This window comes from Gopherus flavomarginatus, chromosome 25, assembly GCF_025201925.1.
Source record: "Gopherus flavomarginatus isolate rGopFla2 chromosome 25, rGopFla2.mat.asm, whole genome shotgun sequence".
NCBI lineage: Eukaryota > Metazoa > Chordata > Testudines > Testudinidae > Gopherus > Gopherus flavomarginatus.
The window spans coordinates 177,447-463,449 of record NC_066641.1 but is presented as its reverse complement, the minus strand read 5'-3'; the positions used below and the strand labels follow the sequence as shown (position 1 = coordinate 463,449).

The 286,003-nt window shown below is 49.6% G+C and overlaps 3 protein-coding genes and 7 non-coding genes across 22 annotated transcripts; 4 read left to right on the top strand and 6 right to left on the bottom strand.

Moving 5' to 3' along the window:
* The first annotated feature begins 78,380 nt into the window (after positions 1 to 78,380).
* TRNAS-ACU (transfer RNA serine (anticodon ACU)) lies at positions 78,381 to 78,462 on the top strand. The gene has a single exon. It is a non-coding gene; the product is annotated as a tRNA-Ser (tRNA).
* Positions 78,463 to 93,465: 15,003 nt separating this feature from the next.
* On the bottom strand, positions 93,466 to 224,006 carry LOC127040644 (zinc finger protein OZF-like). Of its 13 annotated transcripts, none has more exons than XM_050935074.1 (5): positions 134,875 to 134,976; positions 106,105 to 106,231; positions 96,684 to 96,820; positions 95,556 to 95,669; positions 93,466 to 95,188 (listed from the first exon to the last, which is right to left on the bottom strand). In XM_050935074.1, exons 3-5 carry the CDS (start codon positions 96,802 to 96,804, stop codon positions 93,588 to 93,590), a joined length of 1,836 nt encoding a protein of 611 aa, XP_050791031.1. In that variant the 5' UTR covers positions 96,805 to 96,820; positions 106,105 to 106,231; positions 134,875 to 134,976; the 3' UTR covers positions 93,466 to 93,587. The 13 variants fall into 13 exon arrangements, with proteins under 13 accessions (XP_050791031.1, XP_050791033.1, XP_050791029.1 ...); XM_050935076.1 differs by lacking the exon at positions 106,105 to 106,231 and adding an exon at positions 126,996 to 127,084 and having other exon boundaries at positions 134,875 to 134,969; XM_050935072.1 differs by lacking the exon at positions 96,684 to 96,820 and adding an exon at positions 126,996 to 127,084 and having other exon boundaries at positions 134,875 to 134,968.
* On the top strand, positions 162,269 to 162,340 carry TRNAQ-CUG (transfer RNA glutamine (anticodon CUG)). Its single transcript has one exon. It is a non-coding gene; the product is annotated as a tRNA-Gln (tRNA).
* On the bottom strand, positions 188,697 to 188,768 carry TRNAQ-CUG (transfer RNA glutamine (anticodon CUG)). The gene has a single exon. It is a non-coding gene; the product is annotated as a tRNA-Gln (tRNA).
* Positions 205,619 to 205,712, bottom strand: TRNAV-UAC (transfer RNA valine (anticodon UAC)). The gene is made up of 2 exons: positions 205,675 to 205,712; positions 205,619 to 205,654 (listed from the first exon to the last, which is right to left on the bottom strand). It is a non-coding gene; the product is annotated as a tRNA-Val (tRNA).
* LOC127040689 (zinc finger protein 253-like) lies at positions 219,195 to 242,178 on the bottom strand. Its single transcript, XM_050935181.1, has 6 exons — positions 241,936 to 242,178; positions 232,195 to 232,275; positions 227,991 to 228,117; positions 222,709 to 222,822; positions 221,823 to 222,338; positions 219,195 to 219,304 (listed from the first exon to the last, which is right to left on the bottom strand). Exons 2-6 carry the CDS (start codon positions 232,207 to 232,209, stop codon positions 219,195 to 219,197), a joined length of 882 nt encoding a protein of 293 aa, XP_050791138.1. The 5' UTR covers positions 232,210 to 232,275; positions 241,936 to 242,178.
* Positions 242,179 to 243,314: 1,136 nt separating this feature from the next.
* LOC127040645 (zinc finger protein 501-like) lies at positions 243,315 to 256,368 on the top strand. The gene is made up of 5 exons (XM_050935086.1): positions 243,315 to 243,322; positions 247,391 to 247,480; positions 248,143 to 248,269; positions 254,188 to 254,301; positions 254,662 to 256,368. The coding sequence occupies exons 2-5, from the start codon at positions 247,400 to 247,402 to the stop codon at positions 255,840 to 255,842; spliced, it is 1,503 nt and encodes a 500-aa protein (XP_050791043.1). The 5' UTR covers positions 243,315 to 243,322; positions 247,391 to 247,399; the 3' UTR covers positions 255,843 to 256,368.
* Positions 256,369 to 272,230: 15,862 nt separating this feature from the next.
* On the bottom strand, positions 272,231 to 272,303 carry TRNAF-AAA (transfer RNA phenylalanine (anticodon AAA)). The gene has a single exon. It is a non-coding gene; the product is annotated as a tRNA-Phe (tRNA).
* Positions 272,304 to 275,142: 2,839 nt separating this feature from the next.
* Positions 275,143 to 275,214, top strand: TRNAQ-CUG (transfer RNA glutamine (anticodon CUG)). Its single transcript has one exon. It is a non-coding gene; the product is annotated as a tRNA-Gln (tRNA).
* Positions 275,215 to 281,175: 5,961 nt separating this feature from the next.
* TRNAR-UCU (transfer RNA arginine (anticodon UCU)) lies at positions 281,176 to 281,269 on the bottom strand. The gene is made up of 2 exons: positions 281,232 to 281,269; positions 281,176 to 281,211 (listed from the first exon to the last, which is right to left on the bottom strand). It is a non-coding gene; the product is annotated as a tRNA-Arg (tRNA).
* Between the last annotated feature and the right edge of the window lie 4,734 nt (positions 281,270 to 286,003).

Below are 286,003 nucleotides of genomic sequence, written 5' to 3'. Positions count from 1 at the left end.
CCTGGTACTGTTGGCCAAACAGGGCCCGTTTCCCCCTGGAGCTTACCTAATTACACCAAGGAGGCACGGAGAACAAGAAGACGGGTACCACACCTTTATTTTCGTTCAGCTGAGCGGGTGTTTCTTCTCGACTAATGCCAGAGAAGAGCACACCTTACATGGGGGACATGAGTCCCTTTTATAATCAGTAACAAACAACTTTAGTAAACGTCATTATACTGACCTATAGATAACAGGTCACACAGAATACATGATTATTTTGGGGAAGGGGATACAAGATACATCTGTTGCGGATACATTTATCATTTTGAAGGGAGTATAAGGTACATACCTTGACCTTTGGTATTACATATCTTTGAGGATACATGAGAAAACAGCTGCATAAACTTTTGTGCCAAGCGGACTAATTAGTAAATAGCTGACATGGTTAAATGAGACTAGATACATGTCTTGTCCTGGATTCCCAGGTTTTGCTTGTTATTCAAATCCCTAGGCCCCTCTTTGGGCTAAAGCCAGGGAAAGAGAGGAAGATACAGGCCTGGGCCTGTTGATTTTTAGGCCTTTTCTATCAGTACCTTTACAAATCTGACTCTTCTTGGATGCTAGGAGGTTCTGGTCCCTGGAACACAGCAGGAGCCGAGCGATTGTCCTTGCTTTGATCTTAACTCGGCCTCTGAAATCTTTCTTTTTGGTCACTTTTCAGGTTTGCTGATACGTGGCCTGGCTTTTGAGCTATTCTCCCCAAAGCTCAGGGTGACGGCACCATTACTGGTGCGTGGCTAACCCCGCAGGCACAGGGATGTGCACCCGGAGCCAGAATGTGAACCCCTGCCTCATGCTGGTGACTGTTTCCTCATATCAGGATCATCCTCCAGCCCTAGCAGGATGCTGGGGCTATATGCTTGTGCCCTCTAAGTCTAGGAATTCCAGAGTGAAGGCTGCATGCACACCCTTAACTCTGCCCCTCGTGTGTGCCTGCTTCATTTCAGTGCAGGGGTTCTACAAAGCCACGGCCTATGTTTCTGGGGACACAATTCATTGGGAGAGCCCTGCTGAGATGTCTTCTCTGCCTCTGGAGCGGGTTTGTTTACACACGGCATCTACAGTAATGAGCTGTGCTGGCCGCTTTCCTGCTCCCTGGAGGGTTGCTCCCATCCAGTTCTCACTGGCAAGCTCCTTCCTTCACCATGAAGCCTGGAGGGAGACTCCACCACCGGTACAGATCATCCAACAGCTGTTAGGTAAATCCTGGAGACCGAGCTGCAGATTAAGGTCTTGCTGAGTTGCTTATGCATGGGCAGCTATGGGGCAGCCAGGTCCTGATTCCCCAGGTTGGGTTTCCCTTTGCCCCAGTGAGAGATGTTCAGGGCACTGCATTGCTAGCTGTTCCTCCACTTCTCTTCCAGGACTGCTCATGATAGTGTCTGGCCCCAGGAGACCTAGTGTCCTGGGCTCTCTGACGGGGCCAGGGCTGGGGAGGAGAATAGAGTGAGACGAGGGGGGCCAGATGTGGGGTAATCAGGGGAGGGACTAGGATGAGGTGGAAGGGGGGTTGGTGAGTTGGGATGGGAGTCAGCAGGCTGGGGGAGCCCAGGCCAGGAGTGGGGGGCAGTGTGGCAACTCTGTCTGGACACAGACACTTTGAACATTAGCTAGCCCAGTGCAGTGTGACAATAATGCAAATCTTTAGACCTACATAAAAAAATCTGGCAGATTAAATTATTTTTCTGGCAACTGCAAATCCATAAAAAAACAGCCAGGCTGGTCAAATACTAGCCAGGTGGTAACCCCAGGTGTGGGGGGGCCATTGGGGTGAGGTGAGGCTTTGAGTTGGGTAGGATTGGGGTAGGATGGTTGGAGTGAGGTGGGAGAGGGGTTGGGGTGTGGTGAGGATGGGAGTTGGGTGGGATTGGGGAGGTTGGGGTGAGGTGGGGGGGTTGGGGTGAGCTGAGGCTGGGAGTTGGGTGGGATTGGGGTAAGGGGAGGTTGGGGTGAGGCGGGCTATGCGGGGGCTGGGAGGCTGTTTGGGCTGGGACTAGGCTCCTTGTGAGATTCCCCCCGACTGCTCCTGGCTCTGCAGGGTGTGAGGCCCTGTCCAGAGCCATCAAGGGCTGCCCTGTGCTGAGGCCTCCCAGACGTGTCTGTGCTGGCAGGCTGCAGCAGGCCAGCTCTGTGCTCAGCATGGGGCTCATCTTACAAAGGGGTGGGATGGGGCTCAGGGTAGGGCTCAGCCACTCTTCCCCTCATCCCATCCCCTGTCCTGCCTCCCCTCAATCACCCCCCCACTCCCAGTCCTGCCTCCCTGATCATGCCCCCACTCCCAGCCCTGCCTCCCCCAATCACCCCCCCACTCCCAGCCCTGCCTCCCCAATCACGACTCCACTCCCAGCTCTGCCTCCCCCAATCACCCCCCCGCTCCCAGCCCTGCCTCCTTAATCTCCCCCACTCCCAGCCCTGCCTCTCCAATTGCCACCCCACTCCCAGCTCTTCCTCCCCCAATCGCCCCCCTGCTCCCAGACATCTCATATTAGTTGCTCTCTGCATTGTTTTCTAGATTTCCCAACAGCCAATGACAATATTTCAGCAGATCCCTGGGATCCTGTCTCCTTTCACTCAGCCCATAAGGCCAGGACATGTCCAAGAAGGTAGGATACTATAAAACACAAAATATTCCCTGCAAGTTCAGCAACGCTAACAAATACTCAGGCTGAAATTCTCATGCTAAAAACCCACCAGAACAATGGTTTAAACGAACATCTTTATCCATCCAAAAGAAACCAAACAGCACACATCATCCCCTTCAAAGCAGGTACTTGTGACCCAAAGCCTGCTTGGTGCCAACTTGTAGCAGGCTTAGAGGGTGCCTAGAGGTGTACAGGGAACCTTTGGGTCTAATGCCTACACAAAAGTGCAGCAAAGCATGCCACTGAAGTCTCTACCAACAGCCAGTAAAACACTGGTCATCCTAGTCATTAGGAGATGTATGTACTGGTGATATTTAAAGAGTTATGTAGCCATACTGAAAACTATATTCTTAAGGGAGCCATTTAGGGATCGGGGCAAAAATCTGTTTGGGGACTAGATGACCTGCTAAGGTCCCTTCCAACCCTGATATTCTATGATTCTAATCTCTGGAGGGACTTTGCTAAAAATTGAAGCCCTAAACAAAGGACTGAATGACCCATGGCCCTATAAAGAGGCTGTGGGCCAGGAGCTCGGGCAGTCTCTCTCTCTAGCTATGAAGAGAGATGGACCTGGCTACCTGGGAGCGGAGCAGGCTACCTAAAGTGGAGCAGGGCTGGGGAAAGGCCAGAGGACCTGGGGAGCTCTGGCCTGAAACCCCCAGGCTACAGGTCTTGTTAAAAACCAAGAAGGGTACTGGGGTTGCAGAGGGGCAGCCCAAGGGTAGACAGAGGCAGCATGTCCAAACCCTCCTTGCTGATGATGAGTGGCAATTATACTGCAGTCCGCCCCAGTGAGCGGGGGCTAGATGGTGACTGGCAGTAGCCAAAGACTGAGGCGAGGTGGTGATCTTTGCAGATCCAGCAAATTTCACCCCAGTCCTCCCCGTATGGCCTCTGACTCACTGCTTTCCCCATATCCACAGAACCAGTTATCTCATCATAGAAAGCAATCAGGTTGGTCAGGCATGACTTGCCCTTGCTCATGTTGACTGTTCCTGATCACCTTCCTCTCCTCCAAGCGCTTCAAAATGGTTTCCTTGAGGGCCTGCTCCATGATTTTTCCAGGTACTGAGGTGAGGCTTTAGTTCCCCAGGTTTTCCTTCTCTTTTTAAAAGATGGGCACTATATTTGCACAGCAGGTCACCTATCACCAACACCCAGATCCCAATGGGATCCAAACTCCAAATAAATTCATTTTACTCTGTATAAAACGTACACAGGGTAGACTCATAGAGCAATATGCACAGCTGTATACTCCCCCAGGTATTAATCACTTACTCTGGGTTAATTAATAAACAAAAGTGATTTTATTAAGTATAAAAAGTAGGATTTAAGTTGTTTCAAGTAATAACAGACAGAACAAAGTAAGTCACCAAGAAAATAAAGCAAAAACGCACACATGTAAGCTTAATACATTGTCCTAGTCAATGGGAGCCATCAAGAGTCTAAACCACCATTAATGGCCCACACTTTGCATAATTACAATAGGACTTCAGAGTTATACTTCATATTTCTAGCTTCAGATACAAGAATGGTACATGCATACAGATAGGATGATCACACTCAGTAGATTGTAAGTTTTGAGACTTTTTGCATAAAGCATATTCCAGTTACATCATATTCACATTCAAACCATATTTTCATAAAGCATATGGAGTGCAACGTCACACCACTGTCTGGGTTCCCTGGCTGCTCTTCATCACCCTTGGTAGCCAGGGCTGGTGAAAACTGTACATGTAAACAGGATGCCAGAAAATTGGGTTTCTGCCCCAGTGACTGTGTTCACAGTGCTCCCTGGAAAACTTCATGTTTTTGTTAAAAAAACAAATGTCCCCAAACCAAACGTTTCTCTTTGTCCTGCTGCAGTGCTTTATGAGAGCTGCAGTTCGGTTTCTACATGTCCACATTCCCTTCTATGGGCCAGACTACATCTCCCGTGATGCAAGGGGGCCCTCATGCACCCCAAGCTCCAGACAGACCCCTTGCTAGTGCCCATGGAAGGGACAGTCTCGGGGTCTGAGTGGGAGGAGGAAGGACCCAGGAGCTGGAGGAGCTGGTGAGTGCAGAGCATGGGATTCTAACCTGGAAGCAGGGGATGTAGTTCATTAAATGGGAGAATTTACTGGAATTCTTGCATTCCTGCAGTTGGCTCTGCCCATCTCCCATTCTGATGTGACTGGGACCAGGGCATTTCCCACCTTCCCTGCTTGCTTGATAAACCCATCATCCCCCCTCCCTGTCCATGGCACCAGCAACTCCTCCCTCTGCTGGCCTGGGTTCCGTACGCCTCCTGTGGCTGGCTTCCCACTGACGGTGCAGTCTCATTACTCACTCATCCTTGTCCGGCCTGCTGAGGCTGGGTGTGGCTCCAGGCTGGCGTGGTGTATGGTGGAGGCTCCTGTGCCCATGCTGGAGGCTGTGCCAGGGGCTGCCATGGGGGTATGGGAGTGGCGGTGGGATATGGTGTGTAGTGGTGGTGGAATACCAGATCTGCTTCTTCATCTTCAGTGTGCAGAAGGACCAGGTTCACCTGCAGGGAAGGACTAAAAAGCACCTTGGGGTGTCTCCTTGCCCCTGGCCATGATCGCTACCCCTGAAGCTTTACCTGACTCTTGATAACTGTGTTTAGAGAATTGATTCTTAAGCCTAGCAAGAGGTCTTCACGCTCACAGGCTCTGCAGCTCACAGCTGGACTTGCCAGCCACTCACAGTCTCTTATGGCTGGCGTCAGGGTTCCCTCCCCACTCTGGGGTATAGATGTGGGGACCCGCACGAAAGACTCCCTAAGTTTATATTCCACCAGCTTAGGTTAAAAACTTCCCCAAGGCACAAGTTCCTTTTCTTGTCCTTGGACTGTACTGCTGCCACCACCAAGTGATTTAAACAAATATTTAGGGAGGGGCCACTTGGAGCCCTATCCCCCCCCACTCCAAATATCTCCCCAAGCCTCTTCACCCCCTTTCCTGGGGAGGCTTGAGAATAATATCCTAACCAGTAGGTTAACAAAGTGAGCACAGACCAAATCCCTGGGTTTTAGGACACGGAAAATCAGTTAGGTTCTTAAAAGAAGAATTTTATTTTAAAAAGAAGTAAAAGAATCACACCTGCAAAATCAAGATAGAAGATAACTTTACAGGGTAAATAAAAAGATTTAAAACACAGAGGATTCCCCTCTGACTCTGCTTCCCAGTCACAAAACAGGAATAAAATTACCTCTTAGCATAGGGAAAGTTCACAAGCTAAAACAAAAGATACTCTAACGCATTACCTTGCCTTTACTTACAATTTCTGTAATTTTAGATGTATCATTTCAGGTACACCTCTACCCCAATATAACGTGACCCGATATAACATGAATTCTGATATAACGCAGTAAAGCAGTGCTCTGGGGGGGTGAGGCTGCGCACTCTGGCGGATCAAAGCAAGTTCGATATAACGCAGTTTCACCTATAACACAGTAAGATTTTTTGGCTCCTGAGGACCGCGTTATATCGAGGTAGAGGTGTATCTTTTTAGGAGCTGGTTTACCTGCTTGGTCTCTGTCTTTGTCCTGAGAGGGAACCAACAAAGAGAGCACAAACAAAACCTTCCCCTTTCCCCAGATTTGAAAGTATCTTCTTTTTCCATTGGTCCTTCTGATCAGGTGCCAACTATGTTGATTGAACTGATTAACCTCTTACAGGTAAGGGGATTCTGTACCTCTGGCCAAGAAGGATTTTATGTTAATGCATACATGAGGGTTGTTACCCTTCCCTTTTTATTTCTGACAGCTGATGACCCTGATCTCATGCCGTAGCATAAGACTGTCATGGGGCCAGTGTAATGCTGACACATGCTGGTCATCAGCAGGCAGGCAGGATTGAACCTGGGACCTCTGGAGCTTAGCGCATGAGCCTCTACTGCATGAGGAGAAAGAAGTGGTTCCGGTGTATTTAGAAAAGCTGGGGGAGCACAAGTCCATGGGGCCAGATGCGCTGCATCTGAGGGTGCTAAAGGAGTTGGCAGATGTGATTGCAGAGCCATTGGCCATTATCTTTGAAAACTCATGGCGAATGGGGGAGGTCCCGGATGACTGGAAAAAGGCTAATGTAGTGTCCATCTTTAAAAAAGGGAAGGAGGAGGATCCGGGGAACTACAGGCCAGTCAGCCTCACCTCAGTCCCTGGAAAAATCATGGAGCAGGTCTGCAAGGAATCAATTCTGAAGCACTTTGAGGAGAGGAAAGTGATCAGAACAGTCAGCATGGATTCACCAAGGGCAAGTCATGCCTGACTAACCTAATTGCCTTCTGTGATGAGATAACTGGGTCTATGGATGAGGGGAAAGCAGTGGATGTGTTATTCCTTGACTGTAGCAAAGCTTTTGATACAATCTCCCACAGTGTTCTTGCCAGCAAGTTAAAGAAGTATGGGCTGGATGAATGGACTATAAGGTGGATAGAAAGCTGGCTAGATCATTGGGCTCAATGGGTAGTGATCAATGGCTCCATGTCTAGTTGGCAGCCGATATCAAGTGGAGTGCCCCAAGGGTCGGTCCTGGGGCCAGTTTTGTTCAATATCTTCATTAATGATCTGGAGGATGGCAAGGATTACACCCTCAGCAAGTTTGCAGACACTAAACTGGGAGGAATGGTAGATACACCAGAGGGTAGGGACCTATGTTTGGAGGATTGTGCCAAAAGAAATCTGATGAGGTTCAACAAGGACAAGTGCAGAGTCCAGCACTTAGGATGGAAGAATCCCATTCACTGCTACAGACTAGGGACTGAGTGGCTAGGAAGCAGTTCTGCAGAAAAGGACCTGGGGTTACAGTGGATGAGAAGCTGGATATGAGTCAACAGTGTGTCCTTGTTGCCAAGAAGGCTAACGGCATTTTGGGCTGTATAAGTAGGAGCATTCCCAGCAGATCGAGGGATGTGATAATTCCCTTCTATTCGGTATTGATGAGGCCTCATCTGGAGTACTGTGTCCAGTTTTGGGCCCCACACTACAAGAAGGATGTGGAAAAATTGGAAAGAGTCCAGTGGAGGGCAACAAAAATGATTAGGGGGCTGGAGCACATGACTTCTGAGGAGAGGCTGAGGGAACTGGGATTGTTTAGTCTGCAGAAGAGAAGAAGGGGTGAGGTGGGATGGGGTTGGGGTTGATAGCTGCTTCAACTACCTGAAAGGAGATTCCAAAGAGGATGGATCTAGACTGTTCTCAGTGGTGGCAGATGACAGAGCAAGGAGTAATGGTTTCTAGTTGTAATGGGGGAGGTTTAGGTTGGATATTAAGAAAAACTTTTTCACTAGGAGAGTACTGAAGCACTGGAATAGGTTACCTAGGAAGGTGGTGGAATCGCCTTCCTTAGAGATTTTTAAGGTCAAGCTTTATGAATCCCTGGCCGGGGTTAGTTGAGAGTTGGCCCTTCTTTGAGCAGGAGGTTGACCTAGATGACCTCCTGAGGTCCCTTCCAACCCTGATATTCTATGATTCTATGAGCTAAAAGCCATATGGCCCTTAGCTAAGCTGTAGAGCAGACTCATTAATCTCTCTCTAAGTGGTCTCGGTGCCACTAGATGGGACAGAACACCACACCCAGGAGGTGTTTGGGTTACACCAGCAGTACCTTCCAGGACCCCAGGCCAGATTTTAGGGACACCCTGTGCGTTGACACTGGCAATCAGAGGGAACTGTGGGGTCTGTCTGAATCCAGCAGCCTCAGTAAAAAATTCCCTTTGTGATTCAGAGATTGAAAGGTACCCCAGTGATGCCCCAGTCTGACCTGTACACCATGGGTCCTAAGGCTCCCCTGAATTCATTCCTGCTTGAACTAGAGCAGAGCTTTAGGAAAAACATCCCCTCTTTATCCACCCCAGCCCTTGGTAAGTCATTCCGATGGCGTTCAGCACAGCTGAGTCCGTCCCTGCTCTGCCGTGAGGGTCACGCCTCAGGAGCTGCACCGAGAGCCCGCTAGGTCTTGGGAGTCCCCTTGGCTTCCCCGGCGACGGAAGGGGCTGAGCCCTGCAGGCCTTTGGAGATAGAGGGGCTGAAACGGCCGGGGAGTTCTGCCATACAGCAGGCTCCTGTATTGAGGCTGGGGCCCATGGCTGGTTGGCAGGGGCGGCTGTATCCCATGCAAAGTGATATGGTGAGTGAATGCTCACGCTGCAGAGGGAACGTCATGAAATGCCACATGCTGATGGCCCACTTTGTGCATTGCGCAGTGCCGGAGGCGGGGATGAGGCCGGGCTTCACTCACCGCACAGCTTGGGCAGCGGAAGAGGCAGCTGCCTTGACTTGAGTGTTTCCTTACTTTTGTGATCTCTGCTCTGCAGCCAGGCCTTTGGTTTCAGGTGTTCAGGGTGAGTCAGGGGAGCAGATGCCTTCGGCCAAGCAGTGGGCCTGGGGGGTAGCTCCTGTGCGGAGAGCAGCTTTCCTTGCAGTCCCCTGGGTTAGAATGTGGAGCTGCTGTTTGCCCCTTTCCCAGCCGTGCAGGTATGGAAGGGAGTGGAGAATATGTCACACTTTCCCAGATGAGTTCTGTGTTGCTGGGGGGAGGGGAGGAGATTGTGATTTGATTGACTGACTTTAAATTGAGCAATTCAGTGTTTATAAGCTGGGCATCCTGCCAGCTGGCACATCCTGAGTTTCACAGGGCAGGCCTGCCTTCTAGCGCCCTCTGCTGACCAAGCATGGCACTGCAGTGCTCTCTGCCTCAATTTCCCTCACCAGGACTTTGCCTTTCCTGGGGATTCCCATAGGTTAGTTGGCTGGCTGACTCACCCCATTGGTCAATCCCCTTCTGGAGTAACAGAAATCCAGATAAGAGGTTCTCCCTGCCCCACCTGGGCTCTTCTTCAGCTCACTCTTGGGACTCTCCTTCCATTCTTCCCTGCTCTGAGATATAGCCGTGGCCCCCTGACTGCTTCTCTGGAGTCCTTCCCAACCCTTCTTCAGGGCCTCGCCCAGGAGCCCAGCTTGCTCCTCATGAGCCCCCCTCCAAACCGAGCTCTGTCTCACAGCCCTGTTGTGAGGCCCGATGTTTCCAACCGTCACCTGACCTCAAGTAATTCTGCCCCCTTAGGCTGGGAGGCAACTAGTTATGGCACAGGTAGGGGCTGACCCAGCAGCAGCTACAAGCATCAGCGCTCCAAGTGCATGCCTGGGGCGGCAAGCCGCAGGGGGCGGCCTGCCGGTCCCTGTGAGGGCAGCAGTCAGGCTGCCTTTGGCGGCTTGCCTGCGGGAGGTCCCTGGTCCCGCGAATTCAGCGGCAATTCGGTGGTGGGTATGCCGAAGTCGCAGGACCAGCGAACCTCCCTCAGGCACGCCACCAAATCTGCGGGACTGGGGACCTCCCACAGGCAAGCTGCCGAAGGCAGCCTGCCTGCATTGCTTGGGACGGCAAAAAAGCTAGAGCCATCCCTGGGGTGACCAACCAGGGTTGGCCGCAGGGAGTCCACCCCAGACTAGGGCTGTGCCTGGAGTCACTAAGTCCCTAAGGACAGGGCTCCGTGGGCTAGGGTTAAGGTTCCTAAGGGGAAGCTTTGCTGGGTTAGGTTTAGGCCTGGGGCCAGTAGGACTTTCTGGCCTAGAGTTACGGTTCCTATGGTTCTCCGTGCCAGGGCTATACCAGTGGTAGGCAGAGTTCCTGGGGCTGGGCTCAGATTTGGCATTAAAACTGGTGATGGAAAGCAAGGAAAGGACCCAGCTTGACTCTGAGAGCCCAGGGGAGTTTGCAGGCTGGAACCCTGCATCTTGCAGTCCCTGCTAGCCCTATGGGTGTATAAATCTATAAGCTAGTGAAACTTCTGTTTCTTTGATCATGTTTGATCTTCTCACTCACATCTGATTTGGAATCATAGAAACTACCCTCTTGGAGCCATTTAGTCACTTTTCAGAACACAGCAGCCCTCTAATCCGTCCCCCTGGCGCGTACGCCTCCTGAGTCAGCCTTCAACTCAGAGATCACACACTCACGCTGGACCCCTGCTTCGTCCAGGCCACAGAGGGATGGGAAGGAATCAGGGATATGTAGGAGTGGCACCAGGGTTTTTGGCGTCCTAGGCGAGGGTCCTTCCGCACTCCCTGTCGTTGGCAGCAATTCTGCGGTGAGGGGGTCCTTCCACGCTCCCAGTCTTCGGGGCACTTCAGCGGTGGGTCCCGGAGCGAGTGAAGGACCCGCTGCAGAATTGCCGACAACAACCCAGAGCGTGGAAGGACCCCCTGCTGCCGAATTGCCGCCGAGGTTGGCAAAATGCCGCCCTCCCAAATGCTGGTGCCCTAGGCGACCGCCTCGGTCGCCTAAATGGAAGCGCCGGCCCTGGGGATATGACAGATTTCAGAGTGGTAGCCATGTTAGTCTGTATCAGCAAAAAGAACAAGAGGACTTGTTGCATCTTAGAGACTAACAACTTTATCTGAGCATAAGCTTTAGTGGGCTAAAACCCACTTCGTCAGATGCATGCAGTGGAAAATACAGTAGAAAGATATATGTACACAGAGAACATGAAAAAATGGGTGTTACCATACCAACTGCAACGAGAGTAATCAATTAAGGTGGGCTATTATCAGGGATATGACTGTTATTTAGCAACAAACACTGGCCACAGCTGCTGCGTCTGCCAAAAGGGAAACAACATTTGTTGTCCCCGTGGGAATGAAATATTTAATCAACGTGTTTTGAATCAACTATTAAATTAAATTAAATTCTTTGCAGGGCTGTTATGTTTAATAAATTGCTTCCAGCCTCATTGTTCGGTGAACGCACAGAGCTTTGCACGCCAGCCTGTGCACCGAGGGCCGTGCTTACAGCCACATCGACTGGCATTATGGAGCTGCTTCAGCCCGAATCTCCAGTCTACAGGGGATCTGCCTGTGTGTCCCGGTCGCCACCTCGGCTGACACAGCAGAGCTAAAACATGAGTTGGCAAGGGCTAAGGAGCAAGGCTGGGTCAGTAGCAGACTCACACACTCTGTGAATCAGGGGCAATGGGGGACACAGCCCCTGCTGATCAATGGGTGCACAGAGCCCTACTCACATGACTGCAGCTCTGCATGGGCCATTCACAGGAACGGGAATTACACTGTGTAGTGGGGCAGACTGCCCCACTCCCTGTGAGAGTGGGCTGTGGCAGGCCAGAAAGCCTGCACAGATGGGGAGCCAATCAGGGCCCAGTTTGGAGACAGCCAATCAGGGCCAGGCTCAGATGTATATAAAGGCTGCCCAGAGCAGGAGCAGTCAGTCTGTCCCAGGCTTTTGAGAGGGGAAGGTCAGTCTCCAAGGGAGGAGACTAGCACCGTGGACAGTGCAGTGCTGGCCAGGCTCTGGGAGGCTAGGGAGCTTGAGCCTGTAACCTGCCAGGCTGCAGGCCTTGAAAGGAAGGGCCTAGAGGGTGCAAGGGGCCGTAGGGGAAGCGGCCCAAGAAAGCAGACAGATGAAGGGAGAGGAGGACAGCGAGGCTGCTGCCAGAGGGTCCCTGGGCCAGGACCCAGAGAAGAGGGCAGGCCTGGGTCCCCCGCTTCACTCCTTGCAGTACACCCAGCCATTGGCCGTAGGGAGCGGCCATTAGACTACGCCAGATCCCTGACAAGAGGGATTGGACTCAAGAGGGTGATTGGACACGGTGGCTCGAGTGTAGAACTGCTGATCACTGACCCCCGGAAGGGGGTCCAGATGGACTGAGGGACACTGCCGGAGGGCAGTGGCCTTGAAGAGGACGCCGCCAAGCAGGGAGCAACGCGGGTCCAGAGACAGCAATGGAGGGCAGAACGACAGATGGGACACCACCAGGAGGGGTGCTCCAGTGGACAGAGCTAATTCCCAGAGTCACCAGCAGGAGGCGCCAGCTGGTGAGTCCCAACCTGTTACACACTGTTATAACTGGGACCAGAATGTGCCCAGAGATGGAAACTCAGGAGCCCTGCCTCATCCCCTGCAAGCCCAGCCAGCCAAGGGGACCCGCCGGAAGGATGGGGCCTGGGATCACAGACTGCTCCACAGTGCAGTGAGACAGACACACCGAGGGAGGAGTTCAGGTGACACCCCGCCCCCACAGCACATGCTCTGAGCCCCCTCAGTCCGAGAGCAGACAGCCTGTTTCTGAAGGGCCAACGGGCCCTAATTCAAATGTACAGAGTCCTTGTGCTGTCCTGCTCCCAGCGCCAAGGAAACCACCCACTAGCAGCGTCATTCCAACAGAGCCAGGTCTGACACTCGGTGCCCCATAGCCTCAGCATGGGGAGGCTGGAGCACACAGTGCTCCCAGCTGGACACCACACTCACCACCCACCAGGGCTGGGGCAGAGAACCAGGAGCCGTGACTGGTTGTTGCAGCTCAGCTTCTTCCCTTTTCCCCTCTCCTGGTCTGACCTGCAGGGCTGTGTGGGGAGGGAGCAACCCTGTGCTAGGCACACCCCCAAACAGGCAAGGTCTCAGCCAGAGGGAGAGCTGCTCCCCTCCATCCCCTGCCAGGCACAAGTGAGCAGCAGGATGGGGTAGGTGCTGAGCAACAGCTCGCAGCACTCCTGGCTCAGCCAGCACTGCTCCTGGGGCTGCAGGGGAGGCCGTGGGGAAGGTGCCCATAGGGCCTGGCTCAGGGAGACACATTTTCAAACACACCGTCGCCCTCAAGGGCCACAATTAGATCCACGAGGATCCCAAGGCAGGGTGGGCTCCCCTGATGGATGGCATCCCACTGCCTGGAGATCAGAGGGGATAAGCCCTGGAGAGTGCCCTCCAGCCTTGCTCATGACAACCAGCGCTGGGCCCATAGCTAAAGCTCCTTGGCTCAACAAGGAGAATGTCCGTCAGGCCTCTGGAAAGGAAGCTGCTGCTGCCTGCCCTGGACTACGTGGCAACATCACTGTAATGATCAAGGCCTGGAGAGAGCGGAGATTGCCCAACCCGTTCAGATTTGTGGGATATAAAGGGAACAATCATCTCCCCAGTACAGAGGGTGTAAGACATCGTTTCCTATCCAATGTCCCACAGTCCAAGCAGGCGGCTGCAGTCACTTTTGTGTTCCCCTGGACTTGGTCAGGCTGGAATGAACGCACAGAATGCACTAGGGGGGCTGCTGCCTCAGTGCACAGCGGTGGAAGGTGCCAGGCAGCAGAAGGCTGTCATGGAGTAGAGTGGGAACACGGTGCACAGTGCACTGAGCAACATGGTCCTGGCCTGTCAATGCAACATGAAACAGCTGCCACACAACAGTCAGCGAAGGGACCGGAGGGTTAAAGGGATAGTGCCACATTAAAGATCGTTGGCCACATTCTGTCTGAGGGTCTGACTGCACTGCACTAGACACACCCAGCTACCTTTGATCTAGCTAGCTCAGGTACGACAGCAGCATGGGCATCAGCGCAGCCTGTAAAAACCCGCCAGGGATCCTGGATCATTACCTGGGCAACTGCCCTGGTGTCACTGCTCCAGTTCCCAAGTGAGCTCGAGTAAAGCAAGCTCAGGCTTGGATCTACGCAGGCTGCCATCATCAGACCCCGTGATTGCAGTGTAGACATGACTCTTCGGGCTTGTGTGCTCGCCCACACCAGAGGGATGTCAATTCTAGTCTGCACTAGTGTGTTGTGCAGCGTCTGGCCTGTGCGGAGCCTGCTAGCGTGCACTAAAAGGTCCCTTGTGCGTGCTAGTGGCCTGTTTCAAACAGTACTGCACTAGGGAAATTTCAGTGCACCAGCAGCATTCACAAGGGCCCATTAGTGTGTAACACACTAGTGTGTGTTAGACTTCACCCCCCCCCCCCCAGTGCGGACTAACCCACCATGAACAAGCCCTTTGTGACACAGTTCCACTGGCTTCAGGGCTGTTGCACGGGGTATAACATGAGATTAGAACTGACTCCATAGGCCCTGATTCTCCATATCCCTGCGCCATGCACCACCATTAATGCCAGGGCAAATGCTCCTGTCTCAGAATGGCTCATCTCATCCCCACTTTGCACTCAATAAATGTACACACGGAGTTCAGAAAAACAGAGAACCAGGCCTTGTCTACACTAGACAGTTGTTCTCCTTTAACTAACCTGGAAGAGTTGAAGTGACACAATCCTGCCAGTGCAGATGCAGTTCTACCTGTATACAGGTGATGATCTGGGGCCAGGTCTGCATTACAAACTTGCATTGGTGTAACTGCATTGCTCAGGGTGTGAAACATCCACACCTGTGAGTGACGGAGTGACACTGACCAAACCCTGGGTGTAGACAGTGCTGGGTCGGCGGGAGAGCGTCTCTTGTTGACGTAGCTACTGCCTCTCAGGGAGGTCAATTCACTACACCGACGGAAGAAGCTTGTAGTAGCATCTTCACTAAAGCGCTGCAGCTGCACCACTGCAGCTTTTTAAGTGTAGCCAGGCCCTCAGTATAGGTATAGCTGGAGCTATGCAATGGGAGGGCGGGGGGCGAGAATTGCATAACTTTAACTCAACTGGTATAACTAGAGCAGTACAACCTCTGCATGTAGACAAGGCACGCAGTAAAGCACTTGGTCAGCTTTGTGAGAAAGGAATTGGCAAGTTAAGTGCCCAATCAAGAAACACTTAACCAACAATAGACCTTGGGAGACTCAGTCCACATAAGAAGTCTTCCTGGGGACTTTCAAGATAGCGTGTGGGCAATGGCTGTCACCTGTAAAGCACTGAGTCATGCATGGACATGTGACTTGCCCATGTGACTCCAAACTCCATTTTGCTGTAATTTTCCACAGTAAGAACAAAGAGATGTTCTTACTATAAAAGGCCTCATCTCCATCTCGTCTTCAATTCTGCTTCTAACCTCTGGAGGGACTTTGCTATAAACTGAAGCTTTGAACAAAGGACTGAATGACCCATCCCAGCTGGGGATGTTCCAGAGACTTGATTTGAACCTGCAGATTATTCTATCACTGCTACAAGCCTGAACCAAGAACTTGGCCGTCACTGTATGTAATTAATTCCATTTAACCAATTCTAGCTCTCAGCTCTATCTTTTTCTTTTTATGAATAAACCTTTAGATTTTAGATTCTAAAATATTGGCAACAGTGTGATTTGTGGGTAAGATCTGATTTGTATATTGACCTTGGTCTGGGGCTTGGTCCTTTGGGATCGAGAGAACCTTTTTTCTTTTACTGGGGTGTTGGTTTTCATAATCATTCATTCCCAGGACGAGTGGCACTGGTGGTGATACTGGGAAACTGGAGTGTCTAAGGGAATTGCTTGTGTGACTTGTGGTTAGCCAGTGGGGTAAAACCACAGTCCTCTCTGTCTGACTGGTTTGATTTGATTTGCCTTGGAGGTGAAAAAAAAAAGCCTTGGACTGTAACTGCCCTGTTTTAAGCAATTTGTCCTGAATTGACTCTCACAGTTGGGTCCCACAAGAACCAGCATTGTTATAGGGGTCCAGTCTGGGCAGGAGAGGGGCGGTCAGCACTGTTGTCTGGGGAGGGGTCCGGTTTGGGGGAGTGGTTGGGGCCGTCATCTGGGGAGGGGAGTGGTTTTGATGGGGAGTGGTTGCACCATCATTAGGGAAAGGGGCGGGGAGCGGTCCAGTTTGGACAGGGGGGCAATTGGGTCTGAGGACGGGTCCAGTATGGGCAGGATGGGTTTGGTAGCATCATCTGGGGAGGGGAGCGCTTTGGGCTGGAGGCGCGATTGGTGCTGTCATCTGGGAAGGGGTCTGGTTTGGAGGGGGGTCTGGTTTGGGCGGGGGTACGATTGGTGCCATCATCTGGGGAGGGGCATGGCATGGCATGGTTTGGGCATGGTGAGGCGGTTGGCTCCATCATTTGGGGAGGGGTCTGGTTTGGGTGGGGGTGTGGTTGGGGCTGTCATCTGGAGAAGGGAGTAGGTTTAGGTGGGGGCCGTTAGAGTCATCATTAGGGAAAGGGGATGGGAGAGGAATGGTTTGGGCTGGGGGGAGTTGATGCTGTCATCTGGGGAGGGGGCAATTTTGGAGGGAGGGTATTTTAGGCTGGGGGGTTAGCGGCATCATCGGTGAAGAGGCAGGAGGGGTCCAGTTTGGGCGGGAGGGGTTGGTGCTGTTGTCTGGGGAGGGATGCGCTTTGGGTTGGGGGCAGTTAGTGCCATTGTCTGCGGAGGGGACCAGTTGGGGGGGGCAGTTGGAGCCATCATCTGGGGAGGGGTGGTTTAAGTGGGGGCGGCTTGGCACCATCATCAGGGGAAGGTGTGGGAGGGCTTCAGTTTGGATAGGGGGTTGATGCTGTCATCTGGGGAGGGGGCAGTTAGGTGGGGAGGTTGGTGCCTTCTTCTTGGGAAGCGTCTGCTTGGGGTGGGGGATCAGTTGGCGCCATCATCTGGAGAAGGGTCCGGTTTGGGTGGGGAGGTGGGAGGGGTCCAGTTTGGGGGCAGGGGCAGTTGGAGCCATAGTCTGTGAAGGGATCCAGTTCGGGTGGGGGGGCAGATGGGAGGTGTCTGGTTTTGTCGGGAGGGCCGTCTGCGCACTCATCATGGGAGGGGTCTGGTTTGGGCTGGGGGAGCAGTTGAAGCCATTGAGGTCATCTGGTGAAGGGATCCAGTTTGGGCGTGAGGGCGGTTGGTGCTGTCATCTGTGGAGATGTCTGGTTTGGGCACGGCAGAGGCATTTGGCCTCGCTGTCTGGGAAGGGGTCCGGTGTGAGTGGGAGCAGTCTTGTTTGTGTGGGGAGGCAGTTGGCACTTTCATCTGGAGAGGGCGGAGGTTTGGGCAGAGTGTGTTTGGTGCCTTCATTAGCAGAGGGGGACGGCATGGGTCCAGGTTGGGCAAGGTGGGTGATCAGCACTGTCATCTGGGGAGGGGGTGGTTTGGTCTGGGGCAGATGAGTGGGGTCCGGTTTGGGTGGGGGGATTGTGCAAACTCTGGAAAAACCCACACCTGGTTAATCAACAATCAGAAGGAACTTCTTGTTTGACCATTGAAACTACTTGCTTAACTAGTTTTCTTTAAGGGATATGGCATTCTATTACTAATCTATAAATAAGGGGGAAAGTTTGAGGTAGTGGGACTCTTCGAGACTAGACTCTCCCTCTGGATGCATCTTGTGTTCCCCACTGGAAGATGGGCTGCCACTGTACCACTCGAGAGCCACACTCAGCTTCGGTAAGTATCGAGGATTCGGGGTGTGTAGTGAGGCGGACGGGTGGGGTAAGTGAGGAAGAGTTACACGCCCTTGGAAGGTGGAGCCTAAGCCTCCCCACCCCCCTTGCCAGAAGGAGATGGGCGGGGCCAGAAGTATAAAAGACCAGACCCGCAGCCCATTCAGGGGAAACCTGCAAAGGAGGACATCCCACTGGTTCTGGAGCAGCTCGAGGCAGATCCCCCACCTAGCTCGGTCCGTGCCCCAGATGTGGAGGACGACTGGCCTGGAATGCCCACTGCCGTTTACCCTGAGGAGCCAGACAACACCTGGACACCGGAGGTACCCCCCCCAGGGGAGGCAGGAAGTGGCCCAGGGCAGCAGCCGTAGGGCTGGCTGCAAAGCCCAGAACCCGAGCATCGACATGTTGCGGCTGGATCCCTGATGACCTCGAGGCAGCTGATTCTGCCCCTGCCAGGGCCCTGGGCTGGCATGCGGTGGAGTAGGGAAGGCCCATGTCCCCCTGCCCTTCCCCCTCGTTCCTCCGCAAGGGGCTCTCACTCTGAAGCGAAGTGGCCTCAGCCCCCTTGAGACTGTTGTTTGCTGGCTGCCTGAGCCCCGCCCAGGCTATAGCCAGCCCCTTGAGATTGTGTTTTTTGCTGACTGCCTGAACCTTGCTAGCCCAGGCCTGTCATAAACAGATAGTTAAGGGTTAATGTCTCTTTTACCTGTAAAGGGTTAACAAACAGGGAACCAAACACATGACCAGGGGACCAATCAGGAGACAAGATACTTTCAAATCTCGGTGGAGGGAAGCCTTTGTTTGTTTGTTTGGGTTTTGCTTTGTTCTCTCTGGGCTCTGAGAGTGACCACAGGTACCTACAGGCTCTCTAATCTTCTATTCCAATTTTGTAAGTATAAAGGTAGAAAGGCGGTAGAGTCTTTTTATTTGTTTCCTTTATTTGCAAATGTGTATTTGGCTGGAAGTACTTTAAATTGTATTTCTATTGGAGGAGGCTGTTTCTCCAATTTCTTAAGCTGACAGACCCTGTAACTTTTTACCATCTAAATTGCAGAGATAGACCTTTTACTTTTTTCTTTCTTTTTATTAAAAGTTTTGCTTTTAAGACCTGTCTGATTTTTTTCCCCTTGTTGAGGCTCAAGGGAATTGAGTCTGTACTTAACAGGGAAGGAGAAGGGAGGGGAAGGGTGGAATCCCTTTGTTTTAGATTCACGGAGCGTGACTCTGTCTCTCTCTCCAGGAGACCTAATTTCTCTGTGTTGTGATTCAAGGGGTTTGGATCACAGTAATCTTCCAGGGTAACCCAGGGAGGGGAAGGCTGACCAAGGCAACCGTGAGGAAAGGGATTTACTTTCCTTGTGTTAAGATCCAGGGGGTCTGGGTCTTGCTGGTCCCCAGGGAAGGTTTTGGGGGGGACCAGAGTGTATCAGGCACTCAAATTCCTGATTGGTGGCAGCTCATCAGATCTAAGCTGGTAATTAAGCTTAGATGAATTCATGCTAGTAACCCAACTTCTGGACTCTAAGGTTCAGATTGGGGAAAAATCCCTGCTGACCTCGGGGCAGCTGATTCTGCCCCTGCCAGGGCCCTGGGCTGGCATGCGGTGGAGTAGGGAAGGCCCGTGTCCCCTTGCCCTTCCCCCTTGTTCCTCCGCAAGGGGCTCTCACTCTGAAGCGAAGTGGCCTCAGCCCCCTTGAGACTGTTGTTTGCTGGCTGTCTGAGCCCCGCCCAGGCTATAGCCAGCCCCTTGAGACTGTGTTTTTGCTGACTGCCTGAGCCTTGCTAGCCCAGGCCCCAGTCTGCCTGTGAGACTGAAGTGTTTGCTGGCTGCCTGAGCCCCACCCAGGCCATAGCTGGCCCCTTAAGACTGTCAGGGGATGGGCTGTCTGAGCCCAGGCAAGCCCAGTACTCAGGTAAAAAGAGACAAGCCTAGAGACAGGCTATCGCAGCCCTCCAGGGACCTCCCTCCTCCGGGGTGAGTGAGGGAGTGTTACATGTGGTACCAGAAGTGGGGAGTACGGCCTCTCCCCTGAGATAAGCCAAGTGGGGTAGAAGCTTCCCTTCCCTCTTCTGAGAGATGCAGAAGATGGAGATCGAAAGACTGATTAAGCGGCTCACTGAAAGCCAGCAGCAGCAGCAACAACTGCTGCAACAACTCAGCAGCCAACAGCAGCAGCTGGTTCGGGAGCTGGGGACTGAGAACCGCAGCAGCAATGTCTGCAATAACTTGCAGCCCTGTGGGCGACCCCAGAGCCTCCCCACCCAGGGCCGGTGCAAGGATATTTTGCGCCCTAAGCAAAACTTCCACCTTGTGCCCCCCACCCCCTCCCCCCATCACATCACTTATTATAAACTTTCAGAAATGAATACCGCATAATATGGCATTGTTCATTAGAATTAATACACGTTCAGCTTGAAAATTGATTAATTTCTTTATTTAGTCTACATACTTAATAAAAAGAAATGAATAACCTGACAATGTTGACGTTGTTATTGTTTTCACTTTGCACAACATAGCCTGGATCTTAAAATAAACAACATACATTATACACAATACACCATCACTTCCTTCTTTCATATCAGAGTCTACATTTTATTCTACCTTTATAATATCCAATTATTCTTATTAATAAAATTTATAAAATTAGAGCCTTGCTCAATTATTGGGGGTAGCCATGTTAGTCTGTATCCACAAAAACAACAAGGAGTCCGCCAGTAACTACACACCACACCACAGAAACACTAAACCAGGAACCAATCCCTGTAGCAAACCTCATTGCCTACTCTGTCCCCAGATCTACTCTGGCGACACCATCAGAGGACCCAACCACATCAGCCACACCATCAAAGGCTCATTCATCTGCACGTCTACTAATGTGATATATGCCATCATGTGCCAGCAACGCCCCTCTGCCAGGTACATTGGCCAAACCGGACAGTCCCTAGGTAAAAGAATAAATGGACACAAATTGGACATCAGGAATGGTAACATACAAAAGCCAGTAGGTGAACACTTCAATCTGCCTGGTCATTCTATAACAGATTTAAAAGTCACTATTTTTGAACAAAAAAACTTCAGAAACAGACTTCAGAGAGAAACTGCAGAACATAACTTAATTTGCAAATGTAACACCATTAATTTGTGCTTGAATAGGGACTGGGAGTGATTGGCTCATTACAGAAACAGCTTTGCCTCTCCTAGAATTGACACCTCCTCATCTGTCATTGGGAGTGGACCACGTTCACCCTGATCGACTTGGCCCTGTCAGCATTGGTTCTCCACTTGTGAGGTAACTCCCTTCTCTTCATGTGTCAATATATAATGCCTGCATCTGTAACTTTCACTCCATACATCTGAAGAAGTGGGTTTTTTTCCCACAAAAGCTTATGCCCAAATAAATCTGTTAGTCTTTAAGGTGCCACTGGACTCCTTGTTGTTTTTATAAAATTCGAATGGCAGATACTCTGTCATACTGGGGATTGGGTTTGTTGAGTGAGGGAAGCAGACTGGGTTCAGTCAGTGGGGGTTCAGGTTTGGCTGGGAAGTGCAAGGAGAGCAGATTGAGTTCGGTCAGTGACAGTGATGGTTCGAGTTTGGCCAGAATTAGGTTTGATAGGGAAAGGAAACAGGCTGGTTCGGTCACTGGGAGGATCGGGTTTGGCTGGGGAGGGAAAGGGAAGCAGACCCGGTTCGGTCACTGGGAGGATCGGGTTTGGCTGGGGAGTGCAAGGGAAGCAGACCCGGTTCAGTCACTGGAAGGATTGGGTTTGGCTGGGAAGTGCAAGGGGAGCAGATCCGGTTCGGTTACTGGGAGGATCGGGTTTGGCTGGGGAGGGAAAGGGAAGCAGACCCGGTTTGGTCACTGGGAGGATCGGGTTTGGCTGGGGAGTGCAAGGGAAGAAGACCCGGTTCAGTCACTGGGAGGATCGGGTTTGGCTGGGGAGGGGGAGGGGAAGAGGAGCAGGCTGGTTCGGTCACTTGGAGGATTAGGTTTGGCTGGGGAGTGCAAGGGGAGCAGATCCGGTTCAGTCACTGGAAGGATCGGGTTTGGCTGGGGAGGGGAAGGGGAGCAGACCCGGTTCGGTCACTGGGAAGATCGGGTTTGGCTGGGGAGGGAAAGGGAAGCAGACCCGGTTCGGTCACTGGGAGGATCGGGTTTGGCTGGGGAGGGGAAGGGAAGCAGACCAGGTTTGGGTGTGGAGGCGGGGAGAGGGCGCAATCTGGGTTTGGCCGGAGGGCGGAGGGCGGGGTAGAATTCAAAGAGCCACAAGGTGAAATGGGCGCTCTCCTCTCCAGTCCCTGGCATGCAGCAGCAGGCCAAGTGCAGTTGCAGCAGGGCAATGGGCAGGGGCGGCTCCAGGCCCCAACACGCTAAGCATGTGCTTGGGGCAGCAAGCCGCGGGGGAGCGCTCTGCTGGCGGCTTGCCTGCGGAGAGTCCGCTGGTCCCGCGGCTGCCTGCGGGAGGTCCACCGAAGCCGCAGGACCAGCAGACCCTCCTCAGGCAAGCTGCCGGAGGCAGCCTGCCTGCCGTGCTTGGGGAGGCAAAATCCCTAGAGCCGCCCCTGGCAATGGGAGCCTGTCGCCTGCTTTGCCTTCACGAGTCCGTCCTGCACCCGGGCTGGGGAGTTGAATGCTGGGCTCTCGCTCTGGCAGGGGGATGTGGGGCAGGCAGGATTGTGAAGCAGAGAGTGTGCTGCCCTCACGTCAAAGCAGGGTCCTGAGGGTAGAAAGCTGGGGCACAGGGAAGTGTGTTAAAGCAGCTTAGCCGCCTCTCCACAGGAGAGAGCCCACAGAGCTGCCAGCCTCCCCAGGGAGCAGAGCCTCTGCCCTGGAAAACCTGCAGCCCGCTCTCCGACGAGCATGCCATGTGCAAGTCACCCCACTTGCACCACATTGATAGCACATCCCAGCCCCAGTGGGGGAGGAGTCTTACACCCCTCCCCACGCCAAGCTGCTCCACTCTCCTTCTGGCTGCTGCTGTGCAATCTACTACAAAACAGATGAGCTAGTATTGTAATAATGTACCTACCAACACAGCAATCTGTACAATTAGTGATTCACAACCAAAGGACTTCACCTGGCAGGAGTCAAAGAGCAACTGGGACTTCTCTGGTTTTGTAAATGACAGGAGTCAGAGAGCAATTCACTGGGAGCATGATTCTTATCACCTCGTCCTCTCTGTAGTCTGCGATCTAAGCAAAGGACCTCGCTGGTTTTCTAAATGGCAGGAATCGGAAAGCAATTCATTGGGAGCAAGATTCTTATCACCTCCCTATAGTCTGCGATCCAATCAAATCGCTGGCTTTGTAAATGGCAGGAAAGCAATTCATTGGGAGCCAAGTTCTTATCTCCGTCCTCCCTACAGTCTGCAATCTGCAGCCTGCATCTATTTTTAGGTACCAGCTTTTCAGCACCCCCCCAGATCTCGGCGCCCTAGCCCTAACTTGCGTAGTGCTTCCATCATCCCTGTCCCCACCCCAGCGCAGCCCCGGGACCCCCGGACACCATCGTACCAGTGCATCTGACCAAGATGGGGCCTGATGATGGTCCCGAGACCTTCCTAGTCACCTTTGAGAGGGTCGCCTCCACTGCTAAATGGCCAGTGGCCCAATGGGCCATGCTACTAGCACCGTACCTAACCAGCCTGGCCCAGGCCACCTACAGGGCACTTCCTGTGTCCAAGACCCATGACTACACGCAGCTGAAGGCCATGATCCTCGATGCCCTGGAAATCACACCCCAAACCTTCCAGCGACAACTCCATGAGAAGACCTACCATCCCGGAGCTCGTACCCGGGTGATAGCCCAGCAGTTGAAAGAGGCCTGCTGGCGATGGCTACAATCGGATCAGCATATGGGGGTTGAGGTAGCGGAACAAGTGGCGCTGGAGCATTTTTTGCACATATTGCCAGTTCATGGAAGAACTTGGGTCATGCGCCATCGGCCGACGACGCTGACCTGAACAATAGCCCTGATGGAAGACTTCCTAGTGGCAGAGGCCCCCATAGGACCGAGGCCCCAGCCTCCAACAGCCATACCCACCAGGTCCCAGGGAGAAAGAGCTCAAGGCCAGAGGAGCAAGCCCCAGCTGGACCCACGATCCTCTGACGGACAGGATCTCGGCAAAGCCCTGCGGGTATTCTGGAGTGAATGGGGATCGCCGATCAATGCCTCCACTGGGCGGCAACCCCAGCCTATGGAGACTCCCTCCGTGACACCTACAGTATCAGACCAGCTCCGATGTCTGGAGCTGGGCCCGTGTTTCACCTGCGGTCGCTTTGGACACCTCCGCCGGGAATGCACCATGATGGACTGCAGTTTCGGGGAGGTCTGCTTGGGGGAGACCCACACCTGTAAGCAGCCCACGGGGAAACTTGTGGACTCGAGGTGTGGTCAAACACTTGTCCGCCAGGGCCTGGTCTCCCTCCCAACCCCGCCACTGGGGGTTGTTTAGCTCCGGTGCGTACATGGGGATGTGCAGCCTTACCCAAAGGCCACGGTGACCCTGACTGTAAAGGGAAAGACCCAGACCCTGACAGTTGGGCTGGCCACGAGGTTGGCATATCCGGTCATCCTGGGACGTGACAGGAGGGGCTTTATGGAGATCCTGTGGGCCATGCAAGGCCGGGCCCTAACGGGGCGAAGAGCCCTCGAAGGGGAACCCCTAGCGGGAGCCGACATAACCCCCACAGACGCCAACCAGGAGGGCCCCGAGGCTGGTGGCCCAAACCCTGATACCCGGACAGCCACACCCAAGGGGCTACTCTGTTAGGGGCAGACTTCAGTCACGACCAGCGGGAGGATCCGGCCCTTAGTCATGTCTTTGAATAGTTAATAAGGGCTAACGGGACCATGACGGTACCCCACCAGGCCATTACCTACTCCCATTTTGAGCTGATACGAGACCACCTATATCGGATCACCCAAGAATCCCAGATGAATGAGACGCAAGTGCAGCTTGTGTTCCCCCGCTGCCACCCCGGAATGGTCCTACACCTGACTCATGATGTCCCCATGCCTGGCCATTTGGGCCATGAGAAAACCTTGGCCCGGATCTTGGCCTGATTCTACTGGCCCAGAGTACATAAGGAAGTCCGAGACTTCTGTGATTCGTGCCCTGACTGTCAACGAGCTGCCCCGAAGGGGACACCAAAAGCCCCTCTTGTCCCATTGCCCATCATGGCATTCCATTCAAGAGGATTGGCATGGACATCGTGGGACCCCTGCCTAAGAGTGTTGCGAGGTTCCAGTACATCCTGGTGGTCCTTGACTATGTCACCCAGTTCCCGGAGGCCATTCCACTTCGGAATATTACTGCCTGGACAATTGCCGCCAAGCTCCTGAAAATCTTCACTCGGGTCAGCCTTCCGAGAGAAATCCTGACGGATCAAGGCACAAACTTTATATCCAAGCTGCTCCGTCAGGCCTGCAACCTCCTGGGGATAAAAAAGTTACAGACTCTGTCATAGATCTCACCCCCCATTCTGAACTTTAGGGTACAGATGTGGGGACCTATGTGGACACTTCTAAGCTTAATTACCAGCTTAGATCTGGTCTCGCTGCCACCATCCAGAATTTCTGAGTACCTGGATCACTCCCTTTCCCCAAAAAAACCTTCCCCTCCCTGGGTAGCCTTGACAGACTCCTCCACCAATACCCTGGTGAGTCCAGATCCAATTCCCTTGGATCTCAAAAACAAGGAAGAATTACCCCTTCTCCCTCCCTTTCCTCCCCCGCCACCAGTCCCTGGTGAGTCCAGATCCAATTCCCTTGGATCTAAAAAACAGGGAAAAAATCCATCAGGTTCTTAAAAAGAAGGCTTTTAATTAAAGAAAAGAAAGGTAAAAGAAAGAGAAAAATAAACCCTCTGGGACACAGCATACCAGCATATCTCACAGACAATAGATTGAAAACACAGGATGTTCCCCCGGGCAGAAATCTTAATACACAGAAGAATACCCAATTTGATAATTCCCCCCTAATTGCACCAAGACAAGGTACAAAAGAAAATAAACATAAACATAAACCTATTTATTCCTTTCTAAAACTTACTACTCTGATAAGAGGCTGGTTCCTTGATCTTTTCCACTCCGTCTGAAACTGAAACTGTCTAAAAACAAAGGAAACTTCCATCCTTCCTTTTGAAACATCTTGTTCCTCCATTAGTTCCTCTGATCAGGTGTCAGCTAGGCTAGGTGAACTTCTTAACCCTTTATAGGTAAAATAGGCATTAACCCTTAACTATCTGTTTATGACACACCCCAGACAGACAAGCTGGTAGAACGCTTTAATCGGACGTTGAAGGATATGCTGCAGAAGTTCCCCCCGAAAGAGATGTGCCAGTGGGACCAGCTGATTCCCTCCCCTGTTACTAGCCCTCCAGGAAGTACCTCAGTCATCCACCAAATTCTCACCCTTTGAACTGCTGTATGGCTGGCAGTCCAAGGGCCTACTGGACCTCATGCGGGAAAACTGGGAGCAAACACCATCTCCCACCCACAACCTCCTCCAGTATGTCCTTCAGCTCCAGGGACGCCTGACCCAGGTGGGGAACCTGGCAAGAGAAAACTTACAGAAGGCACAAGAAGCCCGGGAGCAAACCTACAATAAGGGATCCCGAGAGAGGACCTTTGTGCCAGGCGACAGGGTCCTGCTCCTCCTCCCATCAGAGGATTCGAAGCTCCTAGCTCCCTGGCAGGGACCGTACGAAATCCTTCGCCAGGTCGGACCCGTCACGTATGAAGTATCCCAACCCGAACGGAAAAAGAAAAAAATATATACCACGTCAATCTGCTAAAGGTCTAGTGAGAGCGGGAGGGGCTCCTGATCACCCCATACCCCCCAGACCCTGAGCTAGGACCAGAACCGCCAGGTCCCACCGACTCAAAAGAGCCGCAGTTGGGGGATACCCTGACCGACGAACAACTGAAACAGGCCAGGGACCTCTTGAAGGAAGTTCTTCTTCACGCAGCACACAGTCAACTTGTGGAACTCCTTACCTGAGGAGGTTGTGAAGGCTAGGACTATAACAGTGTTTAAAAGAAAACTGGATAAATTCATGATGGTGAAGTCCATAAATGGCTATTAGCCAGAATGGGTCAAGAATGGTGTCCCTAGCCTCTGTTTGTCAGAGGATGGAGATGGATGGCAGGAGAGTGATCACTTGATCATTGCCTGTTAGGTTCAGTCCCTCTGGGGCACCTGGCATTGGCCACTGTCGGTAGACAGATACTGAGCTAGATGGACCTCTGGTCTGACCCAGTATTGCTGTTCTTATGTTCTTATGAAATCCTTCCCAAAAACTTTCACCTCAAGGCTGGGGCAAACAATCTTGGTGCAACATGAGATACAGACTACTCCAGGGGAAGTTATACACAAGACCAGTAGGCCGTTGCCACACTGAATGTGGGACCTAGTCAAATAGGCAGTACAAGCCATGCTCGAACTGGGGGTAGTGGGAAAATCATAAAGTAACTGGTGCAGCCCCATCATCCTGGTCTCAAAACTGGATGGGACCATCCTTTTCTGCATTGATTTTAGAAGGGTCAACAACATTTCAAAGTTCAACACCTACCCAATGCCGCAGGTCAATGAGCTCCTAGATGGTCTTGGAGATGCCCAGTACATCAGCACTCTGGACCTCACAAAGGAGTACTGGCAATCCCCCTGAGTTCGAGCACCCATGAGAAGATGGCCTTCGCAACCCCAAGTGGATTATATCAATTTACACAAATGCCTTTTGGCCTTCATGGGGCCCCAGCCACCTTCCAGAGGCTGATGGACTTGATCCTCCGGCCGCACCAAGCCTATGCAGCTGCTTATCTCGATGACGTGGTGATCTACAGACGCAACTGGGGGGATCACCTCAACCAAGTTGCCGCCATCTTATGAGCCCTATGGGATGCTGGACTGACGGCCAATCCTAAGAAATGTAAAATTGGCTGGAGAGAAACCACCAACCTGGGTACACCCTCGGGCAAGGCCAAGTATGACCATTAGTAGGGATGGTCCAGGCGCTGCAGGCCTACACCGCCCCCCACAACAAAGAGGCAGGTGAGGCAGTTCCTGGGGCTAGTGGGCTATTATCACTGCTTCATCCCCGGGTTTGCCTCCATCGCCACTCCAAGTGGCGCTTCCATTTAGGCGACCTAAGCGGTCGCCTAGGGCACCAGGATTTGGGGGGTGGCATTTTGCCACCCTTGGCGGCAATTCGGCGGCGGGAGGTCCTTCCGCACTCCAGGTCTTCGACAATTCGGCGGCGGGTCTTTCACTCACTCCAGGACTCGCCGCTGAAGTGCCCCGACGATCAGGAGCGTGGAAGGACACCCGCCCCGCCACCGAATTGCCGCCAACCAGGAGCACGGAAGGACCCCCGCCTAGGGCGCCAAAAACCCTGGTGCCGCTCCTGCGCTCCACTAACTGAACTCCTGAAAAACGACAGTCCCCTGTGGGTGCGGTGGACCAACGACTGTCAATGGGCCTTCCAAACTCTTGAAGATTGATTGTGCCAAGCCCCAGTGCTCTTCAGCCCCGATTTTGACCGGGAGTTGCTGCTACACACCGATGCTTCGGAAGTGGGCCTGGGGATGGTCCTTTCGCAGGAGATAAATGGGGAGGAACACCCCATATTATATATTAGTCAGAAGCTGTTTCCCCGAGAGCACCACTACGCCGTGATTGAGAAAGAAGTGTTGGCTGTAAAATGGGCAATGGATGCCCTACAATACTATCTCCTAGACAGCCCCTTCTTGCTGATCACGGACCACACACCTCTTAGGTGGCTACACAAGGCCATGGACACCAGCCAATGGATTGTGCGCTGGTATCTCATCCTGCGACCATATGCCTTTACTATTCAGCATCAGGCTGGCAGGGACCACGCTAATGCGGATTTTTTCTCCCGGTTAGGGGACAAGGATGGGGCCGTCTCCAGTTTCCCGATGACAGTCTTGGGGAGTGGGGCTGTAGTGAGGTGGACATGCCTCCCTCCTCTGGGGTAAGTGAGGGAGCATTACATGCCCCTTGGAAGGTGGAGCCTAAGCCTCCCCACCCCCCCTTTCCAGAAGGAGAGGGGCGGGGCCAGAAGTATAAAAGACCAGACCCACAGCCCATTCGGGGGAAACCTGCAGAGGAGAAGGACGTCCCTCCGGTTCTGGAGCAGCTCGAGGCAGATCCCTCTCCTAGCTCGTTCCATGCCCCAGATGCGGATGATGACTGGCCTGGAGTGCCCACTGCCGTTTGCCCGGAGGAGCCACACAACACCTAGACGCCGGAGATACCCCACCCAGGGGAGGCAAGAAGTGGCGTGGGGCAATGGCCGTAGGGTTGGCGTGGTGTGGCTGGATCCCCACCAACCCCGGGGCAGCTGACTCTTCCCCTGCCAGGGCCCTGGGCTGGGATGCGATGGAGTAGGGAGGGCCCATGTCCCCCTGCCCTTCCCCCTGCGGGCTGGCCCTCCTTTCTCTGCAAGGGGCTCTCACTCTGAAAAGAAGTGACCCCAGCCCCCGCTCCCAGGCTACAGTCTGCTGGCTGCCTAAGCCCTGCTAGCCCAGGCCCCAGCCTACCTGTGAGACTGAAGTGTTTACTGAGCCCAGGCTATAGCCATCCCCTTAAAACTGTCGGGGGATGGGCTGCTTGAGCCCAGGCAAGCCCCGTACTCAGGTAAAGAGAGACAAGCCTGGAGACAGTCTATCGCAGCCCTCCAGGGACCTCCCTCCTCTGGGGTGAGTGAGGGATCATGACAGGGTGCTTTACTAACCTATTGTGGATGTGTGTAAGTTCTAGAGGCTAAGTAAAATTTAGCTTTAAGTGAAAGCACTCTTGTGTTGTCGTGTTTGTGCCAGCCATCTATCGGTTGGACAGCCATGTCTCCCCTGATTTATTTCCTGACACCACCTCACACAGTATAAAAGTTGCTAAGATCTTTGGGTTGAAAGAACCCAAGGTAACGGGGGCATTTTGGACGGGGAGCAGCTGGTGCCAATGTCTGAGGAGGTGGGCGGTTTACACGGGGACTGTTGGCACTGTCATTTGGGAAGGGGTCTGGTTTGGCAGTTTGCAAGGTCAGCTGGGGAAGGGGGTCCAGTTTAGGCGTGAGGGTGGTTGTTGCCATCGTCTGTGGAGGTGTCTGGTTTGGGTGCAGTGGGGGCATTTGGCATCATCGTCTGGGGAGGGATCCAGTTTGGGTGAGAGCAGTCTTGTTTGTATGGGGGGGTTGGAGTTGTCATCTGGGAAGGGGAGAGGTTTGTGAAGAGGGTATTTGGTGCCATCATTAGTGGAGGAGGAGAGGAGGGGTCCGATTTGGGATGGTCGGCACTGTTGTCTGGGGAGGCGGGTTGTTTAGGTGGGTAGCAGTTGGCATCATCATCAGGGGAAGAGGGTGGGAAGGGTCCGATTTGGGCAGGGGCGCACAATTGGCGCTGTCATAGAATCATAGAATATCAGGGTTGGTAGGGACCTCAGGAGGTCATCTAGTCCAACGCCCTGCTCAAAGCAGGACCAATCCTCAACTAAATCAGGGGAGGTGGTGCCATCCCAGCCTGACCGTAAAAACTGCTAAGGAAGGGGATTCCACCACCTCCCTAGGGATCCCATTCCAGTGCTTCACCAGCCTCCTAGTGAAAATTTTTTTCCTAATATCCAACCTAAACCTCCCCCACTGCAACTTGAGACCATTACTGCTTGCTCTGTCATCTGCTACCACTGAGAATAGTCTAGATCCATCCTCTTTGGAACCCCCTTTCAGGTAGTTGAAAGCAGCTATCAAATCCCTCCTCATTCTTCTCTTCTGCAGACTAAACAATCCCAGTTCCCTCAGCCTCTCCTCAGAAGTCATGTGCTCCAGCCCCCTAATCATTTGCGTTACCCTTTGCTGGACTCTATCCAATTTTTCCACATCCTTCTTGTAGTGTGGGGCCCAAAACTGGACACAGTACTCCAGATGAGGCCTCACCAATGCCAAATAGAGGGGAATGATCACATCCCTCGATTTGCTAGCAGTGCCCCTACTTATACAGCCCTAAATGCCTTTAGCCTTCCTGGCAACAGGGGGACACTGTTGACTCATATCCAACTTCTTGTCCACTGTAACCCCGAGGTCCTTTTCTGCAGAACTGCTGCCTAGTTGCTCAGTCCCTAGTCTGTGGTAGTGCAGGAGATCCTTCCATCCTATGTGCAGAACTCTGCACTTCTCCTTTTGAACCTCATCAGATTTCTTTTGGCCCAATCCTCTAATTTGCCTAGGTCCCTGTGTATCTTATCCCTATCTTCCAGTGTATCTACCACTCCTCCCAGTTTAGAGTCATCTGCAAACTTGCTGAGGGTGCAGTTCTCCAGATCGTTAATGAAGATATTGAACAAAACCGGCCCCAGGACCGACCCTTAGGGAACTCCAACTAGACATGGAGCCATTGATCACTACTCGCTGAGCCCGACGATCTAGCCAGATTTCTATCCATCTTCTAGTACAGTCATCCAGCCCATACTTCTTTAACTTGCTGGCAGGAATATTGTGGGAGATCTTATCAAAAGCTTTGCTGAAGTCCAGGAATGACACATCCACTGCTTTCCCGTTATCCATAGAGCCAGTTATCACATCATAGAAGGCAATTAGGTTAGTCAGGCATGACTTCCCCTTGGTAAATTCATGCTGACTGTTCTGATCACTTTCCTCTCCTCTAAGTGCTTCAGAATTGATTCCTTGAGGACCTGCTCCATGGTTTTTCCAGGGAGGCTGACTGGCCTGTAGTTCCCCGTATCCTCCTCCTTTCCTTTTTTAAAGATGGGCACTACATTTGCTTTTTTCCAGTCATCTGGTACCGCCCTCAATCACCATGAGTCTTCAAAGATAATGGCCAATGGCTCTGCAATCACATCCGCCAACTCCTTTAGCACCCTCGGAGGCAGCGCATCCAGCCCCATGGACTTGTGCTCCTCTATCTTTTCTAAATAGTCCTGAACCACTTCTTTCTCCACAAAGGGTTGGTGTGACGAAGTTGGGGGTTTTCTATGTTTTCCAGTGGATTTCATGCAGAGGGAGGGGGACTCGGTGTCCCCAGGTCTTACTGGTTTAATAAGGTGAGGGGAGAGGGAGTTTGTTGTTACAGAGGACCAGAGAGGGAACTTGGGACCCTGGCCGATGGCCTGGAGGATGGAGACCCCAGCGCCTGGTGACCTGGTGACCTGGGGATGCAGCGCAGGAGTCACAGCCAGTTCTGGCCAGTGGGAGGACAATGAGCTGCAAAGCACATGCATCTGAAGAAGTGGGTATTCACCCACGAAAGCTCATGCTCCAAAACGTCTGTTAGTCTATAAGGTGCCACAGGATTCTTTGCTGCTTTTACAGATCCAGACTAACACGGCTACCCCTCTGATACTTGAGCTGCAAAGAGAGGATCCCAGTGACCTGACCAGCCAGTTCCACCCAGAGAGGGCTGAGAGGAGAGGAGACCCAGGCCTTCCTGTTTACAACCCTGTTTACCTGGAGAGAAGACAATGGACAGAGGCAGGACTTGGGGCTGGTGATATCTGAGGCCCAGCTGGGAAGCAGAGGGGTTCGGGGCTGGAGAGGGGAAGCAAGCAGAGCCCACCTGGATGCAGGGGGCCTGGGATATGCTGTGCTGAGGGAGGCCAGGCTTGAGGCCCTGAGAGTTTCCTGTGCTGTTCAGCTCTCAATAAACCTTCCTACTTTATGCTGGCTGAGAGTCGCTCCAGTCTAGAGAACAGGGTTGCATCAATCCCTTCAGAGGTGAGGAGGCCCGGGAGGGGTGTCCAGAGCGAGTGGACTCCCTGAGGGGGCCCACGGTGAGAGACAGATGTGCTAAGGCTTAGAGAGGTGCAGCTCCAGGAGGTGGAGGGGCCTGAACCCGGGAGAGGGTGAACCCCCGAGAAGGGCTGTTGCACTGAAAGGGACACCCTCCCATGGACCACATGGGGCCACGAGTGGGCACGATCTGTGAGTCTGTGAAAGCTGGTCACCTCCTCCTCATACTGTGCTGCCCAGTGCAGAAGTCTGGGAGCTGGCCTTGTTCGTGAAGACAGAGGCAAAAAAGTTTGGGCAGGCAGGGTTCATGCTGTTGCCTGGGGAAAGGGACAGTTTGCACCAAGGACAATTGTTGCCATCGTCTGGGGAGGGGAGCGGCTTGGGCCAGGGGTGGTTGGTACCATCGTCTGGGGAGGGGGGTCTGTTTTAGGCTGGAGAGTTAGGAGGGGAGTGGAGTGGCGGTTGGCACCATCATCTGAGGAGGGGTCTGGTTTGGGCGGCGTTGCGGAAGATGATTGTCTCTGTTGTTTGAGGAGGGGTCTGCTTTGGGGAGGGTAGTTGGGGCCGCCATTTGGGGAGGGGGGTGGTTTAGACAGGAGGCAATTGGCACCATCATCTGGGAATGGTGGTGGGAGGTGTCCAGTTTGGGCTGGGGAGTGGTTGGCACCATTATCTGGAGAGGGGTCAGGTTTGGGTGGGATGACTCCGGTTTTGGCCAGGGGCAGTTTGTGCCATCATCTAGGGTGGGGTCTATTTTGCATGGGAAGGGCTGTCGGTGCCCTAGTCTGCAGAGGAGTAGTGTTTGGGCAAGGGGGGGGACTGTCAGTGCCACTGTCTGGGGATGGGTCCAGTTTGGGAGGGTGGGGGTGGTCAGCACCATCGTCTAGGGAGGGGTCCGGTTTGGGGAGGTGGCGGCCATTGGCCCTGTTGTCCTGGGAGGGGTCCTATTTGGGGGGGGAAGCGGTTGGCACTATCATCTGGGGACGAGTCCAGTTTGGGTGGGAGGCGCTGATGGCAAATGCCAGCCCAGCCCAAACTGGAGTCCTCCTGAGATGATGGCACTGACCGGCCCCCTCCCACCCAAACCAGATCTCTCTGGAGATGACTTTGCCAAAGGCCCCAGCCCAAACCGCCTCCCTCCCCAGACAATGGTGACAAGTTCCCCCCCGCCCAAACCAGACCACTCCCCAGACGGCCATGCCAACTCAAACTGGATGCCTCCCACTGCCTGCCCCAACCAGACCCCTCCCTAGATGACAGTGCCAACCATTCCCCCAACCCAAACCAGACCTCCTCCCCCATGGCCAAACCGGACACCCCCACAGACGATGGCAACAACCACTAACCCCTGACCAAACCAGATACCTCCTCAGATGCCAGCGCCAACTGCCTCCCGCCCCCCCCAGCCAAACCATACCCTTCCCCAGACGATGGCACTATGTGCCCCGCCTGCCCAAATCAAACCCTTTCCCAGACGACAGCACTGCCCATCCCCTCTAAAATGGACATCTCCTCAGACAACAGTGCCAACTGTCTCCTGCCCGTCCGGCCAAACCGGACCCCTACTCAAACGACAATGTTAACCGGCCCCCCCAACCCAAACCACCCACCTCTCCAGACGACAGCGCAAACTGCCTCCCCATGCCCAAACTGGACCCCTTCCAAGCTGACAGCACTAACCCGCCCCTGCCTCGCCTAAAGATGACTCTTCCTCAGATGACGGCACCAACCATCTCCCACAACGCTGCCCAAACCAGACCTCTCCCCAGACAATGCGCTGACCGCCCCTCCACGCTCAAACCGGACCCATCTCCAGATGATGGCCCCAACCACACCACCTGCTGAAACTGCCCCCTAGGCTGAGACGATGAAACCAACTGCCTGGGGGGACAAGGGAGGATAGCTTCTCCTCACCTCCCTCGCCGACTAAAATGAATTCAGCTGCAGTCTGGCTTTTGTGAGAAGCATGCAGGGATTTATACTCCCACTTGGCATCCTGCTGAGAGGAGAATGCCTCCCAGCGTGAAAAACTCACTCACATGGAGAAAGAGGCAGAAAGATGGAAAGTGATAGCAACAGGGGTGCAAAGCCAGCTAGATCCCCTCAGGCTGGCAATCAGGCAGTGCAAACAAAAAAAAAAGGGTTAGAGGAACAAGTTTGGAAAAAGAAAATAGAAAAGGAAAATCAAGTATTGCAGGGCATGATGAAAATATTAACCCTAGAACAAAGTAAAGCTCTTCCCGCTAATGAGAGCAGATGTGAATTGCTTATCAAGCACCTTAAACAGAGGCTTGGAGTCACAAACTGCCAGGGAGATCCATCGGAGCCGCGGGACAGTCTAACGATATCCTTAATGAAAAACGGGAAATATTGCCTTTTCTACAAGAACCCACACCTTTTAAACAAGTATTACAGAGATTTGGACACAGCCCCTGGACTGAAGCGGGTCTGGTAGATATATTTACCATTTCAGATTTAGAGGATAGGCTTGCACAGTATATAATCCTGCTGGGATTTTTTAGTCTGCAGAAGAGAAGAATAAGGAGGGATTTGATGGCAGCTTTCAATTACCTGAAAGGGGGTTCCAAAGAGGATGGATCTAGACTATTCTCAGTGGTACCAGGTGATATAACAAGGAGTAATGGTCTCAAGTTGCAGTGGGGGAGGTTTAGGTTGGATATTAAGAAAAACTTTTTCACTAGGAGCGTGGTGAAGCACTGGAATCTCCATCCTTAGAGGTTTTAAAGGTCAGGCTTGACAAAGGCCTGGCTGGGATGATTTAGTTGGGAATTGGTCCTGCTCTGAGCAGGGGAGTTGGACTAGATACATCCTGAGGTCCCTTCCAGCCTTGATATTCTATGGTTCTTCTCCCTTACTATGCCAATGAGCTTAGCATATGGGTGCCCAAGTGACTGACCAGATCACCACTCATTCTGGCCCTGCACTCCAAATAAAAAAGGACAGCGCTCCCTTCGAAACTGCACTTGAGCAAATCACTGACTCAGATGAGACCAGCAGCATGGAACGAGGGGGCTCCCAAGGTCGCTACCATGGGCAGGGGAATCATAAGCAAATGGGCCATTACTCATGTTCAGACTCCCAACCTTGTCAAAATAATGATTTCCAAAGACATGAAAAAGAGGGACAAAATTCATATGATCAGGAGCACTGAGATGGAGCCACAACCCAAGATTTAGTCCAAGAAGTCCTAAAAACACAAGAGAATCAGGGATGTGTAACTAGCATAGCCGCAAGTGCCTCCCCCCAAGCAATCAGACCTGGGGGGGGCCTGCTGGACACCAGCACCCCACATAATATAGGACCGTACATTATGTCCAGCAAGCAAATCATGCTCCTACTCTAGCTTTACTTGATACTGGAACCACTATTTCTTAACTAAAGCCAAAGGCAGGGAGAAAGTGAAGTAAGTGACTTTGAAATCTTTTCAAGAAAAGCCAAGGGAATGGGCACAGGTCCCATTTTTCAATACAAGGCTTTGAAGCAAAAGGGAACTTAATTCAGATCCCTGACATGACTGACCAAATTATTTTAGGAGCAGATTGGCTATATCATAATAACGTACTAATCAATTTACCTGGGGGCATATTACGGAAACTAGACATCCCCTCTGACTGTTCTGAAGAGGGGAAGTCGGGTATCACTGGAACCAAAGGGGCAGGTAAATTTTTGCTGCCCTCACTACAGAGGAAGCTGAAGAGCTCAATATTCCCACAGTCTAGACAAACAAAAACAGATTGTTGAAAGATCGAGGCCTGTGTTAAAATTGTAGGTAAGTTGGCACCTCAAGAAAACAATACCCTCACCCAAAGGAAGCAGAAGCCCAACTGCTACAGATCGTAGAGAACAACATTAGAAAAACTAGCTCTCCTTTTAACTCTCCTGTGTGGCCGGTCTTAAAGGCAGATGGAAAGCCTTTCTGGTTAACTAAAGCCTATAGAAGGGTACCCATGGCTCCAATTGTATCAACTAGAAGACAGGTTATACAGAAAGTACAAGCCACTACCAAATACTTCTCAGTGATCAATTTGGCTACCTGCTTTTTTGCCTTACCCCTACACCCAGAATCACAGGATAGGTTTGCATTCACCATAAAACACCAACAATTTGCATTTTGTCGCTTACCACAGGGTTTTCAAGCTTCTCCCACTATTGCACACTATGTAGTAGATATGTTGGGTCGCCTGCCAGCAGGGAAGATCATTTGTCTTCTCTTATGTAAATGATAGTCTGATTTTTGGGAAACCAAGGGACAAGTACAGAAACTTACTAAAGTGTTTTGGCATTAATCCAAGAAACAGGGTTTAAGGTAAGTTCAGAGAAAGCACAACTGGAGCAACCTGGCAGCTGTCTGGGTCTTCGACTGCATTTCTGTGGTAGGGGGAAACTTAGGTCTAGTGATCGGCACGTGGATCAGCGCAAGGTGAATGCCTACTGACTCTGTCTTCCCCCTGCCCCCAATGTGCACTCGTTATGAGTGCTGCTGGGTGGGTTCATTTATAAATCTGCAGCGATCACACTTCCTTTTTGGATGTTATTAAAGAAAAAGACACAATGGGACTAGGGACCAGAACAAGAGTCAGTCTTAAATACCTTAAAGCAAAAGATTGTCACAGTCCCGGCTTTCAGGGAGGGTGGGGGAGGGGGTGTCAAGTGGGATAATTTTCCCTGGACCCCTCAGGGACCCCTCAAGCCCTGACCTGGCAGTGGTCTGGGTCTTTGGCAGCATTTCGGTGGTGGGGGCCATTCAGTGCTGCCGAAGATGTGGAGCAACTGATGGCTCCCCCTGCCGCCCAAATGCTACCAAAGACCCGAACTGCCACCAGGTGAGTACAAGCCCCGCAGCTCCCCTGCTTTGCCCCAGGCCCCCAGAATCCTCTGGGCAGCCCTGCTGGCGTTACCCTTCCCAGATGAGTCAAAGCCCGGCCTTACCAGACTAGCTGCAAATGAGGTTGCCTTAGCAGCTACTCTCTTGCAAAATAATGAGGCAGGCAAACTAGTGCCAGTAGCATATGAGTCTAAAAAACTTCAAGGTGCTGAGTGAAATTTTGATCCTTGTGAACCTGAATGTTTAGCAGCTGTTTGGGCAATCCAGCCTTTTGACCCACTCACAAGCACAGCCCTATCACAATTCAAAGTACTCATCCCCCCCAATATAACTTATCAGAGAAACTGATAGGAAAGCATGGTCTCCAATACACCTGGCTCAACGGACCCTCTTTCTGATCAACAGAGGGGTCGTTACCGAAAGCATATCTAAGCCTGATTTATTGACTCACGCTTTAATTGGAAAAGGAACTAAGCATGAATGTCCAAGGTTTCTTTAGAACAAAAAAATTGCCCTGGCGGAGGCACCCTTTCTAAGGGCAGGAGAAACAGATCTGGTTTACTGATGGCAGCTCAGTACTAATTAAGAGAGAATGGTATAGTAAATATGCTGCCATAAACCTAGAGAAGGAAGTGAATCAAGGGCATTTAGATCATTGCTCAGCCCAACATACAGAGCTCCGTGTCACATATCATGTTTTAAAATTATTGAACCTCTCCCAGACCAACCTACAGCTCCGCAGACAGTGATTTTTACGCACAAGGCAGACAGGATTCAATATTTGACGGGCAACGCAATAGTTGGGAGGGAGCAGATGGGAAGGAGATAGCGTAGGTAGGAGACTGGAAATGCATCCATTCTTGGGCGGCAAGGAACCCCAGTCAGCTACAAATTGGGCAAAAAGCCGACAGCAGAGAGTCAAGTGTGGAACCGCCGAGGCGAGGCCATCAACCCGCAGCAAAACAGAACAATTGTTACTAGAAACCAGAAACGCGCATGAGCTCATTGCTGGTGCGCTGCTGCCATCTAGCGGCGTGAGTAATAATTGCAGCCAAACTCTGGGACAAACGGAAGGGCAGAGGCTGATAAAAGTGGCACATCAGTTCACGCCTGACGGCACAGAAGGGCCCCTAAGAAGGCTAAGGCAGGTAGCAGACTGGGACGGTATGGAAGATGATGTGAGGACATGGGTGCAAAATTGTCTGCACTATGCAAAAGCTCGTCCCCCGCACTGACAACCAATGATGCACCTAGGACCATCGCTTAAAACACAGATGGATTTCATTGATAAGCTGTCTAGAAGAACAAAGGATTCCAGTATTTGTTGATTATTATAGATTCATTTTCAGGATGGGTGGATGCATTCCCCACTAGGGCTAAAAGTGCTAGAACTGCAGCTAAAAAGCTTTTCACCTAAGTGTACATATATAGAACGCCTGACACTCAGCTAATGAAAGTGCATTTGTGGGGCAAATTTTAACAATAATGTTACAAGGCCTAAGGATCACCCAGAAATGCCACATTCCATACTGACCCCAGTCCTCTGTTCAGGTAAGAAGAATAAATAGCACATTTAAAGAGGCATTGTGAAAAGTAGTAACCCATACTGGTATGGAATGGCCTGAGAAACTGTCTAGCTGCCATTCGCAGTAGTAACAGGCTGAGAACCCTAAGATCCAACCATACCAGATTTTTTTCAATCAATTAAGTTAATGATTGATCCTGCACATTTTACTATACATCCCTGAGGCTCATCCCACACAAATCCAGACTGATTATTTCCAATGGTTAAAACAATTACAGGAGGATAAAAGCACATTACAGTCCAGGATCAATGAGCTTATTGAACATATTAATAAGACAATGCAAAAACAAAGAACTAATCAGCTCACTTTATCAGAAGCTGGAGATCAGGTAACTTATTTAAAATTGAATCAGAATGATCACAGCTTAGAATCTAAATAGGTACGTCCACATTCCGTAGTTGACCATCTCCGCCCTCTGGTATAGTGATAAACTTAAATGGGTAAATGTATCCCAGATCAAACTGTTTTCTTAATAACATGTGCTGAAGCACACCTCTTTTAGGTGCCACTGTCATCTGATTCTGTATAAGAAATCTGGAGAGCTTCAGCTGATTGTCTCCAACTGAAATATTGGTATCATCAACTAATTAACAATGTTATTTCCCTTACAAAACCTACACAGGGGAACAGTGGTGGAAGCTGACTGAAGGACACAAAAAAATGTTACTATTTTGGGGATTCTTGGCACAGTTACTCACTTTGGGAACATTCAGTGCACACTGGGGGATACAGTGGTTTTATTTCACCACTGAAAACCGGATCCAAATTATACCACTATCTAACTATGTGTTACATGGGCCCTTTGAGTTACTGAATGGATATACATTACACCCTATGACCATGATGGTATATTGCAGTTTAGCACACCTACCCAGCCTATAATAGATTACAATCATCATTGTCACCCCGTTCTTCCTGGATACCATGGATTTCCACCCTTTAAATCACGACCCCTACCGACTCAGAAAATAACAGTATGGGTGAATGGAACTAAATTGGTAGGAACTACAACAGCACTGTTTTAAATGGTCCACAACCCATAAAAGTACCTCGTCCTCATTTACTTAAGATGCTGCTTCAGATATATGTGCAAGTGGCCCCACTAATTGTAACACTACACCTTTCAATTAACTGGACCAGGAATAATTTGACTCTAACATGGCCAGAATGTGCACAATATAGCTTCCTCCTATTTGAAGAATGGTTGAAATCCTTCCTACCAGCACATTCCTTCCCTTATCAGTGACGGGGTATAGCAGATACTTTATTAAGAGGCATAGGAACAGGGACAGGAATTATATATTCAATAGACCTAAAAGGGCATTGAAAAATAAGGCCAGCATTGCATCATACTATTGGACTGGGGCAAGAGCACCAGATCACTGAATTGGTACAAACTTGGGTAGATACAAAGAACGTGCAATGGCATACTTGGAAACAAGTTAACCAGGCATTCTGGGCTCAATAAGGGACTTACCAAGCAAAAGTATGTTAGCCTTGTGGTGTTCTCAACAACAATTATTAGCTGTTATGCTGACAGAAAGGGAAATGGATTGGGTACAAGCTAAAGATATGACCGTCTTAACTCCTCTACTGACAACACATAAAGATAATATTTTCCATCCCAATGTTTCAGAGAATTTCCGGGTTGGAAGGGACCTCGGGAGGTCATCTACTCAAACAACCTACTCAAAGCAGGACGAAGACCTGGTCTGTGTTGCCCCAATCTCTAAATTACCACTCCAAGGACTGAACTCAGAACCTAGGATTTAGCAGCGTAAATGCTCAGACTACTGAACTATCCCTCCCTTTGATATGCTGGATGGTACAAGACCCAGGAATCCAATGTATACACATGAACCTCCCATGTGGCACATCACTACATGAGTAAAATAGGGGCATCCACACCAACACAAATCTGTATGTGGCCTGGGCAGGACGGTACAGGTACTGCTGTTCTCCCGGGTTGGGGACTGGGGCAGGACGATGGTGGTAAAGCTGTTCTCCCATGGTCGGGATGTATGTGACTGGGGCAGGATGTGGGAGGGAGACCTGTGCTCCAGGAGACAGGAACAAAGGAAGCTGGGAAGGAGGTCTCGGAAGTGACCTGGCCACATGCCCTGCTCTGCACATGTTTTGCACTTCAGGGTCTGAACCACATGCCCCAAAGCTGCAGACTTAATCTGAAAGCAACTTACAGAAGTGTTCCTGTCTTTAACACTCAGAAGTCTTTCAATGGGTTCTAAACCCCAAATATATCCATTTTACCCTATATAAAGATTATACAGGGTAAACTCATAAATTGTTCACTTGCTATACCACTGATACGTATGCACAGCTGTCCCCCCCCACCGACATACTCTGGGTTAATTAATAAGTCAAAAGTGATTTTATTAAATACAGATAGTAGGATTTAAGTGGTTCCAAGTAGTAGCAGACAAAACAAAGTAAATTACCAAGTAAAATAAAATAAAACATGCAAATCTAAGTCTAATACAGTAATACAACTGAATACAGATAAAATCTCACCTTCAGAGATGTTCCGTACACTTCTTTCACAGATTGGACACCTTTCTAGTCTGGGCACAATCTTTACCCCCTGGTACAGCCCTTGTTCCAGCTCAGGTGGTAGCTAGGGAGTCGCCTCATGATGGCTGTTCCTTTTCTTCTGTTCCACTCATTAATATATCTTTTGCATAAGACACGAATCCTTTGTCCCTCTCTGGGTTCCCACCCCTCCCCCTCAGTGGAAAGATGGATTCCAGTTCAGGTGCAATGATCACACATCACTGTAAGGCTTGCCCATTTGCCAGCACACATGTCTACAGGGAGACTTACAAGTAAAACACACCCATCTGCAGATAATTGTCCTTCAAGATTCCAAACCACTATTAATGGCCCACACTTTGCATAAGTACAATAGTTCATATTTCTAGTTACAGATACAAGACTGGTACATTTGTACAAATAAGATGAACACACTCAGTAGATTACAAGCTTTGTAATGATACTTTACGAGACACGTTTTCCCTGAAACATATTCCATGTACCTTATAGTTAAACTCATTAGCATATTTTCATAAAGTCATATAGAGTACAATGTCACAAGCGGTAAGTGGGGTAGGATGGGGAGGGAAAGCTGTGCTCTGGATGAGTGTGACTGTGGTAGGAAGCGGGAGGCAGAGGTACAGTTGTGGAGGGTTGGCTAGAGCAGGACGCTGTAGGTACAGCTCTTCTCCCAGACTCAGGGGGGTGACTAAGACAGGACGCTGGGGGTACAGCTGTTCTCCCAGGGTCGGGGGGTGACTAAGGCAGGACGGTACTGGTACAGCTGTTCTCCCAAAGTTGGAGGGGGACTGGGACAGGACGATACATGTATTGCTGTTCTCCCACGGTTGGGGGTGGGGACTGGGCAGGACGATGAAGGTAAAGCTGTTCTCCCATGGTCGGATGTGTGTGGCTGAGCCAGGATGTGGGAGGGAGATCCATGCTCCAGGAGCGGGGAACAAAGGAAGCTGGGAAGGGGGTCTGTATGTGGCCTGGGCAGGACGGTACAGGTACTGCTGTTCTCCCGGGGTTGTGGCCTGGGCAGGACGGTACAGGTACTGCTGTTCTCCCGGGGTTGGGGACTGGGGCAGGACGATGAAGGTAAAGCTGTTCTCCCATGGTCGGATGTGTGTGACTGAGCCAGGATGTGGGAGGGAGATCCGTGCTCCAGGAGCGGGGAACAAAGGAAGCTGGGAAGGGGGTCTCGGAAATGACCTGGCCACATGCCCTGCTCTGCAAATGTTTTGCACTTCAGGATCACTCCCCGCTGGGTGCAGCCCATCGGTATCTCTCTCTGACTGAGCTGGGCAGTTCCTGAGTGCTGCTCCAGCAAAAGCTACTCTTCCTGCCCGATTGTGGAGGGTTACTCAGTAGTACTGATCGGACACTGCACGTACTGTTTTCCAGCGGAGATCTGGCAGCCCGACGCCAGCAACAGTGCAGAAGTGAGCTCGAGCAAGGGCATGGGGTGCCCAAGAGAAGACCACAGACCATGTCTCCACACTTTCAGGTTCACTGCCCAGGGCAGGTGGAAGGTCCAAGTCTCTCCACAGCAACCCTGACTGACCCACTCTAGCCCCTGCTCCCCAACAGCTCTGCTGATCCCAGAGCCGGGCCCCTTGCCAGGCAGCTCCTAAGGCTGCAAGCAGTCAAAGGGCGGCCGCATGCTGAGGAGACCACAGCGGTGCAGTCACCCACCCCGTGGCACCAGCTATCAGAGCAGCTGCCCCACACTGCCCGGCTCCGCTCTCCCACCTCTGACATAGTCCCCCAAATTTTCCTTCTAGGCCACCTCACCACCACCACCGGGCTAGTGACAGACTTCTCACGGAATATTACTCTAACAGTCGTTAGGATTATCTGCTGCTACTTTGGTAAAGACTGGGTGTGATAAAATTACCAAATGAGAAATTCATTCCTCATCAGTACCAGTGACTAATTACTCATGGAGTCTTCGTGTAAAAGCCATGAGAAAGCTCTCCTGGTGGCTTGGTAGCCGTCGCTTTGTGAAAATTACCAAACTGAGAAACGCAGCAATCAGTGCTGTGGCAGGCTTATTGGACTCTTACTCCATCAACTTTCGAAATTCATTCCTGATCAAGGCTAGAGACAAATTTCACATGGTATGCTCGTCCGAAAGGATTTCAGATTCCCTCATGGTGACTCTCGGCAGAAAATAAGCCAAAGGGCGAATTTTGAAATCGACTTTACTGGAGCCGTGATTTCACACAGAGGAGTTAGTTCTCAGCATCCCTTAGCCTCAGCGGTGTCCTTCGATCACGCTATGTGTATTACGGAACATTTAGCCTTGGTAAAGAAAGCATGAAAAAAAGACAAGTTGCTCAAACCTATGTAATTCCATGATAAGGAAAATGCCAGGAAACGTACAGGATTGGTTTTTAAAGGAAGATGACTGACCGACAAAAACCTAAAATTACTTTTCAGAAGGTTAACGGTCTTTCAGACAAAAAGGTCTTTCATTTTTCCTCTTTCTCACAAACAAAGCTCTTAGAAGCCAATAGCACTGCATCCAAACGGTTATAAAAGGAACATTCCTAGAGAAGGTGATCCCTAGCACAGCTCACCAATGAATTTCTCTTCTGATTTCATGAACAGACCTATTCCAAACCATTAGCAGTGCGCCTTCGTGGCTTTTGAACCGTGATTCCTTCAGACATTTGTCCTTGCCTCAGATCAGGAACAGAAGTCTCTTTTTCATCTTTCTCACGAACAGATCTCTGTGAAACGTAGAGAACTAAATCCTAATGGCTTTTAGATTATGTTTTCTTGAGACATTTGTCAATAGCAAAAATCAAGAATAAATTTATCATTTCACCGCTTTGTCTCGACCCGGACTCTTTCAAACCATTAGCAATGCACTCTAATGGCTAAGCCTTAGAAGAATGATTCCTTGATAAATGTATCACTATCACAGCTCAGGAATGAAGGTCTCATTTTTCATCTTTCTCACAAACAGATCTCTTCAAAGCCATTAGCAGTGCATCCTAATAGAGTTAAAAGGAAGCTTCCTAGAGAACTGTATCTCTAGCACAGCTCATCAATGAATTTCTCCTTTGATCTCATGAACAGAGCTCTTCCAAACCATTAGCTTTGGAGCTAAGAGCTTTTAAAGCATGTGTCAGTGAGAAATTTAGCTCTAGCACCGATCAGAAATAATGAACTAATTTTTTTGTCTTTCTCACCAACCCGTCTCTTCGTAAACACTAGCAGTGCAACTTCTAGGTTTTTAGACGAGGGTTCCTTGAGAAATTTGTCAGTAGCAAAAATCAGGAATACATTTCTAATTTTGTCCTCTTTCTCCTGAACCGTTCTCTTCGAAACCATTATCAGTGCATACGCGTGGCTTTTGTAGAATGATTCTGTGAGAAATTTGTCGCTAGCACAGATCAGGAACAAAATTCTCTTTTTCGTCATTCTCACAAACCGATCTCTTCCAAAGCAAGAGAACTACATCGTAATGGCTTTTCAATGATGTTTTCTTGAGACATTTATTACTAACAGTGCTCGCGAACGAATGTCTCTTGGTGACCGGGTAGAGAGTGGTTCCCCAAAAGGGAGAGCTAAGCCAGAAAATCTTGGGGTAGGAAACAAGCAAAAGGGCGAATTTTGACATCGACTTCAATGGATCCATGCTGTCACACAGAGGGGTTAGTTTTTTATCATCCTTTCAGCCTCTTAGGTGTCCTTAGGTCTCTCTAGCTATATTATGGAACGTTTAGACTAGGTAGTGAAAGCATGAAACAGGACAAGCGGATCAAACCCTTGTTGATTCCATAATAAGGAAAATGCCAGGAAACGTACAGGATTATTTTGAAAAGGAGGATAACTGACCTAGAAAAGCAGAAAATTACTTTTCAAAAGGATAATGCTGTTTCAGAAAAAAGGTCTTAAAGTTTGCTCTATGCAGTGTTGTTGGAACCGTGTCTGTTCCAGGCTATTAGCGCGACAAATTGGGTGAAGTCATACTTTTCATTGCAGCCTGTTCCAGGGGTTCTGCGAAGTAGGGCTGGCATTAGACTCACCATCTCCAGGCAAGCTTCCTTCCAAAGCCATTAGGCATCGCCCCTCCTGGTTTGCTAGCGATCAAGTCGTGTAACTTGGTAAAAATGACCATTCAATTGCTGTATAACGCTAGTGATAAACTTCTCATGGAATCGTCCTCTACAAGCTTTTCAGTTTCTTTCCTGGTGCTTGGAAGTGACCGGTTTGTGGAAACTACTAAAAGTCTCCTTGTGCTTTCGTAGAGATTGCTAGGGGAAAAATTACTATAAATGACCAATTCATTCCTGAGCAGTGATAAGGACAAAATTGTTCATGGATTCGTCCTTCGAATGATCTGCCATAGCTGTTTGGTAGAGCTCGGTTCATGAAGAATAAAAACATGAGCAATGCAGTGCTGATCACGCCCAGTGACAAATTTCTCATGGAGTCTTCAACGAAAAGCCATGAAAAATCTCTCCTGGTAGTTGTGTAGAGCTCGGTTTGCGAAAAATACTCAAAAAGAGCAATTCCTTCCTGAGTAGTGCTAGTGACAAAATGTTTCATGGCATGGTCCTTCGAAGTCGTTAGTATTCTCCCCTGCTTCTTTGATAAAGACTGGCTCATGAAAATAACTAAAACTGTGAACGTCATTCCTGACCAGTGCTAGTGACGCACTTCTTACAGAATGTTACTCTAGAAGTCTTTACGATAAACTGCTGCTGGTTTGGTAGAGCTTGGGTCTGAAAAAAATTACCAAATGAGAAATTCATTCCTCATCAGTGCTAGTGACAAATTACTCATGGAATCTTATTGTAAAAGCTATCAGCAATCTCTCCTGGTGGTTTGGTAGCGATCGCGTTGTGAAAAGTACCAAACTGAGAAAAGAGAGGATGAATCCTGTGACAGACGAGTAAGCTTTGGTGGGTGAATACTCACTCTGTCAGACTTCAAAATTCATTCCTGATCTGGGTTAGAGATGAATTTCTCATGTCATGCTTCTGCGAAAGTATTTCAGTTTCCCTCCTGGTGACTTGGTAGGGAGCGTTTCCACAAAGAGAGAGAGAGAAGCCAGAAAATTTTGGGGTGGGAAATAAGCAAAAGGACGGATTTTGCCATTGACTTCACTGGAGCCATGATTTCACACAGAGGGAGGGGTTGGTTTTCATCATCGCTTTAGCCTCATTGCGTACTTAGGTCTCTCTATCTGTATTATGGAACATTTAGACTAGGTAATGAAATGATTAAACCTCACACTTTGTTGTCAAAGTGTCTGAAATGGGCTGGCTTGAGTACCACTTCAGAAGTTTTTCTCCTCCTACTAAGAAGAGCTCATGTTAATTAATTAGCCGCTTAGAGTGGGCACGACAACCTCTACCTTTTCATGCTATCTGTATGTATATGTCTCCTTACTATATGTTCCAGTCTATGCATCCAATGAAGTGGGCTGTAGCCCACGGAAGCTTATGCTCAAGTACATTTGTTCCACTCTAAGGTGCCACAAGTACTCCTGTTCTTTTATTTAAAAAATTCAGTCGCCTCACTAGAAGGTGATGCTGTATCACTGACCACCAAGTGCAATGAATGAGAACTGCATGGGACCAAAAAAGCTCGAGGGTTTAACTCTTAGATCCGTGTCTTCGCTCCTCTGGTCTTGCCTCTCATGTTAGTACCAGTATCGTAGCCCTGACCTCTCATGTCAGCTATCACAATTCCCGTATCTTCCAGCTTTTTAAGAAGCATATTTGTCATACTAGCTCCTGTCGGATCATCAGTCAATAAAGTGACATTTTTCACTAGCTTCTGTTGTTGTTACAACACGCACTATTAAAGCGGTATGGCTGATGTCAGGTGTGCAGTCCAGAATAATAGCTTGCTGACTTCAGCTCTGCCACAATCTTCTGTTTGACTTTTGTTGCCAGTAGCTGTATGATCTCATTTTGAATAGTTTTCCCAAGGCTATGGGGTGTGTCCATTTCTTGAGTGATGACTCGTCTTAGATGGTCCCGGAGTACAGCATGAAATTCAGCCATCAGCCCCACAATTTTAAGGAAGTTTCCATTGTTTGGCACACGCAGCTGATCTGAAGTGCCATGCAGTGCTAGGTTTTGGGTAGCAAGCATCGTCACAATGACAATGAGCCTTTTCAGAACATTTGCCAGTAAAGAGACTCTGAAGCAATCTTCTCTTGTTGCTGATCATCTATTTTGTCCTTTAACCTTAGGGTACGTCCAGACTTCCCCCGTATCGGCAGGTAGCCATTGATTTTTCGGGGTTTGACATATCACATCTCATCTAGACGCGATATATCGATCCCCAAACGTACTCCTGTCGACTCTGGAAGGCCACTGGAGCGAGCGGCGGTAGCGGAATCGACATGGGGAGCTGCAGACGTCGATCTAGCGCCGTGAGGACCTGAGGTAAATCGATCTGATACTTCGACTTCAGCTACGCTATTCACATAGCTGAAGTTGAGTATCTTGGATCGATTACCACCCCCTCCCCAGTGTAGACTAGCCCTCTGTCTCATCTCAAGTTCTTTCCACCTATGGAATTCTTTCTGGTGATCTGCTGCCTTCTCATGGTGTGCCAGATTTCTAGCCAGACTTTTCCAGTCCTTTGTTCCTGTAGAACCCAATGTGGCTGGAACATTAGACTGGAAGAGTTTGCAACAAAAACAGTATGCAGCCTTCTGGGGTTTTGAGTTCATAAGTCATGGCCTCTCCACTTTGTCACCATTGGGGATTTCACACCAGTAATGTGTTGGATGGAAACTTCTGTTTTCATTGTCTTTGGGGACCATGAAGTGTTTTCACTTGCTGTGCCCCATGCACTACAAGGAAGTCCCTCAGGCTGCTGCTCAAGTGGGTCCACAGGAATGCCCCCTGGTTACGTCCATTTGAGATGGAGCTATGGATGCTGCAGTAGCTGCCAGGTCACCTGTACTCTGACTAACTGGAAGATCAGGCATCTCCTCACCACTCCCATCCTCACCGGGGCTGGAAGGCTCACCGTGAAAAATTGTGTCTATGTATCTCACATACAGAAAAGCTTCTATAGAAAAGCTTCCTTTGCTTCCTTTCTTTTTTCTTTTTTCTCTCTTTCTTTTTCTAAATGCTGCCCCAGTGGGACGTTTTCCTCTTTCACTCGTGACTGCTGTTCTGTGCCAGCTATAGTAGCTCTCAACACTCAGTTGAAAGGGGCGAATATGCAGGCTGGTAGCAGGGTCTGAGTGAGGGAAGCTATCAGCAGCTTAAGGGCCTAACTGGCTCCTACTACTTCACTGGATTGTCTGTTCGCCTCAAGTGGGTTCAGGGAAGCAGCAGGAAATAGGAAGCTCCCTGATAAGCTGGTGTTAATCAGTCCAGGCTTCTGGGGGTGCTCCTCTCTCTCTTTCTCTCCCTGCAGCTCCTGTTGCTTTTTTTTAGTCCCTCTCACCTTTTCTCCTGCCTTCCTATTATGTCTTCTGTGCTCTCCTTCCTCCAGCACAGCACTCCATCTTCTCTGTGCATCTCGAGCAGAGAGAATACATATGCAGCAGCAGACTCAATTTTCTACGCTCTGAGTCCTAGTGGTGCCCCCCGCCCCCAGTCTGGCACCTCAGGCAGGTGTCTCAGTTTGCCTCATGCTAAGGCCAGCCCTATCTTGTGGGCACGGAGACCCTAACTTTCCTTTTGGCCAGCCAGGGAGGCTGGATGTGCACATTACAGGAAATAGACTGTCAGGACAGCATAATCCACTGAAAAAAATGTGTATTGCTAATTGCAACCCAGGCTGTCACTGTGTGGCACTTTGTCCTGTCTCTGTTTTCTAGAGCATGAGCAGAGCTTTATGAGACAGCTGCTGCTGCTGTCTCCAGCCATCTAAGTGAGTTTCCCATCATCTCTCTTCTGGCTGTGGCCCCAGCCTTGCTTCCTAATGTCCATTCCCCCTTGTTTGCATCGCTCTTCATGTACCATCATATAGCCTCATGAAAACATCCCAGTTGTGGACACAAGCATCAGCAACTGATTCCCCAAGCTAAAGTCCCCTTTGCAATCCAGGGAAACAGCCTGGGTTTTCTGGAGCGCAGGGTTTGGTCCATGGTGACTGCAGACACTGCACCTGCTGCTCAGGGACTCCTGGGACACCTCTAGCCCATCAGCACTCGGCTCTCCCACATTCTGCTGAGCGGCTGAGATCTGGGGGAACAGAAACCCTTTGTTAGAAACAGAAAAGCTCCTCACAGGAACATTCTGTCAATGGCTGCCAGATGCCTTTCCTGTGAAACCCCAAATGCTCAGCCCCTCGGATTCCCACAGGGGAGCTCTCTGCTCATTCACTTGTCACCCGTGGCTGCAGTGTCTGACGGGGAATGAAGAGGGGGTTTTTGCCAATGGTCTCTTCTACAGCGCAAATAATGGGAAGTGGTTTGGCCTTGTGATGTGAGGTACGGGTCTGAGAATCAGGGCTCCCAGGTTCAGTGGCTCTGGGAGCGGGGCATGGTCTAGCCGGTGGAGATGACTTTGTTGACACTGAGTAAGAGGGGCTTGTGCTGACGGACCCTGGTTCAATTTCCACCAATTCCTGTGATGTCTACATGTGGCCATGATTTTACTTACCTATCAAGGTGTGGTTGTTTAGTCCATTCCTGTATATATGTGTTACATCTGCTGCTGGTCATCCCTGAGATGTAGGTCCTTCATCCACACAAGGACATGGTATACCAAGGTCAATCCAGCAGCTCCCATCCAGTCTTCACCTCCACAACGGACGGCGAGCTCTTACCTGACCAGAGAAAGAGAGAGTGGTGTTCTTCAGGGGAGTCTGCTGGAGCTCTTGAATCCCCTGCTCCACCTCACATCCCGACACGCGAAGGGTTTTCCAAATATACCTCTAATATGGTGTAGACTCACCCCTGTGGCGCCTCCTGCTGGTTTCTTCTGGGAATTAGCTCTCCAGCCTCCAGAGCACCCCCTGCAGGCCGATGTCCCACTACCGCTTGGTCCCCTCCCCATGTCCCTCCCAGGACCCGGTGTCTCTTTATCTGGGGCACTCTGCAACCCCCAGTACCTATTAGCCTTATGCTTAAAAGGTTCAGATTCCAGGTCAGTGGTTCAGATACCAGGTCAGTGGATTGGGCCCCAGGTGGGGGGATGGTCAGACATTCACTGCCTCAGGGGTGATACGGGCCATGGGTAAGTCTGAGCAGTGACGACAGGGGAGGGGCTTCATGTCGGGGAAGCCACCCCTCCCGACTGCAATGGCTATTGAGCATAACCCCTGGTTCTGTGGCTGTTCTCATTTCTGGGCCAGCCCTATGGCCCTGACAGCCTGATTTTCTGAACTGGCCTCTGGGCATAGAGGCAGGGGCAGTATCTGGCCTGGCCCCAGCTCCAGGGATTGGGGTAGGGCATGGTGTTGAGAGTGAGGTGCTCGGCCTTGGTTTCTCTCAGTGCTGTGGTCTCTGTGTCCGCTCTCCCCTGCCCTCCCCGCCCTCCCCACACAGTGAGACAGAGCAGTACCTGTGGCAGGGTGTTGGAGCTCCTAGTTATGCGAAGAGGGGGGCCCTTCAAGGCTGTCCCACAGAGCAGAGCCCCTGCAGTGCTTTGGGTACCTGGCGCAAGCACCTGATGTTAAATAGATGGGCCATGTCCTTCGCTGTAATGTCCTCCTGCTGCAAGGGAATAAGGATCAATCAGAGACTCGGACACCCACGATAACAAAGGGTATTAACAGCACCGGGAGCCAGCAAAATTTACCCACCCCTCCCCATCTCTGAGGGACGGATTCCCCCACCCAACCCCAGAGATGAAACCTTGTTTCTTCTCTAATGACTTCCAACCCCTCTCCCACCAATGTGGAATGAACTCCTGCCCCCCACTCCTCTCAGTCCTCCCATGAGAGCTGTTCTACCTGCCAACCCAGCTGGGGATTCAGCTCAGCTTCTCAAAATCCCCTCAGCCACCGTCTCCCCATCCAGCTGAGGGGTTGGGAGGCTTTGGGCTGTAGTGCAGTGGAGTGAGAGGAAGTGGATACCTTTCCCCAAGGGATCCTCCTGTCCATCACATGAGGCCATGGACAGTAGATCTGGTGAATGGGGCACGTAAGCAGCCTCTGCTGACTAACTTCTCCAGTTCTCCCAGAGCAGGTGGTGGCTGGGATAACATGATACCAGAGCACTAGGAACCGGCCTGAGGCCCTGAGGTGTATGAAAGGCTCACAGAGATGGCTAGGGGAGTTTGCAGCCCCTAGCATAAGCAATGGCAGAGCATGTCATGTTGATGTGATGCCTGTTAGGAACTAGTCTTACTGGAGAGCTGGGTCTGCCCTGCTTTGAATAGCTCAGGGAACAAACTGGCACCTACCAATGGCACCTGCCTGGCTTCATCCTCCCCTTGCTCCCTGGTCAGAGCGTGGGGATGGGATGAGAGTGGTTTCCAATGGCCTGGAGGTGAAAGGCTCTGGGGATCCCTCCCCAGTTGATCCCCCTTTGGTTACCTCATCCCCTAGCAGCTGACTGGCTTCCCCTAGGATGGAATATGTGAGCACTAGCCCAGTCTGGCTGACATGGAGCTGGAGGTCGTGTATGGCCAGAAGCGCTGCTTGGAGGAAAGTTCTTCTTTGGTCTTCTGAAGACCTGAAACCTACAGCACCAGAACCCTTGCAATTGTCCAGAACCAGGCTCCAAATCCCTCTAGTGGCTCACAAGGTGGATAAGAGTCCTGGGGCAGCCAACCTTTGGGGTCCCATGGACAAGGAGCCCCCTTCAGTAAGAGGTTGCAGACACTAAGGCCTCTAATAGTTCTTTCTGGAGCAAGATTCACCACAGGTGTCATGAGATGCTGGAAATGTGTCTGCGCACTCTGGAACCCAAGTCATACAGACAACAAAGGACACTCTACTGCTCCCAGCAGCGATATCTCCTTCAGCTCACCCACTAGAGATTAGGGGGTCTTTTAGATCTGGTTCAGTCCCACGCCTCACCTCACTGACATTCCCAAGAGCCTCACATACTCTGCTGGAAATAAGTAGCAGGATCTTGCCCTGTATCCATGACACACTCACTGTAGGGGGAGACAGCTCCACAGGGGGTAAGGACCGGTGGAGAGTCCTTTCTCCCCCCTTCATCCTGGCCATGTTCCTATAGCCCAGGCGCTCGGTGTTGTGGAGCCCGTTCCGACACCACAGCTCTCTTGCCGCTCTGATGTTCAGCCCTGTGGGAGAAGGACACACCCATTTGGGTCATTTGGCATTCTGGGTTCTATGCCTGTTTCCTTCTGTTCCCATTGCTGGGTACACACTGGCCGGGGCCCTCGTAGCATCAATGGACTAATGGACTCGCACGGTCCCCACCAGTTGGTTTAGTACCAGAAGGAGGATTTGTTTCAGCCATCGCAGTAATCATGGGACCCTTATGGCCATTGTGTTCTGGGAGTGGGTGCCTGTTAATGGTGGCATCTAATACCGAGAACCTCCCCCCCACTCACTGAAGTCAGGCCCAACTGGTGACATCCTACAAGCTTTGTGTCCTTCCTCTGTGGTTTCTGCTTTAGCTCCTGCCATCATGATGGGCTCTATTCCTCCATATGCTCTTTTCCTGTCCCCTCACTAGCTAGCTGCCCCTTCAGAGGGCTGATTTCTCTGGGCTGGGGGACAGAGCTGGGCTCTGAGATAAAGCAGCCAATTTCCCTGGCACTTTCACACTCACCTCCCTAATTCAGAGAGAGGGGAAGAGAAAGAGTCACCATCCAAGGTGGGGTGGGTCTCAGAGGAGGGTGCTTCTTTCTGGAGGGTTCCATTGCCCAGCAGAGGGAGTCTCAAAGGAGAGACCTTGTTTCTATTGAGGTTCCTCTGCCCGGCTACAGTGGGTCTAAATAGAGAGGCCTTAGTTCTATAGGCATCCCAATGGCCAGCTGGAGCTAGGGTCCGAGGGGCTCGTTTCCATGCGGGTCCCATTGCCCAGCTGGGTTTCTTACCCTTCTTTTGCAGCAAGAGCCTGTGCAGCCCATATATCTCGCCCCTGTCTTGCCGGCTGATGTTGTTGTCTGGGTGAGATACACAGAGACCCAACTGCAGCACAAAGTCACCTGCCTTGGGGAAGTCGGAGGAGCTCTGGTGGCAGGAAGAGGAGAGGGGAATCCATCAACATTCTCCCTTCAGTTCTCCAGCTCCCCTGGGCCAGAGCTCTGCTCCCACCCCACTGTAGGAGGTGCTGGGCCAGAGGAGTGAGACCCCTCTTTCTCTCTGCCCCCAAGGGAGCTTGGAGCAAAGGGACCAGGACAAGGGCCCTCAATGAGCACTCACAGCCTAGCTGCTCCAGAATAACAAGGGCCCCAAGGCCAGGCACAAATCTGCCAGCCAGTGGCCTACGGAATGCAGTCCCTTACGGACCCAGGGGGGACCAGTTAGCCAAGGGATGAGGAACTTCTCAAGCCCTGACTCTGCAGGATGCTGGGGTCAAAGGTCACTTACGTCAAATCCAGGCAGAGAGGTGGCGAATTCGAGCAGGGCAGCACTGCTCTGTATGGCCCTGGCTCTCTCCTGGGTCTTTTTGGAGAGGAGCCTGAAATGGATGTGCTGCGGGAAAAGGAGGCAGGAGAGGTTCAGCGGGCAGACATACATGCTCTACAAATGAGCCTCTTCCCCTCTCCATGGGGCTGAGACTCTGTGCTCAGGGTGGAAGAATAGCTGATTTGAAAAGGGGGTTGATGACATTGCCCACGTCTTGCTGGGCACAAGCTCATTGTCTCTCCAGGCTAGGACAATGTTCAGTCTTGGGGCTGGTCTATTTGCTCTGAAACCCCTGATCCATGAACTGCATGTCAGGATCAAGGCACACACCCTTGACCCCCAGACCCCAGCTGCAAAGGCCTTGGTAGCATGGATGGAACAGCCGTGAGGACAATCCCTCCAGGAACTCCAGTGTCCCTAGGACAGAAGAGCTGATTCCCTGAGGCTCCTTCTGTATCTCAGGGTCTCCCTAGAAAGGAGCCAATTACTTTTCTCAGAGGCCCATATTGTGCATCTCACAGGGGTTTCAGTCTCAGTCTCCAGCCAGGCCTGGTTTTCACTGTTAGTGTTTAATGCAACCTTGCAGCGCTCTGGCTGACAGTCCCAGCTCCTTCCCCCTGCACTGACAGCTCCGGGAAAGCGTGGCCGGCTGGGTCCAAGCTGGGGGAGAGGGATAGCTCAGTGTTTTGAGCATTGGCCTGCTAAACCCAGGGATGTGAGCTCAAGCCTTAAGGAGGCCACTTAGGGAACTGGGGTAAAAAAATTTGTCTGGGGACTGGTCCTGCTTTGAGCAGGGAGTTGGACTAGATGACCTCCCGAGGTCCCTTCCAACTCTGATATTCTATGAATGGAAATAGGGCTCTTCTAGTCTCCCCTTTGCAGCCCTCCCACAGAGCTAAGGGGAAATTCCACCCCAGACCATCCCATTCTACTCACCTCCAAGAGCTTCTCCAAGGTGGGGTTCTCTGTCAGCAGGCCCCTGAGCATGGCGTTCAGGCTCTGTAAATAGTTCTTGTGCAGAGGCTGCAAGAAGAGGGAGCACCTCTCAGTCATGGGACATGGGACTACACCAGTCAGGGGACAATTAGGCAGATTCTCCAAGAGCCCTGACTAGACTCAAAAGGCACATCCTGACCTCTCCCATTCACATCACTCCAGGGACACTTAGCAAGAGTTCATGGCCATATGCCTGCTGCCTCTTCAGTCCTTGCACTTAGCAGTTCTCTGTGCAAGGCCTGGTACCCAGCAGACTACGGAACAGCCAAACTGTAATGAATGGAAGGTAGGATCCCCGAGCGAGTCCAGGCAGCAGATCAGAGAATGAGGAGAGGAGGAAAGTCTGGGCTCAGCCACGGAGGAGTAACACAAACCCCCTGGAGGGAAGGGGCCCTCCCAGCTGGGGCCAGCTCCAGGCACCAGTGGAGCAAGCTCGTGCTTGGGGTTGCAAATTCCAAGGGATGGCATTCGCTGCTTCGGCTGCCCCCGCAGGTTTTTTAATTTTTTCTTTTTGGTTCGCTGCTCCGGCCGCCCTGGAAGGGGCAGCAGTGCAGAGGATAGGAGCGCCCTCCTGGGAGCGGTGCCAGGTTTGTACCAAGCAGAGCAGGGCAGCCCGCCTCCTTCCCTGCCCGCTGACCCGAGCGGCGTGGAGCCCCCCTGGCAGGCAGCATGGTGAGCGCCCCGCTGAAGGAACCCCTGGCAGCCCCCCTTCTCTCTCCTCACCCCGTATGCCCAGGGCACATCTGCAGGACCGGGAGTCCCCCTGCACCCGCGCTCCATCAGCCCTGCAGGTTTGTTCATTCCCTCCCCCCCCCGACTTCGCTGCTCCAGCCACTCGCAGGTTTGAGCACTGTGGCAGGGCATGGGGGCCTGTGGTGGGGCTGTGGAGGATGGGTTTGAGGGCTGTGGAAGGGAATGGGGGGCTGTGGTGGGGCTGTGGGGGATGGGCTTGAGGGCTGTGGAAGGGAATGGGGGGCTGTGGTGGAGCTGTGGGGGATGGGTTTGAGGGCTGTGGAAGGGAATGGGGGGCTGTGGTGGGGCTGTGGAGGATGGGTTTGAGCGCTGTGGAAGGGAATGGGGGGCTGTAGTGGAGATGGGAGGGATATGTCTTAGCACTGTGATAGGGGATGGGGGGCTGTGGTGAGGCTGTGGGGGATGGGTTTGAGGGCTGTGGAAGGGAATGGGGGGCTGTGGTGGAGCTGTGGAGGATGGGTTTGAGGGCTGTGGAAGGGAATGGGGGGCTGTGGTGGGGCTGTGGAGGATGGGTTTGAGCGCTGTGGAAGGGAATGGGGGGCTGTGGTGGAGCTGTGGGGGATGGGTTTGAGGGCTGTGGAAGGGAATGGGGGGGCTGTGGTGGGGCTGTGGAGGATGGGTTTGAGCACTGTGGAAGGGAATGGGGGGCTGTAGTGGAGATGGGAGGGATATGTCTTAGCACTGTGATAGGGGATGGGGGGCTGTGGTGAGGCTGTGGGGGATGGGTTTGAGCGCTGTGGTAGGGCACTGGGGGCAGTTGTGGGTCTGTGGGGGATGGGTTTGAGGGCTGTGGTAGGGCACTGGGGGCAGTGGTGGGTCTGTGGGGGATGGGTTTGAGGGCTGTGGCAGGGCACGGGGGGCAGTGGTGGGGCTGTGGGGGATGGGTTTGAGGGCTGTGGCAGGGCACAGGGGGCAGTGGTGGGGCTGTGGGGGATGGGTTTGAGGGCTGTGGTAGGGCACGGGGGGCAGTGGTGGGGCTGTGGGGGATGGGTTTGAGGGCTGTGGCAGGGTACGGATGGCTGTGGTGGGGTTGTGGAGGATGCGTTTGAGGGCTGTGGTAGGGCACGGATGGCTGTGGTGGGGTTGTGGAGGATGAGTTTGAGCACTGTGATAGGGGATGGGGGGCCCAGACCCTTCTCACTTGCAAGGGGATGCTAAAGGTGTGGGAGAACAAAGAGATCAGGTGACCTCCTGGCCCAGGAAAGAGACAAAGGCCAGAAAGGAGGGGCTGGAGGGGGTTTTCAGTTTGGAGCTGGCTGGGGCCGAGGAGTGAGGGTGGACGTAGGGGAGGGTCTGCCTTTCTGGGCCCCAGAATGGACCCGGCCGAGTGGTCCGGTTCGCTGTACCTACAAGCTCTGTTTTAGACCGTGTTCCTGTCATCTAATAAACCTGTTTTACTGCCTGGCTAAGCGTCATGTCTGACTCCAAAGTGGGGGTGAAGAACCCTCTGGCTTCCCCAGGACCCTGCCTGAGTGGACTCGCTGTGGGAAGGGCCCGGAGGGGCAGAGGATGCTGAATGCTCCTATGAGAGACCCAGGAGGTGAAGCCGTGTGAGTTTCTTGCCCTGGAGACAGTCTGTTCCAAGGGAAAGGAGGCTCCCCAAAGTCCTGCCTGGCTTTGTGGGGAGTAGTTCCAGAGCATCGCCCGGGGTCTCTGTGACACCAAGATGGTGTGCTGTGGTGGGCTTGGGAGTTGCCTGCGAGCTGTGGGTGGACTTGTTCCAGTGAGAACTGCTACTCCTTCCTGGCAGACTTCGGGCACCATTGAGGTCTTAGGAGTGGGGGTGGGGGGAGCTGGCTGTGAGTGAATGGAATCGAGGAAGCTCCAGCCTGCTCCTCCGAGGGCCAAGTCTTCTGCTTCTCTCTTGCCTTGGGGAGTGTCCGGGTTCCCCCTCACTCTGAATTCTGGGGTGCAGATGTGGGGACCCACATGAAAGACTCCCTAATCTTATATTCTACCAGCTTAGGTTAAAACTTCCCCAAGGCGCACACACACGCATACGCACACACAAAATCACACCTGCAAAATCAGGCTGGAAGGTAATTTTACAAGGTAATAAAAAGTTTTAAAACACATAAAGGTTGCTAGCCTTCCCCTATATTCATGACAGAGAGCCCAGCCTTAAGCCTGCCCAGCATGTACTGGAGCTCGAGCATTAAGCCTTCCTATTTGGTCTGTACTGTAGAGGACCCTGAACCCATGCAGGGCACCTTTGGAGGGAAATCCCAGCTGGAAAGAATTCTGGACACCAGGTCAAGCTATTAAGTCAAATGGGGCGAGCTGGAGGCCTGGTAACTTAGTACACGAGGCGAACAGGTCAAGCTGATTTTCCTGCATGTGGGGGAAGCAGTTGCTGACATTTGCCCTTTGCACTCCTGCACCCCAAGATCCCTGTCGGCCAGCAAGCTGAGTCAGGAGCCAAGAGAGAGAAGGCAAAGAGGAACAGAACACAAGCAAAGCTGAGTCCCAGAGTGTATGCCCCAGTGCTTTTTTCTGGCCAAGCTGGTGCGCGGTGATGGGCTAGAGAGGCTCCCTGCCACCCATGGGGCAGTGAGAATCAACCTGGGGGCGTGACTGATGGCTTTGGAGGCTGGAGTTTGGCTGGCTGTGAGCAACTGGGATCCAGGAAGGTGCAGTTGGCTGCTGGGAGGTAGAATCCTGTGCCTACCGCTTGGCAGCCCAGGAGAACAAGCAGGGTTCTGGATGAAAGGAAAAGAAGCAATGGTTAGTCAGAGAGGGCTCCTTTCTGGCCAAGATGGTGTGCTGTGGTTGGCCTGGGAGTTGTCTGCGAGCCATGAGTAGACTTGAACTGCTGCTCTTTTCTTGCCAACCTTTGGGAGCCAGTGACAGCTTGTGAGGGGTAGGTGCTGGCTTGAGTGAACAGGATATAGCAAACCCCAGCCTGCCCCTCCAGGCCAAGTCCACTGCTTCTCTCCTGCATTGTGACATCAAGATTTAAATCTTCCTAGCATGTATTGCAGGTTGTGTATTAAGTCTTCCTGGTTGGCCTAGTAGTTGCCAAAGTAGCTCAGTGTCTGGACTGATAACAGGCTTTAGCACACCCCTTTGCCCTGGGCAGGTAGTGCTGTTTTTTTTTTTCTGGGTGTGCAGCTGTGCCTTGACCTCTTGAATTTTCATAATTTCAGAGGCAACGCTTGCCGAGGGTGGTATGTGGGGTCATGTGCCCCACCTGGGTTAGCTGTCTCTGCTTTTCCATGTGGTGCTGCCAGGCTGCCTCCCTGCACAGCAGCTGCTGGAGGGGTAAGTGGAGAGAGGCTGCTTTTCTGCTTCCTCTCCCTGCATGGTGTCAAGTATCAGGGAGTAGTCATGTTAGTCTGTATCTACAAAAACAACAAGGAGTCAGTCCTGTGGCACCTTAAAGACTAATAGATTTATTTGGGCAAAAGCTTTTGTGGGTAAAGATCCCAGTTCTTCAGTTGCATCTGAAGACGTGTTTTTTTTACCCACAAAAGCTTATGCCCAAATAAATCTGTTAGTCTTTAAGGTGCCACAAGGCTCCTTGTTGTCTCTCTGCATTGTTCACACCTTCCCAGCAGGGCTTCTGATTGTAAGGGGGTGGGGCTGAACCTCAAAATTGTGCCCCCCTTCTCTTTCAGCAGACACCAGTCATCTGTGCCTGGCTTCCAGCTCCTCAGCCAGAGGAAAAAGTGGTATTCTGCAACTGAGTGACCAGCCCTTACTTTCTGTCCCATGAAGAGGAGGAAAAAAGAATATCTTTTTCAAACCCCAGTCCTACTGTTGATGGTGGTGTGACTTTCTAAGTTCCTACTACAATGGAGAATTTAGAGTTAGTAGGGCCCTGTGCACATCTTCATTTTGGGGGGCCCCTCCTCAGGACCCAGCCAAGAAAAAACATTCTCTCCTTTCATCCTCGTCGTTGATTATAAGTAATGAGAAGTAAATGAACTTAAAGAGAGGTACCTTTGATTGGGGTAGAGGGTTGGAGTGAAGGAAGGGTTGTGAGGGTCAGGCTCTGGGATGGAGTTTGGGTGGTAGGTGCAGGCTGTGGGCTGGGAGAGGGGTTTGGGTTGTGGGAGTGGGTGAGGGGTGTGGGCTCTAGGAGGAAGTTTGGATGCGGGGTGTGGGCAGTGGGTGGAGGCCAGAGAATTTGAATGTAGGAGGGAGTCTTGGGGGTGGCACTTATCTCGGACAGCATGGCTCCCAAAGCAACTGGCACACACACTTCTCCAGCAGTGACTCCTAGGTGTGAGGGGCAGACGGTCTCCGTGCACCACTGCCTGCAGGAGCTGCCCCTACAGCTTCCATTGACCGCAGGTCCTGGTCAATGGGAGCTGCGGAGTTGGCGGTCGGTGGAGACAGCACATGGAGATGCATCCCCCCGGGAGACACAGGGACATGCCAGACACTTCTAGGAGTGGTGCAGCATGGAGGGAGGGAGGCAGAGAGCCACCTTAGCACTGCTAGCACATCTCTATATGTCCCTTGGGGGAAGAGGGGCAGTGGGTCTCTGTGTGCTGCCTGGAGTGGGGGCAGCATTTTTTTCAAAACTCACACACACTATCCATTGTTACAGGGGTACTTATTAACATTAAATTTATTCCAATGTTTAATATTAACATTAAATCTATTAAAGTGTTTTGTTATACCGTATCTTTTATTTAGACAATTTGTTTTTGAGGCCAGTGTGTTTAGTGTCCTTTTGAAATCTTTGCATAGGCTTTTTAATTTAATTATATTTTTGGGTTTTTGGTGAATTAAAAGGTTGCAGTGTCATGCATATAAGCAGACCCCTTTTGTACCTTTCTTTAGATTTCAACACAGTATTTTTTTTTTTTTTGTTACTTAGGGTTAACCTGTTATTCTTAGGTTTGATGCCTTTTTCCACCTTCCTCTGGAGGGTCATAATTTGTGATTTTTGGTTTCAGGTAATTTGTTTGCTGACCAGGTATGTCCTTTATTTGCAGCTCCTTTGTGCTGCTATTTGTGGTCAGTTTCGTCTTTCCTGTGTTAGTTAGGTAATTTACAATAACACAGACACTTTTTGGCTTGCTTTTCGATCCAAAGCCATCAGTACCTCAGAGACTCTGTCTTAAAAGGGACACAATCAACTTTCACCAGAGTTTTGATTTCTTTTTACTTTTAACTCTTGCTTCCAAAACACAGCAATATGAAAAAGAAAACCCAACCTGTTGTGGTTCCCTTTGGAGCCCTAGTATGATTTTAATTAGCATGTTTTGTTTGCTTTTTTTTTTAACCCTTCTACAATATACACTGCACATGTCCTGGCCAAAATGCACATTCCTTCCATAATTTAACTTCTATAACATTAGCCATATTAATTTTTACATAAGGTGTAACTGTTTCTCTTGTATCAGAGGGGTAGCCGAGTTAGTCTGGATCTGTAAAAGTAGCAAAGACTCCTGTGGCACCTTATAGACTAACAGATGTTTTGGAGCATGAGCTTTCGTGGGTGAATACCCACTTCGTCATTCCAGGGGCAGGTATATATATGTAGGCAAGCTAGAGATAATGAGGTAGTTCAATCAGGGAGGATGAGGCCCTGTTCTAGCAGTTGAGGTGTGAAAACCAAGGGAGGAGAAACTGGTTCTGTAATTGACAAGCCATTCACAGTCTTTGTTTAATCCTGAGCTGATGGTGTCAAATTTGCAGATGAACTGAAGCTCAGCAGTTTCTCTTTGAAGACTGGTCCTGAAGTTTTTTTGCTGCAGGATGGCCACCTTAAGGTCTGCAATAGTGTGGCCAGGGAGGTTGAAGTGTTCTCCTACAGGTTTTTGTATATTGCCATTCCTAATATCTGATTTGTGTCCGTTTATCCTTTTCCGTAGCGACTGTCCAGTTTGGCCGATGTACACAGCAGAGGGGCATTGCTGGCATATGATGGCGTATATTACATTGGTGGACGTGCAGGTGAATGAACCGGTGATGGTGTGGCTGATCTGGTTAGGTCCTGTGATGGTGTCGCTGGTGTAGATATGTGGGCAGAGTTGGCATCGAGGTTTGTTGCATGGATTGGTTCCTGAGCTAGAGTTACTATGGTGTGGTGTGCAGTTACTGGTGAGAATATGTTTCAGGTTGGCAGGTTGCCTGTGGGCGAGGACTGGCCTGCCACCCAAGACCTGTGAAAGTGTGGGATCATTGTCCAGGATGGGTTGTAAGTCCCTCCGACTCAAAGAATACTTTCAGGACAACACTGAACAGCGCACTGATACACAGGTACCCTCCCATCAACAGCACAAGAAGAAGAACTCCACATGGACTCCTCCTGAGGGTCGAAATGACAGTCTGGACCTCTACATTGAATGCTTCCGCTGACATGCACAGGCAGAAATTGTGGAAAAACAACATTGCTTCTAAGTCGTGCAGAACGCAATGCCATCCACAGCCTCAGAAACCACCCAGACATTATCATCAAAGAGGCTGATAAAGGAGGTGCTGTTGTCATCATGAATAGGTCTGACTACCAAAAGGAGGCTGCCAGACAACTCTCCAACACCAAATTCTACAGGCCACTTCCTGTCTCCTTCCCCTTCTTCATAAGTACCACCCCCAGGCCAATATTAGAAGCATCTGTACACAGCAGAAACAGTTTTTTTAAATCAGGCTTGGCTAACACAGGTTCTTCGGCTAAGGCCTGCTTTACACTTTGTAAGCCCTGTTCGCAGGCCTCTGTCCACACCACCTGGTCTGGTTTCCCTTTCTTTATGAGGTGTGTGATGGGAGCAAAAATGTCACTGAATCCCTTTACAAACCTCCTGTGATAGTTGGCCAGACCAATGAAAGATTGCACCTGCTTGTTTTAGGGGCAGGCCAGCTCTTAATCGCCTTCACTTAGGGTTCTGGTAAATCAGTCCATTGCCTACCCTGTGTCTCAGGTAGCTATCCCATTCTGCACTTTGACACTTTGACAATTAGGCTGGCCTCCCTGAGCCTATGATTGATGTGAGCTTGCCATGAATTGCAGAAGATGGCTAGACCATCTATATAGGCCCTTGCAAAAGATTCCAGCCCCTGTAGGACCTCGTTTATGAGCCTCATGAATGTAGCTCCTGAATTCCGCAATCCAAATGACAAAACTTTAAACTCATATAGGCCAGATTCCACTATGAAAATGGATTTTTCTTGCGCATCAGCATCTAGGGGTATTTGCCAGTACCACCTAGTCAGATCCAGTGTGCTTATAAACTTGACTTCCCCCAGCGTGTCCAACAGATCCTCTATTCTGGGTGTGGGGTAAGGATCAGGCTGTGTGGTAGCATTTAGCTTTCTATAATCCACACAAAATATGGTCCTATCCTTTTTGGACACCATCACAGTAGGAGATGCCCAGAGCTTTTGGATTGAGTAATTATTCCCATCGCCAACATGCTTTCCAAATCCATTTCTGCATCTTCTCCCTTAGCCTTGTAAGCTCTGCTAGGAGCTGGGGAGGGACCTGCAGTTTGAATGGAGTGAGCCCTGGTCTGTTTGAGAATGTCTGCCTATGATGCTTTAATAGAACCAATATTTCCTTTCTTTCAATTGCAGTTGAACTCTCCTCCCATCTCAATGCTCTCCAGAGGTGTCTCCTCCCTGCTCTCTGTGACCATATCAATTAAAGGGACTGATATTGTCTCTTCATTGGTACAACAGATCATATTTATACTTATTTCTCTTTCATGGTATGCCTTCATTCTGTTAATATGCCCTGTCTGCACACTTCCCTTACCATGGGGTTTCCTCACATCATAGGGAACCCTTTCTAACACCGCAAAGGTCCTTTCCAAATGCCTTGCATTTTATTCTTCCTCACAGGATCTACCACCACCACCATGTCCCCTAATTCAAATGCTCTTGCCTCAGCATCTCTGTCGTGCCGCGCCTTCTGAGCTTCCTGGTTTTCCTTCAGCGTCTGCAAAACCAAGTCCATCATCTCCTGCAAATTCTTCCTGAGCGGGGTCACATACTCAGTTATTGGCTGTGCCATCTCCTCAATATTTCCTTCCCAAGAATCACAAACCAGATTCAGGGGTCCCCTAACCTGCCTTCCATAAAGCAGTTCAAAAGAAGCAAATACAGTAAGGCTGGCTCAGTGGTTTGAGCATAAAGCCAAGGTTGTGAGTTCAGTCCTTGAGGGGCCACTTAGGGATCTGGGGCAAAAATCAGTACTTGGTCCTGCTAGTGAAGGCAGGGGGCTGGACCTGATGACCTTTCTGGGGTCTCTTCCAGCTCTATGAGATAAGTGTATCTCCATTAAAAAAACAAATTCTTGGGGTAAACTCCTGTAACCATACAATAGTCATTCTGGTGCCTCTCTGCACACATTTTAAGCACAGACTTCAAAGTTCCATTGAACCATTCCACCAGATCCTTTGTTTGTGGGTGGTAGGGATCAGCTTTTACATGCTTTACCCCCAGTGGGTTTCCCCAGGAAAATAGTGTCTGACCATGGGTCTAATTTTATGTCTGTTGTTTTTAAACAGTTATGGGAGTGTCTGGCTCACCTTGGGGGAGAGAAGAGACCTGATGAGAGCTGATCTTCAGTCTCCCCCGCAAAGCCGGTCAGTTTTATTATCACTGTAAAAGTCAGTGCTTCCCTTCAGGGCCGACCCAGAACAAATCCCCTCCTTTCCTCCCCAGGCCGTGCCCCCACTCCACCCCTTCCCCAAAGCTACCACCCCTGTCCTGTCTCTTCCCACCCTGCACCTTCCTGCCCCATTCCTCTCCCTCCCCCACCTCTTCCCGTCCCTGCTCCTCCCCGTCGCCCCTCCAGCACCTCACTGAAAAGCTGAGCAGCTTTTTTTTCTGTTGGTTTTGCAGCCCTGTAGCTCCCATGGAGTCACTGACTTGGCTCGTTCTGCACTCTAGAGAGAGGACAGAACCAGGGCTATGGCTGATCTATGGGGCACCAGGTGAGTGGCAGAGGCGTCAGGTGCTGAGAGTTTGCCTGACACCTCAGGGACAGTGTGAGATGGTGTCCCAGGGATCTCTATGAAAGGAGCAGAACAGGATTTACTTGGGGTGGGGAGAGAATTGAGAGTGTCTCAGGGGGTTGTACAGAGGTATTGACCGGGTGCGAGACTGGCTAAAACACAGGCCTCGCTGCAAACAGGATATGAAGCTGCGCAGAGGAACCCTATTGGATTTTGACTCCAACGCCTTAACCACTCAGCCATCACAGCTGTGAGCACAAAACTGCCCCAATGCCAGAGAAACTGGTAAAGAATCACAATGCCCAGGCTTGAAGTCATCTGAACTACAGAATTCCCACCGCAAACCTGGCTCCCAAAGCACAGGGGAGATTTGAGGTTTGTTCTCGTTCCTTAGCCATGTGCAGTCGCACAGAGAGCTCATTTAAAAGTCTCCCCTCCCACAGAGCGGGAATGGGAAATGAGTCTCAACTTGAAGCTTGATGTCAATGAGGATGTCTGGGCCACAGGGCCAGGGACTGGCCTTTGGTATAGAAACCAGTGACACACAGAGCCAGGCTAAGGAAAATGTTTCCTGGAGTCAGTAACTGGATTAGCAGCAGTATTGTGCAGAGAAATGTCTCACAAGAAGAGTCAGCGCATTGGTGGTTCGGTAGCAGAAGTCACAGCCACAGCGGAGGAGGTCTAGCTTTTGTTTCTGGCCAATAGAGGGATGAGTTTTATTGTCTCCAAATTTCAGTAGAAAAATTCAGACCCAAACTGTGTGTGGTGGGGGTTTCTCTGATTTGACTTGTTTTTCTGGTTTAAAATGTCCTTTATCATTTTTCTGGGAAAACTGTTTGGACAAAGGCCAAGGAAGAGTTTAAACAATTACAAATCTCTATGGGAGTGAGGGGGTCTCTCAGCACCGCGGGAGAGGTGGAGATTTTCATGGAGGGGAGTTGAGGAGATAAATGAGAGGCTTTTGCTCCAGCACAGGGAGCGGCTTGGCAGGTTCGTTTTTACCAAGTGAGTCCCCCTGCCCACTACACACACACATATTGCTCCCTGCTGCTGCTGCCCCAGCTCAAAGCCCACTGTCACCCCCAGCATGTGACCTACAGCTTCCTGCTGACAAAGTCCTTATCTATCAGAGACAAAAATCCCCTCGTCTGCCCCTTCTCCCAGCTGAGCCCTCCCCCCACAGAGCCCAGGACAACCCCGACCTAGCCATGCTGGGGGTTCGGGCTTAATCTTCAAGACCGAGCACAAAACTTTCAGCTGTGCACGTTTTGCTTCCTTCCCACCTCAGCCCAAGCGGCAAGGGAGAAACGGACGAGACATGCCAGGTGGAAGATGCCTCCCTTCCACTTCTCTATAACCTTCTATGACATCATTAATATGAACTGGGACAGCCACTGTTATATATGTGCAGCCCAATGGAGCACCAAGAATTAAAGTGGCAGCATCTAGTGTCAGTGGGGTTCAGTGGCTCAGGCTAGACCCCTGAGCTGGGGACCCGCCCCCCATAGCACTGCTCGAGGGCCTGGGCCTCAGGTGTTCACAGCCCTCCCTGAGCCCAGTCTGGTTCGGTCAGCCACGCTGCTGTCCGTGTCCCAGGGGCTGCTGCTGTCCCATGGGGAGTGGGCTGAGCTGCTGGGGCTGGGAGAGGGATCCTCCACGTCCTGCCCTGGGAAGGCTGGAAGGTCCCCACTGACTGGGCAGGGCGATGCCTCCTGCTGGAAATAGGGGCTGGACTCCTGGGGCTGCTGCTGCCCACATAACAAGCCCTGGAGCCACTCTGTCTGGTTCTGCTCCTGGGCTGGGTCCTGCTTGCCCAGCCGCATCCTGGCCCAGCTCCATTTTGGCCTGGCTGGTGTCTCTCCCGCCTCGGCGCCTGTGCTGGGAGCAGGTTTCCTCTTCCAGAAGGCTGAGCACTTCTACCTCCTGGCCCAGTCAGGAGCTCCTTCCCCGCCATTGGGGACGGTCGGGCCGCTCCGCTCCTGGGGAAGATGGCAGCTGCTTCCCTCAGGCTCTGGGGCCACCTGCAGAGCCTTCTTCCTGAACATCCTCAGGAGCCTGGCCATCTGGAATCGAGTGGGGAGCAGCCGTGAGTCTGGGGTCAAGGCAACCCCTCACTAACCAGCCTGTTTGGTCCCTCCCCATCCCTGCCCCAGCCAGAGCAGCTCCTCCTCCCCCCACAGGGGTGCAGGGAGTGCAGGCTACACACACTGGCAGGAGTTCATTGCATGATCTGCTCCCCCTAAAAACCACGATCATCCTGTCTTCCCTGGGGTTCAGAACCGGGGAGTCATGGGCCTGTGTAAAACGGCTGGGGTCCAATCTCACAAGCCAAGCAGGTCCTTGCACTCTCTCTCCAGGTTCTGGACTGCTCCCAGTGACTCTGAATGGGGAACACCTGATGGGGAGATTGGCTCCCACTCAGGGAAGAGCCCCCCGGGGGTCTTCCCAGGCTATCCAAGGAACTTCAGGTCCAGGGGTCTGACTCACTTTCCCCCATCCAACAGCTCAACTTCAAAGAACCCTGTGATTCCTAGCACCACCAGCTGCCTCCCGATTTCCCAGTTGATTCCCATTGGGGAGCCCATTCCCGGTACAGGAATCCCCAGCGCAGGACTCTGTCCCTGGAACAGTCTCCCCAAGGGGGTTTGCAGTGCTGTGGCCAGCAAGTTCCCTCAGCTTCTCCAAGGAGAGATCCCTCTGCAGCTCGGTCTGGGATTCAGCGGCTCCCTGGGCAGGGAGTGACCTGCTCCCTCTCGCTGGCTGGACCTGGGGTCACAAATCCTGAGCCCTGTCCCTGGTAGCTCCCTCCCTGCTGTGTAATCACTTCCCAGCAGCACGTCTGGACCAGGCAAACCTAATGGCAGCTGACTTGCCCTGCCTGGGTGGTCCCCCCACTCAGCTGGGGTCTCAGTCCCCCCGTGCTCAGTGCTGCCCTTGCTGTCCCGTGGGGGCAGGCAGCGAGCTCTCTGCAAGGTCACAGGCAGAGCCAGCGTGAGCCCCCTCTCCGGTGTGCAGGGAGCATCTCTCCCTCCCACTCAGCCCCAGCTGGTTACAGGTAGGCAGGTATCCTGAGCCCAGCAGGCTCCCCCCTGCCAGCCAGGTCATTTGCATTTTCACTGACCATTTCCATCCTAGCCAATTGGTTCCTGGATTTGAATTCAAACCCTCAGCCGTTACAGGAGAGGGCCTGGATCCTGTCCCATGGGGAGACAGTCACCCCCAACTGGGCCTCCCAGCCGATATCCTGGAGAACCCCAAAACCAGCCAGCCCAACCCTCCTGGATGCACAGGGATCTGGGCCATAGGCAGGGCGAGGGGCTTCACCCCAGGGAACACCCAGGTCCCACAGTCCCTCAGCATCTGGGGCTGCACCACCCACAGTTCTCTCTGTCCCAGGGTCTCGCCCCCGCAGGCGTGTTTGCCCACTAACCCCTCCCCCTATGTCTCTCTGATTACATCACCAGCCCACGCTGCTGCCACTTCTCCTGCAGCTCTTCCTCGGGCTCTTGCTCTCTCTCACGGTCCTCTCGGACCAGGCTCTGCAGTCATCCCATCCATCTGAATCTCCATTGATGGGGAACCCAATCGTACTTTCCTCGTCTGATTGGACCAGACTCCCGGGGATGCCTGGCTGATGCTCCAGCTGCTCTCAGATCCTCTTGTAGCCCCATCTGGGCCAGGAATCTGCTCCTCAGAGTGGAGTGCTCCTCCAACTGCACGATTAACTGTGCCTTGGTGAATTTCCCCATGTGTAACCCTCTCTTTGTGCACAGGATCACAATGTCCTTCTCAAGGAGATGGTGATAGGCCATCACTTCACCGTTCCCAAGTGGCTCTGGACTCACAGGCCTGTGTGCTCTTGGCTACCCCATGGTTTCCAGGAAGAACCCCTGGTGTGCCAGCCCTTCTCGTGATCCCACCTCTTTGCCAGGGTCGAGCTGCAGACTCCTCCGCCCCTGGGACTGCTCCTGCAATCCCCCGGGGAACCCTGCTACTGCAAAAATCTTGGAACCCTGCTACTGCAAAAATCCTTCTCTGATCCCAGGGTCGAGCGGCAAGCTCCTCCGCCCCTGAGACTGCTGGCTGCAGTCCTCAGGGGGACCCTGTTACTCCAACAGTCCTTCTCGCTGGTCACACACTCCCAGAGGTTAACTGCCCCCTGAAACCGTCCCTCTCTGAGCCTTCAGCACGCCTGGTCCTCATTATCCCTCTTTGTTTTACTGCTCCCCAGTCACTACTGCAAGAAGCGCCATTCACGGGGTGCAGTACGTCCCGCCGCTGCCACCAGTTGTCACGGAGTCCCCGGGCGATGCTCTGGAACTGCTCCCCACCAAGCCAGTCAGGACTTTGGGGAGCCTCCTCTCCCTTGGAGCAGACTTGTTCAGGGCAAGAAGCTCACACGGCTTCACCTCCTGGGTCACTCCTTGGAGCATTCAGCATCCTCTGCCCCTCCGTGCGCTTCCCACAGCGGGTACAACCCCAGCGGGGTCCTGGGGAAGCCTCCAGGTTCTGCACCCCCACTTTGCAGTCAGACGTGACTCTCAGCCAGCCAGTAACACAGAGGTTTATTCGATGACAGGAACAGGGTCTAAAACAGAGCTTGTAGGTACAGCGAACCGGACCCCTCGGCTGGGTCCATTCTGGGGGGCAGTGAGCCAGACCCCCAGGTCTGCCCTCCACCTTGACCCCAGCCAGCTCAGACCAACCACCTCTCCCAGCCCCTCCTCTCTCCTCAGCCCCTTTCCCGGGCCAGGAGGTCACCTGATCCCTTTGTCTCCAACACCTTCAGCTGGCACCTTTGCAGAGGAGGGCCCAGGCCATCAGTTGCTAGGAGACAGAGGGTCAGGCATTTAGGTGCACTGGCCCTTTGCTCTGCCAGATACTTAAGAACTGCCATGGGGACACTGAGGCACCAACACAGTACTCAGAGAAAACATTAAGAACTTTCCCAGTTCGTCAGAAAGAGAAGCCACCAGTCCTGACTCCTGTTCTAACAAACAGCAAACCCCTCCAGAGGCGGGGTAGAACCCAGGAAGCGAGATGGTAGGGAAATTTCATTGTAACCATTTCTTTTAGAAAATCCTCTTCAGACTAAACTAGTTTGTTTCTTGAAATCAAAACAAGTGGAATGAAAGTTCTTTGCAAAAATATTTTGTTGCAAAACAAAAGCATCTCCTGTGTCTTAAACTGTCTCGTCGCCCACAAAGAGGAGACACTTAGATCACAAATATGAGATAAGCTGCGTCAGTCTGAGCTAAGTAGTTGCTGCTCTTAACAATTTCAAAATAAAAATATACAAATAAAATAGACTATTTCAGCTATTCTGTTGTGTCATAATCTGATTGGAATAAATGTGATAGGACAGCTCATATTATGCACTATTCCTAGGCCTGGTCTACACTATGCGTTTAAACCGAATTCAGCAGCGTTAAACCGATTTAACTGTGCACCTGTCCACACAACGAGGCCCTTAATATCGATATAGAGGGCTCTTTAAACCAGTTTCTGTACTCCTCCCCGACGCGAGGAGTAGCGCTGAAATCAGTATTAGGGTTAGTGTGGCCGCAAATGGATGGTATTGGCCTCCGGGCGGTAACCCACAGTGCACCATTGTGACCGCTCTGGAAAGCAATCTGAACTCGGATGTATTGGCCAGGTAGACAGGAAAAACCCTGCAAACTTTTGAATTTCATTTCCTGTTTGGCCAGCATGGAGAACTCACCAGCACAGGTGACCAGGCAGAGCTCATCAGCACAGGTAACAATGCTACCTCCTGAGAATCGAAAAAGAGCTCCAGCATGGACTGCACAGGAGGTACTGGATCTGATTGCTATATAGGGAGAGGATTCCATGCTAGCAGAACTCCGTTCCAAAAGACAAAATGTAAGAACATTTGAAAAAATTTCCAAGGCCATGATGCAGAGAGGCCACACCAGGGACTCAGTACAGTGCTGTGTGAAAGTTAGGGAGCTCAGACAAGCCTACCAGAAAACCAAAGAAGCAAACGGAAGGTCCAGGGCAGGGCCAAAAACATGCAGCTTCTACGCTGAGCTGCATGCAATTCTATGGGGGAGTCCGCCACCAGTTCCCTACCCCTGTCCGTGGATTCCGAGGTGGGGGTGGTAATCTCAGCCATGCCTGAGGATTCTGCGGACAGGGAAGATGAGGAGAAGGAAGAGGAGGACAAGCTTGCAGAGAGCACACAGCACTCCATTCTCCCCAACAGCCAGGAGCTTTTTCTCAACCAGATGGAATTACCCTCCCAGCCCTCCCAAGCCACTAGCCCAGGCAATGAAGCCATGGAAGCGACCTCTGGTGAGTGTACCTTTGTAAATATAAAACATGGTTTAAAAGCAAGCATTTTTCAATGATTAATTTGCCCTGAGGACTTGGGATGCATTCGCGGCCAGTAGTTATTGAAAAAGTCTGTTAACATGTCTGGGGATGGAGCGGAAATCCTCCAGGGACATCTCCATGAAGATCTCCTGGAGGTACTTCAAAAGCCTTTGCAGAAGGTTTCTGGGCAGGGCAGCCTTATTCCGTCCTCCATGGTAGTACACTTGACCACGCCATGCATGTAGCAAGTAATCTGGTATCATTGCATAACAAAGCCTAGCTGCGTATGGCCCGGTGTTTTCTGGCATTCAAGCAACAACCGTTCTTTATCTCGCTGTGTTATCCTCAGGAGAGTGATATCGTTCATGGTAACGTGGCTGAAATTCAGAAATTTAATTAAGGGGACAGAGATGGCCATTCCTACTGGGCTGTTTGCCTATTGCTTACAAGAAATCCTTCCTTGCAGGTAGCCAAGCAGGGGGAGGGGGGAAAATGGCGCTGAGCTTTTTCACGTTTGGCTAGCAGGGATCTTCCCTGCTACCAGCCACTCAGTGGGGGGGAAAGGGGGGTTTTATCAGGGATCTTCCATGATACCGCCAGGCGGTGGAGGGAGGAGTAAAGCGATCATCCCACAGAATTGGATGGGGGTGTGTGGTTTCTGCTGCTGCATGTTAACAAGAAAGAAGCAGCACTGAACGGGCTTTGCTTGGTATTTGGGAAAGGAGGGCACTGTGTATATGAAGGCTGCAGAAACTGAAAGACAATGGCTTACCATGGCCACATGCAAGCTGAATTCTGCTGCCTGGACCTGCGTCTGTGCGATCTCTAAGACCAGAGCCGCAGGCACTCAATATGAAGATGCAAAATGCGACCTTGTAGTGAAATCACATGTGCTATGTAAGGTGAATAGTGTTGATCACCGTGAAAGAGTATAAGCATTGTTCTATAAAATGTATCTTTTTAAATACTTCTCTCCCTTTTTCCCTCTCTCATGCAGCTGCAAATTTTTCAAGCCTCCCTGCTCCATCCCGAAGGCTATCTCAAATAAGGCGGCGGAAAAAAGACGCGAGACGAAATGTTCTCGGAAATCATGGAAGTGACCCGCAATGAAAGAGCTCATCTGAATGAGTGGAAGGACGTGGTATCAAATTACAGGAACAATGCCAGTGAACGTGAGGACAGGAGGGACCAATCTGAGGATAGGAGGGATGAACGTGAGGAGAGGAGAGATGCTCGAGATGAGAGGTGGTGGCAGGAAGATCAGAGGTGTAGGCAGGAAGATCAGCGGAGGTGGGATGCAATGCTGGGGCTGCTGCGTGATCAAACTGACAGCCTCCGACATCTGGTGGAGCTTCAGGAATAGCAGCAGGGTCACAGAGTGCCACTGCAGCCCCTGTGTAACCACCCTCACCATTTTCCATATCTTCCTCACCCAGAAGTGTAAGAACGCGTGGGGGAAGGCTTTGTGCACCTGCCCACTCCACTTCCGTGGACAGCTCAACCAAAAGGCTTTCATTACGTTGAAATTTTTTTAGTGGCCTTTTCCTTCCCTCCTATCCTTCTCCCAAACCCCACCCGGGCTACCTTGTCAGTTCTCTCCCTCTTTTTATAATGACTTAATGAAGAATACATGATTTTTAAATGATAGTGACTTTATTACCTTAAGCAAGCTGTAATCGAAGGCGGAGGGTGGATTGCTTACAGGGAATAAGTCAATCAAGGGTGGGGGTTCATCAAGGGGAAACAAACACAGCAGTCACACCGTACCCTGACCCGTGATGAAACTCGTTTTCAAAGCTTCTCTGACGCGCACCACTTCCTGGTGTGCTCTTCTAATCGCCCTGGTGTCTGGCTGTGTGTAATCAGCTGCCAGGTGATTTGCCTCAGCCTCCCACCCTGCCATAAAGGTCTCTCCCTTACTCTCACAGAGATTGTGGAGCACACAGCAAGCAGCAATAACAATGGGGACATTGGTCTGGCTGAGGTCTGAGCGAGTCAGTAATGCGCACCAGCGTGCCTTTCAACGGGCAAATGCACTTTCTACCACCATTCTGGACTTGCTCAGCCTGTAATTGAACAACTCCTGATTACTGTCCAAGCTGCCTGTGTATGGCTTCATGAGCCATGACATCAAGGGGTAGGCTGGGTCTCCCAGGATAACTACAGGCATTTCAACATCCCCAACAGTTATTTTCTGGTCTGGGAAGTAATTCCCTTGCTGCAGCTGTTTAAACAGAGTAGTGTTCCTGAAGATGCGAGCGTCATGAACCCTTCCTGGCCATCCCACGTGGATGTTGGTGAAACGTTCCTTGTGATCCAACAGTGCTTGCAGCACCATGGAAAAGTACCCCTGGCAGTTTATGTACTGAGTGCCTGGGTGCTCCGATGCCAAGACAGGGATATGGGTTCCATCTATTGCCCCACCACAGTTAGGGAATCCCATTGCAGCAAAGCCATCCACCATGACCTGCACGTTTCCCAGAGTCACTACCTTTGGTAGCAGCAGCTTAGTGATTGCTTTGGCTACTTGCATCACAGCAGCCTCCACAGTAGATTTGCTCACTGCAAATTGATTCCCAACAGACTGGCAGCTGTCTTGCACTGCAAGCTTCCACAGGGCTATCGTCACTCGCTTCTCAACTATGAGGGCTGCTCTCATCTTGGTATTCTGACACTTCAGGGCAGGGGAAAGCAAGTCACAAAGTTCCATGAAAGTGCCCTTATGCATGCAAAAGTTTCACAGCCACTGGGAATCGTCCCACACCTGCAACACTATGTGGTCCCACCAGTCTGTGCTTGTTTCTCAGGCCCAAAATCTGCGTTCAATGGCTAGAACCTGCCCCATTACCAGCAGGATCTCCAAAGCGCAGGGGCCCGAGGTTTGAGAGAATTCTGTGTCCATGTCCTCATCAATCTCATTGCCGCGCTGCCGTAGCCACCTCTTCCTCGCCTGGCTTTGCAGATCCTGGTTCAGCATAGACTGCATGAGAATGTGCGAGGGGTTTACAACGTCCACGATTGCGGTCTTGATCTGAGCAAGGTCCATACTTGCTGTGCTATGGCATCTGCACAGTTCATCCAGGTTGTCTGCTGCTTTCACAGAGGGAGGGGTTAGGCTGTACCCAGAAACACCCGCAACAATGTTTTTGTCCCATCAGGCACTGGGATCTCAACCCAGAATTCCAAGGGGCGGGGGAGACTGCGGGAACTATGGAATAGCTACGGGATAGCTACCCACAGTGCAACGTTCCGGAACTCGATGCTAGCTTCAGTACATGGACGCACACCGCCAAATTATTGTGCTTTCTGTGGCCGTGTGCACTCGACTTTAAACAATCTGTTCTACAAAACCGGTTTATATAAAATCAGAATAATCCTGTAGCATAGACATATCCCTAGTGACACTCTCCAATGGCTCCCCATCCTCCACCCACTGTGAGGTAGGCAGGAGCGGATCATTATTAGCCCTACTTGAAAGAGGCAGAAGTTAAGGCTGCGAAAGGAGAATTGACTTGTCTTAGGTCTCACAGCCAGCCAGTGGCAGAGTTGGAAGTAGGACCCAAGAGCCCTGATTTTGAAACTAACCATCAGATCTTGAATTTCAAACACTGAATGACTTGAGTAAAGTGTTCTCAGATGAGCTCCAGACCAACAACAATGGACATTAATTATTCAGCAAGTATTGTAGGAGAACTGGAATGTTAGAGAGAATCATGAACTGCTCAGAGACAATTAATGCAGAGAAGCAGCACAATTTGACAAACATATGACTGGTTATGACTTATTTACTTGATCTTAAAAGAGAATTGCAAGGACCTGAGTCTCCTCCCTGTCAATAACCCCCTGCTCAGCCAATCAGGGTAGAGACTGAGGATGGGAGGCTGAAGGTTCTCACCAGAGAGTCCAAAGGATGGCTCAAGTCATTGGTGGGGATCACTGCCAGAGCACTATTTCAGCCCCACATTTTTGGGTGGACCTCCTACAGTGGGAGCTGCTGAGCACTCCCCCACAACACTCACACAGACAGACACACCTACGTATCTCCTGGTGTTGGGAGGGGAATAGGTGAAAGACAAAGGAAGCAAGAGACAAAGAGAAAGGAGGGAGGGATGGATGGAGGAAAAGATGAAACAAAAAGGAAAAACCCTAATGTCCCCAGTGATTCTATGGAACAAAATCCCAGGTGAGGAATAAAATTCTGCCTCCTGAAGCTCGTGTTTTCCATGCCTAGAATTCAACTTTCACCAGATGGATCAGACTGAACAGGTTTCAAACCTCGAGGAGGCTCTTACCTTCTAAACAGGGACGACTGTTTTCTAGTAAAATCACTAAAAGGGAAGGAGAAAACTCGAAAGAGGTTCCTCCTGACGCTCACGTCCATGAACCCAAATACTCTCTCAGTCCTCAAAGAGAGACCTCGAGAAGGAGACTTGTCGAAGCAAAGCCACAGGGGTCTCTGAGGTTTCCCTGGCCCCTCGCCCGTCCTGCCTGGCTGATGGCAGCATCTCTCTGTGAAGTCATCACCTCCCCACCACCTTTGACCAATAGTCTTAGGTCCTGCAAAAGGCCTTTATGATGTCACTGCCACACCCCTCCTTGCTGTGCTAATGTCCTGCCCCTGACCAGGCACTTTGGAGGTTTGAGCTACTCCCTGTGGATCACCCCACTCAAGGAGCATTCGTTCTACGAAGCAAGTCGGCTAGACAAGAAAACATCAGACGCTGCTCCCAATGCTACACTCAGTTTTTCAGAAATTAGTCGACTTTATGGCCAGAAGAGACCATTAGAGCATCTAATCTGACCCCCTGCATATCACAGGCCTCCTGTATGACACAATAGGTACTTTTGAGGCAAACATATTCCAGAAAGGCAGCTAGTCTTCATTAAATGACATCAGGAGATGGCGAATCCATCAGTTTCCTTCGTAGCTTGTTCCTGTGGTGAATCATCCTCACTGTTGAATATTTGTGTCTTATCTGTAATATGAATTTGTCTCTTTTCACCTTTTAGCCACTGGGTCTTGTTACGCCTTTCTCTGCTAGATTAAAGAGTCCATTCATACCCAATGTTTTTGCTCCATTAAGGCCCTTCAATATTTCAATGAAGTTACCTTTCAATCTTCTTTTGATAAGCTAAACAGGTTGAGCTCGTTCAATAGCTCACTAGAAGGCATTTTTCTCCAGTCCTCAGAACATTTGTTGGCTCTTTGGTCATCAGATTCCTCAACTGCAGCTGGATGTGGTTCTCGTTTCTTCTGCACAGCATAGCTCCTGGAGAAGAGGAATCTTCAAATGTACATTCATATGATAACTTTGTTTAATTGATGAAAACATAAACTAGACACTTAGAGGATTGGAACTGGTTTTAGCTGAGGGACAGGTTTGTAGGTTTTTATGCATCTGGACAGCGAAATGTTGAGTGTGTACATTCATATCAAGCACCCCCGTATAGTGAAGGTCCTGAACAGAATGGAGAATGGAAATGAAAATGTTTTCCTATTTTTTTTAAAAAAAGAAAGAAGGTTATAAGAGAGCAGTGGGGTTTGAACCAAGGACCACTTGATCTGCAGTTAAGCACTCTATCACTGAGCTACACCCCCATAATGACAGTAAAATTGAATCATGATTTCCAGGACTTTGACGGACAGACTCTGCTTCATCGAGGTCCTTTGCTATTCCCAGACCACAGGAGGTTTTAAAAATGGGGTTTGATTAAACTTCTTAAATGTGGTAAACATCACAGCTTGCACACCCACCGATATAGCTTCTCCCACTGACATAGCTGCCACCTCTTGGGAAGTGGATTAACTACACCCACAGGAAAACTCTCTCCCATCAGCATAGAGTAGTGGATCTCAAACTGTGGGGCAGGACCCCAAAGTGGGTCATAATCCTGTTTTATGGGGTTGCCAGAGCTGGAATTAGACTTGTTGGTGCCTGGGGTTGAAGCCAAAAGTCTGAGCCCCACCACTCAGGACTGAAGCCCTCAAGCTCTGGTTTTGCCCTCCTGCAACTGGGGCAGGTCTCAGGCTTCATCTCCTCTGAATCTGCCCAATGTGGAGGGGCTTGGACCCTCTTTCCATGGCCATGCAGTACTTTTTTTTTTGGCAGAAGGGGGTTGCAGTGAAAGGAAGTTTGAGAAACCCTGGCATAGAGCCTCTGAATAGGTCTAGACTTGGCTCCTTGTGGCACCATGAGTAATCAGACACTGAAAGTAGAGCCATGGAGACACCACACACCAGCCTTGCCTAGCAGGCAAGAATCAACTATCCGCAGAAAGACACCTGTTGCTTTTTAACCCATCTCCCTAAGCACTCACTTCAACTACTTACCAAAGGGGCTTTTCTACACTATGGTTCTGTTTTCACTGAATGGTCATTTCCAATTGTTTCTCAGACCAGAATTAGGGAAAATTGTGCCCTGGGCAAAGCTTGTACTTTGGCACTTCCCCACTGCCCCTGGATGATCCCTACTCCCCCTTTACCGCTAGCTCCTGCACTCCCAAACCTTGCACCTCCTTCACCCCTAACTCCTGCCCCCTCCTGTGCCCCCTTTGCCCTTAACTCCTTGTGCCACCAGCTATTGTCCCTTTCCTGCAGCCCCTTCACACGGTTCCAGTGCTGGGGGCCCCGCAACTTGTTCTCCCTTTCCCTGGGCTTTGGCATCACTAGTCCCTGATTAGCAAGTAGGGTTCAGTGGTCCCCAAAATGTGGGGCATGACTCCTAGGGGGACACAGAGGAACATTCATGGGGGCACCGCAGGGCCCGAGCCAGCCCTCACGGAGGGAGCACCACTCAGCCCCTCTGTCCCAGCTCCTCCTCAACCCCACCTCAGTCTGGGCCTCTGGTGCCCAGCTCGGCCTGGACCCCCTTTCCTCTGTCTGCACCCCTCTCCCCAGCAAGCAACAGCCCCACTCCCAGCTTCAGTTCTTGACCATGGCTTCCGAGGGACCACAGCCATGGATAAGAGGGCACAGTGTGAAATGTTTGGGGACCACTGGTTTAGGGTGACGTTCTCAGTCACTTCTCTGGAGTCCAATAAAAGCTATTCCTCACCCCCCTCCCCTCCATCAGGACTGACTAGTTATATTCTGCTGCCCTTCACTCATGCAGAAAGGATAATAACATTTCATTCCACTCAGTCCTAAAGTGATTTGTAACCTACCACCAGCCAAAACTGGCCATTTTGGGAAAGTGACCCCCATCATGCTGCATAGCTAGGCAGAGTAGGTGAGTCTATGCAAACACGGTCTGTTCATGAAGTCTTTCACCCAGCTCCTCACTAGATGTGAGGGGGGAGCTTATTCAGACCCTGCTTCTGCTTAGTATTTAAAAACTCCTTATTGTCCCTATCTCTGCTGGCCTTAGATTGCTCCTCCAGTCCTCCTTCTGACACCTCAGATGAGGTGGCAGCATGGTTAAGGCGATGGACTACTAATCTATTGTGCTCTGCAGGCATGGGTTCAAATCCCATCCTCATCATATGCATTTAGTCTTCATCCTGCCTTCATAGACAATCATCTCCCCTTTGGTACAATGACAGATCAAACAACAATGCTTCTTGCAAACAAAAAATGTCTCAGAAACTCTGACCTCCCTTGCTTTAAATAAAAGATCTAACTCGCAGCTTTCTAAAAAATTCTCTAGTCCTGTATTTCTTAGTTTTTGTCTCAAAAGGTAACATCCTCATAATCTCCCCCATACACCCTGGGACCTCCCCAAATAATTAAAATACTCCCATCCTGAACAAGGCCACAACAGTGAACCAGAGCTACTGTCTAGGCCAAGCTGTTCTGAAGGAGGCAACTCAAACATTTTCTCCTTGCTTCCCTTGGCAAGGTCTGACTGAGAAAACAAAATTCCTCAAACTGAAAATTTTCTGCTGAGAAAACAATACTCGTCTGTTTGGGGACTTTGGTTTGAATGTATTATTATTATTCTCTTCTGATTTCTGAATCAGATGAGTCTAGTCTTTGTCCTCCAGATGTGTTTCCAGCTGTTGAGTTGTGGGGGAGAAAAGCCTAGGGAGCTATACTATAAGGAGCTTTCCCTGTGTGAATTTGACAGGTGGATCAACATAGGTGCACATTGTGACCCTTCTCAGGGTGCTGAGGGCTGCGAGTCTCCTTGTTGCCACTTGCCACTAGTACAAGGGATTTTTGCATTTGGCAGCTGGATGTTAGCGACCAAACTCACCCAGCCTGTCAGGCAGTCAAGCACCCTCCTCTGAGCTACAGCAGCCCTGACAGTTGCCATTAGAGGCACCCTAACCCCTGAGTTCCTTCCATGTGTATCCCTCTGGCTCCAATCACCAGATACTCAGAGAAATCCCAGAGCCTTTCTTCCCGAAGCAATGGTACATCCCAGGTTACCAGTTTTACTGTAGACCACTGCTCCTGTATCACACACAGCACTTGAGTACAGTCATTGAACAAACAAATTTATTTCATACGGGATAGAGATTTAAACAGAAACAAAATGTGATGGATGGAAACCAACCCTAACCAACAAAACAAAATCACAAAATGCAACCTACACTTTTGAATAGTTACCTTTCCTACCTATGTAGGTTCTCAACTCACACTTCACGTTATTGCAGTGATTGTTAGTGCCTAGGAGCCAGGGCCCTAACTTTCCTGAAGCACCACTGGTCATTAGGAATCTCTTTCGTGAATGGACCCAGAGTGTTTTTCTTCTCCCTGTTTTAAACTGAATCAGTCTTTTTGCCTTTATTCACAGAAAGGATGATGTCCTCATTCTCATATCGTCCTAGTCACTTCCACAGGATTTCCATGTCTATAGTTTGTCTTTGATGGTTTTCCATTGGCTTTTCTGGGTTGGTGCAAAGGTTGATAATGGAGCAACACATCGCATAACTGGCTAACAAGAGATGGGTGACAATTCCCTCCCACGTGAATGGGCCATCCCCACCAAGACCTATGATTGGGGTGACTTGCTTTCACAACAATACCATATGGGCATAATTTTCCATATACTTACATTACTCCTTCAATAGAACTCACACACACCTCTTGCAGTGATCAGCAGTAACAATAATTTACAAGCTTTCAGTAGAGATCTCACTGCTATGCTTCCTGGATAAATATCAAAAAAAATTAGTGCATTAGGTGTGATGTGTTTGTCAGGTCGTAGACAGGAGTTTCTTGTGAATTAGTCTGACCTCTTTGCCAATTGGCATCAAAGAGCTTTTATCACACATGCACTGAGCTATACAGTCACATCCTGATAGAATAGAAAGGCCAGCACAAAAAATAGAGAGAGGAACAATAAGATACTAAAATGACAACGGTTGGAACTCTCCATTTCTCTCAGTCTTTGGACTGATGGGCACTAAGAGATTTTCCCTCAGTTGAACCATGTGATCGGACAGCTGGCTCAGCCCTCCATACTAGTAGCTTTCTCACATACAGGGAGATGGGTCAAAATTGGAATTAATGTCATGACTCACTTCCCAGAGGGGATCAGTCTGTCTAAGGCTCTGTCTACCCTTCAAACACTGGAAATATTCTTCTGACAACCTAACACTGTCTACACTGGGGCTTAGGTCACATTAACTACTTCTCTCTGTGGAGAGGGCTTTTCATACCCCTGAGAGATGTGGCCATAGTAACACAGCTTTTCAGCATAGACCAACCTTTAGATGGCTTTTTGATATGAAAGGCAAAGGACTTCAGCCTTTTCCTTGGCATTGATGGCTGACAACTGCAGCTTTCTGACCTGCTGGACACATCCTATGACAAATGTCATGCCTTTCCTTTGCAAATTAGAGAAGTGGGGAAGTCAGTGCAATCTCTCCCCAAATTCCTGAAAGCCTGGGTAGGTAGCTTATTTTCCCTTGTGATGGTTGGAGCTTTCTCTCCTCACAAAGCTGGAGCTAAGATAGATGCCCCCTCCACTGCTCCCCATTGGGAAACAACGTGTTAATTAGAGGAATCTGATAAGGTTTAGATGTGGAGTGGCTGATCTTCGCTCAGATTCTCCACAGTTTCAGCCCCTGTTGCTTATTGAAAAAATGACTCAATATCCCAGTTACGTGTTTTATTAACACAAACAAATAAAACCAACACCACACATCAGTAAGGATAAATGACTATAAATACTACTCAGCTAACCGAGGGTTAAACAATACAGTGATAAAGTTCAGGTCAAATCAGTACATCAATGAGTTAACAAGGATATTGCATTGGAATCAAGTTGTCAATTTAGTCAAACTATCAGATTAATACAGCAGAAAATCAACCCTTATAAATTCTAAAACAGCAACTATGACAGATCCAAACTAGAGGGGTACAGGAGTCTGGTCCTATTGGTATCCAGGGGGTGGGTGGGCGAAGCTCGCCCACTTCTAAAGGACCTCCCTCCAGCCTAAGGGGAGGATCCACAGGTCCGTGACACCAAATAAGTACGGGGGACAACTAATGAAAAAACAGGATTGGGAGTGAGGTCATAGGGCTAAACGAAGGGAACCTGATGGGGACACTGAGCAGAGAACCCCAGAAAATGCCCACTGCTCCTCAAAAGCATCAAGGGAGCCAAAGGATGCCGCCCAGAGGAACTCTGCCTGGATGCGTGAACAGACGGAGGAGCAGAAATAGGCCTCACAGTCGCAGGAAATCCCGTCGGCCAACCTCCTCTCCCTGGTTTTGCAGATGGCTAGTTTGGCCGGGGCCAAGAGGAGGTTGACAAGGAGATCCCACGTCTTTGTGGGGCCACGGATGAGGAGTGCATAGATAAACAGGTGAGGGGAAAAGTGCCACCAAAAACGCAATAAAAGGTTCAAGAGGAGCCGGAACAGGGGTTGCAATCTGGCGCACACTAAATAAATGTGCGCTAGGGTCTCTTTCATGCCACAAGAAGGGCAGGTGTTGGGGACAGGGGTAAACAGCACCAAGTACATGCCCGTGCTCACAGCCCCGTGAAGAAGCCGCCAACTGACATCCCCAGTGGGCCTAGGGACCAGGGCACAGTATAAGCTGGCCCACCAGGGCCTCTCACCCTCGAAAGGTGGCAGGAGGTCCCGCCATTTGGTACCAGGGCGGGATGCGAGGGTGAGGTAGTGGAGAATGTGGAGCACGAGTGTGTACAGGTGTTTCCATGGCGCGGCCTGGAACAGAACTGGCTGCAGAGAGTGCAGCTGGCTCACAGTGAAAGGGTGAGGGGGCCGATTGGGTCCACAGGGTCTGGGGTGGAGGGTGGGCAGGATGTGCCCTCTCGCAGGACCCGGTTGAAGTAAGCCCAAACAGCAGGCAGTAAAGCAGCCTTCACCTCCTGAAGTACGCACCGGGGAGCACAAGGTCTGGAGAGCCCCATGCACTGAGCGAGCGTCAGGGGATCCAGCCAGTCTCCCGGTCGTAGTCCAGGAGGTCTCCAACCCTGGTGACTCCCGCTAAGACCAGCCTCTGGCGCACCGCGGGGGACTCCGCCACCTGCACACGAAGCTGGGGATTGTGTAGCAGGGGCTCCGCGAGGAGATCGGCCCCCACGGTGGCCGCCAAGGACCTGGTCATTGAAAAGAGCTTCCAGGACTGGAGGAGGTCTTAGTAGAAGACCGGCAGCCCGGAGAGGTCTTGCGGAAGACCTCTCGGATGGAGGTAAAAGAGCTGCCGGTCGTATCGGAGCCCTCAGAAGCGGCGGAGGAAGGCGTGCGCCAATATACTCCATGCCGGACTGCCTGCACCATACAGAAGTCTTTGCAGGGCCTGGAGGTGGAAGACATGCACCTGAGTGTGTAGGCATTTCAGGCCCTGTCCTCTCTCCTCCAGAGGCAGGTGAAGGACCCCTGCAGAAACCCAGTGCAACCCTGGCCAAAAGAATTCCAGAATCATCGTCCAGAGGTTGGCCAGGAAACCCGGGGCCGGGACCAGGGTGTTGAGCCGGTACCAGAGCATGGACCGGACCAGTTAATTGAGCACCAGCGCCCTCCTCCGAAGGGAGAGGCACCGGAGTAGTCTCATCCATTTCCGGAGCTGCTTCGTCACCCTGCCCTCTAAACCGTGCCAGTTCTCCAGCGGAGACGGATGCATGGCAGAAAGGTAAACACTGAGATAGAGCAGTGGACCCGCGCTCCATCGGATGGCCTGAAGTGCAGGTGGGACGGAGCTCGCCTGCCACCCATCCCCAACCACCAGGCCAGAGCTCTTGACCCACTTGACCCGGGCGGAGGAGGCTGCCGAGTACACCGCTTGGCAAAGCCTCCATCCGCACCAAGTCACCCGGATCCTGGACCACGAGGAGCACATCATCGGCGTACGCCAACAGGACCAGCCGCAGCTCCGGCTCTCGAAGCACCAACCCCATCAGCCTACGATGGAGGAGACAGAGGAAGAGCTCGATCGCCAGAGTGTACAGCTGACCTGAGAGGGGATATCCCTGCCGCACTCCTCACCCGAAGCTGACCGGCTCAGTCAGGGTCCAGTTGAGCCTGACCAGACACTCCAAAGAAGCATACAACACCTGGAGAAAACCCACAAACCGGGATCCGAAGCCAAACGCTCGCCGAGTGCTCATGAGATACCCGTGGTCCACCCGGTCGAACACCTTCTCCTGATCCAGGGACAAGAGGGCGAATGACAGACCATCCGTACACTTTAATTCCAGAAGGTCCCGGACCAGATACAGGTTATCAAAGATCGTGCGGCCCGGGACGGTGTAGGTCTGGTCTGGATGGATCACGTCCGCCAGCATGGACCCTAGCCGCATCAAGATGGCCTTCGCAAAGATTTTGTAGTCTGTGCTGAGGAGCGAGACGGGACACCAATTCCATAATTCGCGGAGGTCCCCGCTCTTCGGGAATAAGGTGAGCATGGCTCACCTGCACGAGAGAGGGAGGACCTCACCCTGCAAAGACTCGGCCCAGATGGTGACCAGGTCTGGGCCAAGGATGTCCCAGAACACACGGTAGAACTCCACGGTCAGCCCGTCCATGCCTGGAGATTGACTAGTGGGCATGCGATGGAGGGCTTCCGAGAACTCGGCCAGAATGAGAGGCAGCTCTAGCCAGTCCCAGTCACCCGTGCTGACCATTGAGAGACCGTCCCAGAGCACTCTGCAAGTGTTAGGATCGGTCGGATCCGGGGAGAAAAGAGTCATGTAGAAGGCCCTGGCCCTCTCGCACATCTCTGCCGGATCCATGAGGGGGGTGCCGTCCTCAGCCAGGAGGCAGGTGACGTGCTTCTTGGCCCCTCTCCTTTTCTCCAGGGCATAGAAGAAGTGGGAGCCGCGATCCATCTCTCGAAGGAGGCGGATGCGGGATCGAACAAAGGCACCCCAGGCCCAATGGTCTTCGAGGGCCCAGAGCTCCTCCTGCTTCTCCCGGCACGCTCCGCAGAGGGATGGATCCTCGGGGCTGGCAGCCAGATGCCTCTCCAGCTCCAAGACCTCCCGTTCCAACTGCCCTATCGCTGCATCCCTCCGCCGGCTGGCACCCCAGATGTAGTCACGGCAGAAGAGCCGGGCACGCACCTTCCCCAGGTCCCACCACCGCTGCGCTGAGGAAAAGGCGCGCCTCTGCCCTCGCCAGGCCAGCCAGAACTCCTGGAAGGATGCCATGAAGCCTGCATCCTCCAGCAAACTATCATTAAAGTGCCAATAGGCTGGCCCCAGCCTCTCCGCGCAGAGAGGCCGTCACAGTGGCAAGGTGGTGATCTGAAGAGGGGGCCGGTCGAACGCTAGAGAAGTGGGCCTGTGAAAGATGGAAATGCAACAGGTAAATGCGGTCCAGCCGGGAGTGGTGCAACCGATGGGCCTCCACCCGGACGAAGGTGAACATCGTCTGGGTAGTGGTCGCGCCAGACGTCCACCAGGGAGTGGTGATCGACAATCTCCGGGAGGACGTCTGCGGCACCTGGGCACCGTATGGGTCTCCTGCAGGAAAACCACAGAGTACCCCCACTCCTGAAGGAAGGAGAGCACCTGGCTCGTGCGGACACCCATCCTACAGACCCGGGTGTTTAATGTGGCAAAGATGATTGGTGCCATGAGGAGGGCTGGGGGAGATCCTCATTGGCTGACACGCCCACGGCCTCCGTTGGGCCGTGCAGCAATCTGTGACCTACCCCGTAGGTGAGTAAAGAATTGCGGAAGAGGCGGACCCGCTGGTAGGCTGCGGCAGCCTGCTTCCTAGTCCTCTTACCCTCCCCCATGAGGGTCTTTGTGGCCCGGAGGACCTGATGGAAATCCCCCCACCGCTGGAGTGCAAGCTGGACTTTGTTACGGGAGCCACAGACGTCCTCAAGGAACTTCCAAAGCTCCTCCTTCAGCGCATGGGGGGTGGGGTCACTGATCCACGACTGTCCCCCAATGGGGCCACTGTCAGTCTCGTGGCCCACTGAGACGGGCAGGCAGGGGGCAAACCCCCGACGTGGCGTACGATGGGCTGATGCCACGCGACCTGCCCCACTCCCTGGTTCAACAGGGGGCGGTGTAAGGAAAACATCAGCCCCCAATGGGTCGGGACAGGGAAAAACAACTAAAACTGCTCTCTGGGGAATATCCCCAGGGACGGCACTGGCAGCACAGGAGGTGGAGGAGACAAGGACAGGGCTGGTATCAGGAATAGGGTAGGGGACAGGAGTAGGGCAGGGATCAGGAAGGGAACCGGGGAGGGGGGCAGAAGTAGGATCCTGAGCCTCAATAGTCGGGCCGCTGGAAGGTGGCCCCTCCTGGTTAGGCTCAGAGATCTGGGGAGTGGGAAGGAGACCCCCAACGATGCCGGGCTCAACCACTATGGTTTGGGTGGTAGCCCCGGCATCAGGAGATGGATGGTCGTCAACGGGATCCCTGCCCAGGAAGGAGATTGGGTGCTCCACACCCAAGAGGGACACTCCCTGGGAACTGGGTCCCGGCAGCGGGGCACCAGTCGTCACCTCAATGGGCTCGGCGGCCGTCAGCAGGGTGCCACCTGCAGCCGGGCTGATGGAAGATTCCAGAGGACCCTCAGAGGCAGGAGTAGAAGCAGCGATTAGGGGAGGGGAACATGGGGACAAGAGGACCGAGATGAGGTCGCCCAGATTGAGGACCGCCGGCAGAGGGTCGTCCTCCCCCCACGTGACCAGGGTCAGACCCAGGGCCTCGATCTCCTCGTAGATGGAAGGGAGATCACCATCCGCCACCCCAGGGCCCTCCCCGCCAGCACCCGAGGCGACGCCCACCTCGGCGCTCGCAGGGGCTTCGGATGGGAAGGGGGCGAGAGAGGCTCCCTTGGGGGCTTCCACGGGAAGGGTCCCCGGAGGAGGGGTGGTGTCACCTTCAGATGCTGCCACGGTGTCCCCAGCCAGCACCACAGAATGGGAGTCATCAGGGGGCAAGGCAGAAAGCTCGTCATCGGTGCCCCCCTTCCTGCTCTTCCAGGGGGTCTCCAAATCTAAAGGATGTAATGGGGCCCGAGCTTTCTGCTTGCCCCGCTTCCCCTGCACTAAGGACCAGCCCTCCATGGCATCATCCGAGGGCTGGCTAACGGGGGTCGGGTCAGGGGGCAAGGGCAATGGCTCAGGGACTCGGGAAGGCAATGGTGGGGTAGCAGGAATGAGGGAGGAGTCCCCCTGGGGCGAGCTCTCTCTCACGCCTGGTGGTATTTCCGCTGCACCCTCCTCCACAGTGGTGGACCGAGAAGGAGGAGGGGGTCCTGGACACTCCTCCATGCTGGGCCAAGGGGTAGTCCCTCCGGATGTACCCCATCGCCCGGTAGAGGTAGCACCAGGCCTCCCCCATCAAATAATGCACCTGGTAGTGGGCTCCCTGGTAGGGGACCAGAAAGGACCCCTCGAGAGCCGCTCCGCCATGCGCCGCCAGCAGCAGTTGAAGCTGCACTTGCCGGCAGAACGAGAGGATGTGACGGAGGGCAGGGTCCTTGCAGCCCAACGGGAGAGGGCTGATGACGGAGATGGGGCACCCCAGGGCAGAAAGGGTGGGCAGCAGGGTGGCATTGGGCAGGAAGGGAGGGACAGCGGTCAGGATCAAGCAGACCCCCAGGTCTTCCAATGGTTCCAAGCGGACGAACACCCCCCCCCCAGCCAGGCCCGTCTCTACCGCCTCCTGGGCGGCAGCCTCTAATGCCAGGAAAAAGACCACTCTCCAGTACATTTTGGAGGCCACCACAATGGCCATGGGCCCCACCACCCTCGCCAATGCCCGCACGTAGGTCTCCACATGGGGTGAGGCGGGTACCAGGAGGCAACGGCTGCCGTGCTTCCTGGTCAAGGTGGGGAAGGAGCCCCGGCCGCTATAGATGGTAGTGGAAGCGGCGGTCGGAGGAGCAGCGGCAGGCAGGGGGCCGCCACCACCTGGGCATATGCCTTGGGGGCCGGGGTAGGGACACCCGCAGAGCTGGTGGAGGGAGCAGTGGGGAGGGATGCCGCGGCTGGTAGCAGGGCTGCGGCAGCGGAGGCAGTCTCTGCCATGGGGGGCCTGGCCTTTTTAGCGGGGCCCTTACCCTTCTTCCCACCCCGACCTTTCCCACCCGCTGGGGGGCTCCCCCCAAATCGGAAGGGGTGAGGGACATGGCAGTAGCAGTGGTCTCCCCGGTACTCGCCGCCACCGGTGCCCCAGCAGGGGTGGTGGTAGGTGGATCGGCAGTGGCGGTCGAGGTAGGTTTGGGAAATTGACACGGGCAGGTGGAGGAGGGGTGGTGGGAGCATCGCGAGGGGTCTCCCCCGCCGCGTCCCCTGCCATAGCGAGAGCGGGGAGGGGGACAAACAGCGAGGGGAGGGGAAGGAGAGGAGGCAATCACCCCTCCCCGCTAGGCTGCAGGCAGGGGAGGAGGGTGCCAGAAAGGGAAGGCTAAAGGGGTGTGGGGAGCAACTAAGGACTTAGAGGCGGGAGGGTGTCAAGTCACTGACTCAGAGGGGAATTCCGTCTCCTCTAGCTGCACTAGGGGATCGGGTGGCCAATGGCATCGGGGGGTGCAGTGAACAAGGGCAAATTCAAATGGGGGAAGGGCACAAGCACACAGGAGGGGGTGTGGGCGCACGAGGGGAGGGACCAATCAGGGCTGGGGGATCACAGTGTGTGGGGGGAAGGGCAAGCTAGGAACGGGGCGGATGGACCACGGGGCTAGCTGCAGGACTATCAGGGCCGCAGAGGGAAACAGGTGGGGCAGACAAATGTGGCAAAAGAAAGGAGGTCAGTTCAGGTGGCGGAGGCGGGTGCGCCCACGGACACTTGTGCAAAAGTCAATGCTTGGCTGCTGCTGCAGGCCCAAATGATGGAAGTGGGCGTGTTGAGCCAGGTGAGCAGTTCAATCCCAGAGGCAGGAGTCCGAAGCAGAAGGAATAGAGCCAGCAGGGGTGGTGGAGAGGACAACAATGATGGTGAGGGCAAACGGGAACACGGATGGATCAGGGGCAGGCTTCACGCCACACCTCTGGTGTCCCAACAGACACAGTCCAAACCCCCACAAGAGCACAGTTCGAAAAAGACTCAGTCCAGTAAAGCCCCCTCCACAGCAGTCCTCACATGGTCTTCCAGTAGCGGGTGGTCCTCTTCTCCTCCTCCTTCTCCTTGGGGGCTCCAACAGCTCCCCAGCAACAGCCACAGCAGCTCCAGGTGGTGGTGGTCTGGTGTCCAGGCAGGAGGGACCCCGCTCAGATAATGTCCTCAGCAAGAAGAGCTGGGGCCCCTCACTCCCTTTCTTCTCTCGGAAGCAAGCCAGCAGCCTTCCTCCCCACCCCCTGGGGCTGTAGATGGAGCAACAGCAGCAGTTGAGAGTGAGGGTGAGGGTGAGGGGAACAGCAGCCAGCCAACTAGAGGGTAGCAGAGAAGGGCGGAGGCAGGGATGGAAGTGGTGGTGTCTGGCCCAGCCAAGGGAGCAGCAGGAAGAGCAGCAGCAGCCAGGGCCCAGTGCTCAGCAGGAACAGGAACAGCAGCAGCAGCCCTCTCCCTCCTTCCCTCTACAACAGAGGACTAGAAGTGAGATCTACTGGCCACAGAAGAAGCAGTTTTCTGTTCCCTGAGTGACCAGAGCAGGAGCTGCCCTAGAGTAATCAGGAACCTGCTAGAACCAATTAAGGCAGACAGGCTGATTAGAACACCTGCAGCCAATCAAGGCAGGCTAATCAGGGCACCTGGGTTTAAAAAGGAGCTCACTCCAGTCAGGCAAGGGGGAGCCAGAGGAGAGGAAGTGTGTGTGATGAGCTGGGAGCAAAAGGTGCAAGGAGCTGAGAGTGAGAGGCTGTGCTGCTGGAGGACTAAGGAGTACAAGCGTTATCAGACACCAGGAGGAAGGTCCTGTGGTGAGGAGAAAGAAGGTGTTTGGAGGAGGCCATGGGCAACTAGCCCAGGGAGTTGCAGCTGTCATGTAGCTCTTACAGGAGGAATTATAGACAGCTGCAATCCACAGAGACCTGGGCTGGAACCCGGAGTAGAAGGCGGGCCTGGGTTCCCCCCAAACCTCCCCACTCCTGATCAGACACAGAAGTTGACTGAGACTGTGGGGAAGATCACTGAGGTGAGCAAATCTGCCAATAAGTGCAGGACCCACCAAAGTAGAGGAGGAACTTTGTCACACAACTCAAAGAGGCAGGTGCACATTTAGGTATGCCAAAACCCCAATAAGAGATTTTCACTCAGGCAGTGCATTCCAGATTTAGCTAGCTGAATATTTCAATACTGAAATCAAATCATTGCTTATATTTAGCCCACAACCTCAAGGCTAATTACTTTTCTTCTTAGATTTCATTATTGCGTAGCTAATACTTCTCACCCTCTTGCCCCAAAACACAGATACAGACCTTATTGAGACATTAGTAAAAGAAGTTCAAACAACTCTCACTGAACAATGTACATCTGACATCTCAATTCCTTGGAATGCTTCCATAGGTAAAAAAGCATGCATGCAGTCATTTCATAGGGCAGATTTTTAAGGCTATTAAGATTTGGGGATCTATTCTTCTTAGCATCTTCTCTGTGTAGATTTCAGAGGTGTTCACACACACTCACCAACTGAGCCACAGTTACACCCCAATCTAATAGAAAGGCTGGAAGGCTCCACATCCATAAAAAGCAAGAGACAAAAATAGAAAAAGGAAAATAAATTTCAAAGATTACCAAGAGTTGGATCTCTGCAGCTCTTTGTCTTTGGATTCACATGGAGTAGGAACTGTAGCTGCAATTGAGGAACCAGTTAATGGCACAGATGGTCAAGCACTTTGGGCTAGCAGGCTTTTCTGGTACAGGGAGATTAATGAAGGCTACATAGCCTGTCAACTCATAGATTCAAGGACTGGAAGGGACCTCGAGAGGTCACCGAGTCCAGTCCCCTGCCCTCATGGCAGGACCAAATACTGTCTGGACCATCCCTGATAGACATTTATCTAACCTACTCTTAAATATCACCAGAGATGGAGATTCCACAACCTCCCTAGACTTCATTCATCGTGCTTCATTCCCCAGAGCAGGGCTGCTCAGAAGGGGTTGGGGGGCAAGTGGGGAAATTTGCGGCAGGCCCTAGGCCACACGGTCCCCCACGAGAATATAGTATTCTATAGTATTGCAACTTTCTTTTTTATTGAAGGTGCCCCCAAAATTGCTTTGCCCCAGGCTCCCTGAATCCTCTGGGGCGGACCAGTCCTGGGATCCTGGCATTCAGTCTCTCTTAGATGACTTACATAAGAACACAAGACTGGTCATACTAGGTCAAACCAATGTTCCATCTAGCCCAGTATGCTGCCTGAGAGTGACCAGTGCCAGATGCTACATAGGGAATGAACATAACAGGATTGTTAATCTGAAAACTGAAGGACTTCTACCCTTACCTTTAACTTTATTGTTGTAGATTCCAGCTTACCGCACCTTACCACATCTCCACCGAGGTATCTGGGCAAATCAGGTATGAATTAATCCTTCGATACAGACATGTCCCACTCCAGTTGAAGTGAGGCAAAGTTTGGGCCAATGTCAGTTTGGAATAGCCCCATTTAATGTGGCAGTTTTCTCAAAGGATCTGCTGTCGTAAACTGCCTGTAGTATGGACGTGCAAACCCCAAAGGTATCAAACATGAAAGAAACATAAGGTCAGTTATGGGGGTTTCCATGGCCAGGCCTGAAGGTTAAACAGCTGTGCTCTTAACAGCTGCCTCCTCAAAAGGAAAAGGGTCCTCAGCACCCATAAAAATAACTGGTTGCAAAAATAAATCATCATCCATCCATCACCATTTTAAATTCTGACATCTCCTGCCCAATGCGTCTTTGTTTAGCAAACAAGTGAATTGGGGAACTCTGTGGCTGTTACCCAGAAGTGTAAAAGATTACATATCTTGTCTCAAGCAATTTTCCTTTTAACAGAAAATTTATTTTAGTTTATCAAAATAAATTCCATTTGAAATACAAATAATTACAGTCTATATTGGGTCTCTATTTTCATACATTCTATTTCTCTCACATTCATTTGGAGTGAGGTTTTACTTTTCAGGATTAGCCACCATTTCCTATATAGTAGGAGGGGGCAGGGAGAGAACTAGAAGAAAACCTGAATTATATTGTAATACTGAAAATTATCACATAATCAGCCTTTTACTTTACATTAATTAACTCCATGTTTAATTTAACTGTCACTGATAATTTATTCAAAGATTACAAAATATAAACCTATAGGACAGTTTTCTCTTAATTCCCATTTCCACCCAGTGAGCTTTGCATGAAGTCACAAGCTACAATAACCTAGGAGCCTTTCATTCATGTGAGTTCGTTTCTCCTTGGGTCTTCTCCCACAAGTGTGGGTGGAAGGGGTCTCACACTACGTGAGAAGGTTGCATAATGAGAAAAACCACCTGTGCTCTATTTTCATACTTATTCATCTTTCAAAGTATCAGGAGGTGGAGAAGTGATGGAAATGCACTAGACTCAAGAACAAAACTAAGAGACTAACCACAGACTCTGGACTCAGCATTCATGTATCCTGCAGTTTGAACTTGGAATCTGATACACTCTCCCCCCGGCTACCATCATTTGCCCAGCATGGAAGTGCTTCTTGTCCAACAAGGTAGCCAGATTGGGACCCACAGGCACGGAACAGCTCTGAAGGAATCAGCTGTTTCTCTCTGTGCTTCATGAAACTTTGGATCCAAATGGTAAACGACAATTGTTCCCAATTTAATCATGACATCCATTAGGAATGTGATCAATGCCACTTAACTAGGGAGCAGGGTTCTACAAATAGTTTACCCGAGCTTCCACCTCTGGGGTGAAAATCAGTCACTAGTACCAGCAATTTCTACCTGAGTTCTTGTCAAATCTTTGACCTTACTTGGAGTAATTTTACACTTGTCTGGCACAGAATTCTTCACCAACCACACAACATATCAGCAACAAAAGTGAGGTACAACTCCCTCAAATATGCCCATTTATTTCTTTAATCTGGTGACACAGATTTAAATTAGGGACTAAATTCAGGTGTGGCTTAGAATCCCTGTAAGACACCAAATGTCAGGTATCTATTAAAAATAGGCATCTTTCTGCAGCTGTATCACATTCAAAAAGAATTTCATTTTCTACACATTTGTAGCACCTCCCAGGGGTGAGCTGAACATTTTTCCCATCTCTATCTAGACAGGGATTGCATTTCCCAAATAATAGCAACATGCAGCTGATCAGGAAGGAGATATCTTCAGGAGTGACCCCCTGCAGGACCCGGGCCACAACTGCTTTGGGAGCCGAATGCATGGTTATTTTACTTAGTTCCAAGCCATTTACTAGGGAATCCTCTTTCCAGCCCTTTAGAGAAAATATTGACATTACCAACTGAACAACAGGGGGATTGGGATGGTCATGGGGAATAAGGGAATCCCTCTGACTTACCCTATTTTCTTCTGTTGTTACAGAGGGGAAATGCCATTTTTCCCTATCCCTGCCCTGTTCCTGCTCTTTGTTATAGTTCAATATATTTTAAGTGAGGGAAATGATAGTAAAAATATCTGTTCTCCAGCAAAACCTGAAGCAACATCAAAGGAACTGGGAATGAAACAATTTATTCCTTAAGAGGGAACTTGATGACTAAACATTGCTTTGAAATGGGGGAACAGTATAACTGTGATGCTCAGGGATTGTTTAGACTGGGAAAAGTGATGGAGATTAGGTCAGGTCAAGGGGAAAGCTAATATCAGCCATTGCACCTCGGCCGCATCTGCACTACAACTATAATTGTCTTTTTACACCAAGTTCACTAACCTGAGCAGCTGATGCCATGTACAGTCCTAGTGGATGTAAGGCACAGATAGTTTTTGCCTCAGTGTAGCTTGTCGGGATCAAAACTCTCTCCCACCTGGAGCTGTTGAACATTCCTGGCTGGAGGGACACACTCCTTGGACTCAAAAGGAAAGGAGTTGATAGAAAAGATCACAGGACTGACTCAAAAGAAGGGTGAGCTCCAAAAGGCAGAAGCAGACCAACTCATCTAGGGGAGCTGAGACACCACAGTGAAGATGGTGCAAAGATCACTATGTGAAAATTAGCAAAAAAAAAAAAAAATTTAAAAATCTTTGGCCAGAGTAGTCAAGGCATTTATGACAAGTCTCTCTCAGGTGGATTTTCTGATATCTAATAGGGTTTGAGTGCTAATTGCAGCGTTTCCCATCCTCAGAGCAAGTGTGGGCTGTCTATCTGGTGTGGATTCTCCTATGTCTAATAAGGTGTGAGCTCTGATTGAAGCATTTCCCACACTCAGAGCATCCATAAGGTTTCTCACCAGTGTGGATTCTCCTGTGTGTGATAAATTGTGAGCTCCGATTGAAGCATTTCCCACACTCAGAGCATCCATAAGGTTTCTCACCCGTGTGGATTCTCCTATGTGTGATCAGGCTAGAGCTCTGATTGAAGCTTTTCCCGCACTCGGAGCATGTGTAGGGCGTCTCTCCAGTGTGAATTCTCTGATGTGTGATCAGGGTAGAGCTCTGATTGAAGCTTTTCCCGCACATAGAGCATGCGTAGGGTCTCTCACCCATGTGGAGTCTCTGATGTGTGGTAAGGGCTGAGCTATAACTGAAGTGTTCCCCACACTCAGAGCATGTGTAGGGTGTCTCTCCCGTGTGGATTCGCTGATGTGTGATAAGGTTTGAGGTCTTATTGAAGCTTTTCCCACACTTGGAACATGTGTAAGGCCTCTCTCCTGTGTGGATTCGCTGATGTGAGATGAGTGCTGAACTATCAATGAAGCATTTCCCACATTCAGAGCAGCCATAAGGTTTCTCACCTGTGTGGATTCGCTGATGTGTGGTAAGGGATGAGTTATAACTGAAGCGTTTCCCACATTCAGAGCACATGTAGGGTCTCTCTCTTGTGTGGCTTCTCTGATGGGTGGTCAGAGCAGAGCTCTGATTGAAGCTTTTCCCACACTCAGAGCATGTGTAGGGTCTCTCACTCGTGTGGATTCGCTGATGTGAGATGAGGGCTGAACTACCAATGAAGCGTTTCCCACACTCAGCGCATGCGTAGGGTTTCTCTCCTGTGTGGATTCTATGATGTGTGATGAGGTGTGAGTGCCAACTAAAGCTTTTCCCACACTCAGAGCATATGTAGGGCCTCTCTCCTGTGTGAATTCGCTGATGTGAGATGAGGGCTGAACTATCAATGAAGTGTTTCCCACACTCAGGGCATCCATAAGGTTTCTCACCAGTGTGGATTTTCCTATGTGTAATAAGGTGTGAGTTCCGACTGAAGCGTTTTCCACACTCAGAGCATCCATAAGGTTTCTCACCTGTGTGGATTCTCCTATGTGTGATAAGGTGTGAGCTTTGATTGAAGCTTTTTCCACACTCAGAGCATGTGTAGGGTGTCTCTCCAGTGTGGATTCTCCTATGAGTGATAAGGGCTGAGCTCCAATTGAAGCTTTTCCCACACTCAGAGCACGTGTAGGGCGTCCCTCCTCTGTGGATTCTCTGATGTATGAGAAGGTCAGAGCTCCCATTGAAGCTTTTCCCACACTCATGGCATGTGTAGCATGTTCCTTCCAAGTTGATTATCTCGCATGTAATAAGGTCTGAGTGGCTACTGAAGTTTTCCTCTGGCCTGTGCTGACTATCATAGGCTTTTGCTTTTTCTGGGAGTGCACAACTCCTGGAATCATTCCCTTTGGAGCTTCCTGATAATGCCGCATGTGGTTCTACTTGCTCAGCATCTTCCTGCTGGGGTTTCTCCTCGTTCTCACTCACCATCCCAACACCTGATGGGAGACAGAGAGAATCCAGAGAGAGGTCACTCCCTGCGCCAGAGAGAAAGGAAATCTGATTGAAAAATGGAAAAAGGGATGAACAAACCAAACTATGTGTGGGAGAGATCAAACCTCTCAGGAGCTGATTTTCCCCAAACCATTCCCCAGAGGAGACAGGAAGGGATCAGTTCTAGGTTCGCATCTCACCAGAACTCTCAGGGGAAAGTGAGATTGGGGAGGGACCTGCTGCCAATTGTCAGACAGGACAGGTGGGAAGCCACGAGTGACCTCTGCCTAATGATTCCACATCTCCAGGGAATAATCCTGAAATCGGAGAGCTCACAAGGTCTTTGCAGGGAATCCCAAATGTTTTCTGTACTCATGGACAGTTTTTGAGTAGATTTAATCAATTCCTCACCTGTGCCGGCAGCTCTTGGGAGCACTTTTTTCTCAGAGTTGTGGAGGTCTGGGACCCAAGGCTCTTCCCCTTGTTCCAGCTGCAAGATCACATCAGGTTTGGAAACTGGAAACCCTTTTCAAGACAGAAAACAAGGGGGGTCAGTGGAATTTGTGGGATAATTGTGACAAGTAATATTTAATGGCTTTAACCCCAGCTCATTTTTAAGTAGTAACATCCCAAAGCCAGCTTCCTTGGCTCAAAGTGGCAGGAGAGTTGTTATTATTATTAATCATACGCATTACTTTAGTGCCTAAAGGCCAACTAACAATTGGTCCCTGCTGTGCTAGGCAAAGTACAAACTCAGAATAGTAGATGGCCCATGCCCTGAAGAATTTACAATCTAAATAGACAAAACAGACAGAATGGGGGAACGGGTAGAACCCACCAGCAGAGTGAACTATGTGAAAGCAGAGTGACGGATCTGATGAACACAGGGCATATATTGAGACTATTGTAATTTAATATTACAACTAGGGCCAGTGTTTTCCGGAAATTGCCACTATTACTGCATTTTTCCCCCAAATTACTCTTCATTTCTGGAATCACCTTTCATATTCGGAATTTCTGAACAGGGCGTGGGTGGGGCATGCAGTCACAACCCATCAGATTTCTGCCCAGAGATACCTGACTCATCCGCAGGGTGCAGGGCAGAGGATGTGGGCTGGCTGCTTCTGAGACTTGCTACCAATTACTCCCCTCATCACACAAGTCTGGGCTCAACAAAACCACTGTGCAGTTTCCCCTGGGCAGGCAGGGCACTTGGCAGTGGGACGCTGAGCTCCCTCATCATGCTGCAGAGCAGACAAGCACTCACACCTGCTCTCAGCTGCTTTCACAGCACCTCTCCCCTGCTCATCTCCTCAGCACAGAGCTGGCTCTAGGCTCTCAATGTCCAGTGTCTAGGCCCCACCACCCCTACACAGCTGGCTGCTGTCCCCTTCCCCCAATGCACTTTCATGCTGTAAAGGATTATATATTGCTCATGTTTGTCAATTACTCGGTTTTCATTGCCAGCAAACACTTGCCCTAATTATGACTTATCTGTATATTTGAGCCAGCCCTTGAAAGCATGAATACTTCATAGACTATGATGCTGAGATGGGCCAGATGATACCGGGGAAGTCTCAGGGATGGGTTTCCTGTGCAATCTGGTATCACTAAGAGGTAATGAATGCCAGATGTCAAGGCCGGTTATGCAGATCTCCATCTTTTGAAGCTTTGCCCTATGCAGAAAGGGGCAGTGACTGATTTCACCTCTTTCAGGAGACTGAAGAAGACAGACAAGCTTTTTTGGGAGAAACAGCTGAGTTTGAGCTGACTGAGGGGGATCTTTTTGGGTTACAAACTGATATGACCTGATAACCAAGAGGTAACCCTTTAAGAAAGGTTTTAATACACTTTGAAACCAATCAGGGATTCCCAAGAGGACTAATGAGAGGACGATGGTAAACACACATTTAGATGTTCTTCTTGTTTTATATGTTTTCCCCATAAGGCTTAACTATTGGCACACTGTCATGGATCCATAGGATCTGTGCTATGCCCTGGCTTTTAAACAGTCCTTGGGAGGTGCACCTTGAGTGCACTAAACCCCAAAGGGGGCCCACTCTTTCACAAAGATAGGCCATGTAGCTTCAACACATGAGACTGAGAACTCTGGCTTCAATACTCTTATTTCAACCTGTGAGCTCTGCCAGCAGGTCTAGCTGAACTACACTTCTATTTAGAGACTGTTCCTCATTCATGCTTCAATGCACCTCAGAAAGTTTTCGCTGTGACATGGGGCAGACTTTTAAAATATAGCAAGGTTTATTAGTCAACCGAAACACAGCATTGGAAAGTCCTTAGATTAGCACAAAGAAGCAAAAAAGACAATATAGTCCATATTGGCCAATGCCCTTGAGCCATACTGCTCTAGAAAACAGTTTAGCTTCCTTTCACTGTGTCTGTCCATTTCTCTTTGCTTTGGTAGAGCTCCCTGCGTCTAAGAGCCCAGTTCTTCCTGCTCCCAAAAACATAACAAGTCCATGTATGCTTCACTAAGCCAAGCTGACATTCTCCCACGGACAATTTTCCCACGGACAACATTCTCCCACGGACAATATTCCCTTGTCTCTGTTGAGTATTCAATTGATGTAGGTTGGTCCCTGCCAGTCCTTAATGACCCATTCATATCACCCCATGACAGCTATGTGACAAAACACCTCATGTCTCCTGCTCTTTATAAACATAGCAATACCAATCACAGAGGGAAACTGAGGTGTGCATTGGCATCTTAGAAGTATCACCAAAATTCCCTCCTCTATCACACACACATTGCTCACAGCCCTTGGAGAAAGCAAAGCACAGGAACTGGATGTTAGCCCAGTGAACACAGTGGAGGAAAAGCTGCAATCCTTAATCCCTGGTCTAAAAGGACAGGCATGTGGGTCCCTATCCATAGAGAAGGGCTGGCTAGAGGCCTGATGCCTGAGAACGCATATCTTGAGTAGACCATGGAAGCAGATCAAAAGCTTAGCTACCCTAGCACATTTTGGGGAATTAGGAAATCTAGTGACTCAGGTGTAACGGGAAGGAGAATTGTCCAGTGTGTGGACATGGCTGGGGAATTAAACACTAAAATTCAGGAGCAACAGCCTCTAATTCTTCTGGAAAAGAAGAACGTAAGAAACAAGAGGTGGGAGGGATAGCTCAGTGGTTTGAGCATTGGCCTTCTAAACCCAGGGCTGTGAGTTCAATCCTTGAGGGGCAATTTAGGGATCTTGAGGCAAACAAACAGAAAACTGCTAGAGACAGTACTTGGTCCTGCTACTGAAGGCAGGGCATTGGACTCGATGACCTTTCAAGGTCCCTTCCAGCTCAATGAGATAGGTATATCTCCATATATTTATTTATATTTTATTTAAGAACTGCACCATGCACCCTCAGGAGGGACAGGCTCAAAGATCTAAGGAGCCTGGAGGGAAGACAGCTTGTGGTTGCTGCAGATGCAGGGGAGGGAGACACGACGGACAAGATTCTCTCCAAACTCTTACTCCCGTTGACCCCAACCTGATGTTATGATCTATGACCTAGTCTTATGTCCTGTGGGCAATTTTATACTCGCTAGAGGTAAAATGTCATGATCAGAGTATTGCTTATTAGCTTGGAACATGCATGGAGGGGCAAGGAGGTGAACATAAATAAATGGTGTTAGGTATCAGAGGGGTAGCCATGTTAGTCTGGCTCCGTAAAAAGTGACAAAGAGTCCTGTGGCACCTTATAGACTAACAAACATATTGGAGCATAAGTTTTGTAGGTGAATACCCAATTCGTCAGATGCACGACAAAGTGGGTATTCACCTATGAAAGCTTATGCTCCAATATGTCTGTTATTCTATATGGTGCCACAGGACTCTGTCACTTTTCATAAATAAATGGGTTGTTAAGCTTGCTACAGTTAAGGGCCTTATATTAGGTGGAGGCTTTGTGGGAGTAGTTATGCTGAAGTCTGTGATTTACCCAGGGCCGGTACAAGGATGTTTCACGCCCTAGGCAAAACTTCCACCTTGTGCCCCCCCCGTACCCTCACCCTGAGGCGCCCCCCTTGCAGCAGCTCCCCACCCTCTGCCCTGAGGCACCCCCTCCACCCGCCCCAGGTCATCCCTGCTCCATGCACGAGTACTCCGGGCACGCCGTCGCTGCTTCATTTTTCTTGCCTCCCAGGCTTGCGGTGCCTAAGCTGATTGGGAGGAGGCAGGGCAGGGTGAACTAGGGCGGGGAGTTCCCCTGCGTGCCGCGCCCCCCCCACTTGCTGCAGACGACTCTCCCCGCGCTCCCCTGCCCCAGCTCCCTTCACCTAAATGCCGGTGGCGACCGGGGCGGCCGAAGATCCAGTTGCCGCAGTTGCTGCCAAAGAAAATGGCGCCCTCCAAATGCCAGCGCCCTAAGTGACCACCTAGGTCGCCTAAATGGTTGCACCAGCCCTGGATTTACCTGAATAGGCCTAAGGAGAGAATCCAAGCTCAGATATTTTGTACCCTCATTTTGAGTAACAACAAAGAGGTGCAATATGCCATAGGATTCTGAAAGAAGAAAGTCTGGGGTGGGCTTTAGCAATTAAGTTGCTATGCAGTATCTCAGCAGTTGGCCCACATCCATATATTGAAATTATTAATAAATAGGTGATGTAAATCATGAGTATTAATGCTTGATACTTAATTATGGACTTTACAAAGGCCACATATGGGTTGGGGCAGCTATGGACATTATTGTAATCAGAGTAAAGGAGCAGATATGGTATATAGCCATCCTATTACCATAAGGAAGTGGATAAAATACCCCTCCTAGTTACCATTTTTTCATTTTGTCAGATCCCCGAGACAGTGTAAACTGAATCGGCCTTCCTTCTGATGGTCTCCTTTGCCCCTCGATCTTTGTTTCCAATGGTAACCATAACTTTTAAGTATGCACAGTACAAGACCCTCTTTGATATACTTATCTTAGTCAAATCCAGGGGTAGGCCACCTATGGTATGGGTGCCGAAGGCGGCACACAAGCTGATTTTCAGTGGTACTCACACTGCCTAGGTCCTGGCCACCGGTCCGGGGTGCTCTGCATTTTAATTCAATTTTAAATGAAGCTTCTTAAACATTTAAAAAACTTTATTTACTCTACAGACAACAATAATTTAGTTCTATATTATAGACATATAAAGAGACCTTCTAAAAACTTTAAAATGTATGACTAGCACGAGAAACCTTAGAGTGAATAAATGAAGACTCAGCACACCACTTCTGAAAGGTTGCCAACCCCTGGTCTAATTGTTGTGTATTGATAATTGAAATCATAGGCAAGAATAACTCTCTGTGTTAAATCAAGTTTCTGTGTGTTTCACCAAATTTCATCTTCTCAATGAACTTGGAGTAGCCATGTATAAGGGTAAGTTGTACCCCAATACGTAATCTTATAGGTGTAAATATTGCACAGGTTACACTACCACCCTATGACATCATCAACAAAGTGCTCATTTGTGCCTTGGTAGTAGCCCTGCTGTGGGAGGGAGGAATGCAGCAAGGACTCAGGATTGGTGTCCAGGGCCACTGTGAATACAGATGGGGAGGTTATATGGGGAGGGGGGTAATGAGTGGGAGAAGGAGGTCAAGAGTTAAAATAATATTTGGGGGAAAAAAATGTATAATGAAGTGAAACTGAACAGAAATAAAACTGAAGTGTAGGCTCCAAAGCAAAAAGGCTTGCGTAAGGATTTGGGGTTAAAGGTCTGGGATCCCATACACCTCTAGATCCCCAAACCTCTCCTCCCTCCCACTGACCCACCCAGCCCACTTCCTGGGCGCCCTTCCGCCACACTCCCCTCCCTTTCTTCCCTTTACTCTCAGCCAGCACCACCTCCCGGCACCTTGGGAAATTCTTAATTCTCCTCATCTCTCACTACCTCATCCCTCCCTGCTGCTTCTTAGTACTAATCCTACACACCCCCTCCCCATGTCCTGGCCCCGGAATTATCTACTTCCCCCACCTTCTCCCCTCCCACAGCTTTGCTCTCCCTTCACCCGTAGGGTCCTGAATAGCAGCATTATACCCTCTCCTATCAAAAGAGGAACTTATCTGACTGTCACACAAGCCATGCATGAGTCATAAGAACATAAGAATGGCCGTACTAGGTCAGACCAAAGGTCCATCTAGCCCAGTATCCTCTCTACCAACAGTGGCCAATGCCAGGTGCCCCAGAGGGAGTGGACTTAACAGGCAATGATCAAGTGATCTCTCTCCTGACATCCATATCCATTCTCTGACCACAGAGGCTAGGGACACCATTCCTTACCCATTTTGGCTAATAGCCATTAATGGACTTAACCTCCATGAATTTATCCAGTTCCCTTTTAAACACTGTTATAGTCCTAGCCTTCACAACCTCCTCAGGTAAGGAGTTCCACAAGTTGACTGTGTGCTGCGTGAAGAAGAACTTCCTTGTATTTGTTTTAAACCTGCTGCCTACTAATTTCATTTGGTGACCCTTAGTTCTTGTATTATGGGAATAAGTAAATAACTTTTCCTTATCTGTTTTCTCTACATCATTCATGATTTTATATACCTCTATCATATCCCCCCTTAGTCTCATCCCTTCCAAGCTGAAGAGTCCTAGCCTCTTTAATCTTTCCTCATATGGGACCAAACCGCTAAACATTTTAGTTGCTCTTTTCTGAACCTTTTCTAGTGCCAGTATATCTTTTCTGAGATGAGGAGACCACACTGTACGCAGTATTTGAGATGTGGGAGTACCATCGATTTATATAAGGGCAATAATATATTCTCAGTCTTATTCTCTATCCCCTTTTTAATGATTCCTAACATCCTGTTTGCTTTTTTGACCGCCTCTGCACACTGCGAGGACATCTTCAGAGAATTATCCACGATGACTCCAAGATCTTTTTCCTGACTCATTGCAGCTACATTAGCCCCTATCATATTGTATGTATAGTTTGGGGGGTTTTTCCAATGTGCATTACTTTACATTTATCCCCATTAAATTTCATTTGCCATTTTGTTGCCCAATCACTTAGTTTTGTGAAATCTTTTTGAAGGTCTTCATGGTCTGCTTTGGTCTTAACTATCTTGAGCAGTTTAGTATTATCTGCAAACTTTGCCACTTCACTGTTTACCCCTTTCCAGTCCAGATCATTTATGAATAAGTTGAATAGGATTGGTCCAAGGACTGACCCGTGGCGAACATCACTAGTTACTCGTCTCCATTCTGAGAATTTACCATTAATTCCTACCCTTTGTTCCCTATCTTTTAACTAGTTCTCAATCCATGAAAGGACCTTCCCTTTTATCCCATGACAGCTTAATTTACATAACAGCCTTTAGTGAGGGACTTTGTCAGAGGCTTTCTGGAAAAGTAAGTATACTATGTTCACTGGATCCCCCTTGTCCATATGTTTGTTGACCCTTCAAAGAACTCTAATAGATTAGTAAGACACGATTTCCCTTTACAGAAACCATGTTGACTATTGCTCAACAGTTTATGTTTTTCTACGTGTCTGACAATTTTATTCTTAACTATTGTTTTGACTAATTTGCCCGGTACCGATGTTAGACTTACCAGTCCATAATTGCTGGGATCAGCTCTAGAACCCTTTTTAAATATTGGTGTTACATTAGCTAATTAGTCATTGGGTACAGAAGCTAATTTAAAGGACAGGTTACAAACCTTAATTCATAGTTCCGCAACTTCATATTTGAGTTCTTTCAGAACTCTGGGGTGAATGCCATCTGGTCCCGGTGACTTGTTAAGTTTATCAATTAATTCCAAAACCTCCTCTATTGACATTTCAATCTGTGACAGTTCCTCAGATTTTCTACCAACAAAAGCTGGCTCAGGTTCAGGAATCTCCCTAATATAATCAGCTGTGAAGACTGAACAAAGAATCCATTTAGTTTCTCCGCAACGACTTTATTGTCTTTAAGTGCTCCTTTTGTATCTCGATCATCAAGGGGCCCCACTGGTTGTTTAAGCAGGCTTCCTGCTTCTGATGTACTTAAAAAACATTTTGTTATTACCTTTGGAGTTTTTGGCTAGCCGTTCTTCAAAGTCCTCTTTGGCTTTTCTTATTACACTCTTGCACTTAATTTGGCAGTGTTTATGCTCCTTTCTATTTGCCTCACTAGGATTTGACTTCCACTTTTTAAAGGAAGTCTTTTTATCTCTCACTGCTTCTTTTACATGGCGGTTAAGCCACCGTGGCTCTTTTTTCGTTCTTTTACTGTGTTCTTTAATTTGGGGTATACACTGAAGTTGGGCCTCTATCATGGTGTCTTTAAAAAGCGCCCATGCAGCTTGCAGGGATTTCACTTTAGTCACTGTACCTTTTAACTTTTGTTTAACTAACCCCCTCATTTTTGCATAGTTCCCCTTTTTGAAATTAAATGCCACAGTGTTGGGCTGTTGAGATGTTCTTCCCACCACAGGGATGTTGAATGCTATTGTATTATGGTCACTATTTCCAAGCAGTCCTGCTATAGTTACCTCTTGGACCAGCTCCTGTGCTCTATTCAGGATTAAATCTAGAGTTGCCTCTCCCCTTGTGGGTTCCCGTACCAGCTGCGCTGTGAAGCAGTCATTTAAAGTAACGAGAAATTTTCTCTCTGCATTTCGTCCTGAAGTTAAATGTTCCCAGTCAATACGGGATAATTGAAATCCCCCACTGTTATTGAGTTCTTAATTTTGATAGCCTCTCTAATCTCCCTAAGCATTTCATCATCACTATCACTGTCCTGGTCAGGTGGTCAATAATAGATCCCTAATGTTATATTCTTATTAGAGCATGAATTTTCTATCCATAGTGATTCTATGGAACATGTGGATTCACTTAAGATTTTTACTTTACTTGATTCTACATTTTCTTTCACATGTAGTGCCCCCATCCCGGCACGACCTGTTCTGTCCTTCCGATATATTTTGTACCTCAGAATGATTGTGTTCCATTGACTGCTCTCAGTCCACCAGGTTTCTCTGATGCCTATTATATCAATATCCTCCTTTATCACAAGGCACTCTATTTCACTCATCTTATTATTTAGACTTCGAGCATTTGTGTACAAGCATTTTAAAAACTTGTCCCTGTTTATTTGTCTCCCCTTTTCTGATGTGTCAGATTCCTTTTTATGTGCCTGTTTCTCATCTGATCTGGCCCTTACATTATCCTCTTCCGTCCTCTGTTCCTGACTATAACCTGAAGATTCTCTATCAATAGACTCTCCCCTACAAGAAGTCTGTGTCCAATCCACATGCTCCTCTGCAGCAGTCGGCTTTCCCCCATCTCCTAGTTTAAAAACTGCTCTACAACCTTTTTAATGTTTAGTGCCAGCAGTTTGGTTCCACTTTGGTTTAGGTGGAGCCCATCCTTCCTGTATAGGCTCCCCCTATCCCAAAAGTTTCCTCAGTTCCTAATGAATGTAAACCTCTCCTCCCTACACCATCATCTCATCCATGCATTGAGACGCTGAAACTCTACCTTCCTACCTGGCCCTGCACGTGGAACTGAAAGCATTTCTGAGAATGCCACCATAGAGGTCCCAGATATCAGTCTCTTCCCTAGCAGCCTAAATTTGGCTTCCAGGACATCCTCCTACCCTTCCCTATGTCATTGGTACCTACATGTACCACGACCACCAGCTCCTCCCCAGCACTACACATAAGTCTGTCTAGATGCCTCGAGAGATCCACAACCTTCGCACCAGGCAGGCAAGTCACCATACGGTTCTCCCTGTCATCACAAACCCAGTTATCTATGTTTCTAATGATCGAATCTTGTATTACTAACACCTGCCTTTTCCGAGCAACTGGAGTTCCCTCCCCCAGAGAGGTAACCTCAGTGCGAGAGGCAACCCCAGCACCATCTGGAAGGAGGGTCCCAACTATGGGAAGGTTTCCCTCTTCTCCCATTGACTGCTCTGCTTCCCTGGGCCTTTCGTCCTCCTCAACAGCGCAGGGGCTGTCTGACCGGAGGTGGGACAATTCTACAGTGTCCCGGAAAGCCTCATCAACATACCTCTCTGCCTCTCTTAGTTCCTCCAGTTCCGCCACCCTGGCCTCCAAAGTCCGCAAGTGGTCTCTGAGGGCCAGGAGCTCCTTGCACCGACTGCACACATACGCCACCCACCCACAGGGCAGGTAATCGTACATGCTACGCTCAGTGCAATAAACCGGATAGCCCCTACTCTGCAGCTGGGCTTCTGCCTGCATTTTCTCCTAGTTAAAGATAGGAGTTGTTTAAAGCAAGAAGATTTGAATGTAGTTTGGTTTATAGGTTTTAAGGGGAATAAAGGGAAACAGATAACATTGGCAAGGGACCTCCAATCCCTTCCCACTCCCCTTCCAAACTCCCTTGCGAAACTCCCTGTTAGCAGCCCCTGGTCGCTTGTACGTGGCTTTATAAAGCCCTGGCCTGTGTGAATGCCCCGCCCACTGATTAAGGCTCAGCCAATTAACAGAGGCTTCTAGCTTTCAGACCCTCCTTTGAAGCTCACAGCCTCCAACTGCCAGCCACAGCACATGGTCCTTCAACCAACCAACCAACCAACCAACCAACCAGACTGACAAACAGAAGCTCAGCACACAGCAAGTAACCCCCAACCACAAACAAACACACACTACAGACAGTCGCTTACCCCAAGGATGCTGTATTTGCTCCTCCTTCAGTCATACACCTATTCACTTAATTTAGAATTCTACAGGTGACATATTTTCCTCTTAAAATGGGGAAAAGGCATGAAAGCTACAGTTATTAATGTAGTTATTAATTAGATGCAATTTTATGACGACTGACGGCACCAAAAAGGCACATGTCCACAATTTTTTTCTAGTGGGTGGGAGATAAAGCAAAAAAGGGGGGCAAAAAAACTTGTCAAAACCTGTACGACAAATAAAGGTATAAAGTTATTATTAATCAGGTTCTTTAGAGACTCCACAGCTTCTAATAACCCAGGGGACAAGACTCCTTACCCAGATAGACCACTGTCTCATAGTTCTCCTGCATGACGTCTCTGTAGAGGGTTCTCTGAGTGGGGTCCAGTAGAGCCCCCTCTTCCCTGGTGAAATATACAGCCACTTCCTCAAAAGTCACTGGCCTCTGAAAGAGCAAGAATCCAACACTCAGTTCCTGCTACCCCAGTCACAACCCCATTATTCATGGAACAGCAGCACCAGGTAAATGGAGGCTCCAAGAGGCACATGTTAACCGAGTTCCACCCCACCCTGATTAGAGCAGCTAGGAGACATCAGAGGGCAGAAAGAGAGAAACTTTGTGTCTCTCAGCTGACAGAAGGAGGCAGAGTCTTCACATTTATCATATACCAACTAGCCAGAGCTTGATATAGGATATGGGGCTCTCTCTGGACCCTGCTGGTGGCTCGCTGGTAGGAATCCCAACACTCTCCAAATAAAATATATGGAAGAAAGGGCAAGTCAATAGTAAAGAATATAAGTTAGAAGGTCAGAGTTGTAGAAAATTGGTAAGGGAAGCTTTCAGAAATCAATGACCAATCAATGAAAATAAGAAGGAACTTTTTAAAAGTATATTAAGTACAAAATTAATCTTAATAATGGTAGTGGTAAATTACTAGATGGAAACTGCAGAATTATCAAAAATAATGCAGACGAGGTATAAGTGTTCAAAAAATATTTCTCTCCTGGATTTGGAGAAAAACAGATGATGTACTCATAAAATAAGAGTTGACAATAGCACTCTTTCCATTCCAAAAATAATTCACAAGGACATTAAACAATAGCTATTAAAGTTAGACATATTTAAACTAGTAGGTCCAGATAACTTGTATCTAAGAGTTTTAAAAGGCCTGGCAGAGGAGCGTGGTGGACTGTTAATGTTGATTTTAATTAGGACTTGGAACACTCAGGAAATTCCGGAAGACTGGAAAAAAGCTAATGCTGTGCCAATATGTAAAAACTGTAAAAGAGATGACCCAGCTAATTACAAGAATGTCAGTGTGACATTAATACTGGACAAGATAATGGAGCAACTGATACTGGATTTCATTAATAATGAATTAAAGGAGGGTAATATAATTAGTACTCATTAATAAAGGTTTAGAGAAAATAGATCCTATCAAACTGGATATCCTTCGTGGATGAGATCAAACATTTAGCGGCAGCTAATAATATTGATGTAAAATACCTAGACTTCTGTAAGGTATATGACTTGGTTCAGCACAATATTTTGACTAAAAAACTAGAATGATACAAAAAAAATCAAGCATACATTAAATAGATTTAAAAACTGTGATTGTAAATGGGGAACCATGATTGGATGGATGTATTTCTAACAGGTTCCCGCAAGGATCTTGGCCCTGTGCTATTTAACATTCTTATCAATGACCTAAAAGAGAATATAAAATCATCACTGATAAAGTTTGCAGCTGCCACAAAGATTGGTGGGGGGGGTTGTCACAGAGTGCGGGGGAGTCAGGGCCCTGCACCCCCGGCTTCCTGCAATTCACCATGACTCTCAGCCAGCCAGTAAAACAGAAGGTTTATTTAGACGACAGAAATACAGTGCAAAACAGGTTTTGCAGGCACAGACAACAGGATCCTCCCCAGATAGGTCCATCTTGGGGTCCCAGGAGCATCACAGCCCCCTTGGGAGGTCAGAGAACTGTTTGTGCTTCCCTGCATTCCCCAGCCAGCTCCTGAAACTCCTCTCACTCTCCAGCCTTTGTTCAGCTTCCCAGACAGAGGTGTCACCTGGCCTCTAACCCCTTCCTGGGTTCTCATGTTACATGCTCAGGTATTCTCCCTCCAGCCAGTCTCCCATCCCCCAATGCAGATCGTCCTCCCAGGCCAACACCCCCCACTCAGCACTCACAGCCCACAGTAAGAACAGGTCCAGTTCGTCACAGTGGTAACTAATGAAATGTCAGTAGATTCAGTCTCCAACATTGGGAGTCTGGGAAGTTTTCCCAGCCCTGGCTGGAGGGTTATTTTCTGTTAGACAAAGGATATGTCTACACTATGGGATTATTCAGATTTTACAGAAATCAATTTTTGGAAACAGATTGTATAAAGTCGAGTGCACGTGGCCACACTAAGCACATTAATTCGGCAGTGAGAGTCCATGTACCGAGGCTAGCATCGATTTCCGTGAGTAGCTATCCCATAGCTCCCACAGTCTCCCCCACACATTGGAATTCTCGGTTGAGATCCCAATGCCTGATGGGGCCAAAAATTTGTCACGGGTGGTTATGGGTAAACGTCGTCAGTCAATCCTCCCTCCATGAAAGCAACGGCAGACAATCATTTCGCGCCCTTTTCCCTGGATTGCCAGGGCAGACACCATAGCACGGCAACCATGGAGCCCGTTCAGCCTTTTTTCACCGTCACCGTATGTCTACTGGATGCTGCTGACAGACGCAGTACTGCAGCGCTCGACAGCAGCATCCCCTTGCCTTTTGCAAGTTAGCAAAGATGGTTACCAGCCATGCCGTCCCGACTGCTGCTTTGTAAGTTGGAAATGACAGTTACCAATCATACTGTACCGTCTGCTGCTGTCATGGCTGCTCCTGGCTGGACTCGGTGAGATCAGTTAGGGGCGCCTGGACAAAAAGGGGAATGACTCCCCAGGTCATTCTCTTCTTGAAGTTTTGTCTAATGGAGAGTCAGTCCTGCCTAGAATATCACGCAAGTCTACTAAAGAACCACAGGGGCAAACAGCCGCTCTGGGTCAGAGCCCCAGACAGCCTGCAGAAATGATGAGCTGCATCCCATTCTAGTGGGTGCCCCTACAACAACCCACCCATTGCTTCCCTCTTCCCCCACCCCTCCTGGGCTACCGTGGCAGTTATCCCCCCATCTGTGTGATGAAGTAATAAAGATGCAGGAATAAGAAACAACACTGACTTTATTGCCTCTGCAAGCAGAGATCAAAGGAGGGAGGGGAGGGCGGTTGGCTTACAGTGAAGTAGAGTGAACCACCATTCTGTACTTGCTCAGCCTATAGCTGGAAATGGGAATTTGTGACAAGCACTAGGATAGAAGCACAGGCATGACTGAATCTCCATTTGTGTGTGGGCCTTTGGCTGACACTGGTAAAATACAAAATGTCCCAGGATATGTATGTTGGGGGACAGTTCTAAACGGCAGCTTAATTTTTTTATTTGTAGCAAAATGTAGAGGTCTAAGTATCTGATTGTGAGCCCTGGTAGCAAGGAGTAGGCTGGGGTAAGTGCAACTGTGCGGTGCTGCTGACTGGGAGAGCAACCTGAGACAGAAGCCTCCAGCTGCCATAATATTCCAGGCAGGACTGATTCTCCATTAGACAAAACTTGAAGAGAATGACCTAGAGTCATTCCCATTATTGCCCAGGAGCCCCCAGCCAACCTCGCCAAGGCCAGCCAGGGGCACCCACGGGACAATGATGACGGATATCAGTACTACTGTACTGTCTACCATCTGCAAGGCAAGGTAAGGGGATGCTGCTGTGTAGTGCTGCAGCACTGCGTCTGCCAGCAGCGTCCAGGAGACATAAAGTGACATTGAAAAAAGGTGAGAAATGATTTTTTTTTCCCCTTCGCTTTCACAGGGGTGGGGGGCAGGGGGAGAGGGGAGCTGACAACATATAACCTGAACCACCCGCGACAATGTTTTTGACCCTTCAGGCTTTGGGATCTCAGCCCAGAATTCAAATGGTTTTCGAAGAGTACAGGAACTGTGGGATAGCTACAGTTATCAGTCGCCCCTCCCTCCGTGAGCATCCATTTGATTCTTTGGCTTTCTGGTACGCTTGTCTCAGCTCCTTAAGTTTCATGCAGCACTGTGCTGAGTCCCTGTTGTGGCCTCTGTCCATCTGTGTTGAGTCCCTGTTGTGGCCTTGGAGATTTTTTCAAATGTTTTGGTATTTTGTCTTTTGGAACGGAGTTCTGAAAGAACAGATTCATCTCCCCATACAGAGATCAGATTTAGTACCTCCTGTATGGTCCATACTGGAGCTCTTTTTTGATTCTGGGACTGCATGGTCACCTGTGCTGATCAGTGTTTCACGCTGGGTAAATAGGAAATGAAATTCAAAAGTTTGCAGGGCTTTTCCTGTCTACCTGGCCAGTGCATCCGAGTTCAGATAGCTGTCCAGACTGGTCACAATGGTGCACTGTGGGATAGCTCCCGGAGGCCAAACTGTGGCCACACTAACCCTAATTCAAAATGGCAATATCGATTTCAGCGCTACTTCTCTCATTGGGGAGGAGTACAGATATCGATATTAAGAGTCCTTTATATCGAAGTAAAGGGCTTCATTGTGTAAATGGGTGCAGTGTTAATTCGGTTTAATGCTGCTAAATTCGAGATCAACTCCTAGCGTAGACCAGGCCAAAGAGAGGAAGTTCCATTCTCAACTCCTGTACCTTGAAATTAGGCCCTATCTGACACTACACCCCATATTCAGCATTGTGGTATGATTATAATATGATTAAGACATACTTATGATGCATTTTGTGCAAGATGCATCATGTACAGGGTCATCTTATGATTTACTCAATATGATCTCCCAGAGGCTGTGTAGACATACCTATCATGTGCTACTTCCTAGGCTTTGCTTCTTGCAAGGGTGATCCCCACAGCTCTACTACTCTGAGACAAGCCCTTCTGGAGGCAGTACACCTTTGTATCATGATGGCACTTCAGTGCGTCCAAATGATTTGAGTCGCCTCCTAAACACCATCTCTTTTGGGGTGCTGCAGCCATAAAAAATGGTTACTTAACTTTTGTAACTGTTGCTCTTCGAGATGGGTTGATCATGTCTATTCCGTTCTAGGTGTGCACGCACTCAAATGCGCGGTTGTGACAGATTTCTGCCTTAGTGGTACTCATGGGGTTGGCTGTGACGCCCTCTGGAATGCTACACTCATGCAGCGGCCACTGACACTGGCCCTACATCCTCTCAGTTCCTTCTTGCTGACAACTCTGACAGAGGGGCAGAAGGGCAGGTAATGGCATGGACATGAGCTACACATCTCGAAGAATAACAGTTACGAAAGGTAGGCAACCGTTTTTCTTCTCATGTCAATTCCATTCTAGGTGACTCACAAGTACCATCATCGGAGGCAGGCTCAGAGTTCACGGTCTTGCAGTTTGCAGTATTGCCCTGCCAAAGGCACCATCATCTCAAGCTTGGTGGGAAAGAGCATAATGAGATGCTAACACATGGACGGACAGCCAGCTTGCAGCCAGATAAATTTCCTGGATTGGCACCTGCACCAGGAAGGCTGCTGATGACGCCTGCGCCCTAATGAAGTGCACCACCATGATAGTCGGTAGGGGCACCTTCACCAGTTCTTAAGAGTAGTGGACTCAGGCCATGATCCAAGACAAGATTCTCTGGGCAGACACTGAACAACACCTTCATTCTGTTTGCGACAGCAACGACCAACTACGCTGGCTTTCAAAACAGCTTCGTTCGATCTATGTGGAAGGCCAGCGCCCGTCTGATGTCCAGGGTATGCAACCTGCATTCTTCATCCATTTCATGAAGTTTTGGACAAAAGATCAGAAAGTATATGTCTTGACCAATATGAAATGGGGAGACAACCTTGAGCAGAAAAGCTGGGTGAAGATGCAGCTGGATCTTGTCCTTACAGAAGACCATATAAGGCAGTTCTGACATAAGCGCCCTGATGTCGGACACCCTACGGACCAAAGTTATAGACGAAACGGCTGCCAGGTGTACCCTGAACAAAGTAAAACAGGTCCACCTGCAGAGTCTCCCACCTGTGGAAGATTAGGTTGCCCACCTCTGGATGGAGTTGCCATTCATGATGAGATAAGAAGGCCTTGCTGAGGTGATCTGCCAGGAAGTTCCTGGTTTCAGGCAGGTGGGCGGCTACCAGATCAACGGCATGCTGCACACAAAAGAGACCGAGTGCCTCCCAACAAAAGGCTGAAGACCTGGCACCGTCCTGCCTGTTGATGTAATACATTGCAGTGGTACTGTCCGTCAGAACCTGCATGTCCGAGACCAGAGTGAGCAACAGGGACGGGATCATGAAGGGAACTCCTTGCAGCACCGACTTCGGATCCAGCCACCAATCCAGGAACGAGAGGATGTGGCTCAGCACCATGACCATTCGGTCCAGGGCATGCCTGGTGGAGGATATAGACTGAGGCCAGCCATGCTTGCACAGGTCGCAGATGAAGTTGAACATGGCTGACCATGTAAGTGCCTGCAGCCATATGGCTCATCAGTTGCAGGCACATGTGGGCCGTGGTGAACAGGTGGCTCTTTACATGGGAAATCAAATCCATTATGGTCCGAAAATGCACCTCTGGAAAGCAGGCCCTGGTCTGCGAGTTGTCAAGATCCACTCCAATAAATTCTATGCATTGCACTGGTGTCAATGTGGACTTTTCTGTGTTTATTAGCAGGCCCAGGTCACTGCAGGTGGAGTGCAACAGATAAAGACTCCTTTGCACCTGCCCCAGAGACCTGCCCTGCCCTTGATGAGCCAGTCATCAAGATACAGGAAGATCTGGACTACCTGATGTGTCAGGTAAGCTGCCACTGGCATCATGCATTTTGTGAACACTCTGGGAGCTGAGGACAGGCCGAAGGCTAGTGTTGTGAACTGGAAGTAGTACCCAGCCAACATGAAATGCAGGAAATGCCTGTGTCCCAGGAATATGTCGACATCAGAGCAAGTATCCTTTAAGTTGAGAGTGGTACACCAGTCTCCCAGATCCAGGGAAGAGATGCTGCAGGCCAGAGAGACCATGTGAAACTTCAACTTCTTGAGAGGCTTGCTGAGGCGATGTGGGTCTAGGATGGGTTTTAGGCCCCTTTTGGCCTTTAGGATTAGGAAGTCGTGGAAGCAGAATCCTTTTTCTTGTATTTCCCAAGGAACTTCCTCCACAGCCCCCAAGTCCAGGAGCTTTTCTACCTCCTGAATGAGGAATTTCTCATAAGAAGGGTCCATGAAAAGGGGCAGGGAAGTGGGAGGAAGGGATGGCCAAAAATTGCAGGGTATAGGCCCGAGCTATTATGTCCAGGACCTAGCGGTCCAACGTAACCTGCGACCAAGCCAAACGGTAGGGAGAGAAGGATCCAGGTGGCTGACTGGGACATCACTCTCGGGTGCACCGTCAAAATGAGCACTTTTGGCCCCCTAGACATTTGGCGGGTTCAGGTTGTACAGGCGAGCAGGAGGAAGAAGGGCATCCACAACTAAAACTAGCATCCCTTCTTATTGCAGAGCCCTGACGGGGTTGTCAGAGTCTTGGTGGAGGGGGGGGCTGGAAGTGCTTTCTAGCAGACTGCGGCGTATGCATGCCCAACGAGCAAAGAGTAGCTCTAGTGTCCTTCAACCTGTGCAGCCTGGAATCCATCTGCTCGGAGAAAAGACCAATCTCATCAAAGGGGAGGTCCTGAACTGAAGCTTTCATCTCCTGGGAGAAGCTGTTGTTTAGACCCAGGAGCTGCATAACAACCACCGATGCAACAACCCGAGCCGCCGAATCCCATGCCATCTACAGGGAGCATCTGGCTGCCATCGTACCATCCTCCATCGGGTGCTGAATTCTTGGCCCAGACCTTCTTCTTCTTGCTTCCTGGAACTTTTTGAGACTGTTCCAGAGGTTAAAGTTATATCTGCCCAAGAGGGTCTGATGGTTTTCCACACAAAATTGTAAGCTGGTGGTAGAATAAACTTTTCTCCCAAATAGGTCGAGCCTTTTGGTCTCTTTGTTCTTGTAAGTTGAGGTGGTGTGACCTTGTTTGTCCTTCTTGTTGGTCGCAGACACAACCAGTGAGCCTGGGGGGGGGTGGGTATAAAGGTATTTGAAAGCCATAATGAAATACTTCTTCTCGGCCTGTTTTGAGGTGGGAGGAACGGAGGAGGGGGTTTGCCATAGGGTCTTGGCTATCTTGAGAACCCCTTCATGCACAGGCAGACTGACCATAGAGGTCAAGAGGACACTGAAAAGGGTGTCACATACTGCTCCACTATCTCCTGCACCTCCAGCCCCAAGTTCTTGGCCACATGCCAAAGTACGGCCTGATGCTCCCTAAAGTCATCCAGTGGGCTACCCCTCAGAAGTCCTGCAACTGCTTTGTCCAGGCATGATGAGGATGACTGGACCGCTGAGGGAGGTCCTGGAGTATTGACTGCCACCAGGGATGGAGGTGAAGTGGTAGGCAAGGGTTCCTCCACTCTGGTCTGCAAACGAGCCCCCAGCACGAATCCCGGAGCATTGATTGGTGGCACTGACACAGCAACCAAGGAGCGCTACGGAGGGCATCATCATATCCGGTATGCCCCATAAGAACGGCCGTACCAGGTCGGACCAAAGGACTATCTAGCCCAGTATCCTGTCTACCAACAGTGGCCAGTGCCAGGTGTCTCTGATGGAGTGGACCTAACACGAAATGATCAAGAGATCTCTCTCCTGATATCCACCTCCACCCTCTGACAAACAGAGGCTAGGGACACCATTCCTTACCCATCCTGGCTAATAGCCATTTATGGATTTAACCACCATGAATTTATTCAGTTCTTTTTTAAACACTGTTATACTCCTAGCCTTCACAACCTCTTCAGGTAAGGAGTTCCACAAGTTGACTGTGTGCTGCGTAAAGAACTTCCTTGTATTTGTTTAAAACCTGCTGCCTATTAATTTCATTTGGTGACCCCTAGTTCTTGTATTATGGGAATAAGTAAATAACTTTTCCTTATCCACTTTCTCCACATCACTCATGATTTTATATACCTCTATCATATCCTCCATTAGTCTCCTCCCTTCCAAGCTGAAGAGTCCTAGCCTCTTTAATCTCTCCTCATATGGGACCTGTTCCAAACCCCTAATCATTTCAGTTGCTCTTTTCTGAACCTTTTCTAGTGCCAGTATATCTTTTCTGAGATGAGGAGACCACATATGTATGCAGTATTTGAGATCTGGGAGTACCATCGATTTATATAAGGGCAATAAGATATTTTCAGTCTTATTCTCTATCCCGTTTGCTTTTTTGACTGCCTCTGCACACTGCGTGAACGTCTTCAGAGAACTATCCATGATGACTCCAAGATCTTTTTCCTGACTCGTTGTAGCTAAATTAGCCCCAATCATATTGTATGTATAGTTGGGGTTATTTTTTCCAACGTGCATTACTTTACATTTATCCACATTAAATTTCATTTGCCATTTTGTTGCCCAATCACTTAGTTTTGTGAGATCTTTTTGAAGTTCTTCACGGTCTGCTTTGGTATTAACTGTCTCGAGCAGTATAGTATCATCTGCAAACGTTGCCACCTCACTGTTTACCCCATTCTAGTCCAGATCATTTATGAATAAGTTGAATAGGATTGATCCAGGGACTTACCCATGGGGAACACCACTAGTTACTCGTCTCCATTCCGAGAATTTACCATTAATTCCTACTCTTCGTTCCCTGTCTTTTAACTAGTCCTCAATCCGTGAAAGGACCTTCCCTTTTATCCCATGACAGCTTAATTTATGTAAGAGCCTTTGGTGAGGGACCTTGTCAAAGGCTTTCTGGAAATCGAAGTGCACTACGTCCTCTGGATCCCCCTTGTCCACATGTTTCTTGACCCCTTCAAGAACTTTAATAGTTTAGTAAGACCTGATTTCCCTTTACAGAAACCATGTTGACTATTGCTCAACAGTTTGTGTTTTTCTATGTGTCTGACAATTTTATTCTTAACTATTGTTTCGACTAATTTGCCCGGTACCGACGTTAGACTTACTGGTCTGTAATTGCCGGGATCACTTGTAGAGCCCTTTTTAAATATTGGTGTTACATTAGCTAACTTCCAGTCATTGGGTCCAGAAGCCAATTTAAACGACAGGTTACAAACCTTAGTTAATAGTTCCGCAACTTCATATTTGAGTTCTTTTAGAACTCTTGGGTGAATGCCATCTGGTCCCAGTGACTTGTTAATGTTAAATTTATCAATTAATTCCAAAACCTCCTCTAGTGACACCTCAATCTGTGACAGTTCCTCAGATCTGCCATCTACAAAACCCCGGTCAGGTTCAGGAATCTCCCTAACATCCTCAGCCGTGAAGACTGAAGCAAAGAATCCATTTAGTTTCTCCGCAATTACTTTATTGTCTTTAAGCGCTCCTTTTGTATCTCGATCATCAAGGGGCCCCACTGGTTGTTTAAGCAGGCTTCCTGCTTCTGATGTACTTAAAAAAACATTTTGTTATTACCTTTGGAGTTTTTGGCTAGCCGTTCTTCAAACTCCTCTTTGGCTTTTCTTTCATTGATTCATAGACTCTAGGGCTGGAAGGGACCTCGAGAGGTCATCGAGTCCAGTCCCCTGCCCTCATGGCAGGACCAAATACTGTCTAGACCATCCCTAAGAGACATTTATCTAACCTACTCTTAAATATCTCCAGAGATGGAGATTCCACAACTTCCCTAGGCAATCTATTCCAGTGTTTAACTACCCTGACAGTTAGGAACTTTTTCCTAATGTCCAACCTAAATCTCCCTTGCTGCAGTTTAAGCCCATTGCTTCTTGTTCTATCATTGGAGGTTAAGGTGAACAAGTTTTCTCCCTCCTCCTGATGACACCCTTTTAGATACCTGAAAACTGCTATCATGTCCCCTCTCAGTCTTCTCTTTTCCAAACTAAACAAACCCAATTCCTTCAGCCTTCCTTCATAGGTCATGTTCTCAAGACCTTTAATCATTCTTGTTGCTCTTCTCTGGACCCTCTCCAATTTCTCCACATCTTTCTTGAAATGTGGTGCCCAGAACTGGACACAATACTCCAGTTGAGGCCTAACCAGTGCAGAGTAAAGCGGAAGAATGACTTCTCGTGTCTTGTTTACAACACACCTGTTAATGCATCCCAGAATCATGTTTGCTTTTTTTGCAACAGTATCACACTGTTGACTCATATTAAGCTTGTGGTCCACTATGACCCCTAGATCTCTTTCTGCCATACTCCTTCCTAGACAGTCTCTTCCCATTCTGTATGTGTGAAACTGATTGTTCCTTCCTAAGTGGAGCACTTTGCATTTATCTTTATTGAATTTCATCCTGTTTACCTCAGACCATTTCTCCAATTTGTCCAGATCATTTTGAATTTTGACCCTGTCCTCCAAAGCAGTTGCAATCCCTCCTAGTTTGGTATCATCCGCAAACTTAATAAGCGTACTTTCTATGCCAACATCTAAATCGTTGATGAAGATATTGAACAGAACCGGTCCCAAAACAGACCCCTGCGGAACCCCATTTGTTATACCTTTCCAGCAGGATTGGGAGCCATTAACAACTACTCTCTGAGTACGGTTATCCAGCCAGTTATGCACCCACCTTATAGTAGCCCCATCTAAATTGTACTTTCCTAGCTTATCTATAAGAATATCATGCGAGACTGTATCAAATGCCTTACTAAAGTCTAGGTATATCACATCCACCGCTTCTCCCTTATCCACAAGGCTCGTTATCCTATCAAAGAACGCTATCAGATTAGTTTGACACGATTTGTTCTTTACAAATCCATGCTGGCTATTCCCTATCACCTTACCACCTTCCAAGTGTTTGCAGATGATTTCTTTGATTACCTGCTCCATTATCTTCCCTGGCACAGAAGTTAAACTAATTGGTCTGTAGTTTCCTGGGTTGTTTTTATTTCCCTTTTTATAGATGGGCACTATATTTGCACCCTTCCAGTCTTCTGGAATCTCCCCCGTCTCCCATGATTTCCCAAAGATAATAGCTAGAGGCTCAGATATCTCTTCTATTAACTCCTTGAGTATTCTAGGATGCATTTCATCAGGCCCTGGTGACTTGCAGGCATCTAACTTTTCTAAGTGATTTTTTACTTGCTCTTTCCTTATTTTCTCTTCTAAACCTACCCTCTTCCCGTAAGCATTCACTATACAAGACATTCCTTCAGACTTCTCAGTGAAGACCGAAACAAAGAAGTCATTAAGCATCTTTGCCATTTCCAAGTCTCCCGTTACTGTTTCCCCCTCCTCATTGAGCAGTGGGCCTACCCTGTCCTTAGTCTTCCTCTTGCTTCTAATGTATTGATAAAAAGTCTTCTTGTTTCCCTTTATTCCCATAGCTAGTTTGAGTTCATTTTGTGCCTTTGCTTTTCTAATCTTGCCTCTGCATTCCTGTGTTATTTGCCTATATTCATCCTTCATGATCTGACCTAGTTTCCATTTTTTATATGACGCCTTTTTATTTTGTAGGTCACGCAAGATCTCAAGGGTAAGCCAAGGTGGTCTTTTGCCACATTTTCTATCTTTCCTAACCATCGGAATAACTTGCTTTTGGGCCCTTAATAGCGTCCCTTTGAAAAACTGCCAACTTTCCTCAGTTGTTTTTCCCCTCAGTCTTAATTCCCATGGGACCTTGCCTATCAGCTCTCTGAGCTTACCAAAATCCGCCTTCCTGAAATCCATTGTCTCTATTCTGCTGTACTCCCTTCTACCGTTCCTTAGAATTGCAAATTCTATGATTTCATGATCACTTTCACCCAAGCTTTCTTCTACTTTCAAATTCTCAACAAGTTCCTCCCTATTTGTTAAAATCAAGTCTTATTACATTCCTGCACTTAATTTGGCAGTGTTTATGCTCCTTTCTATTTGCCTCACTAGGATTTGACTTTCACTTTTTAAAGGAAGTCTTTTTATTTCTCACTGCTTCTTTTACATGGCTGTTAAGTCACATGCTTCAATATGGCCACTGCGCTGGCCGCTGCCTGTGCTGTCACTGCGGTGCCGCAGATGATGATGTGGGTTCCGATGCCCAATCTCGCCAATGGGACCTGGGTGATGGGCTGAACTGGGCCTCCATGCTGAGGAATCGCTTTCTGGCGACCAAGGAGGGGCCGTGGCTGTTTACTGGTCATGGCTACCAGCGAACGCTGACCAGATGTGGGAGACTGGTGTCAGTACTGGGGAGAATGAGAATGATACCAGAGCCAGAGAGAACAGTGCTGAGACAGGGAATGCTCCCATTGTGCCGGCAATCGGACTGACATCTGGAGGATGACCAACAAGAGGATGAGTGGTGTCGGGAGAAGTATATGGAGTGTTAACCCTGTACTGGTGAGTAATGTCGAGGGAATCTTGCCTTGGTCTGAGTGATCGATGACATGACTCAAACCTGCCCTGGGATCCTCGACACAGTGGAGAGGATCCTCACCTTCTATCTGGTGACCGGCGGTGTTCCCCTGACCCTTTAGGGGTCTTATCAGCTGGCTTGCCCTCTTGGGGAGCCTTAGCCGAGTACTGTGACACTGGAGTCATCAATGGAGCAGGTGGAGACCTGTGCGCTCTCTGTACCTGGGGAGCATGGAAGGACGACGGTGTAGGCAGGGTTTGGGTCCCATATCGCTCCCAGGAATCAGTGGTGGACCATTGGGGGGGCACAATAATGCAGCTTCAGAGTAGGCTGGCGGCCAGGGCCGGGTCCCTTGGAGGATGACACTTGGGCCTTCTTGCTTGGTGCTGGGGAGGGCTTCTTACCTTTCTTCTTTGCCACCAGGAGGAGCTGGGTGCCAGTGGTGCATTGCACACGGAGGCCGAGGTGCTCGGTGCGTCTTGCCTGGACGGCTTGGAAGCAGGACAGAGGGCAGACTCCATCAGAGAGCCCTAAGGTGGATATCCTACTCCTTCTGGGCATGGGGCTGAAAGTTCTTACAGATCCGGCATCGATCCTTGATGCGTGACTCCCCCAAACACTTAAGGCAGCTACTATGGGGGTCATTCACAGGCACTGGCCTGTTGAGGCAGTCCAAGCAGGACTTAAAATCAGGAAACCGGGGCATGCTAGGACCCTAATGACTAACAAACAAACACTTTACTACTACTTAACAATTACGTAACCACTATTGTATACAAACTATAATCAAAGGCCTTAAGGCACGAAGTTCATAAGAGAAAAAGAACGCTAGCTCTTGCTAAGCAAGGAAGATACTCTAACTAAACACCACGGGCAGTAAGAAGGAACTGAGAGGGCACAGGGCTGGTGGTGCCTTATATATTGCTGCCTGAAAGTGGCACTTCAGAGAATACAACAGACCCTATGGGTACACCTAAGGCATAAATCTCCGATGACCACGCACGTGGGCGCACACACACCTAGAAAGGAATTGACATGAGCAAGCACTCAAACATGGAATTTACAGATCCCTTGGTTAGTCTGATAAAACAAAACTGAACTCTGAATTTATTTTGGTAGTCATCTTCCAAGCTTTTTCAAAGCCTCCTCAATTTCATCTCCTTCTCTCTCTGTCTCCTTGTCTAAGTCTTTTTGCCCTCAATAACAGCAAACTGATGGCTGACAGATATTTGTCTAACCAGTTTTTTAAAACCTCCAGTGACTGGGATTCCATAACCTCTCTTGATGACCTATTCCAGCACTTATCGATCCTCAGGGCTGGAAAGCTTTTCCTAATATCCAACCTAAGCATCCCTTGCTGTAGATCAAGGTCCCTCTTCTCCTACCCCAATGCACATGAAGAAAAAGTGATCAAAATCCTCTGTACAGCAGCCATTAATTCAGCTGAAGACTGGTATCAGGTCCTCCCCCACCAACCCCAGTCATCTTTTCTCAAGACTAAACATGACCAATTCTTTCAACCTTCCCTCACAGGTGACATTTTAAAATAGTGAGCTAGCTTTGTGGATGTCAAATCTCAATGGATATGAGCAGGGTATGATTGCATTTGTCAAGGGAGAGAAAAGAATGGTGCAATAATTGTGACAGGAGACAACGAGAGCCTGGATAAGAGTTTTACCAGTGTGGATGGATAAGAAAGCCTGTATCTTAGGGACGTGATTGCAGAAAGAAAATGCAAGATGTAGAAATAGGCTGCATGGGAGGACCTAGAAAGAGGCCTGTGTTGCAGCATATGTGCAGCGCACAGACATGAGTGACAGAAGAGACAGTGGTGGTATCTGCAGTGATACAGAAAGGAGATGGGGGGTGGCTTGGAGGAATATTAAGAGCTGTGTTCTGCCCATTTTAGCATTTGAACTTGAGCTGATGGCCAGACATCTATGAGGAAATATCAGAGAAACAGGCTGTTATTTCAGCTTGGGGAGAAAGACAGGTCTGGAACAGACAGATCTGTGAGTTGCCAGCATAAGTAGCTGAATTTGTGTTTGTGGATGAGATTACTAGAGATAAAGTACAGAGGAAGAAGAGAAGCAGACCAAGGACAGAGCTTGTATAAGGCCTGTAGAAAGCTGGAGTGGGGACGAGGAGGATTGTCCAAGGACACTCTGAAGGAGAGATCACAGAAGTAGGAGGAGAAGCAGGAGAGGATAAGGGAAGATCAGATTTCAAGCGGTGTCATAGAATCATAGAATATCAGGGTTGGAAGGGACCTCCGGAGGTCATCTAGTCCAACCCCCTGCTCAGAGCAGGATCAATTCCCAACTAAATCATCCCAGCCAGGGCTTTGTCAAGCCTGATCTTAAAAAACTCTAAGGAAGGAGATTCCACAACCTCCCTAGGTAACCCATTCCAGTGCTTCACCACTCTCTGAGTGAAAAAGTTTTTCTTAATATCCAACCTAAATCTCCTCCACTGCAACTTGAGACCATTACTCCTTGTTCTGTCATCTGTTACCACTGAGAACAGTCTAGATCCATCCTCTCTGGAACCCCCTTTCAGGTAGTTGAAAGCAGCTATCAAATCCTCCCTCATTCTTCTCTTCTGCAGACTAAACAATCCCAGTTCCCTCAGCCTCTCCTCAGAAGTCATGTGCTCCAGCCCCCTAATCATTTTTGTTGCCCTCCGCTGGACTCTTTCCAATTTTTCCACATCCTTCTTGTAGTGTGGGGCCCAAAACTGGACACAATACTCCAGATGAGGCCTTACCAACGTCGAAGACAGGGGAATGATCACATCCCTCGATCTGCTTGCAATGCCCCTACTTATATAGCCCAAAATGCTGTTAGCCTTCTTGGCAACAAGGGCACACTGTTGACTCAAATCCAGCTTCTCGTCCACTGTAACCCCTAGGTCCTTTTCTGCAGAACTGCTTCCTAGCCATTCGGTCCCTAGTCTGTAACAGGGATGGGATTCTTCTGTCCTAAGTGCAGGACTTTGCTCTTGTCATTGTTAAACCTCATCAGGTTTCTTTTGGCCCAGTCCTCTAATTTGTCTAGGTTCCTCTGTATTCTAGCTCTACCCTCCAGTGTATCTACCACTCCTCCCAGTTTAGTGACATCTGCAAACTTGCTGAGAGTGCAGTTCACGCCATCCTCCAGATCGTTAATTAAGATATTGAACAAAACCGGCCCCAGGACCGACCCTTGGGGCACTCCGCTTGAAACCGTCTGCCAACTAGACATGGAGCCGTTGATCACTACTCGCTGAGCCCGACAATCTAGCCAGCTTTCTATCCATCTTATAGTCCATTCATCCAGCCCATACTTCTTTAACTTGCTGGCAAGAATACTATGGGAGACCATATCAAAATCTTTGCTAAAGTCAAGGAATAATACATCCACTGCTTTCCCCTCATCCACAGACCCAGTTATCTCCTCATAGAAGGCAATTAGGTTAGTCAGGCATGACTTGCCCTTGGTGAATCCATGCTGACTGTTCATGATCACTTTCCTCTCTTCTAACTGTTTCAGAATTAATTCCTTGAGGATCTGCTCCATGATTTTTCCAGGAACTGAGGAGAGGCTGACTGGCCTGTAGTTCCCTGGATCCTCCTCCTTCCCTTTTTTTAAAGATGGACACTACAGTAGCCTTTTTCCAGTCATCCGGGACCTCCTCCATTCGCTATTAGTTTTCAAAGATAATGGCCAATGGCTCTGCAATCACATCTGCCAACTCCTTTAACACCCTCGGATGCAGCGCATCCGGCCCCATGGACTTGTGCTCGTCCAGTTTTTCTAAATAGTCTCGAACCACTTCTTTCTCCACAGAGGGCTGGTCACCTTCTCCCCATACTGTGCTGCCCAGTGCAGCAGTCTGGGAGCTGACCTTGTTTGTAAAGACAGAGGCAAAAAAATCATTGAGTACATCTTCTGTCACTAGGTTGCCTCCCTCATTCAGTAAGGGGCCCACACTTTCCTTGACTTTCTTCTTGCTGCTAACATACCTGAAGAAACCCTTCTTGTTACTCTTAACATCTCTTGCTAGCTGCAGCTCCAGCTTGGCCTTCCTGATTTCACTCCTGCATGCCTGAGCAATATTTTTATACTCCTCCCTGGTCATTTGTCCAATCTTCCACTTCTTGGAAGCTTCTTTTTTGCGTTTAAGATCAGCAAGGATTTCACTGTTAAGCCAACCTGGTCGCCTGCCATATTTCTATTCTTCCTACACATCGGGATGCTTTTTTCCTGCAACCTCAATAATGATTCTTTAAAATACAGTCAGCTCTCCTGGACTCCTCTCCCCCTCATGTTATTTGCCCAGGGAATCCTGCTCATCAGGTTCCTGAGGGAGTCAAAGTCTGCTTTTCTGAAATCCAGGGTCCATATTCTGCTGCGCTCCTTTTTTCCTTGTGTCATGATCCTGAACTCAACCATCTCATGGTCACTGCCTCCCAAGTTCCCATCCACTTTGGCTTCCCCTACTAACTCTTCTCAGTTTGTGAGCAGCAGGTCAAGAAGAGCTCTGCCCCTAGTTGGTTCCTCCAGCCCTTAGACCAGGAAATTGTCCCCTACACTTTCCAAAAACTTCCTGGATTATCTGTGTACCGCTGTATTGTTCTCCTAGCAGATATCAGGGTGATTAAAGTCTCCCATGAGAACCAGGGCCTGCGACCTAGTAATTTCTGCTAGTTGCCGGAAGAAAGCCTCGTCCACCTCATTCCCCTGGTCTGGTGGTCTATAGCAGACTCCCAACACGACATTACCCTTGTTGCTCACACTTCTAAACTTAATCCAAAGACTCTCAAGTTTTTCTGCAGCTGACAGGTCAAGGAGGAGGAGGATCGAGTACTGGCTCAAAGCTTTGCCTAAAGACAGGTCATTAGAGGCTTTGGCAAAAGAAGCCTCAGTGAAGCCTTCCTACCTCCACTAGACCCTCCTACTTCCTAGACCAACCACTCTCCAACCTCGTCACTCTCCCTGTCCCTCTAACTGCAGTGTTCCCCACTCCCAGCTAACCCACATCACCTATCTAAGACCCTCCCTCAACAACAGCACCACTGCTGGGCCCTCCACCCCATTTGTCCAACTCACACCATTACCAGCTCACGAGAGCTTCTCTCCCTGATACCCTCCATCCTACTCCTTACATTGTACCCAAACATCCCTGATTCTCTCTAAGTTAGTCCTCTACATCCTACTTCCCTTCATTCCCTCTGCTCTCAGCCCTCCCGCCTATGTGTCACCCCATTAACACCAGTTCCCCCATCATCTTTCTCCCCTCCTCATCTTCTCCCTTGTATCAAGGACTCCCTTCACACTGACTCCTGTCCACAGATGAGTGCACCTAATAGCCATATTCTCCATGCATTTAGAAAGTTATCATAGCAAACCACCAGCTGTACTAGATTTAAAGTTCAGCATTACTCTCTGTTTAAAAGCCAACTATTCTAATTTCTCTAAAATGTACATGCTTATTCACATTGTCCTGAAATACACTATTCATCATGTGGGTGCAGGACACGGTTAGTGAACCAAAGATGGGGTTAATTGCTCCAGAGGTTCCTGAGCCACAGCCCTCTGAAAACAAGCTTTTGATCAAAATCATCTTGCTCTGCTAGCATTTTCTTGCACACAATTGCGGCTCAAACTGTGGTTCTCATTATCTCCTGACGGCTAGTCACTTGGCATCTATCTAAGCTGGTGTACGGTGCACACTGCCTGTTTGGGGAAGCAGTACCAAGTAAGTTAATAACTGTAGGGCTTGGAACTTCAGATCAGCAAAAGCCAAACTGATAAGAACATAAGAATGGCCAGAACATAAGAATTGGGTCAGAACAATGGTCCATCTAGTGCAGTATCCTGTCTTCTGGTAGTAGCCAATGCCAGATGCTTCAGAGAGAAGTAACAGAAGGAGCTATTCAAGTGATCCATCTCCTGTCATCCACTTACAGCACGTGGCAGACAGAGGCTTAGGGACACCTAGAGCATGGGGTTGCATATCTGACCATCTTGGCTTGCGTGGTGGGGTGGCAGCCCCACCCCCATGTGAGAGGGGGCTAGGTAGGCCAGAGAGGCTGCGCAGGCTAGCAGCCAATCAGGAAAGGGCTTACTGAGAGCCAATCAGGGCTGAGATTGGAGACAGCCAATCAGGGCTCAGCATGGCCTTATATAAAGGCTGCCCAGGAGAGCAGCAGACAGTCTGTCCTAGACCTTCATGGGGGAAGGTCTATCTCCAGAGCAGGAGACCAGCACCTTGGACAGAGCAGTGCTGGGTAGGCTCAGGGGGAGCATAGTAGGGCTCTAGCCCAATATCTGCCAGACTGCAGGCCCTGATAGAAAGGGCCTAGAGAGTGTGTGGGCCAAGAGGGGAAGTGGCCCAGGGTCAGATGGATAAGAGAAGAGAAGGAGGGCAGGGAGGCTGCACTAAAAGGTTCCTGGGTTGGGACCCAGAGTAGTGGGTGGGCCTGCCCCCCACTTTCCCCTTGTACTGCACCTGGTAATGCACTGAAGTGGCTGAAACAAACTGCAACTGGCCCTTGAGACAAAGGGCTAGACTTAGGAGGTTGTGGTTGGCCACTGAGGCCAGTTGCTAACACCCCTCTCCCCCTGGAGGGCAGTGGTCCTGAAGAGGATGCCACGAGCTGGTGAGAGACATAGACTCAGACAGCAACCAAGGGCGAAACAATGGGTGGGACACCACCAGGAGAGGGCACTCCGCTGGACTGAGCTAATTTCTGGAGACAACCAGCAGGAGATGCCAGGTGGTGAGTCCCAACTTTGTTACATAGAATCATAGACTATTAGGGTTGGAAGGGACCTCAGGAGGTCATCTAGTCCAACCCCCTGCTCAAAGCAGGATCAATCCCCAGATTTTTACCCCAGTTCCCTAAATGGCCCCCTCGAGGACCCCGGGTTTAGCAGGCCAATGCTCAAACCACTGAGCTATCCCTCCCACACAGCTAGTAACAGTTGATGGACCTATCCTCCATGAATTTATCTAACTTCTTTAACCCAATTATAATTACAGCCTTCACAACATCCTCTGGCAATGATGTTCCACACGATGACCGTGCATTCTGTGAAGAAATACTTCCTTTTCTTTGTTATAAATCTGCTGGCTATTAATTTCATCACATGACCCCTGGTTCTTGGGTTATGTGAAGGGGTAAATAACACTTCCTTATCCACTTTCTCCACACCATAGTTCCACCCACACTCCATCATGAGAGCAGCCCAGAAGCATCAGGGTGAGGGGAGAAAAAAATACTCCCACGCCTCCCAGCAGAGTGAGGGGGCAGGAGTCTTCACATTCATCACTCAACTACTAGCCAGAGGCTGATACAGGAGATGCAGCCCCCAAGCAGGGTCCAGGGACAACTACCTGATGCAAACTGCAACACCCTCCTCATTGCCAGCAGCTGGATAGGAGGGGATAAGGTGTCTTTATATCTCACAGCAGCCTCTGGCCAGGCGGTTCAGGCTCCAGTACTGAAGTGTGGTAAGTTTTTCCTAGCCCAGTCTGGGGGAGAGGAAGGGGGTTTCTTTCCTGCTTGACTAATTAGGGAATTCCCATCCACAAACCATAGGAGTCCGTTGCTGGGATCTAGGAATCACAGTAAACAAATCTCAGCAGGTTTATCACACTCTGTCCCCCTCCCTTTCTCTACCCTGTGGCTTTCCTGCCCCCTCTCACCCCTAGCCCAGCCCCCACAGAAGTGCATACCTCCTCTATATTTACTGCCCTTCTCCCTCCAAAGAGAACCCACCAGCAACTCCCTGATAATCCCTACCTCAAATGGCTTCACTGCAGCCATTTTCCTTCTCTGGTCCCTGGAAGGATGAAAGGGTCTGGCAGAAAACATGGATGTTGAGCTGCAGCCTGTTATGGCAAAAAGGGCAATTGGGGACATGTCAGAACAGGAAATAATTTCACAGCACAATTCCCCCAGGCTCTCTCTGCACACAGATGATCTAGACTGTCATGCAAATAGAAAAATTCAAAACACAGTAATGGGGTTGGAGGGGGAAAGAGGGTTATCTACCCAGACATCTGTTACAAAAGGAATTCAACCAAACAAACACAAAGTATCCAATAAGTTCTTGGAATGTACAGGGGACACGTGTTTTCTTTGAGAGGATGGAAGCAGTAACTGAAACAGGAAGGAATGAATTAGGAAACTGAAGGTGGAGAGCAATATGGGCAAAAGTGATAAAAAATTATCGATGTTGCAGTTCTATGAGAATGAAGGCATGAGAGCAGCAGAATAAGGACAATGGACGTCCAAAAAGCAGACTTCAACCAAGTTGGAGAACTGGTAGGTAAGGTCCCATGGGAATAAAATCTGAGAGAGTTCAGGAGAGCTGGCTGGCAGTTCCTCAGAGACAATACTAAAGAAGCAGCAGCAGCAAAGGATCACAATGTGAAGGAAAGACAGAAAGAGTATGTGGCCAATATGGTTCTACCATAAGCTCTTTCATGACCAGAAAATAAAAAGGAATCCTATAATAAGTGGAATCATGGACAAATTTCTATAGATGAGTACAAAAGAATTGCACAAGCATGTGGGGACAAAAATCAGAAAGATTAACTCACAAAATGAGTTACACCTTGGAAGTGACACAAAAAAGCAATAAGATAAGGGTTCTATAAATATATTAGGAGCAAGAAACAGGGGAAGGAAAGTGTAGATCCTCTACTTAGCAGAGAAGAACCAATAATAGATGACAGCAACAAGACAAAGGTGTTTAATGCCTTTTTACATTCACTAAAAAAATGTAATTGTGATCGGATACTTAATTATTCTTAGAGGGGGAAGGAACAGAAACCACAATGGGGAAATAAGAGGTTGAAAAAATATTTACACAAATTTAATTTATGTAAAAGTTAGCAGGGCCTGATGCAATTCATCCTGGGCTACTCAAGGAATTAGCTGAAGCAATCTTGGAACGGGTAACAATTATCTTTGACAACTCCGGGAGGATGGTGAGGTCCCACAAGACTGGAAAAGGGTAAACATAAAACAACGAAGACCTGGGGAATAAAGACCACTCAAGCCTAATTTAGATACCCAGAAAGACAAATGTATTAAACAATCAATGTATAAGCACCTAGAGAAAAGTAAAGTGATAAGTTATAGCCAGTATATATTATCGAATACAAATCAGGCCAAACCAATCTAATTTCCTGCTTTAGCAGGCCTTATAGATCTGGGGACACGGTAGAGATATCTGGATTGTAGTAAGGCTCTTGACAGAAGACCCCATGACAGCCTCATCAGCAAACTAGGGAAATGTGGTGTTCTGGAAAGTCTGTACTCAAAGAGTAATTATTGATGGCTCACTGACAAACTGGGAGGATGTAGCTAATGCAGTCCCACAGGAGCCAATTCTTGATCTGGTACTACTCAATATTTTCATTAATGACTTGGATAATGGAGTGGAGAGTATGCTTATTAAATTTGCAGATGACATCAAGCTGGGAAGATTTGCAAACACTTTGGAGAACCGGATTAGAATTCAAAATGACGTTTATAAATTAGAGAATTGAGCTGAATGAACAAGATGAAATTTAATAAAGAAAAGTGCAAAGGATCTAGGGGTTATAGTGGATCACAAATTGAATCTGAGTCAGCAATGTGACTCAGTTGTGACGAACGCTAGTTCAGTACTGGAATAGGTGACCAAGGGAGGTTGTGGAATCATCATCATTGGATGTTTTTAAGGACAGGTTGGACAAACACCTCAGTGTTGGGGGCTGGACTAGATGACCTCTCATGGTTCATTCCAGCCCTACAGTTCTGATTCTATTCTGAGGAAACGTTTGGTCATTTTATCACACCACTGACCCAGCCCACCCCACTAGTACTAAACAACCTAGACATTTTGAAACCCTCCCAGTAATGAAGTCTGGGAACCAAATATGAGACAAGAGCAGAACAAAGAGAGTGACTTCTGGAATTTCCTCTGACACTGTCCCCAGGGCAGCACACTCCCACAGCCGGGGGCACAGGGAACATCAGGAATTGGCTTTTCCTCTCCCTGCACCTCACCTTGTTCACTGGAAAGTGAATCTGCCCAGGGATGCTGCAGTAAGTGTGTGGAGGCAGGTTAGTGATCTGGGAATCTCTCTTCCCAATTATTTCTCCCACTGCTCTTATATTTCTCTCTCCTTTTTCTTCTTGTGTTTCCCATCTCCTGTCCCTCCCCCTCTGGCAGACAGCCAGCCATTCCTCGGTGTTCACTGTCCTATGGCTGGATCGGCTCCTGTAATTGCCATGGGGAGGAGAGATGTAAGGTGAGGTGGGGCTATTTGTGCAGAGTCACTTTCAAGCCCATCCCCAGTACGTTCCCTGAGGTCTCTATCAATCACCTGGAGTCTCTGGCTCAGATGTTGGTGCGGGCAGAGCCTAGAGCTGACCCAGGGAGCTAATTACAGCTGGAGAAAGTCCTCACCTTGCCTGGGCATAGAGGAATCTTCACTCCAATGCACTCCCAAGCCTTAACCCTACTGGGGGAGCAGCAGCTGCTCAGTTTGGGCTCCCAGATCACAATGCAGGTAGCAGCGCCTGGCCCAGGAAGCTCAACCCCCAATACCCTGAGGAGACAGTGTGTCAGATAGAGACTGAGGGCTTCCCCCCCCCCCCAATTAGCAACAACTGAAACCTCCCTCCCCATAGGGACATATACTGATTTTATTTGCCCCCATGTTAATCTGGAGTCACTTCATATTCTTCCTTGAAGTGTTTCTTAATTAACACTTGTCTCAGTGAGACCAGAAACATGGCTCAGGAGGGAGGAGTCCAGAGTCCTTTCCTCCTCCCTCACTCCCTCTCCCGCTTCTTCTGAGAAGAATTCACAGTAACAGTTTTCCCTCCAAAACCTAAAGTTCCTCCAATTTTGAAAACAGGAAGAAAAGCAAAGCCTGTCATGATTTCATATCAATAATTGATAAATGGATAGAAAGTTATCAGCAGCTCCTGCTAGCCATTCACACAGTTGGGAGGAGCCCTGGGTGATGCTTCTTTAACAAGAGAATGGATGGCATGGAGGAGCCAAATAAATTTCCATGCCCGGTGACTGGCAGATAATGGCCAGTAGGGACCCACTCCAGAAACAACTACCTCTCAGCACTGGGCGAAGGAACCCCTCATGAAGACCATTCGACATGTGGGTTTGGGATACTGCTGGTGAACATGGTGAGGAGAAAGTGAGGAACTAATACAGTAGCAGTACAGTAGCATGGAGATTCTCAGCCACTCTGGGTACAGACTGGGCAGTAAGGAGCCAGGCAGACTAAGCCCTCATCCTGTGCCCCCTGAAGAAAAGAAAAGGATCCTGCCAACTGTCCTGTGAGCAGCTGGGAGACACTGTTCTCCCAAACAGGGGTTGGGAAAAAAATGATCTCAAATGAGACGGGAAGTTGACCATTTAACTCCCTGCAACCACCAGGCTGGAGAATGACTAAGACGACAACATTCCCTCCAAAAAAGGAGAACTTGCTGCAACTAAACATGGGAACATCTCCAAACACAAGATGCTTTTTAACAGACATTTGATAATTACATGGAAAAAGACAAACTCTGACAGCTGACATCCATGTTAAGTCATTTAAAAAAAAAAGGGTGGAAATCTGGAAAATTTTTGATCAATTTTCACAAACTAAAAAGGAAAGTAGAAAAATGTGAGGGATTTTATATTGATAGCCAATAGTAGGTAAAGTAGTAAAAAGTGAATTTCATATTGTTATTTGACAAATTGAGAGAAAATGGGAAACATTGGAAAACATTTCTAAATATGTTCAAAAAATTGAGAAAAGGTCAAAATCTGAGGATATTTTATGTTAATATTTTATTATTAGTGAGACATGGAAAAAATCTCAGGGAATATTAAATTAGAAATAGATAACTAGAGAGAAAGGAGGGCAAACTTTTAGGATATCCTCTTGAAGAAGAGATCTATGTGTAGCTCAGATATGTCTCTCACCAACTGAAGTGGGTCCAGTAAAAGGTATTACCTCACCCATCTTGTCTTTCTAAATGCAAAGCAATGCACACTGGTGAGAAACTGCAGCTACTTATACAATGAGGGGTAAACTAACTATAAAATGTATTCCATCGATATAGCTTTATTTTAAGCAGCAGTAATGCAAGGAACCTACAGGCCTGTATCTTGTATGACCGGGATCGGCACCCTTTTGACACGCAGCCCGTCAGGAGGCAGCAGCAGGGGCAGGCAAGTGACTGGCAGCTGGGCAGAGCTGTGTTGAGCAGCTGGGGGTAGCATTAGCCAGGACTGTGGGTATGGCTACACTTGCAACTTCAGAGCGCTCCCGTGGCAGTGCTTTGAAGTGCGAGTGTGGTCACGGCGCCAGTGCTGGGAGAAAGCTCTCTCAGCGCTGCAGGTACTCCCCCTCTCTGAGGGGATTAGCTTACAGCGCTGGAGCCGCGCTCTCAGCGCTGGGGCATAGTTTACACTGGCGCTTTACAGCGCTGTAACTTGCTGCACTCAGGGGTGTTTTTTTCCATACCCCTGAGCGAGAAAGTTGCAGTGCTGTAAAGCACCAGTGTAGCCATGGCCTGTGTAACCTTCAGATGGACAGTCTCCAGTGGGGACTTTTTCCTCCTGTCCTTTTCCGTGCCTTGTTGCTGGTGTGACAGATTTATGTTACCAATCTGCCCAGGATGTCAAGTGATTAGGTGAGGCCACAGGATTTTTAGGGGAGTAGATGGAGGAGCACACCAAGTGACTACATTTTAAAGCTTTATTAATAAAATAATAACAGCGGAGAGTGCTGGGGAGCCCCATGTTACTTAAAGGAAGGAAAAAAGCAAAGTGTTAGTGCCCCAAGCCCTAACCCATTTTTATACTTACACCCCCACTACTCAAGCCAAGGTGTAACATAAGAAGAAGGGAAAGGGTGGATGGGAGTTTTTGTCCTGTGCATGGGTTGTTTAGGGTTTGCTGTTGATTTCTGATTTGCTTTGGCTTTGGGGGTCTTTTTGAGGGTGTTTTGTTTAGGGACCTTTGCTTTTGGTGTTCTTTGTACCAGTTTAAACCAGCTTTTTGTAGTTTTTTAAAAACACACCAACTTTAGGGACGCAAAACCTTGTTTTTCCCCCCATTGGCCTTTGCCGTTGTGCTTGTTTTTGCACTTTTTGCAGTTTTGCTTAGTTTTCTTTATGGCTGGCTAGGGTTGGGTAAGAGGTGAATGCAGTTGCAGACTTCTTGTCATGACACGGGGCCAGCGTTTTATTTTTAGACTGAGCTAGCTGAAGTGTGGAGTTAACCCCTTTTCTGCCTTTTTCCCCTCCCCCTTTAGCCTCTTGCAACATGAAAAGGAATTTTCCACTCCACACTCTCACCTTTAACCCTTCCCGAAATGCCTTGCAATGCTTGCAACAGCATTAGCAACATACAGTGTTAATTTGCCTCTCCAGGGGACCTGAGGGAGGGGGCCATTGGGTTGTAACACTGGCAGAGAATGACCACCCCATCCCACCCCAGAGGCAGCTGTGTCTCAGGGTTCTGCAAGTTGCACCCATAAAGCCCCTTCTCATTTGAGGAATGATTCAGGACAATTTCCCAAAGAAGAAAGAGAATTTGCTGCAGGTCAAACATCCCAAATCTGAGATTGTTATATTAACACTGGAGAATTAGAGAAAAAATGGGGTCAAATCCGAAAAGGAGACTAGGGAAAGTGTTAACAATTGCTCCATCAGCACCAACCCTTCATGGAGCAGTTGCTGGTTTTACACCTGAAGGGAGAATTCCTTTCTCTGACTCCTGTCCATGGGGCCATGGTAGGAAGTGGTGACCCAGTGAAGCTGAGCTGAGACTGATGCAAGATAAGCAAAGCCAAACCAGCTTCCCAGAGTACTGGGTTGGAAGCTGGTATGGCAGGTGGGCCTGGGTTCCCCTACATCAGTGGTTCTCAACCAGGGGTACATGAACACCTGGGGATACACAGCAATCTTCCAGGAGGTACATCAACTCATCTAGATATTTCCCTAGTTTTACAATAGGCTACATAAAAAGCACTAGTGAAGTCAGTACCAACTAAATTTCCATACAATGACTTGTACATACTGCTCTATGTACCATACGCTGAAAGCATGGGGGGTGGGTCCGTGGTGCCTGGGCACCAGGAATATTCCTGGCCCGGGGCCTGGCTCCAGCAATGTTTGAGACCAGGTCTCTCCTTCAGCCCGGCCTTCCACCCCCAGGTGCTCCCTGCCATGCATCCCCTGGGTGATTTAAAATGCCAAACCCACTTACTGGCAGTGCAGCGGAGCTTAGCGGCTTCCTGCCTGCTCGCTCTACGTGGCTGACAACTCCTCCTTGCAGTCCCTGGGCAGGGTGGGTCTGGGTCTACATGCACTGCTCCTGCCCCAAGCCCCTGCAGCCAATAGGAAGCTGCAGGGGCCGTGCCTGGGGGTAGCAGCACGCGGAGGCCCCCCGGGGCCCGCCCTGCCTAGGAGCCCTAGGTAAGCACTGCACACCTCCCCTCCACCCCCTCCCAGAACCTGCACCCCCTACTCCTTTCCCACACCCCCCCTCACGCCTCCAAACTCCCTCCCACAGCCTGCACCCCCTCCCCAAATTCATAGGTGCCAACTTTTGCTGGCACTGTTGGGTGCTCAAACACCCACTGCCCTGGCCACGCACTGCCCTGGCCCTGCCCCAACTTCACCCCTGCCCTGCCCCCTCCTGCCCCTATTCCAACCCCTTCCCCAAATCCCCCCCCAGTTCCGCCTCTTCTCTCCTTCCTGCCCTGAGAGCACCGCATTCCCACTCCGCCCCCACCCCCCGGGCTTGTTACACCACAAAACAGCCATTTTGCAGTAGCAAGCGCTGGGAGGAGAAGCAGGATGGGGCGAGGTGCAGAGCTCAAGGGAGGAAGTGGAGGCAGGATGGAGTGGGGAGCCTGGCTCTGCACCCATCAATTTTTCTCTGTGGATGCTCCAGCCCCAGAGAACCCACGGAGTCGCCGCCTATGCCCAAACTCCCTTCCAGAGCCTGCACTCTAGAACTCCTCCACATACCAAAACTCCCTCCCAGAGCCTTTGGCAGGTGGGGGACAGAGTCTGGGGGGGGGTGCTCTGGCCATCCTGGGCACCACTAAAAATTTCTACAAACCTGCCCCTCTGCAAATGATCAGGAGGGAATCCAAATGGCTTTTACCGGAAGATACATTTCTTGTTAAATCTCTTGCTCTGATGAGGAATCTATTTCTCATTTTTAGTATTTTTCACAAACCAATCTCTACAAAATGAGCAGGAGAGAATTGTTACAGGTTTTATAGGAAGCTTCCAGGAGAAGTTTTCACCATCACTGATCAGGTGTGAATTCCTCATTTTTAAATATTTTTCACAAACCCCTCTCTTCCAAGTGAGCAGGAGTGCATCTTAATGGCTTTTTGAGGAAGAGTCCAAAAGTTTATCCCTAGAACTCATCCATAAGGAATTTCTCATTTTTAGTATTTTTCACTAACCGATCTCTTCCAAACCAACAGGAGAGAATCCTCACAGCTTTTTATAGGAAGCTTCCAGGAGAAGTTCGTCACCGGCACCGAGCAGCAAAATAATTCTCGCCCCTGACTGAAAGGTGCGTGTAGCGGTTACACTCCCCTTGGTTTACTTTACAATTACCCGGTAAAAGGGAGACACTCACCGGCCAGGCTCGCTCACGGGGCGCTGGGACACGCTGCCATTTCTGGAGCAGGCACTTGGGGTACCCACTACCCGACACCAGCCCCTGGACTAGACCCTGCGCCCCCCCGATTACCAGCAGCGAGGCGGGCGGGTGGGCGGGGTCTCCCTGGCTGCCGCGGCCACCCGCTCGCTCTGCAGCCCCTGGCGCTAGACGCGGGGCCCGGTCGCGGCTGAGGCTCCCCCAGCAGCCCGGCCGAGGGGCGGGGCACCAGGGCCCAGACTCCGCCCCTGGGCCACGAGCGGTCCCGTGAGCAGCGGGGGGGGCCCCGGGGGCGGGTCTGAGAGGCGCCAGACGGGGGCTTGGGCCGGTGAGTCTCGGCGGGGGGGGGGGGGCCAGGCTGAGTGCGGGGCCCGCCCTGACCTGGGCTGGGCGAGCGGAAGCGCCTTCCGGGGCCGGCTGGGAGATGGGACTCCGGACTCTCCCGGGAGCGGAAGTGACGTGGGCCGGCAGTGATGACGAGTGGGCTGTTCACGCGCGCGGGCTCTACGTGGCTCGTGGGAACCGTTGGCGCCTCTCGAGAGCTCGTCTCTGCCCCGCCCACAGCGGCTGCTGCAGGGACAGATGGGAGCCAGCCCCGCCGTGTCTCCCGCCTCTGGGCATGCGCAGATGGGGGGGCGCGAGTCCCGCATGCGCAGAGGCAGTGCTCGCGGAGCACGGGCGCGTGCCCCGCAGCTCAGGTAGCCCCGCCCAGGGGCAGGGAGCCGGAGAACAAGGGGCGGGCGGAGTGTGGTCAGCGGCCGGGCTGAGCGCTGCGCTGCTGCTCCATTGTGCGGCGGGCGGGGCGAGACCCTCATTAACCCCCCCCCGCCCGGCCTGGGGCCCCCCCGGGCTGCAGCCTGCGGGTAATGGAGAGAGACCCGCGGGGGGGCGGGGGCTCGGAGCAGCAGGAGCCCAACGCCCCGCCGGGCCTGGCCGGACTTTCCCCTGGGGCACAACTGGGTAATCCGGGGGGAGGGAGCCAGCCCCCAGTGGGGTTCCTGCGTGCGGGGGTGGGGGTGGGAGGCAGGGTGAGAAGTGAGACCGGGCAAGGAGGCGGAGGGGAGAAGGGAGCCCTGGGAAAAGTCTCCGTGAACTGCAGGCTGCAGCGCATGCGTCTGGCGAAGTGGGTATTCACCCACCAAAGAGTTTGCTCCAATCAGGGCCGGCTCTAGCCGTTTCGCCGGCGCAGGGGGCGCTCTGCCGCTCGCCGGTCCCGCGGCTCCAGTGGACCTCCCGCAGGCGTGTCTGCAGAAGCTCCATCGGAGCCAGAGGACCAGCGGACCCTCCGCAGGCACGCCTGGGAGAGGTCCACCAGAGCCGCCTGCCCGCCCTCCCGGCAACTGGCAGAGCACGTGCTTGGCATGCTGCGGCCTGGAGCCAGCCCTGGCTCCAATACATCTGTTAATCTGTAAGGTGCCACAGGACTCTGTCACATTTTACAGATCCAGACTAACATGGCTGCCACTCTGATACTGAGAAAAGGGGCAGATGGAAAAATGTCTGCAGCCAGGAAATTGCACAGAGAGGAGAAGAGCAGGTGACCCCTGCGGAGGGTGGGGGGCTGAGATCCCCTCTGACTTCCTGCTGTGCTCTCCCATGGTGATACCATCCTCTCCAGTCCTTCCCCCTTTTTCTTTAGACACGATTGATCAAAATATATGGTTCCTCCCCCCGTCGCCTTTTCTCTCAAATTCCAGATAAGTTCTCAGTTCTCCACAATTGTACTCCATTTTCTCTCCACTTCTCCAATGTCCAGTTCAAATCTCAGGTTTCATGTGACACCCCCCCCCCGTGATGTGCAGTCTATATGGTTTTATAAAAATTTAATAATAAGTGAATATAATGTAACAGATGCTTCATGCACAAAGTCTCTTGTAAGGTATCATTAGAAAGCTTATCTTCTGAGTGTAATCATCCTATTGTATAAATGTACCACTCTTGAATCTGAAACTAGAAATACGAAATAGAACTCTGAGGGGCTATTGTAATTTTGTAAAGTGTGGGGCCATTAATGGTGTTTTGGAATCTTGATGACTCCTATTAACTAGGACCACTGTCTGCAAATGACTGTGTTTTACCTGTAAGTCTTCCTGTATACCTGTGTGCTGGCAAGTGGGCAATGAAGTCTTGCAGTGACATGTGATCATGTCACCTGAACTGGAATCCATCTTTAACCTGGTATCTTTCCATTGAGAAGGAGGGGGTGGGGACTCAGAGAGGGACAAAAGGATTCCTGCCTTATGCAAAAGATAGATATATAGATAGAGATATAAAGAAGTGGAAGAGAACAAAGAAAGAGAGCCATCATGAAGAATCCCCTAGCTACCACATAAGCTGGAACAAGAGCTGTACCAGGGGAAAGAATTGTGCCCAGGCCTGGAAGGTTTCCAGTCTGAGGAAAAAACTTACTGAAGCATCTCTGAGGGTGGGATTATCTCTATTCAGTTTGATTAGACATAGATTTGCGCATTTTATTTTATTTTGCTTGGTGACTTACTTTGTTCTGTCTGTTACTACTTGGAACCACTTAAATCCTACTTTCTGTATTTAATTAAATCATTTTTTACTTATTAATTAACTCAGTATGTATAAATACTTGGGGGAGCAAACAACTGTGCATCTCTATCTAAGGTCTGTGTAGCACCTGGCACACTGGGGGCCCTGAGCTCAGTCCAGGTCAGAGCCACGTTCAGTAAGATAGAAGCCTTGACCTCAGTCACAGTTTGTGCCTCATTTGCAACAATGGGGATCCAGCTCTTGGTCAGGGTCTGTGCAGAGCCTTCCACAACGGGGAGGCCTGATCTCTGTTGAGGTCTGTGACATTTCCAGCACATCAGGGGCCCTGATCTCTATCTTGGTTGTACAGGGAGGGATGGGAGTGGGGAGGATACAGGGCCTGATCTGGGGGAGGGGTTGGGACTCCAGGCATCGGACTGGGGAGGTCTGGGAGCAGAGATAATCAACATGGAGAAAGAGTCAGGCAACAGGTTCCCTCCAAAAAAGAAGAGCCTGTAATTAAAACCAATGAGGAGCACCTCCAAAGCAGTGAGGATTCTTTTTAAATCAGAGCTGGATAATAATACAGGAAATGGTAACATCTGATGTTTGAAATTGGTGTTTAGTAATAAAACAAAAAGCTGCAAATATGGAGAACTTTAACATCCTTATCACAAGTTGGAGGAAAATGGGAAAAGTTTGAGGAATTTTCTAGCAGTAGTTGACACAAAGGAAAGAGGCAAAATTTGAACGGATTTCAGGTCAGTCTTTTATAGCTAGAGAGAAAAGGGCAAAATTTGCAAGGGTTTTATATCAATCAATATTCAAGAAGTTGAGGAAAGGGCAACACCTGAGGAGGTTTGATGTGCTCAGATACTTAGATGGGAAAATCTCCAGGGATAATAAATCAGTCAGACACTTGGAGAGAAAAGTGGGAAGATTTTTCAAGAATTTGATATCAGTATTTCAGAACTGAGGAGAAAATGGGACACAAACTAAATATTTGCCAATATAAGAGAGAAGCACCAACATCTGGGGAGATTTTATGTCACTATTCAACAGTTCAAGGGAAAAGGGGGGAAAATTGTGGGGATTGTACAGCACTATTCAATCAACAGAATGGGATGGTTTCTCTTACCTCATATTCACATGGCCAGCAGGGAGCCCTGGATGATGTCACTTTCACAGGGAAAGGAGTGGGGCTGGAGTCAGGTCACTGGCTGCAGGGAGGGGCTGGCTGCAGGGTCTGGGAATGTGACTAGTAGGCAGGGGTGGGGGAGGGGGCTGCTGAGTTGGGCAGGGTGGGGGAGTGGGGAAATAGCTGAGACTGGGCAGTCTCCATGGGGGATGCTGTCTCCTCCCTTCCTTTCCCTTCCCATGCCATTGCCAGCAGAGAGTGGCCACCCCAGTCCAGCGGTTTCCCTGTCTCAGGACTCTCCCAACTTCTGCTCATTTACCCTTTTCCCATTTCAGAAATCACTCAGGGAAACAATTTCCTACCTAAACAAGGACAAATCACTGCAGGTAAAAATGGGGTGGGAGGGGTGTTGGCTTGGATCACAGAAACCCCTGTGAGCTGCCATCTGATGCAACAAGACTACCTCTGCTCCTGTTTTCCCTGCCAGCTCAGCACTCCAGCACCCTGGCTTGCTGAGCCAGACACACCCCTGCTCCAACAAAGACCCAGGGTCTGAATTACTTGCCCCAAAGCTGCGGGTTAACTTGAAAGCAGCTCACAGAACTGTGCTTGTCTTTAGCACTCAGATGCCCAACTCCCAATGGGGTCTAAACCCAAATAAATCCGTTTTACCCTGTATAAAGCTTATGCAGAATAAACTCAAATTGTTCGTCCCATTGTGACAGGTGCTGCACAAACACCAAGGGTATGTGGATACTGACATTTAAAAACCCACAGTGGCCCATGCCAGCTGATTCAAATTCACAGGGCTCAGGTTAAGGGGCTTTTTAATTGCAGTGTAGATGTCTGGGCTTAGGGTTGAGCTAGGCTGTAGGACTCTGCGAGGTGGGAGGATGCCAGACCTTCGGACTGGTGCCAGAGGAGATGTAGTGTGAAAAACTGCTCTCTGTCTTAATTGGCTACTTTGGGTGCACTGAGCATGCACACTTGAACTGACTGAGCGCACACAGGCCTTGGCTACACGGGCGCTTTACAGCGCTGTAACTTTCTCGCTTAGGGGTGTGAAAAAAACACCCCCAAGCGCAGCAAGATACAGCGCTGTAAAGCGCCAATGTAAACAGTGTCCCGCTCCCAGCGCTGTAAGCTAATCCCCATGGGGAGGTGGAGTACCTGCAGCACTGGGAGAGCTTTCTCCCAGCGCTGGCACTGCAACCACACTCACACTTCAAATGGCTGCCACGGGAGCACTCCCGCGGCAGCGCTGTGCACTTGCAAGCGTAGCCATACCCTCAGTAACATCTGTGAAGCCACTGCCCTTCACCCTGCCCTTACTTGGCATCATACTGTGCAGACTGCTTTTTACAGGCTTTAAAAAGGGGCAAAGAGGGTTGGCCAGAGTATGAGCAGGGGTGGAAATTGACTGGGATGGGGAGGGTCAAGCAGCTGGAGTCAGGTTAGGCTGAGGGGCAAAATCAGGGATGGAGGGGAAAGGAGCTGCCAGACAGTGATAGAGGGCAAAACCCCAACACAGCAGGGGCAGAGGGGGTAAAGTTACCTCCGGTGGACTGAGACACCAGTGTTTGCAAAAATGGGGAAGGGGGGGGAAGAGAGGTTTTTTTTGTTTTTGTTTGTTTTTTAAACAAAGAATCCCTTATCAGTGTATCTGACTGCATAAAGTCTTGTAGCAGTTCACAAATTTGTCTTATCTGCTGCTGGGATTCCCTGAATTACTCTTAGCACTTCATCATTTACCTTTGATAGGAACTGCTTCTGCCATAAAAAAAAAAAAATTCAAGTGAGCATAGATGGTCCTGAGGAAGGTAAATAGGAAATCCCAAGTACTTCTCTCTCCTTTCTACCTATCCCACAGAGACTAAAATATACCTGCATGGAGACAATCCCTCTGGCTCAACTTTACCCTGCAGACTTAAACATCTCTTTCTGAACAGGCCCTTTCATCTCAAGTGAGATATTACCCCATGAGCTGGAATCTGTGCTCCGTTGATCAAAAACCTTTCTCAGTCAGGGCAACAGGACAAGTGAATTGCTGCCTGTGCCTGCTTGCTGAGTTGATGAACTGTAATGGTCAGAGATCGCACCAGCATAGAAGTATACCCTAAGCAAACCCTAAGGAAATTAAGAGTTTAAATTATCAGCCACATGTCCTGCATCCCACTAAAATGAATTCAAACCACAAGTCACTTGGGCAGAAGTATCAGTGTCAGGGTGCTACATTGCTAGCACAATGTGGACTGTTAGCACGTAAATGAAGCTACAAAATGAATGATGTTTAAATAGTCTCACTCTATTAAGAGGTAATTGATACATATGTACAGCAGACTGGGTTGTTTGGAAGCTGAAGACTGTGCTTCCATCCCACACCAGTGTCAAATTTTAGCAAATTATGACAAGTAAGCAAATAAGAACAACCTTATGTGTTAGTAACTGCTCCTGGTTACAATTGGCTACCCCTGTTCCAGTAGCAGATTAGGTCAGATACTGATACATAAGGTATTGAAAAAACTTCTTACTGGTAGCAAATTAAGACAGATAGTTTTTCAGATTTAAAAGTTTATTAGAGAATATTTAAATAAAGATGATACAAAGAGTTTGAAGTGCCAGCATTGGTCATTGGGGAGCAACATACAGAGTATAGGGGGACGCTGGTATTTGGAAATTGATTAGCACATAACATATACAGACTGTAAGGTCCCCAATGTCGGGGTGTACGGTGGGTGGGATCAGGAAGCAGTAAGGGTACATCGCTCATACAGTGGGTTATACGCAGTCATGGGTATAAGTAAGCAGGGCTGGGTAATGGGGACAGGATGACCCTCCCATGGTGGAATCCAGTTCAGTGGGTTTAGGGCTCAGGGGATATGGTTCAGTAGGGGGGGGGTTATAGGCCTCCTCCCCCCCCCCCCGTGAGTGCACGAAACCATGCCGGCTCACTCCTGGTATTGGCGCTGGCCGGTGATGTGCTCTGTGTAAATGTCCCTAGACCACCGGATAGTGTCCGAGACCATCAAACATTCTCATGAGCCGTGCATAGCGACGGCCCACCCCACAGGCCCTAAGTACTCATTCATTACAGGGGTCCCAGGCACCCAGCGGCCCGAACGATCAGAGGCGTCGGTGTAAACCTCATAGCCCTTTGCCCACAGGGTGTCAGCCAAGGGGGCATATTTTTCAAGTTTGCAGGCTCGGGCTTCGCGGAGGGCCGGGGGCCTGTTCTCAAACGGGATCGTCACGTTGACGAGGATGATCTTTTTCCATTCCTCAGTCCGTGACGACGATGTCCGGGTGCAGCAGGCTGTCGGTGTCGGGGATGGTGCGGTTGACTGCGATCTCACCCAGGTGTGGGGCAATGGCCTTCACCAGCCGGTCCTGGACTGGCGTTGTGGCGCAGCTGCCAGGCTCTGGCGTGGGGTTTGCAGCTGCACAGGACATAGGGGCAAGGTCTCCAGGGCGTATCCGCACTTCCTGCAGCGCTTGTCTCGGTTCCCGTGGTGGACGGCTCCGTTGAGCGGGACTCAGTTCAGGCGGGCGCGGTGTATGAACCGCCAGTCAGGCGAAACAGGTGAAGCTGCCTGCAGGGAGAAAGTGGTTGCTGGAGTCCCACTTGCTGGTCACCTCAAAGGCCTTGCCCTGGTCGGGTTTTTTCCTCAGGGTGTCCATGTAGAGCGCAGTGGACAGTGGCCTTCAGTGACTTCTCCAGCACGCCTCTGGACTCCGGGGCTGATGATGGTGTTGCCCTCCGTCTCAATCCGCGGCACCAGGACTCCCAGCTCCTACCGTTCCTCGCTCCATACCCAGCGGCAGCCCAGTCATTTTCCCAGCCGGCGCGTGGCGTTGCTGGGTGCGGGACCACAGCGAGGCGATGTCGCCCCCGTCCTGGGCGAATTCGCCAGTCTAGGGAGCCACTCAGGAAAGTGGCTACATCCGGGCTGGACGGAGGCCTGCCAATTCGCTTCTCGATGACGGTGCGTAGGGCGGCCACTGCGACGTTCTTTACCGTGGCGTCCTGGGCACGTCAGGAGGCGGAAGGCGTGTGCGGTGACAACTGTGATGTCGCAGAGGTCACCCATGCGGGGGACGTTGGCACCACCGTGCCTGTGGGCAATGTATATGAGCTCGTTGCTGGCTCTCTGGGGCAGGGACAGCCACTGCTTAACCAGCTGCCGAATGGTGTTGTCCGCCTTGTTGAGGGGCACCTTTGCCATGGTGGAACCTCTCAAGACGAAGGCGATGCGGGGGATCAGGAAAGTGTTGAGGGCGTTGATCTTCTGCCACGGCGCCAGCAGGGATGCGTCGATCTTGGCAGCATCCTGTAGGATCTCCCGGACTGGTGTCCTCAGGGGTCTGCCGGACGCGGACGCCCGTCAGCATGCCGAGGTGTTGGTACGCCTGCCCTTCTGCCAGAGGAATGACGGACTCGCCCTGGATCTGGAACTCCGTCGTCTGCACCGAGTCTCTCTTGCTCCCGTCGACAGTGGAGGGATGCGCACTTCTTGGCTTTAAAGCGGAGACCCGTCCAGTGAGCGGCTCTCCCAATGGTATTGAGTATGTTCTGGAGCCTCTCGGGGTCGTCCGCGATCAGGACCAGGTCATCCGCATAGGCCAAGTACGCTCACCCTCTCGCCGTGCAGGTCAAAGCCATCAGCGCAGTCTGAGATCGCCCGCAGGAGCGGCTCCATGGCCAGGTTGAAGACGATCGGGCTGAGGGGGCAGCCCTGCTTCACGCCGCTGTGGATCGGGATCTCGGCGGTTTCTCCTTCTACCGAACGGATGGTGGTGCTGCAGTCCTTGTACAGAGTTCCCGGATCAGGCGCAGAAAGGTCTCCGGCATCCTCGAACTCCCGTAGCGTGCTGAAGATGTGATGGGGGGGGGATGGACCCAAAGGCGTTGGATAGGTCGAGCCACGCTATCGCGCACTGCTTCCTGTGCCCTCTTGGTCATCTGGAGAACGGTCTGGAGCAGGGAAGTTGTGTTTGTAGCACCCCTCCGACGGCATGAAGCCCTTCTGGGCTGGGCTGATGGCTCCCCCGGCCATGTTGCCCACTCCGTGATCCTGGCTGCCAGGCAGCTGGCTGTACAGTTTGTACATTCGTGGAACAGAGGGAGATGGGTCTCCAGTTGCTGGGGTCGTCTCGTTCGCCCTTTTTGTGAATCAGGACAGTCATGGCCTTCTTCCCAGGAGGTGGGAGACCTGCCAAAGCGCCGGCACAGGTTAAAGATGCCAGAGAGCACGAAGCAGCCAGGGTCTCGCTTCCTGAGCAGGCTGTAGGGGATGCCTGTCCTTTCCGGGCATGGTGTTCTTTGTTCTGGAAGCCTGGCTGTCACCTCTTTGGGTGTGAAGTCGGCCTCTAGGTCGCCTGTATTGGTGATGTGGGGCAGGGGGCAGGAGGCACTCCGGGTGCTGCGCGTCGTTTCTGGGTTTGCCACCAAACACTCCAAGGAAGTAGCTGTAGAGGCACTCTGGGCGGGATCGTGCAGTAGGACGGAGGGCGATTGTGGACCTCTCTTACAGCCTTGAGGCGGTTTCGTTCTGTATAGCTTCTGGATCTTGGAGGCTGCTGCCGGGTCGTAACGACGGTTGGTGTTCCTTCTTCTAGCTCCTCTGGAGGTGGTGGCCTGGTTCGGGACGGGCCATCTGAAGGCAGGCCGGGTGGTCATTTGGTTTGCTGCCCTCTTTGAAGCAGCCTCTGCAGATAGCTCGCGGGTGAGCCTGTCAAGGAGCGAGTCAAAGTCCTCGAAAGAAGCTGCCGCTTGGATCTCCTCGATCCAGGCGGCCTGCCAAGGTGTGGCTGGCCTATCTTTCGGTCGCTGTTGCTCGAGTTCTTTGAACCGGTGTGGGCAGTGGGTTTGCTGCATGATCGACGGGTTGCCTCACTTGCGGCTCAGGGGGCCTTTCGGTTGGTTCCTGAGGCAGAGTCACCGGTGGGTTAGCACCGTTGTTGGTTGCTGGTGGGACTTGGTTCGGGTTGGTGGGTGTGGAGGTGGCGCCTGGTCTTTCGTGCGCGGTTGTCATCTGGTGGGTATCTGTGGGAGCATGTGACCTTCTGGTGGCAGGGATCGGCTTGGCGTCTTTTGGGGCTGTGTTGGTCCTGTCCGATGATGGGGGACTGGTGGTGCAGTCTGGTTGTGGTGGTGGGTCCTGCGACAGTAACAGTGTGCAGAGCAGTCTGGGGGGTGGTTCCCGTTCCCCTAGTGGGCGTGGCTTGTAGTGCGGGTGGGGGAGTTGTGTCGGCTCCCCTTGTGGCTGGTGTTCGTGGGGTGGTCCGAGGGCCAGCGGTGGTGTCTCCAGGGGCAGATTTTCGGGCTGCCACGAGTGTGGAGCACTCCCCCTTACTTGAGGTGGGGTCACGCTGGTTGGGCCTCGAGGAAGTACTGAGACACCTCAGTTCGGAAAGCTTCCGAGTGACCTGCGAGGATGTGACAGGACCCTTGCTGGCAGGGGCTTGGCTGACGTCCCCTTCTGTAACAGGTGTCGTTCTGATGATGGGGCCCTGGTCCACTAGCTCAGGGGCTGGGGTAGGTTTCTGGACAGCAGCTGGTGGGGTTGTACTGTTCCCTCGTGGCATAGGAGCAGCGGGCCGGGGCACGGGATGGCGGGGGGTCAGGAGCCGAGGGCTGCTGTTGTGTGGACTTTCTTGCAGCTGGTCTGGTGCGCCTTGCATCTCTTCTGGGACTCGAAGGGGAGGCTGCAGAGGGCACAGCTGAAGGCGGTGGTCTTGTTGTGGCACCTTCTCAGATGCCTGGTGAGCCCTCCGTACTACACTCATTTTTACAGATCGGGAAACTGAAGCTCAGAGAAGGGAAGTAATTTGCTTAAGTTTGCATTGAGAATTTGGGGGAAAACTGAAAACTGAAGCCAGATTGTTTGAATTCTTGCCTCTCTCCTTAACTGCAAGTCCAACTTGTGCATGTACAGCATTGTGTTGATGTGATTATTTGCATTGCACTGGCTTCCAAGGGAGGTTGTTGAATTTTTGTCACGGGAGGTTTTTAAGACCAGGTTAGAAATACACTAGTTTGGGAGTGTCTAGGAATACTTGGTCCTGCCTCTTCACAGGAGGCTTGAGTAGGCAACTTCTCAAGATCCCTTCCAGGCCTACATTTGAAATAATGCTCTTTTGTGCTGCGTCATGTTCTACGCTCAGCTGTCTCACATGGTGCCATTTGGAACTGTGATCGCACCATGTTGTGTTGCACAGTTTTATGGAACATTGTTTTGCCTCAGGTTGGTTTGTGCCTGTGTTGTGTTAGCTTGAGCTGAGCTCTTTTGCATGGTGTACTTTTGTCCTAGGTTGTATTAGTTTGCATTGTATTGCATTGCTTTGCTCTCCTTTGCATTCTGTCATTTAATGTTGTGGAGTGTAGGTTTTGGAGGGTTTGGAGTGAGGGGCTGAATTGTCTCACATTAAGTTGTGGTGGGGATTTTTCTGTGTGTGTGTTTTTATACATACAAGTATCAGGGGGTAGCCATGTTAGTCTGTATCCACAAAAACAACAAGGAGTCTGGTGGCACCTTAAAGACTAGCAGATTAACTTGGGCATAAGCTTTTGTGGGTAAAAAACCTCACTTCTTCAGATGCAAGTTATACGTACAGTAACTCTTCACTTAATGTTGTAGTTATGTTCCTGAAAAATGCAACTTTAAGCGAAACAATGTTAAGCGAATCTAATTTCCCCATAAGAATTAAATGTAAATAGGTGGGGTAGGTTCCAGGGATTTATTTTTTTTTTGCCAGACAAAAGGCATTATATACATTTAAAACAATTTTAAACAAGCAATTTAATACTACAATCATCGTTGCTGAGTATGAAGCAATGGGAGGTGCCCCCGCCTCACCCACACAGGCACAGCCCACTGGCGCTGAAGACAAGGAGTCTGAAGGTGCCGTAGGCTAGGAGAAGCACTTTGTGCAGCAGCAGCTGCAGCTTCCGCTGCTGTGCAAGCACCAAGAGCAAGAGATTCAACCCTCAGCCTACCCCCTTCACCCCTTCCCCCAAACCCCCACCCTTAGCCCACCTCTTCTCTCCCCCCACTTCCTCCTCTTTACTCACACGCCGCAGCCTCACTCCTCCCCCCTCCCTCCCCTGCCTCCTGCTGGCAGCAATCAGCTGATTGCCGTGGGCAGGGGGAACAGGGGGAAGGTGCTGATCTGTGGGGTCCGCCAGCGGGCGGGAGGCACTGGGGGAGCATAGGGGAGCTGATAGAGGGGCTGCCAGCTGTGGGCAAAGCAGGCAACCAAACGATGTTATAGCGAAGCATTGCACAACTTTAAATGAGCATGTTCTGTAATGGAGCAGGGACGTAAGATTGAAACAACGTTAAGTGAGAGGACGTTAAGTGGGGCGTTACTGTATCTGTTGCATAGCATCATAGAAATGCAGGGCTGGACAAGACCCCAAGATGTCATCAAATCCAGCTCTCTCCGCTGAGGCATGACCAAGTATATGTCGATCATCCTTGACACAGGTTTGTCCTACCTGTTCTTAACAGCCTCCAAGGACAGAGACTCCACAGCCACCCTTGTGAGCCTGTTTCAAAGCTTAACAACCTTAGCTCTGGTGACACCCATGCAGATTTTAGTGGTGAGCAGCTCTGGAAAGAGATGAGACCGCCGTAAGTGGACAGTTGGGTAAATAGACTAAAGTTGGGAGGAAAAACATTAATGCGTTCAAGGTCATCTGACTGTCTGTGACAGAGCTAGAAATAGATCCCAGTTCTAGTCTCACCATATTGCTGTTTTGGGTACTGAAGGTCTCTGCCACACTGATGTTTTAGGCACTGGTGAAAACCCTTAGTATAGAGAGAATTTACACTAGTGCACTGTGATTGGCACTGGTGCACCATGTCCCTGTTTGAAGGCTTGCGGGGGTTGGGTGTGGGCATGACAGTGGCCTCACTGAGGCGTGAGGCTGGCTGAACAGTGAAGCTGGTAATGGAGGGGCAGCAGTGAGTGCTGGAGCTATGAGCCAGGAGCACAGCCCCACAGAACTGGATACTGACTTCTCCTGATTCATGACACACACCCCTAGCTATGTGTAGGGACTGCAGCTGGACTGCTCTGCCAAGGCACTTTGTGCATCCATGGACAAACCACCACTTCCTGCAGCCTAATGCAATGGGATATGTTGACCTTTCCAAGCTGTGGGTGACGGGACTCTGAAGTTACCAGGATCTGTTCCTGGCTCTGTCACTGACCTGCTTGGTGACCTTGAGGAAGTCAAAGACCCTGTCTGTTTTCCTCCTACCTATTGTCTACTTGGATTGTGATCTCTTTGTGTCCCTCTCTGTCTGTGCAGTGTCCAGCAAAATGGGGGTGCTGATCTCAGTCAGGTTCTCTGCCATGCACAGCACAGTGGAGTCTGATCTCCATCAGTGCCTGTGCAATGCAAAGCACAGTTTATAGGCTCTCAGATTTTAATCTAGTCTGACCTCCTGCACATCGCAGGCCACTGAACCTCACTCACCCACTCCTGTAATAGACCCCTAACTTTTGGCTGAGTTAATGAAGTCCTCAAATCATTATTTAAAGACTTAAAGTGACAAAAAATCCACCATTTACACTAGTTTAAACCTGCAAATGACTCATGCCATGCCATGCCCCATGCTGCAGAGGAAGGCAAACAAAAAAACCAAACCCCAGGGTCTCTGCCAATCTGAGTCTGGGCTAAATTCTGTCCCATCCCCAAATATGGTTTTTGTGTGTGAGTGAGTGTGTGTGCAGGCTGCTAGGGGCTGTGTGCTGAGAGCGAGGCTGAGCCCTGAGTTGGGGGCGGGGCTTACCTGATTAGGGGTCCTATATAAGGAGCCAGGCACTCAGGCAGCGGCACAGGAGGCGGCGAACAGAGCGGCTAACAGGGGAGTTTCAGTGGGAGTTTCCAGGGGGAGGTTGCAGGGGAGACCAAGGCAGAGGAACCGGGAAGGCAGGCCAGGGAAGAGGCAGCCCTGTGCTTGTCGGTGGCTTGCGGTGCGGTGTGAGCTGTGGATTGCCAGGCACAGAGTTGCAGCGCTACGATGGAGGCAGAGGCAGCAGGTGCAGACACACTGAGGATGACTGGGTGCGGCAGCTGCGGCATGTACATGGTCCTAGAGGGAGCACCTGAAAGGAGTTTCATCTGCGTGAAGTGCCGTCTGATAGAGCTGCTGGAGGAAAAGGTAAGGGGACTGGAGATGCAAGTGGAAACTCTGGCTGAGTTTAGAAGGGGATTTGAGCAGATGATGGAACGCAGACATGATGAGGCACAGGGGACAAGCTCAGGCGAGCGGACAAAAGCAGGACCTAAGGACTCTGAGGAGGGACTGCTGGGTGAGGAAAGTGGACGGTGGAAGCATGTCACTAGGAGAACCAGACAGAGGATAAGACGGGCCAGCGATGGACAAATAGAACTCAGGAATAGGTTTGCTGAGTTGGGAAATGAAGATGGAACACAGCAGGCTGCTGAAGGAGTAACGGCAAGGAAGAAGAGGCAAGCAGCTAGTCCTGCAGATGGAGGGGAGCAGTCAGTGGAAGGCAACATCAAGTACGAGCCCTAGGAGGATTGTGAGGGCGAATACAAATCGGGAGGAATCACAGCCAGCTGCTGTGGGGGATAGACCAGAGAATCGCATTGTCACCAGGAAAGGCAAGTCTACGTGATTGGAGACTCTTTACTGAGAAGAGTAGACAGGCCTGTAACTAGACCTGATCGGGAGAACAGAAGAGTGTGCTGTCTGCCGGGGGCTAAGATACAGGATGTGGACTTGAGCCTGAATACGATCTTAGCGGGAGCGGGAAAAAATCCGTTGATTATCCTTCATGTGGGAACGAACGACACAGCTAGTTACTCACTGGACTGTATCAAGGAGGACTATGTCAGACTGGGGAAGAGGCTTAAAGACATCGAGGCTCAGGTGATCTTCAGTGGGATTCTGCCGGTTCCTAGAGCGGGGCGACGAAGGAGTGACAAGATTATGGCGATCAACAGATGGCTCAGGGAGTGGTGTTATAAGGAGGGCTTTGGGATGTACGGTGACTGGGAAGCATTTACGGATAGACGACTGTTTGCTCAGGATGGACTTCATCTCAGCAAGGAGGGAAATAGAATTCTAGGATGGAGGCTCGCCGACCTCATCAAGAGGGCTTTAAACTAGAAAGTTGGGGGAGATGGTTGGGAAATGTTCGGGAGATCTCCACGCCAGAATATAACCTGGAGAGGGAAGTAAACAAAGTGAGCGGGGATACCCTTGCGGCCCCAAGATTTGATCCAAGGAGGAATAGTGGAGTAGAAACCAGAGTAACGGGTGATGCTGGTGGTAGAAAGTTTGTGCACGACGGGGGAAAGAATGTCACTGACGCCAAACGCCAAAAATTAAAAGGTTTGTACACTAATGCGAGGAGCCTAGGTAACAAGATGGAGGAACTGGAGTTACTCGTGCAGGGAGTGAAGCCGGATATTATAGGGATTACCGAAACCTGGTGGAATAGTACTCATGACTGGGGCACGGGTATTGAAGGCTATGTGCTGTTCAGAAAAGACAGGAAGAAAGGCAAAGGTGGTGGAGTAGCCTTGTACATCAATGATGAAATTAAATGTAGCGAAATAAGATGCGATGGAATGGATAAGACAGAGTCCGTCTGGGCAAAAATCACGCTGGATAAAAAAGCAACTAGAGCTTCCCCTGAGATAGTGCTTGGGGTGTGCTACAGACCGCCGGGATCGGATTGGGATATGGATAGAGACCTCTTTAATGTCTTTAATGAAGTAAACACAAAGGGGAAATGTGTGATTATGGGGGACTTCAACTTCCCGGATATAGACTGGAGGACGAGTACTTGCACGAATAATAGGGGTCAGATTTTTCTGGATGTGATAGCGGATGGATTTCTTCATCAAGTAGTTGAAGCACCTACAAGAGGGGATGCCATTTTAGACTTGGTGTTGGTGAGCAGTGAGGACCTCGTAGAAGAAATGGTGGTAGGGGACAACCTTGGTTCGAGTGATCATGAGCTGATTCAGTTCATACTAGATGGAAGGATAAACAAATGTATATCTGCGATTAGGGTTTTTGACTTCTCGAGGGCTAATTTTAAAGAGTTAAGGAAATTAGTTAGAGAAGTGGATTGGACGGAGGAATTAGTGGATTTAAATGTGGAGGAGGCCTGGAATTACTTTAAGTCACAGCTGCGGAGACTGTCGGAAGCCTGCATCCCGAGAAAGGGGAAAAGAACCATGGGCAGGAGTTGTAGGCCAAACTGGATGAGCAAGCAACTCAGAGAGGGGATTAGACAAAAGCAGAAAGCTTATAGGGAGTGGAAGGAAGGCAGGATCAGTAAAGAAAGCTACCTTGCTGAGGTCAGAACATGTAGGAATAAAGTGAGGAAGGCTAAAAGCCACATTGAACTGGAACTTGCAAAGGGAATCAAAACCAATAGTAAAAGGTTCTACAGCCACATAAATAAGAAGAAAACAAAGAAAGAAGAAGTGGGGCCGCTATACACTGAGGATGGAATGGAGGTTAAGGATAACCTAGGCATGGCCCAACATCTAAACAAGTACTTTGCCTTGGTTTTTAATAAGACTAGTGAGGAACCTTGCGATGATGGAGGGATGATAAACGGGAATGTGGATATGGAAGTGGATATTACTGCAACTGAAGTAGAGGCCGTACTTGAACAGCTCGATGGGACGAAGTCGGAGGGCCCGGACAATCTCCACCCGAGGATATTAAAGGAACTGGCGCGTGAAATTGCGAACCCGTTAGCGAGAATTTTTAAGCAATCGATAAACTCGGGGGTTGTGCCGTATGACTGGAGGATTGCTAATGTAGTTCCTATTTTTAAGAAAGGGAATAAGAGTGATCCGGGTAATTATAGGCCTGTTAGCTTGACGTCTGTAGTATGTAAGGTCTTGGAAAAAATTTTAAGGGAGAAAGTAGTTAAGGACATAGAGGTCAATGGTAATTGTGACGAATTGCAACACGGATTTACTAAAGGTAGATCATGCCAAACCAATCTGATCTCCTTCTTTGAGAAGGTGACGGATTACTTAGATAAAGGAAATGCGGTAGATATAATTTACCTAGATTTCAGTAAGGAGTTCGACACGGTTCCGCACACGGAGCTGTTAGTTAAATTGGAAAAGCTGGGAGTGAATATGAAAGTTGTAAGGTGGATAAGGAACTGGTTAAAGGGGAGACTCCAGAGGGTCGTATTGAAAGGTGAACTGTCGGACTGGAAGGAGGTCACCAGTGGAGTCCCTCAAGGATCGGTTTTGGGACCGATCTTATTTAACCTTTTTATTACTGACCTTGGCACAAAGAGCGGGAATGTGCTAATAAAGTTTGCGGATGACATGAAGCTGGGGGGTATTGCTAACACGGAGAAGGACAGGGATACTATTCAGGAAGATCTGAACCACCTTGTAAACTGGAGTAATAGAAATAGGATGAAATACAATAGTGAAAAGTGCAAGGTCATGCATTTAGGAATTAATAATAAGAATTTTGGATATACGTTGGGGGCGCATCAGTTGGAAGCGACGGAGGAAGAGAAGGACCTTGGGGTACTGGTTGATAGCAGGATGACTATGAGTCGCCAATGTGATACGGCTGTTAAAAAAGCAAATGCGATTTTGGGATGCATCAGGCGGGGTATTTCCTGCAAGGATAAGGATGTGTTAGTACCGTTGTATACGGCGTTGGTGAGACCCCATCTGGAATACTGTGTGCAGTTCTGGTGTCCCATGTTCAAGAAGGATGAATTCAAACTGGAACAGGTTCAGAGACGGGCTACGAGGATGATCCGAGGAATGGAAAAACTGCCTTATGAAAGGAGACTCAAAGAGCTTGGCTTGTTTAGCCTGGCCAAAAGAAGGCTGAGGGGGGATATGCTCGCCCTATATAAATATATCAAGGGGGTTAACGTTAGGGAGGGAGAGGAATTATTTAAGTTTAGTACTAATGTAGCCACGAGGACGAATGGGTATAAACTGGATATTAGGAAGTTTAGACTTGAAATTAGACGAAGGTTTCTGACCATTAGGGAGTGAAGTTCTGGAATAGCCTTCCGAGGGAAGTAGTAGGGGCAAAAGACTTTCCTGGCTTTAAGACAAAGCTTGATAAGTATATGGAGGGGATGTTATGATAGGATCATTAATTTGGGCAATTGATCTTGAATTACCACCAGACAGGTCTGCTCAATGGTCTGCGGGGAGATGTTGCATGCGATGGGTACTGAGTTGCTGCGGAGAATTCCTTCTTGGGTGCTGGCTGGTGACTCTTGCCCACATGCTCAGGGTTTAGCTGATCGCCATATTTGGGGTCGGGAAGGAATTTTCCTCCAGGGCGGATTGGCAGGTGCCCTGGAGGTTTTTCGCCTTCCCCTGCAGCGTGGGGCACGAGTCGCTTGCTGGTGGTGTCTCTGCAGCTTGAGGTCTTCAAACCATTTTTGAGGATTTCAATAACTCGGTCCTGGGATAGGGGTTGTTATAAAATTGGATGGGTGGGGTTCTGTGGCCTGCCTTGTGCAGGAGGTCAGACTAGATGATCAGATTGGTCCCTTCTGACCTATGAGTCTATGAGTCTATAAGTAAATATGGCAGTCAATTAGTCCCTGAGCATGTAGGCAAGACCCAGCAGCCAGACACCTGGGGAAGAATTCTCTGTAGTAACTCAGTGCCCTCCCCGTCTAGTTTCCCATCCAGCCTTTGGAGATATTTGCTGCTAGCAGTCACAGATCATCTCCATGCCATTGTAGGCAGTCCCATCATACCAATCCCTCCATATAGGTATTGAGCTCAGTCTTGAAGCCAGTTAGGTTTTTTGCCTCACTGCTCCCTTTGGAAGGCTGTTCCAAAACTTCTCTCTGATGGTTAGAAACCTTTGCCTAATTTCAAGCCAAAACTTACTGATGACCAATATCCATTTGTTCTAGTGTCAAGATTGGTGCTTAACCTAAATAACACCTCTCCTTCCCTGGTATTTATCCTTCTGATGTATTTATAGAGAGCAGTCATATCTCCCCCCAGCCATCTTTTGATTAGGCTAAACACAAGCCAAGCTCTTTGAGTCTCCTCTCATTAGGCAGATTTTCCATTCCTCAGATCATTCTAGTAGCCCTTCTCTGCACATGTTCCATTTGGAATTAATCCTTCTTAAACATGGGAGACCAGGCTGGCCCACAGCATTTCAGATGAGTCCTCATCAGTGCTTTGTGTAACAGTACTAAACCTTCCCTGTATCTACTGGAAATACCTCGCCTGATGCATCCTAGAACTGCATTAACCTATTTCACGGACGCATCACATTGGCAGCTCATAGTTATCCTGTGATCAACCAATACACTCAGGTCTTTCTCCTCCTCTGTCACTTCCAACTGATAAGTCCCCAGCTTATTGACAAATTCTTCTTGTTAGCCCATAAGTGCATAATTTTGCACTATTAATTTTCTGTTACTCCAACTTTCAAGAAAATCTGCATGATCTTGAATAATATTCCTGTCCTTCTCCATATTGGCAATACCTCCCAGCTTTGTGTCCCACTCCTACTTTCTGTGCTATGTTGAATAAGCTTGGTCCCAAGTCTGATCTCTGAGGAACTCCACTAGTAACCTTCCTTCAGCCTGACAACTCATAATTCATTATGACCTATTGTAGTATCCCCTGTACTTATTCCTTATCAACCTTTCAGTTCACATATTAATCCCCATCTTCTGCAGTTTAACGAATAGTTTCCCATGTGGAACTGTATCAAATGTCTTCCTAACATCCAGATAGATGAGAGCTACTGCATTTTCTTTTGTCCAAAAAATTAGTTACATTCTAACACAAGGAGATCATGTTTTCTGGCATCATCCACCCTTTGTAACACCATGATTTATTGATTTATAGAGTGCTGAAGGCTGGAAGGAACTGTTAGCAATAGGCTGAAAATGGCCATGTGGAGGTGAGGGAGGAGATGGCAGACAGTGTGGAGGTGGGGGAGGGGATGCAAAGTTGGAGGTGTATCTGGGATTTTGTTTTGTAGGAGTCCACGTCTCTGCTTGCTGTGGTTGTGGTGCATTCCGTACAGAGGTGAAAGTAAGCTGGTACGGGCTGGTACGGAGGACTGGTAAGAAAAAGAGGCTGACTGAGGGAGGGAGAGAGAAGCCTGCTCCCTGCATAAGAATAGTTTAATCTCAGCTGTTCCCTAATGGTTCAGCCCCCAGAGCTAGGTTTCTGGCATCCTTGTTAATTTCACTCACAGTAGCTGGGGGGAGGGGGTCGAGGGGAGAGTGTGTTTGACCATGGCAGGGGCAGTCCTTTTCTGCCCACGGGATGAGGGGATCTCTCCAATACTAATATACACAACAAATACAAGCATTTGGCTGCACAGCTCAAATCCAGAGCTAATAAAAGCAGGTGGAAGGGGAAAACTCACTGTCACATTGGTTTCTCGTCTCCTCCCTCCCCCTCCTCCAGCCAGGCTGCAGACAAGGCTCTGCATTCCTCCCCCCCACCCCCAGCAGGGTTTTCCTCTAGGTTCTAGCTTGCAGTAGGGAGACTGGCTGAGATGCCTGCTGCTGCTGCCTGCATAAGAACAGTTTAAACTCAGCCCTTCCCTATGTAGTTCAGTGCCCAGAGTTAGGAACCGTTTCTGACATCCTTGTTAATTTCACCCCCAGTTGTTGGGAGTGGGGGGAAGGTGTGTGTGACCATGGCAGGGGCAGTTCTTTTTTGCCCCCTGGATGAGGGGGATCTCCAATACTACTAAAATACAATAGTAGGGGCCGGTTGCTGGGGTCAGGGCAGTTGGCGGCAAGTTGCAGCTGCATTATTTGTGACACACACATTCATACATACACATACATACTGTATGTATTACTGTCCTGTGGGGAAGGTGCTAGCACCCTTTTAAGAAGGGTGGGGGTGGAGACAAGTGTTTCTGGGATAACATCTCAGGAATTTCTGTTTAATGTGTGCTGCTTTATGGAGTCCATCCTTCCCTGGGGGGGGCTGTTGGTTCAACTCCTACACTGAAGAGCTATCATTTTTGAGAGATCCACCCATACTGTACATATACATTTAGAACATATCTGGATCAGAGTAGATTTAGATCTGTGAAGCAAGACAAGAAGATTGAATGGGGAGGAATGCAGAGCCTTGTCTGCGGCCTTGCTGGAAGAGGAGGGAGGAGACGAGAAACCAAAGTGACAGTGAGTTTTCCCCTTCCACCTGCTTTTATTAGCCCTGGATTTAAGCTATGCAGCCAAATGCTTGTATTTGTTGTGTACGTTAGTACTGGAGAGATCCCCCCATCAGAAAAGAACTGCCCCTGCCATGGTCAAACACACCCGACCCCCAACAACTATTAGTGAAATTAACAAAGATGCCAGAAACCTCTCTTAACCCTGGGGGCTGAACCATCAGGGAACAACTGAGTTTAAACTGTTCTTATGCAGGAGGCAATCTCTCTGCTGCAAGCTGGAGGGACGCCTCTGCAGAAGCTGCTAATGCCAGGCAAGGAGAAAGCACAGAGCCTAGTGTCGGCAGCCTGGCTGGAGGAGGAGGAGGGAAGACACAGAGAAAAATGAGACAGTGAGTTTTCACTTTTTCAGGCTTATTCCAATAGTAAAGTTTTATTACAGACAGTACTGGTAGTAGTAATAGTAGCTTTATTTTCTCTATCTATGTCATGCAATGTGAGGGATCCATGAAGTACGTAGGAGAGGTGGGTTGCTTACGATTGGACCATATGGGTAAGAAATGTAAATTACTTCCACCCTTGCCCAAACTCCAGGGCTCCCAGTCGCTTCTGCAGCTGGTACCTCCAGGGATGATTTAAAGGGCCTGGCTCTAGCTTCAGCCGAATTCCTGAGCCGTTTAAATCCTGATTTAAAAACCCCAGGATTTAAAGGCCCCACTTCTTCCGATAGAGGCCACGCCTCTTCCAGTTGAGGCCCCTCCCCCTCTGCAGGACTCTGGAGTACCGGTAAGTCCTTTAAGTTATTTCACCCCTGATTTCCCTACCAAAGCAGCATGTCAGCAGAGCAGATGCACACATCATAGTTCCGTCTGGCACACTCAGCATTCCCTGCCAGAAGACAATTTTTCAGGGGCCCAGCTTGATATGCCTGGTTGGAGTAAATTCAGTTGGATGGGGGGCTGGGGCTCTAATAATTTGGGTTGTTTCTTTTTGCACAGTCAGTTCTTTCCCTTTATTGTTTTACCCCAGCCTGTGCCTGATGTCACACTCTTCTTAACTTGCTTTGGTTATTTCAGTTCCAGTTTTTAAACAGAATCTAATAATTGCAAAGCTGAATGAAAGATAAAACAAACAGAACCATTTGAATTTTGGCACATAGCTGGTAGAACTATACCTAGTGAATAGCATTTTCTCGTGGGGTGGATAAAGCAATGTCAAAGAGCCAAAAGCGATTTTTAGGGTGAAAGGGCTTATCATGTGTTTGCTCCAAAGGGAATGTGCCACCAGCCAGGGCTTGCAGTCTTTCAGGAATGATGTGCTGGATTGTATTTAGGAATCTCAAAATAAAAGGTTAAGACTGCTCGTTCACAATATCCAATGAAATCTTGCAAACAATTATACAGAGAGCCCGTAATGCTATTAAAAGAACATGGTATTAATACTGATTCAGAACTGAAATTAAAATTACAAGATAAATGTATGAGAAATGAACTGACACCTAATTTCCATTTCTTAATGCCTGAAATTTTGACACTTGCTCACACCATCTTTTTTTAAAAGTGATGCACAGCACACAGGCAAGTTAATTAATGAAAGCACACCAATTATTGATTGCTTTGTGTTGCATAAGCATCTGATTAAGCACCTAATTAAGATTGTACTACTGTAAGTGGAAATGCTACAACAGAGCTTAGCGCCAATGTGTTTAAATGTGAATGAAAAGTTTCTAAATTAAATACGTGGCAGGATGGTAAACGGGGAAAATCCTCTGAAGTGCCTCTACCCAGTCCTCTTGATTTCTTGTCCCAACCCCACATGAGTTCTGGCCTCTTGGTCAACTCAGCTCCCAGTCCCACCTCAGCTGTGCCCTCTCCCAGCCTAACCCATTTCTATTGCACTTCTTCATCCCACTCGTCAAGGCAGGGGGTTGGCGCTGCAGCCCCTAAGCCACCTGCATTAATCACTGTGTCTCATACTGGAGCTATTTAGATTTCAGAGAATGATTTATTAGAGTTACTGACAGTGGCAGAGAGGAGAGGCTGAGAGGGAGTTTGCTCCCCACACTCTGCAGGGAAGGGGTTGGAAATCTTTCAGCAGTGGTGTGCCGAGTCTTCGTATATACGCTCTCATTTAAGGCTTTGTGTGCCGGTAATACATTTTAATGATTTTTAGAAGGTCTCTCTATAAGTCTATAATATATAACCAACCTACTGTTATATGTAAAGTAAACAAGGTTTTCAAAATGTTTCAGAAGCTTTATTTAAAATTAAATTAAAATACAGATCTTATTAGTTTAGTGTGATCCTTGCCTTTGCTTTTCCTTGCTAAGTTTTCCAGTGTCTGGTGGCACATATTTGGATACTTTAAGCTGCACACAGGCTTCTTAGTGATCAGTTGTTAACTGGCTGAAACCCCAGATCGGCAGCTGAGGTGAGTGGAGCTGGTGGCTGGTAGGGCTGAGCAGGGCCGGAGGCCTGGACCCTGTTTGGCAGGGGTCCTGTGCTGGAACGCCAACCAGAAGCAAGGTGAGTGGGGTTGTGGCAGGGACCCCAGCTGGCAAGGGGCCAGCAGCCAGAACCCCAGACCTGCGGTGGGCTGAGCAGGTCAGCCCGCCCAGCTCGGGGGTTTCAGTGGTGGGCTGAGCGTCTCCGCCTGCCGCCGCTCTGGGGTTTTGGCCACTGACTCTTGCAAGCAGGGGTCTCAGCCCGCTGCCAGCTTGGGGTCCCTTCTTCCAGGCCAGCAGCAGGTGCTGAGTGGGACCAGTGGTGGGACCCTGGCTGGAAAGAGGCCAGCAGCTGGAACACCAAAGCAGCGCTCAGCCTGCCCCGCTCTGGGGTTTTGTCTGCCAGTTCCTGCCATCTGGGGTCTCAGCCCGCTGCCAGCCTGGGGTTCCTTCCCCCAGGCCAGCAGCGGGTGCTGAGTGGGACCAGCGGCGGGACCCCAGCTGGCAAGGGGCCAGGAGCGGAAACCCCAGAGCGGTGACGGGCTGAGCGGGTCAGCCCATCGCCGCTCTGGGGTTTTGGCTGCCATTTCCTGACAGCTGGGGTCATGGCCTGCTGGTAGCCTGAGGTTCCTTCCCCCATGCCAGCAGCGGGTGCTGAGTGGGACTGGTGGTGGGACTCTGGCCGGCAAGGGGCCAGCAGCGGAAACCCCAGAGCAGCGGTGGGCTGAGCAGCTCAGCTCGCCCCACGTGCCATCAAAAATCAGCTCACATGCCACGTTTGGCATGTCTGCCATAGGTTGCCGACCCCTGCTGTAGGGCCGTGTTCAACCCTGGTAGCCTCCATGTTACCTCATCCTCCCCCATGTGTGTCTGCTCATATGTCAGTGTCACCTTCTGATCATAATGCCACTGGCCTCAGCAGAGCTCCCAGACAGGAGCTACATCACGATGGGGTTACAGTACTGAGAGTAAAATACATCACAGGGAGGGTGTAATTATCCTCAAAGTAAGTATTACAGTCCAAGAAGTGAAAGAATCAAAGTACTTCATTACTTAAAAGTACTCTTGAAAGGACTGGATTTTTATTAATAAATTGCAGTAAATGTTGATTTCACTTTACATACACACACATGAAAAATTAGGTAAAACACAGAAATGCTTCTGGAAAAGGTTGAGTTTGATTTTGGAAGTTTACACTGTATATGTTGCATGTGACATTGACAATTTCTGTTTAAACAGTTATAAAGATTTGGTGTTTTGAATCTCAACATTTACTGTAATTAAATAATTTTTGTCTGACGACCCCCACAACTTACCACAGCTCTTGAAATAGTAAACATTGAAAAAAGGGCTTAAAAATAAATATTGATATCAATTGAAATTAAAAAAAGAAATAGAATCATAGAATATGAGGGTTGGAAGGGACCTCAGGAGGTCACCTAGTCCAACTGCCTGCTCAAAGCAGATCCAACTCCAACTAAATCATCCCAGCCAGGGCTTTGTCAAGCCTGACCTTAAAAACCTCTAAGGAAGGAGATTCCACCTACCTCCCTAGGTAACCCATTCCAGTGTTTCACCACTCCCCTAGTGAAATAGTGTTTCCTAATATCCACCCTAAACCTCCCCCACTGCAACTTGAGACCATTACTCCTTGTTCTGTCATCAGGTACCACTGAGAACAGTCTAGATCCATCCTCTTTGGAACCCCCTTTCAGGTAGTTGAAAGCAGCTATCAAATCCTCCCTCATTCTTCTCTTCTGCAGACTAAACAATCCCAGTGCCCTCAGCCTCTCTTCATGAGTCATGTACTCCAGCCCCCTAATCATTTTTGTTGCCCTCCGCTGGACTCTTTCCAATTTTTCCACATCCTTCTTGTAGTGTGGGGCCCAAAACTGGACACAGTACTCCAGATGAGGCCTCACCAATGTCGAATAGAGGGTTAGGGTTAGGGTTGGGATTAGAGGGTCAGGGTTGGGGTTAGGGTGAGGGTTTGGGGTCATGGGTCAGTTGGTTAGGGGGAGGGTTTGGGGGATCAGGGTCAGGGGTTGGGGTTAAGGGTTAGGGGTGGGGGTTAGGGTCAGGGTAGGGGTTAGGGTCAGGGTTAGGGTCAAGGTCAGGATGAGGGTGAGGGTTAACGGTTAAGGGTTTAGGGTTTGGGTTAGGGTGGGGGTGGAGTTGGGGTTGGGGTTAGGGGGTAGGGTTGGGGTAGGAGTAGGGTTCGGGCTGAGGGTTACGGTTAGAGGGGGAGGGTTAGGGGTGAAGGTTCAGGGGTAGGGTAGGGGTTAGGGGTCAGGGTGAGGTTTAGGGAGTTAGGGTTAAGAGTTGGGGGTTAGAGGTTGAGGGTTAGGGGTGAGGGTCAGGGTTTAGGGTGAGGGTGAAGGGTTAGGGTTAAAGGTTGGGGTTAGAGTTTTGGGGGTAGGGGTAGGGTTAGGGGTTGTTAGGGTTAAGGGTCAGGGCTAGGGCCTAGGGCCCAAGTGTTAGGGGTTGGGTGAGGGTCAAGGGGTTAGGGTTAGAGGGTTAGTGTTTTAGGGTCATGGGTTAGGGATCATTGGGGTCGGGGAGGGGAGGGGTTAGGGCTGGGGTCAGGGTCAAGGGTCAGGGTGAGGGTAGGGGTTAGGGTTGGGTTGGGGAGGGTTAGGGGTCAGGGTCGGTTTAAGGGTTAGGGTCAGGGGTTGGGGTCAGGGGTTCAGTTAGAAGGTTAGGGTGTGGGTAGGGGTTTGGGGTTAGGGTGGGGTTGGGGATGGGGGCAGGGGCAGGGTTAGGGGTTTAGGGTTAGAGGGTTTAGGGTTGGTTAGGGCTAGGGGGTAGGGGTGAGGGCGAGGGTTTAGGGTTAGAGTAAGGGTTTTAAGGGTTAGGGGTTTAGGGGTTCGGGGTTAGGGTCAGAGTGAAGGGTTTAGGTTTAGGTTTAGGGTTGAGGTTTAGGGGTTAGGATTGAGGGCGAGGGGTTAGGGGTAAGGGTTTAGGATCGGGGTCAAGGGTCAGGGTCAAGGTGAGGGTGCGGTTGAGGTTAGGGTCCAGGGTTAGGGTTAGGGTCAGGATCAAGGGTGAGGGTTTAGGGTTAGGGTTAGAGGTTAGGGGTTAGGGTTAGAGGGTTAGAAGTTTAGGGGTGAAGGCGAGGGGTTGCGGGGTTGGGGGTAAGGGTTTAGGGTCGGGTCAAGGTCAGGTTGAGGGTTGGATCAGGGTGAGGGTAGGGGTTAGAGTTAGGGTCCTGGGTTAGAGTTTAGGGTCGGGGTGAGGGTGAGGTTAAGGTTGGGGTTAGGGGGAGGGAGAGAGTCAGGGTTTAGGGTCTGGGGTTAGGGGTAGGGGTTAGGGGTCAGGGGTTTGGGTTGGGGGGATGGGGGAGACGTGGGGCAGACATGCTCCTGGTGGGAGGGGCCGAACCCGGCTGCCTGGTTTGCCCCTTGCCAGGGAGCTGCAGGAGGGACCTGGAGCGCGGCTCAGCTGCAGAGCTCGGAGCCCAGACTGGGCCCAGGAGTGAGGGGATGCGGGAGCTGGGGTGTATTGGGGGTCGGAGCCGAGAGTTGGGTGGAGACGGGGCTGTGCCACTGCCACCTGGTGGGGGAGGGGGAAGCTGCAGGCTTTTATTTATTTTATTTTTTTTGCTCTGCCCCCCGCATATTTCGTCTTTGACATCTGGTCACCCTAGCCTGATGTGAATGAGGATGTCTGGACCAAGGGGCCAGGGACTGGCCTTTGCTAGAGAAACTACTGTCAAGTTTTAGCCAATTAGGACAAGTCAGCAAATAAGAACAACCTCAGGTATCAGTAACTGCTACAGGTTGCAAAATCCTACACGGAGCAGTTTCTGGCACTACACCTGTGCAGCTCTGCTCACATGGAGGATGGGACCCCCTGGCCTGGTGACGCCCTCATTACACTGCCCGGCCTGTCAGTCCAGCTAACTTGGAGCTTTGGCCTCTCCCCATTGCCCAGGGGACTGTCAGTCTCAGGGTCTTGATTTCCCATTGATCCTTCCCCCCTCTATTGGTGCTGGGAACTAGCCAACCAAACCCCCCCCCACACACACACACACACTAAGTTTTAGTAAAGAGTTAAGAGCCCCCTTACACAAGCCAGCCCCATGAGGGTCATCAATGTGCAGAGAAAGCAGCATGAGCTGGTCCCATGGTGTAACGGGCAGCACTCAGGACTCTGAATCCTGCAATCTGAGTTCAAATCTCAGTGGGACCTTGTGGTAAAGCCCTGGAGCTCAAAGTGCTCCATTGCCCTGTCTCCAATTGTGCAAGAGCCAGTCTTTCCCCTCCTGTTAGGTGACTCATCCCTCCTAGGTCTTTGGCTGGGATGGCCCCAATGGGTTAGGGCTCTAGAACTTGCTACCCTGATGGTTGGGATACTTGATGCCCACAAGTTTGTCCCTTGTGCTTCCTGCCACACTTTTCCTTAGGCCCACATGGCGCTTGAAGAAAGGAGTGCCAGGGCCGGGATTAATAGGGCTTGGCAGGAGGGAAGAAGATTCCCAGGCTGGACCCCACACACCTTCCCTCCTCCTCTGGGCACCTAGAGCAGAGGCAGCACAGCTCTGTCCGCTGGATACCTCGGCAGAGCAGGTAAGTTCATGTAAATACAATCTGGTCCCAAAGCCTCCCCCAACCCTGGCTCATCACTAGCTGTCAGGGGAACAGGGCCGGCTTTAGGCCAATTTGCCCAATTCCCCTGAATCAGGCCCCGCGCCTGAAGGGGCCCCGTGCTCGCTGTCTCCTGGAAGCAAAGTTCTGCGTCTCCTGGAAGCAGCAGCTGTTGCTGCTAGGCAACGAGAGACACTGGCTGGCAGAGGGCTGAGGCAGACGGGGCTGTTGCAGGTCAGGAGGGGGAAGGGGGAGGGGGGAGAAGGCACATGTGTTTTGCAGCCTTCCTTCCCCTCCCCTCCCCCAGCACTCACGTGGGGGAGACCCCGAGGGAGCTTCTGGTCCGGTGGGAGACAGGAATCTCTGCAGTGGACCTCACCTACCTGAGCAGCTGCTGGGGCTCCCAGCGGTGAGTGTCTGACCCTGTCATTCCCCGCAGGTTTGTAACATTGGGTTGGTGTTGTGGTTTTCGGGGTGTTGCTGTTTGAGGGTGAGTTTGTGCCTGCCTGTGTCTGTTTCAAAACTAAAGTCGGGATCATGTCATGTAACCCAGGAAAAAAGCCCCGAGCTGGTACTTAGTGCTGTGAACTCCAGGTGAGGGAGAGAGGGAGGTTTGGGGGAGGAAATCAAATACAGCAAGAGAGGAGAATGTGAAAGGTCTTCAACATAGCACGGCAGGCTGAGACTTTTATCTCCCCCCCATCCCACCACAGAAGGGGAAACTGAGGCACGGTGTGATCTGATTCCCTCTCCAAATTATTTTGCAAAGGAAGGGGACTGGGGCTCCTATCCAAACCAGTTCCCTTCCCATCAACTCTGCTTTCCCTGCTGCAAGACCGCTGTAGGGGCTGAATATTTCCATTAAACTATGGCTCCTTCATTTGCCCTACAACAATAAAATATACCGGCTGGGGGGGGGGAGTGAATAGCCTCCCCCCAAAGCTGTGTGGATATTAAGGTTTTTTTTGAGGAGGGGCATGATAATATTCTAGATCAGTCAAATGCCCAGCTCAGCTTTCTAGCCATCCAGCAGCTCTAGGGCAGGGAAGGAAGGTGCTCTTGGTGCAGAGTGGTCGCAAAACAGGGGTGAATTTAGCCAGAGGTTGGGGGAGTCTGCTTGAAATCCCACCCGATGCAGCCACACAGAATCACTAGCAGTGCTGGGAGAGGCCAGGAGTGGAAGCAGGTGGCCTGGGGGTGGGGGGACATTGCCCTCAGTCCTGGGCTCTGGGATGGACTAGGCTGGGTGATGGGTTCAGTCTAGTCTTCCAGCCTGTTGCTCTCACTGGAGTTTGTGGTTTTCATCTGGCTCCACTGAAAAGATCAAACAAGCCCAGTAGAAAAGGGGAGTGAGAGAGGCGGGAAGGAGTTTGTAAGGGGTTTAAGTGACCCATCAGCGAAAAGAGTAAAACCAGAGTTTGACTGGGTTTCCCCCCAGCCACCACTCCTGCAAACACTGGGGAAGGGGCAGCTCCATCCCCCACTGAAGCTATGGTGAGGGGCATCAGGGGAGGAAGGAAACCACATGGCAGTCCCTTCCCCCAGCACCCCCCTCCAGCCCCCAAACTCTGTCCCAAAGCCTGCACCCACCCCTCCACACTCCCTCCCAGAGCCTGCACCGCTCCACCCTTCCTGCACCCCACCCCGTGCCCCAGCCCGGAGCCTGCACCCAGCACCCAAACTCCGTCCCACTCAACCCAGGGCAAAGCTCCTTGGTTTGGCTCCCAGCCTCTCTCCAAGGGTTGCAGCTGTCTGGAGGTGCTTGGGGAAGGAGGGTTTGTTTCTGCGAGGCAGGCGGTACTGGGGGGAAGAAGGGGGCATAAAATAAACATTATTGAAGAAAATAGTTGTACAACTATCAAAATATAAATTATTTTCCTAATATGAAAGTGAAAATCTATAATTAATATTCTTTTAGAATGTGGTGACTTCTATCAATATGGGCAAGAGAGCAAGAGATATTGGTAGAAAGTACCCAAGTGGGAGTAAGAAAAGAGCCATATACAATATGATATAATGTATGTAATATATAATTTTGTTATTATGTATACAGTCATGGAAAGTAAACAATACATGTAAATAATACATGGAAGAAATGAAAAGTGGTGTTTTTTGTTTATTTTTTAGTCATCCCTGCTGGGGCCCCATCGAAACTGTTCAAATTGGGCTCCGCACTTGCTAAAGCCGGCCCTGCAGGGGAGAGCTCATTCACACCTCGCTTACAAATCATCATTTGAAATTCTAAGGTTGGCCAACATTGCCGAAGCCAATGCACCCACATTGTCAGCAAACACAACAGCTGGGTGAGGAAACCCGGCTTTGTCCAGACTTTTCAAACCTATTCTACTTCCTCAGGTACAAGTATTTTTCATACGTTGTATCTCCTTTTAAAGTGTATATTAATGTTTCAATTTCCATTCAGATTTGCAACCAGTGACAGCATTGGCAACACTGCATGTAACTAGTTGACCACTGGGGGGTGTTGGGGAAATTCGGGGGAGGGGCCGCACAGCCCCCTGTCTGGGGGGCATTTAGGGAATGCCCAGGTTCACTGAATTGAGTCTCCTACTGCAGCCCCTCAGTAGGTTACATCAGAGAGGAGCTGCAGTGTCTAGGCAGTGGGATGCCTGTGCCTTTAAGAGCCCAGCCCTGGGAAGCCCATGCTGAGAGGTGCTGCCTGTGGGAGGGGAAATAGAAAAGCCCCTCTGCTCCCCCACCCTGTGTTTGCGAACACTGGAGTCTCAGCCCCCTGGGGTAATGTTACCCCTCTGCCCCTGCCTGTGCCGGGGTTTAACCCTCTGGCAGCCCCTCATCCCTGGGCTTAACTCCGGCTCCTTCCCCGCTCCCTGACTTTGCCCTTCAGCCCCTCTCCTAACTGTGCCTCCAGCTGCTTGACCCCTTGACCAGTCAATTTCCACCCCCTGCTCAGACCCTGGCCCCACTCCTCTGATTTGCCCCCCTTTGCCCCTCTTTAATCCCTGTAAAAAGTAGGGGGGGCTGGGCACCTGACCCCTGCCTGCCCAATGCTCAAAGCACCCCATAATCTTTCGGATGTTTGCCGAGTGCTGTAGGGTCACCTGCAGGGAGAGAGAGACGCGGTTAGGAGGTGATGCAGCCAAGGATGCCTCACCCAACACTGAGATGCAGCCACCTCTGGGATGGGTTGCACAAGTCAGCAAATGAATTTGGAACAGGAAATGCACTGAAAGGACCAAGGCAGCTGCAGGAGGTGGAGAAAACCAGAAAAAGCAGGAGCCTTGGATCCCAGCCCTGCTCCTCCTTCACTCTACCTACTAACCTCCCTCCCCTCCCAAAGTTGGGGGGAAAACCCAGGAGTCCTGGTCCCCAGCCTTGCCCACCCCCATATTCCATCCAACAGCTGCCCCCCACAATTGCAGGGCAGCGCCATGGAGCACACCAGGCCTGCCTGTTTGCACAGGACAGGCAACACCAGTGCCCCAGGGGAGAGATGATGCTAAGGGAGAAGCAGGCAGCAGACACCCCCACAACAGAGAAAGAAGTGCTAGGGGGCACTGTGCTGCAAGGAGTGAGGGGGGTTGGCAGGAAATGGGAGGATCTCCTCTCACAGTGGGTGCATCTATCTCCACCACAATTCCTCCCCAGCCCTACCCCGGCCCAGGCTAATCCCGGCCCAGCTACCAGGGTTAAATTTGACCTGGATTCCCCAGCTGCTAGTGGAGGGGCGTAGGGCTGGGGAGCATGAGCCTCTACTCCCCCTTCCCCAAACACAGTTGCATTGGCACTGCCCAAAGGAGCCTGCAGCACCGCTGCCTAGAGTAAACTGAGGCACCAGCTAGTGACAGACACATCATGACTCTCCTCATCCTCATCCAAGATTCCACATACAGCCCAGGGTTGGGGAGTAAACTCAGGGCAGTTGCATAGTTAAGCTGTGGGACTCCTTGCCAGAGGATGTTTTGAAGGCCAAGAATATAACAGGGTTCAGAAAAGAACTAGATAAGTTTATGGTGGATAGGTCCATCAAAGGCTATTTACCCAGGGTGGGCAGGGATGGTGCCTGTAGCCTCTGTTTGCCAGAAGCTGGGAATGGGCAACAGGGGATGGATCACTTGATGATTCCCTGCTCTGTTCATTCCCTCTGGGGCACCTGGCACTGGCCACTGTCAGAAGACAGGAGGATACTGGGCTAGATGGACTTTGCGTCTGAACCAGTCTGGCCGTTCTTATGTCTCCCTTGGAGCAGCAGTGACACCCAGTGGGCAGTCAGAGTAATGCACAGAAGGTGTTTCCCTTGGAGCAGCAGTGACACCTCTTGGTGATTCAGGGTAATGCACAGAAGGTGTTTCCCTCGATACAGCAGTGACACCCAGTGGTCAGGTGGTGTAATGCACAGCGTGTGTCTCCCTTGGAGCAGCAGTGACACCTACGGACCAGTCACGATAATGCACAGAGTGTGTTTCCCACCAATCTGGGTAATGCACAGAGCATGTTTCACATGAAGCAGCAGTGTCACCCAGTGACCAGGAGGGGTGGCATCAGACTCTTCTTGTTTGGGGGGAGACTGAGGTGGGCTAGAGAAAAAAAATTGGGGGGCTGTGCCCCCCATCACCTGGCCCCATCCTTCACGGGGGCCATGCCTCCCAGGCCTCTGCTCCTCAGTTAAAGGCCAGGCTCATCTCCTCTCTCCCTGGCCAGGGTTTAGAGCAATACAACCTTTATTAAAATAAAATAGTAAACAGGGTTTACTTTAAATAATCTAAATCTGTCCAAATTTTAGTATTAAATCTAAAGTTCTTAAAGATCCTATGAATAACCAAAACCTAAATGAAAAATTGAACCCAAAAACTATGCTTAATTTAAAACCCAAACATTAAAAAAAATTTGTTTTCAAAAATAAAAACTAACAAATGCTGTAAATTAATAATTTTGACATTTTATCAAAAAGGTGTGCTAGAGCAGGATGATAAAATAACATAAAATAAATAAGCCTGACCACTAAAACCTCCCATAAAGGAACTGAATCCTCGAATACTGGCCAAATCTGTATAAAATATGCAGAACTATGTCAAAACTGGTGTTGCAGGTCAGCCATTCAAATCCAGCAAATGTCAGTTAAAAGCTCCATTCCAACTAATAAAACTAAAACAACCCAATAAACCAAAACGGTCACAGCCTGAAACAAACCTACACAGAAGCAAAATTAAACCTGTGCCAACATTGGAACAAACAATGTAAATGTCTAATTCTAACTTCTTGTTTCTCGCAGGAGGAAAGTGTTTTGCACCCCAGTAACCAGGCTGTCACTACAGCTTTCCTTTCACTAAATAAGATTTTTACCAAATATAAATTGCCCTCAAATTTCTCTAAGAGAAATTGAAATTGTATCTTTGCACTAATATCCCAAGTGTGCAAGTCCATCCCCTCAGAGCAGCCCCACAACCTGAGCCCAGGGGAGACTCCCAACTAGTTTGTGCATTTGTAACCCTGGGGCCTGAAGCTGATGAGAGAAAGGGAAGTGAGCCATCTTGGAGCTTTCCGATACCACCTGCTGGGAGCAAAGGGAATTGACTGAACGACGTCCTGGCTAATTTTCACCTTGTTCTCTGCCAGCAGGCTCCACTGGAGAGCTTGGGAGTGACTTGACCATGGCAGCACCCTATGTACATATTAAAAGCCGGGATTTTGGGGCCATTGGGGTGAAATGTGAGTACTTTTGGGGTTGGGACCCACATGAGAAAGGATGTGGACAAATTGGGGAGAGTCCAGCAGAGGGTAATACAAATGATTAGGAGGCTGGGGCACATGACTTATGAGGACCTACAGGCCATATCCTGTATGTTAAGCTAAGGCAAAGTTAGCATATCTATATTGTGACCTTTTACTCAGAAAGGAAAATTGACCTTTATCTTGTTACTTAAATAGATAAGTACCCATGCCTGTCTGAGACCTTTACCTAGACCAATCGACAATGGAGAATGGCATAGGGTTTTTTTCAGTGTTGTACCCACAGACTTAACTGGTACACCACAAGGGAACTTATGTGCATATGTACATGTCATCAACACGCACAAACATACTAGCCTGTGAAGTAGGCGTACCCTAATGTTTTGTGGGTGAGGAATTAAATGTGGGCATAGGAGGAAGGATTTCTGGTGCTTGTGCCCTATAAAAGAGTTAACCCACCTCGCTAGAGCACTTCACTCTATCATTCTGACTTACTTCCTCCACTCTCTCTCTATCTACTAGCAGTAGGCTGTACTTGTTCTTAAACTTTAAGTTTCAAGGGAGCTAGGCTAAGCTCCGTTTCCCTAAGTTTTTATTCTTTGTTTATTAGGTTTTGCTTTTAAGTTTAACATAGTCAAGTAAATCCTAAGTAACACTAGCTTTTTCTAAGCACTGCATCTTTCACTCAAGAATTGAGAAACCTGAACTGCAAGGCTGGTCTTGTGTCTCTTACCACCAGGTTATCAAGGAAGGGTGTGAATACATTAACCAAAACTTTGTTGCACATAATGCCCTATGTATCTTTTGAATAGCAGTAATGCAACTGTAACTTTGTAACTCAATTAAATTAAATAAAATGTAAGCTAATAAATTAAATTGTCATCATATTATCCAAATTAATATTATTAGTACACCCTAAATCAGGCTACATGGGACAGAAAGTCAGAGTGCAGAGGGATGAAAGCAGTGGCTCTGGGGGGTGCAGGCTCGGGTGGGGTTAGAATGAGAGCTTCAGGTGCAGTAGAGGGCTCAGGATTAGGGCAGAGAATTGGGCTGTGAGGGCTCTGGATCAAGGCCAGGAAAAAGAGAATTGAGATGTGAAAGAGGAATCAGGCTAGAGCAGAGAGTGGTGGGGGAGTGAGGGGTTTGAGTTGCAGGGGGGAAAAAAACTTCCTCCTGCCCCCTCTCACCAGAGTATCTAAGAACCAGATGAGGGACATTCTCTCCCACTGCAGCAACAACTCTGGCAGGCCTGGACTGAGCCATGAACACCTCACCCCCATAGATTTGGTGTTCCTGGCCTGGTACAGGAGAAGGGCTCCTGTCCTCTCCATTTGGGACATGGTGGGATGAGAGATGTGACAGGGCTTTACGGGAAATCATTATTTGCTTGATTCATGTGCCAGTCCTAGTCCTTGCTGACCCAAACAAACCGTTTATCCTGCATGCTGATGCCAGTTTGGAGGGTCTGGGAGCAGTCCCGTACCAGGAAGTGGAAGGCAAATGTAAATCTGTAGCCTTTGCCAGCTGAGGACTGTCTGACAGCGAAACTCGCTATCCCATCCACCAGCTGCAGTCCTTGGCCTTGAAATGGGCCATCACTGAGAAATTTCAAGACTACTTGTCTGGTGCTCAGTTTCAGGTATGGACAGAGAACAATCCACTGACTTATGTGTTAACAAGGGCTAAGCTGGATGCTACAGGGCAGAGGTTGGTGGCTACTTTTGCTAGCCATAACTTCAGCATTCAACACCAATGAGTTGGTATAACAGGGAGTGTGATTTATCAGGACCACCAATTCTTGGCTGGTGGCAGGATGTAAGCAGGGTCAGAATGAACTCTACCCTGACATCTGTTGGTGATGTGTTATAAAAGCCTTTTGTTGCTGATGTGCATGGTCACACCCACCCCACATTGGATGATGGGGGTGCTTGTCCAAATGATTGTTTCAGCTGCTGTGGGATCCCCAGTCTCTTTGTTATTAGGGCAGGAGTAATAAAGTGTAGTTATCCTGGTGATATGAATCAAAGGCAGTAGAATGGTACTTAGCAGTTCATGATTTTGGGACTCACCCAAACTACATAAATCTCATTAGGCAAGGGACATGGGTTCCAAAGCATAGTGAATTGAGAGAGATTGAAAGTGAATATTTGTGTTTAGCACTATGGGTCTTTTTTGAAGTCTCTAGCTGTAGATTGTATGGCCTTTTTCTCTCTTTAGTTTAAAAATAAAACTATTCATAATTCCATTACAAATTCACTTCTATGCTACAGACCTAAAATCATTAATGCTTAAGTGTAAATTTTAGGCATACTTAGGCTGGTGGGCTCTGATCTCACTTACACACTGAAAATTGTAAACACTCAGACTGGGAAAAAATTTTGTACATTGAACTAAGGGACAACAGCTGGGAGGCATAACTTTTGTGGTACATGCATCATCTCTGCAACCAACGTTTGCTACCTCACTCCATAACACCACACACAGAGCAGCCTTTTACCTCTCAAGACCAAAATATACTGTGAGAGACTTAATGGCATAAGCTTAAGATGAGTGACTTTAGCACTAACAACACTTTTAAGAGATTCAAAAATGCCTGTCCTTACACACCAGAAAGATCATCACCTGGAACAAACACACACCAAACAAACATCCATTACTACCTCCCACACACTTTTGGTGTTTGGAACCCATACTCCTTAATGATGACTACTTTTCAGGCGAGGGTCAAGCTCTCAGGCCTCAAATGCCAGGTACAGTTACTCTGTCCTTGATCCAAAATAAACAAGAAAATACACTGGATTACTACTGCCCCAATAACAAAGAGACTGGGGATCCCACAGCAGCTGAAATGACCATTTGGACAAGCACTCCCCTCATGCAATCTGGGGTGGGTGTAACCATGCAAATGACATCAGCGCCAAAAGGCCTTTACAACAGATCACCAACAGATGGCAGGGTAGAGTTCATAGCGACCCTGCTTAAACTAGATTGTGGCAAAGATTAAAAAACACTGAATGTTAAAACTCACCAAACGCGGGTCAATCCATCCTCATCGTCCTATCCGCTCATTATACTCCACACCTGAACTTAGCCCTCACATGGACAACACACCCTCCCAACTCAGTGTCTGTATGTTAACCTTTTACCCCCAGTCGGGGCTATTGCACATTATGTATTACTTACGCCACCCGATCTTAAACCGAACTTCGCACCCCCTGGGTAATCTGTACGTTGTTCCCTGATCACCAGAAACTTCTGCGCCTAAACACTGTCCCGTACCCTTTTTTTTTTTTCTTTCAATGTCATCTTAATAAAATGTTGACATTTGTTCGAGATCCCGGCTCCTCTTCCTTTGCAAGGCGTGTGCGTTTGCTCTGGGTTTTAGTCTGCTAATACAGCGGGGGGGGAGGGCGGGGGCCGACTGAGCCAGAGGTGCTTGCCTGCTGCAGACACGGATCCAAGGCTGAAACTTGTCCCCCACAAGCTGAAGGCTTAACTGAAAACACTTTAAGAAGTGCTCCCTTCTCTGGCACTCAGCTCCCTAGCTTCCAATGGGGTCCAAACCCCAAATAGATCCCTTTTACCCTGCAGACGCTGTAAAATCCTGTGACCAGGGCAGCTGCCTAGTAGCCTGCGCATCTGCCTGCCAGCGCGCGAGCTCGTAAGGCACTAATCCAGATAGTGGCAGCTGGGTGGCAGGGGGGTAAAGAGCCAGCAGAGTGGCACAGCAGAAGAGTACTGGGCCCAGAGGACAATGGATCAAAACCATCCTCTGCTATGCATGTGCTTGCTTCTTTTCCCTCTGGGCCTTCCAGCAAGGCAGTGACCAGTAGAGCACCAAGAGCCTGGGCCATGAGGCAAGAGGTGGCTGAGGCGGCGGCCTGCCAGGAAGCTCCCTGGCACCTCTGGCTGCCTGGGCTGAAGGCAAGAGGCAGGCCTGGGTGTGGCAAGGGCCTCCTGTGCTTCCTGATCCCCTTTTTCCACCCACACCAGCAGGTGGCTGCTGCGGGAGAACACGAGGGAGGTTCTCAGGATGCTAGGCAGCGCTGTGTGGCTGTCAGGGGAAAGAGCTGAGGCTCCCAACTCAACCTGCCATTGACTCGCGTGGCTCTGCGCGCCGTCAGCCAGGGCAGGCCAGGCTGCGGATGTGACTCAGGCTTGGGCAGCATGGCTGAGCTTTCCTGACAAGGCATGAGGCAGGCCAAGAGCTTTGCACAGTGTACAGGGAAGTGGGAGGGAGGCGTCTTTGAGCCAGCCTGTCTTGTCCACTTCTCCCTTGCCGCTTGGGCAGAGGCGGGAAGGGAGCCAACTGTTCCCAGCTGAAAGTTTTTGTGCTCGGCCTTGAGGATTAAGCCTGAGCCTCTGGAACAGCTGCTGGGAGATGGGTTTCTGAATGGCATCCAGCCCGGTCTTTGGGCCACCAGCTGAAAGCACTGAGGCCAAGAGGCAGCAAAATGGGACCTTTGAGTCTCCCCACAGGCCTCAGGGAAGCAAGGAAGTAGCACAGGCTTATCGCCATCCCTGCGGGGGCTCAAACCACCATTTTTTCAGTTAACAGCCAAATGCACTGACCCATTGCGCCACAGACAGGCAAGGCTGTATTGAGCTCAAAAGTCAGGAATCAGCTCAGGGTACAGTCTAGCATATGCATGCAGTGGTTAGACAAGCAACAGCAAGGAACTGGACGGGTGTGGAGTGAAAGATCTGTGGGAAGGAACCGAAAATAGCACTGGGGCTGTGGTACAGTGCTCGCATACACTTTCTTTGGCCTGTTCTGCTGGAAGAGTTAGCAGTGAGCGATTGCTATCACAGGTCAGTGGGTGGGTTTGTGCAAACTAGGAGTGTACAGGGAACTGTCTTTGAACAGAAGGAAGGAGACAAACCTGCAAGAGGAAGGAGGCTGAAAGGCTTCTCTGGCTTTGAACAGAACTGTGTGTTAATAGTTCTTGCTTTGAAGTTCTCCACTGGCGTCATTTCTGTGAAGTGATCCTCATTTAGAGTTACCTAGTTCTCAAAGTCACCTGAATGGTGTTTGGTGCATGTTTGGTGTGTGTCTGGGAGCTTGTCATGGCGAGGTAAAAAGCGGTGGGGGCAGAGGGGCTGCGTAACATCCAAGGGTGTCAGCATTGCTGCTTGGCTCTTTAGAGCTCTGGTCAAAGGGTGTATTGACACTACCTGCTGGCTTGGTGGGTAACAATTAATTGCTTGGGCTTTGATTCATTGTGTTTTGTCTGGATGTAATAAATTGATCCCCAAATGTGCTTTTGTTGACTCTGGAACTTTGCTAGGGTAAAAGGTGGAAGTGGAGTGCATGGGGGTGCCACAGCTGTCAATCTGTCACAGATTGAAGTGTCACTAGAGGAGGTTTTGGAATTAATCAATAAACTCAACATTAAAAAGTCACTGGGACCAGATGGCATTCACCCAAGAGTTCTGAAAGAACTCAAATGTGAAGTTGCAGAACTATTAACTAAGGTTTGTAACCTGCCCTTTAAATCGGCTTCGGTACCCAATGACTGGAAGTTAGCTAATGTAATGCCAATATTTAACAAGGGCTCTAGAGGTGATCCCAGCAATTACAGACCGGTAAGTCTAACGTCGGTACTGGGCAAATTAGTTGAAACAAGAGTTAAGAATAAAATTGCCAGACACATAGAAAAACATAAACTGTTGAGCAATAGTCAACATGGTTTCTGTAAAGGGAAATCGTGTCTTACTAATCTATTAGAGTTCTTTGAAGGGGTCAACAAACATGTGGACAAGGGGGATCCAGTGGACATAGTGTACTTAGATTTCTAGAAAGCCTTTGACAAGGTCCCTCACGAAAGGCTGTTACGTAAATTAAGCTGTCATGGAATAAAAGGGAAGGTCCTTTCATGGATTGAGAACTGGTTAAAAGACAGGGAACAAAGGGTAGGAATTAATGGTAAATTCTCAGAATGGAGAGGGGTAATTAGTGGCGTTTCCCAAGGGTCAGTCCTAGGACCAATTCTATTCAATTTATTCATAAATGATCTGGAGAAAGGGGTAAACAGTGAGGTGGTAAAGTTTGCAGATGATACTAAACTACTCAAGATAATTAAGACCAAAGCAGATTGTGAAGAACTTCAAAAAGATCTCACAAAACTAAGTGATTGGGCAACAAAATGGCAAATGAAATTTAATGTGGATAAATGTAAAGTAATGCACATTGGAAAAAATAACCCTAACTATACATACAAAATGATGGGGGCGAATTTAGCTGCAACGAATCAGGAAAAAGATCTTGGCGTCATCGTGGGTAGTTCTCTGAAGATGTCCACACAGTGCACAGAGGCGGTCAAAAAAGCAAACAGGATGTTAGGAATCATTAAAAAGGGGATAGAGAATAAGACTGAGAATATATTATTGTCCTTATATAAATCCATGGTACGCCCACATCTCAAATACTGTGTACAGATGTGGTCTCCTCAGCTCAAAAAAGATATTCTAGCACTAGAAAAGGTTCAGAAAAGGGCAACTAAAATGATTAGGGGTTTGGAGAGGGTCCCATATGAGGAAAGATTAAAGAGGCTAGGCCTCTTCAGCTTGGAAAAGAGGAGTCTAAGGGGGGATATGATAGAGGTCTATAAAATCATGAGTGATGTGGAGAAAGTGGATAAGGAAAAGTTATTTACTTATTCCCATAATACAAGAACTAAGGGTCACCAGATGAAATTAATAGGCAGCAGGTTTAAAACAAATAAAAGGAAGTTCTTCTTCATGCAGTGCACAGTCAACTTGTGGAACTCCTTACCTGAGGAGGTTGTGAAGGCTGGGACTATAACAATGTTTAAAAGGGAACTGGATAAATTCATGGTGGCTAAGTCCAAAAATGGCTATTAGCCAGGATGGGTAAGGAATGGTATCCCTAGCCTGTATTCATCAGAGGATGGAGATGGGTAGCAGGAGAGAGATCACTTGATCATTGCCTGTTAGGTTCACTCCCTCTGGGGCACCTGGCATTGGCCACTGTTGGTAGACAGATACTGGGCTAGATGGACCTTTGGTCTGACCCGGTACGGCCGTTCTTATGTTCTTAATCCTGTGCTGTGAGGACAGGAGATATACCTTATTTTGGATTATCAACTTCAGCTACACTATTCCTGTAGCTGAAGTTGTGTATCTTACATTGACCCACCCCCCCAGTGTAGACGAGTCCAAAGCGTAAGTAGTCTCTTAGCCTATCCAAGGCTGTGATCAAGTGTCTTGAGGTATATCTACACTATGAAATTAGGTCACATTTATAGAAGTTAGTTTTTTAGAAATTGTTTTTATGCAGTTCATTGTGTGTGTCCCAACACAAAGTGCTCAAAGTGCATTAAGTTGGTGGACTGTGTCCACAGTACCGAAGCCAGCGTCGACTTCCAGAGCATTGCAATTTGGGTAGCTGTGGGCAGCTATCCCACAGTTCTTACAGTCTCCGCCGGCCACTGGGATTCTGGGTTGAGATCCCAATGCCCGATGGGGCAAAAAACAGTGTCATGGGTGATTCTGGGTACATGTCATCAGACTCCCCTCTCCCTCCCTCCATGAAAGCAATGGCAGACAATCATTTCACGCCTTTTTTCCTGGGTTACCTGAGCAGATGCCATGCCTCGGCAAGCATGGAGCCCGCTCAGCTCACCGTCACCATACGTCTCCTGGGTTCTGGTAGACCTGGGACTGCATTGCTACAGAGCAGCAGCTCATTGGCTTTTGGTGGTAGAAAGTTTGTTATGTTTAGTACTCATTGTTATTGTACTCCTAGGTGCTCTTTTAGCTGATCTCAGTGAGATCAGTTGGGGTGCCTGGGCAGACAAGGGAGTGACTCAGTCAGGTCATTCCCATCTTCTGCCAAGCAACCAGGAGAGGACAATGGCTAGTAGTTGTACTGCACTGTTTGCTACCAGCCTAAGATGTAAAAGCTAGATGGATCAAAACAAGAAATTGATCTGATTTGTTTTATGAAATCAATGGCCTGCTAAATCCAGGGTTTTGAGTTCAATCCTTAAGGGGGCTATTCTGTGTGATAGTTGTTTGTATTTCTCCTTGATGCAAAACCACCCCTTTTGTTGATTTTAATTCCCTGTAAGCCATGCTATCAGTCGCCCCTCCTTCCATCAGAGCAATGGCAATTGTTTCATGCCTTTTTCTGCCCAGAACCAGAAGCTGCAAAAGCAAAACCAGACAAGGAGGCGACAGCAGTGCGGTGACAAGAGTGATGAGGACATAGACATGGTCATAGACGTCTCACAAAGTACGGGCTGGGCAATGTGCCCCAGCAATGTGCACATCATGCTGATGAGCTCTGCATGGTCACCTGTGCTGATCAGCTCGCCACGCTGGCCAAAGAGGAAATGAAATTCAAAAATTCGCAGGCCTTTTCCTGTCTACCTGGCCAGTGCATCTGAGTTGAGAGTGCTGTCCAGAGTGGTCACAATGGAGCACTCTGGGATAGCTCCCGGAGGCCAATACCGTCGAATTGTGTCCACACTACCCTAAATTCGACCCGGGAAGGCCGATTTCAGTGCTAAGCCCCTTGTCAGAGGTGGAGTAAAGAAATCGATTTAAATAGCCCTTTAAGTTGAAAAAAAGGGCTTTGGCGTGTGGATGGGTCCAGGGTTAAATCGAGGTAACACTGCTAAATTCAACCTAAAGTCATAATGTAGTATGAATTTGCTCCCTCAGACTTAACCACCTGCCTTTTCACACACTTCCTGCCCCTCACTCTCTGGGGTGGGAACAGGCCACCAGAATGTGTGTTGATTGGATTTTTTTTATATCGTTACTTCTAATTGATAAACTATTTATGTGTTTTTAAAATTTCATTGCAGTGCATTTTCTTCCTGCCACTGTCACCTGGCAGCTCAGGGATGTGAGATTCTCCTCCATTGCATTTCTGCCCACGGAAAAAGAAGAGAGATCACACTTGAGTACCTTTGGAAATAGAAGCAGCCTGGAAATAAACCAGACATCTCCACAGTGTGCAGTTTGTGTCTCTTTCGTTGCAGTTGATGTGTGCACAGCATGCACGGTGTGTGTGTGTCTGTGTGCAGTGTGTGTGGTGGACAGGGGCAGTGTGGGCTCACACAGGAATTCACCACTCCTGGTGCCGCATTTGACTCATTCTCCGAGTGAATGTAGCACTGTGGAGTGTCAGGCACAGGCTGCATGACCCCCTCCATTTATCCTTGGTGCAGATACAGCCCAGGCAGTGCTAATGCAACCTCCCCTTCTGCTGCCCTCCATCTTCATGTGCAGAGCCCACCTGTCAGGGCAGGAGGGGAACATCCCTCCATGGATCCTGGTTCTCAGATGGGACCAGCCTGGGATGGGGTGTGTGGTGTGGCTGCATCCATTAGGTCACCAGACTGAGCCAACTAATATCCTTGGTGATTGTTCCAAAGATCCAGGGCTTTGTGCTCAAACATCTCCCAGCTTCCTTGTTGAAAATGAGGCCAAGGTTTCCTTGCAATATACAGGAAGAAAGTAGTTTGTCACCCCAGATGGGATGTGAACTCACAAGCTCTAGTTTCAGAAGCTAATGCCTTAGCCATTGGGCCACTGATCTACCACTCATAAAGAAATGGAAATTTCCTCTCATAAATGCACATTCCTTGCATTTGCTTTGACACCAAATAGCCCCTTTATGTGCCTTACAGAAATGTCTGCATCCCCTGGCAGCAAGGCAACTGGACAGGTCGCTGACAGAGCTGAGCACCACCTTTCTACCAGCCATCTTTAGAGAAGAACCCCATCCTAGAATCACCCCTCCCTCCTTCAGCACCTCCACGTCTGTGGCTCTGAGCGGCAGTAGGATGGTTAGGGGGTGAATCTGGGGCTGGAAGGGGGGTAAGGTCAACCTGTAAGGAGTAACCAGGTGGGGCAGACCCACGGGGAGGCTGTGGGCTGCTGGTCGGTTGTTGGGATCTGAGCTCTAGATCAAAGCTGCACAGTGACCTGACACCCAGGGTTATAGAGCAGACATAGTGACCCCCTTACTGGCCTTGATGAACCCCAAACCCTTGTTACTAAGGGCATTAAGGAGTATCTGTCACTTAAAACTTCTGGGAGCTCCCCAGCAGGCTGTGGGCATCAGTTGCCTCACAGGTTAGACTCTTGGCGCTGTGCCAGCCACCCCATTGCAGGAAGAAGTAGGCCCAGTGCTAGCAGAAAGGGGTTTTGATTGATCGACCTCTGTGTTATGGGCACAGGACGCTTCCACTGTGTCACTCTGCTGGCTTCTCTTCAGCAGCACCTAGTGGCCCTGGCTCCAGGCTAGCGCCTGGTGAGCTCTGGCACTGGCAGGAAGAGCTGCAGGGTGCCAGGCAGCGGCCCTGGCAAACCAGCTGCTGGTAGGTGTCTTTGTGGTATCATGGGTCAGTGAGTTCAGCTGTTAATGGAAAGGAGGGGGGGTTATGCTCCCCCAGGGATGCCACTGAAGGCTCCTCGTGGGCTTCTCAAGGTCTGCTGGGAGCCGTGAAGTCCCCCTTTTGCCGACTTGAAGGCTCCCTCTTGGATACAGTGGGTTCACCTGCTGCCTACAAGAGTGTGGGGGCCGCACTGCAAAACCCCATCTCCCGGCAGCCACGCTGGAGCTCAGGCTTAATCCTCAAAGCCGAGCGCAAAACCTTCAGCCAGGAACGTTTCACTCCCTCCCTGCCTCTGCCCAAGCGGCAAGGGAAAAGCGGATGAGACACACTGGCTCGAAGACGCCTCCCTCCCACTTCCCTGCAGGCTATGCAAAGCTCTTGGCCTGCCTCATGCCTCGTCAGGAAAGTGCGGCCATGCTGCCCAAGCCTGAGTCACGTCCGCAGCCTGGCCTGCCCCGGCTGATGGAGCACAGAGCCACGCGAGTCAATGGCAGCACTGAAGCAAGCCTCTGTTGCAGATGACTGGCAAGTAGCTAATGTGATGCCAATTTTTAAAATGAGCTCCAGGGGAGACCCTGGCAATTGCAGGTCACTGAGCCTAACTTCAGCAATGGGCAAATTGGTAGAAACTAGAGTAAAGAATGATCAGACACCCAGATAAACAGGCTCTGTTGGAAAAGGGTGAACATAGCTTTTGTAAAGGGAACTTATATCTCACCAGTCTTCTATAATTCTTTGAGGATCCCAACAAGCATGTGGATAACGATGTCTCAGTTGATGTAGCAAACTGGGATTTTCAGAAAGCCTTTGACAGGGTCTCTCACCAAAGGCTCTAAAGAAAACTAAGTGGTTATAGGATACGAACATAAGAATGGCCATATTGGGTCAGACCAAAAGTCCATCTAGCCCAGTATCCTGTCTTCTGACAGCGGCCATTGCCAGGTGTTCCAGAGGGAATGAATGGAACAGGGAATTATCAAGCGATCCATCCCGTCACCCATTCCCAGCTTCTGGCAAACAGAGGCTTGCTAAACACACCTCTGGCTAAGAGTCATTGATGGACCTATCCTCCATGAATGTATCTAGTTCTTTCTTGAACCCTGTTATAGTCTTAGCCTTCACAACATCCTCTGGCAAGGAGTTCCACAGGTTGACTGTGTGTTGTGTGAAGAAATACTTCCTTTTCTTTGTGTTAAACCTGCTGCCTATTAATTTCATTTGGTGACCCCTAGGTCTTGTGTTCTGAGAAGGACTAAATAACACTTCCTTTCTCCACACCAGTCATGATTGTATAGACCTCTATCTTATCCCCTTTGGTCATCTCTTTTCTAAGCTGAAAAGTCCCCATCTTATTAATCTCTCCTTGTATAGAAGCTGTTCCATACCCCTCGTCATTTTTGTTGCCCTTTTCTGAATCTTTCCAAGTCCAATCTATCTTTTTTCAGATGGGGCGACCACATCAGGACGCAGTATTCAAGGTGTGGGTGTACCATGGATTTCTATAGAGGCGATATGATATTTTCTGTCTTATTATCTAACCGTTTCTTAATGATTCCCAACATCCCGTTGCACATTGAGTGGGTGTTTTCAGAGAACTATCCACAATGTCTCCAAGATCTCTTTCTTGAGTGGTAATAGCTAATTTAGATCCCATCATCTTATATGTATAGTTGGGATTATGTTTTCCAATGTACATTACTTTGCATTTATCAACTTTAAATTTCATCTGCCATTTTATTGCCTAGTCACCCAGTTTTGTGAGATCTCTTTGTGGCTCTTCGCAGACTGATTTGGATTTAACTATCATGAGTAGTTTTGTATCAGCTGCAAATTTTGCCACCTCACTGTTTACCCCTTTTCCCAGAGCATTTAGGAATAAGTTGAACAGTACTGGTCCCACTACGGACCCCTGGGGACACCTGGGGATAAGAGGGAAGAGCCCCTTCTGACACTGGCAGACCAGGTCCCAGTTCATGCCAAGGCCTCTAGGCCTTACTGAGAAGGGACAAATGCATGGCTGGAAACTAGTATTGCTCACTTGTTTGTTAGTGTTGTTTTAGATTTATAAAAAATGTGTTTTGTGTTTAGACTTTATGAAAACCTTGTGAGTTGCTGCATGCGTTATGCTCACCAATAATAGCTGTATCCCATTGTATAAGGTGATCTATAAGTGTTGGCACTAAAACTATAAACCCCCTTGCTGCCACCCTGACACCCCCTCCCTGAGTCAGGAGAGAAGCATTACCAAGTGTGAAATGCTAGTTTACCAGGAGAGGAGTCATCTCCTTTCCAACAAGAGAAGGGCCTGACTGAGACATCGGACAAGCCACTGTGGATCATCGGTGGACAAAAGACTTGGTTGATTGCTTCCACACACGCACCCACACCCAGGAGGCAGAGAGGTTCACAAACACTTGCCCCATCAGTTTGAGCTCTGGGGGAATGGAATAAAAATCGCTGTCAATAAGAAACTGTCCCTATGCTGCTTGGACTTCAGGCAAATGGTGTGACTTCCAAGCATAAGCAAGGGATCCCGGTTGTTTGGCCAGGATTAGCCCTAAGGGACATACAGAGCTTGCATGTTACAGTAGCTTCTACTACTGTTTGAAACCTCAGACTGTAACTCCTTTGTGTGTATGTTTACTGGCTTTAAACTGGTAAATAAATTTCTTATTTCTTTTCCTAGTCAGTAAAGCTTTAGCTCCTCCCATCAGCTTAATTAACATATGGAGATATACCTATCTCATAGAACTGGAAAGGACCTTGAATCCAATCCCCACTAGCAGGACCAAGTACTGATTTTGCCCCAGATTGCTCTCTCAAAGATTGAACCCACAATCCTGAATTTAAGAGGCAAATGCTCAAACCACTGAGCTATCCCTCCACCCTAACTATACCACTGGCCACGAGAGGTGGTAGCTCTGTCAGCGGGAGAGGCTCTCCTACCAACATAGTGTTCTCTACAACAGCGCTTAGATCAGGATAACTTACGTCGCTCAGGGATGTGGATTATTCACACCTCTGAGAGATGTAAGTTATACAGAAGTACGTCCTAATGTGGACAAGGTCTAAGATACCAGAGCAACTGCTGCTGCTGCTGTTTGAACAGGAAGAGAAGGAGGAGGCTGCAAGATGGTGAAGGAGAGAAAAGCAGCACTGCGGCAGCAGGAGAAGGTAAAGAACAGGAGAATCCAGAAGCCAAGTCTGGTACAGGGGACCTCTCTGCAACCTCTACAATGCTCTCATTTTAAGGGGGTCTGGACTGTAGAGTAGGTAGCTTTCTCCCATAAATTGTGAAGAAATAGCTTTACACTCTAATGCTGTAGGCAAGGTCAATTCTTTTATGGGGTTAGTGAGGGGTTCAATGCCATTCAACTAACCCACTTTCAAGTCAAACCTTTTGCTAATCAAAATTCATTTTGCTGAGTGTCCCCCTGTAGGCAAGCCCTGAATTCAACGCTCTGATCTGTCTCTTCAGTGCCCGGGGTTTGTGGTACAGAAAGGGCAGCAGGCCAGAGGCCGGGCAGTGTCTGCAGCAGGCTGAGCAGGCACTTCTGTGCAGTGGGGCTCTCTCACTTTTTATAGTGGTGGTGCTGAAAGCCTGTGAACTGTGCCCAGGTGTGTTCACAAGCAGTGTGAAAACGTGCAATTCCCGCTCACACTACACAGGGGCAGCACAGCACCAGGGTTCTCTGGAATCGCACAATAACGCTGGCTTTGTTCCCACAGCATCTGGAGCTTTGCACAGTGAGACATGGGGGTGCTGCAGCACCCACCGCAACCCTCGTTCCCTCACCTCTGCTTCTCTGCAGAGAACTTGTTATGCCACGAGGAGGTGCAGGGAGACTGTGCAGGAGACCCAGGCCCACACCCCGAGCACTGCAGCTCCAGTGCTGTGTTTGGGATTCATTTCTGCTCTCTGATAAAACTGCTCCAGGCTCCTCTGTCCAACTAATATTCGTCCAGGCTCCCTGGTGCTGTTAGTATCTGTCCAGAGCTTTCACCAGCCCTGCCCTAGGAGAGCTGGGCACTCGCTCTGCTCTGGAGAGCCAGGCAGGCCCTGAGCAGGACAGCAAAGGACACTAGATGGTGACCCTAGGCCAGTGGTGCCAGAACACTCTGTATAGTGGGGGGGGGGATGCTGAGCCACTGAATCAACTGTAACCCCAGAGTGTGATGGAAACCATGTCAAGCCAGGGGCTGCTGCAGCACCCCCAGTTCCAGCACCTCTGCCCACGCAGCTCCCCCAGCCTGACACACACACACACACAGCCCCTGCACGCGCCCCCCCAGGTCTCCTCAGCCCAGAGGTGAGCCCACGGCTGAGTGGGGAATCAGAACCTCTGGAAATTACCCTGGGACCAGCATGATCTGCCTCTGCCCTGCCCGCTCCGCATGTATTCGGAGCAAGTCAGTTTCTCTGTCCCAAGGTGTGTCCTGCCATGTGTTTCTTCTCTTTCCCAGTTCCCTCCAAACCACCCATTTTTCCCTGCCCCTGTGCTCCCCCCTGCACAGCATGTCCTGGGAGTGACTCAGATTCTCTGGACCAACATTTCTCCCCACCCCACCCCACATGTCTCTTCTCTCCCCCAACTTCCTCCACCTCACCTCATTTCCCCTGCACCCCAGGCTGGGTCTCTGACAACGCCCTCTCCTCTCCTCCTGACCTCAATATCTCCCTGCCCCAGGCTGTCTATGGGGCTGGGTCTCTCCCTGAAGCCCCGCCTCTAGCCCGGGGCTCACAGACAATCCCCGCCCAGCTGCTGTGTGCTGGGGCTGTGACGTGCGGTGACGTGCTTACTCCCAGCAGGCAACTCATTCATTTGAGATCAAAATGACAGAAGGTGTCATGTGTCCATGGGCGGGGTTATGCAGATAAGCAGTGCCTGGCAGCAGGACAGAGAGCTGTGAGATGAACCAAAGGATCCCGGCAGAGAGAATTCTCTGCGTGTGGAAAGAATCTGGTGTGAGGAGTTTGTGCTGCGAGTGCCTGCACCGGAGTCACTTCAGGACAGTGATTGCCACAGAGCTACATATTGACCAAAGGTGTGTGAATAGGATGTGGTGCCTGGCTGGGAGCAGCTCATGGTGATAAGGGAGTGGGAGCAGGAGATCCTGTCCTAGCAGGGGGCTGGGTGGGTATGGCCTTTCTTTGTAACCATGAGTGGGTGCAACTAGACCCCCCCGTTCTCTGGGGGGTGGGGCTTCTACTTTCTGCTTTGGGGAGGGGGAGGTTCCATGATGTTACAGCCCATGGGGGAGGGGTTTGAATCATGACTCTGAAGTAGGAGAGCAACTTCCCCAGCTCCCACTCAGTCTCCACTAGGGGGCTGGGCTGGGATCTCTAGGGAGGGAAGCACAGGGGAAAACAGTCTCTCCTATGGAACCCAGGAGTCCTGGATCCCAGTCCCACTGCTCTAGACCCCCTCCACTTCCAGAGCCAGGGACAGAACGCAGAGGTCCTGGGGCCCAGCCACCTCCTGCTCTGACTACTCGACCCCACTCCCCTCCCAGGGTAGTACAGGGGTCACTAGGTCGGTGTTCCAGCTCTGCTAAGGGCCTTGGCTGATTTTCCCAAAGTGCTTCCTTCTGAATCCAGCACATCTCCCCTGCCCCAGCCCGGTCACTGCCCACCCCCATGTGGAGGCACCAGCACTGTGCCAGGTCGTGATGGAAAATTGTCCAAGCTGGCTCAGGAGAGACGTGTGTCCCTGCTGCCCCCTGCTGGTGGGGCTGAGCCCTGCTCTGTGTGTGTATGTGTGTTGGCTTGCAGGATTTTGTATCTTGCAGCAAGTGACACACACACACATTGACACAGAAAGGGACTCACACAATCCCAACACTCACACACAACGCACCCAGAGGGGCATGCTAGCCCAACCCCCAAAGAGAGAAATAATCACACCCCCAGCCACACTCACAATCACACACACACACACACCAGAATATTCACAATTGTGTTCAGAGACACACCCACACACAGTTCACTCCCACTGCTCCCAACACAAGGACCTCCTGCCCCACACAGCATGTGCCAAGGCCTGTGGAACTCACTGCCACTGGACAGCTACCAATGAGAATGGACCTTTCCAGGAGACCAATAGACATAACTGTGGAGACAGAGGGGGCTGGGCTCCCAGGGTCTGACCCGGGCTGAGACTGGTTCTGACCTAGAGGGGTCCATCCAGCAGGGGGCAGCGTGACTCACACACAAACCCACCAGAATCGCCTTTCTTAGCGGGTCACCCAGGCCACCCTCAACTCTGCCCTGGGTTGGGTAACAAAGGGGCAGTATTGGACTCTGGGCCATGTCACAACCCAGACTTAGCCCCTTGCTCCACATGCTGGAGAGTTGGGTAACTGCTGAGTGATTGCACAAGAGAGAGTCAGAGCCAGGGAGAGAACCCAGGAGTCCTGGCTCACCCCCAACACACACTCTAACCACTGGACCCCCCCCCCCCCGACTCCCCTCCCAGGGCTGGAGATAGAACCCAGGAATTCTGGCCACCAACCAATGCCCCCCCGCTCTGACCACTAGACCCCATAGTCCCCTTTTAGATTTTAGGCTCGTTGCCTCTCCTATCCACCCACCCCACCTGTCCATCCCTTTGCTGCAGGTTTCTGGGGTGTCACCCCTGCTCTGCACTCCCCCAGTACAGCCCAAGGCTTTTCCTTCCCACAACCACACATCCTCTCTCCCCTCATGCTGGATCATCTGCTTGGCCCCCTCTCCCCTCTCTGGGCGCGCTGTGCGGCGTGGCTGGGGATTGTGCAATGGCCCAGCATCAGGCAATGCAGAATGGACACCACATGCCCTGCCCCACCTCATGTGAGCTGCTTTCCAGGTGCATCAGAGCCCAGTGCCCCACACCTGGGCCCTCCTGCCCCACTGGGGGTGAACTGCAGCCCCTACCGCACTCCGCAGAGGGAAGAAGGGTCAGGCCAGCCAGCCCTTGTAAGATGGGGAAATCGATGGTATGGAGGCTGACACACATGGGGAAGCAGTTGTCGTTACAGCTGGCTGAGGGCAGGATAGCACAGCACAGCACAGCACACACACACACACAACCGCTAACAGATGCAAACACATGTACAAATCCAGCCACACGAACACACACACCAGCACAGCCACAGCCACAGCCACAGCCACACACACAATTCCTGCAAAACCCCAGATATACACAAACACATGCACAAATCCACACACATACGTGCACACCACACCCCCTGTTGGACATACACCTTGGGTCACTGTGACACTGAACACTTCAATTGGATGGGGGGCCCAGTACCATGTCTATTCCCTGCCCCCCCAGGGCTCGTAGGGAGCAGATTGGAGGCACAGGGGGCACGATCCAGTGCCAGCCAAAGAGGGGGTTAGAGGTGAAGAAGGAGCTGTGATTTCTGCATCACCCAGTTCCTGGCACAGGCTCATTGAGGATTTGCATTTCTTAGTAGTTTTCACACCATCACCACTTCCTGTCCAGCCCCCTCCTGCTGTGCAAGATGGTTAAAAGGGGGGGGGTGAAATAAGAAGAACCCAGGAATCCTGGCTCCCAGTTCCACCTGTGCCAATGTTACCAGACCCCACTCTAACCTCAGTGCTGGGAATAGAACCTAGGAGTCCTGACACCCATCGTCCTTTCCTCTAACCACTAGACCCCAGTCCTACCCTTCCTGGGAGCCAGGACTCCTGGGTTTTATCCCCAACTCTGGGAGCAAAGTGGGGTCTAGTGCTTAGAGCAGGAGGAGCCAGGACTCCTGGGTTCTACTCTCAGTGCTGCTGTGTGACACTGGGCCTCCTCCCACTTTTTGGGTATGGAGCCTTTAAATTCTCTGGGGCATGGCCTATCTCTCGCTGTGTCTGGGCAGCGCCTGACCCAATGGGGCCCTGATCTCAGCTGGGGCAGGGACTGTCTCTGTGTCTGTGCAGTCCCTGGCACGACAAGCGCCTTGATTCTGCCCTGGTCTCTGCAGGTGCTGCTGTTGTGCAAATAAATAGTTGTGATACTAAAAGGCGTGGCAGTGCGTGAGTGCACCACCATTGCCATGCAAGGGCTAAATGTGATTCTTATCCCTGTGACCTCCTGTGCACCCTCCCCCCTCCAGCTCCCCGATTCCATGCCCTGAGCCCCTTGTGCCGCTGCCCTTGTCAATGGCAGTGCTGAAAGCCACCCAGCCCTAGCGCCAAAAGAAGAAGATGGAGGGGGAGGAGCTTTGCAAAAATCGGTCACACCAATAGGAAACCAGCCCCAGCAGTTTGTGACTTCACTTCCCAAAATTAGATGCGCAGACACACACACACACACACACACAGCTGTGCCAATGCACCACCTCACCTCGTCCAGGGAGGTCTAAATGGGGAGCTTTGTGTGGGAGCGGGGACGGATGGCACCATCAAAGTAGTTCTGGAGATGATCCTCCACGTGTGGGCATCTCAGCTCCAACTAGCACTGGGCTCACACTGGGCTGTGTTCAGGTCCTCTCTCTGTTGTGTGCTCCGGCTCCACAAATGCCCCCGCCGCCTGCTCTTTCCTTCTGGTACAAAAAATATCCTCTTCCTTTGCCCCAGAGAGAGACACCTACGGTGATGCTCAGCACACATCTTCCCCCCACCTTCCACCCATTCCCAGGAGCGTGCAGGAAGGGGGTCGGGGTTGGGGAGAGCCCGCATCCCGAGGGGAGGGTATGCAGGGCCAACAAGGGGTGGGAGGGGAAGCTGGTACATATTACTGGGGCCCGGCTGTCCAGAAGGGGGCCCAGGGCCTGGCTTCCCCGGCTTCATTGGCCCTGTTTGGCTGCTACGGCCTTGCTGGGGGGGCCCCCAAATTTTTTTCACCAGGGCCTGAAGCCACTCTCGGAGGCCCTGAGGATATGGGGGGGGCTTGCCCCCTCCACAGAGCATGGGAGTGCCAATAGGCATCTATGCATGGTCCCCCTCAAGCAGGGCCAGGATGGAAATGGGGGGCCTGTGCCCCCAACATGGAGAATCTGGGGTGCAACCTTGCTTCACGGGTCAGTCTGTCCTTTCTCTGACTGTCCTATTCCAGCTTCAACTAGCGCTTGTGGTTCATTCATTCTTTTTCATACCTTTCCTTCTCTAGCTTGTATGTTCTTGCTTTCTTTCTTCCCCTCTACCTTTCATGCTCTTCCTTTCTTTCCTTCTTTTTCTAATATGTTTTCTCTCCCTTTATTTCTTTCTCTGCCTTTCACATTCTTTTCGCTTGCTCTCTCACAAGTTATTTTTTTCACTTGCTCTTTTCCTCGCTCCTTCAGAGCGAAGCGGGTTCTCCTCGCACACACATTTTGACAGGTTTTCATCCTGATCAGCAAGTGGATTAAGCACGTCTTCAGTGGGGGTTTGCCATGTCAGGGAGCAGGCTGGCCGGTGTCTTTGTGGCTGTCTGCTGGCCATGCATAGGCATGGTCCTCCCCTCCTCTGGCTCTGCCCTCGGTTGCTCTGTAGCTTTTAAGCTTCCCTTGGAGCTGTCAGCACCAGCCGCCTCTGCTCTAGGTGCCCAGAGGAGGAGAGGTGTGCTGGGCTCCAGCCTGGGACTCTGCCTCCCTCCTGCCTTAGCCCTGACTATCAAGCCTGGCCCTGGCACTCCTTCCTTCAAGTGCTGTGCGGGCAAGAGGAAAAGTGTGGCAGGAAGCACAAGGGCCAAACTTTTGGGCCCCATGTGAAGCAGCAAGAACCCCAACCACCTGGTCAAACCACAGGCATCAGCAACCAGGGTAGCAAGTTCTAGAGCCCCAACCAATTTTGGCCATCACAACCCAGCTCCAGTGGGCAAGTCACCCAGCAGGAGGGGAAAGATCTGCTCTTGTACAGCTGGAGACAAGGAAGTTGAGCAATGTGAGCTTCAGGGCTTTACCACAAGGTCCCACTGAGATTTGAACTCAGATTGCAAGATTCAGAGTCCTGAGTGCTACCCATTACACCATGGGACCAACTCATACTGCTTTCTCTGCACATCAGTGACTCTCACAGGGCTGGCTCATGTAAGGGACTGTTGGCCCTTTACTAAAACTTACTGGGGGTTTTGGTTGGCTAGTTCCCAGTCCCAATAGAAGGGGGAAGGGCCAATGGGAAATCAGGACCCTGAGACTGACAGTCCCCAGGGACAATGGGGAGAGGCCAAAGCTCCAAGTTAGCCGCACTGACAGGCCGGGCAGTGTAATGAGGGAGTCACCCCGCCAGGGGGTCCCATCCTCCTTATGAGCTGGAACTACCTGGGCCAGAGTGGGGCAGAGCTAAGGAGAGAGCAGGAGCCTGAGAAGAGCCGGGGAGCAGAGCTGCACCAGCCAGGGAGAACCAGGACAGATCCCTGCTGGGAGCCGAGCTGCAGCAGCACGAGCCATAGAAGCTTTCCAGGGAGCAGATCTGTGCTGGAAGAAGAGCTGCAGCAAGCAGAGCCAGAGAGTCTAGAGGAGCAGCTCAGGGCAATAGAGGCAGAGCCGCAGCAGCACTGGGGCTGGAGTTGGGTGCAGTGGGCAGCTTGGGAGAGTGAGGGGGACCCGCAGAAGGCCCAGCACAAGGAGATGCCACCAGGCAAGAGACCTTGCAGGCCAGACCTTCAGGGGTCGGGGGGATCGTATCCCTTACATGGGGGCTGACGCTGGGAACAAGGGGCCTGTCACCTAGAGCATGTGGCCACTGCCAGAGCAAGTGTCCAGCCCGTGGTGTCCCTGCAGCACAGCCAGGGCCTGAGAAAGAGGCCTGGGACATGTGAGGGAGAGACTGTGACCTGCCCTGACACTCCAGAGATGCTGGTTGTGATCTCCCTGCACCACAGAACAGGGTAACGTGTTTTTCTTTCCTTATGTTTTATATTAATCGCTGGGTAATAAATGGTATTTGCTTGAAGCACATGCAATGAGGAGTGGATCAGAGAAGTGCCCAGAGCAGAGAAAGTACCCCAGAGTGGGGACACCGTAGCCCTGTTCAAGTGATCATGATAAGATTGGGGGTTGAGCCCCCTAGGAATCCTGGGCCCAGCCTTGTCAGGGTTACGAGGTCTCTGCCACACACAAGAGTAGAAAGAGAGTCCTCGAGGTTAGGCAGCCTCTGGGCAAGGGAGTGAGGACTCAGATCCTTCTGCTGGCCAATTCCACCAGGGTCATGTATAAACCAGGGAAGTTCCCCCCAATAGCCGGACCAGACTCTCCTTACACTTGCCCTCTGTACTCATTGCTTCTCTCTCTCTTCCCAACCCACCTCTGCTGCTATCTCTCTAGGCTTTCTCAGCACCTGGCCCCACAGCACTTCCTGGCAGTCAGAGACTGTGCTTTCTACACCTGTTCCTGTGGATGTGGCCTGTCTCCTGATTGCTAAGGAAAGGAACCTTTCCAGGAAATGGCCACAGCTTCTGGGAATCTGCATGTGGCTGTGAACAGTGTTTGGGTCCTAGCACACAAAGCGACTTAAAAGCTGAGCACTCAGACAGGGGTTTGAACTCTGGACCCTCAGATTAAGAGCCTGATATTCTACCAACTGAGTTTGTTGAGAACATCTTTACAGTTCACCACAAGAGTGAGCAGGGAGGCAAAAAAAGTCCCAGGAACCCCTCCTCTTTTTCTGCACAGCCACTGCCTGTCAGCAGGATTCCTCCTCCTCCTCCTCAGTGAGACTATATCTAAGCACCTAGACAGCCGGCCTGTCTGCTGCACTCCAATCCCCCATGCCTGAGCCTCCCTGACAAAGTCCTGTACTTGGCTCCATTGAATTAAGTCTCACATCTTGCTGGGAACTCGACTTCTTGTGCCCAGAGAGTCTTTACCCCTCTCAGTAGATGACCCAAGAAACATAGTGTCTGCCAGTAGTAATAAGCTCGATAGTGTTCATCACCATACAAATTTGGACAGGTTTCCTCGCCCCTTTTAGGGCTTACGTCCCGCCTTCCCACCCCGTTTCCGTTGGCACCGTGTGGCACCGTCAGCCATTTTGAAAAAATGTGTGTGTGTATGTGTTTGAGTAGGGGAAGTGTTGTGTATGTTGGTGGTTGGGTAAATGGAGAGAAAAAGGTTGAAAGAAGAGTATGAGAGAATGAAAAGAGGAAGAAAGAGAGTTTGAGTAAGGTTTAGAGGAAAAAAAGGAAATTTGAAAGAAGAGAGGTAAGTTATTGAAGAAAAGAGGCTGGTTATGAAAGAATAGAAAGATAGAACTTAAAAGAAACAGGAAATATTTGTTTTTGAAGGGCTAGTTTAAGAAAAAAGTTAAATAATATTGAAAACTAGGTTTGAAAAAGGGAAAGGCAAAACTTGTTTGGGAGGCCCAGGGTAAAAAAGGTGAATAAAAAGGCATTGAAACTATTGAATACCAATATAGGTTAAGAAAAAAGCATTAAAAACATTAAAAACTAGGTTTAAAAGGGGAATTTACTAAAGCAAAACCTGTTTAGTAAGCACATGGCCAAAAACTATAAAGGGGTACTAAGAAAAAAGCATTTTAAATGATTAAAAACTAGGTTTTAAAAGGGAATTGACTAAGGCAAAGCCTGTTTGGTAAGCACAGGGTAAAAAAGTGAATTAAAAATCATTGAAACTATTCAATACCAGTGTAGGTTAAGAAAAAAAAGAAAGGTTAAAAAAAAAGAACAGGACAAGAAAAAAGAGCAAAGAGCAAAAATAGAGAGCACATGGTGGAATCAGAATGAGACAGAGAGAAGCAGGCAGAGCCTGTTTAGTAAGCACAGGGTAAAAAAAGTGAATAGAAAAGCATTCAGAATCAGGGTAGGTTAAAAGAAAGAACAAGACAAGAAAAGGGAAAAGAGATCCCATTTTGCAAAGGGCAAAGATAGACAGCACATGGTTGAGTTAAAGAGAGAGAGAATTTTTACCTTTGCAGTCTTTCTGTAGAATGAGGCAACTTTTCTGGTTCAGACCCTCTCAGACTTGTTATCACCGCCTTTGGATCGGCCCAGTCAGAGGTGGTTTTACAACAGCGTCATAGAATTCATTTTCCTGAACCAATCCTAGAGTCCCAAGATTTTAAACAAGAGCCAACCCCCTTCTTCCCCCCACCCCCTTTCCTCTTTTCTCTCTCCCCCCTCCCTTTTAACTATTTTATTTTTATCTAAAGAAACAGACCCCCTAGCATTTTCCCGCCATGTAGCCCTTTTACAGAGGGATTTTTATAAAAGTTAAATTCATAAGCTTTTAGTAACACACCATTTTTAAAGTATTTTCCCTAGGTTTTAAACTAAAAGGGGTTTTTTTTTTTAGTAAAAACAGTGTGAAGCTGCAGCAAAGCTCCTGTTAGCAAAGCAGCTTCTGTGAATCAGTGGATCACAGAGAAGGAGTTTGCTTTTTGACCTGCTTTTTAACAAACACAAGTTAAAGTTACATTAAGTTTTGCGAAGGGATATTGACTTAAAAAGACAAACCTAAAACACATTCCTTTTGTATGTGTTGTAATAAAAAAAGAGCAGTGAAGACACAGTCCTTTGGCATAGGTGTTGTAACAAAAAAAGAGCATGCACAAACAGTCTATGGTTATAAAAGTAATGTATAGTGACAAAAAAAGTTTTCCCCCTAGGTTTTAGACTAGCACTGCTTATTTTTTTGTAAACACTGTGAAGCTGCAGCAAAGCCCTGCTCTGCTCTTATCTAAACAACCAGGACCCTGTAACAAAAGCTGAACAACACATACTATAAACCATTTTAAAATGTGTTGTTTGCAGGCTAAAGTTACATTAAGTTTTGCAAAGGGATAATGGCTTAAAAAGACAAACTTAAGACACATCCCTTTTATATTTGTGTTGTAATAAAAAAGAGCAGGCAGAAGCACCCCAGGTTTTTAGTAACAGACAGTTTATAGTCCCCTTATTTTGTAAACCACTCAATTAGAGAGAAGAAGAAGATTGCTTCTTTTCTCACTTTTTAACAAAGAGAGGTGAAAGTCTTGTAAAGATATAAACACTTGAAAAGACAGGCCTAAATGAAGACACATTTCTTTATTTACTCCCCTTGGCATAAGTGTTTCAATGAAAAAGAGCAGGCAGAGGGATTTTTATAAAAGTTAAAACCATAAGCTTTTAGTAACAAACAATTTTTTAAAGTTTTCCCCTAGGTTTTAAACTAACAGGGGTTATTTTTTAGTAAAAACAATGTGAAACTGCAGCAAAGAGCCTGTTAGCAAAGCAGCCTCTGTGAGTCAGTGGATCAGAGATAAGAAGGCTGCTTCTTTCCCAAACTTTTTAACAAACACAAGTTAAAATTACATTAAGTTTTGCAAAGGGATAATGACTCGAAGAGACAAACCTAAGACACATCCCTTTTGTATGTGTTGTAATAAAAAATTATGCAGAAGCACCCTAGGTTTAAAACCCCAGGTTTTTAGTAACAGATGGTTTATAGTCCCCTTATTTTGTAAATCAGTGGATTAGAGAGAAGAAGATTGCTTCTTTCCCCACTTTTAAACAAAGAGAGGCAAAAGGCTTTTAAGGGAATAAACACTTGAAAAGACATGCCTAAATGAAGACACATTTCTTTACTTACCCCCCTTGACATAAATCTTTCAGTAAAAAAGAGCAGGCAGAAGCACCCTAGGTTTTAAGTAACAAACAGTTTATAAAGCCCTTATTTTGTAAACCAGTGGATTAGAAAGACAAAGAAGCAAAGGGCCTGTTAGGAAAGCAGCCTCTGTGAGTTAGTGGATCAGAGATAAGAAGGTTGCTTCTGACCCAAACTTTTTAACAAACACATTTTAAAGTTACATTAAGTTTTGCAAAAGGGATAATGACTTAAAAAGACAAACCTAAAACACATCCCTTTTGTATGTGTTGTAATAAAAAAAGAGCAGGCAGAAGCATCCTAGGCTTAAACCCCCAGGTTTTTAGTAACAGACGGTTTATAGTCCCCTTATTTTGTAAACCCGTGGATCAGAGAGAAGAAGTTTTGTTTCTTTCCCAGCTTTTTAACAAATAGAGGTGAAAAGCTTGTAAAGGAATAAAACACTTGAAAAGACAAGCCTACCTGGAGACCCATAACCTTCATTTAGTCCCTTAGCCCACGTCCAGACTAACCCGCGGCATCGGCGGGTTAAAATCGATTGCTCGGGGATCGATAGATCGCGTCTAGTCTGGACGCGATGTATCGATCCCCGAGCGCGCTTACATCGATTCCGGAACTCCATCAACCCGAACGGAGTTCCGGAATCGACACGGAGAGCCGCGGACATCAATGCCGCGCCGTCCAGACGGGTGAGTACCTCGATTTTAGAAATTCGACTTCAGCTACGTTATTCACGTAGCTGAAGTTGCGTACCTAAAATCGATTTTAATACCCTAGTCTGGACGTGGCCTTAGACATAGGTGTTTCAATAACATGTAAGTCTGCAGAAACAACCCAGGCTTGAAAACACAGAAAGCCTGTTTATGAAAGTTTTCCCCTAGGTTTAAGCTAGCACTGGTCATTTTTTTTAGTAAGGACAGCAGGCTTTTGCCACAAAGCAGCTGTAGGCAAAACCAGTGTCTGTGGGTATGGCTACATTTGGAACTTCAAAGCGCTGCCGCGGCAGCGCTTTGAAGTGTGAGTGTAGTCAGAGCGGCAGCGCTGGGAGAGAGCTCTCCCAGCGCTGCACGTAAACCACATCCTCTAGGGTGTAGCGTGCAGCACTGGGAGCCGCGCTCCCAGCGCTGCTGCCCTGATTACACTGACGCTTTACAGCGCTGTATCTTGCAGCGCTCAGGGGGGTGTATTTTCACACCCCAGTTGCAGCGCTGTAAAGTGTGAGTGTAGCCAAGCCCTGAGAGTCAGTGGATCACAGAGAAGGAGTTTGCTTCTTTACCTGCTTTTTAACAAACACATGTTAAAGTTACATTAAGTTTTGCAAAGAGATAATGACTTGAAAAGATAAACCTAAAACACATTCCTTTTGTATGTGTTGTAATAAAAAAAGAACAGGTAGAAGCATCCTATGCTTAAAACCCCAGGTTTTTAGTAACAGACGGTTTATATTCCCCTTATTTTGTAAACCACTGGATTAGAGAGAAGAAGATTGCTTCTTCCCCCACTTTTTAACAGAGAGGTAAAAGACATGCCGAAATGAAGGCACAGTCCTTTGGTATAGGTGTTTTAATAAAAAAAGAGCATGCACAAACAGTCTGTGGTTATAAAAGTAATGTATAGTGGCAAAAAAAAAAAGTTTTTTCCCCTAGGTTTTAGACTAGCACTGCTTATTTTTTAGTAAAAACTGTGAAGCTGCAGCAAAGCCCTGCTCTGCTCTTATCTAAACAACCAGGACCCTGTAACAAAAGCTGAACAACACATACTGTAAACCATTTTAAAACGTGTTTTTTGAAGTAATGTCTAAAGCCCTCTCTTTTTAATAAATTAAATAAACACATGAAATAACAAACCTACCTGAAAACACATTTCTTTATTTGTAGGGATGTTTCAATAAAAAAAGAGCATGCAGAAGCATCCCAGACCTAAACCCACAAAACCCTTACTAAGAAAAAGTCCCCCCGCCCAAGGTTTTTAGTGTGAATCACTTGAAACAGCCTTTTGAAGGTAGTGGATTAGAAAAGAAAACCCCTTTGAAAAACAGGCTACCTGAAGACACTTTTTTTTTATTTACCTCCCTTTGCATAAGTGTTTCATTAAAATGTAAAAGAGCAGGCAGAAGCACCCCAGATTTAAAACCCCAGATTTTTAGTAACAGACGGTTTATATACCCCTTATTTTGTTAACCATTGGATCAGAGAGAAGAAGATTGCTTCTTTACCTGCTTTTTAACAAAGAGAGGTGAAAGGCTTGGAAAGGAATAAACAGTTGAACAGACAAGCCTACCTGAAGACCCATAACCTTCATTTAGTCCCTTAGGCATAGGTTTTTCAATAACATGCAAGTCTGCAGAAACAACCCAGGCTTAAAAACACAGAAAGCCTGTTTATAAAAGTTTTTCCCTAGGTTTAGGCTAGCACTGGTCATTTTTTAGTAAGGACAACAGGCTTTTGCAGCAGAGCAGCTGTCAGCAAAAACCGCCTCTGTAAACCAGCAGATCAGAGATAAGAAGGCTGCTTCTTTGCCTGTTTTTTAACACATACAAGTGAAAGTTATATAAAGTTTTGTAGAGGAATAAACACTTTAAAAGACAAGCCTATATAAAGACAGAGCCCTTTATTTAACATTTTTACGTGTGTTTTAATTAAAAAGAGCATGCAGAAAACACGCCAGAGTGAAAACCACAGAACCTTAGTAACAGCTAGTTTATATTCCCCTTATTTTGTAATCCAGTGGATTAGAGAGAAGTTTATTTTCCTTCCTATATAGTTGAAGCATTACGTTTTTGTAAAGTTTATTATTAAAAAGCAGTATTGCCTGATGTTGGGGACCCCGGTGCCCCAATAATGGCAAGGTTTGTTGTCTGACTGTGAGAGTGACAGGCAACACCAGCAAAGTCTGAACAAAAGCTCTTTATTGAAGAGTGCACACAACAACAAAGAGCAAGCTCATCTTCAAAGAGAACCAGCTTACCTCTTTACAAATAACATAAGGTTTTATAGACAGTTCCGTCAAGTCACTAATTATTAATTTAAGCAACCCACCCCCTTCTACTAATTACTAGAAACCAAAACTTCTATCATATATGTTTCTTTTTGTTAAGACTAATTAATCTATGTGAGTAATAATGCCTTAACAATCACTAACGGGCAGGAATGTAGGGGAGTTAAGAATAGACATAGAACAGAAACAGGGAGTAATTCACAGAAGTCTGGGAGTCTGGACACTTGGCTCCTTATCAGTTCTTCAAATGAACCATTTTCAGAACAACACAAGTAGTATTATGCCAGGAATCCCATTTCTTCCTTATCTCATCATTTCCCAACCTTTTGAACAACATACTGCTTCTTCAGTACTTTTCCACTCAAAGATTACTCAGAGACCTCTGCTAGCCTGACTTCAGTCAGATTGGCATAACTGGCTTTATGCTATATTTCCAGTTAGGCCTAACACCTGAGCTGTAACAAAACCAGGCCCCTCTTAGGGATATTTTGTAGAAGTTTAGTGAACTAAAAGGCTTAAGATACTAGCCTGTTCTTTTAAAAATAGTGTTTTTAAAGTACCAAAACAACAACTGGGTAAGAATATGAAAACTGGCAATTAAGGGGAGTTTACATATGTGTTTTAATAAAAAACAACAACAACAGCAATAACCCAAGATTGCTTTTTAAAGTTTTACCAGAGATATGGAGCCTTCCTCACCCCCGCTCCCCACACACACACACACACTCTCTCTCTCTCTCTCTCTCTCTCTCTCTCTCTCTTTTCTGTTCCCCCCGACACCCTTCCCCTTTTTTTCTTCTTTTTTTTAACTGTTTTTTAAAATCTAAACCAAGGACAAACATTTTTTTTAAAAAGCCAGGGCCACAGAGATCAGGCCATGCAGGTAAGAAATCTGTCCTGAGTTTTAGGGGGCATGTTGATAACTCTTTTAGTGAAACAGTTTTGTAGGCAGCCTGTCTGTGTAAGTTGTTATGCTTTAGCATGGGCAAGCATTTATTGTTTGAAAGCACTTTTCCACTTTATGAGGTATTATCTCCCCCCATCTTACGCCTATCAGAAATATTAAAACCAACAAGCTAAAAGATACATTGCAGCAAGGACTGCAAAGCAATAGTTACAATATTGTTGATTATTACCTTGTCTAATGCCCTAGAGAATATATTTTGTTTTGTTTTTATAAAACACTTTTATGCAAACTGTAACCCTAGGTAACGTATAGCATTAAATAATATGAAACAGTAGACGAGAGACCTGAAACATTGTTGAAATCAGAGGGACTATGATTAAGTCCTAATGCAGAGGGCCTTGGGGTGAAAAATGAAAAGGTACAGCCGAAGCGGAAGATGGTATGATTTAAGAGAGGTTCTGGGGCTGGTTTGCAATGGTCCATAGGGAGCCTATAACACTCATGCACAAACACCAGGGCTGGGTGAGGTGGTTGGGCCTTTGTCAGAGGAACAGGCCGTTTATATACCTTTTGTTGTTGTTCCTTTTGACAAACCCCACATCCCTGAAACTCCATAAAAACACACTTTACACAGTTATTTTTAACTGACATTTTATTTTACAACTCAGCCTGTTTTGTTCCCAAAACACGCTCTAACTGTTAGTGTTTTTTCTAAGCAAGATTTTGTAATTTGCTGAATGAAGAAGATGTTCAACATTTTGCATTAAACATTTATCTATCGGTTTGATGATTTCATCTAAAACGCTATTAGGGTTCTCGGCCTCTGTCACTTTGTCCACCAATTCTGCCCCTAGAGCTAAATGTTCCTGGGTTAAACAGAGGCACTGCAGTGCATGTCCCGGTGTGATGATGATATTTAACACACTTTCCATACACAAACCACCACTAATTTCTTTAATTTTACAGTTCACATCATCTAAAGACTAGTACACGGAGGCATGATGCCTCTGACTGGGGGCATCTATGGCGCACCCAGGACAATCCTCATTTTGTTTTTCTCTCGGGCAGTGCTTGATGATTCCGTGCACAGCCGCACTCACCAACCACCAACATACACAACACTTCCCCTACTCAAACACATACACACACACATTTTTTCAAAATGGCCGTCGGCGCCACACTTTGGTGCCAATGGAAACAGGGGGTGGGAAGGCGGGACGTAAGCCCTAAAAGGGGCATGGAAACCTGTCAAAATCTGTATGGGGATGAATACTATCGAGCTTATTACTACTTCTGCCTTTTCCAAAGAAGTGCATGAAGTAGCTTTGCTTCTGTGACCACATGGCCTAATGGATAAGGCATCTGACTATGGATCAAGAGCATAAGGGTTCAAGTCCCTTGGTGGCTGCATTGCTGCAGTTTTACCTTCATGCTGAAAGTCCTGCTCCCTTCAGGGCTGGAACCTCTTCTTGGCCACTGAGGCCAGTGCTCTGGCTTCAGCTAGAGCCCCGGGAAGGAGTTGGGGGTTGGGTGTCACAAAGGCTGGGGCATGAGCCTCAAGTGCTTCCAGTCTAGCCTTTGCCCTTCCTGACTTGCCAAAGAAAATGGATGGCTGCCTGGGCCAGCGTGTGGAGCAGTTTCCTTCTGTCCCTGTGCTTGAGGGGACTTGCTACATAGCACCTTTGGAGCCTGGATGTTTCTCGTCTTCTCGCCAGCTGGGGAAGCCTCTTAGGGTAAAATCTCCTGCCTCACTACAAAAGTCAGCACCGTGAGTGGGAACGGTCAGAGGTCCCACCAAGGGGCTGGCCCTGCTTTCCTACCTTCCTTCTGATGTTGGCCACAGAGCATCAGCAGCCGCCCCGCACGGTGATCTGTTGGTGGCCTTCAGTGGGTGTTTCACATGGCAGGGAGCAGGCTGGCTGGGTGTTTTTGTGCCTGTCTGAAGGCCACACATAGGCATGGTCCTGCCCTCATCTAGCCCCACCTCAGTTGCTCTGTGGCTTCTAAACCTTCCCTTGGAGCTGTCAGCACCAGCCGCCTCTGCTCTAGGTGCCCAGAGGAGAAGAGGTGTGCTGGGCTCCCGCCTGGGACTCTTCCTCCCTCCTGCCTATCAAGCCTGACCCTGGCACACCTTTCTTCAAGTGCTATGTGGGCAAGAGGAAAAGTTTGGCCACAAGCACTAAACTTGTGGACATCAGGTGAAGCAGTGAGAATCCCAACCACCAGACAGCCACAGCCACTTCTAGACCCCAACCAAAGACCTGGCTCTAGTGGGGAGGAGTCACCCAGCAGGAGGAAAATGACTCACTCTCATATACCTGGAGATAGGAATGCACTTTGAGTACCAGATCTTTACCACCAGCTAACACAAGGTCCCACTAAGATTTGAACTCAGTTTGCAGGATTCAGAGTCCTAAGTACTGCCCATTACACCATGAAACCAGCTTGTGCTGCCTTTTCTGGACATTGGTAACTCTTACAGGGCTGGCTTGTGTAAGGGACTGTTCGCCCTTTACTATAACTTAATGGGGTTTTGGTTGGCTAATTCCCAGTCCCAGTAGAAGGGGGAAGGGTCAATGGGAAATCAGGACCCTGAGACTGACATGCCCCTGGGGCAATGGTCACCAACTGGTAGGGAACACGTGAGAATTTGTTAATGGAGAAAACTTCCTGGTGAAAATTGGCAAAGCTGTGCAGATTTTGAAAAGTTCCAGTGAATTTACACATGAAGATACAAACAGAGGGACAAACACACAAAGAGAAAGAGAAAATCACACACTGCACAGACCCACACAGACATAAACAAAAAACAAACCCACACAGCACACAGAGCCATATACACAAACGGGAAAACCACACAAAATATAGAAAGAACAAATCCACACCAAAAAATACAGCAAAAGCCCACAACAAGAAAGCACAAAACTCACATACCAAAAGAATACTAAGCAAAAAACCAGTTTGCGTGCAAAAGTCATACACACACTCACACAAAACTATGCCAGGCATTCACCAAAATCACACAGGACCCACATGCACATCAACGAGACAGACAAAAACCACACCAACATACAGAAAGCCAGGCAGGGTTTGAGTCTCACAGCGAAGAGGGTGAGCACAAAGGTGGTTTGGGGAGCAAAGCTTGAGGGGGAGTTGAGGGGCAGTGTTCTGGGCTCTGCTTGATCCCTCCTGACACAGGCAGCTGGTGGAGCGCAAAGCCTGGTAGATCTGTGGAATCTGCCCTGCTCTCTGTAAAGCAAGGGGACCTTAGTGTCTTCTGAGCTTGAATTGTATTTTCTGCAGGGCAAAATGATTGGCAGAAGCCATTTGCTTAAAGAAAACTAGTGCTTCAGGTGAGGTTTAGAACTCACAACTTCAGCATCACTCCACTCAGCACTGCTACTAGAAGTACTGTGTGCTAACCACTGATGAGCTGCCAAAAAATTAACAACCAGTTCTCTCCTCCTCACTCCACGAGGGGGTCATGTGCCCAGACCTCCTGCTCCATCCAACCCCCCTCATTCTTTGATGCCCCCCCCGGGATCCCTACTCCATCCACTCTCCTTCCCTGTCCCCCTGACTGCCCCCTGCCACCCCATCCTCTCATTCCTGATGGCCCCCTGGGACCCTTGACCTCATTCAATCCCCCTGTTCCCTGCCCTCTGATCACCCTGCCCCCTATCCACCCCCTCAAACTCCCTTGCCCTCTTCCAACACCCCCTCTCTGCCCCCTGCCCCTTTACCACGCTGGAGGCTGGGGCTGAGCTGGAGCCACTTGGCAGGACCTGGGCCCGGGCCCGGAGGCGAGCCGTTTGGCCAGAGCCAGGCTTGGCAAGGTAAGCTGGGGCGGGGGAGTGAGGTCGGCTCCAGGGAGGCATGGCAGGGCCCAGCCCCGTCCTGCTCCTGCCGAGCGCCCTGGCCCTGGCCCCGGCCCTATCTGAGTGGCTCTGCCCCCACGGCTGCTCAGCTGGAGCAGGACTGGGCTGGGTCCTGCCATGCCTCCCTGGAGCAGTCCTCGCTTCCCTGCCCCAGCTGCTTCTTGTTTCTGAGCCCTCCCGAGTCCCAGGCTTCCCACGCAAACATCTGATTCGCAGGACGCAGGGGAGGTGGAGGAGAAGGGAGGGCAGAGCCTTCAGGGAAGGATCCCAGGAAGCAGAGGTGAGCTGGGGCCAGGGGTGAGGCAGCCCTTTTAGAATCATTTGTCCTGGGACAACCGGTTCAAAAATGGCTTCTAAATTTAACAAACGGTTCCTGCGAACTGGTGAGAACTGGCTCCAGCTCACCACTGCACTAACCCATTGCACCACTGGATCCCAACTCTGGAATTGTCTCTTGTTTCATGGATGGATTAGAGGGGTGGGTGTGGGGGTTGCATTAGCTAAAACAAATCCATATTAAAGGCTGCAGGATGGCAGCAACAGAGGTGGGGAGCCTCCTTCTGTGTGATAGAGCTGGTTCCCCCTTCAATTGCTTAGGGGAAGGTTGGTGCTTTGAGCCCATCTGGTGCTGGAATGTCCCATGGGTCAGATTAACAGGACTCTTGAGAAGAGAAGAGAAGGGAGGGGAAGTCTTTTCTATTCCTGCCTAGCTCCACTGGTCTCCTGTGGCCCTTTTGGCTCTCTGCTTCCCTGTTGGGGAGATGCAGAGACAAGCCCCCATCTGAGTGAGTCACCGAGAGGCTGTGTCCCATGGAGTGTGTGTGGGAGAGGGGGAGGGTTGGATTGGGCTCAAGGGGAGAAGTTGTGTGTGACAGTGTGTGGGGGAGGGTGTGTTCCTTAGGATATAAATGATGGAAAACACAGGGGCAGTGACAGTGAAGCCCCGTGTCTCAGTGTTATGACCCTGTGTGGTGCTGCTGTTCACCTTCCCCTCCTATGGTCTCATCTTTCATTGAATCCAGCATTTTTTCACCTGTCATCACCACAGAGGTGTCCCACATCCTCAGATACAGAGTGTCCCTCTTAGAGACGCCGAGGCCTGGAACTGATTTCAGCTGCTGGACAGCTCTGCTAGGTCTTTATTCATTTGCACTGGAAAATGCTGAGTGTTTAAATTCATTTCAAACCCCTGGCCCCCATTCAACGAACTCCTGAACATACTGGGGATGGGTCTGGAAATCGATTTTCATTCGAAAAAGTTTTCCAAGGGAATCACTTGGATTGTAACTACGAACCTATTATCCTGCAGGGAAACATTCACCCACTGATCTATACTCACAACAAAGAGTGTCATGTATAGCCCAGAGCAGGAACAGTTTTTAACCTGAGGGTTACTAAACTTTATACAAACACCACAGCTTCCAAACTCCCCACCCCCGCTCTGTGTCACTAGAGCACAACAACAACTCTCCTTGGAGCACACACAGCTCCCCAGCTCCCTGCCCGTCAGTCTCTCCAGCATTGCTCCAATCCCTTAAAGCAGGGTCTCAACCTTAATTTACCTTAGGGCCAGTGCCAATCCTCCAATTCTCCCAGTGGGCCAATAATGTCACTCATATCGCCCAGAATCTGCCCCTCAAAACTCCACCCCCCACCTGCCTATGGCTCTGGGAGGGAGTTTGGGTGGGGGGAGGAGATCTGGGGTGCAGGCCCTGGGATGAGGCTGGGGATTGGGGTGCAGCAGGAGTGCAGGCTCTGGGGGGGGGGGGGTTTGGGTGCAGAAGGGTGAGAGGCTGGTCTCTGAGAGGGAGTTTGGGTGCAGGAGGGGTTCTAGGGTGCAGGCTCTGGGATGGAGTTTAGGTGCTGGATGCAGACTTTGGGCTGGGGCAGAGGGTAGGGGAACAGGAACAGGAGGAGGGGTGGGGTTGCAGGCTGTGGGAGGGAGTTTGAGGGCAGAGGGGTGTGGGAAATGGGAGGGGGTGCAGGCTCTGGGGGGGAGTTTGGGGTCTTGGGGGTGTGGAGGGAGAGGGTGCAGGCTGTGGGAGGGAGTTGGGGACAGGCTTGTGTGGAGGGGATTGCAGGCTCTGGGAGGGAGTTTGGGGGATGGGGTGTGTGGAGGGAGGGGTTGCAGGCTCTGGGAGGGAGTTTTGGGGGAAGAGAGGGTATGTGGGGAGGGAGTGGGGTGCAGGCTCTGGGAAGGGGTCAGGGGTGTGGCGCTTACCTGGGGCTCCAAGGTGAGGCACAGCCCTGCCCCACCCTGCCATGGGGAGGGGCCAACAGCTGCTGGAGCGAGCAGGCAGACACTGCTCAGCTCCGCTGCACTGACAGGGGCCCTGGGAGGGGAGTGCCTGGGGGCAGCAGATGAGGTCAAGGGAGTGACCTGGTCCCAAAACTGCTGGAGCCCCACGGGCAAGACCTGGGAACCAGGACTGCCAGCCAGACAAACACCTTTAAGAGGAGGCATCCCTCCCTCTGTCAAAAACTGATCTTCCTCCTTCAGTTCAGTGACAGCCTGAATTGTTCCTTATCCCGGCAGAGCCAGAGGATTCAAAGCAGCAACATCAAACCTCTGTGTAGCTCACAGGGATGGACATAAACACTCCCTGGTGTCTGTGGAGATGTTCAGCTTTGCCCTTGGTCAACTACAAGGCTAAAGGGAAAGGAGGTGGCGCCAGATATAAAGAGTGAAACACGACACATCGTAGTTATGCCCATAGTGGCTGCAAAATCTTTTTATGTACTTCTTCTTATCAGCAGTGTATTGTTTTCTCTGGAGTCTAGGCCTTGGCCAAGAAATTTGTACCTTGATAAAATAATCAATTGCCCCTGGTGAAGGCAATGGACTTGACATCCACTGCGGTGTCCCTACACAGGTTCAAGTACTAACAACAATGGCTGCCTTTTAGCCATAGATTTTAGCCATAGATTTTAATCAGGGCAATAAATTGAAACAAACCCTTGTTAAATCATTTCTCAGCCTGATTCCTTCACCCACATTCCCTAGAGCATTGGGCCACCATGTGGACGTTTCATTTCCCACCTCAGTTTCACACAGAGACAGAATTTCCTTTGCACGAACAGTGAAATCTTCCTGTGTCTCTTTTCTGAGCCAGGGCATTCGATTCCAGCGAACCCTGCTCTCCTGCAATGGCAATGGTCAGACAGAGGGGATGTGGCACCTGCATCCCTGCCAGGGAGACATTGACTCAGCTCTTTCTTTCTGCTGCTGTTGTTAGTCCAGGAAACATCAAGGGTGTAGTGCAAGGCTGAGTTCATCCACCAATCCCCTGAAATATTTCAGTGCCCCAGAGAAATCCTGCCCCTGGCTATTGGAATGATGTGCTAGAGATCTGAATAGAAAAGGCACTGTCTGAATTGTCAGCGTAGGTTATGAACAACAATCTACAGCAATATTGTTCACACAAACGCACTCTCATCCTGCTCCAGCCGGAAGGGAAATGGGCAGGAATTCTCGCTGTTCAGCCAAGGACACACTGACACTGATGAGCAGCCATGAGTGTGCTGGGGAAGCTGGTCTGAGCAAACAATTTGAAGTGACAATTCAGTGAGAACAGAATCATTGTATAGTGAAACAATTGTACATCAAGTAGTTGTGGCTGAGTGGTTAAGGCGATGGACTTGAAATCCAGTTCGGAATGTGAGTAGTGACCTTGTCTCCTTCCTGCACCTGCTCTACATTGCTCCACAGCAGCTTCTCCCCCTGCAGAGTCACCCCAGCACTGCAGTGCAGCCACCCAGGGTTCAGCAGGGGCCTCTAGCAAGGACAGTGGGTGCAGCTAACAGCCTGGTGTGCCTGGAAGTGAGTCAGCTGTAAAAAAGCAACCCCCCCGTAGAAGTACAGAGACTGAACTCCTCAACTATAACATCATGACCCCTTGTAGAAAGCCACACGTGTCAGTTGTATTTTCACAGGGAGATGCAAAAACCAAGTGACAGCAATTTTTAAGTTGAGTAAATAAAGTTGTGGAGATAGTTATTAACCTCACAAAAATATACTAGAGATCCCTCAACATAACACCTGAAGGTGAAATATGAACAGAGACAAACCTTGTCAGCAAAGGCTCATTTCCCAAACAAGCCTCAAAATGTTACTAATTCCCACACCTCCCCCACAGGAGCTCTGTGCAGTGTCACTGTTCTGCAGGCAGCTTCCCATTAAATGCTGTTGTGGGCCTTTCCCAGGCCTGGAAATGTACCAATGACAGAATTTGAAGAGCAAACCTGGCTCCCCGCACCAGGTGGGATTTGAGTGTTTTGTCCCTGTCACTTAGTCTTTGTCAATAGTACAGACGCCAGGGGAGGGATCCTGGCACAGGGGCTGGTGGGGGAGAAAGGATTGTAGATTCTGACCTGCACTCTGGAGAGGAGGTAATAATTGAAGGGGTCATTATTGACTCGTCCCCTTCTCAGGCTCCCATGGTCTGAAGTTCTACACTCCACAGGGCCAAATGAGGGGGCGATGCCATATGGTTAATGAAAACCAGTGCTCCAGGTGAGGTTTGAACTCACAATCTCAGCATAGCTCCTCTCAGCACTGCCCTGTAAGTGCTGTATGCTAACCAATTGCACCCCTGGAGCATGTGCTAATTATGATTCTCCAAGACTCCTAGGTTGATAAGGGCGAGCAGTGACCCCAAAGACTTCTCAGTAGGGTTGAGAGCAGGTAGCGACAAGTGTTGGTACTTGGTGGGGTGGATTCTTCTTAAGTGTTCCAGGCACCATTTGACCCTTTTATTCTTCCCTGTGTAATAACAGAGCTGATTCAGATTCAATGTAGAGTCTTGCTGCAGACCAACAGATCTGAAATCACTGATCACCAGGTCTAAGCATTAGTCCTGCTTTGGGACAGTGTCTCTCATGCAAGAAACTGCTGAGACTGCGCTAGCAGTAAGGATCCCTCACTAACAGCTGAAATCAGGGAGAGCTGTGTGAAGTGCAGGGTCCCGGGGTGCCTGAACAGGGGGGAACAACATCCCAGGACTTTTAAAAATGGGAGGGCTCTGCCTTGCCACTTTGTAATGACCGTAAGAGTGAATGATGGGGGGAGGGGATGGAGAGCAGTGAGCGGGAGGAGGGTCTTGGGGGGATGAGGTAGCATAAGAGCGGGGCTTGGGGAGAAGGGGTGGTGCAGGGACGTGGCCTCGAGTGGAAGGGGTGGGGTTACTGTTTGGGCTCTGGTGGCCGCCACTTTTAGGCAGAGCCACCCTGGGGGGACAAGTGGCGCAATTTGCCCCAGGCCCTGGGCCCCACAGGGGCCCCGCAAGCCCTGGCCGAGAATCCCTTCCCTGGCTAGAGGCACCTTTTTAATTTTTACTCACCCGGTGGCGGTCCCGGTCTTCGGATGCACTTCTGCGGCGGGTCCTTCAGCGCTGCCCAAGACGCAGTATGAGTGAAGGACCCGCTGCCACTGAAGACTTGGACGCCGCTCAGTGAGTACAAGCGCCGCAGTCGGTGGCGCCTTTTTTTATGTCTGCTCCTCCGCTTTGCCCCAGCAGGCCCCCGAATCCTCTGGGTGGCCCTGCTTTTAGGAAGCCTGTTCCACTCCTGATGGGACCACAAGACATCCCAGAGCAGAGAGGGGCCAGCAGAGCGGTGCCAGGGTGGAACGGCAAGTGGCCGGCAATGTGGCCAGACAGCGGAGGGAGAAAGGGGCTTTCCCCCCCGGGAGGTGAGAGGTGAACTCTGGATTTTCACTGACCCAGGACAGCAGCTGTGGCTGAGGTGCAGTGAAGGGAGGGGCACATCCACAGAGCTTTTGGTGTCTAGATTTAAGAGTCTGAGGTAAAAGGCCACTGCCCAGCGCACTGTGGGTGGGTGTTTTGCTCATAGTGTTGTGTTATGAATCCTGATTGTGGTGTTTTCCCAAGTTAATACAAGGTGATTTTCCTCCTTTTTATTAAAGTTTCTTTTCTACGCTCAGTGCGTGTGAGTGGGGAAAGTATCACCTCTTAGAGGCACCCAGGGGCCAGGGTTAGTTTCCCCAGGTTACGGGGTGGGGGTTTAGGCAGACTGTGTGTTGTATTGTTGAAGAGAAGCCCCAAGCACCCAAACAGGCAATTGTAACTTCAGCCTTCAGAGTAAGAGCCAGAGGTGCTGTCAGCTGAGCTAGCCAGGCCGCCTAAACGTATTAACCCCTTTCACTGCAAGAGCAAACACCGGCTACTTCTGTACTTCTCAGCAGCTGGGAAAGAGCCTCCTAGGGGAAATATCTCCTGCCCCACCGCCAAAAGGAGCCCTTTGAGTGGGAACGGTCAGAGGCCCCACCTGCTTTCCAACCACCTTGTGATGTTGGCCGCAGAGCAAATGTTGGTCTGTGGGTGGCCTTCAGTGGGGGTTTGGCATGCCAGGGAGCAGGCTGGCCAGGTGTCACTGTGGCCGTCTGCTGGCCACACATAGGCATGGTCCTCCCCTCCTCTTGCCCTACCCTCGGTTGCTCTGTGGCTTTTAAGCCTTCCCTTGGAGCTGTCAGCACCAGCTATCTCTGCTCCAGGTGCCCAGAGCAGGAAAGATGTGTTGGGCTCCAGCCTGGGACTCTGCCTCCCTCCTGCCTAGCCCTGACTATGAAGCCTGGGCCTGGCACTCCTTCCTTTGAATGCCATGTGGGCAAGAGGAAGAGTGTGGCAGCTGCAGGGACCAAAGTTGTTGACATCAGGTGAAGCAGCGAGAAACAAGCATATGATCAACCCGCAGGGCTCTCCAGCCAGAGTGTTAAGTTCTAGGACCCCAGCCTACAGCAGCCAGCCCATTGAACCGGCCAGACCAAAGACCTGTCTCCAGTGGGCATCAGTCACCCAGCAAGAGGGAAAAAACTCACTCTGGTTCACCCTGAGAGAAGGTAGCCAAGCACATCAAGCTCCACGGCTTTGCAGCAAACCAACATTACTCCAGGAGGTCCCACTGAGATTTAAACTCAGATTCCAGGATCCAAAGTCCTGAGTACTGCCCATTACACCATGGGACCTGCTGCCATTTCATTTTCTAGACCCCTGTGACTCTCAGCTGGCTGGTTTGAACCCTGCACTTATTGCTTCCCACTAGCGGCTTCCTCTCGCAGGACTCTCTCTCCTCCTCCAGCGACTGTGGTCCTGCACTATCAGATCTGCGGGTCCTGCCCTGAGTCCCCACATCCTCCTGCTTTGTCTCCATTCCCTGCAGGCCGCAAAAATGTTAGCGGAGGCCGCCCCTCCCTTCACTCAGTGCTCCGCTCATGTCAGCCAGTTGCAGACTCATCTCCTGGAACTCGGCCAGCTGTCGCTTGATCCGGTCGTACAGTCACACACTGACTGGCTCCGCAGCCTGGATGCTCTTGTGGAAACCCCACAGGTGACGCTGCAGGACTTGGCACCGTTGGTTTGTTTTATGTTGTGGTGTTTCTCCAGCCGCTGAAACAAAGCTGCCAACAAAGCATGGGGTGGTGGTGGCAGGCTCTGGGATGGAGTTAGGGTGTGGGTGGGATGCAGAATCTGGGCTGGGGCAGGGGGTTGGGGTGCAAGGGGGCAGTGGTGGGCTCTGGGAGGGAGTTTGGGTGCATGAGGTGCAGGTTCCAGGCTGGAGCAGGGGGTTGGGGTGTGGCACCTATCTCAGGCAGCTCCTGAAAGTGACCCACACCCTCCTCTGGCACAACTCCTACACGGAGGAGGCTGGGGGGGTGTCTCATGGCACCACTGCCCGCAGGCACCACCCCTGCATCTCCCATTGCCGCAGGTCCAATGGCAGAGTTGGCGCTTGAGGTAGGGGCAGCGTGCAAGAGACACACCCCACAGGGGCCGCAGGGACATGCCAGATGCTTCTGGGAGTGGTGCGCTGTGTGAAGCGAGGTTGGGCAGGAATCTGCTTTAGCCCCACTGTGCTGCCGGCAGTGGTGGCAGGAGCCCCCAGGCCCTTTCAAATTGCCCAGGGCCAGCTGCTCAGGCTTTCTGATGGGAAGCAAAGGGAAGCCACAAGAGTGGTCATGAACAGTTCTGGGGAGTCTTTTGGGGCTCCTGGAGTAGGCAGGAGAGAGGTGCAGCCTCACCACAGAGTCTGTTTCCTTGGAGGGTACAGGGGGCTTCAGGGTGATATCCCACCTTTGGGCATCCAGGAGCCTGTGCTCCCCACTGCCATGCTTGTGCCTCCACATTTATTTATTGGCAAATAAAATTTGCAGAATTTTAAACTATTGTGCACAGAATTTTTATTGTGCAGAATCTCCTGATGAGTGAAACTGGCTCAGGGAACCTCCTTGGATTGTCACTGCTTGGTTAACCACTCAGCCACCACACCAATTCACAGAGAGAATGCCAAGCCCTACTGCTATGTGGGGGTGGGGGCTCGGGTCGGGTCATACACATTCAGATTGTACAGTCCCCCAGCTACAAACCGCTGCTGATTTCCCATTTAGGACATTAGCCCTTACTGACAAGGTTTGTCTGTGTTCTTTTTTTATCTCATGCTGCTAGTTAGAAGGATATTATTTTTTTTTATTTTATTTTTTTTCAAAAATACACAACTCCCTAAACCTGCTTTTAGCAATCAGAATAACTTAGTGTCACCTTATTTTTGCCTGCCCCAGTACAAAAGAAGAGGCTTTTGTGGTTTTCTTGACTCAGAGGATGAAAACAAACATGTGTCGGTCCCAGGGGTGCCTCTAGGCACCAGTAAAGCAAGCAGGTGCTTGGGGCAGCCCATTTGCAGGGGCAGCAGCTAAGAGAGATCCAGCCTGGGAGCGGTGACCTAGAATCCTACTTTCGCCGTCTCTGACTCAACGAATACTTCCAACTCACCTCTGAACAACATACTAACTCACAGGATCCTTCCTACCAACGTTATAATAAAAAGGATTCTGCGTGGACTCCTCCTGAGGGTCGAAACAACAGACTGGACTTCTACATAGATTGCTTCCGTCAACGTGCATGGGCTGAAATTGTGGAAAACAGCATCACTTGCTCCATAACCTAAGCCGTACTGAACACAATGCCATCAACAGCCTCAAGAACAACTCCGACATCATAATCAAAAAGGCTGACAAAGGAGGTGCTGTCGTCATCATGAATAGGTTGGAATATGAACGAGAGGCTGCTAGGCAGCTCTCTAACTCCACATTCTACAGGCCATTACCCTCTGATCCCACTGAGAGTTACCAAAAGAAACGACACCATCTGCTCAAAAAACTCCCTGAAAAAGCACAGGAACAGTTCTGTACAGACTCATGGCTAGAACTCCGACCAGGTGTATTCTATTTGCTACTCAAGATCCATAAACCTGGAAATCCTGGATGCCCCATCATCTGAGGCATTGGCACCCTGACAGCAGGATTGTCTGGCTATGTGGACTCTCTTCTCAGGCCCTATGCTACCAGCACTCCCAGCTATCTTTGAGACACCACTGACTTCCTGAGGAAACTACAATCCTTTGGTGATCTTCCAGAAAACACCATCCTGGCCACTATGGATGTGGAAGCCCTCTACACCAACATTCCAGTCAAAGACAGACTACAAGCCGTCAGGAACAGTATCCCTGATAATATCACGGCTAACCTGGTGGCTGAACTTTGTGATTTTGTCCTCACCCACAACTACTTCACATTTGGGGACAGTATATACCTTCAAGTCAGCGGCACTGCTATGGGTACCCGCATGGCCCCACAGTATGCCAACATTTTTATGGCTGACTTAGAACAACGCTTCCTTAGCTCTCGTTCCCTAGCTCCCCTGCTCTACTTGCGCTACATTGATGACATCTTCATCATCTGGACTCATGGAAAAGAAGCCCTCGAGGAATTGCACCGTGATTTTAACAATTTCCATCCCACCATCAACCTCAGCCTAGACCAATCCACACAAGTGGTCCATTTCCTGGACACTACAGTGCTAATAAGCGATGGTCACATAAACACCACCCTATACCGGAAACCCACTGACCGCTATACTTACCTACATGCCTCCAGCTTCCATCCAGGACACACCACATGATTCATTGTCTACAGCCAAGCTCTAAGATATAACCGTATTTTGCTCCAATCCCTCAGACAGAGATAAACATCTACAAGATCTCTATCAAGCATTCTTAAAACTACAATACCCACCTGCTGAAGTGAAAAAACAGATTGACAGAGCCAGAAGAGTACCCAGAAGCCACCTACTACAGGACAGGCCCAACAAAGAAAATAACAGAACGCCACTAGCCGTCACCTACAGCTCCCAACTAAAACCTCTCCAGTGCATCATCAAAGATCTACAACCTATCCTTAAAGATGACCACTCACACAGATCTTCGGAGACAGGCCATTCCTCGCTTATAGACAGCCTCCCAACCTGAAGCAAATACTCACCAGCAACCACACACCATACAACATAAACACTAACCCAGGAACTTATCCTTGCAACAAAGCCCGATGCTAGCTCTGTCCATATAGCTATTCAAGTGACACCATGATAGGACCTAATCACATTGGCCACGCCATCAGGGGCTCGTTCACCTGCACATCTACCAACATGATATACACTATCATGTGCCAGCAATGCCCCTCTGCCATGTACATTGGACAAATCGGGCAGTCTCTACGCAAAAGAATAAATGGACACAAATCTGACATCAGGAATCATAACATTCAAAACCCAGTGGGAGAACACTTCAACCTCTCTAACCACTCAGTGACAGACTTGAAGGTGGCAATTTTGCAACAAAAAAACTTCAAAAACAGACTCCAAAGAGAGACTGCTAAACTCGAATATGCAAATTAGCTACAATTAACTCAGGCTTAAACAGAGACTGGGAATGGTTGGGTTATTACACTAATTGAATCTATTTCCCTATATTAAGTTCTCCTCACACCTTCTATGGGTCATCTTAATTATCACTTCAAAAGTTTTTTTCTCCTGCTGATGATAGCTCCTCTCAATTGATTAGACTCTTCCTGTTGGTATGCATACGTCCACCTTTTCATGTTCTCTATATGTATAAATATCTCCTGTCTGTGTGTTCGATTCTATGCATCCGAAGAAGTGAGCTGTAGCTCACGAAAGCTCATGCTGAAATAAATTTGTTAGTCTCTAAAGTGCCACAAGTACTCCTGTTCTTTTTGCGGATACAGACTAACACGGCTGCTATTCTGAAGCCTGGGAGCTGAGAACCAACAGGGGGCCTTGGGAGCTGTAGTTCCTTGGTTAGCTCCCTGCCTATAGAGCCAGCCCTGGAGTAGGGAGAGAACTACATTTCCCAGCATTCCCAGGAAAGGGAGGGGAAGGGAGTATGGTAGCTGAACCCTCATGCTGCAGCTTGCTGTGAATGGAGAGCTCACTGCTAGAGCAGGGTGGCACTGTGAATGGGGAACAAATGTGACCAAGGACTAGAAGGCTTTGGCCCAGATATCCCCTTCGGAAGACATCCCCAGACTGGCTTAGGGATACTGGTGTGACCTCACTTTGCAGCCCCCGAAGAAGGAATTGGGTGGACTAAATGGACAGTGCCCCTCTCTATCTGAAGCCTAGCAAGGGAGGTACGTGGATCCCACCAGAATTTAAAATGAAAAGTAAGGGAGGGGAGGCTCTACTGGACCTGGGCAGCTTTAGATACAGTACCAGGCACGTAGGAGGATTTCCACTTCTGAGCCATAGCAGCAGAAATTGACTTTTCCTTTCCAGAGTTAGCTAATATTCAGAAAGGGAATCTAGCACCTGCCTTCCAGATTTGAACACCTCAAAATTCAGGAGTGCTCAAACTCAGTTTGGGCAACTGTTACTTCATTTCTCCCAAATCAAATATACTGATCCACTGTAACTTGCTGTAGAAAAAGTAGGGTAAAATTGAGCAAGAAATGTTTCCCAGAGGTTTTTAGGACTGGAATTGTGATTTTCAACAGCCATTGCTTTTTTTTTTTTAGTTTTGTTTGTTTAAAAGGAAGGCAGTGATATTGCACTGGCAAATTCCCCATAGAAACAAAGAGTGGAACAAAAGAATAATAAAGGCACCTCAACTTTTCCTCATTTATGGAGGACAGCCTTATAATATGCGTCCAGATATCCTCCAATCACACAAGCTGAAAATTGTTCCACTTTACTGCACTTCTGTAACCATGTGGGAACCAATTCTGTGTGTGTTCTGTGCACATCCAAAATTCCTGATGAATGACCTCCCCTGGGAACAAGTTACCAGTGACCCAGGGCTGGGGCAGAAGGAGGGTGCAGGTGCAGGGAGAAGCCCAGGGCTGGGGTGGCAGGGGGTGTGTGGGTGGCGGAGCACTGGTGGGGGGGGGGAAGGGGAGAGCCCAGAGCTGGGGCAGCATGGGATGCGGGTGTGGGGAGGAGAGCCCAGGGCTGGGATGGCAGAGGGGTGAGGGTCATGCGGTAGAGCCCAGGGCTGGGGCAGCAGGGGGGTGCCGGTGGGGGGAGGCCCAGAGCTGGGGAGGCAGGGGGTGCAGGTGTGGGGGGGAAGAGCCCAGGGCTTGGGCAGCAGGTGGGTGGGAGGGCAGACAAAATTTTTTTTGCTTGGAGCAGCAAAAAACCTAGAGCCAGCCCTGCCTCCACATACCGTAAGGTAGGTAGAAGCGGATCATTATTATACCTACTTGAAAGAGGGAGAAGCTAAGGTTGAGAAAGGAGAATTGACTTGTCTGAGGTCACACAGCCAACCAGTGGCAGAGTTAGGAGTAGGACCCAAGAGCCCTGATTTTTAAACTAACCATTGGATCTTGAATTTCATACACTGAATGACCTGAATAAAGTGCTCTCAGATGAGCTCCAGACCAACAACAGAGCAGAGTAATTATTCAGCAAGTATTTGAGGAGAACTGCAATGTTAGAGAGAATCATGAACTGCTCAGAGACCATTAATGCAGAGAAGCAGCAAAATTTATCAAACATATGACTGGTTATGACTTACTTACTTGGTCTTAACAGAGAACAACAAGGACCTGAGTCTCCTCCCTGTCAATAACCCCCTGCTCAGCCAATCAGGGTAGAGACTGAGGACGGGAGGCTGAGGGTTCTCACTAGAAAGCCCAAAGGATGGCCCAGGTCACCAGTGGGGATCACTGCCCAAGCACTATTTCAGTTCCACTTTTTTGGGTGGACCTCCCACAGTGGGAGCTGCCAAGCACTCCCATGCAACACACACACACACACACCCCGCTCCTGGTGTTGGGAGGGGAACAGGAGAAAGGACAAAAGAAGCAAGAAACGAAGAGAAAGGAGAGAGGGAGGGAGGGAGGGAGGAAGAAGTGAAACAAAAAAGGACAAACCCTAATGTTCCCAGTGATTCTAAGGGGAAAAAATCCCAGGTGCAGAATAAAATTCTGCCTCCTTAAGCTCGTGTTTTCCATGCCTAGAATTCAACTGTCACCAGATGGATCAGACTGAACAGGTTTCAAGCCTCGAGGAGGCTCTTACCTTCTAAACAGGGACGGCTGTTTTCTAGTAAATCACTAAAACGGAAGGAGAAAACTCGAAAGAGGTTCCTCCTGGTGCTCATGTCCATGAACCCGAATACTCTCTCAGTCCTCAAAGACAGACCTCGAGAAGGAGACTTGCTGAAGCAAAGAACAGGGGTCTCTGAGGTTTCCCTGGCCCCTTGCCCCTATCCTGCCTGGCTGATGTCAGCATCTCTCTGTGAGGTCACCACCTCCCCACCACCTTTGACCAATAGTCTGAGGCCCTGCAAAAGGCCTTTGTGATGTCACTGGCACACCCCTCCCTTGCTGTGCTAATGTCCTGCCCCTGGCCAGGCACTTTGGAGGTTTGAGCTACTCCCTGTGGTCACCCCACTCAAGGAGCATTAGTTCTAGGCAGCAAGCCAGCTAGACAGGAAAACATCAGATGCTGCTCCCAATGTTACACTCGGTTTTTCAGAAATTAGTCGACTTTATGGCTAGAAGAGACCATTAGAGCATCTAATCTGACCCCCTGCATATCACAGGCCTCCTCTTTGACACAATAGCGGGTTGTCATAAACAGATAGCTAAGGGTTAATGTCTCTTTCACCTGAAGCACCTGACCAGAGGACCAATCAGGAAACCGGATTTTTTCAACTTTGGGTGGAGGGAATTGTGTGTCTGAGTCTTTTGTCTGTCTGCCTGCTTTCTCTGAGCTTTGGAGAAGCAGTTTCTACTTTCTAGTCTTCTGTTTCTAAGTGTAAGGACAAAGAGATCAGATAGTAAGTTCTTTGGTTTCTTTTCTTTGGTATTTGCATGAATATAAGTGCTGGAGTGCTTTGATTTGTCTTCTTTTTGAATAAGGCTGTTTATTCAATATTCTTTTAAGCAATTGACCCTGTATTGTATCATCTTAATACAGAGAGCACATTTGTATGTATTTTTCTTTCTTTTTATATAAAGCTTTCTTTTAAGACCTGTTGAAGTTTTCTTTACTTCAGGGAAATTGAGTCTGTACTCACCAGGGAATTGGTGGGAGGAAGAAATCGGGGAGATCTGTGTGTTGGATTGCTAGCCTGATTTTGCATTCCCTCTGGGGGAATAGGAAAGTACTTTTGTTTCCAGGACTGGGAACAGAGAGGGGGGAAGGGAAAAAGGATTATTTCCCTTTGTTGTGAGACTCAAGGGATTTGGGTCTTGGGGTCCCCAGGGAAGGTTTTTCAGGGGGAGCAGAGTGCCCCAAAACACTCTAATTTTTTGGGTGGTGGCAGCAGGTACCAGGTCCAAGCTGGTAACTAAGCTTGGAGGTTTTCATGCTAACCCCCATATTTGGACGCTAAGGTCCAAATCTGGGACTAAGGTTATGATATGGTGTAGCAGCGGGTGGGATATAGACAGAATCCAGAAGCCAGTAGGAATATTATATTTTTCTTTTCTCTGCTAAGGGCTTTTTAGCAGAGAGAGAAACAGTTGGTTTTAAAAGGGAACCAGAGAGAATTTTTTTTTCTGCTCTCTCTGGCAGTTTGTGGCTTGCATGTTAAGCAAGAAGCCATTACCAGACTGTTAAGGGTCTTTTGTCATGCAATAGCCCTCCCATTAGGAGGCAAGTTCCAGCACTATAGGCATGCAAATAAAGTGGTTTTTCAGGTTTACTTAACATTGAAGATTAGCTAAAGGCACTGTTGCTAGGCAGACTTCAGGAGGCAACAGAGAGCCTGCAGTTCAGAAGATAAACACCGGAGGGCACCCCAACACAAGAAAACAGGAATCATGACTTCTAAGGAAAAAATTGAGGCCGAAGAGCAACTCAAAGAAGCTGAACACAGGCGACAACTGGAAATAAAACAAAAAGAGATGGAGAAGTTGGGACGTGCCCAGTTCATCTCTACAATAGACTTAACCAAGGGGTACTGGCAAGTACCGCTAGATGAACCTGCCAAGGAGAGGTCAGCATTCGTCACCCATGCGGGGGTGTATGAATTCAATGTCCTTCCTTTCGGCCTTCGAAATGCACCCGCCACCTTCCAGAGGCTGGTAGATGGTCTACTAGCTGGACTGGGAGAATTTGCAGTTGCCTACCTCGATGATGTGGCCATTTTTTCAGACTCCTGGCCCGAACACCTACTACACCTGGAAAAGGTCTTTCAGCGCATCAGGCAGGCAGGACTAACTGTTAAGGCCAAAAAGTGTCAAATAGGCCAAAACAGAGTGACTTACCTGGGGCACCAGGTGGGTCGAGGAACCATAAACCCCCTACAGGCCAAGGTGGATGCTATCCAAAAGTGGCCTGTCCCACGGTCCAAGAAGCAGGTCCAATCCTTCTTAGGCTTGGCCGGATACTACAGGCGATTTGTACCACACTACAGCCAAATCGCTGCCCCACTGACCGACCTGACCAAAAAGACCCAGCCAAATGCAGTTAAGTGGACTGATGAGTGTCAAAAGGCCTTTACCCAACTTAAGGCAACGCTCATGTCTGACCCTGTGCTCAGGGCCCCGGACTTTGACAAGCCATTCCTAGTAACCACGGATGCATCTGAGCGTGGTATAGGAGCAGTGCTCATGCAGGAAGCAACAGATCACAACTTCCATCCTGTCGTGTTTCTCAGCAAGAAACTGTCTGAGAGGGAAAGTCACTGGTCAGTCAGTGAAAAGGAATGCTATGCCATTGTGTACGCCCTGGAAAAGCTACGCCCATATGTTTGGGGACGGCGGTTCCAACTACAAACTGACCATGCTGCACTAAAGTGGCTTCATACTGCCAAGGGGAACAACAAGAAACTTCTTCGTTGGAGTTTAGCCCTCCAAGATTTTGATTTTGAAATTCAACACATCACAGGAGCTTCTAACAAAGTAGCTGATGCACTCTCCCGTGAGAGTTTCCCAGAATTCAGTAGTTAAAAAGTGTTCTTAAAATGTAGAAGTCTGTTAGTTATATACTTAGGAGTATATGTAAAGGTGTATGTGTTGTATTAATCTGTTTATTTTCAAGTTCTAGAAGGAAATCGCCGCCAGTGAGCTTCCCCACTGTCTGCAATTTGGGGGGCGTGTCATAAACAGATAGCTAAGGGTTAATGTCTCTTTCACCTGAAGCACCTGACCAGAGGACCAATCAGGAAACCGGATTTTTTCAACTTTGGGTGGAGGGAATTGTGTGTCTGAGTCTTTTGTCTGTCTGCCTGCTTTCTCTGAGCTTTGGAGAAGCAGTTTCTACTTTCTAGTCTTCTGTTTCTAAGTGTAAGGACAAAGAGATCAGATAGTAAGTTCTATGGTTTCTTTTCTTTGGTATTTGCATGAATATAAGTGCTGGAGTGCTTTGATTTGTCTTCTTTTTGAATAAGGCTGTTTATTCAATATTCTTTTAAGCAATTGACCCTGTATTGTATCATCTTAATACAGAGAGCACATTTGTATGTATTTTTCTTTCTTTTTATATAAAGCTTTCTTTTAAGACCTGTTGAAGTTTTCTTTACTTCAGGGAAATTGAGTCTGTACTCACCAGGGAATTGGTGGGAGGAAGAAATCGGGGAGATCTGTGTGTTGGATTGCTAGCCTGATTTTGCATTCCCTCTGGGGGAATAGGAAAGTACTTTTGTTTCCAGGACTGGGAACAGAGAGGGGGGAAGGGAAAAAGGATTATTTCCCTTTGTTGTGAGACTCAAGGGATTTGGGTCTTGGGGTCCCCAGGGAAGGTTTTTCAGGGGGACCAGAGTGCCCCAAAACACTCTAATTTTTTGGGTGGTGGCAGCAGGTACCAGGTCCAAGCTGGTAACTAAGCTTGGAGGTTTTCATGCTAACCCCCATATTTGGACGCTAAGGTCCAAATCTGGGACTAATAAGGTTATGATACGGGTGAAGGAGGGGGGTTGGAGGAGGTGAGTGGGTAGGCAGTGGCGGGGAGACAGGTGAGCCAGCGATGGGTTAGGGGGCCTGAGGAAGCGAGCGGGCAGGCATTGGTGGGGGGGCAGGTCTGCTGGCAGCTGGCTCCAGCTCACCTCTGCTCCGCTTTTCCCCCTCCCCCCGCGAATCAGCTGTTCACGCAGGAAGCCTTGGAGGGAAGAGAAGCGGTGTGGTGGCTTCGCACTCAGGCCCAGCGAGGGGGAGACAGAGATGAGGTGAACTGGTGCAGGGGGGCTTCCCGCACCGTAGTAGGTAACCCGGGGGCGGGGGGGCATGCAGAGGAACCGCTCCCTGCCCCAGCTCACCTACCTTCCCTCCGCCTCCATGGGCCCGAGTGCAAAGCTGCCGTTTGCTTCTCAGCCCTCCCAGGCTTTCCACGTGAACCGTCAGGGGCAGAGGTTCCAGGGGCGGTCAGGGGACAGGGAGAATGTGTGGCTGGATGGGGCAATGGTTCCAGGGGGGCCATCAGGAATGAGAGGAGGGGTTGGATGGGCTGACGGGGGGCAGTCAGGGGAGAGGGAAGGAGGGTGGATGGGGTAGGGGTCCTGAGTGGGCATCAAGGAACGCAGGGGGTTGGATGGGGCAGGAGTCCTGGGGGGTGGGGGTGGGCCACAACCCCTGTGTGGGGTGAGGGACCCGTTGTTAAGATTTTGGAAGCTCATCAATGGCCAGGGGGTGGGAGGCTGAGGAGGCTAGCAGGCGGGCAGTGGCGGGGGTAAGTATGCGAGCCAGGGAGGGAGGAGCTGAGGTGAGCAGGGGGGCAGGTGAACCGGAGGAGTGGGGGTCTGAGGAGGCAGGGGGGCATTGGCAAGAGGTCAGGTGAGCTGGCGGTGGGGGAGGAGAACTGAGGAGGCGAGCAGGCAGGTGAGCCGTGGGGGGCTGAGGAGGCGAGCGGGCGGGTGAGCGGGCAGCGGGGGAGAGGGGGCTGAGGAGGAAAGTGGGGGGGCAGGTGAGCCAGCGGTCGGGGAGGAGGGCTGAGGAGGCAAGCGAGGAGTCAGTGGCTGACCTGTTCTACTGATCTGGTTTGGCTCCTAGCCCCTCTCCAAGGGTTGCAGCTGTCTGGAGGTGCTGCCTTCCATGCCTTCCTCAGTCACACCTCATTCATTCAGCAGCGCAACTGATTACAAAGTCGGGGGAAGATCTTATTCTACTTCTAGCAAAAAGACATTTTTCTTTTACCTTAATTATACTACCTTAGGGGCCCGCTATAACATATTACCAAGGTTCAATACCGCTGTTTTGACAGGGCAGTGCTGGGGAAGGACGGTTTGTTTCCGCAGGGTGGGCGGCGCTTGGAGGGCAATTGTTTGGGGGGGGGGCTGGGTGGTATTGGGGAGCTGTTTTGGCGGCAGTGGGGGTGGTGGTTCAGTGGGGCTTGAGGGGCGGGGTTGGCCCTCAGCTGTTTTCTTTGGAGTAATATTGCCCTCACTACTTTACGAGTTGTGCAGGCCTGGACTAAAGCATAGACTCTGGACTCAGCATTCAAGTATCCTGCAGTCTGAACTTCGAATCTGATACATTCCCTGATTGGCTACCATTGTTTGCCCAGCATGGAGGTGCTTCCTGTCCAACAAAGCAACCAGACTGGGGCCCATAGGCATGGAATGGCTCTGAAGGAATCAGCTGTTTGTGCTACATGAAACTTTGGATCCAAATGGTAAAAGACAGTTGTGCCCAATTTAATCATGGCGCCTTTAGGAGTGTGATCAATGCCACTTAACTAGGGAGCAGCGTTCTAAAAATAGTTTACCTGGGCCACAGGTCACCATAGCTTCCATCTCTGGGGTGAAAATCAACCACTAGTACCTGCAATTTTTATCCAAGTTCTTGTCAAATCTTTGACCTTACTTGGAGTAATTTTACACATCTTTGGTGTAGAATTCTTCACCAACCACATAACAGATCAGTAGCGATAGTGAGGTACAACTCCCCCAACTATGCCCTTTTATTCCTTTAATCTTGTGGCACAGATTTAAATTAGGGACTAAATTCAGGTGCCTCTTAGAATCCCTGTAAGACACCAAATGTCAGGTATGTATTAAAAGTAGGTCTCTTTCTGCAGCTATGTCACATTCAATACAGATTCCATTTTCTACACATTTGCAGCATCTCCCAGGAGTGAGCTGAACAGAAATGTCACTTCCATTTTCCCCATCCCTACCTAGATAGGAATTGCATTTCCCAAATAATAGGCAACATGCACCTGATTAGGAAGGCGATATCTTCAGGAGCAACCTCCTGCAGGGCCTGGGCCACAACTGCTTTGGAAGGCAAATGCATTGGTATTTTGCTTAGTTACTGTGGAAGTAAAGAAAGAACTGACAGGAATTTGTAGGGAATCTTAATGCAAGACAGTCTCTGTTAGCAGGAGTTAGGCTAACTGTAACCCTAATAACGCAAAATTTGTAAAAGCAAGAATTGTGTAAGGCGAGTGAAAAAGTTTTTCTCCGACATTACAAATCATTTACTAGGGAATCCTCTTCCCAGAGGTTTAGAAAAAATAGTGACCTAACCAACTGAACAACAGGGGGGCTGGGATAATGATAGGGAATAAGGGAATCTCTCTGACTTACTCTATCTTCTTCTGTTGTTACAGAGGGTGAAATGACATTTTTCCCTATCCCTGCCCTGTGTTATAGTTCAATATATTTCAGTTGAGGAAAATGGAAGTAAAAATATTTGCTCTCCAGCACAACTTGAAGCAACATCAGAGCAACTGGGAATGCAACAATTTGTTCCCAAAGGGGGAACTCGATGACTAACAATTGCTTTGAAATAGGGGAACAGTATAACCGTGACACTCAGTGTTTGTTTAGACTAGAAAAGTGATGGAGTTTAGGTTAGGTCAATGGGAAATCTAATGCCAAACACTGCATCTGGGCTGCATCTGCAACTACAACTATAATTGTCTTTTTACACCAAGATCACTAACTTGATTAGCCAATGCCATGTACAGTCCTAGTGGATGGAAGGCACAGGTGGTTTTTCAATCAGTGTACCTTGTTGGGATCAAATCTCCGGGAGCTGATGAACATTCCTGGCTTGAGGGATACACACTCCTGTGACTCAAAAGGAAAGATCACAGGACTGACCCCAAAGAAGGGTGAGCTGCAAAAGGCAGAAGCAGGCAACTCATCTGGGGGAGCTGAGAGACTATGGTGAAGATGGTGCAAAGATCACTATGTGGGAATAAGTAAATGTGATTTTAAACAAACAAACAAACGAAAAACAAATCTTTGGCCATCCCTACTCAAGGCATTTCTTACAGTTCTTGCCTATGTGGATTTTCTGACGTCTAATAAGGACTGAGCTGTAACTGAAGCTTTTCCTGCACTCAGAGCATGTGTAGGGCGTCTCTCCCGTGTGGATTCGCTGATGTGAGATGAGGGCTGAACTAGCACTGAAGCATTTACCGCACTCAGAGCATCCATAAGGGTTCTCACCTGTGTGGCTTCTCCTACGACTGATAAGGTGTGAGCTCCAACTGAAGCGTTTTCCACACTCGGAGCATCCATAAGGTTTCTCATCTGTGTGGATAATCTGATGTGTGATCAGGGCAGAGCTCTGATTGAAGCTTTTCCCACACTCAGAGCATGTGTAGGGCGTCTCTCCTATGTGGATTCGCTGATGTAAGATGAGAGCTGAACTCCCACTGAAGCTTTTCCCACGCTCATGGTATGTGTAGCGTGTCTTTTTCAAGTTGATGCTCTCACGTGTAATAAGGTCTGAGTGGCTACTGAAGTCTTCCTCTGGCCTATGTTGACTCTCACAGGCTTTTGTTTTTTCTGGGAGTGCAAAACTCCTGGAATCATTCCCAGAATCATTCCCTTTGGAGCTTCCTGATAATATCCCATAGTATCCTACTTGCTCAGCATCTTCCTGCTGGGGTTTTGCCTCATTCTCACACACCATCCCATCACTTGATGGGATGCAGAGAGAATCCAGACATAAGTGACTCCCTGCGCCAGAGAGAAAGGAAATCTCAGAATGAGGAAAGGAAAAAGGGATGAACAAACCAAAATATGTGTGGGAGAGATCTACCCTATCAGGAGCTGATTATCCCCAAACGTTTCCCCAGAGGAGAGAGGGGAAGGGATCAGTTCCGGGTCTGCATCTCACCAGAATTCTCAGAGGTAAGAAAGATTGGGAGGGACCTGCTGCCAGTTGTCAGTCAGGATAGGTGGGAAGCCATGAGTGACATCTGCCTAATGATTCCACATCTGCAGGTAACAATCCTCAACTTGGAGAGATCACAAGATCTTTGTAGGGCATCCCAAATGTTTCCTGTATTCACGGACAGTTTTTTACTTAGTTTAACCAATTCCTCACCTGTGCGGGCAGCTCTCAGGAGCACTTTTGTATCAGAGCCCCGGAGGTCCAGGACCCATGGCTCTTCCCCTCGTTCCAGCTGCGAGATCACATCAGGTTTGGTAATCGGAAACCCTGCTCAAAGCAAAGAAAACAAGGGAGGTCAGTGGAATATGTGGGATACTTGTTCACAAGGAATATTCCATGATTTTAACCCTAGCTTATTTTTATGTAGTAACATCCCAGGGCCATTTTCCTTGGCTCAAAGTGGCAGGCGAGTTGTTATTGTTATAAATCATATTACTTTAGCACCTAAGGACCAACTAACAGTGGGTTCCCGTTGTGCTAGGCACAGTACAAACAGAATAGTAGATGGTCCATGCCCTGAAGAATTTACAATCTATATAGACGACAAGACAGATACAGAATGGGGAAGGGGTAGAACCCCCCAGCAGAATGAACTGTGTGAAGGCAGAGTGACAGTTCTGATGAACACAGGCATGTGTCTTGAGACTATCGTATTTAATGTTATGACTAAGGCCAGTGTTTTCAGAAATTGCCGCTATTATTGCATTTTTTCCTGAAATTACTCTTCATTTCTCGAATCACCCTTCATATCTGGAATTGCTGAACGGAGGGTGGGTGGGGCATGCAGGGTCACAACCCACCAGCTTTCTGCCCAGAGACAGCTGATTCATCCCCAGCGTGCAGAGCAGAGGTGATGTGTGGGCAGAGCACACAGGGTCATGCCCCCCCATCCCAGATTTCTGCCTGGAGACACCTGACTCCTCCCCAGGACAGAGGGCAGAGGCTGGGGGCTGGCTGCAGTTGAGACTTGCTGTCAATTTCTTCCCTCCTCATACAAGTCTGGACTCAACCAAACCACTGTGGAGCTTCCCCTAGGCAGGCGAGGCACCTGGCAGTGGGATGCTGGGCTCCCTCATCATGCTGCAGAGCGGACAATGCTCACACCTGCTCTTGGCTGCGTCCACAGCACCTCTTCCCTGCTCATCTCCTCTGCACACAGTTGGTTCATGTCCCATTTCCCCAGCACACAGCTGGCTCTAGGCTCTCAATGCCCAGTGTCTGGGCCCCACCTCCCACACACAGCTGGCTCCTGTCCCCTCCCCCCCAATGCACTTTCATGCTGTAAAGGATTATATATTGCTCATGTTTTTCAATTAGTCTGTTTTCATTGCCAGCAAACACTGGCCCTAGTTATGACTGTTATCTCTATATTTGAGGCAGCCCCTGAAAGCATGAATACTTCACAGACTATGATGCTGAGATGGGCCAGATGATACTGAGGAGGGCTGAGGGATGGGTTTCCTGTGCAATCTGATGTCACTAAGGGGTGATGAATGCCAGATCTCAAGGCTAGTTATGCAGATCTCCATCTTTTGAAGCTTTGTCCCATGCAGAAAGGGGCAGGGATTGATTTTACCTCTGCAGGAGACTGAAGATAGACAGACAGACTTTTGGGGAGAAACAGCTGAGTTTGAGCTGACTGAGGGGGGGTCTTTTGGGCTATAAACTGACATGGCCTGATAACCAAGAGGTAAACTTTTAAGGAAGGCTTTAATACACTTTGGAATGGATCAGGGATTCCCAAGAGGACTGATGAGGGGGCAATGGTAAATACGAATTTAGATGCTTTTCTTGTTTTATATATTTTCCCATAAGGCACACTGACAATGCTACAGATCCATAGGATCTGTGCAATGCCCTGGCTTTTAAACAGTCCTTAGGAGGTACCCCTTGAGTGCACTAGCTCCCCAATGGGTCCCACTCTTCCACAAGGATAGGCCTGAGTCTGAGCCTCTGGCTTCCACACCTGAGACTGAGCTTCTGGCTTCAACACCCCTATTTCAACCTGTGAGCTCTGCCCAGCAGGCCCAGCTGAACAACACTCCTGTTCAGAGATTATTCCTCATTCTGTGCACAGAGCACGTTTTTGCTCTAACACTGGGCAGACTTCTAAAACATAGCAGGGTTTATTAGTCAACTGAAACACAGCACTGGAAAGTTCTTAGATTAGCACAGGGAAGCAAAAAGGACAATATAGTCCATATTGGCCAATGCCGTTGAGCCATGTTGATGTTAAAAACAGTTGGTTTCCTTTCACTGTGTCTGTCTATTTGTCTTTGCTCCGGTAGAGCTCCCTGCATCTGGAAATCCAGTTCTTCCTGTTCCCAAGAACATAACGAGTCTATTTATGCTTCACTCAGCCAAGTGGAGATCCTCCCATGGACAGGTGACAATTATTCCCTTGTCTCTGTCAGGTATTCCATTGATGTAGGTTGGCCCCAGCCAGTCCTTAATGACCTATTCATATCACCCCATGACAGCTATGTGACAAAACACTTCATGTCGCCTGCTCTTTATAATCATGTCAATACCAATCACAGAGGGAAACTGAGGTGTGTATTGGCATGATTGACGTATCACCAAAATTCCCACCTCTATTACACACACACTGCCCTTGGAGAGAAAGCAAAGCACAGGAACTGGATGTGACTCCAGCGAACACAGTGGAGGACAAGCAGCAATCCTCAAACCCTGGTCCAAAAGGAGAGGCATGAGGGTCCCTACCCACAGAGAGGGGCTTGATAGAGGCCTGATACCTGAGAGGCCATTCCTTGAGCAGACGATGGAGGCAAGTCAAACACTTAGCTACCTCAGAACTGTGACATCGCAAAAGCACATTTTGGAGAATTAGGAAATCTAGTGACTCAGGTGTAATGGGAGGGAGAATTAAACTCCCCCAGTGTGTGGAGAAGGCAGGAGAATTAAACAGATATGGTATATAGCTATCCTATTACCATAAGGAAGCAGATAAAATACCTCTCCTAGTTACCATTTTTTACATTTTGTCAGGTCCCTAAGTAAACTGAAGCAGGGCCTCCCTTCTGATGGTCTCCCTTGCCCTTCGATCTTTGTTTCCAGTGGTGTCCATAACTTGTAAGGATGCATAAGACAAGACCCTCTTTACTATACTTATCTTAGTCTAATCGTTATGTGTATTGATCCTCGCCTATGATTTCAAATAGAACTGTCTGTATGAAATCAATTTTCTGTGTGTTTCACCAAATTCCATTGTCTCAATTAACTTTGAGTAGCCTTGTACAAGGGCAAGTTGTACCCCAATATGTAATCTTAGAGGTGTAAAAAGTGCCCATTTGTGCCTGGGTAGCAGCCTACGGTGGGAAGGAGGAATGCAGCAAGGACTCAGGATCGGTGGCCGGGGTCGCTGCACATAGAGATGAGGAGGTTATATGGGGAGGGGGGGGGTAATCAGTGGGAAAGGGAGGTCAAGAGTTAAAATAATAATATTTGGGGGAAAATGTAAAAAGAAGTGAAACAACAGATATAAAACTGGAGTGCAGGCTCTACAGCAACAAGGCTTGGGTAGGGATTCAGGGTTAAAGGTCTGGGATTCCCCAGAGCTCTGGATCCCAAAGCCTCTCCTCCCTCCCACTGACGCACCCAGACCACTTCCTGAGGGCCCTTCCTCCACACTCCCTCCCCTTCTTCCCATTACTCTCAGCCGGCACCGCCTCCCAGCACCTTGGGAGCTTCCTGTGTTCCCTCCTCGTCTCTCACTACCTCCTCCCTCCCTGCTGCTTCTTAGCTCTAATGCTGCACACCCCCTTGCCATGAAGGTCCTTTCACGGATTGAGAACTGGTAAAAAGACAGGGAACAAAGGGTAGGAATTAATGGTAAATTCTCAGAATGGAGAGGGGTAACTAGTGGTGTTTCCAAGGGTCAGTCCTAGGACCAATCCTATTCAATTTAGTCATAAATGATCTGGAGAAAGAGGTAAACAGTGAGGTGGCAAAGTTTACAGATGATACTAAACTACTCAAGATAGTTAAGACCAAAGCAGATTGTGAAGAACTTCAAAAATATCTCACAAAACTAAGTGATTGGGCAACAAAATGGCAAATGAAATTTAATGTGGATAAATGTAAAGTAATGCACATTGGAAAAAATAACCTCAGTTATACATACAATATGATGGGGGCTAATTTAGCTACAACGAGTCAGGAAAAAGATCTTGGCGTCATCATGGATAGTTCTCTGAAGATGTCCACGCAGTGTGCAGAGGCGGTCAAAAAAGCAAACAGCATGTTAGGAAGCATTAAAAAGGGGATAGAGAATAAGACGGAGAATATATTATTGCCCTTATATAAATCCATGGTACGCCTACATCTGGAATACTGTGTACAGATGTGGTCTCCTCACCTCAAAAAAGATATTCTAGCACTAGAAAAGTTTCAGAAAAGGGCAACTAAAATGATTAGGGGTTTGGAAAGGGTCCCATATGAGGAAAGATTAAAGAGGCTAGGACTCTTCAGCTTGGAAAAGAGGAGACTAAGGGGGGATATGATAGAGGTCTATAAAATCATGAGTGAAGTGGAGAAAGTGGATAAGGAAAACTTATTTACTTATTCCCATAATACAAGAACTAGGGGCCACCAAATGAAATTAATAGGCAGCAGGTTTAAAACAAATAAAAGAAGTTCTTCTTCATGCAGTGCACAGTCAACTTGTGGAACTCCTTACCTGAGGACATTGTGAAGGGTAGGACTATAACAGGGTTTAAAAGAGAACTAGATAAATTCATGGCAGTTAAGTCCATTAATGGCTATTAGCCAGGATGGGTAAGGAATGGTGTCCCTAGCCTCTGTTTGTCAGAGGATGGAGATGGATGGCAGGAGAGAGATCACTTGATCATTGCCTGTTAGGTTCACTCCCTCTGGGGCACCTGGCATTGGACACTGTCGGTAGATAGATACCTGACTAGATGGACCTTTGGTCTGACCCGGTACAGCCGTTCTCATGTTCTTATGTATGTTCATGTCCTGGCACCCCAGAATTATCTACTCCCCCCTTCTCCTCTCCTTGAATGGCTCTGTTCTCCCTTCACCTGTGGAGTTCTGAATGGCAGCATTATAAGCTTTCCTATCAAAAGATGAGCTCATCTGACTGTCACACAAGCCATGCATCAGTCATGGACCTATTTACTCAATTTAGAATTCTATGAGTGGCATATTTTCCTCTTCAAATGAGGAAAAGGCATGAAATCTATAGTTATTAATGTATCCAATAAGGATACATTAAATGCAATTTTAAAATGACTAATGGTACCAAAAAGACATGTCCAAAAATTATTCTAGTGTATGGGAGATAAGGAAAAAAAGGGGGGGGGAGCATAAATAAATGGCGAATAAAGTTACTACTACTCAGCTTCTTCAGAGACCCCGCAGCTTCTAATAACTGAGCGGACAGGACTCCTTACCCAGCAAGACCACCGTCTCATAGTTCTCCTGCATGACATCTCTGTAGAGGGTTCTCTGAGTGGGGTCCAGCAGAGACCCCTCTTCCCTGGTGAAATACACAGCCACCTCCTTGAAGGTCACCAGCCTCTGAAAGAGCAAGAGCCCCCCACTCACAACCTGCTGCACCACTCACAGCCCCACAATTCACAGAACAGCACCACCAGGGAAATGGAAGCTCCGGGAGGCACATGTTAACAGAGTCCCACCCCACCTTGCTTAGAGCAGCCAGGAGGCATCAGAGGGTAGAAAGAGAGAACCTTTGCGTCTCCCAGCTGACAGACAGAAGCAGGGTCTTCACATTTATCACATACCTACTAGCCAGAGCTTGATATAGGAGATGGGGCTGTCTCTGGACCCTGCTGGTGGCAAGCTGGTAGGAATCCCAACAGTCTCCAAATAAAATATATGGAAGAAAGGGGAAGTCAATAGTAAAGGATATAAGTGAGAAGGATGTTTTAAAAAGTTCATTAAGTACAAAATTAATCCTAACAATGGTAGTGGTAAATTACTAGATGAAAATGGCAGAATTATCAAAAATAATGCAGAAGAGGTAAAAGTCCTCAATAAAGATTTATCTCCTGGATTTGGAGAAAAAAAAAAAGATGCTGTACTCATATCATAAGATGTTGACGACGACACTCTTTCCATTCCAACAAGAACTCATGAGGATGTTAAACAGCAGCTATTAGAAGTTAGACATGTTTAAATCAGCAGGTCCAGATAACTTGTATCCAAGAGTTTTAAAAGGCCTGGTGGAGGCATGTGGTGAACTGTTAATGTTGATTTTAATTAGAACTTAGAACACTGGGGAAATTCCAGACGACTGGAATAAAGCTAATGCAGTCCCAATATTTAAAAAATGTAAAAGAGATGACCCAGCTAATTACAAGAGTGTCAGTCTGAGATCGATATTGGACAATATAATGGTGCAGCTGATAACTCGATTTTATTGATAAAGAATGAAAGAAAGGTAATATAATTAGTACCCATGAACAAAGATTTAGAGAAAATAGATCTTATCAAACTAACTGGATATCCTTATTGGGTGAGATCAAAAGTTTGGTTGCAGCTAATAGTATTCATGTAATATACCTAGACTTCTGAAAGGCATATACATGACTTGATTCAGCACAATATTTTGACTAAAAAACTAGAATGATACCAAATAAACAGCATACATTAAATAGATTAAAAACTGTGATTGTAAATGGGGAACCATGGTCGAGTGGATTTCTTTCTAGCAGGTTCCCGCAAGGATTGGTTCTTGGCCCTGTGCTATTTAACATTCTTATCAATGACCTAGAAGAGAATATAAAACCATCACTGATAAAGTTTGCAGTTGCCACAAGAATTGGGGGTGGTGGTAACAAATGAAGTGTCAATAGATTCAGGCTCCAACACTGGAACTCTGGGAAGTTTTCCCAGGCCTGGCTGGGAGGTTATTTCCTGTTCCACAAAGAGGGGAAGTTCCATTCCCAACTCCTGTGCCTTGAAATTAGGCCCTATCTGACCCTCCACCCTATATTCAGCATAGTGCATCATAATTATGACCTAATCCTATTATAATTATGATGCACTATGTGCAAGATGTGTCATGTGCAGTATCAGTGGAAAAGTTATGATTTGCTGAATACAATTATCCTATTTGTGTGCGTAGATCATGTTTGTAGCTGAAGTGGTGAATATTGACTATGTAGCTGTTTTTCTAATGTGCTTACTCTGGGTAACACCCACAATGAGCCTTTCAGGTACAACAATGAAGAAGCCAGACAGTGCTGATGGCTCATCAACAAAGACAATGGACTGTGGAAGAGCTTAGCCTTCCTGTGAATGTTTCAGCCAGCCTATGAGTCATGGCTACTATGACTCAGCAGTGCATGCTAGGGCATGTGACCAAACCACATGACACTGAACTCCATTTTGGTTCCTGCATTTTTCCACACATTGAACTGGGAACTGAGTTTGGAACAAAGGGTTCCCGCCATGTGGAAAAGCTACATAAGGTGGGGTGTGACATCATCTTCTGGCCTCATTCCTCACATAAGAGAACTCCTGGAAACACCTGAGGAACAAAGACTGAAATGGGGGAAGTGCTGGTCCCAAGGTAAAGGAATTTCTAACTTGTGTATGGAAGCTTGGTGGACTGCTTGTATCATCAGTCAGGGTGAGAAATTGCTCATTCAAATTCTATCCATTGTGACAAAGTTCCTCCTCCTCTACCTTGGTGGGTCCTGTGCTTATTGGCAGATTTGCTCACTTCAGTGATCTTCCCCACAATCTGGATCAACTCCTCCTGTGTCTGATAAGGAGTTGGGAGGTTTGGGGGGAACCCGGGCCTGCCCTCTACTCCGGGTTCCAGCCCAGGGCCCTGTGGATTGCAGCTGTCTATAGTGCCTCCTGTAACAGCTGTGTGACAGCTACACCTCCCTGGGTTACTTCCCCATGGCCTCCTCCAAACACCTTCTTTTCCTCACCACAGGACCTTCCTCCTGGTGTCTGATAACGCTTGTACTCCTTAGTCCTCCAGCAGCACTCACTCTCACTCTCAGCTCCTTGTGCCTCTTGCTCCCAGCTCCTCCCATGCACTTCCTCTCCCCTGCCTGGAGTGAGCTCCTTTTTAAACCCAGGTGCCTTGATTAGCCTGCCTTGATTGGCTGCAGGTGTTCTAATCAGCCTGTCTGCCTTAATTGGTTCTAGCAGGTTCCTGATTACTCTAGTGCAGCCCCTGCTCTGGTCACTCAGGGAACAGAAAACTACTCATCCAGTGACTAGTATATTTGCCCTCTACCAGACTCCTGTACCACACTGGTTTGGGTCTGTCACACCATCTATTATGTTAGGCTTGGTGTGAGTTTTTGGTTATTTGCTAAGTAATCTGCTTTGATCTGTTTGCTATCACTTATAATCGTTGGGATATGTTAGGGTTCTGTAAAAGACCTGGGAAGCTGCTAATGTGCTGACATGGCATTAGGTTAGGGGACAAAGGCATAAGCAGGCAGTAATTCTTTGCTCAATAAAAAGATTGCCATATTTTTCCTTTCCCTGTTGCTTATAAGAATTGATAAGGATGCAGCTGCATGAGAAATGTAGTTGTCAGAACGAATGTCCTTTGTGTGAAAGAAAGTAAAAGAAATGTTATCTCCCCCTCCCTTCCTTTACCAGCTACATAAAGCAGCCCTGGCTTATAGCCCCTTTCTCCGTCCCCTGAGAACTGCTGATTAAGGAAATTTGTAGCAACACATTAATACAAAGAACTGTATTTTCAAGGTAAAACTGTCTGTATGACGTGTAATCCTGTGAATAATAGCTAGGGGTGGGTATACTAACAGTATGGGTATTTCTATTACTTAATAAAGGTTTGGGGGGTGTTGTAATGGATGTAGGCATGTACATACTAACTGAGATAAAAGGAGAGTGATGTAACTAATCCAGTGCTTACTCAACAATTGTGTTGAGGGGAACAAGTACCACACTAAAGAAGCCTGCACTCGTATCCGCCTCCGGGTCAACCTGCTCCTTTATTCTTCTAACAATAATCACTTCAAATCTATCTTTCTGCAGTTAATAAAGTCGTTTTATGCTTTATCTTTACCAGTGTTAAGTATTTTGAATGAAGTGTCTGGGGAAAATCTGAGCTTGGTTAGCAGAAGCTAGTTGAGCACATCTTTCCCATACTGAGGGGAAGGCGAATTATATTAATGAGATGACATTATACAGATCCCTGTGCATTATAAGATGATATAATTCTGGATTTCTACTACAGCAGGTGTGCAAGGTTGGGGAGTGGGAAATTGGCTGTTGTCTTCTATCTGTCCTTGAGTGGCTTAGGTAAAGCATTCAGGTAGCTTAGTTGGGTGTATGGCGCCACCTACTGTCCTGTTGGGTGATAACAGGGCCTGGAGAGGCCAACAATCTCCAGCAAAGTAGTGTGAGAAGGGCCAGCCCAGCATGAGGGTTAGCACGCACAGCGGTTCCCAGAAGCCCCCCAGACTGCACCCTGCGAGTGACAACCCATTGCACCCTAGATTACACAAGTCTCAGCGGGTTGTCACATCCTGTTATTTCCTGCCTCCCACCACCTGTAGCAGCTACCAGCTTCCTATGCCTTTACTGCTCCTCTCCCTCCAAGCAGAGCTCACTACCAGCTCCATGATAATTTCTTACCTGAGCCAGCTCCATTGCAGCCAATTCCTTCCCCTGGGAGGATGGGATGATCTGGAGCAAACGTCGACGTTATTCTATAGCCTGTCAGGGTGAGAAGGGCAATGTGAGAGAATTCAGACGGGGTTTTCATCCATTCAACAAGCCGATTCCCCGCAGGATTTTCCCCTGCTAATGGACATTCTAGGTTCTGCCACACTGTGAAGCACAGAGTGACGTTATTCCGGTACAGGCCTAGCCCCCTCCCACCAGGGTGTAACCCTCTGAGAAATTGGGAAACCCTCCCAGTAACAGTCTCTGTTACACTCATCAAGTTTGTGGATGATACTAAGCTGGGAGAGGTTGCAAGTGGTTTGGAGGATAGGATTACAATTCAAAATGATCTGGAGAAACTGGAGAAATGGTCTGAAGTAAATAGGATGAAATTCAATAAAGACACATGCAAAGTACACCACTTACGAAGGCAAATCAGTTGCACACATACAAAATGGGAAAGGACTGCCTAGGAAGGAGTACAACGGAAAGCGATCTGGGGGTCATAGTGGATCACAAGCTAAATATGAGTCATCAGTGTGACACCGTTGGAAAAAAAGAAAACATCATTCTGGGATCTATTAGCAGGAGTAATATAAGCGAGACACGCGAAATAATTCTTCTGCTCTATTTCACACTGATTAGGCCACAACTGGAGTACTGTGTCCAATTGTGGGTGCCACATTTCAGGAAAGATTTGGACAAATTGGAGGAAGTCCAGAGAAGAGAAAGAAAAATGATTAAAGGTTTAGAAAACATGACCTATGAGGGAAGATTGAAAACATTGGGTTTGCTTAGTCTGGAGAAGAGAAGAATGAGAGGGGACATAGTAATAGTTTTCAAGTACATAAAAGGTTGTTACAAAGATGTGGGAGAAAAATTGTTCTACTTAACCTCTGAGGATAGGATTAGCAGCAATGGCTTTAAATTGCAGCAAGGGCGGTTTAGGATGGAGATTAGGGAAAAAACTTCTGTCAGAGTGGTTAAGCATCGGAATAAATTGCCTAGGGAGGTTGTGGAATCTCCATCATTGGGGATTTTTAAGAGCCGGCTGGACAAACACTTCTCAGGGATGGTCTAGATAATACTTAGTCCTGCCTTCAGTGCAGGGGACTGGACTAGGTACCTCTCGAGGTCCCTTCCAGTTCTGTGATTCTATGAACCAAAGGCCAGAGAAGACCAGAATCAAAGGAGTCACTCTGGGGATTCTCCCTGTCATTAGCCCCAAAGCAGCTGTCTCAGGTTTACAAAGTTGTTTGATCCTCCAGCCTTTATACAGTCTCTCCTGGGAGTGCCCCTTTCATGAGCGGGGCTAGTTTTAGCTCTTGACAAGCGTGAACCTGGGGGCTCTGAGACTGAGTCTTCTTGCCTCAGCACATCTTGTTTCTTTCTGTGCCTCCCCAGTGAGTCCAAACAAGTAGATATTCCTTATACAGACTGTGAACATAAGAATGGCCCACTGCATCAGAGCAATGGTTCATCTAGCTCAGTGGCCAGTGCCAGGTGCTTCAGATGGAAAGAACAGAACAGGGAATCAAGTGATCCATCCCCTGTCACCCATTCCCAGCTTCTGGCAAAGAGGCTAGAGACACCATCCCTGCCCATCCTGCCTGTGACACTGGCAGATGAGGTGTTAGCTCTTTCAAAAGCCCCCATGTCTTAATTGAACATGGACAAAGGCATAGCTGGAATCAGTCTGGCTCACCTATGTTAGTATTGTTAAAACAGGTATTAGAATGTGTTTAGACTTTATTGAATGCTTGTGAGTTGGTGTCTGGGTTAGTATCTGACTAGTTGCAGGCAGTTGGACTAGATGACTTCCTGAGGTCCCTTCCAACCCTGATATTCTATGATTCTATGACTGGCAGTAACCTGAACATTGCTGTGATTTGTGGTGTAAGGCAGCGGCTCTCAACCAGGGGTCTTGGGCCTGCTGGGGGGACACTAGCAGGTTTCAGGGGGGCCAAGCAAGGCCAGCATTAGACTCGCTGAAGCCCAGGGCAGAAAGCTGAAAACCCAGCACATGGGGCTGAAGTCCAGGGCCCTGAGCCCCACCACCCGGGACTGAAGCCAAAGCCTAAGCAATGTAGATTTGTGGGGCCCCTGTGGCATGGTACCCTGAGAGAGGAACAAAGTGCCCTGAGGACTCTGCCAGAGGGTTGAGCCCTGACACACTACTGGTTTAGAGGTTCTCTGCCAGTCAGGAAGGGGTAGCAGCGAGGGAAGACTGGCAACTGATGGTTGGATGGGTGAAGAGGTTTGGGGTATGGTGGGGGAAGAAGCATCTGGGACTGGATAACCTGGGGCTGGGAAGGCTCCATAGGGGACACTTGCTCCTCCCATTCCCTTTCCACACCCTCCTGCGAGCAGAGAATGACCCACCCTGTCCCCACCCCCAGGAGCAGCCATGTCTCAGGACTCTTCCAAGTTGCACCCACTAACTCTCTTCCTATTTTGGGTTTAGCTCGGGGGCAATGATTTCCCACCAAGATGAACCCAGCTGGCTGCTACCTGTTCTGGTGCCACAGGGTGGGTGAAAGGCAGAACTGCAGCACTTCTCAGGCAGAATTTATTTTCTTCATGCAAAAAAAAAAATTCTGCACTGGACGTGAATTCTGTGCGTACGCAGTGACCCAGAATTCCCACATGAGAAACTCACACCCGGCACAAAGATAACGTGCTCATTCCCATCTCTTCTCTCTATGCGTCAAGTCCCAGAGCTGCTGCTGTCATTAATGCACACAGGCTTTCACTCCCGTCAATGCTAGAATGACCCAATCCAGGTACAGGACTGAACCCTTATTCTCCCATCACGTGGGACAGTCTCAGCTGAGGGAGGGTGAGAGTGGGAGGGGGTACGAATGGAAAAGAGTTGTTGTAGCCATGTTGGCCCCAAGATATCAAAGAGAGGTATTTTAATTGGTTCTAAAAGAAATGACCTCACCTACCTTGTCTCTCCAAGAGATCTGAAAGTGGCAGAAGGAGACAAACAGGAAGACAAGAGCTCAGGACTCTAGCTCAGACATTTTCAATCCCCTGGAAGAAACTACATTTCCCTTCTGCCCCTGGGTATGTTTGTGTCCTCTATGAGGGACCATCCCATTCCTCTCACAGCAGCAAAGGGAGACTGCAGCCAGCCCCGGATGGTCCCTCCCCATCCTGGGATGGGTGTTGTGACAAAGTTTGTGTGGTGGGTGCATGGACTGGGTTCAGCTAGACCCATCTGCAGACTGGAAATTCAGGGCAACTCCCACACAGCTTGGGGGCTGTGGGCATGGGTAGTAGTTCTGGAGCTGGGCCTCTGCCCCCTCTAGCTCCCATGGCAGATGGCTCTGGCAGCATCAAGTGGGTCCATCACTGCAGGGGAGGGTTGGAGTAGTGTCTGAGATCAGGGTGAGGATTGTGGGGTGCGGGGGGGGTCAATGCCCAGGAATAGGGGGTGGAATTCACCTCCCCACCCCTCTGCAGAGCCCAGCAATTAGGGATTTATCCAGCGAAGTAAATTTCACTCTGGGTGACTTGGAACCAGCCACGGAAAGATCCTTGGGCCTTAGGTTCCACACTGGCCCCAGGAGTTTACTAGTTCTCCCTCCTCAGACTCCCAGGGGCAGCCAGGGATAATTAATGGGTTATGGGAATTAGAAGATGAAAATTCACTAAGAACAATGATATTTGTGTGTTTATTATTAGATCCCCAGACACCCACCAATCCCCATCGTCCTTCCCATGAGCTATAAATATCTAAGGGACTCAGCTATTGATCCTGCAGTGAGTTCCTGCCCCTCCCTACTTTCTATAGCAGCACTTTCAAGAACAGGCCAGGGAAACATGTAAATACTTTGAACCAAATTCCAGAAGCTGCTGAGCATGGAGAAGTTCAAATGAAACCAAGGTTCCGTCTCTCCAAGGACCTGGCCCCTACTGCAAAATTACAGACACTCCCCAGAAATATGAAACGGCCACTTCATAACTGATAGAATGTTATTTATCTATTGACTTCTGGGAATTACCAGTAAAAAAGCAATTTAGTGAAGGCGATATCCTGAGAAAAGATCTCATGTGTCTTTACAAGTTGGTATAACCTAATCTGGAACATTACACACTGAAATGCCTAATTCGTAGCCCTACGGCAATTGCCTGGTGTCACTACAGGGCAGAATTAAGGTTGGTGCCTTAGCAGTGAATTTCCATCCCCTAGCATATTGCAATTGCTGTTAAGTGGTTTTGACAAAATTCATTTTGTCTATTTCTTTCTTTTAATTTCAATAGCTAGTGATATTTATTTTTAAGCCCTTTTTTCAATGTTTACAATTTCAATGTTCAGAGCTGTGGGAAGTTATGGGGGTCATCAAACAACAATTATTTAATAACAGTAACTGTTGAGATTCCAAAAGCCAAATCATATAACTGTTCAAAGGGAAACTGTCAATGTCACACGCAAAATATATAGTGTAAATATCCTTAAACCAAACTTGACTTTCTCCAGAAGCATTTCTGTATTTTACCTTTAGAAATATTTTTTCATCTGTGTGTGTACAGTGAAATCAACATTTACTGCAATTTATTCTTAACAATCCAATCCTTTCAAGCGTAATTTTAAGTAATGAAGTATTTGAATTCCTTCACTTCCTGGAATGTAATGCTTCGTTTCAGGATAATTACACCCTCCCTGTGATGTATTTTACTCTTAGTACCGTAACCCCATCACGATGCAGCTCCTGTCTGGGAGCTCTGCTGAGGGCAGTAGCATGATCAGAAGATGACACTTTGACACATTTCCGAAATCTAAGTAGCCCCAGTGTGAGACAGTGATTAATGCTGGTACCTTAGGGGCTGCAGCGCCAACCCCCTGCCTTGACGAGGGGGGTGAAGAATTGCAGTAAAAATCGGTTAGGTTGGGAGAGGGCACAGCTGATGTGGGACTGGGAGCCGATTTGTCCAACAGGACTGGGTAGAGGCACTTCAATGTATTTTCCCTCATTAAACACCCCGCCATGTATTTAATTTGGAAACTTTTCATTTACATCTAAACACCTTGGAGCTAAGCAGGGTTGATGCATTTCCACTTACAGTGGTACAGTTGTAATTAGGTGCTGAATCAGATGCTCATGCAACACAAAGCAATCAATAATGGGTGTGCTTTCATGAATTAACTTAACTGTGTGCTGTGCATCGCCTTAAAAAAGAGATGGTGCGAGCGAGTGTCAAAATTTTAGGTATTCAGAAATGGAAATTAGGTGTCAGTTCATTTCTCATGCATTTAGCCCTTTTGCCCTAAAAGCATTTTTGGCTCTCTGACATTGCTTTATCTGTCTCACCAGAAAATACTGTAGGTAACCAGGTAATTACAGCAGACGTTCACGAGGTATCGTTCTACCAGCTATGTGCCAAAATTCAAATGGTTCTGTTTGTTTTATCTTTCATTCAGCTTTGCAATTCTTAGATCTCATTTACAAACTGGAACTGAAATAGCCAAAGCAAGTTAAGAAGGGAGCGGCATCGGGCATAGGTGGGGGTAATACAATAAAGGGAAAGAACTGACTATGCAAAAAGGAACATCCCAAACTATCAGACCCCCAGACTCCCGTCCAACTGAACCCACCCCAACCAGGCATATCAAGCTGGGCCCGTGAAAAATCGTCCAGCCTGTGTGGCAGCGAATGCTGCGTGTTCCAGATGGAGCTTTCGTGTGTGCGTCTGCTCAGCTGACATGCTGCTTTGGTACGGAAGGCACCACGGCCACAGGGAGCAGAGACACGGACTCCTACAAAACAAAATGCCAGATACACCTCCAACATCTCATCCCATCCCCCACCTCCACATGGTCATTCTCAGCCATTGCTGAGAGTTCCTTCCAGCCTTCAGCACTATAAATAAATAAAACATGGTGTTACAAAAGGTAGATGGTGCGAGAGAAACCTGGCATTTGATACAGGCATCTGATACAGTTCCACATGGGAAACTAGTTGTTAAATTGGAGAAGATTGGGATTAATCTGAGAGCTGAAAGGTTAATAAAGAATTGGTTAAAGTCTACAAGGAGGTCATACTGAACGATGAGTTGTCAGGCTGGAGGGAGGTTACTAGTGGAGTTCCTCAGAGATCAGTCTTGGGGCCGATCTTATTCAACATTTTTATTAGTGACCTTGGCACAAAAAGTGGGAGTGGGACACAAAGCTGGGAGGGATTGCCACTATGGAGGACAAGAAAATCATACCAGAAGAACTGCATGACCTTGAAAGCTGGAGTAACAAAAATGGGATGAAAATTAATATTGCAAAATTATGCACTTAGGGACTATTGACAAGAATTTTTGCAATGACCTGGGGACTTATCAGTTGGAAGAGACAGAGAAGGAGAAAGACCTGGGTGTATTGGTTGATCACAGGATAATTATGAGCTGCCAATGTGGTGTGGCCATGAAATAGGCTAATGCAGTCCTAGGATGCATCAGGCAAGGTATTTCCAGTAGACACAGGGAAAGGTTAGTACTTCTGGCCTTAAAGTCTGTGAGTCTATAAACTGTGCCTTACGTTGCACAGATACTGATGGAGCACAGGGCCCCATCGTGCTGCATATGGCAGAGACCCTGACTGATATCAGCACCCCCACTGTGCTGGGCACTGCACAGACAGAGAGGGACAGTCCTTGCCCCAAAGAGATCACAGTCCAAGTAGACAATGGGTAGGAGGAAAACAGAGAGGGCTGTGACTTACCCAAGGTCACCAAGCAGGTCAGGGACAGAGCCAAGAACATACCCCGTTAATGCGAGAGCCACATCACCTGCAGCTTGGAAAGGTCCCAGACCCCATTGTATTAGGCTGCAAGAAGAGGTGGTTTGTCCATGGATGCACAATCTGTCTTGGCAGGGCAGCTCAGCTGCAGTCCCTGCACACAGGTAGGTAGGTAGGGGGAGAGAGAGAGAGAGAGAGAGAGAGAGAGTGTGTGTGTGTGTGTGTGTGTGTGTGTGTGTGTGTGTGTCTCTCTCTCTCTCTCTCTCTCTCTCTCTCTCTCTCTCGTCAGGAGAAGTCAGTGTCCAGCCCTATGGGGCTGTGCTTCTGGCTCATATCTCCAGCACTCTCTGCTGCACCTGTTACCAGCTGCACTGTTCAGCCAGCCCCAGGCCTCAGAGAGCTCACTGTACCTCCACACCCCAAACTGGGATATGGTGCATCAGTGCCAATTCGAGTGCCCTAGTGTAAATTCTGTCTATACTAAGAGTTTGCACCACTGCCTAAAACACCAGTGTGGCAGAGACCTTCAGAGCCCAAACCAGCAGTACGGTGGCACTAGAACTGGGATCTATTTCTAGCTCTGTCACAGACAGCCTGGGAGACCTTGGACACATTAATGTTTCACCTCCCAACTTTAGTCTATTGACCCAGCTGCCCACTCACTGGGGTCTCCTCTCTCTCCAGAGCTGCTCACGACTAAAATCGGGGGGGGGGGGGGGAGGGGGGGGGGGGGGGGCAAAGCTAAGGTAGTTCAGCTCTGGAATAGTCTTACAAGGGTGGCTGTGGAGTCTCTTCCCTTGGAAGTTTTTAAGACCAGTGTGTTGAAGTGGGGCTCTTCTTAATGTTTCCTCTGAATACTGTGTGGGTGCCTCAGTTTCCCCTAGGCATTTCTTAAGTCTCCAGTGTGCATAAATAGCTGACACTTTGTATCCTATCAAGAAATGGTTGGGGCCCTTCACCCCCGCTAGGGGATGGCTAAAGGTGAACAGAGAGATCAGGTGACCTCCTGGCCCAGGAAAGAGACAAACCCCAGACGAGGAGAGGCTGGAGGGGGTTTCAGTTTGGGGCTGGCTGGGGACAAGGAGTGAGTGCAGATGGGATTGTCTGCCTCACTGGGCCCCAGAATGGACCCGGTTGAGGGGTCCAGTTCTCTGTACCAACAGGCTCTGTTTTAGACCGCGTTCCTGTCATCGAATAAACCTCTGTTTTACTGGTTGGCTAAGAGTCACGTCTGACTGCGAAGTGGGGGTGCAGGACCCTCTGGCTTCCCCAGGACCCCACCTGGGCGGGCTTGCTGTGGAAAGCATACGGAGGGACATATGCTGAATGCTCCAAGGAGAGACCCAGGAGGTGAAGCCGTGTGAGCTTCTTGCCCTGAAGACAGTCTGCTCCAAGAGGGAGGGGGTTCCCCAAAGTCCTGACTGGCTTCGTGGGGAGCAGTTCCAGAGCATCTCCTGGGGACTCCATGACAAGCAGGTAGGACAAACCTCTGTCAGATATAATCTACATAGACTTGGTCCTGCCTTGGCAGAGAGAGATGGACTTGATGACATCTTGAGGTCCTGTCCAGCCCTACATGTCTATGATGCTATGAAACAGGCACGTATAAAACACAACGTACAGAGTAAAACCCACAACATGTCAGGCAATTCAGGAAAAAAAACAAAAAACAAAACCCACAGCATAAAATGACAATACAAAGGAAAAGAAAACAACACAATATTAAATAATACACCTTACGATTAAATTACACAGTGAAAAAGGGCTCAACTCAAATCAGCACAACACAGGCACCAAACACGCTGAGGCAAAACAATGCACTATAAAACTAGGGCAACACAACATGATGCAGTCCCGAATGGCACCATGCAGAACAGCTCAGCAGAGAACAGGGCACAGCACAAAACAGAAATATTTCAGTGTAGGCCTGGAAGGGACCTTGAGAGGGCATCTACTCAAGCCTCCTGTGCTGAGGCAGGACCAAGTATCCCTAGATATTCCCAGACTCGTGTACCTCTAACCTGGTCTTAAAAATCTCCAGTGAAGGAAATTCCACAACCTCTCTTGAAAGCCAATGCAAGGCAAACACAGACCAAAACAAGCTGTACATACAAACACTCTGGGCTTAGGGTTAAGGAGAGAGGCAAAAATTTAAACAATCTGGGTTCAGCTCCCAGTTTTGTCCCAAATTCTCCATGCAAACTTGAGCAAATTACTTCAGCTCTTGGAGTTTCAGTTGCTCCATCTGTAAAATGGAGAGTCGCCTCCCACCACCGGCCTATTTAGCGTTTGAGCTTTTTGTGGCAAGGCCCCTCTGCACCTGTGGGCATGTCTACACTGCAGTGAGACACTGGCAGCTGGGCCGTGCCCGCTGACTTGGGCGCACACGGCTCAGGCTGGGGGCTGTTTAATGGTGGTGTTGACATTCCGGCTTGGGATGGAGCTGGATGTCTGGCACTCTCCCACCTCGCAGGGTCCTATAGCCTGGCTCCAGCTCAAGCCTAGACATCTACACGGCAATTAACCAGCCCCTTCGCCTGAGCCTGAGTCTCCTGCCATGGGCCAGCTGGGGGTTTTTAATGGCAGGGTAGAGATACCCTTGGTGTCTGTTCAGCACCTGTCACAATGGAGACCCTGATCTTGGTTGGTGTCTGTGCAGAGCCCTGCACAACAGGGAGCCTGATCTCAGTCGGGGACTCTGCAACTCCTAGCATTACAGGATCCTTGATTTTGTTTGGAGTCCCTGCAGTGCCTGGCAAAATGTGGGTCCAGGATCTCCGTCAGGGTCAGTGCAGTGCCCAGTACAGTGGTGCGACATGATCTGGGTCGGGGTCAGTGCAGGGCCAGGCCCAACGGGGACACAGATCTCAGTTGAGGCCTCTGAAGTGCCCAGCACAATAGAGGCAGCAGTTTGGGTCGCAGTCGTGCGCTGCCTGACACAAGGGGGGCCATGATCTTGGTCCAGGTCTCAGTTTTACCTGGCACAACAGTAGGGTCTGATCTCATGTGGGGGTCTCTTCAGTGCCTGGCAGAACACGGCCACGCTCAGTACGATAAGAGCCCTGATCTCAGTCACACACCTGGAGAGAAAAGCGGGAAGATTTTTGAGAATTTGATATCAGTATTTCAGAACTGAGGAAAAAATGGGGCACAAACTAAATATTTGCCAATATAATGGACAAGCATTAACATGTGGGGAGATTTTATGTTACCATTCAACCACTCAAGAGAAAAGAGGGGCTATCTGAGGGGATTATACAGTGATATTGAATCAACAACAGAATGGGACGGATTCTTCTTGCCTCACATTCACATGCCCAGCAGGAAGCCCAGGGCGATGTGGCTCTCACAGGGGAAAGGAGTGGGGCTGGAGTCAGAAGGTCACTGGCTGTGACTGTGAAAATCACTGACTGTGGAGTCTGGGAATGTGACTAGCATGTGTGGGGGGCTGCTGGGTTGGGCAGGGTGGGGGAGGGGGAAGTAGCTGGGACAGGGAAGCCTGGGGCTGGGCCATCTCCATGGGAGACACTTGTTTCTCCTTCCCCTTCCCCGGCCTTCCCATGCCCTGTTGCCAGCAGAGAGCGCCTCCCCGCTCCTCGGGGGTCACCGGCTCTTCTCCCCCCACGGCCATGTCCGGGCTGCACCGACACTTTCCATCCGCCCCTTCCTGGGTCTCCCCCCGGCACCCCCAGCCCGGTCTCACCCCCCCCCCGCGACAGCCCCCGCCCAGCCCCACGCAGGGACCCCAGTGGGGCCGGTTCCCCCCGTGGGGCCCCAGGGCCGAGCCCGACCGGGGGGCGCTGGGCTCCCGGCTCCGGCTGGGGCAGCAACTCAGAGGCCCCCGCGGGCGCGGCCCCAGGGAGCAGATCCCGGCGCTGCGAGATGCCGGGTCCCCCCGGGTGCCCCCCCAGGCACTAGGGCAGAGTCACCGCCCGGTCCCGTCCCCCGGGCTCGCTCCGGGACCTGGAGGCTGCAGCTCCGCGGCGGGGGCGGAGCCCGGCCGGGCACGGGGGGGGGGGGTTAATGAGTCCCCGGCACAGACCCCACTGCTCCACCCGGGCTCCCAGCTCACAACGGAGCAGCCGCGCGGCGATCACCCAACAGCTGATCACACTCCGCCCCGCCCCCCGATCTGCGCATGCCCAGAGCCGGGAAACGCAACCCGAACTACATCTCCCAGCCTGCCCCGGGGCCGCTTCCGCCCTCTCCAGCTCAGGTAAGCAAAGCCACTGCTGCCGCCTCCGTGTGAGCCGGGCTCGGGCTGAGCCGCTGCTGCTCCCTGGGTCTGTAAGGGGGCCCGGCCGGCGGGGGGGGCTTCCTCCAGCTGGGCCCCGCCCCCTGGGCAGCCCGGGCCCGGAGCCCCCGGTGAGTGAGAGACCCCGCGGGGGGGCAGGAAAGTGACTCTGCCCCGGGGAGCCTGGGAGAAGCCTCGGAGCTGCCTCGGCCCCAGGAGCTGCACCAGGATCCGCCCCGGCCCCGCTGGGATGGCGGGGCGGAGCCTGGGGCCCGGTGGGGGGAGCGGGGCGGAGCCTGGGGCCCGGCGGGGGGCGGGGCGGTGTATTAAATCGCTCGCCGTAACAATGTGCTGCTCCCCGGGCAGTGCGCATGCTCAGTAACAGCTGCTGAAGCCGCTGCCCTTCCCTCTGCCCGTATCATCCGGAACGTTCCGCTGGGCGCTAGTGACAGGGGCTGGGAGGGGCGATGGGAGCAGCGGGGGTGGCCGGGGGCTGAGCAGGGGGAGGAAATTGACTGGTCGGTGGGGGGGGGGGTCAAGGACCTGGAGGCAGGGTGGGGGGGGGGTAAATGGCAAAATCGGGACTGGGGGGAGGGGGAGTTGAGCTGTGGGGCGGAGGGGGTGAGTCGGGGTTGCACAGGGGGGAAGGTCATTGGGGCGGGAAATTTGAACTATTTCTGTGCAGCCAGGAAATCCCCATGGGGGGGTAAGTTCACTGAATCCTTCCTTGTTTGTGCCACTTCCTCCCACACACAAAGTCTTGTCAAGCTTTTTCCCCCCTTCTCTCGTTATTGTACGTGGCTATGAAATCCAAGGAGATTCCCCGCCAATGATCTGTTCTCTAATCTCCCCCGATAGTGCCCTGCTCTCTCCATACTTCTCAAGGGTCCATTTAAAATCTCTCCGATATGGCAGTTTTTCCCACCCATTTTATTTGCAGTGATTTGTTCTTGTTTAGGTGGGAAATTGTTGCCTGGGTCATTCCCCAGTACATGGTTGTCCCTGGCGTGGGGCTGGGATGAGATGCCCATTCCCTGCCAGGGCGGGGACGCGAAGAGCATGTGTCCCCCATGGAGACTGCCCAGACCCGTTTCCCAAACCCACCCACTGACCCCAAACTACCAACAGTTTCCCCCAGCCCTCAGTTGCCAGTCACTTGCCCATCACCTGCTGCTGCTCCCTTCCTTTGTCCAGGGAGCCTTCCAGCTCCAGCTCGCCCCCCCTTGCCCTCTTAAATCAGCTCCTCAAAGGGCTCCTTGCTGCCCATGTGAATGGTGGCAGTGGGGAACCATCACTTTCTGTTTATGTTTTGGATAGTCTCATAAAATCCAGTCAAACAGTCCCCCTTTCCCTCTAGTTATTTAATAGCAACATAAAATCCCCTCAGATCTTGGTATTTTTCTCTCATGTTATCAATTGCTTACCTTGTGACACGTTTTCTCTGCAAATCTCAAAGACTGATATAAAATATCCTAAACGTTTGCCCTACTTCTCTCTAGTTGTCTATTTCTAATTGAATATGCCTTGAGATTTTTTCCCCTGTCTCTCTAATGATAAAATACAAAGAAAATCTCAGATTTACACCTTTCCTCAGATTCTTGAACATGGATATAAAATGTTTGCAAATGTTGCCCATTTCTGCTCTATTCATTTATCAAATATTGATGTGACATACACTCAGATTTTACCTCATACCAACAACCGATATAAAATCCCTCCGATTTTACACTTTTCTCTCTATAATTGGCAAAAGTGGATCCAAAATGGCTCAGATTTCCACCCTTTCTCTTTCATTTCTGCACATTGATCTCAGAGCTCAGGATTTCCCTCTTTCTATGTCATTATCAAATATCAATAAAAAATCCTCTCGGGTTTGGGACTGTTCCCTGTGTTTCTAAATCCCAGCAACTTCTTCCTTCCAGTGAACCTGTTGCCCTGAATCATTCTCCATCCTGGATGTTGCAGAGGGTTAAATTGCCTAGTGATCATCTTTCCCCTCTCCTTGGAGAATCATTTCTTCCCCCCTTTATCTTTGTTAAAATGTTTGCCAAAGAAAGAGACCAGCCACATATTTAATACACATCAAAGCCAGAAGCCTCTCCCTATTTGGGGATCAGTGGTTCCCAGCTGGTAACAGGAGAGTTGGCTGGACCCTTTTCTTTTCTCCAGCTGTCACAGGATGAGGAGGTCACTCTGAGTGCAGCGTGGGTCCAGAAGTATCCCAAACCCCATGACAAATGGCCTCTGTGAGGAGCTGCTTCCCACATTGCTAAAATGTAGCCACCTTGGGATGGATCCATGGTGACCATTATTTGCTAGTGACAGGGCATGGACATATCTTCTCTTTCTGCTGAAGGGCAGGCGGGGGTCCTAGGCAGGCAGTGGGGAAATCCCAGGCAGGCAGTGAGTTCCCAATTGGGGTCCCCTTGGGGAGGTCCCTGGCTGGTGGGGGCTCTTGGTAGGGGGAAACCTTTGGGATTCCTAGCCTGGCAGTGAAGATCTGGTGGGGGTTCTCTGGCTGGTGGGGCTCTGAAGGGTATCTGGGGTCTCTGGCCAGGGATTCTGGTGGTTGGGTCCCAGGGAATATCTGGTGGAACCCTGGTTGGGGGGTCTGGGTACTGGGGATGTTTGGGGGCCCCTGGATGGAGGCTCTGGGAGCTGCTACTAACCATGTTCCTTCTATCTCATCAGCTTGTGCCAGAATCCTGGCTGCAAGCACTGCCCAGCATTCGCCAGCCAGGCCCAGACACTGTGATAACTTTCTAGCCACTTATCAAACACTGTGAGGTGAAATCACAGATTTTTTTTTCTCCCCTTTTGAAAACTGCAGGAACTTCTGGTTCCACTGGGAAAATTCGTGCCCCTCCCCCACCCCTCCAAGTCCTTGTCCTAGATCTAGGGGGTGAGGGAGGTGGGAAGGGGGTCAGCACTGCCACACAATGGTCTCTTCCACAGCATTCTGGACTCATTCTTTCTGAAATCTGGTTTCATTGAGACCATGATAATCCAGAGTCACTGTATGGAAAGACAAGGAGTGACTCCAGATAGACGGTGGGGCAAATGAGATCAGCAATTCTCCCTGTGAGGAGGGGCTCTCATTAGCTGCTCTCTCCAGAGAGCTAAAGGAGGGAAGGTGCTCAAACGCTCTGTCCCTCTCTGCTCAGGATATTGGGGTTCAGCTTCCTGGGTCAGACGCTGCAGCCTCCATTGTGATCTGGGAGACCAGGCTTAGCAGCTGCTGCTCCCCCAGCGGGGGTTCTGTGCTGAGAAGTGACTTTAATTAAAGCTTCTTCTCTGCCTGGCCCAGATGATGACTTTCTCCAGCTTGTACCAGCCCCTTGGGGCAGACCTGGGCCCTGTTAATACAAATTCTACCATAGACTCCAGGTTAACTGAAAGACCTCTGAGAAAGTGCTGGGGACTAGCAAGAAAGTGACTCTACACAAACAGCCTCTCCTCCCATTAGCAATTGCCAGGAGAAAATCCAGCCATGGAAGAGCAAAGCCCCCTGGAATGGAACTTTCCCAGCCAGAGGGGCAGGGAGAGAGGACAGTGGAAGGAGAGACTGAAAGGGGCAGTGGGAGAAATGAGTCGGTGGGGAGACTTCCAGTGAACAAGAAAAGGATCAGAGGAAAAGCCAGTTCCTCGCTCGATATTCCCCCTGCTGGGGTGTGACTGCCCTGGGCTCAGTGTCCGAGGGAATCCCCCAGAGTAACTCCTTTGGTTCTGCTCTTTTCTAGGCTTGTGTTCAGAGACAAAGGGCAGGTCTAGCCTACCACCGGCTCGGCAGGTGGTGCTCTCCCATCAACTCCAGTACTCCACTGCCTCAAGGGGCGAATGCGGACTCGATGGGTTAGCAGCAGCAGTCGGATGCTGCAGTAAGTCGATCTAAGGAAACCGACTTCAGCTACGCTATTCTCATAGCTGAAGTTGCGTATCTTAGATCAGCCTCCACCTTCAGTGTAGACCAGGGTTTTGTTATGGGATGGAGGGACGGAGAAGAGAGGTTAAAAATATCTCTCTGGGCTTAGCCTGGCAGGAGGGACCAGGATTACACTATAATAAAGAGATCAAGCATTTTCCCAGGATGGCAGAATCTAGGATGTCTGTCTGCAGGGAAAGGGCCTGGGGGAATCGTGATGTGAAACTAACTAAAACCTGTTCTGAAACCTCCACAATTGCCCTTCTCGCCCTGCCAGGCTTGCAGAATGAGGTCCATGTTTCGCTCCAGCTCATTCCATCCTCTCATGGGACATAGGAGAGAAATGGCTGCAGTGGAGCCAGCTCAGGTAGGGATTACTGGGGGGTTGCTGGTGGGTTCCTGCTGGAGGGAGAGGAACAGCAAATACAGCAGAGATGGGAAGGTTTGCATAGTCTGGTTTGGAGGTTGGAGCGGGGCAGGAAATGCACAGGATGGGGAAGGGAGGGGGACAGGTTGTGGAAAACCTGCTGGGAGGAGTTTAATAAATGGCATAGACTCTAGGAACAGACTCATGAGATTAGGAGGTTGAAATGCCCTCAATTCTGGAACAGAAAATAACCCACCTACATGGGGCTAGGAAAACTGACCAGTCTCCCGGTGCTGGAGCCTGACCCGACTCACCACTGGCTGCTGAGAGATATGAAGGGGGCACCCACCAGTCAGATGTAGGGGAGATTCCCCTCCCTTCATATCCAGCTCCTCACAATGAGGAGGGTTGGGCTTCCTACCAGGGAGCTCTCCCTGAACCTTGCTAGGGGCTTCGTCTCCTGTATCAGTCTGTGGCTAGTAGGTATGTGATGGATTTGCTGGGAGAGACAAGGGGCTCTTTGTTCATCCCCTCACCCGTGTTTCCAGGATTCTCTGATTGGGCTGGGGGTGGGACTCTGACTGTCATCCACCAGGGCTTCCATTTGATTGAAAGTGTGAGTGGTACAGTAGGTACTGAGTGTTGGACTCTTGCTCTTTCAGGGGCTGGTGACCTTCGAGGAGGTGGCTGTGTATTTCACCAGGGAAGAGTGGGCTCTGCTGGACCCCACTCAGAGAGCCCTCTACAGAGACGTCATGCAGGAGAACTATGAGAATGTGACCTCGCTGGGTAAGAATTCCCATCCCCTCTGTTTTTGGAAGGGGAAATGAAGAGAGATGGTTCATGCCACCCCCCAATGCCATATCTATTCTGCCCTGTTTCTGCATCACTGCAATATGCCAGCGACACACACACTAACAGAGACCCTTCCCTGCTGCAGAACACTTTTGGAACAGCGCACAGGATCAGTATTACACAGTGTCAAATATGTCGTGTTTGCCCAAGTAAAATTGGGGCTTAGGTCCAGCATAACGTAAGAACATAAGAATGTCCGTACTAGGTCAGAGCAAAGGTCTGTCTGCCCCAGTATCCTGTCCACTGACAGTGGCCAACTCCAGGTGCCCTGGAGTGAGTGAACCCAACAGGCAATCACCAAGTGATCTCTCTCCTGCCATCCATCACCCCCCTCTGACCAACAGAGGCTAAGGACACCATTCCCTACCCGTCCTGGCTAATAGCTATTAATGGAGTTAACCTACATGAATTTTTCCAGTTCTCTTTTAAACCCTGTTTATATTCCTAGCCCTCACAACCTCCTCAGGCAAGTAGTCCCACAGGTTGACTGTGCGTTGTGTGAAGAAATACTTCCTTTTGTTTGTTCTAAACCTGTTTCCTATTAATTTCATTTGGTGATTCCTAGTCCTTGTGTTATAAGGAGTAAATAACACTTATTCACTTTCTCCATGCCAGTCATGATTTTATAGACCTCTCTCATATCCCCCCTTTCTCTTTTCCAAGCTGAGAAGTCCCAGTCTTTTTAATCTCACCTCATACAGAAGTTGTTCCATACCCCTAATCATCTTTTTGTCCTTTTCTGAACCTTTTCCAATTCCAATATATCTTCTTTGAGATGTGGAGACTACATCTGCATGCAGTATTCAAGATGTGGGCGTACCATGGATTCATAGAGAGACAATATGATATTTTCTGTCTTTTATTATCTATCCCTTTCTTAATGATTCCCAACTTTTTGTTTGCTTTTTGACAGCCACTGAACGCTGAGTGAATGTTTTCAGAGAACTATCCACAGTGACTCCAAGATCTCTCTTCAGTGGAAACAGATAATTTAGACCCCATCATTTTATATGTATAATTGAGATGGTTTTCCAATGGGCTGCACTATGTGCTATCCTGACATCTAGTACTGCTGAGATCCTACATTCAGTAATATCCCTGCCCTTCCTGTTCCCTTTCTCTACTGAGCCCCACCAGCCCGTGGTTACTGTTCCCAGCTTTCCCAGGACTCTCTCATTGTCTCTGGACCTCTGTCAGCAAGAAGCAGAGCCAGGGAGACTTGCCCTCTCTCTGGAGTCTTGGATTTCTGGGACATGGATTTACTTTCTGTGTTTTAGGAGCCTCTTTGAAATTGAGTGTCTGTGACATTAACTACAATGCAGTCTGGACTGTTGGACAGCTGTGTCCCCTTGGTTCCCCTGGCTGAGGTGCCTTTTACACTGCTCTACTGTGAGAGCAGCCGCTCCTGGGCAGTTAACACACAGTGTCCAGCATGTAAAACTTGCTCCTAGTTTCACTGTATTGGGTGCTACTAGTCAGTGACTCCCGAATTACAGTACCGCACCTGAGAACCCCAGAAAATTCTCCGGTCCTAGACTTCCCCCAGAAATGTGCATCTTGTCCTGTCCAGCACACTACTGAACAATGCAAGCTCATATGAAATCTGTCATTTCATCAGTGGAAAATGACTGCACCAGCCTTGTTATCCCAAATGGAGTTTCCAACACACTTGAATCCAGACACACTGGTTAGGTAAAACAATAAAACAAAATTAACTGCTGGAAAAAAAATCTTTTCAGTGACTGGGTAATGAGGCATAAAAGTCAGAATTGTTTACAAAAAAAATGCAAGAGAAAACACAAACCAACGTCCAAGTTAACAAGCTAAAAGAGATTCAAAGCAAATGTTTCTCTCACCATGTGCTGAGACAGGCTGTCTTTCCTTTCAGCCAGGACTCCCCCTAACCTGCCCCTGCTGCCCAAGTTCAGTTCTTCAGGATTTGTCATAGGCAGAGGGAAAGAGGGGAGAGAGACTTTCCTCACCTCTTTTTATAATTCAGTCCTTTCTGTTAGAAACAGCTTCAGTTCTCAGCTGAGTGATGGTGCCAGGCTGTTTGTTGTAGATATGAGTTTCATGTGATAGAATGTAAATGTCTTCTTCACACTTTCCCCGTGCAGGAGAATGGCTGTTTGACCAGCTGTTTGCCTTGTTGTCCCTAAGGAACTGGTCTGTGGGTGTTCCCCAGAACTGTAACTTTTTGTAATATCATACAGGAAAATCTCATAACTTTACATGCAGTGTTGTTACACATTTTAACAGGAGGATAATATTCAGTAGATTATGCAATTTCAAGTGATACTTTACAAACAGTACTGTGTACAGAATTGATCATAATTTTCCAGAAGAGTGAACATAGGATTACAGACTGACACAGGGCCTGTCTGTGTGTGTTCCCAGCAGATATGTGGCTATTTAAGTCCCTCCTAAGCAGAGTGTTCTGCATCTTCAAGGACCTGGGCAGCTGGTTCTGGGAATTCACTGGTTTACTAAGTGTGACACTGTCTGGAATTGTGAGACACTTTATATTATTATTACTTACCACTATGATAAAATTGCAATGAATTGTGCTAGATATGCCATGTTAGGTGTCAGGGAAAATGTTATAATTTTCCAAGTATGATCATTTTGGGCTTGGCTACACTTGAAACTCCAAAGCGCTGCCGCAGGAGTGCTCCCGTGGCAGGGCTTTGAAGTGCGAGTGCGATCGCAGCACCAGCGCGGGGAGAGAGCTCTCCCAGCGCTGCAGGTACTCCACCTCCCCATGAGGATTAGCTTGCAGCGCTGGGAGCCACGCTCCCAGCACTGGGGCTCTGTTTACACTGGCACTTTGCAGCGCTGTAACTTGCTGCGCTCAGGGGTGTGTTTTTTCACACCCCTGAGCGAGAAAGTTGTAGCGCTGTAAAGCGCTAGTGTAGCCAAGGCCTTTGTTTGTTTGTATCACCTTTGTAGTGTGAGATGTAGATACATAGGGTATATCTGTATTCCGGACTGTGTTTCTGGGTGCCACCCCAGACATATTGGCATCAGCATTGCCTACCCTGTTTGATGGCCCATCCAGGATCATCAGCTGTACAATGAATCCATGGAAAGGATCAAGGGGATATACCTATTGAGTCAGCAAAACATGCAGGGATATGCCTGTGTACTGAGAACTCCAAGGCTTTTCCATGCCCTGTGCTGTGAAGCTTGTGTTTGGGACACAGGAAGTACAAGCCACATGGCAAAAGGAATATAAAAGGCAGCTGCATCATCTGCATTTTGTCTTGAATCCCTCTTCCTACCTCTGGAGCCACTTCTCTACAAACCGACATAGGCCCCGACTCTGTGGGTGCTGTGCACCCACCGGGGAGCTCAGCTGTTGGCAACGCCAATCAGCTATTTAGCATGCTCAGCAGCCCTCAGCAGCTCTTTGGCTGGCTGTGGCCAATCAGCGGTTTGGTGCCAATGCCTGCCTATCAGCTGTTTTCCCTGCAGCTGCTGTAGTTCCCAGCTCAACTGCAGGCATGTGTGAGTCCTTTTAATTTTCAGGGCTTGGCAGCTTCTGGGCTGGGGATGGGGTGGGCAGCGTCTCGGCAGAGGGCTGGAGGGAGACGGCTGGGCAGCTTCTCGGCTTGCCTCAGGGGGCTGATGGGGGCAGTACGGGCTGGGGGGGAGTTTCTCAAGGACTGAGCCAGCCATTCTCAGCCCACCCTGGTGTCTCCCCCAGGACCTGTACTCCCCTCCAGCCAGCAGAAACCACCGGGGGCCTCCTTAGTGCTGGGCAGGGGGACAAACCAGAAGACATTGCTCCTTTAAGAAAAGTTTGCCCTGGTGTCTGATGAGTGAACTTGGCCTGAGGCCAGCTGCTTGCACCCTCCCTGTGCTCCAGCCAGCCAGCCAGTTGGGTGCACCGAGCCATGGTCAAAGGTGAGAGGGGCTTCACTGCAGCCCTAGCCCCAGGTGCAAATGAGCAGCCCCCCTTCCCAGCCTGGACCCTGCCTGTGCCCAGACTCTTCCCATGTGGGCTCTGGGAGCTCTCAACCCCTACGGTTCTGACCCAGGTCCCAGGGCTCTGCATCCATTCCCCCATGTGTGGGGGGACAAGAGGGGCTAGCACACCACCAGTGCTTGTAGCCATATCCTCCCTGTGGGCTCTTCTCCATGGCCAGCTCTCATGCCTGGGAAAGTAACGCTTGCTCCCCTCAAAACTGTCTTCCCCCTCTCCTGCCCAGATCAAGCTTGGCTGAGGGGCTTTTCCTCCCTGAGAGGAAGTTTATCCCTCCCCGCGCCGATCAGCATCTGCGTCAGGAAAGATTGACTTCCTTCCCCTGGATCCATCCACCCCCCCATCTCCTCTTCCCTGGGAGCTGCATTCCTTTTGCTGCATTCACCCCTGTGTATGAGCTTCAAGTCAGGAGACACTGCCCTGCTTCACCTTGGGACGCCTGAGCTTTTCTGGCTTTGGGGTGCTGGGCTGCTGCAGCCCAGGGGAGGAAGCAACCCCTCCCTCCGCACCTTTGGCCGTGATCCTAGTGGGGCTCCCTGCCCACAAAAGTTGCAGAGTGGGTGAGGGAGTCAGCGAGTGAGCTTCGAAGTGGGGGTGGGCTGCAGCCTTCGGGACTGAGAGGAGCTGGAGTAACACAGCAGCCATAAAGCAGGATGAATAAATGGACCATGTCTATGCTGGGCTGTTGAATTCAATTTCTCTCTCTGGCTCAGGGTGGGCAGCTTCTGGGCTGGCCACAGTGGGTGGGGCTTGGGGGAAGATAGAACTGCTTTGAGTGCGTGGGTGGGAGCGGGCACTAAACAAAGGCACCAGGAGGTGAGGAGCAGAAAGAGAGAGAGATGGGAAATGGGACCCAGGTAGAGAACAAGAACTGGGAAACATCAGGAAGGGGAGATACCAGTTATAGACACACTTTCAATGAGTACACTGAAAGTGTATAAATATGCTGAAAATAGTCTCCCCTCAAAACTGGCAGAACACTCCTCCAGCACAAGAACCCTCGCCCTTAAGGCAGGAGGGAGTGGAAAGGAGTGAGCGGTAGGTAGGAGGCATTTAGGGCAGGGGGTCGGTAAGGAGGCAGCATTCAGGAGAATCTAGGGGGATGGGGTAGGAAGAAGTACAGTGGGGGCAGGGCTTTGGAGAAGGGGGTGGAGCCAGGATGGGGCACCCACTGGCAAAACCAAAAGTCAGCACCTATGCAAACTGAAGCCTTGAACAAAGGACTGAATGACCCATCCAAGCTGTGGCTGTGTTCCAAACAGACTTTCAAGCCGGCAGCTTAGAAATGCTGCTAAGAACCTGATATATAGATTTCTGAATGTTTCTGACTGTCTTCCCATTTAACAACTTTCTTTCTCTTTCTGGTTTTCTTTCTCTTTCTTATCTAAACTTTTAGTTTAGATGCTAAAGTATTGTCTGGCATCATGGTATTTTCAGTAAGATCCAAACCCATGCTGACTTGGTAATGTGGCTGACCCTTTGGGGTCAAAAGAACATTTTGTATATGTGCGCAGAGTTTTTAAATAACCTCTCACTGTACCAGACCTAGGTGCTGACTGGGAGTCAGAGAAGTGCAATGCAATAAAGGGGGCAGTGTGATTTCTTTTTTCAGCTTCTCAATAACCCGTGTGGGTGATCAGAAACACAGTTTGTTTCTGGTCAGTGAGTTTAACTTCAGTGTTAACCACCAGTTTTGGGAGCGTCTGCTCTCCCTTTTTCAACCTGCCCTGACCTTGGCATTTTCAGTGAGGACTGCCCCAGGCACACTAAGTCACACTAAGCACTGAAGATAAATTAATAGAATGTTTTTTATGACCAAGTCTTAAGAAATCCACTGAACTCCTTTTGTTTTCTTTTATCTGAGCAGGGTTTCCAGTTTCCCAACCTGATGTGATCTCCCAGCTGGAACAAGGGGAAAAGTCATGGGTCCTAGACCTCCAGGGTTCAGAGGAAAGAGAGATCCTGAGAATTCCCTGCACAGGTGAGGAAACATTAAACCAACTCAGAATCTGTAAGTGCCTGAAGGAAACATCTGGAATGCCGTACAAGCCCTTGGGATGTCTCTCAGTTTATTATTGTCCCTAGCAGGAGTCATATCCTCAGGGTAAATATAGTTCATGGCTTCCTGTAGATCCTAGCAGACACCAGGCAGTAGCTTCCTCCATTCCCCTTGCAAATTTGAATGGGATGAGAAGGCTGAATTGATCCCCTCCTCTCTCCTATTTGGGGGAAGAGTTTGGAGGTGTTGAGTTCTTGATTTTTATTTGACCTTCCTCCAGCACTTGTTTTGGTTTGGTCATCCCTTTTCTATCCCTGTCTGAGGTTTCTGTCTCTATCACAGCAGGTGATGCAATAGTATGTGAGAAAGAGGAGCAGAATTCTCAGCAGGAAAATGTTGAGCAAGTGGATAAACACAGCGAATTATCGCAAAGATCAAAAAGAAAAGTGTTGAAGAGTCAAGAGCAGGGAAAATCATGCGAGACTCAGCACACACCAGAAAGAGAGCAGGGAAACCAGCCAGGAGAGAAAATGGGTAAATTTATTTCCTGTCAGGGAACTCAGAAGAGCATCAAGGAAACCACAACACAGCAGGAAATCCTCATAGGAAAGAGGGAAAATACATGCAGTGAGTGTGGGAAAAACTTCACTCGAAGATCAACCCTTTCTGTTCATCAGAGAATCCACACAGGGGAGCGGCCCTATAAATGCCATGAATGTGGAAAATGCTTCACTCGAAGATCAGCCCTTTGTGATCATCAGAGAATCCACACAGGGGAGAGGCCCTATGAATGCAGTGAGTGTGGGAAAACCTTCACTCGCAGCTCACACCTTATTGCCCATCAAAGAATCCACACAGGGGAGCGGCCCTATAAATGCCATGAGTGTGGGAAAACCTTCTATTGCCACTCAAACCTTATTGCCCATCAAAAAATCCACACAGGGGAGTGGCCCTGTAAATGCAATGAGTGTGGGAAATACTTCACTGAGAGCTCAGCCCTTTCTGCACATCAGAGAATCCACATGGGGAAGACGCCCTTTGAATGCCTTGAGTGTGGGAAAACCTTCAGTCGCAGCTCGCATCTTATTAGACATCAGACAGTCCACACAGGGGAGAGGCCCTATGAATGCAGTGAGTGTGGGAAAACCTTCAGTCGCAGCTCGCACCTTATTAGACATCAGACAGTCCACACAGGAGAGAGACCCTATGAATGCAGTGAGTGTGGGAAAACCTTCAGTTTCAGCTCGCACCTTATTAGACATCAGACAGTCCACACGTGGGAGAGCCCCTATGAATGCAATGAGTGTGGGAAAACCTTCAATCGCAGCTCGCACCTTGTTAGGCATCAGAGATTCCACACAGGGGAGAGCCCCTTTGAATGCAGTGAGTGTGGGAAAACCTTCAGTTGCAGCTGGAACCTTATTAGGCATCAGAAAATCCACACAAGTGAGAGAACCTGTGAAAGCAGTGAGTGTGGGAAAACCTTAGGGCCCAAAGAAATTTTGTCCAGCTCCACTTCCTAGTTCAGTGTGTCTCATTACCGTTCCAGAAGATACCAGGGTTAGATTGAGAACAATCATTCTTCACCGTTTGGATCCAAAGAGAGAGTGCTTCATAGGACAGTCCTTCTCCGTAGATCCCAAACTGGCTGCCTGAGTAGGTAACAAGGACTTTCAGGCTGTAGAAGTGATGGTAACCAATGAGGATGTGTCAAGCTCCAATTTCAGATTTCTGGATACTCACATGTTGAGTCCTGATTCTAAGGTTTTGTGTCTGACTCTCTGGCTACAGAATAAAGCTGATGTTGGTGCTGCTGTAGCACTGCTGTTACAGATGCTCTCCACCAATGGGAGAAATCTCTTCCCTAGGACTTTATTAGTCCATCCCCCACAAGCGGCGGTGGCTATGTCGGCAGGCAAAGCTCTCCTGCTGATGTAGTGTTATTTCACAGGGGAGGAGGGTTGTGTAACTACATTTCTCACCAGTGTGTATTTTTCACACCCCTGAGCAATATAGTTACACCAGTAAATGTCTTTAGTGTAGATTAGACCCTAGTTTTCTCATTTTATGTATTTACATCACTTCTCCTCTACCACCTCCTACTTTGAAAGATTAAAAAGTGTGACAAGAGAGGTGTTTTTCCCCATGATGCAAACATTCCCATATAGGAAACCCCTTTCCACCAACATACATGGCAAAAGAGCCAGAGATATATGAACTCACATGTAGCGTAAGGAGTTCTGGTAGAAAATCGTCCTCCAAAGGTTGGGGTGGGAGAATGTGTGTAAGAAAGAGTATAAGAGAATATTGGCCCAGTATAGATTTAAATTTTTTGTATTTCAGATAGATCTTATTTTGCGTAGCTTCAAAGTTAATTTCTATTAAAAGGAAAACTACTCGAGGAGACAAGTTGTATAACTTTTTACCCACTTAACCTGTAAGGGTCACTGAGTTCCCCACTTCTCTAATTTGCAAAGGAAAGGCCTGACGTCTGTCATACGATGTGTCTAACAGGTAGGAAAGCTGTAATCGTCAACCATCAATATCAAGGAAAAGGCTGGACTCCACTGCTTTTCATGTCTAAAAGCCGGCTAGAGGCTGATCTACAATGAAAAGCTATGTTGACATAGCCACATCTCTCAGGGGTGTGAAAAATCTACTCCACAGAGAAGTAGTTAAGGTGAGCCCCAGTGTAGACAGGGTTGGATTGGGTTGTCAGAAAAATACTTCCAGTGTTTGAAGTGTAGACATAGCCTTAGGGCTGGTCTACAGTACACGGTTTTTTCAGAATTAGCCGAGTTAATTCAAAATAAAACTGATTCCATCCACATGCCCAAATCTTTTTTTTTTTTTTTTTCAATTGAAAGGGCTCTTTAATCTGGTTTCTGTAGTCCACCTCAGCAAGTAGAGTAGTGCTAAAATTGAGACTGCAGTTCTGGATTAGAGGTACTGTGGACACAATTTGACATTATTGGCATCCGGGAGCTATCCCAGAATGCTTCCTTGTGACCACTCTGGACAACACTCTCAACTCTGATGCACTTGCCAGATAGGCAGTAAAAGCCCCGGGAACTTTTGAATTTCATTTCCTGTTTGGCCACTGTGGTGAGCTCATCAGCACAGGTGACCATCAGGACAGTCCACCATCACAGGCGACCATGCAGAGTCCATCATCATGAGGGACCACTCAGTCCTGGATTCACAGATGAGCTCCAGCATGGTCTGAACGGGAGGTACTGGATCTCATCACACGTTGGGGAGACGAATCTGTTATGGGAGAACTACGTTCCAAAAAAAGAAACACCAATACACGTCTAACGCTGACCTCGGGAGCCAAAAAATCTTACTGTGTTATAGGTGAAACCGCGTTATATTGAACTTGCTTTGATCCACCAGAATGTGCAGCCCCCCAACCCCACCCACCAATCCGCGGAGCCCTACTTTACTGCGTTATATCCAAATTCATGTTATATTGGGTTGCATTTTACTGGGTAGAGGTATATGTATGCTAAAGTCTCCAGGGCCATGTCGGAAAGAGACTACTCCAGGGACACAGAGCAGTGTCATGTAAAAATCAAGGAGCTCAAGCAAGCATGTCAAAAAGCTAGGGAGGCGAATGGGCTTTCTGGGTCACACCCCCATACATGCTGCTTTTACCGTGAACAGCATGCAATTATGGGGGGTGATGCCACCACTACCCCACCATTGTCCATGGACACGTGCAAGTTGGGAGTTGCACAGAGGGAGAATGACTTTTTGGAGGCTGAAGAGGAGAAGGAGGAGGACAGCGCACAGGTGACAAGTGGGGAATCCGTTTTCCCCCATCAAGGTTCCCTCCCCACTCTGAATTTTAGGGTACAGATGTGGGGACCTGAATTAAAGACCCCCTAAGTTTATTTACCAGCTTAGGTTAACACCAAGTGTATTCCAAATCTTAGGGGAGAGCCACTTGGAACTCTGCCTTTCCCCAAATATCTCCCAAGCCCCTAACCCGTCCTTTCCTGGACAGCCTTGAGACTGTAAAAGCAGCAAAGAATCCTGTGGCACCTTATAGACTAACAGACGTTTTGGAGCATGAGCTTTCGTGGGTGAATACCCACTTCCTCAGATTACATGCATCTGAGGAAGTGGGTATTCACCCACGAAAGCTCATGCTCCAAAACGTCTGTTAGTCTATAAGGTGCCACAGGATTCTTTGCTGCTTTTACAGATCCAGACTAACACGGCTACCCTCTGATACTTGAGCCTTGAGACTAATTCCCCCCCCTAAGTCCCTACACCCCTTTTCCTGGGTAGGCTTGAGAGTATATTCTCACCAATTAGTCCTGGCAAACCTGGTGGCTGAACTTTGTGATTTTGTCCTCACCCATAACTATTTCACATTTGGGGACAATGTGTACCTTCAAGTCAGCGGCACTGCTATGGGTACTCACATGGCCCCACAGTATGCCAACATTTTTATGGCTGACTTAGAACAACGCTTACTCGTCTCTCGTCCCCTAACGCCCCTACTCTACTTGCGCTACACTGATGACATCTTCATCATGTGGACCCATGGAAGAGAAGCCCTTGAGGAATTCCACCAGGATTTCAACAATTTCCATCCCACCGTCAACCTCAGCCTGGACCAATCCACACAAGAGTAGTATCAACAGGAAAGGGAGGAGGGAAGCTGAGAGACTCCATGCGCTGCAGCTTACTGTGAATGGAGAGCTGGCTGCTAGAAGGGGGTGGCGGTGTGAATGGGGAACAAGTGTGCCGAAAGAGTAGAAAGCTTTGCGCCAGGTAGCACCCTCAGAAGACTTCCCCAGACTGGCTTAGGGATGCCTGTGTGACTTCTCCTGCCAGCCCCCAAAGAAGGAACTGGGTGGACTAAATGGACAGTGCCCCTCTCTTTCTGAAGCCTAGCAAGGGAGGTACGTGAATCCCACCAGAAGTTAAAATGTTAAGTAAGAGAGGGGAGGCTCTATTAGAGGACCTGGGCAGCTTCAGATACAGTACAGGAGGATTTTCACTTCTGAGCCATGAAAATAGAAATTTACTTTTCTTTTCCAGATTTATCTAATATTCAGAAAGGGAATCTAGCACCTGCCTTCCAGATTTGAATATCCTCAACATTAAGGAGTGCTCAAGCTCAATTTGGGCAACTGTTACTTCATTTCTCCCAAATCAAATATGCTGACCCACTGTCATTTGCTGTATAAAAAGTAGGATACAATTGAGCGACAAATGCTGGGGTCTTCCCAGTGCTAACTAGGGCTGGAATTGCTATTTTCAACAGCCATTACCATTTTTATTTTTTTATTTTTTTTAGTTTTGTTTGTTTAAAGGAAGTGATATTGCACTGGCAAATTCCCCATAGAAACAAAAAATGGAACAAAAGAATAACAGAGGCACCTCAACTTTTCCTCATTTATGTAGGACAGTCTTATAAGACAGATCCAAACATCTTCCAATCACACAAGCTGAAAATTGTTCCACTTTACTGCAGTCCTGTATGTGTTCTGTGCACATCCACAATTCCTGCTGAATTCAGAAGTGCCCTGCTTTTGTGATGATACCACCTGATATGTTCAGCCTTTGTAATCAAAGCAGGTTCACATTTAGTAATTGGGTGGGAAGCCTCTCAGAAAGCGTTAGGTGCTGTAGGAGGTGTTGCTTGTTCACTAGGTGATGTGAGACCTTCCTGTTATGCTAGTAAACCAATGCCGCACAGAATGTACTTTGCTCCTAGAGTCTAGAATGGGGCCTTTGCTTCTATACACAGCCCATTAAAGACAATGAAAAGACTCCCACTCACTTCAACAGGCTTTGGACAGAACTGGTTATACTCAGGGTAACTCCACTGTCTTCACAGGGTTCTGGTCCCACAGCGGATGGAGGGCTTGTGAGCTTGTTGAAGAGCTGCTGCTCAGGGATGGGAACCTCCTGGCACCCCAGCTTCCAAAATGATTCAGGCTGCACTTTCTGCATGACTATGTGCTAGCTGAGGGGTGCGTGGGAATTGGTGGCCTCTGCTGCAGGTGATGGGCATCTCAGGTACTTAAAGCCATGTCCTAGAGGAGGGAAGTGCCTAACTGCAGAGTCTGCAGCTGCCTAGGGCCAGGGCTGAGGATTTAGAGTCCCTAGTGCTGCCAATGCAAGGTTCAAGCATGCTCAGCCTTGGAATTGCCACCCCCTCCTGCGGCTAGTAGCTGCAGCTGTCTAAGGCTGGCCTTGTTGTCCCACAAACTTACACAGGATCGTTTTAGGGGTTAAAACAAAGATGCCACATTTATTATTAATTCGTAACTATTAGCAAATACCCTAATGCTTATACACATACACTCACACACACCAAAATGTTCTACAGCTGCTGGATAGTTACCAGTCCTGATTGCAGTTTGAGTTCGCAGCTTGAGATCGGAGCTCGTGGCAGCTAACTGGCCAGGAAAGCTGAGCACGAGGAGGAACCGGGTCTCTGTCGGGCGCGCACCGATGCTCCTTGACGTTGGTAGCAGAACATTACCCAAAGTCTCTCATCTCACCCTTCCCTTTTTATAGGAGTTTAGTTTGGATTCAAAGTTCCTAGGTCTCGCTGTGTCACGCCGCCTCTGGGTTTGCTTGATCACCCGTCAATTGCAGGCGGGACTGTCAGCCTGGGACCTGGCTTTGATCTTCCTTCTGTTGTTTCTTTTTAGGGTGGATGCTTCTTGCTTGAGTTAGGGCTGTTGTCTAGTTCTTCAGCCGTTGGTATTTGAACTTTATCTCATCAGGACGGGCTGGTGCTGGAGGTTGATTCTATCACCCATGCATACCTCATTCACACATCTCAACTAGACTAATAAAATTACAGTATGGCTTGCAAGAATGGGGGCTGCAGCACAAGCCTTCTACAAAATGGAGTCAGCATTTTAAAATGGGTTTTGAGTTACAATATTGCACAGAAGTTACAATGTTACAATGTAGGCAAAATGGCAAGTGTAATGAAATGGTGAACAGAAGTTACAATGGTACAGTGACTAACTAAAAACAATTTTATTCACATTGGTTCTACATTGTCCCCCTTTTGACCCTTCAATCCAGGGGCATTGAATGGGTCACACTTTATGCAATTGTTTTAAGGCTATATATTGGGAAACAATGTGAGCTTGTGGTTTTAGCTTAAAGTACAGCCTTTTCATCCAGCAGCACATACCACACATTATAATTAACATTAAGCTTATCAGAATAAAGAAAACAACAATTGGATGTAACATAATTGTTAAAGTTGAAGACCAGGAGGGGGACCATCCCTTTAAGATATCATACCAATGGTGCATTATGATTTGCTCTGCTTGTGCAGATACTCTTAATATTTCAGATTCCTGATGTAAAATAGCCAAACTGCGTGTTTGAACCTGGGTCCATGTGGCTTTAGTCAGTTGGCTAATTTGTTTATTTTCCTGTATTAGATTGTACAAATTTGTCCAATTGACTTCCAAAGTGAAGTTAAAGTTTAGAATATTACTGGTATTCAGCGTGTTAATTCCTTTATCCTCATGAGTTGGGAAGTAATAGGTTAGGGTGGGAGTTTTTAACATAGTTATATTACACATACACTGTTTTACGGGCGGTTCTGAGATGTATTTGTCTTGCCATACAAGCCTTTTTAATCCAATGGCACAAGCACAACTTTTTTTTATCAAAATACACTTTTGTGGTACCGTTATTTAGTTTATCCCAGTAACAAGTTGCCAAGCTTTTATGTTGCAAGGAGCAGGGCTCTTTTAATTTTGGTAAGGTGGGACATACCCATTGTTGTGCAGTCCACCTGGAACACAAGCGATGGTCTATGATTTCCCCTTGTTCATTTAAATACATTTCCACCAATCGAGGAGCCCAAAGATGTCTGCCCTGAAGAACTGGGAGGGCTATGAAGGGCCACAGAGTAACTTTATATTTGTGTGGTTGGACCCGTATTACTTGTATAGTGATGTGCCCCATGAGGGTTGATGTGTACACGTTTGATTCCAAGGCCTTGTACCATCCAGAAACATAAGGGAGGAAAAGGTTATTTTTATGTTTTGTCAGCAGAGGAGTTAAGACTGTCATATCTTTAGCTCGTACCCAGTCCATTTCCCTTTCTGTCAGCATAATAGCTAATATTTGTTGTTCAGAACACCACAATGCTAATGCTGTTTTGTTCGTTATGTCCCTCATGGTGGCATATTGAGCCCAGAACGCCTGGTTAACATGTTTCCAAGTATGCCATTGCAAGTTCATTGTGTCTACCCCAGTTTGCACCAATTCAGCGATCTGATGCTCTTGTCCCTGGGCAATAGTATGATGCAATGTTTCTACCACACTGGCCTTATTTTTCAGTGCTTCTAGGTCTAGCGAATTTAGAATTCCGGTCCCTGCTCCTATACCTCCTAACAAGGTATCTGTTATCCCTCGTCGCTGACGAGGGAGGGGATGTTCTGTTTGTAAGGATTTGAACCATGCTTCAAAGAGGGGGGAGCTATAGTGTGCACATTCTGGCCGACTTAGAGTTAAATTATTCCTGGTTCAGTTTATTGAAAGGTGTAGGGTTACAATTAATGGCGCCACTTGTGCCTCTATGGGAGGCTGCATCTTCAGCAAATGAGGACAGGGTATTTTTATGGGTTGTGGACCATTTAAAAACAGTACTGTTGTACTTCCTACTAATTTGGTTTCATTTACCCATACTGTTATTGTCCGGGTCTCTAGGGGTCCTGGTTTAAAGGGTGGGAATGTATGGTATCCAGGGAGGACGGGGTGACAATGATGATTGTGATTTACTATAGGCTGGGTAGGTGAGCTAACCTCAAATATACAATCGTGGTCATAAGGTGTGATATTTACCCAGACATGTAATGTAAGTAGTTCAAAGGGTCCATGTAATGTATGGTTAGATATTGGTACAATTTGGATCTGGTTTCCAGTGGTAAAATTGAACCACTGGATCCCCCAATGCGCATTGGATGTCCCCAAAATGAATAATTGTGTCAGGAATCCCCAAAATAATAACATTTTTGCTTCCAGCGGAGTTCTCCTGTAAACGCTTGCGCAGTTTGTGAGAAGGAAATAAAATTGTTGATTAGTTTGTAATACCAGTCTTCCGGTTGGAGGTAATCAGCTGAAGCTCTCTAGATTCCTTATAAGGGATTCGATTTCAGTGATACCTACAAAGGGATGAAGCACATGCTATTAAGAAAACAGTTTTATCTGGGATACATGGACCCATTTAAGTTTACCATCTTTCTCAATGCGATATACCAGAGGACTGAGACAGTCAACTATGGAATATGGACCCACCCATTTAGATTCTAAGGTGTGATCCTTCTTACCCAATTTTAAATACATTACTTGATCTCCAACTTCCCATAAAGAGGGTTCCTTGGTTCTTTGTTTTTGCATTTTCTCATGCATATGTACAATAGCCTGATTGATCCTGTACTGCAATGTGGTTTTATCCTCTTGTAATTGTTTTAGCCATTGGAAATAATCATTCTGGTTGGCTATAGAATGATCCTCTGGGTGTATAGTAAAATGTTCAGGATCAATCATTAACTTCATTGGTTGACCAAAAAGAATTTGGTATGGCTGGATCTTAGTTCTCAGCCTGTCACTACTGCGAATGGCAGCTAAGATTAGAGGTAGTTTCTCAGGCCAGTCCTTATCAGTATGGTTTACTACTTTTTGCAGTGCCTCTTTAATTGTGCGATTTATCCTTTCCACGGGGCCAGAGGACTGGGGTCGGTAGGGAATGTGAAATTTCTGGGTGATCCCTAGGGCTTGTAACATCATTGTGAAAATTTGTCCCACAAATGCACTTCCATTATCTGAGTCTATGACCTCAGGGGTTCCGTATCTGCACACCACTTCAGTGAAGAGCTTTTTAGCTGCAGTTCTAGCACTGTTATCCCTAGTGGGGAATGCTTCCACACATCCTGAAAATGAATCTATAATAACCAGCAAATATTGGAATCCTTCTTTACTTCTAGGTAACTTATCAATAAAATCCATCTGTATTCTGTGCCATGGTCCCAACCGTCTCTGGTGCATCATTGGTTGCCAGTGCGGGGGACGGGCTTTGTCCTTTGCACAGCGCACACAATTTTGCACCCACGTTTTTACATCATCCTCCACCCCTTCCCAGTCTGCTACCTGCCTTAGCCTCCTTAAGGTCCCTTCTGTCCCCTCATGCATGAACTGATGTGCCACGTTGATTAGCTCCTGCCGTTCCGTCTTTCCCGGAGTCCGGCTCCAATGATTATTCACATCGCTAGATGGCAGCAGAGTGTCAGAAATGAGCTTGCTAGCGCGGCTTTGACTTCTAGTTACAGCCGCCAGGTTCTGCTGCCGGGCGATAGCATCGGCTCGGCTGTTCCACATGGCTTCAGCGCTGAGCTCTTTGCTGTGCGCTTTAACATGCCGGATTTTTAACTGATTGGGGTTTCTTGTCACCCAAGCATGGATCCATTTCCATTTGTCTAGGTAGGCTATCTCCTTCCCATCTGCTCCCTGCCAATTATTCCGTTGCCAGTCAAACATCCAATCCTGTATGCCTTTCACGCAAAAATCACTGTCTGCATAGATATAGATTGGTCTGGGAGAGGTTTCATATAACTTTAACACTTGATATATGGCATGGAGCTCCGCATGTTGTGCTGAGCCATGATTCAAATACCCTTGAATCACTTCCTCCTCTAAGTTTATAGCAGCATACTTAATATACCGTTTCCCTTTAAGTACTACCGAGCTGCCATCAGTAAACCAGATATGCTTCTCCTGCCCTGTTGTGTCTAAATCCCTTAAGGGGGGTGCCTCTACCAGTGCAATTCTCTGTTCTAAAGTAATCTCGGGACATTTATGCTTAGTCCCTTTTTCAATTAAAGCATGAGTCAATAAATCAGGTTTAGATACTGTTTCGGTAAGGACCCCTCTATTGACCAGGATGAGGGTCCATTGAGCCATGCATGTATTGGAGACCTTACTCCCGATCAATTTGCCAGATAAGATATATTTGAGAGGAGTATGAGTACTTTGAATTGTAATAGGTGCTGTGTTCGTGAGAGGTTCAAAAGACTGGATTGCCCAAACGGCTGCTAAACATTCACCCTCACAAGGGTCAAAATTCAGCTCAGCACCTTGAAGTTTTTTAGAATCGTATGCTACAGGCACTAGTTTGCCTTCCTCATTGTTTTGTAAGAGAGTAGCTGCCAATGCAACCTCATTTGCAGCTAGTCTGATAACGAAGGGTTTTGATTCATTAGGGAAGCATCAAGCCGGGGCTGAGACAGCCTTTTGTTTTAAGGTATTTAAGGCGGATTCTTGTTCTGGTCCCCATTCCCATTGTGTCTTTTTCTTTAATAACTTCCATAAGGGAAGTGTGATCTCTGCATATTTATGGATATGTGGCCGTAGGAAATTGAACCCACCCAGCAGAACTCGTAAAGAGTGCACATCTGTAGGGGCCGGCATATCCAGTAATGCTTTCACCTTGCGCTGATCCACTTGCCTCCCCTCATTCACAATCACTATACCTAAGTAAGTGACCTGTGGTTGCACCAATTGTGCTTTTTCTAATTTAACCTTAAACCCTGTTTCTTGGATTAATGCCAAAACATTTTCAGTAAGTTTTTGTACTTGTTCCCTGGTGTCCCCAAAAATCAGAATATCATCAACATAGGAGAAGACAAATGATCTTTCCTGCTGGTTCAGACGATCCAACATATCTACCACAATAGTGGGGGAATCTTGAAAACCCTGTGGTAGTCGGCAAAACGTAAATTGTTGGTGGTTTATGGTGAATGCAAACCTATCCTGGGACTCTGGGTGTAGGGGTATAGCAAAAAAGCAATTAGCCAAATCGATCACTGAGAAGTATTTGGAGGTGGCTTGTACTATCCGTATAACCTGTGTCATGTCTGCTACAATTGGGGCCATGGGTACAGAGCCTTTATTAATCCTCCTATAGTCTATAGTTAACTGCCAGGACTTTCCGTCTGCCTTTAGAACTGGCCCTATGGGAGAGTTAAAAGGAGAGTTAGTTTTTCTTATAACTCCCTGTTGTTCCAAGTCCTGCACAGTCTGTATCAGTTGGACTTCTGCTTCCTTTGGGTAGGGGTATTGTTTTTGAGGGGGTACCAGTTCACCTATGATCTTAACACAGGCATTGATCTTTCCACAGTCTGTTTTACTTTGAGTCCAGACCGTGGGGAATTTTGAGCACCACTCCTCGTCTTGCTCTGTAGTGAGAGCAGCAAGGAGTTTACCTCCCCCTTTGGTTACAATGAGATCCTGCTTTTCCTGGTGAGAGCAGTTGGAGGGGATTTTTAATTTCCATAATATGCCTCCAGGTAAATCAATTATTATGTTGTTTTGATACAGCCAATCTGCTCCTAAAATAATTTCGTCAGTCATGTCAGGGGTCTGGATTAAATTCCCTTTTGTTTTAAACCCTTTTATTGAGAATGGGACCTGTGCCCATTCCCAGTCTGTGCTTGGCTTTCCCTGAAAAGATTTTAAAGTGACTTGTTTTACTCTCTCCCCTGCCTGTGGAACGGTTTTAATTAAAGAGACAGCAGCCCCAGTATCAATCAAAGCTAGTGCAGGAGCACGATTCTCCTGCTGGACATAAATATGCGGTCTCCCTCCACAGTCCCAGAACATTTTACCGATGAGCCCCCATTGCTGCACTCCTGTATTATGTGGGGTGCTCATGTCCAGCAGGCCCCCCTAGTCCCGGTTGCTCTGGGGGGCACTTGTAGCTATGCTAGTTACACGCTCCTGATTCTCTTGTGCTTGTAGGGCTTCTTGGACTAGAGCTCGAGTTGGGGCTTTGTCCCAGTGCTCCCAACTACCTCCCTGTCGCATTACTGCCCGCCAGGCCAATCGGCGGATCGTGGAGTCATAAGTATTCTGTCCCTCACCTTCAGCTCTTTGGAAATTATCATTTTTTTCAGAAGGGCGGGGGTTTGAGCATGAATAATGTCCCCGTGGCTTATGATTTCCCCGTCCGCGGTAGCGACCTCGGGAGCCCCCTATTCCCATATTACCACTCTCATTGGAGTAAGTTATTTGCTCAAACGAGGCCACAAAGGGAGCCCTTTCTTTTTTTATTTGGAGTGCGGGGCCAGAATGAGTGGTGATTTGTTTGATCAGATCTCGGAGCTCAGTCATGCTCGCGGGCTGGTTAGGTGCCCAAACGCTGAGCTTATTGGCATAGTAAGGGAGAAGAGTCGCAGCACAGTCCCTCAGGGCATCTGTGCCGTATGCTACAGTGTCAGGGTTATTTGCAGGGGCTCCTTGGGCATCTTCAGTGCGGGTGATGCCTGCCATGACCTGCATAAGTCCTCAGCAGGATGGGTACCCTTCGGGGTCTTCATTAGGTTCCTGCATCATGCTAGCCGCCTGTATCATTAGATGTCGGCGACCCATTTGTTCCCCTAGGCTTGCAAACAGGGGTAGGAAAGTATTGTTCTCCCTGTTTTCCCTTATCACCCGATCAATGACTCCCTGTAATTCGGGTGCTGCACAGGTGGTCATGAGGCGTTTAAGCTCAGGGACTGTTAAATCTTCTCTGCCTGCCAATTGCAGCACACGCAGAGTCCATTTTGAAAAATTTTCCCAGTTAAGGGGTCCAAGCATTTTTGCCATGGCTTGGAGATCAGCTGCTGATACGGGGACGGTTGTAGTAGCTGTGCTAGTCCCTGCATCTGTGTCTGTTCTTGTTACAGTAATTCTGTTAATGGCTGCAACCGGCCCCTGGGGCTCAGGATTGCTGCTCCGTATCTCCCTTTCCCACACCTTGCTAGATTCCCTCGGGGCATCTTCCCAGTCAGGGACGTCACTCTGGGGATCAAAGTCCCGTTCTCCTGCCGTTACCGCTGCTATCTGGCGGTTTGCGAATCCCAGCCTTTGTTTAAGGTGCTGGATAAGGGACTCACATCGGCTGTGATTAGCGGGGAGAGCTTTACTTTGTTCTATGGTTAACCTCTTTACCATGCCTTGCAATATTTGATTCTCTTTTTCTATTTTTTCCTTTTCCCCGACCTGTTCTTCTAACTTCTTTTCTCTTTGTTTGCCCTCCCTGAGTGCCTCCCGGAGAGGGTCTAACTGGCTTTGCACCCCTGTCGCTACCACTTTCCATCTGTCTGCCTCTTTTTCCATATGAGTGAGTTTTTCATGCAGGGAGGCATTCTCCTCCTGGCAGGATGCCAAGCGGGAGTATAAATCCCTGCATGTGTCCCACAAAAGCCAGATTGCTGCTGAATCCCTTTTAGTTGGAGTAGGCTTGTACAGGATTATATACCTTGCCAGCCTATCCTCCAAATCTGTAATAGTACACACATCTCCCAGCCCCCCTTCCGTCCACGGGCTGTGTCCAAACCTCTGTAGTACTTGTTTAAAGGGTGTCGGCTCTTGGACAAAAGACAGCGTTCCCTGTTTTTCTCTAAAGATGTCTTTAGACTGTGTTTTCCTAAACATTTTCCCTAACAAGTGTGCCATAGCCAAGTACAACACAGGAAACCGAGCTGATAAATATCAGAATACTAGAACCTCCAATTCTTAAAGGAGTGACTTACAAATAACAATTTTCCCTTTTTAACTCCTGGAGGAACAACTTAACCCTCTCTGGGCCAGAGGAAGAGACACCAAGTCTCCCTCTGTATTACTCGGTCTGCTATCACCGAGGGTTCATACACCAATTATACAAATCCTTCCCCGGATCAGATCCTTCCCAGGATCAGAGTGAGAAACACTAAGTTCTCCTCTTTAGCTCAGTCTCGCTATGGCTGAGGGTGTATGTACCTCGACAACACAATTTAAACCTAAACTCCTATATCCTTCAGAGTTTGGTTAATTAACTGAAAGTTTACACTTTTTTTTTCCCTAGTGCCAGGCTTGCTTAAGCTGGCGGTGTGCACACGAGTTTTATAATAACTGTGGATTCTATGCTTGCTCCCCCTTTCGCATTCTCCACCAATAATGTTGTCCCACAAACTTGCACAGGATCGTTTTAGGGGTTAAGACAAAGATGCCACATTTATTATTAATTCGTAACTATTAGCAAATACCCTAATGCTTATACACATACACTCACACACACACACACACACACACACACACACACACACACACACACACACACCAAATGTTCTGCAGCTGCTGGATAGTTACCAGTCCTGATTGCAGTTTGAGTTCGCAGCTTGAGATTGGAGCTCGTGGCAGCTAACTGGCCAGGAAACCTGAGCACGAGGAGGAGCCGGGTCTCTGTTGGGCGCGCACCGATGCTCCTTGACGTTGGTAGCAGAACGTTACCCAAAATCTCTCATCTCACCCTTCCCTTTTTATAGGAGTTTAGTTTGGATTTAAAGTTCCTAGGTCTTGCTGTGTCACACCGCCTCTGGGTTTGCTTGATCACCCGTCAATTGCAGGCGTGACTGTCAGCCTGGGACCTGGCTTTGATCTTCCTTCTGTTGTTTCTTTTTAGGGTGGATGCTTCTTGCTTGAGTTAGGGCTGTTATCTAGTTCTTCAGCCGTTGGTATTTGAACTTTATCTCATCAGGACGGGCTGGTGCTGGAGGCTGATTCTATCACCCATGCATACCTCATTCACACATCTCAACTAGACTAATAAAATTACAGTATGGCTTGCCAGAATGGGGGCTGCAGCACAAGCCTTCTACAAAATGGAGTCAGCATTTTAAAATGGGTTTTGAGTTACAATATTGCACAGAAGTTACAATATTACAATGTAGGCAAAATGAGAAGTTACAATGTTACAATGTAGGCAAAATGGCAAGTGTAATGAAATGGTGAACAGAAGTTACAATGGTACAGTGATTAACTAAAAACAATTTCATTCACATTGGTTCTACACTGCCATCTTTATCCCAGGAGAGATGGACTCTAAGGGTACGTCTCCATTGCAATGGAAGCCCAGGTGTGGCACACTGTGCTCAAAGCAGCACCCTGGAAGCCCCATATTCACCACTCTCATATAATGATGACATGGTTTGTACAAGTCTGCCTTGTGAGGATGTACACTGCTTGATTCACATCCTAGCAAAGGAGCTTCCTAACAAGCTGGAAGAAAATATGAAAGAAGGGTAGAGACACCATGATTTGGCCTCTCTCCCCCATAACTCAACAGCTGGAAACACACCTGGAGGACAAAGACTGAGCTGAACTGATTCAGAAATCAGAAGAGAATACTAATAATACATTCAAACCAAATTCCCCAGCCAGACTAGTATTGGTTTCTCAGCAGGATTCCTGGGCCCAGCCTTGTTGGGGTTATGAGGACTCTGCCACACATGAGAGTAGAAAGAGCGTCCTTGGGGTCAGGCAGGCCTCTGGTAAGGGAGTGGGGACTCAGATCCTTTCTCTGGCCAATTGCACCAGGGTCATGTATAAACCAGGGAAGTTCCTCACAATAGCCGGACCTGAACCCCCTGTACACTTGCCCTCTGTACTCATTGCTTCTCTGTCTCTCTTCCCCTCATCTCTGCTGGTCTCCCTCTGAGCTTTCTCAGCACCTGGCTCCACAGCGCTTCCTGCCAGCCAGAGACTGCTTGTTCTAGGCCTGCTCCTGTGGAGTGGCCTCTCTCCTGATTCCTGAGGAAAGGAACCTTTCCAGGAAATGACCATGGATTCTGGGAATCAGCATGTGGCTGGTGGACAGCACCAGGAATCATTTGGCTCCTGGCACACAAGGCCACTTAAAACCTGAGCACTCAGAGAGGGGCTTGAACCTTCAGATTAAGAGCCTGATGCTTTACCAACTGAGCTACCTGGGCTTGTTGAAACCATCTTCAACATTCACCACAAGAGCGAGCAGGTAGGCAAAAGAGAGGCAAGAAAAGTCCTAGGGAACCCTCATGTGGCCTAATGGATAAGGTATCTGAGTGTGGATCAAAAGATTGAGGGTTGGAGTCCCTTGGTGGTTGTGTTTCTGCAGTTTTACCATTGTGCTGAAAGTCCTGTTCCCTTCAGGGCTGGAACCTCTTCTTGGCTGCTCAGGCCAATACTCTGGCTTCAGCTAGAGCCCCGGGAAGGAGTTGGGGGTTGGGTGTCACAAAGGTTGGGGCATGAGCCCCAAGTGCATCCAGTCTAGCCTTTGCCCTTCCTGACTTGTCAAAGAAAGTGGGTGACTGCCCGGGCCGGCGTGTGCACCTGACCCTGTGCTGGAGGGTACTTGCTATATAGCATCTTCGGAGCCTGGGTGTTTCTCTGCTTCTCGCCAGCTGGGTAAAAGCCTCTTGGGGTAAAATCTCCTGCCGCACTGCAAAAGTGAGCACCTTGAGTGGGACCAGTCAGAGGCCTCACCATGGGGGCTGGCCCTGCTTTCCTACCAATTTATGATGTTATCCACAGAGCATCAGCAGCTGCCCCGCATGCTGGTGACCTTCAGTGGGTGTTTGGCATGGCAGGGAGCAGGCTGGCTGAGTGTTTTTGTGCCTGTCTGAAGGCCACACCTAGGCATGGTCCTGCCCTCCTCTAGCCCTGACCTCAGTTGCTCTGTGGCTTTTAAGTCTGCCCTTGGAGCCATCAGCACCAGCTGCCTCTGCTCTAGGTGCCCAGAGGAGGAGAGGTGTGTGGGGTCACTTTTACAGGTGCCCCTTCCCTGGTACTGCCATTGCTCAGCTGCACAGAGGAGCTTCCATCCCCAATCCCTGCCTCTCACTGCCCAGCAGCCCTCTGGCACCATTCCTGAGGGCTACCCTGCCTCACTTTCTTCCTACCATGTCAGGAAAGACAGTTCTCATTATTAAAGGTCAGGTGGGCCAACTAGGGGCAGAAGCCTGTTCTATGCTTTCCTACTGCAGAGCTCAAACTCAGGAACTCATCTTGGGTCCAGGCACTGCTGTGCTCCCAGTAAACAAGCCACCCCTACACAAAGAGGGATGACAGGGCCTGCCAAAGCCTGGGATTGAACCAGGGACCTTTAGAGCTTTGGTCTAACGCTCTATCAACTGAGCTACTTTGGCACCTGCATGAAAGCATTTTGGCCAGTTGCTTCTCTGTCTGGGATGTTTTTGTCAGCAGTTGCACACAAAAAGGACAGGAAAACAAACGGCTGCTCCACACCCCCACCGGAGGAACCCGGCACCGTTAGCTGTGGTGAGTAAGAAGTGTCTGTTTGCTGACAGGGCCTGTCACTCAGGAGCTGGAACAGCAGTTGCTGCCTCCTCCTCGGCTCCAGGCTGTGGGAAATGCTCATTGCCTGGCTGCATGGGCGGATGCGGCTCCGTGCTCTGGAGAGCGTCTGTACTGCTCTGTCAACCCCCCGTCTTCACTGAGCCAGTCTGGTAAGGTCCCAAGTGCCCCCTCTGGCCTGGCAGCTGCGAGTGTGCAGACATCAACCCCCCTGCCAGCCCCAGAGCCAGCAGAAGCGCCAGCCCCCCCAGCACCACAGGGGCACTCAATGCACTTCTTGTGGGGATATGGTTCCTTGGCGTCCTGCTGCTAGAGTGAGAGCCAGGAGAGAGCAGTGTCTGGCTCACCGTGGGGGAGAGAAGAGACCTGATGAGTGCGGATCTCCCTCAGCCTCCCTCACAATGCTGGTCAGTTTTATTGTCACTGTAATAGTCAGTGCTTCCCTTCAGGGACGGCCCTAGAGGGGTCTGGGGTATGGGACAAATCCCCCCCCTTTCCTCCTCAGGCCCTGCCCCCACTCCACCCCTTCCCCCAAGTCCCCACCCCATCCCGTCCCATCTCTTCCCTTCCTGCACCTTCCTGACCCATTTCTCTCCCACCCCCAGCTCTTCCCATCCCAGCTCCTTCCCCTCCCCACCCAGCGCCTCCTGCACCCCACTGAACAGCTGATCACTGTCAAGTGAGAGGCACTGAAAGGGAAGAGGAGGAGCTTGTCAGCAAGGCCTGTAGTGTGGAGGAGGAGCTGGCTGTCAATGGGCGCTGAGCACCTATTTTTTCTCTGTTGGTTCTGCAGCCCCCTAGCTCCCATGGAGTTGCTGACTTGGCTCCTTTCACACTCTAGAGAGAGGAGCAGAACCAGGGCTATGGCTGATCTATGGGGCACCAGGTGAGTGGCAGAGGCGTCAGGTGCTGAGAGTTTGCCTGACCCCTCAGGGTCACAGTGTGAGGTGGTGCCCCAGGGATCTCTATGAAAGGAGCAGAACAGGATTTACTTGGGGTGGGGAGAGAATTGAGAGTGTCTCAGGGGGTTGTACAGAGGTGTTGCCCGGGTGAGAGACTGGCTAAAACACAGGCCATGCTGTGAGCAGGATTTGCACCTGCACAGGAGAACCCTATTGGATTTCAACTCCCACATCTTAACCACTCGGCCATCACAGCTGGGAGTGAAAAAAAATGACCCAATGCCAGAGAAACTGGTAAAGAATCACAATGACCAGGTGTGAAGTCATCTGAACCACAAAATTCCCACCACAAACCTGGCTCCCAAAGCACGGGGGGGATTGCGGTTTGTTCTCTTTCCTTAGCCATGTGCTGTCACACAGACAGCGTGTTTAAAAGTCTCCCCTCCTGCAGAGCGGGAATGGGAAATGATTCTCAGCTTGAAGCCTGATGTAGGGTGACTGGACGTCCTGATTTTATCGGGACTGTCCTGATATTTGCTTGTTTGTCCCGCATCCCAACCGATGTTTGGTCGGGACCCTGGACAAACAAATAACTTTGTCCTCTGCTCCGACACACAGGCATAGTCTGGAGGGATATTTGCCCCCTCCCCAACTCCACCCCCTCATTCCCCCATTGGATTCATCCCCAAATCCTGGCCCTGGCCCTGCCCCCAGTCCCACCCCCTCACTGCCCCATTGGATCCCTCCCCAAATCCTTGCCCTGGCTCTGCCTCTTTCCCAAGCACGCGGCATTCTTCCTTCCTCCCAGGTTTGCACATGGGCCATGGCCATGGCCGAGAGCGCAGTGTGGAAGCTGCTTCAGCCCTGCAGCCTGCGGGGCAGCGCAATGGGGCTGGGGGCAGTGCGGAGGAGGCAGGGCCCAGGTGGGTGGGGGGCAGAGACACAAGTGGGGCAGACACACTCCTGTTGGGAGCTGCCTGGTTCATCCCTTGCCCGGGAGCTGCAGGAAGGGCCCGGATCATGGCTCGGCTGCAGAGCTCGGAGCCCAGGCTGGGCCCAGGAGTGAAGGGATGGGGGAGCTGGGGGTGTATCGGGGGTCAGAGCTGAGAGTTGGTTGGAGATGGGGCTGTGCCACTGCCGCTTGGCGGCGTGGCGGCCCTCTGCTTCTTTTTTTTTGCTCCGCCCCCCGCGTCCCGATATTTCATTTTTGACATCTGGTCACTCTAGCCTGATATGAAGGAGGATGTCTGGACCAAGGGGCCAGGGACTGGCCTTTGCTAGAGAAACCACTGTCAAGTTTTAGCCAGTTAGGACAAGTCAGGAAATAAGAACAACCTCAGGTATCAGTAACTGCTACAGGTTGCAAATTCCTACACGTAGCAGTTTCTGGCACTACACCTGCACAGCTCTGCTCCCCGGCTCTTCTCGGGCTCCTGCTCTCTCCTTAGCTCTGTCCCACTCTCGCCCAGGCAGTTCCAGCTCACATGGAGGATGGGACCCCCTCGCCTGGTGACTCCCTCATTACACTGCCTGGCCTGTCAGTGCAGCTAACTTGGAGCTTTGGCCTCTCCCCATTGTCCCTGGGGACTGTCAGTCTCAGGGTCCTGATTTCCCATTGATCCTTCCCCCTTCTATTGGTGCTGGGAACTAGCCAACCAACCCCGCCCCCACCCGCCCACTCACACTAAGTTTTAGTAAAGGGCCAAAAGTCCCCTTACACGAGCAGCCCCATGAGGGTCACCGATGTGCAGAGAAGGCAGCACAAGCTGGTCCCATGGTGTAATGGGCAGCACTCAGGACTCTGAATCCTGTAATCTGAGTTCAAATCTCAGTGGGACCTTGTGTTGGCTTGTGGTCATAGGCAGCAGGTTATATACATTTCTGGTGCTCAGGCTCCAGCAATGTTCAGGGCTGGGGCCTTGCTCCAGCAATAGTTGGAGTTGGGTCTCTTCTCTGGGCCCTGGCCTCTGCCTGCCACCTCTCCCCCTGCATGTTCCCCCCTGCTGCACTCTGTCCCTGCCTGACAAAAAGCTGCATGGGCCTGTCCCCTGCTGCTGGAGTAGAGGGATTTGGGCAGAACGGCTGTCTGCTGGCCCAGGGTCCTAGTGCCTGCCCACCGCTAATAGAAAGGCAGGCTGCCCTGAGCCTCTCCAACGCCCCCAGCCCTAAGATCTCTTATCCCTCTTTCCGAGTCGGGAGCCCCCCTACATCATGAACCCCCCATCTTCAGCCCCACAGCCCTCACCCCTGCACTTCCTCTCAGACGGTGCACCTCCTCCCCTTTCCATCCCAAAGCCTCCACCCTGCATCCCTCCTGCACCCCAATCCCCAGCCCAGGATCTACACCCCAGACCTCCCCCCCAAACCTCCTCCCAGAGCCTTAGGCAGGTGGGGGAGGAGTTTGGGGGGTGGAGTTGGGGGGTTGGTTCTGGGCACCACCAAAATTTCTACAAACTTGCCACCCATGCTTGTGGTAAAGCCCCAGAGCTCAACTTCCCTGTCTCCAACTGTGTAAGAGTGAATCTTTCCCCTCCTGCTGGGTGACTCACACCTCCTAGAGCCAGGTCTTTGGCTGCGATGGCCACAATGGGTTAGGGCTCTAGAACTTGCTACCCTGATAGCTGAGATTCTTGCTGCTGCACCTGATGTTCACAAGCTTGGCCCTTTTGCTTCCTACCACACGTTTCCTCTGGCCCACATGGCGCTTGAAGAAAGGAGTGCCAGGGCTGGGATTAATAGTCAGGGCTTGGCAGGAGGGAGGAAGAGTCCCAGGCTGGAGCCCCACACACCTTCCCTCCTCTGGGCACCTAGAGCAGAGGCAGCCCAGCTCTGTGCGCTGGATACCTCGGCAGAGTAGGTGAGTTCATGTAAATACAGTCTGGTCCCAAAGCCTCCTCCCAACCCTGGTGATCAGTAGCTGTCAGGGGAGAGCTCATTCACACCTCACTTACAAATCATCATTTGAAATTCTAAGGTTGGCCAACACTGCCGAAGGCAATGCACCCACATTGTCAGCAAACACAACAGCTGAGTGAGGAAACCCGGCTTTGTCCAGACTTTCCAAACCTATTTTACTTTCTCAGCTACAAGTAGTTTTCATACATTGTATCTGCTTTTAAAGCGTGTGTTAACGTTTCAATTTCTTTTCAAATTTGCAACCAATGATGACATTGGCAGCGCTGCATGTAACTACCTGACCACTGAGGGAGGGGGTGTTGGGGAAATTCAGGGAAGGGGGTGCACAGCCCCCTGGATGGGGGGCTTATAGGGAATACCCAGTTTCACTGAATTGAGTCTCCTACTGCAGCACCTCAGTAGGTTACATCAGAGAGGAGCTGCAGGGTCTAGGCAGTGGGATGCCTGTGCCTTTAAGAGCCCAGCCCTGGGAAGCCCAGGCTGAGAGGTGCTGCCTGAGAGAGGGGAAATAAAAAAGCCCTCTGCTCTCCCCACCCATGTTTGCAAACACTGGAGTCTCAGCCCACCGGGATAACTGTTACCCCTCGGCCCCTGCCTGTGCCGGGGTTTAACCCTTTGGCAGCGCCTCCCTCTGGGCTTAACTCCGGCTTCTTCCCCTTTCCCTGACTTTGCCCTTCAGTCCCTCTCCTAATTCTGCCTCCAACTGCTTGACCCCCCGACCAGTCAATTTCCACCCCCTGCTCAGACTCTGGCCACCCACTCCTCTGATTTGCCCCCCTTTGCCCCTTTTTAATCCCTGTAAAAAGTAGGGGGTGCTGGGTCCCATTCTCTGGAGGGAGCGCTGGGCACCTGGCCCCTGCCTGCCCAGTGCTCAAAGTGCCCCATGAGCTTGTGGATATTTGCCAAGTGCTGCAGGGTCACCCGAAGGGAGAGAGAGACGCGGTTAGGAAGTGATGCAGCCAAGGGTGCCTCACCCAACACTGAGATGCAGCCACCTCTGGGGTGAGTTACACAAGTCAGCAAATGAATTTGGAACAAGAATGCACTGAAAGGACCGAGGCAGCTGCAGGAAGTGGAGAAAACCAGAAAAAGCAGTAGCCCTGGATCCTAGCCCTGCCCCTCCCCCACTCTACCCCCTAACCTACTACTCCCCTCCCACATTTGAGGGGAGAACCCAGGAGTCCTGGTCCCCAGCCTTGCCCACCCCCATATTTTGATATGGCTCCATCCAGCAGCTGCCCCCACAATTGCAGGGCAGTGCCATGGGGCACACTGGGGCCTGCCTGTTTGCACAGGATGGGCAATGCCAGTGCCCCAGGGTGCAGAGAGACGATGGTAAGGGAGAAGCAGGCAGCAGACAGCTCCCATGACTGAGAAAGAAATGCTAGGAGGTGCTATGCTGCAAGGAGTGAAGGGGGTTGGCAGGGAATGGGAGGATCTTCCCTCACAGCAGGTGCGTCTGTCTCCCTCCCAGTTCCTCCCCCAGCCCAGGCAAATCGTGGCCCAGCTACCAGGGTTAAATTTGGCCTGGATTCCCCAGCTGCTGGGGGTGGGGTGTGGGGCTGGGAAGCATGAGCCTCTACTCCCCCTTACCCAGACACAGTTGCATGGGCACAGACCAAAGGAGCCTGCAGCACTGCTGCCTAGAGGAAAGTGAGTCACCAGCCAGTGACAGATACATCATGGCTCTCCTCATCCTCATCCTCTTTTCCATATACAACCTGGCCAGGGGAGGGGGTGTAAACTTAGGGCAGTTGCATAGTTAACCTGTGGAACTCCTTGCAAGAGCATGATTGAAGGCCAAGACTATAACAGGGTTCAAAAAAGAACTAGATAAGTTTATGGTGGATAGATCCATCAAGGGCTATTAGCCAGGGTGAGCAGGGATGGTGCCTGTAGCCTCTGTTTGCCAGAAGCTGGGAATGGGCGGCAGGGGATGGATCACTTAATGATTCCCTACTCTGTTCATTCCCTCGGGGGCACCTGGCACTGGCCACTGTCAGAAGACAGGAGGATACTGGGCTAGATGGACTTTGCATCTGAACCAATCTGGCCGCTCTTATGTCTCCCTTGGCGCAGCAGTGACACCCAGTGAGCAATCAGGGTATGTTTCTCTGGAGCAGCAGTGACACCTCGTGGTCATTCAGGGTAATGCACAGAAAGCGTTTCCATTGATAGAGCAATGACACCCAGCGGTCAGGTGGTGTAATGCACAGCGTGTATCTGCCTTCTAGGAGCAGTGACACCCACGGACCAGTCACGGTAATACACAGTGTGTGTTTCCCACCAATCTGGGTAAGGCACAGAGCATGTTTCCCATGAAGCAGCTGTGACACCCAGTGACAGGAAGTGGAGTGACCTGGCCCCAGCCTGCTCCGCTCTGCCAGCTTGGGCTGGGGGACAGGGTGCTGTGTAGGGCACCAAAATGTCTAGGGACAACCTTGAATAGATCATTTTTCCACAGGGACCGATAGCTGTTAGAATCGAGATATTCAGGCTGCCTATACAGGCCTAGACTTTAAGAACTTAGGTGTATTTTTATCACTTAGCCAGTGACGGGTATAAAACAAAACCAAAATCCCAGTCTGCCTGTGTCTGGGCCTTCTCTCCCTAGTAAAGTCTGAGCCCTTGTTAGGAGATGTCATAAATAGATAGTTAAGGGTTAATGTCTCTTTTACCTTTAAAGGGTTAAGAAGCTCCATAAAGCTGGCTGACACCTGACCAGAGGACCAATAGGGGGATAAGATGCTTTCAGATCTTGGTGGAGGGAAGTCTTTGTTTGTGCTCTTTGTTTTGGGGGTTGTCCACTCTTGGAACTAAGAGGGACCAGACGTCCATCCAGGCTCTCCAAATCTTTCTGAATCAGTCTCTCATGTTTCAAATTTGTAAGTAATTAGCCAGGCAAGGAGTGTTAGTCTTATTTTTGTTTTCTCAACTTGTAAATGATCCTTGTTTGCTGAGAGGATTTTACCTCCGCTTGCTGTAACTTTGAACCAAGGCTAGAGGGGTTTCCTCTGGGCTATATAAATCTGAATACCCTGTAAAGTATTTTCCATCCTGATTTTACAGAGATTATTTTTATCTTTCTTTCTTTAATTAAAAGTTTTTTCTTTTAAGAACCTGATTGATTTTTCCTTGTTTTAAGATCCAAGGGGATTGGGTCTGGACTCACCAGGATTGGTGCGGGGAAAGAAGTGGGGATAGTTAATTTCTCCTTGTTTTAAGTTCCAAGGAGTTTGGATCTGTGTTCACGAGGGAACTGGTGAAGCCTCTCAAGGCTGCCCGGGGAGGGGAATGTTTTGGAGGGACAGAAAGTATTCCAGACACTAACTTCTGGATGGTGGCAGTGTTACCAGATCTAAGCTAGTAATTAAGCTTAGAAGGGTCCATGCAGGTCCCCCACATCTGTACCCTAAAGTTCAGAGCGGGGAAAAAACCTTGACAGTAGGCTAAGGCCTTTGGCTAAGCAGCAGGGGCAGCCAGACGCTGGGAAGTGAATGGTCACATCCTCACCTCCCAAACCCGTCACACTGAACTAAGGTGGGGTTCGGCTGTTAGGAAGACGATCCTGTCCCAGTAGTGCCCGTCACTACCAGATAAAGAAACAGATCTTAAGGGAGCATCCAGTCTGGCAAGATATCCCTTCTCAATGGTTGTGGTTGTGAAACCGTCATTTCTGTAGGGTTTATCTTTATGGCCCCCGCTTTTCTATTGTCAATCTGTCTGGTCCTCTAATTGTTTCTGTCTGCTGCAGAATTAATTTTGCTGGGTGTAAGTTAATTAGGGGAGTGGGATGTAATTGGTTAGAGAATTCTGTTACAATAGGTTAGAATTGGTTAATTTCATTTCAGTAAAATGATTGGTTAAGGTCTCACTGAGAATATTACAATATTAACTGGGGTCAAACAGGCAGTGGGTGGGGAAATTGGAATCATGCTTGCTAACGGTGGGATGGGAATAGGGAACGGGGGACAGGGACACAGGCAAGGCTCTGCAGTGTCGGAGCTGGGAAGGGGGACATGGGGTAAACACTCTGCAGTGTAAGAGCTCATAGACTTTAAGGTCAGAAGGGACCGTTATGATCGTCTAGTCTGACCTCCTGCACAACGTAGGCCACAGACTCTCACCCACCCACTCCTGTAACAAACCCCTGATCTATGTCTGAGCTGTTGAAGTCCTCAACTCATTGTTTAAAGACTTCAAGGTGCAGAGAATCCTCCAGCAAGTGACCCGTGCCCGACGCTGCAGAGAAAGATGAAACTCCCCCAGGGTCTCTGCCAATCTGCCCTGGAGGAAAATTCCTTCCTGACCCCAAATATGGTGATCACCTAAACCCTGAGCATGTGGGCAAGACTTACCAGCCAGCACCCAGGAAAGAATTGTCTGTAGGGATGTGGGGTAAACGCTCTGTGGTGTCAGAGCTGGGAAGGGAACACAGGGGAACAGACTCTGTCCATGTATAGAGATCAGCCTGACTGGTGTGAAGGGCTTTGGAATCTGCTTGCTTGGAAACTAACCCCAGTAAACATCCCTTTGTCTGTGCTTCTGACTTCTGGTCTTTTGCTGCTTTCTGTCTGTGTGACAAGAGCCAGAGAGGTGGGCAGGGGAAGGGAAAGCCAAAGCCCTCTAACAATGGCTCCTTGCTCCTCTCCCTCCAGGTTCAGGGGTCAAGGATGGGCAGGACTCCAGGCTCTGCTTGAGGGATCCTGGCACAGGGGCTGGTGGGGGAGAAAGGATTGTAGATTCTGACCTGCACTCTGGAGAGGAGCTAATAAGTGAAGGGGGCATTTTTGATTCCTCTCCTGCTTCAATGTCCCCAGGGCTGGAATTCTACATTCCATAGGGCCAAATGAGGGGGTGAAGCCATTTGGCTAATGAAAACCAGTGCTCCAGGTGAGGCTTGAACTCACAACCTCAGCATAGCTCCTGTCAGCACTGCCCTAGAAGTACTGTGTGCTAACCAATTGTGCCACTAGAGCACCTGTTAATTGATAGTCTCTCACTCCCCTAGGTTGATAAAGGCAAGGGGTATGGCTACATTTGGAATTTCAAAGCGCTGCCGCGGCAGCGCTTTGAAGTGTGAGTGTAGTCAGAGCGGCAGCGCTGGGAGAGAGCTCTCCCAGCGCTGCATGTAAACCACATCCCTTACGGATGTAGCGTGCAGCGCTGGGAGCCGCGCTCTCAGCGCTGCTGCCCTGATTACACTGACGCTTTACAACGCTGTATCTTGCAGCGCTCAGGGGGGTGTTTTTTCACACCTCAGTTGCAGCGCTGTAAAGTGTGAGTGTAGCCAAGGCCAAGGAGTGACCCCAAAACATTCTCAATGGGATTAAGAGCCGGTATCAACAAGTGTTGTACTTGGTGGGTTGGATTCTTCTTAAGGCTTCCAGGCACCATTTGACCCTTTTGTTCTTCTCTGTGTAATAACAGAGCTGACTGAGGGTATGTCTACATCTATAATTTTGCAGCGCTGGTTGTTACAGCTGTATTGGTACAGCTGTATAGGGCCAGCACTGCAGAGTGGCCACACTTACAGCAACCAGCGCTGCAAGTGGTGTTAGATGTGGCCACACTGCAGCGCTGTTGGGCGGCTTGCAGGGGTGTTCGGGGAATGCGAGAGCAAACCGCGGGGAAGCAGGTCTCCTTCCCCGCGGTGTGCTCTCGCGTTCCCCGAACCCCCCTGCAAGCAGGTCTCCTTCCCCGCGGTTTGCTCCGGTGTTCCCCGAACCTCCCCGCAAGCAGGTCTCCTTCCCCGTGGTTTGCTCTCACGTTCCCCGAACCCCCCCGCAAGCAGGTCTCCTTCCCCGCGATTTGCTCTCGCGTTCCCCGAACCCCCCTGCAAACCGCAGGGAAGGAGACCTGCTTGCGGGGGGGTTTGGGGAACGCGAGAGCACACCGCGGGGAAGGAGACCTGCTTGCGGGGGGGTTCGGGGAACGCGAGAGCAAACCACGGGGAAGGAGACCTGCTTGCGGGGGGGTTCGGGGAACGCGAGAGCAAACCGCGGGGAAGGAGACCTGCTTGATTACCAGAGAGGCTTCCTCAGGTATGCTGGGATACCTGCTTATTCCAAGGAGGTCAAGAAAAACGCTGGTGAGTGTCTACATCTGATGACCAGCGCTGGATCACCAGCGCTGGATCCTCTACACCCGAGGTTCGACGGGGTGTAGGGCCAGCGCTGCAAACAGGGAGTTGCAGCGCTGGTAATGCCCTGCAGATGTGTACACCTCCTAAGTTGCAGCGCTGTAACCCCCTCACCAGCGCTGCAACTTTGTGGTGTAGACAAGGCTACGACTCACTGTGCAGTCTTACTGCAGACCAACAGATCTGAAATCACTGATAACCAGGTCTAAGCATTAGTCCTGCTTTGGGACAGTGTCTCTCATGCAAGAAACTGCCCAGTCTGCGCTAGCAGTGAGGCTCCCTCACTAACAGCTGAAAGCAGGAAGAGCTGTGTGAAGTGCAGGGCCCCAGGAGTGTCTGAACAGGGGCGAACAACACCCCAGGACTTTTAAAAATGGGAGGTCTCTGCCTTGCCACTTTGTAATGACCGTAAGGGTGAGTGAGGGTGGGGAGGGGGCCGAGAGCAGCGAGCAGGAGGAGGGGTCTTGGGGGAAGAGGCAGCGTAGGAGTGGAGGTGAGCTGGGGCACGGGGCTGGGGAGTGCAGGGAGAGGGCTGCCCGCAGCAAGTAACGGGGGTGGGGGCATGCAGGGGAACTGCTCCCTGTCCCAGCTCACCTCTGCTCCGTCTTCTCCCCTGAGCACGCTGCCCCCGCTGTAATTCTCCTCCCCTCTCAGGCTTGCCACACTAAACAGCTGATTAGCACCGCAAGTCTGGGAGGCAGGAGAAGTGGAGCGGTGCCAGCATGCTCAGAGGAGAAGGGAAAGGGGAGGTGAGCTGGGGTGGGGAGCTGCTTCAGAGGGGGCTGCCTGGCTCTTTGCCATGGCCCCTGCCCCTGCTCCGCCCCAGCCCTGCACCCCTCGCCCCTGCACTCACTGCATGGTCCACTCCTCTGGCTCCCAGCCATGCTGCCAGCGAGTGCTGTGGGGCGGTTCCCCCCTCCCCGCAAACTTGGGAGTCAGGGGAGCAGAGCAGGCTGAGGCCCCAGGCCTGCATGGGGGGAAGCAGAGTGGGGCTGGTCCCAGGCCTCTGTGGGGGACAGGGGGCTGGCTACTTCCTGCAGGAAGTGGAGTGACCCGGCCCCAGCCTGCTATTGCACAATCCCCAGCCACGCTGCACAGCGTGCCCCAAGAGGGAGTGGGGGGCCAAGCAGATGATCCAGCGCGAGGGGGTCATTCTCATTGGTAGCTGTCTCGTGGCAGTGAGTTCAACAGGCCTTGGCACATGCTGTGTGGGGCAGGAGGTCCTTGTATTTGGAGCAGTGGGAGGGAACTGCGTGCAGTTGTGTCTCTGAGCACAACTGTGAATGTTATGTGTGTGTGTGGGGGGGTTATTGTGAGTGTGGCTGGGAGTGTGATTGTTTCTCTCTTTCAGGGTTGGACTAACATGTCCCTCTGGGTGTGTTGTGTGTGAGTGTTCTTGGGATTGTGTGAGTCCCTTTGTGTGTGTGTGTCAGTCACTTGCTGCAGAATACAAAAATCCTGCAAAGCCATTTCCTACTGGTTAGCGCAGCAACACACTGATACAGTGTCACAGACACACACACACAGAGCAGGGCTCAGCAGAGGGCAGCAAGGACACACATGTCTCCCCTGGGCCACCTTGGACAATTGTCCATCACTACTCGGCACAGTGCTGGTGCCCCCACACGGGGGTGGGCAGTGACCGGGGAGAGAGGGCAGATGTGCTGGATCTTTAAAAGCAGCAAAGAGTCCTGTGGCACCTTATAGACCAACAGACGTATTGGAGCATGAGCTTTCGTGTGTGAATTGCCACTTCGTCAGCTAGATTCAGAAGGAAGCACTTTGGGAAAATCAGTCAAGGCCCTTAGCAGAGCTGGGACACAGACCCAGTGACCCTTGCACCACCCTGGGAGGGCAGTGGGGTTTAGTGGTCAGAGCAGGAAGGGGCTGGACACCAGGACCCCTGGGTTCTATCCTTGGCTCTGGAAGTGGAGGGGGTCTAGAGCAGGGGGACTGGAATCCAGGACTCCTGGGTTCCATAGGGGAGACTGTTTTTCCCTGTGCTTCCCTCCCTAGAGATCCCAGCCCAGACCCCTAGTGGAGACTGAGCAGGAGTGGGGGGAGTTGTTCTCCCACTCTGGAGTTATGATTCAAACTCCTCCCCCAAGGACTGTGACATCACAGAATCTGCCACCTCACCCCACCCCACAACACAAAGAAAACTAGTGGGGTTAGGAGGATTCTAGCTGCAGACACCCCTTGTCATTGCAAAAAAAACCCCAAACCTACTTGCACACACACAAAACACCCTCTCAGGCTATACACCCCCTGCTAGGACAGGACCTCTTGCTCCCACCCCTTTTCTTATCACCACAAGCTGCTCCCAGGCAAGCACCACACCCCATTCACACACTTTTTGTCACTACGTAGCTCAGTGGCAATCACTGCCCCAAAGTGACTTCGGTGCAGGCACTCCCCGCACGAACTCCCCACACTGGATTCTGTCCACACACAGAGAATTCTCTCTGCCCGGCTCCTTCGGTTCATCTCACTGCTCCCCATACTGCCGCCAGACACCGCTCATCTGCATAACCCCGCCCACGGACACGTGACACCTTCTGTCCTGCTAGTTTCAAGTGAGTGAGTTGCCCTTGGGGAGTGAGCAGGTCACAGCACATCACAGCCCCAACGCACGTCACAGCCCCAGCCAGGGTCGGCTCCAGGCACCAGCTCAGCAAGCAGGTGCTTGGGGCGGCCAAGGGAAAGGAGCAGCACATCGGGCTCTTCGGCAGCAATTCGGCAGTGGGTCCCTCGGTCCCTCTCGGAGGGAAGGACCTGCCACCGAATTGCCGCCGAAGAAAAAGGCAGCGCAGTGGAACAGCCGCCGATTGCGATCGTGGGTTGTTGTTTTTTCCTCACCGCTTGGGGCAGCAAAAACCCAGCCCTGGCCCCAGCACATCACAGCCCCAGCACACGTCATAGCACGTCACAGCCTGGGGCAGGGAGATATTGGGGGAGGGGATGAGGGTAGAATGGGGGAGGGAGAGACTCAGCCTCATAGACCCATAGGAGCAGGAGATATTGGGGGAGGGGATGAGGGGAGGGAGAGACCCAGCCCCATAGACCCATAGGGGCAGGAGATATTGGGGTCAGGAGGAGAGGAGAGGGGGGTGGCAGAGACCCAGCCTGTGGTGCAGAGAAAACGGGGTGGGGTGGAGGGAGGTGGGGAACAGAAGAGACGTGTGGAGTGGTGAGATGTTGGTCCAGGGAAACTGAGTCACTCCCAGGACATGCTGTGCAGGGGGAATCACAGGGGCAGGGAGAGAGAACCAGCCCCACAGAGCCCAAGAGGGATATTGGAGGCAGGGGAGGGGATGGAGGGATGAGAGACCCAGGGCCACAGAACTCCCCTGGCTCCCAAGTTTGGGGGGAGGGGGGAACCGCCCCACAGCACTCACTGGCTGCATGGCTGGGAACCAGAGGAGTGGACCAGGCTGGGGCTGGGTCACTCCACTTACCATGCAGTAAGTGCAGGGGCAGGAGGGCGGGACCGGGGCAGAGCAGGGGCAGGGCCATGGGGAAGAGCCAGGCACCGCCGTTGCAGCAGCTCCCCACCCCAGCTCCCCACTGC

Excerpts from the sequence above, each read along its gene's own strand:
- LOC127040645 (XM_050935086.1), top strand. The coding sequence starts at position 247,400 with ATGAGGTCCATGTTTCGCTCCAGCTCATTCCATCCTCTCATGGGACAT. Across the intron at positions 247,481-248,142 it reads CTGCAGTGGAGCCAGCTCAG|GGGCTGGTGACCTTCGAGGA; the intron begins GTAGGGATTACT and ends TTGCTCTTTCAG. Across the intron at positions 254,302-254,661 it reads CCTGAGAATTCCCTGCACAG|CAGGTGATGCAATAGTATGT; the intron begins GTGAGGAAACAT and ends TCTCTATCACAG.
- LOC127040689 (XM_050935181.1), bottom strand. Across the intron at positions 222,339-222,708 it reads CCTGAGAGCTGCCCGCACAG|GGAGTCACTTATGTCTGGAT; the intron begins GTGAGGAATTGG and ends TCTCTGGCGCAG. Across the intron at positions 219,305-221,822 it reads TCGTAGGAGAAGCCACACAG|CCCCCTCTCCCCCGCTGCCC; the intron begins GTGAGAACCCTT and ends TTTCCTCCTCAG.
- LOC127040644 (XM_050935071.1), bottom strand. Across the intron at positions 95,670-106,104 it reads TGAGACAGTGGTCTATCTGG|GGTTTCCAGTTTCCAAACCT; the intron begins GTAAGGAGTCTT and ends TGTCTTGAAAAG. Across the intron at positions 95,189-95,555 it reads CCCAAGAGCTGCCGGCACAG|GGAGTGACCTCTCTCTGGAT; the intron begins GTGAGGAATTGA and ends TCTCTGGCGCAG.